The following is a 288358-nucleotide window of genomic DNA, read 5'->3' as shown; positions in this document are numbered from 1 at the left end:
CGACCCTCTGGATCTGCTATATTTTTAGAGATCTGAAAATGTATATTCTTATTAATAAGTATCGCAACACCCGCTTTCCTATTTACAGCTGAAGAGTAGATGCAAGTCCCCACCCAGTCTCGTTGTAATTTCTGGCTTTCTGTTGCTGTTAAGTGTGATTCTTGTATGCATGCAATATCGGTGTTTCATGATATCATGAGGTGTTTCAGACGTGTAAGAATTTTTTTTCTCTCAATAGGGGATCTTAGGCCGTTTACATTCCATGAGATTATTTTAGCCATCAATCAGTAGGAGACAGTGTGAAATATATGAGTCATTCTTTCTTTTTGCAGGACTGGCCCCCAGCCAAACCTGTCTCATCTGTTCTTGGAGACCTTGGTTGTTATGTTCCTGTGGTATGTATAATGCACAAGGTTGACATATGGTGCTCTGTTGGTTATTTATTTATTTTATTTATTTAAAATCTTTTCTATACCGTTAAGCAGATGCCGTCACAATGGTTCACAATAAGGCACATAACTTCATGTTGCTTAAGTGTGTTAAACTATATCAACTAACCAGGTGCCATCAAATACTGTAACATAGTTTCATATTAAATATTAATTGGTGGGTGTGATAAGTTATGTCTACTTCTATCTATATCAGCTATAAGATACATTAATACTTAAATCTAATCCTTTGTTGTTGAAATAAAATAAAAATAAAATACACACAATTCGAGTTAGATGGTGTGTGTGTGTGGGAGTTCTGCTGACCGCATCCTACATTTCCCTGGATTCTACTCTCCATTCTCTTTGTGGTATGCTTGCTTAAATAGTTTTTAAACTTTTTCTGAATGTTTTGATGTCTCTTTGCATTCTGATTTCTAAGGGTATGGTGTTCCATATTATAGGTCCTGCTAGGGATAGAGCCCTATCCCTTACTTGAGTTAGTCTAGCTGTTTTTAACTGAGGGAATAGCTAGCAGTGCTTTGTTTGCTGATCTCAGGTTTCTGTTAGGGACGTGTACGTGAAGGGTCGTGTTCAGCCATTCTGCCTTTTCGTCGGTATTAATTTATGTATGGTACATAGAGTCTTGTATTGTATTCTTTATTCAATGGGTAGCCAGTGAGGTTCAATTAGGGTATCAGTGATATGCTCTCTTTTACCAGTTAGAATTCTTGCAGCTGTGTTTTGTAATACCTGTAGTGGTCTTATCGTGGGGTAGGGTAAGCCCAGTAGAAGGGCATTACAGTAGTCAGTCTCGCAAATATTAATGCTTGTAATACTGACCAGAAGTCATTTGTCGTTAGTAGTGGTTTAAGTCTTCTAAGAGTCATAAGTTTGGCGTATTCTTCCCTTACTTCTAGAGATATATGTAGTTTCATACTTAGTTCCGTATCGATTATCACTCCAATGTTTCTTACTTTCTCAGCTAGTTGTATTTTTTGGTTGTTATTGAGTGTGATTGGGTTTTGAATGATAGTGATGTTTTTTCATTCTAGATGTAGGAATTCTGTTTTCTCTATATTAATAACTAATTCCATTTGGTTTAGGAGCTGTTTTATTATATCTAGATACATGTTGGCTAAGTTTAGTGTTTTCTCAATTGAGTCATCAATTGGAAGTATTAATAATATCATCATTGTATATGTAGTGTGAGATGCCCAAACCAGCTAGCAGGTGACATAACGGCAGCATGTATATGTTGAATAGTGTGGCAGATAGGGCTGATCCCTGTGCAACTCCTGTTTGAAGGTTTATTTTTTTCTGACATTACAACATTACTAATAAACATTCTCATAGAGGCCTGTTGCAGAAACAATTCAAGTAACACTCGAGTGGAAGTAGAAGAGAATACCTTCACCTCCCCCTCCCTCCCCCCAATAGATACCCTTCCTTCCCTCTTCCCTAACTCAGTCCCCCTTCCTTGTCCATCCCACTTTACCCACCCCAATCATAATATCCCTAACCTCCCACACCCCTCTAGTCCAACCTCGAGACCTCATTAAAGAGATAATAAGATCACATTTGATGTGCTCAGGTAGCCTCTCCTCTCTCTGCACAGTACATGGTATTCCTCTAAGTAAGCTCTGTGCTGATCTTTGAGTAAGGACGCTTTCATGGCATAAGTAGGATTGCTTGTTTATTCACCAAGTCTAATATCTTTGTTCCTTATCTGTACTATACTGGGGTGCCTGTCTGGGTATCCAGTTCAAGCAGTATCCTTCTGTTGAAACAGGGAATTTCATTGTGATATGGAGGTTTAACATGGAGTAACTTCCAGTCATATAAGAAATGTCCCATCCAACTGAGAGCTTAGTACTCACACGTTCCGATGTAGGGTTCAAAGTCACCGTTCTCCTTAGGCATTTGAAGGTGAGATCTCACCTGGAGGGAGAGTCCGATACACACAATGCAGGTCCTTGAAGATTGCTTTCCTAGCCAGAATATTAAATCTGCTCACAAACAAAACGTCGATTTCCACATTTCATAGTGGAAGTGCTTAGCTGTTTAAGGCTATGCTTGTTGGTAATGCAGAGTCACAATCATTGCGAAGGGTTCGAGTTTCATAATTTATTTGTTACCCTTTATGTTAGACAGCCAATCTTATTTAAATTATAAACCCGGGTCACTTTGCTGGGTACTCTCCTACAGAGTGGACTCTGGTTGCAAATATCAGAAGCGCCGGAGTGAGTGTCACTACAGCGGTCAGATCTGATATCCGACTCAGGGTCGTGTTGGCTATCCTGTGTAAAGCATTCTTTGCTCCATGTTACTGAAAGTGATCAGAGGTAAATGGTCAAATAGCAAATGGCAGCTGTGTCGCTTCGATGTAGAGCTCAGTACTTATGAGGTCTGGTCTGCAATTCGCTGTCACCATTTTTTTTTTGGGGGGGGGGGCTTTGGAAGCAACCTTTAGCTGGTAATTAATCCATGGTTTCCGATAATGACCCTGGTGGTTGCATTCCCATCGAGCACCGCAAGCTGTTCTTTAATCGTTCATCATACTCGTTAACTCCACGTTGGACAATCAACTATATTTAGATCATCGAGCTGGGGTCACTTAGCCACTCTCTCTCCCACGGGGTAAAATTCTACTCTCCTGTGGTAGCTGCTTCGAATTTAGGTTTGCTGTGGTGGTCTGCCATCTTTGATACCCTTCAAGGCTCCTCAAACAGTAACTGGCACCTTTAAATGAGGCAAACTGCTCCTTGTAGAGTAAAAACCAAGCTTCAATGACCAATTAAGTAAGTGCCGATGATTACCCCTAACCCGCCACACCCCTTACGAACGTTGTTACCCATATGTCCAGGATTTTATTTTGGCAGGTTATCCAGGAATGCTTGGGCTTTGTCAAATGATTCAAAGGTATGAGTCTGATCTCTGTTCCATACTCGCAGCTTTGCCGGGTATAATAAGGCAAATTTGATGTGCCAGTTGCACACCGTAGTGCATTTTGGTGCAAATTGTGACGTTCTGAGACTTCAGAAGAAAAGTCTTGAAAGATTCAAATGCATTGCGCATTGTACAGGAGCTCTTGGTGCTTGCAAGAGGCACACCAGATTTCGTTTTTATGTGCGTAATTTAATATTTTGGCTATAACTAGCCTGGGCTGATTCACCCCATCCTTTCGGGAACCTAGACGATGCGCGCATTCGATTGTGAGTTTACCTTGTAAATCAGGCAAGTTAAGCACCATCAGTAGCCAGTTCTCGAAGACTGTGCAGAGGCTCTGTTCTTCCACTGATTCCGGGAAGCCTAGAAATCTAAGATTAAGTTTTTCGTCTAGCACCTCCCGAATCACTTCTTTAATGTTATCGATGTTAATCGGTGGGCTCTGAGAGGCCCCGAAAGGATCACTTCCGGCCGCCATTTTACTCTCAGCCGCTCGCGGTTTATCCTTATCTTTTTTGTTCCCTTTAGTGGTCATTACCAGGGATGCTCTGTTCATGAAGTTGTCAATAGATATAGGCTCCTGTCTCTGCCATTTCCAGAAATATTTGTAGAGTAAGATTCAGTGAGGATTTAATGAGATGGTAGGATCAGGTCCTTGGAGCTGAGAAGAAAGCTGCCTTCCCAGATCACCACATCATGTGATCTCATGCATAATTTTTAATTGTGTGTGGGGAAGTCACTACTGGAAGGTAGTGACACTTAGTAGTTGGATTGGAGGCTCATTATTGCATAGTTCTGAAGGGAGCCCTGGTACATGGCCCTCAGCCCAGGAATGCTAGTGTAATGACTGGAATAAATAAAGTTGGAAGGGGATATCAAATAAGGGGAAGAAAGATCCCTTGTAGTTGTGAATGAAGGCTCAAGCCCAAACGTGCAGTAGAAAACTGTTAAGAACATAAGAACATGCCATACTGGGTCAGACAAAGGGTCCATCAAGCCCAGCATCCTGTTTCCAACAGTGGCCAATCCAGGCCATACGAACCTGGCAAGTACCCAAAAACTAAGTCTATTCCATGTTACCATTGCTAGTAATAGCGGTGGTTATTATCTAAGTCAACTTAATTAATAGCAGGTAATAGACTTCTCGTCCAAGAACTTATCCAATCCTTTTTTAAACACAGCTATACTAACTGCACTAACCACATCCTCTGGCAACAAATTCCAGAGTTTGTGCATTGAGTGAAAAAGAACTTTTTCCGATTAGTTTTAAATGTGTCACATGCTAACTTCATGGAGTGCCCCTAGTCTTTCTATTATCCAAAAGAGTAAAAAAACGATTCACATCTACCCGTTCTAGACCTCTCATGATTTAAATACCTCTATCATATCCCCCCCTCAGCCGTCTCTTCTTCAAGCTGATAAGTCCTAACCTCTTTAGTCTTTCCTCATAGGGGAGCTGTTCCATTCCATTTATCATTTTGGTAGCCCTTCTCTGTACCTTCTCCATTGCAATTATATCTTTTTTGAGATGCAGTGACCAGAATTGTACTCAGTATTCAAGGTGCGGTCTCACCATGGAGCGATACAGAGGCATTATGACATTTTCCATTTTATTCACCATTCCCTTTCTAATAGTTCCCAACATTCTGTTTGCTTTTTTTGACTGTCGCAGCACACTGAACCAATGATTTCAATGTGTTATCCACTGTGACGCCTAGATCTCTTTCTTGGGTTGTAGCACCTAATATGGAACCTAACATTGTGTAACTATAGCATGGGTTATTTTTCCCTATATGCATCACCTTACACTTGTCCACATTAAATTTCAACTGCCATTTAGATGCCCAACTTTCCAGCCTCACAAGATCTTCCTGCAATTTATCACAATCTGCTTGTAATTTAACTACTCTTAACAATTTTGTATCATCTGCAAATTTGATTACTTCACTTGTCGTATTTCTTTCCAGATCATTTATAAATATATTGAAAAGTAAGGGTCCCAGTACAGATCCCTGAGGCACTCCACTGCCCACTCCCTTCCACTGAGAAAATTGTCCATTTAATCCTACTCTCTGTTTCCTGTCTTTTAGCCATTTGTAATCCACAAAAGGACATCGCCACCTATCCCATGACTTTTTACTTTTCCTAGAAGCCTCTCATGAGGAACTTTGTCAAACGTCTTCTGAAAATCCAAGTATACTATATCTACCAGTTCACCTTTATCCACATGTTTATTAACTCCTTCAAAAAAGTGAAGCAGATTTGTGAGGCAAGACTTGCCCTGGGTAAAGCCATGCTGACTTTGTTCCATTAAACCATGTCTTTCTATATGTTCTGTGATTTTGATGTTTAGAACACTTTCCACTATTTTTCCTGGCACTGAAGTCAGGCTAACCGGTCTGTAATTTTCATGATCTCCCCTGGAGCCCTTTTAAATATGGGGGTTACATTTGCTATCCTCCAGTCTTCAGATACAATGGATGATTTTAATGATAGGTTACAAATTTTTACTAATAGGTTTGAAATTTCATTTTTTTAGTTCCTTTAGAACTCTGGGGTGTATACCATCCGGTTCAGGTGATTTACTACTCTTTAGTTTGTCAGTCATGTCTACCACATCTTCTAGGTTCAACGTGATTTGGTTCAGTCCATCTGAATCCCATGAAAACCTTCTCCAGTACGGGTACCTCCCCAACATCCTCTTCAGTAAACACAGAAGCAAAGAAATCATTTAATCTTTCCGCGATGGCCTTATCTTCTCTAAGTGCCCCTTTAACCCCTCGATCATCTAACGGTCCAACTGACTCTTTCACAGGCTTTCTGCTTTGGATATATTGAAAAAAGTTTTTACTGTGAATTTTTCCCTCTGTGGCCAACTTCTTTTCAAATTCTCTCTTAGCTTGTCTTATCAATGTCTTACATTTAACTTGCCAATGTTTATGCATTTTGCTATTTTCCTCTGTTGGATCCTTCTTCCAATTTTTGAATGAGATCTTTTGGTTCAAATAGCTTCTTTCACCTCCCCTTTTAACCATTCCGGTAATCGTTTTGCCTGCTTTCCACCTTTCTTAATGTGTGGAATACATCTGGATTGTGCTTCTAGCATGGTATTTTTTAACAATGACCACGCCTCTTGCACATTTTTTACTTTTGTAGCTGCGCCTTTCAGTTTTTTTCTATTTTTTTCATTTTATCAAAGTTTCCTTTTTGAAAGTTTAGCAAAAGAGCCGTGGATTTGCTTACTGTCCCCCTTCCAGTCGTTAATTCAAATTTGATCATATTATGATCACTATTGCCAAGCGGCCCCACCACCATTACCTCTCTCACCAAATCTTGTGCTCCACTGAGAATTAGATCTAAAATTTCTCCCTCTCTCTTCGGTTCCTGAACCAATTGCTCCATAAAGCTATCATTTATTCCATCCATGAACTTTATCTCTGTAGCGTGTCCCGATGATACATTTACCCAGTCCATATTGGGGTAATTGAAGTCTCCCATTATTACCACACTACCAATTTGGTTAGCTTCCCTAATTTCTCTTAGCATTTCACTGTCAGTCTCACCATCTTGACCAGGTGGATGGTAGTATACTCCTATCACTATAGTCTTCCCCGACACACAAGGGATTTCTACCCATAAAGATTCAATTGTCCATTTAGTCTCATGCAGGATGTTTATCCTGTTGGACTCTATGCCATCCCAGACATAAAGCGCCACACCACCTCCTGGGTTCTCCTTTCTGTCATTGCGATATAATTTGTAGGGATGTGAATCGTTTTAGGACGATTAAAATTATCGTCCGATAATTTTAATATCGTCTTAAACCGTTATGGAACACAATACAATACAGATTCTAACGATTTATCGTTATAAATCGTTAGAATCGTGAGCCGGCACACTAAAACCCCCTAAAACCCACCCCCGACCCTTTAAATTAAATCCCCCACCCTCCCGAACCCCCCCCAAATAACTTAAATAACCTGCGGGTCCAGCGGCGGTCCGGAACGGCAGCGGTCCGGAACGGGCTCCTGCTCTGAATCTTGTCGTCTTCAGCCGGCGCCATTTTCCAAAATGGCGCCGAAAATGGCGGCGGCCATAGACGAAAAAGATTGGACGGCAGGAGGTCCTTCCGGACCCCCGCTGGACTTTTGGCAAGTCTCGTGGGGGTCAGGAGGCCCCCCACAAGCTGGCCAAAAGTTCCTGGAGGTCCAGCGGGGGTCAGGGAGCGATTTCCCGCCGCGAATCGTTTTCATACGGAAAATGGCGCCGGCAGGAGATCGACTGCAGGAGGTCGTTCAGCGAGGGTTCCGGCGCCTCGCTGAACGACCTCCTGCAGTCGATCTCCTGCCGGCGCCATTTTCCGTACGAAAACGATTCGCGGCGGGAAATCGCTCCCTGACCCCCGCTGGACCTCCAGGAACTTTTGGCCAGCTTGTGGGGGGCCTCCTGACCCCCACGAGACTTGCCAAAAGTCCAGCGGGGGTCCGGAAGGACCTCCTGCCATCCAATCTTTTTCGTCTATGGCCGCCGCCATTTTCGGCGCCATTTTGGAAAATGGCGCCGGCTGAAGACGACAAGATTCAGAGCAGGAGCCCGTTCCGGACCACTGCCGTTCCGGACCGCCGCTGGACCCGCAGGTTATTTAAGTTATTTGGTGGGGGATTTAATTTAAAGGGTTGGGGGTGGGTTTTAGGGGGTTTTAATGTGCCGGTTTTTCGATTTTTCGATTTTTAACGATTTTTAACGATTTTTCACGATATTTTACCCCCCCAAACGGCAACAATACGATTCCCTCCCCCTCCCAGCCGAAATCGATCGTTAAGACGATCGAGGACACGATTCACATCCCTAATAATTTGTACCCCATTATAGCACTGTCCCATTGGTTGTCCTCCTTCCACCATGTCTCTGAGATTCCAATTAAGTCTATGTCATCATTCACTGTTATACATTCTAATTCTCCCATCTTACTTCTTAGACTTCTGGCATTAGCATACAAACATTTCAAAGTTTGTTTTTTGTTTGTGTTTTCATTCTGCTTTTTAATTGATAGGGATACGTTAGAATCTTTTAGCTCAGGTGAGTTTTTAGTTATAGGCACTTAGATTACTTTTCTTATTATTGGAACCTCACTATCGGGATGCCCTAATTCTAATGCATCATTAGTATCCTTTGAAGATACCTCTCTCCGAACCATGCACTGCTGAGATACTGTCAGCTTTCCCCTTTGTTCTAGTTTAAAAGCTGCTCTATTTCTTTTTTAAAGGTTAGTGCCAGCAGTCTGCTTCCACCCTGGTTAAGGTGGAGCCCATTCCTTTGAAGAGACTCCCCCTTCCCCAAAAGCTTCCCCAGTTCCTACCAAAACTGAATCCCTCTTCCTTGCACCATTGTCTCATCCACGCATTGAGACTCCGGAGCTCTGCCTGCCTCTGGTGACCTGCGCATGGAACAGGGAGCATTTCAGAGAATGCTACCCTGGAGGTTCCTTACATTTAAAATTGTCTTCCTGCTCATGGTTTAGATGCTGTGTTCAGGATGAGAACATACTTTTTCATTTGGCCAGAGTTGCTAATGGCCTGGCTACACCTCTGGCAAGAAATGAGACATTTAGGTATAAGAGATTTAGTTGTAAATGGGAAATAGTTCAACTGCTAATGAGCAAAATACTCTTAAGTACTAAGTTGTGGAGATAAGTAGTCAGGTAACTTAACTTACCCATTAGTCTATGTCAGCAGTAACTTCTGGTGCATAAAATGGTCAGGTCCACAGTGGAATGTGTCCCTTTATCCCTTTGGTCTCTTGGAAAGCATTTTGTGGGAAAGCAGAGCTTCAGCATCAAAGCTAGAAACAGGCCCCTAAGGTTTGCTTTTTAATGCTAGAACTAAAGACCACCATTTACTGTTGTTGGACAAATAGACACCGATTTGGATTTGAGCCCCTAGAAGGAATATAGGACCATGAGTGAAGACAATCCTGCTTGCTGACAATCTCTTCCCATTCTTGCCATCACGCTGAAGAAGTGCAGTATAGATGTTGTGTTAATCTAAATTTCTGTCTTATGTTGTCTTTCTGTCTTCTTTTAGTCTATGTGATTTGGAGGCGGACTTGGACGTTGTTGCCGTCACAGAAACGTGGTTTACGGAATCTCATGACTGGGATACAGCAATACCAGGCATCAAAGCTAGAAACAGGCCCCTAAGGTTTGCTTTTTATGCTAGAACTAAAGACCACCATTTACTGTTGCTGGACTAATAGACACAGATTTGGATTTGAGCCCCTAGAAGGAATATAGGACCATGAGTGAAGACAATCCTGCTTGCTGACAATCTCTTCCCATTCTTGCCATCATGCTGAAGAAGTGCAGTATAGATAGTTTGGATAGATTGACTTATTTCATGCTATTTATACTGACCATTGTTTGTGAACATAAACATAAAAATGCCATACAGGATTAGACTATGTTCCATCGAGCCCAGTCACCTGTCTCAGGTCACATGTACCCGGCAGATCACCAATTGATGATTCATTTTTTATATCACACATTCAGGGATAAGCATTGGCTTTACCAAATCTACCTGGCTAATAATTGTTCGTGGACTTTTCCTTCAGGAATTTACTTATAAGTACTTATACTTACTTTCTCTTATGTCTGAAAACTCAAATACTATATATTTTTGTTGTTATTTAAGAAATTTGATTCTTTATGTGCTCATCTCTGGATGATGGTAAGTAAAAAACTACTTATTTAATGTCCAAGCATATCTTTCTTGTTTCTTTCTTTCCTAGGGTGTGTTTTATCCTTCCTTTTTCTCTCTTCTTCTTATCTCACTTTGTGCATGAGTTCCTCTCACTATCTCACTTTTATTATACTTTATATTCTTTTTTGTTCCCTTTCTGTTGTGTTAATCTAAATTTCTGTCTTATGTTGTCTTTATGTCTTCTTTTAGTCTATGTGATTTGGAGGCGGACTTGGACGTTGTTGCTGTCACAGAAATGTGGTTTACGGAATCTCATGACTGGGATACGGCAACACCAGGCTATAACTTGTTAAGGAAGGACAGAGAGGATAGGAAAGGGGGAGGAGTGGCTCTTTATGTCAGAAACAATATCCATGCATCTGAGCTGCAAGGAAGATGAGGCAATGAAGAAGCTTTATGGGCCATCCTAAAAAAAGATGGGGCATCCATTTTTATTGGAGTGGTTTACAGGCCTCCAAACCAAAAGGAAGAGCTGGACAGAGATCTGGTTGAAGACATACAAAAGATGGGAAAGAAGGGAGAAGTGGTGATTGTTGGAGACTTTAATATGTCAGATGTAGACTGGAGAATCCCATCTGCAGAATCTAATAATAGTATAGAAATAGTGTATGCCCTGCAAGTAGCTTTGTTCAAACAAATGGTAATGGAACCCACGAGAGAAGGAGCCATACTCAACTTAGTGCTCACTAATGGAGATAATGTCTCTGAGGTCCAGGTGGCCACCCATCTCAGCATCAGCGGTATGGTTTAATATCACAAAAAGAATACGGAAAAGAAGCACAAAGACCTGAGTTTTGCAGTTCAAAAACACAGACTTTGATGAAATGGGGAAGTACCTGGAAGAAGAACTAAAAGGCTGGGAGAACGAGAGAGGTGTGGATCAACAGGGGACCAATCTAAAAGGAGCAGTTACCAAGGCAACTAATCTATATGATAGAAAAGTAAAGAAGAGCAAAAGAAAAATGAAACCTATCTGGTTCTCAAAGGAGGTGGCTGACAAAATAAAGGCCAAAAGAACAGCGTTCAAGAAATATAAAAGATCCGAAAAGGAGGAGCACAAAGAAGAATATCTTGTAGAACTGAGGGAGATGAATAAATTAATCAAGACAGCAAAAAGTCAAGCGGAAGAGAGGATTGCTAAGGACGTAAAGAGAGGTGACAAAACATTTTTCAGATATATCAGTGAAAAGAGAAAAGTTCAAAGTGGTATAGTGAAATTGAAAGGTGGAAAGGATCAATGTGTAGAGAGAGATGAAGAAATGGCAGAAATATTAAACGAATACTTCAGTTCTGTGTTTACTATAGAGGACCCTGGAGAAGGACTGTCGCTAGTTAACAAGAAACTGGAGGGGAGTGGAGTAGATGTAACTCCATTTACAGTAGAGAATGTATGGGAAGAGCTGGGGAAACTGAAAGTGGACAAAGCCATGGTGCCTGATGAGGTTCAACCCAGGATAGTAAGGGAGCTCAGAGATATGCTTGCGGGTCCGCTGTGTGACCTGTTCAATAGATCCCTAGAAATGGGAGTGGTGCTGAGTGATTGGAGAAGAGCGGTGGTGGTCCTGCTTCACAAGAGTGGGAACAGAGAAGAGGCTGGTAACTACAGACCGGTTAGCCTCACTTCGGTGGTGGGAAAAGTAATGGAGTCATTGTTGAAAGAGAGAATAGTGAACTATCTACAGTCGGGAGAATTGCTGGACCAGAGGCAGCATGGATTCACCAGGGGAAGATCCTGTCAGACAAATCTGATTGACTTTTTTGACTGGGTAACCAAGGAATTGGATCAAGGAAGAGCACTCAATGTCATCTACTTGGATTTCAGCAAAGCTTTTGATACGGTCCCGCATAGGAGACTGGTGAATAAAATGAGAAGCTTAGGAGTGAGTCCCAAGGTGGTGGCCTGGATTGCAAACTGGTTGATGGACAGAAGACAATGTGTGATGGTAAATGGAACTCTCTCTGAAGAGAGAGCGGTTTTAAGCGGTGTACCACAAGGATCAGTGTTGGGACCAGTCCTGTTCAATATCTTTGTGAGCGACATTGCGGACGGGATAGAAGGTAAGGTTTGTCTTTTTGCAGATGACACTAAGATCTGCAATAGAGTGGACACGTCGGAAGGAGTGGAGAGAATGAGACGGGATTTAAGGAAGCTGGAAGAGTGGTCGAAGATATGGCAGCTGAGATTCAATGCCAAGAAGTGCAGAGTCATGCATATGGGGAGTAGAAATCCGAATGAACTGTATTTGATGGGGGGAGAAAGGCTGATGTGCACAGAGAGGGAGAGAGATCTTGGGGTGATGATGTCTAATGATCTGAAGTCGACAAAACAATGTGACAAGGCGATAGCTAAAGCCAGAAGAATGCTGGACTGCATAGAGAGAGGAATATCGAGTAAGAAAAGGGAAGTGATTATCCCCCTTGTACAGGTCCTTGGTGAGGCCTCACCTGGAATACTGCATTCAGTTCTGGAGACCGTATCTCCAAAGAGACAGAGACAAGATGGAGGCGGTTCAGAAAAGGGTGACCAAATAGGTGGAAGGTCTTCATCAAATGACTTATGAGGAGAAATTGAAGAATCTAAATATGTACACCCTGGAGGAAAGGAGGAGCAGAGGTGATATGATACAGACTTTCAGATACCTGAAAGGTTTTAATGATCCAAAGACAATGACAAACCTTTTCCGCCCGAAAAAAATCAACAGAACCAGGGGTCACAATTTGAAACTCCAGGGAGGAAGATTCAGAACCAATGTCAGGAAATATTTCTTCACGGAGAGGGTGGTGGATGCCTGGAATGCCCTTCTGGAGGAACTGTGAAGGACTGTGAAGGACTTCAGAGGGGCGTGGGATAAACACTGTGGATCCATAAAGTCTAGAGGACTTGAATGAAGAGTGGGTGGCTCGCAGGAATGACTGCTACTACCTGGAGATAATACCCTTATTCAATAATCACACACACGGTTAATGCAACAACAACATTGTTCTAAGCTTCAACGGCAAGAGGAAATGTGGAAAAAACTATCTGCATTCACAAAAAAGCAGGGAGTAGCTTGCTTGTTACGGCGGTTACTACCCCAAACCAAATAAGCCTGATACTCTCTCTGCTTCAACGGCAGGGGAGAAAGACTGATACTTCACGCATATCCAGCATAGCTCTCTGCTTCAACGGCAGGGGAGAAAGACTGATACTTCACGCATATCCAGCATAACTCTCTGCTTCAACGGCAGGGGAATGAAGAAAAGTGGATCTATATTAGAGATGTGAATCGTGTGCCCGATCGTCTTAACGATCGGGTTCGGCTAGAAGGGGGAAAAAATCTGATCGTGGGTGATGTGAATCAGAATTGGTTCCGATTCACATTGTTATTTTTTTTTTTTAGTGAGGCCCGACCCTTTAAAATTAACCCCTTACCTTCCCCCACCCTCCCGACCCCCCCCCCCAAAGCTTTTTACGAGTACCGGGCGGTCCAGTGGGGGCGCAAGGACCTATCTCCCGCTCTCGGTCCATTGGCGCCATTTTGGCTGCCACTCAAAAATGGCGCCGATGGCCCGATAAAAAGAAAACCCACCCGACCCTTTAAAAATGACCCCTTAGCTTCCCCCACCCTCCCAAGCCCCCCAAAACATTTTAAATTTACCTGGTGGTCTAGTGGTGGTCCCGGGAGCGATCTCCCGTTCTCGGGCCGTCGGCTGCCACTCATAAAGATGGTGCCGATGGCCCTTTGCCGTTACCATGTGACAGGGTATCCGTGCCATTAGCCGGCTCCCGTCACATGGTAGGAGCACTGGATGGCCAGTGCCATCTTTAAAGATGGCAGCAGCCATCTTTACGATGACGGTGGCCATCTTTAAAGATGGCAGTGGCCATCTTTAAAGATGGCGCCGGCCAGCTAGTGCTCCTACCATGTGACAGGGGCCGGCCAATGGCATGGATAGCCTGTCATATGGTAAGGGCAAAGGGCTATCGGCGCCATCTTTATGAGTGGCAGCCGAAGGCCCGAGAATGGGAGATCGCTCCCGGGACCACCACTAGACCACCAGGTAAATTTAAAATGTTTTGGGGGGCTCGGGAGGGTGGGGGAAGCTAAGGGGTCGTTTTTAAAGGGTCGGGTGGGTTGTTTTTTTATCGGACCATCGGTGCCATTTTTGAGTGGCAGCCAAAATGGCGCCGATGGACCGAGAGCGGGAGATCAGTCCCCGCGCCCCCACTGGACCACCAGGTACTCGTAAAAAGCTTTGGGGGCATTCGGGAGGGTGGGGGAAGGTAAGGGATTCATTTTATAGGGTCGGGGTGGGTTTAGGGTTTTTTGGTGTGCCGGTTTTCCCCGCCCTCCCCCTCCCCCGATTTACGATTTTTCACGATAAATTGGGGGAATTTCTATTGTATCGCGACTCTTAACAATTTTTGATGATTTAAAATATATCTGACAATTGTTTTAAATCGTCAAAAAATGATTCACATCCCTAATCTATATACAGACAACCAACAAGGACTGAATAACATTGGCGGGGTAAACAAGCATGGGTGTAGCTTGCTTATTGCGGCGGTTACTACCCCTGACTAATTAAGCTAGATATTTCACTTAGATTTAGTTCCAACACTGCTCTCTACATTAATGGTGGGGGTGGAAGTGAAATAGAACTAAAAGGTTAATAAGAGCCAAGAGTAACATGAGAAAAAAAAAAGTATGAACCTTGCTGGGCAGACTGGATGGGCCATTTAGACTTCTTATGCCGTCATTTCTATGTTTCTATGTTCTTTGTCTAGATGGACTTTTTTTTTATTTGTTGTGTTCACACTTCTCTCCTATATTTATGAAGCCTGAGTATACAATTTGTGTGCACAGTTAGGGAGCATTGATTCTTTCATTGTAGCTAGATAATATAGGAGAGGTACATTGCTTACATCATTTGAGTATGACTATTCCCAAGTTTACTTAGGGAATAGCCACTGCTATTAATTGCATCAGTAGCATGGGATCTTCTTAGTGTTTGGGTAATTGCCAGGTTCTTGTGGCCTGGTTTGGCCTCTGTTAGAAACAGGATGCTGGGCTTGATGGACCCTTGGTCTGACCCAGCATGGCAATTTCTTATGTTCTTATGCTGGATTTTTCTCATAGCCTCCGAGTTATGAAGTCTTAGATTTTTCTTCTGATGCTCTTTCCTATTACTCTATTCTTCAATTCAAGAGTTCTCAACCTAGTCTTTGGGACACATCTAACCAGCCAGGTTTTCAGAATATCCACAATAAATATGCATGAAATACATTTTCATACATTGGAGACAGTGGACACAAATCTGTGTCATCCATATTCATTGTGGATATCCTAAAAACCTGTTTGATTAGTTGCATCCTGCAGACTGACTTGAGGACCACTGCTTTAACTAACAAAATGGATAAATAAAACCCTACATTGTCACTGACTATCTTCACGCTTTTAAATATGTTCCCTTTAGTGTTTATCTGGAAGATACATTGAACTTGAATAGCTAACTAACTCAAAACAAAAAGATAATTCTAATATTAGATTTAAAAATGAAGGGGCAATTATCTTTCCCTTGATCCACTCTCTCAGTATTTTTCTCTCTTGTCACAATCTTTTACAGAGGGTTTTCTATCCAGTCTTAGTAAACAAGTGTATATTAGGCATAATTAGTTTAAATATAGAGTCTCCTTGTTTAATACCGCAAAAAAACAAACAAAAAAAAAAACTAAATTTCTCCTACAGTCTTCATTGTGTTCTTATGCCAGCTCCTCAGACCACGGTTGTCATTGTATAAGGTTAAGCATTCTGAACCTAACCTCCAGCCACATTTTGTTTTTTGTCAGGCTATAATTGGTTTTAACAAGTTAACTTAAGGTCAGACTTCTGCAGATCTTTGGGAAACTACATGTAAGATTAAGTGCCATATTCAGTGGTTTTATTTACAGTGCAGTTTGTTTAACTGTGATGTGAAATAGTATTTTTATTGCAGTACAGAGCAGCTATTACTTACTTTTTAAGGTGCAGCGCAGCAGTATTCACTTGAAGCTCTTAAAGGCTGCAAACAGGTCAGGCTTTTAAATATGATGTAGATCTGCATACAATTGAGGCAATGTGCATGTAAACCCATCCTGTTTCCAATCCTTGAGGACTTGAAGTGAATACCACTGATATGCTGTATAAAAACAAAATAATGGTATATTATTCTGTTTTCATGTTCCTTTTAGAAAGAAACATAGAAACATGATGGCAGAAAAAGACCTTATAGCCTATCCAGTCCTTCCCTTTAATTTAGCATTATAATTTTGATCAATTTAATAGAGAGTCCCTGTATTTATCCCATGCTTTCTTGAATTCAGATAGAGTTTTTATCTCACCACTTCTACTGGGAGGCTGTTCCATGCATCTACCACCCTCTCTGTAAAGAAATATTTCCTAAGATTACTCCTGAGTCTACCCTCTCTCAACCTCATAAAAACATAGAAATATTTGAATCTGTATAAGGAAGGCTAGTATAAAGTGCTTTAGACAACTTGTATATACTTCTTTTGGTTTATTAAACCAAACTAAGAATACAGCAGTGTTGCTTATCAGTAAAAGTTGTTCTCCCATGGACAGCAGGATGTCAGTCCTCACACATGGGTGATGTCATCCAATAGAACCCAGCATGATACTTTGATTTCAAAGATTCTAGAGCTTCAGCATGCCCTGCTGAGCATGTGCAGCCATAATCACCTCCCTGCCTCCCAGGCAGGGCCCCTCAGTCCATAATAAAGCTAATACAAGGAGAAACTAACTCCCAGGAGGGACAGGAAGGAATTCTGAGGACTGATATACTGATGTCCATCAGACAATATCTGTTACAGATAAGCAACACTGCTTTCTCCGAGAACAAGCAGATGGAAGTCTTCACATATGATTTAGGGATGTGCAATTGTTTTCAACGAATGTGCAATCCACAATGAATAGGTCCCTGTCTGTTTGATTCATGAATTTCCGAAACGCATGGCGATCCCCCACGAATGAAACATATCATATTAGTTTTATTCTTTTGGTTTGCAGTGCTTTCTTAGCGGCCATTTGAAATAGGAGAAGGCCATGTGGGAGTATCCATAGCAACAAACAGCCCTTTCCTGTGAGTCATAAGTGACTTCACAGCCCTGTCAATAGAGTGGATCAGACAGGTTGGCAAGGAGACCAGAATGCCAATGTATCAGAGCGAAGCATTTTTCTAATTCAGCAAATCACTGCTGTTCCTACTGTATTTCTACATTAAGCACGCGGTGCACCACGGACTTTCTTCTTGGCTTTTGTCTGAGAAGGTCGTTGCTTTTGAGCTCTCTCTGAGTGTCTCAAATCTGTATTCAATTACTATTGCTTGCTACTTTGATAGAATTTTCCATTGAAAAAGATATGTGTTTGTTTTTGCTGCTGTGCCAGTCAGGCTTTATTACTGTACTTTTTTTAAATTGAACTCAGACTGTCTCTCTGTCTTTCTCACTAAGACAAGCTGCCAACAGTGGCATTTTGCTGCTGATCTTACCCCCCTGGGGTAGGTTGCAGGCAGAGTTTGGGTGGTGTGGGAGGGAGACAGTGTGAGAGTTGCAGTGGCTGTCTGGGAGTTGGTATTTTCAAACACAGTTTTATCTGCATTTTCATATAGCAGTTAGTGTGAGAGTTGCAGTGGCTATCTGGGAGTTGGTATTTTCAAACAACAAGCAGCATCACTAGGAATTGTGCTTGCTAAGGCTTCCAGTCTTTTCTCTGGAGTTTCATTTTTTGTGTACACAGAGCAGTCTCACTAGTAGTGTACAGCAAGGAACTGCACTGTGTGTGTGTGTGTATAGTTTTCCACACTCACATATATTGGTACAGCGGTATTCTTTTACTCCAAATCCCCAGTAGGCATCTGGAGTTTAATTTTATTTTTGTGCACACACAGCAGTCTCAGTTGTAGTGTAGTGTAGCAAAGCACTACACTCTGTGTGTGTGTGTGTGTGTGTGTGTGTAGTTTTCCACACTCATATTGGTACAGCGGTGTTCTTTTTATCCAAATCCCCAGTAGGCATCTGAAGTAAAAAAAAAAGTTTTCTGCACATACAGCAGTCTCAGTTGTAGTGTACAGCAAGGCACTGCCCTGTGTGTGTGTATATAGTTTTCCACACTCAGATATATTGGTACAGCGGTGTTCTTTTAATCCAAATCCCCAGTAGGCATCTGGAGTTTAAATTTTCTTTTGTGCACACAGAGCAGTATCAGTTGTAGTGTACAACAAGGCACTGCATTGTGTGTGTTTGTGTGTGTAGTTTTCCACACTCACGAATATTGGTACAGAGTGTTCAGTCACCAATAAAGAAATAATTCTTTTAATTGAACTAGTAGGCAGTGACCTTAAATCCATGATGTCAGGGAAAGGTAGATGTGGTTGAGTGATTGGGACTGGCAGAGGAGGCACTTCAAAAGGCAGTGCTAGTCACCCATACAGTTAAAAAGGGAGTTGTTCCAATCTAAAATCTCTGGAGGGGCAGGCAGTTCCATCCGGAAAAAACTGAAATTTAAAGATGATGCACTGCCACCACCTGTTTCTGACCCTGTTGTTTTGGAGGTGAGGGAAGGAGAGGCTGAGTCATGCAAGACTAGGGTGAGACACAAAAGAAACAGTGTGAGAGCAGACTCTAGTTAGCACTGACACTGTTTGCTTCTGATTTTGATGAAGAATCATCTTGTGTAGGATTCTCATAATCAGAAATGGAAGAAGTAATAGCTGAAGAAGGTTTAGGAGAATTAGTTAGTTCTGTATTAGTTTCCACTTCAGTGCTGGAGGGGAGAGATGAAACTGATGATGATGAGGAGGAAGAGCAATCAGCGCAGGCACAGAGTGTGACTGATGCCCCTGGCATTGCTTCTCAGGGTGCACCCACTACTTCAACTCCAGTGCCAGCATCCACCACGAAGGCCTTAGAGAAGGGATCATGAAAGAAATCTGTGATCTGGAGCCACTTTAAAGTGATGGAGGACCCACGTTTTGCTCAGTGTAATTACTGTGCCAGGGCTATTAGCAGAGTCAAGCAAATGAGACATCTAACTAATTTTGGCATGATGCATCATATGCAGAAGCAACACCCAACAGTACTGCCATCTGGGGATGGTGGCAGTACCAGTCAGGGGACCCCTTTTTCCAGGCAGCATAAAGTGGTTGAAAAGGAGCAGAGTCATCCCACACCCACAGCCACTTCTAGCAGTCAGGTGGCAGGCCAGCAGCCCCCTGCCATGTGTCAGAAGCGACACATGGCAGGGGGCTGCTGAACACCACCACCTGAACTGCATTACTGAACACCACCTGAACTGCATTACTGAACACCACCAGGATAGCATTACTGAACACCACCCCATTTCCATGGAGGAAATGGGGTGGTGTTCAGTAATGCTATCCTGGGGAAGGAGGCAGGCAGCCTCAAAAGTTGTAACCAGGAGCTTTGGGGAAATGATTTCCCATGATGACCAGCCTATGCAGGTAGTAGAGAATGTGGGTTACAAGCATTTTCTGAAGGTCTTAGTTCCAAATTACAAAGTCCCCTCCAGAACCACATTTAGCAGAAAGGTCATCCCCAGCCTGTACAACCAGTGTCGCAGTCGCATCCAAGCACTGCTAGCTAAGGCAGAGGGGAGTGTGCATTTCACCTGCGATATCTGGACTGCCATGAATGCTGCACACTCTTACCTCTCCCTGACAGCACACTGGTGGGATCTGGCTGAGGCAGGGGCAGGCAGCAGTTCTTTTAGTGAACAAGTATCAGGGTTGAGGTGGGCTTTAGTGCACACCCACCTGACGGACAATGACCATACCTCAGCCAATATTCTAGCATGCATCAGACAGATGCTGGCAGGCTAGCAGCTATACCAGAGACACAGGAATCTTCAGGCAGGGTTCTTTTTCACAGACAATGGTGCAAACATGGTAAAGGCAATATCCGCCGGGGGCTTTCAGAACATCCGATGTTTTGCACACACTCTGCACCTGGTATTGAAGTCAGCTCTGGGGTTGGAATCCATTCACCAAGAGAATGAATACCTGCATACGTTAATACACAAGTGCAGGAACATAGCAACGCACTTCCACAGAAGTGTGAAGGTGGGGCAGGTTCTCCATGAAAAGCAGACTGATTTGAGTACACCTCACAAGCATCTCATTCAAAACATTGGCATCCAGTGGAATTCCACCTATATGATGCTGCAGATGTTAGTGGAGCAGCAGACACCCCTTCATGACCTTTCTGTGGAAATGGACATAGGTGTGCAGAGTCCCCTAGGGCATCATGATTGGTTAGTCATGAGTCAGCTGCAGCCCTTCAAGGATGCCACGGAGGAGCTGAGTTCCCGAAGTGCCACCTTGGCTGACATCATCCCTATAGTTAATTTTCTGGGGGAAATTTGGAGGGCTTTAAACAGGAAGATGGAATGCCAGCAGAGGTGTTGCGTTGTCTGGACGTTTTGCAGAAGCAGGTGCAAGAGAGATTAGGACCTTTAGAAAAACACCATGCATACATGCTCGCCACAGTCTGTGATCCCTGTGTGAAAGGGAAACTTGCCCTACAGTACAATTGTCTCACATTTGTGAAGAACCTGCTGTTAATAAACGTCCGTGAACAGAAGCGCCATAGGCAGAGACAGATTAGGCATGAAGCAGAGGAGGAAACAGCGGGCACTTCAGAGAGTAGTGCAGGCCAAAGCAGGAGCAGCACTCTGTCAGCGACAGCTAGTACTTCCTCCTCCACTTTAGTACGCCAAAGCCATTCAGCACCTAAAACATCTGTTCTGCCATGGACAGAGTGAAAGCAGCTGGCAAGAGGACCCTCAGCCGCCCCAAGCAAAGGAGACACCAGCAGAAATGTCGGTGACATGGTATCTCACAGAACCCATAGAGGGCATGCAGACAGATCCGCTTGCATATTGGACACACAAGTCCACTATCTGGCCACACCCTAGGCAAAAGCACTAGGCGAACTAGGCGATTGCCTAGGGTGCCGAGCATTAGGGGGCACCGAGCTGCCGATGGCCATTGGCCGCCGGTGGACCTCATCCCACTGGTGGCTGAGTGGTGAACTACATACATAAGAACATAAGAACATAAGAAAATGCCATACTGGGTCAGACCAAGGGTCCATCAAGCCCAGCATCCTGTTTCTAACAGTGGCCAATCCAGGCCAAAAGAACCTGGCAAGTACCCAAAAACTTCTTTTTGGGTACTTGCCTGAGGGTGTCTGTGTATGAGAATTAATGGGTGTCTTCCTGGAGTTTGTATGTGTGAGAATAGGTGCCTATCTGTGTGTGGTATATGTGTGTGTGTGTGTGTGAATAAATTGGTGCCTGCCTGGGGATCTGTGTGTGTGAGAATGAATGTGTGCATGCCTGGGGGATGGGGAGGGAGTCATGTGAAAATGATTGGGAGCTTGCCTGTGTGTGTGTGTGTTTGTGTGAGAATTATTGGGAGCTTGCCTGGGTGTGTGTGTTTGTGTGTATGTGAGGGAGCCAGTGAGAGTGAGAGCATGAGTGTGTATGAAAAGTCCAGGGGAGTAAGAGGGTGTGGAGGTGTGTGTGTGTGGAGGGGGAGAGAGTGTCTTACAGCCTGAGAGTATGTCAGTGTCTGTGAGAGCGAGAGGGTATGGTGGGTATAAGAACATGAATGTGTATGTATGTGACAGTGTATGTGTGAGAGAGAATAGACATGTGAGTATGGTGAGAGAGAGAAGATAACCTCCTAATCCTCGACAATATCAGGGTGACTGGAAATCAAGAGCTCCCATGTATGGACAGCAGGGGATTTTTAAAATCCTTATTAGTTTTAATTATTGTGTGTTATTTGATATATGTATGCTGTTTTGAAATATTTTATTGGTGTTTGGGAAATTGTAAAAAATGTATATGATTTTAATTAATAGAAATTCTATTTATCAGTAGTTTTAAAATAGTCTTTTATTAGTCTGGTTTTACTATTATAACTGATGCTTTATGTTTCTTGATTTTATTGTTTTTTGAGGAATAGTTCTGTTTTTCCATTGTTAATACACAGAGTCTGGCTTCTTGGGGTTTCCATTAGAGATGTGAATCGTGTCCTCGATCGTCTTAACGATCGATTTCGGCTGGGAGGGGGAGGGAATCGTATCGTCGCCGTTTGGGTGTTTAGAGTATCGTGAAAATCGTTAAAATCGTGAACCGACGAACTAAAACCCCCTAAAACACACCCCCGACCCTTTAAATTAAATCCCCCAACCTCCTGAACCCCCCCCCCAAATGCCTTAAATTACCTGGGGGTCCAGCGGCGGTCCGTAGCTAAATCGGGGGAAGGGGGAGGGCAGGAAAACCGGCACACTAAAACACCCTAAAACCCACCCCCGACCCTTTAAATTAAATCCCCCACCCTCCCGAACGCCCCCCCCCCAAATGCCTTAAATTACCTGGGGGTCCAGCGGTGGTCCGTAGCTAAATCGGGGGAAGGGGGAGGGCAGGAAAACCGGCACACTAAAACACCCTAAAACCCACCCCCGACCCTTTAAATTAATCCCCCACCCTCCCGAACCCCCCCCCAAATGCCTTAAATTACCTGGGGGTCCAGTGGTGGTCCGGAACGGTCTCCTGCAATTGAATTGTGTTGTCTTCAGCCGGCGCCATTCTGCGCCGCCATTTTGGAAAATGGCGGCGCAAAATGGCGGCGGCCATAGACCAACACGATTCGACTGCAGGAGGTCGTTCCGGACCCCCACTGGACTTTTGGCAAGTCTTGTGGGGGTCAGGAGGCCCCCCCAAGCTGGCCAAAAGTTCCTGGGGATCCAGCAGGGGTCCGGGAGCGATCTCCTGCCGCGAATCGTTTTCCGTACGGAAAATGGTGCCGGCCATAAGCATATGGCGCCGGCCATAAGCGTATGGCCGGCGCCATTTTCCGTACGGAAAACGATTCGCGGCAGGAGATCGCTCCCGGACCCCCGCTGGACCCCCAGGGACTTTTGGCCAGCTTGGGGGGGCCTCCTGACCCCCACAAGACTTGCCAAAAGTCCAGCGGGGGTCCGGAACGACCTCCTGCAGTCGAATCGTGTTGGTCTATGGCCGCCGCCATTTTGCGCCGCCATTTTGCAAAATGACGGCGCAGAATGGCGCCGGCTGAAGACAACACGATTCAATTGCAGGAGGCTGTTCCCGACCGCCGCTGGACCCCCAGGTAATGTAAGGCATTTGGGGGGGGGGTTCGGGAGGGTGGGGGATTTAATTTAAAGGGTCGGGGGTGGGTTTTAGGGTGTTTTAGTGTGCTGGTTTTCCGGCCCTCCCCCTTCCCCCGATTTACGATTTTTAGACGATAAATCGGGGGAATTGGTATTGTATCGTGGCCCTAACGATTTTTGACGATTTAAAATATATCAGACGATATTTTAAATCGTCAAAAAACGATTCACATCCCTAGTTTCCATTTCAGTTTTTTTCTAATTTGTAGGGATGTGCAGAGGGGTGACATACATTGCATTCGGGATTCGTATTCATCGGGGGCAGATACGTTGCATTCGGCAAGAGGGGCCCCTGATACGTTTATCTGTTAATTCCTATTCGTTTCCCCGCTAAAATTAAATTAACTACAACCCCCCACCCTCCTGAACCCCCCCCCCCCAAGACTTGCCGAAACTCCCTGGTGGTCCAGCGGGAGGTCCGGGAGCCATCCCCTGCATGCACACCCTCGGCTGCCGGTTTCCAAATGGCGCCGATAGCCTTTGCCCTACTATGTTACAGGAGCTACCGGTGCCATTGGTCAGCCCCTGTTACATGGCCATCAGTGCCATCTTGTGCTCCTTCCATGTGACAGGGGCTGACCAATGGCACCAGTAGACCCTGTGACATATTAAGGGCAAAGGCTATCGGCGCCATTTTGATTACTGGCAGCCGACGGCCCGAGTGCAGGAGATCACTCCCGGACCCCCGCTGGACCATCAGGGACTTTTAGCAAGTCTTGGGGGACCCTCCTGACCCCCACAAGACTTGCCAAAAGTCCAGCAGGGGTCTGGGAATGACCTCCTGCATTCCAGCTGTTGGCTGCCAGTATTCAAAATGGTGCCGATAGCCTTTGCCCTTACTATGTCACAGGGGCTACCGGTGTCATTGGTCAGCCCCTGTTACATGGTAGGAGCACAAGATGGCACCGATGACCATGTGCCAGGGGCTGACCAATGGCACCGGTAGCCCCTGTGACATAGTAGGTCAAAGGCTATCGGTGCCATTTTGAAACCGACAGCCGAGGGTGTGAGTGCAGGGGATGGCTCCCGGATCCCCCGCTGGACCACCAGGAAGTTTTGGTAAGTCTTGGGGGGGTCAGGAGGGTGGGAGGTTTGTTTAAATTGGCTCCTTTAGGTGGCCAAATAATTTGGCGAAGATTTGTTGTATTCGTGGGGAATCGCGATACGTTTCGCTTCCCCACGAATTCAACGAATAGGGCCCTATACATTGCGGATTCCCAATTCGTAGGGAACGAATGCACACCCCTACTAATTTGTGCTCCTTTATTTTGTATTCTGTATTTGGTGAGGGTCTGTCTCTGCTCTGTGTGTGTGACCATGATGAGAGATTATGCTAGCATGTAGTGTCTGTATAGGGATCTATAGCAATCGGGTTTGTTTTGTTTCCTCAGTAGGTGGTGTATTGTTATCCTAGGACCAAGTGTAATATTTACCCTTGCTTATTCACAGGTAGGGTTATTGTTGTTTGAGTCCTTGGTGTTATTATTGTTATGTTATGATGGGATTGCAGTATAGATTTTGAGTGTCTTTTTTGTGGGGTTTTGTGTTAGTTCACAATGTGTCTGGCAGCAGAAGGTGTTTGTGCTGCTGTTACTGTGAGGTGACACCAGAATTTGAAAATATATTTTAATATGATGAGCTGTAAGGGAAACATCCAAGCTCCATTGTTTGGGGGATTTTCAGTGGATTCACAGAGTTAGAGAACTGGAGGTGCAGGATTTATATTGACATTCTGTCCCTTCCTATTTATTCCAGACTTCACTCTCATAGCCATATAGAATTAGTTGAATGAGGCTATCAAATAATTTTATAGTGTGCAATGGCCAGCTTTTTAAAATTACGCAGAAGACCCTTTGGACTTTTTTATTAATACTTTTTTTTTATAACCAATTTTAAAGCAGGATCCATGCTATAGAGGTGGGTGTGATGAAGAAATGTCGTTTTGGCTCCCCCCCCCCAAATTCTTCTGTCTAGAGACACCACTGATTTTCAGTGACCTTAAGCATTAGAGATGTGAAACAGAACTGGAATCGGTTCTGATTCCGGTTCCGATTCACATCGTGATTTTTTTTTCGGCCGGCCCGATCAGGCTTTTTTTGATTGGCTGCGCCCGAGCCAATAAACAAAAAACCCACTCCGACCTTTTAAAACTAATCCCTTAGCTTCCCCCACCCCCCCAAAACCTTTTACAGGTACCTGGTGGTCCAGTGGGAGTCCCGGGAGCGATCTCCCGCTCTCAGGCCATCGGCTGCCACTAATAAAAATGGCGCCGATGACCCTTTGCCCTTACCATGTGACAGGGTATCCATGCCATTGGCCGGCCCCTGTCACATGGTAGGAATACTGGATGGTCCGTGCCATTTTTAAAGATGGCGCTGGCCATCCAGTGCTCCCTCCATGTGACAGGGGCTGGTCAATGGCACGGATACCCTGTCACATGGTAAGGGCAAAGGGCCATCGGCGCCATTTTGATTAGTGGCAGCCGACGGCCCGAGAGTGGGAGATCACTCCCGGGACCCCCACTGGACCACCAGGTACCTGTGAAAAGTTTTTTGGGGGGTCGGAAAGATGGGGGAAGCTAAAGGATTAGTTTCAAAGGTTTGGGGTGGGTTTAGGGATTATTTTTGTGTGCCATTTTTCCCACCCTCCCCCAAAACGATGAGAACTCCACAAACAATATCGTGGTGTTTTCCTATCGGTTTCAGGGAGCCCCCGATTTCTGACGATTTTGAAAATACGTACGATATTTTCAATCATCCAAAATACGATTCACATCCCTATTAAGCATTAGTACAAGAAGGATTACGGGGGGATGCTGGAGAGGCACACAAATGCATTGGCGGCCCGGGTGCCGGAGACCCTTGGTGTGCCACTGGGTGCGCGTCATATGGGGCTGCAAGCGGTGGCAAAGAGGAGTAGAGATTTGGTGGGCCGCAAGCAATACCCAACCTGCTCACAACCCAGAAAACCACACAGTCAGCGGGCATGATCGAGAATGAGGTAGGAGTTGGGACCGAGACCGGGGGGTGGCGGTGCAACCGGGGGGGGGGGGGGGGTGACACAAGGGAGAAGGCTTGCCTAGGGTACCAAATCCCCTTGCACCGGCCCTGGCCACACCTATCCAAAGTGGCTCAGTGATATCTGTCATGTCCACGAACCAGTGTGCCCAGTGAACGTGTATTTTCAATGACAGGGGATATCATGAGCCCTCATCGCTCAAGGCTAGCACCAGAGTTGATGGAAATGCTAATGTTTTTGAAAATAAACATGCCTTTGCTTGGATTTCCAGATTTTCCCTGTGTTTGGCAAGATGAATAAAAGCAATTTAAAGCCTTGCAGCAGCTCCAACTGTCTCATATTCTCCAGATAACATCAGCACATGTACCTGACCTCAACTGCTGTGCCTCTTCGTTCAGCCCTTAAGTCACTACAACATAGAAACATAGAAATGACGGCAGAAGAAGACCAAATGGCCCATCCAAATGGCCCAGCAAGCTATGCACATTTTTTTTCTCATACTTATCTGTTTCTCTTGGCTCTTAGTAATCTTTTGGTTCTATTTCCCTTCCACCCCCACCATTAATGCAGAGAGCAGTGTTGGAACTGCATCTATGTGAAATATTTAGCTTAATTAGTTAGAGGTAGAAACCGCCGCAATAAGCAAGCTACACCCATGTTTATGTGTTTTTCCAGACTATGTAATTCAGTCCTTTTTGGTTGTTGTCTGTATATAGATCCTCTTTTTTTAATTCCCCCTGCGGTTGAAGCAGAGAGTTATGCTGGACATGCATTGAAAGTGATGCATCAGACTTTCTCCCCTGCCGTTGAAGCAGAGAGCCATGCTGGATATGTGTGAAGCATCAGTCTTTCTCCCCTGCCATTAAAGCAGAGAGCTATGCTGGATATGCGTAAAGTATCAGTCTTTCTCCCCTGCCGTTGAAGCAGAGAGCTATGCTGGATGTGTGTGAAGCATCAGTCTTGCTCTCCTGCTGTTAAAGCAGAGAGCTATGCTGGTTATGCGTAAAGTATCAGTCTTTCTCCCCTGCCGTTGAAGCAGAGAGGTATGCTGGATATGCATTGAAAGTGAAGTATCAGGCTTATTTGGTTTGGGGTAGTAACCACCGTAACAAGCAAGCTACTCCCTGCTTTTTTGTGAATGCAAATCTTTTTCCACATTCATTCACGTCCTCTAGACTTTATGGATCCACAGTGTTTATCCCACACCCCTTTGAAGTCCTTCACAGTCCTGGTCTTCATCACTTCCTCCAGAAGGGCATTCCAAGCATCCACCACCCTCTCCGTGAGAGAGCCTGACCAAACACTGGCCAAACACTGTGCCTGTCTGTCCACTGTCCTGCCCTTTCGTCACAAGGGCCTGACCCCCAACACTGTACCTGTCTGTCCAGCCCTTACTTCAGTAAAGGGCCTGACCCCAAACGCTGTGCCTGTCTGTCCAGCCCTTAAGTCACTACAAGAGTCTGACCCCTAACACTGTGCCTGTCTGTCCCCTGTTCAGCCGTCACTACAAGGGCCTAATCTCAACTGATGTGCCTTCCCATCCAGCCCTTATGTCACTACAAGGGCCTGACTCCAAACGCTGTGCCTGTATGTCAAGCCCTTACGTCACTACAAGGGCCTGACTCCAAACACTGTGCCTGTCTGTCCACTGTCCAGCCCTTATGTTGCTACAAGGGCCTGAGCTCAACTGATGTACCTGTCTGAGTTTAGTTCTAGTATCTCTAATTTCAGTTTAATGTATGTGTGAATCATTTATTTCCTGAATATTCTTTTTCCTGTTTTGCAACATTTGGAATGTAAGAACATAAAAAGCTGACTTAAGATGTTTGGAGCTTGCATATTTCATATGCTCAATAGTTTTCATGACCTTCATAATATGGGCCATTTTCCCTAAATCTTTCTTAGGTGCCACATTAATGTTTCTAGTACTATAGAAAACTGGTGGTAGTTTTACTCTAGTTCATCCTCTGTGTTCCCATAGTTTACAGAGGCACTGTGTAGGGTACAATGTCAACATAGGCTGATATTGTAGATTTTGACTTGAGAAGCAGTTTTCTTATTTCTGAGAGCTCTTCAAGTTCCTTTGTCATCAGCTGAAATGCATAAGTACAGTTAATAGCTTCTGGGTATTCACAAATAATCTCCAGCTCAACTCTTGCTTCACAAATGTCCGTCTCTCTATTGCTCTAAAAGCATCCTCTGTTGAATTATCTTTCACAAATGAAAAAGATGCCATTTTTTTCTGGCAGTGAACCAATTCAGGAAGAAGTGACAGATCAAACCACAACATACCTGCACAAAGGAAAGGGAATTCTCCCCGGGTGTCGTCTAACTCTTAACACCCACTGACCCATGTTGAACTGCTGTTCACATTGAAACCTCCTCCACTTTGCCACACTTTGAAGGCTCGGGCCCCACTCTGGGTCAAACCCTTTCCAGGGAGCCCTTTCCTGCGCAAAGGAAAGGGAACTCTCCTCGGGTGTCGCAAATCTCTTAACACCCACTGACACATGTTGAACTGCTGTTCACATGGAAACCTTCCCCATTTCGCCACACTTTGAAGGCTCGTGCCCCACTCTTGGGGTGAACCCATTTCAGGGAGCCCTTTCCTGCACAAAGGAAAGGGAACTCTCCCCGGGTGTAGCCTATCTCTTAGTAGGGATGTGCATCATTTTTATTATGAAAGGAAATATCATATGATATTTCCTTTTTCGTCATGTTTCATGGGTCCCCGAAAATGATAGGAAAATCCCACAAAATTTTGTGTGGTTTTCTTATCATTTTGGGGGTGAGGGGGGGGGAGGGCACATAGAAAAAAAAACCCAAACCTGCCCCAACCCTTCAGATCTAATTATTTACAATCCCCCACCCTCCTGACCCCCCAAAAACTTGCCTAAAGTCCCTGGAGGTCCAGCAGGGGTCCCGGGAGTGATCTTCTGCTCTTGGGCCATTGGCTGCCAATAAACAAAATGGCATTGATGACTCTTTGCCCTTAAAATGTGACAGGGGCTATCGGTGCCATTGGCTGGCCCCTGTCACATGGTAGGAGCAATGGATGTCTCGCGGCGCACATAATAGAGTTAGTCCAGTTGTTCACGTGTTGGTTATAGCTAGATTTAACATAGGCTGCCATTGGAGAGAGACTTCTACACTATCAATATCTGCATGGTGACAGCTCTTATGGCAACTTGTACAGCATGGAATAAATTACTTTTCAAATTAGAGATCTTTTTTGTATTGTGAAAAATTCTTTTTTACTCAATGCACAATTAAGCTCTGGAATTTGTTGGTAGAGGATGTGATTAGGACAGCTACTGTAGCTGGGTTTAAAAATAGGTTTGGATAAGTTCTTGGAGGAGAAGTCCATTAACTGCTATTAATCAAGTAGACTTAGGGAATAGCCACTGCTATTACTGGCATTAGTAGCATGGGATCTACTTAGGGTTTGGGTTCTTACCAGGTACTAGTAGCTTGGATTGGCCACTGTTAGAAACAGGATGCTGGGTTTGATGGACCCTTGGTCTGACCCTCTATGGCAACTTTTTATGTTCTTATGTGCCTAATATATGGGAGCCTTTCTACTCAAAGGTCGGTGCCTTATTTGAATCTATGAATTACTTAATTGCTGCTTATAATTGTGACAAGGGTGTTCTCTCTGATGATTTTGTATTCATGGGTTAAAGAAAGATAGCTAATGAATAAGAAGCAATGGAAAAGGTTTAAATATGAGTGTCACTAAAATGAGGGCATTATAGTTTAGCTTGGTCATTTGCTACTAACTACTCATTGGCTTTATCATTATTCTTTGTGCCCATCCAGAGGTTCATTGGATTATTTCTTATGCTCTGTCTCTTATAAGATTTAAGGTTACCTGTTGTATTTTGTGCAACTTTTTTTCTGTCAAAATTTTGAATTAGATTGTGATTTTGCTGCATTCTCAATAAATGTATTTGAAAAAGAAAACAAAACTATTCTCTTATATTTCTACTCCATGGGCCTGAGTTTCAAAAGCATTTACACAGGTATAACTGGGTTTTATGCAGGTAAATGTACTTTACTTAAGTAGGTAGGTTTTTGAAAATTGCTACAATATATTTCATTGAATTGGCCATAGGATTTTATCGCACAAGTGTACTGTACTCGAGTGGATAGCTTTTCAAAATTGCTACAATAGTATGTTATATTTATGCATGAAACTGCCTCCCATGTGTCAATTCACAGTCTTCATTTAACATCAATGTCCCCTGTATCAATCTTGCTATTCAACTATCTTATTTGTATAAAGACATTAAATATTGTCACCTTCAGTCCTCAACACATACCATTTGTTATAGCTTATATTGCCTTGTAAGTGATGTTTTTCATATCTATTCTTTCTGTTTGGACAATAAACATGTATCTTCTTTCCCCATTACATTAGTTTTTGTTAGTAAGTGGCACTTTTTCCATAATTTGTGTATCCTTTGGCTTTGCCATTTATATAATGTACATCAATTATAGTGACACTGCTTTCTGCCCAAGCTCATTGGCCACCTTGTAGAGAAAAATTAAAGATAAAAAATCCAATGTACTAAACTGCATTTACATCATAAATTAACACAGGTTAATTAGTTCCCAATAATGGCCTATGTTAATAACAAACAAATTTCTAAATACCATCACCATAACACGGCAAGACTTGCTGTAGCCTGGATTATTATGAACAGTGAGACCTCATACAAATGTGGCCGGGTTACCAAATAGGTGCCCAGAACACCACTCAGGTTATGCGGTGATAACTTTTCAGAGTGCACCGTTAATAACATGCAAATAGATTTTGCATTAATTTACTATCATTAAAGTTAGCATTTTAATGTAAATGTTATCTCAAAAACTCCCTGAGGTATAGTTAAGTGTTTTGTGTTAATGAGTCAATGTTAATATTTGCTTGTTGTAACAAACAGTATTTTCTATGCACTAATAGCTAATGAGCTGTTTGCATAATTATGCATCTAATTACCTCGATAGTACAGGTTTTGCTTTAAAACTAACACAAGCTAGTGTTAATGCATGCAATGTTGATTACATATCTAAACACCATTTTTAATGGACCTTAATATTTTCAAAAGATTTAGCATACTTTAGCACATTGGACCCCCAAGTGGATAAATGTAATTACTAATTGCTTAGCACTTTGATCACAACACTAATTTACACCAGTCTCCTACCAATTAGTTGTTCCTCTTGCCTTCTTCTTGTTTTTCTGAGAATCTATTACTGCTATTTATATTTGTTGTCCAGGAAAATCAAATTAAGATAATTTTCCACTAGGTCCCTTGAAGACCCAGGATCCATAAAAGTTATTAAAATAGAACAATCACATCATAATTGTATCATTATCTAAGTAAAGCTTTACAAACAGGATTAGTTAGCAAATATTTATGTAGACCACATTTAAAGCTATAAAATGTTGAAATGTATGCAGGCAAATCTACAGCTGGGGCCAAGTGAACCTCATACTAGCTGACTAATGATTTTTTTCTCCAATTCTTTCTCCAGCTTCAAGTAATTGTTTTTGATTCCTATCCCATTTATCCTTTTCAAGGCATTGATTTCTATTTGAATCATTACAATAGAATTCACACCCAATTATTCCAGCAGTCTTCTCTAATCTGCTTTCCCTGTATGCAGGTCAGAAACTGTATTCTTCTCTACTAATCTTTTTTTGGCCAGGTAGTTTCTACTTTCTCCTTTCATTTTGAGCTCAGTTGGAGCCAAGGCTGATGAGTTTGGTGCCGTAAGCCTATGCTTACAGCTACCTGGAGAATATTCTCCTATTTAATAGACCTAGCCTCCCACATTTCCTAGTCTGGTCATTACAGCAATGATTGTAAGCTGGAAGTCATGCAGCAGGGCTTCGGCTAAAATTCTATACATTGGATTCTATATCCAGTCAATAGTGTGTTACTTTTATTAATGACCATGACTTGTACACCCCCTCCAAGGGATGTGAATACTACCTCCATGTCATCCCCAGCCCCAGAGGATCCAGGGAATGGATGGCCTTATCCAGGAACTGAATAAGAACCCCTCCCCCTCCCCCTCCCCACATAGCAGTGCATGTAGGGATGTGAATCTGGTGCCCAATCGTTCCCGCTTTCGGGTTCGTCTGGCCGTGGGAAAATCTCGTTTTCCCGCGGATCCCTGTTTTTTTTTTTTCTCATGAAAAATCAGTTTCGGGTTAGTGCGCGCACTAACAAAAATAGCAAAAAGTAACAAAAAATAACAAAAATAAACGGTTTTATGTTAGTGCGCACTAACCCGAAAAACGATTTTTACAAAAATTTTGGGGGAAAAGTTATCATTTCTTTTTTTGCATGATATATTAACAACTTTAGAACTATCGCATGATATTTCAATTTGTTAGAAAAACGATTCACATCCCTAGTGTATAGCACTGCCTCTGAGCCACAAGACCAACCTCTCTATATGCTGTTACTTTATTATATCTACCTTTAATATGATATTGTTCTATGTCCATACTTTACCTTGGTTTCTTATGCTGCTTGGTATTTATTTATTTTGTTTTAATAGTAGCACTACCTATTGCTGTTTTTAGTTTGTCATTTCTATTCTGATCTCTCTGAATTCTTCTGTTTATCTGAGGAGATAATGTATCCTTTTGATATAATACCTGAGTTGTCACTTTTTTTTTATATACTTTCATTATAGTAAAAAAAACAAAAGAATAAGAATCCAGTCTTTAATGGGATTGTAGGACTATGCTATGCATAACCCATAACTCCTCTAAGTGTAATTGGTTTTCCACTAAGAGATAAAAATATGTAATTAGATTCAGTTACATAACTTGCTTTAGCCAAAAAAAAGTCTATAGCAATGAAATAGTACCTATAGCTGTCATCCTAGTATATTTTTTTTATTATTATTCTCTTCTTCTTTCTGATCTGGTACCTTACCCTCCTTTAGTCAATGAGCAGACTGAGACATAGAACAGTAAGGAATTCTCTTTTTTCCTTCACTATATGGGTTGTAACAATTGGAGATAAGAAGAATTATAAGACCTTCACTTTGGGCTCTTTCTTTTCCTTTCATTTGACAGAATTGCCCTAGGTCAGCGGTTCTCAACCTGTGGGTCGCGACCCCAGCGGGGGTCGAATGAACAAAACGCAGGGGTCGCCTAAAGCAGGTCCCCAACCACCGGTCCGCGGACCAGTACCGGGCCGTTGGGGTTTTTTGCCGGTCCGCGGCGCCGCAGCTGCTGCGGGGAGGCGGGGCGAAGCTGGCGACCTGCCTCCTCCAACCCCAAAAGGGAAGAGACATGGCCCAAAAAGCTAGTGCGTCGCAGTGACGTATGTTGCTGGAGCCGCGCAGGCAGGAAGGAGGTGTATCAGCCACTGCAAGTGCTCCTCCTACTTCCTTCCTGCCCGCCCTGCCCCGGAAGACAAATGTTGCCGGAGCTGCACGGGGAGGAAGGAGGAGGCGTGTCAGCCGCGTGGGTAGAAGAGGCGCTTCAGCCGCGTGCAGAAGAGGAGCAGCGGGGCCGGGAAGACTAGGGCCACTGCAGAGCCCATCCTGTGGCAACCCATAAAGAAGAGGCCCAGAGGTGAGAGAGAGGTGTGTGCGAGTATGAGATGAGTTGAGAGACTGTGTGTGTTTGCAGAGACAGCATGTGAGAGCCTCTGTGTGTGTGAAAGAGACAGCATGTAAGAGTGAGAGCCTGTTCTTGAGCAAGGCAGCATGTGGGGGTGTGAGAGAGCCTGTGTGTGAGACTCAGACAGCCTGTGCCAGTGAGAGCCTGTGTATGTGTGTGTGAGAGAGAAATGCATGTGAGAATGAGAACCTGACTGTGTGTTTGAGGGAAGAAGACAGGTGGAGAGAAAAGAAATAGAAAAAAAGGCAATATAAAAGGAAATGGCAAAAAATTAGAAAGGGAAGCAGATGTAAAAAAAAAAATTAATTACTTTTTACTGATTGGCACATGTAATCTTTGGGAATGTGCAAGAGTAGCACTTTCTCTATGGCGGATCTCACAATGTACGAGATCAACATGGAGGAAGTGGAAACCCACGGGGCCTGCACAGAGGAGGCAGCAGAATGGGCTTCAGTGCCAATAGCAGCAATCAGTGCCTCCCCAATAGCCACGTGGCAGCAGTGGCAGTAATTAGATTGTTTGACTCAGCTGGAGGTGACAAAGTATGAAGTGGGATGTGAAATCAGCTTGATCTGGTGGAGAATTAGGATTGCTGTTACACATGAACTGTATTTGGCAAACATAAAGGGAGCCAGGATAATCAATTGATGCCTGCAGCTGAGGACTGATTCATTAAGGGAGGAGGAATAGCCTAGTGGTTAGAGCACTGGACTATGGACCAGGAGACCAAGGTTCAAGTCCTGCTATCGCTCCTTGTGACCTTGGGCAAGTCACTTTACCCTACATTGCCTCAGGTACAAAAGCTTAGATTGTAAGCCCTCTGGGGATAGAGAAATACCTACAGTACCTGAATGTAAACCGGTGTGATATCTCAATTGCGATGAATGTCGGTATATAAAAAAATAAATAAATAAATAAATTATGACTCATGTAGAAATTAGTGCATTTTCCAGATTAGTCTGCATAACACAATTCTCAACATTCAGCATTATTTCTGCTGCATAGAGTTTTATCTGAGAGGCTCTGAGGTTGTGAGGGAGCCAGTAAGAGTGAAAGCATGAGTGTGTATGAGAAAATCCAGGGGAATAAGAGTTTGTGTGTGGAGGGGGAGAGAGTGTCTTAGAGCCTGAGAGTGTGTCAGTGTCTGTGAGAGTGAGAGGTTATGGTGGGTATAAGAGCATGAATGTGTATGTATGTGACAGTGTATGTGTGAGAGAGAATGGACATGTGAGTGTATGTGTGAGAGAGGATAACCTCCTAATCCTCGACAATATCAGGGTGACTGGAAATCAAGAGCTCCCATGTATGGACAGCAGGGGCTTTTTAAAATCCTTATTAGTTTTAATTATTGTGTGTTATTTGATATATGTGCTGTTTTGAAATATTATTGTTGTTTGGGAAATTATAAAAATGTATATGATTTTAATTAATAGAAATTCTATTTATCAGTAATTTTAAAATATTCTTTTATTAGTATGGTTTTACTATTATAACTGATGCTTTATGTTTCTTAATTTTATTGTTTTATGAGGAATGGTGGTTCTGTTTATAAATGTCATAATAAATAAGTATGCACTAAAATCCAACCCCATCCATAACCCCGCCCCCATATGACCAAAGCCCCACCCTCACCCCGCCCTCGCCGCAACATGAGGAACTGTATTTCGGGGTCACGGCATTAGAAAGGTTGAGAACCACTGCCCTAGGTGAATCTTATCACCTATAATTGGCTAAAAATACAAAGAGTTCACCCAAAGAAAGAGAAAATAAATGACAAGTTAGTAGTAATGCATTAGACATACATGTGGACAGATCTGAAAGTATCTAGGAGGAATAGGGTTTAACTTGAAGCGGGAAGGAGGAGGGGAAGGGGATTGCTAATAAGTATTCCATTCAGTCTTCACAGCATAGCAAGGCAGCTGTATGGTCCCCTTGGAGAAGAATTCTGTCTCCAAATATCTTGGTGTTAATATTACCATCTATCCAGGAAAGTAGTCAGTCTCCAACTTACTGCAATTGTGTCATTCTGCTAACATCCACATGGAACCTTTGATTTCCTTCTATTTATACCATACTGTGGCAACTATCTTGCAGATTGTTGCTCAGGACTGCTAGCAGGCCTGTGAAACTATGGGCCCCAAACAGTTTAAATCATTAGATAGCTGGAGTGGAGCCATGTGAGTTGAAGGATGTCCCCTGCAAAATTTAGCAATAAGAATTGACTAAGATCTGATAAAAAGGCAGACAAATTTGGAAAATAAACCGGTGGGGAAAAAGTCAGAAATAGTGGACTGTAGAGAGTGGATGTTGGGGAGATACCCATGCTGGGACCATTCTTTCAAAACTGTCCACAGTACACCATTCATTGTGTAAGTGGGCATGCAGAAATGTATGCTAGTATTTTATAAACTGTGGAGTCACACAGTTTATAAATTACTACATATTTCTGCCCCAAGCGTATGGGCATATGTTTCCGGATGTGTATATTTGTAATGCATAAAGATGCATACTTTGCCCATAAAATACATGCGCATAATTTATGTGCATAATAATTGTAATAATTTGGGTGCAATAACTTAGAATTAAATGCAAAGGCAAGTATTTTATAAAGAATGGGCCAGATCTTAAAAGATACGCACAGGTGTATATTTGTTCGCGCAACCTGGGTCAAACAAATCTACGCCCGATTTTATAACATGCGCGTGCTTCCACACGCATGTTATAAACTACAGGCTCGGTGCGCACAAGGGGGTGCACACATGTGCACCTTGCACATGCCGAGCCCAAGTGGAGCCCCAATAGCTTTCCCCATTCCCTCTAAGGCCGCTCCGAAATCGGAGCAGCCTTGGAGGGAACTTTTTTTCCGGTCCCCCCACTTTCCCTCCCTTCCCCTATCTAGCCCACCCCCCATCCCTAACTAAATCCCCCCCTACTTTGCTCCAAAGGTTACGCCTGCCTGAGGCAGGCGTAACTTGCGCGCGCCATCTGGCTGCCGGTGTGCCATGCCCCGGCACAGGCCGCTGTGCCTGAGCACTTGACCCTACCCCGGACCGCCCCGGACCGCCCCCATGCCCCCGGCCATGCCCCTGGACCGCCCATTTTGGAAAGCCCCAGGACATACATGTGTCTCGGGGCTTGCACGCGCTGCCGAGCCTATGCAAAATAGGCTTGGCGCGCGCAGAGGTAGTTTTCGGGGGTTATACGCATAACCCTTTTAAAATCTACCCCTATGCACATACTCCTCATCTGAAAATACTTGCATGCACTTGGAATCACTTTCATCAGTTCACCTAGATCCTGCAAGACTTCACTTTGAACCCCAACTGGTTCACCCAGACTTCAATCCTTTCATACCCAAAAACGTAGGTCAAAAAACAAGTCTTATCTCAATTGCATAAGTCAATTAGAGATATAAAATTGTACAGACAAGTTTAGTAGTGTATGTGAATATGCCTCTTATAAAGTAGGAATTACTATGCATACTTCTGAATCCTACCCTGAATGTCCCTATACCATCCCTTTTTTCTCTGTTAACATTTACGATCAGCACTGCAAGTATGTATGTGTGCTCAATGTTTATAATATAGCATAAAGACATGTACATGATACTTACAAACATGTATACTAATTTTATACATGTATCCCCCAAGTAACATTTTGAAAATTACCTCCTGTAAATGATGATGCAGAGGAATTGAAGCAAATCACTGTGAATCTGGAAAAGGTGCTAGAGAAATTTGGCAATCTTAATAGCAAATCACGAGAACCTGATGGTATTCTCCCTAGAATCTGGAAGTAACTCAAATATGAAATTGCTGTCCTGCTACTTATAATCTGTAATATATCATTAAAATCAGAGAGACTTATTCAAACTGACATGTTACTATTTTAGTGTCTCTTTTACAATTGTTTTATTCAGGAATCTGTTTTGTCTGCACAAGAGCATGTACATGTTGATCAGCTTTGGTGTTACTTTGTATTATAAGTGTTGTATTTGGTCTCTCTGATGGAAAATCAATAAACATGGTTGATACAAGAAAGAAAAAAAAAAAAAAAAAAAAGGATTCCAAGGCTGATCAAGGAAACTACAGACCAAAGACCCAGTTGTTGGTGCTGTTGCGATCCCGGTCGCCAGGCTAGCGACCGGGCCCTTACCTCCATGTCGGGGGTCCCGGGTCCGCCGCGCTCCGCTGCAGTTTCGGGTCTGGTCGGCCGCGTGGCAGCGGCGTCTCCCTCGTGGAGACGCTGTCGAGCCCGATTCTGACTCCTCCCCCCTGCCGGGTACGCGCGCGCGTGAAGGGGTGGCTCTTGAAGGCCCAGCACCCGGAAGTGCTGAACCGCCCCCTTTCTGACGTCGGAGCTCGGCTGACTATTTAAGGCAGCCTCAGTCTCTGTTTCCTTGCCTTGCAACGAGGTCGCTCCTGTGAGTGCTTAGTTGCGTTCCTGGATTCAGCTTGCTTCTTCCCTGCTTGTTCCGCTGCTTGTTCCTGCTTGTTCTTGTGGTTGCTCCTGAGATCCTTGCCTTGTTCCGTTCCTGCTTGTTCCAGTTCCTGCTCCGTTGAATCCACTCCTGCTTGACTCTTCTCGTCTGCCGCCAGCCTCGACCCTCGGATTCCTGCTTGACTCTTCTCGTCTGCCGCCAGCCTCGACCCTCGGATTCCTGCTTGACTCTTCTCGTCCTCAGCCAGCCTTGACCACCGGTTCTCCTAAGTCCCAGCGACCCGGACCCCTACGGGCTCCTCCTGGGGGGGTCTTGGGTTTCCAGGGCGAAGACTCTCTACTCCACGCCTGATCCGTACCGCCTCCCGGCTCTCTTTCCACCGTCTGGACTCCATCGTTCAGACAGCCGGGCCAAGGGTTCACTAAACAGACTCTTCCACAACAGTTTGCAAGGCCATGGACCCGGCGGAGACTCCCGGTCTACAGGCCATCCCGGGAATGGCCCAAAGAATCCAGCAGCAGCAGCAATGTATAGAAGTTTTGGCTGCCACTGTGGATCGACTGGCGAGTCGCTTGGATGCTCAACCCGTGGACGTAGTGGTACCACCTCCACCTCCAGCCGCTGTACCTCACCCGTCCGTACAGACCCAACTTCCGGCTCCCACGCGTTACTCGGGGGATGCCAAGACTTGTAGGGCCTTCTTGAATCAGTGCTTCATTCGCTTTACTTTGCTTCCGGGACAATTTCCTTCCGATGCGGTCAAAGTGGCCTACATTTTGTCCCTGCTGGACGGAAAGGCCATGATATAGGGCCTCGCCGCTATGGGAACACCAAGATGCCATACTCCAGAATCTGCAACGGTTCGTGGACCATTTCAAACAAACCTTTGATGAACCAGCACGACAGACTACCGCTACTACGGAAATTCTACAGTTAAGACAAGGGTCTCGCTCGTTAGCAGACTATGCTATTGAATTTCGCACTCTGGCCATGGAGCTGGGGTGGCAAGACGACTGTTTGCGAGGCATATTCTTGGAGGGCCTCGCAAGTCGAATCAAGGACGAACTGATGACACGGGATATTCCCACTACTCTGAATGAGGTGATAGATTTGGCCGGGAGAATCGATCGGCGGCTGCAACAGCGTGCTAAGGAGGGCCGTCCGCCTCGACGTCCGGTTTCCTTGGCGCCAACCTTTTCAAGGTCTCTCTCCTCACCTCACAAGCCACAGTCTACTCCCACTCACAATTCTTCTGAGGAACCCATGCAAATTGGGCGAACGCCGTTAACCGAAGAAGAAAGAAGACGACGGCGCACTCTAGGATTATGCTTGTACTGTGGTACCAAGGGTCACTTGCTGGCTCAGTGCCCCGCAAGGCCGGAAAACGCTTGAACCTAGGGAAGAGGGAGGAGACCTCTCTAGGTTGCCTTAATCCTGCTCCTCAATGTACGGTACCTGTTACCCTGCAGTACTCAGGGGGTTCCTTTCAGACTCTAGCCTTTATCGATTCCGGAGCTGGGGGAAACTTTATTTTAAAAGACTTGGTTTGTCAACTGGGGCTTCCTACAATACCCCGGAAGCCTCCACTCCGAGTCACCTCTATCCAAGGAACTCCATTGTCGGGAGACATCTCGGAGCTCACAGAACCTATCACACTTCAGACTGGGATACTCCATACCGAAAGACTCTCTTTTATGCTGCTAGAGAAATCTGTGCACCCAATAGTACTTGGTCTTCCTTGGTTGCAACTGCATGCTCCAATTATTCACTGGGACTCTCTTCAAATCGCTCAGTGGAGCTCCTATTGCTTCCAAAACTGTTTGGAATCGCCTCTGAAATCTACTCTTCCGCTCTGTCAAACTCTTTTGGAACTACCAGCTCAGTATCAAAGCTTTGCGGACGTATTCTCTAAACAGAAGGCGGAACTCCTTCCAGCTCATCGTCCGTTCGATTGTGCCATTGATCTACTTCCAGATTCAATCCCTCCGCGAGGCAGGGTTTACCCCCTGTCTATACCTGAGACGCAAGCGATGTCGGAATATGTGTCTGAAAATCTAGCCAAGGGCTTTATTCGGCCATCTCACTCCCCAGCGGGGGCGGGGTTTTTCTTTGTGGCCAAAAAAGACGGTACCCTCAGGCCATGTATTGATTACCGAGGGTTGAATACTATCACTAAAAAGGATCGCTATCCGCTTCCTCTCATTCCTGAACTTTTGGACAGACTTCAGGGTGCTAAAGTTTTCACAAAACTTGACTTACGTGGAGCCTACAACCTCGTCCGGATTCGTCCCGGGGACGAGTGGAAGACAGCTTTCAACACCCGGGACGGTCATTATGAATATCTAGTAATGCCGTTCGGATTATGTAACACTCCAGCTGTCTTCCAAAACTTAATGAATGAGGTACTGCGAGAGATGCTCCACTCCTTTGTCATCGTTTATCTCGACGATGTTTTGATCTACTCTCCAGACCTCGTCTCTCATCGCCGTCACGTCAAACGTGTCTTGCACGCATTAAGAGACAATCATTTATATGCCAAACTCGAAAAGTGTCTGTTTGAGTGCGAAACACTTCCTTTCTTGGGATACATTATTTCTTCGTCTGGCTTTCAAATGGATCCGGAGAAGGTTGCAGCTATCACCAATTGGCCTCAACCAGTGGGTTTAAAGGCCCTGCAGCGATTTCTCGGTTTTGCCAACTTTTACAGACACTTTATTCCACACTATTCCCAAAAGGTGGCTCCCCTCACGGCACTCACCCGCAAGGGCGCCAACACTCACGCTTGGTCTGCCTCAGCTTGCCTCGCCTTTGAAGAGTTAAAAAAGGCCTTTCTACAGGACTCTTGTTTGCGCCATCCAGATCCACAGCGCCCTTTCATTGTTGAGGTTGACGCCTCCACTTTGGCAGTAGGGGCCGTTCTCAGTCAACACGATGCTTCTGGCAAATTGATGCCTTGCTCTTACTTTTCAAGGAAATTCTCTCCAGCGGAGTGCAATTACGGCATCGGCGACAAAGAACTCCTTGCTATTAAGCTCGCTTTCGAAGAATGGAGACAATGGCTTGAGGGAGCCAACCATCCAGTGACTGTGTATACTGATCATAAAAATTTACAATACTTGGCTCAGGCTCAACGATTGAACCCTCGCCAAGCAAGGTGGTCATTGTTCTTCAGTCGCTTCAATTTCATTCTTAAGTATCGCCCCGCTGACAAGAATGTTCGAGCAGACGCTCTATCTCGCAATTCCCAGCCTGAGGAGGAGGAGCCTCTGCAGCACATTGTGGATCCCGCAAGTATTCAATTAAATTTCACTCCGCTAGACCCTTCTTCTAAGACTCCTGTGCCTTTAAGACTTCGTAGGAAAGTTCTATGTTGGGGTCATGATTCTTTAACTGGAGGGCATGCAGGAGTACAAAGAACACTTGACCTTATAGCCCGCTTTTATTGGTGGCCTGGACTACGAAGAGATGTCTCTCTCTATGTTAGCTCCTGTCCTATCTGCGCACTACAGAAACCATTAACCGGTCCCCGAAGGGGCTTGTTACAACCATTACCAGTTCCTATGGAGCCGTGGACGCATATTGCTACAGACTTTCTGGTAGAGCTTCCACCTTCTCAAGGCAAGACTGTGGTCTGGGTCACTGTGGACCGGTTTTCTAAAATGGCCCACTTTGTGCCCTTACCTAAACTTCCCTCCGCCACAGAATTGGCTTTGTTGTTTGTTCATCATATATTCCGCATTCATGGTCTACCTATGGATATAGTTTCCGACCGGGGACCCCAGTTCACCGCTAGATATTGGAGAGCCTTGTGCAAAAAATTCAAGGTACAATTAAGTTTCTCTACTGCATTTCACCCGCAAAGTAATGGCCAAACGGAACGCATGAACCGTTCCTTGAAGTCGTTCCTGAGAACGTTTATCAACCAAAAGCAAGACAATTGGGTGGATCTTCTACCTTGGGCGGAATTCGCCTACAACAATCAAGTACACACCGCAACTGGAAGATCCCCCTTCCAAATTGTATACGGCAAGCAGCTCAAACCACCCTTGCCGCTACCGGTACCAGTCTCATCGCCCGCCGCTCAGGCAGTTGCGGATCAACTAGGTACGCTTTGGGATTCTACACAGCACCGGCTCCAAAGGGTGGCACTCTCATCTAAGCGGTTTGCCGACCGCCATCGAACAGCAGCACCACAGTTCCTCCCAGGGGACAAAGTCTGGCTCAGCACTAAACACCTTCATCTCCGACAACCCTCGAAGAAGTTGGCACCCAAGTTCTGCGGACCTTTCCGCGTCGCGGAAAGAGTGGGCATGGTATCTTACCGATTACGATTACCCTCTTCGCTGCGTATCCACAACGTCTTTCACGTTTCTCTACTGAAGCCAGTTATACTTTCTAAATTTCACCCTAGGCCACAGGACTCTTCTCTAGCGCCTACTGCAGAAGATCCCACCTTTCAAGTACGTGAGGTATTGGACACTCGTTTTGTGAACAGACGTTGGGAATATTTGCTAGCGTGGGAGGGGTGTGGCAACGAGGACAATACTTGGGAGCCAGCTCGTAACATCTTAGATAAGTCTCTTCTGCATCAGTTCCACCTGGATCATCCTGACAAGCCTGGGCCTTTAAAGAGGGGGCCTAAACGGGGGGGTACTGTTGCAATCCCGGTCGCCAGGCTAGCGACCGGGCCCTTACCTCCATGCCAGGGGTCCCGGGTCCGCCGCGCTCCGCTGCAGTTTCGGGTCTGGTCGGCCACGTGGCAGCGGCGTCTCCCTCGTGGAGACGCCGTCGAGCCCGATTCTGACTCCTCCCCCCTGCCGGGTACGCGCGCGCGCGAAGGGGTGGCTCTTGAAGGCCCAGCACCCGGAAGTGCTGAACCGCCCCCTTTCTGACGTCGGAGCTCGGCTGACTATTTAAGGCAGCCTCAGTCTCTGTTTCCTTGCCTTGCAACGAGGTCGCTCCTGTGAGTGCTTAGTTGCGTTCCTGGATTCAGCTTGCTTCTTCCCTGCTTGTTCCGCTGCTTGTTCCTGCTTGTTCTTGTGGTTGCTCCTGAGATCCTTGCCTTGTTCCGTTCCTGCTTGTTCCAGTTCCCGCTCCGTTGAATCCACTCCTGCTTGACTCTTCTCGTCTGCCGCCAGCCTCGACCCTCGGATTCCTGCTTGACTCTTCTCGTCTGCCGCCAGCCTCGACCCTCGGATTCCTGCTTGACTCTTCTCGTCTGCCGCCAGCCTCGACCCTCGGATTCCTGCTTGACTCTTCTCGTCCTCAGCCAGCCTTGACCACCGGTTCTCCTAAGTCCCAGCGACCCGGACCCCTACGGGCTCCTCCTGGGGGGGTCTCGGGTTTCCAGGGCGAAGACTCTCTACTCCACGCCTGATCCGTACCGCCTCCCGGCTCTCTTTCCACCGTCTGGACTCCATCGTTCAGACAGCCGGGCCAAGGGTTCACTAAACAGACTCTTCCACAACAGGTGCTTTAAAAAAATGGTAGAAGCAGTAGTTAAAAACAGAATGACTTGATCATGAAAAACCAGGACTTAATGGGAAAGAACCAGCATAGGATTAGGAAAAGGAAATCATGTTTTATTAATCTATTGGAATTCATTAAATATGTAAATTTGTACAATGATGAGGGCAAACCAGTCAATACAGTGCAACTGGATTTTCAGAAGGCATTTAATAAAGTCGCTCCTGAGAGAGTCCTATGGATATAGAAAAAAAACCTTATGGGATAGGAAGTAATGTCTTGGTGCGGATTGGAAACAAATTAAAGGAGAAGAAACAGAGATGTGAACTTAAAGGCCAGTTTTGTCCTTGGAGAGAAGATGAATAGTTGAGTAAAGTAAAGTAGTCCTTACTAGGACTACGTTTTCTTAACTATTTAATTATCTGGAAAAGGGAGCAAAGAGTGAGGTGATAAATTAGACAAAGTCGTTAAATTATTCTAATTTATTTAACATATGAGCAGACTGTGAGGAACTTGGGGGGGGGGGGGGGATGGACTGGCAAGGCTGGGATACTGGTTATCTAAATGAAATTTAATGTGGACAAGTGGGGGGAAAAAAATCCATACTAAAGGTATACAAGGCTGGCTTTCATATTAGCAGTTACTATCCAAAAAAAGATTTTGGAGTACTGTGGATAATTTATAGAAACCATCAGCTCAATGCATAGCAATAGAAAGATAAAGAAGCAAATAGAATGTTAGGAATTTTCATAAGTCACCAAAATTTTGTTTATTTAAAAAGTAACAAAACTAAAAAATAATTATTTGTTCCATTTGTTCATTTGTTCCCCATTAAAGTCAATGAGGGAAGCAATGCAGCCTATTTTGGGCTTCAAAATTGGAGCTTTCAAATCAGTATATTCTAATGAAAATTTTGGGTAGACATCATCAGAAGGAGAAAGAGTATTCCAAGGCAGCAAGACTATATCAAAGTGGCAGCAAAAGTGACATAATTAGACCAGAGCACCATAAAAAAGCAAAACAGTACCAGCAGTGGCAGTTTTCCAAGGCACCATGAGAACAGCAAAGTAGCAGTAAGAGTGACAAGAACATTCCAAGACACCAAAAGAGGGGCAAAGGTCACCAATAACAGTGACACAAGAGGTCAAAGCAGCACCAACTATGGCAGGAACATTAAAAGGGAACAAAGTATCAAAAGTGACAGACATGACCCCAAAACACCAAGACAGGGTCAAAGCAGTGAAAAGAGTTACATGAAGACCCAAAAAATACCATGAAAGGTACAAAGCATCTTCCCAGACTGGCAAGAACACCCAAGACTCCAAATGAGAGCCAAAAGACATCAGCAAATTTGGCAGGAAGAAGCCAGAGGAAATTTCTGGAGGAGGTAAATCAGATCTTGGACCTGCATCTATATAAGGGAAAAAGGCTAATCACACTGGGGTAGATTTTCAGACGAGCGCGAACAGCCTACTTTTGTTTGCGCTCCAGGCGCAAACAAAAGTACGCTGGATTTTAGTAGATACGCGCGTAGTCGCGCGTATCGGCTAAAATCCTGGATCGGCGCGCACAAGGCTATCGATTTCGTATAGCCTGCGCGCGCCGAGCCGCGCAGCCTACCCCCGTTCCCTCCTAGGCCGCTCCGAAATCGGAGCGGCCTAGAAGGGAACTTTCCTTTGCCCTCCCCTCACCTTCCCCTCCCTTCCCCTACCTAACCCACCCGCCCGGCCCTGTCTAAACCCCCATCCTACCTTTGTCGGGGGATTTACGCCTCCCGGAGGGAGGCGTAAATCCCCGCGCGCCAGCGGGCCTCCTGCGCGCCGGGCCGCGACCTGGGGGCGGGTACGGAGGGCGCGGCCATGCCCCCGGGCCATAGCCACGCCCCGTACCCGCCCCCAAAACGCTGCCGACACGCCCCCGCAACGCCACGCGCTCCGGCCCCGCCCCCGACACGCCTCCCGACACGCCCACTCCGAAAACCCCGGGACTTACGCGAGTCCCGGGGTTCTGCGCGCGCCGGTGATCCTATGTAAAATAGGCTCACTGGCGCGCAGGGCCCTGCTCGCGTAAATCCGCCCGGTTTTGGGCGGATTTACGCGAGCAGGGCTCTGAAAATCCGCCCCACTATCTATAAGCCTGAAGACGAGGAACCTAACCCTGAACCGTTCATATGTTAAGTGTGTCATACATTTTATGAAATATAAAGGTATAAGCCAAATATCTGGATGTCTGATGTAGTTTCCTTATGGCATCATTTAGGAAAGTTGCAGGGTGTTCAGGTGTGGAGTTTATCTAACCATTTGTTGTGGTAGAATCCATCAAACACTAAATAAAGACCATTTGTCAATCAGTAAAAATGGTTAGGTATGTGAGTTTAAAGAAAATGCACAATAGGAAATTAAACCACTAAAAGGACTTGTGTAAGGTCCATGTAAAGTATCAGATTACCACAACAAGTAAGTATGGTAAGAGATGGGAGTTTGGAAGGAACCTGGAGCAGAAGCAGAATCACTCATTGTTACCAAGAGAGGTTTGGAGCAGCAGCAGCACTAGCATTTAAGTTCACAAATAGTAGGTACAAAGCAAAGCAGCAAGACCAGGGCATCAAAAGTGAAAGGCCCCAAAAGAGGAACAAAATGGTACTATGAGTGGCATGAACAACCCAAGGGTCTATGAGTAGTGTAGTAAATGTCCAAAGCATCAAGTACCATAAGGGAATGTGAAAAGAACCTGGAAGAGTGCTGGCATTTAAAATCACAAATGCTAGGTGCAGAGCAACATAGCAAGAAGAATGGTACTGCTTAGTGTAACTTATGCTTACCAGCTAAAGTGTTACTCAAGAGCCCCTTGTGAATTTGTTGTTTTTGTGTTACTTTATCAGAGCGTGCCTCAGTTTTTAGTTGTGACATTTCTTGGGGAGCTTTGGAACAGGCAAGATCTCTCTTCAGCATGAATGCCTAGAGGATCTAGCTTCCTGAAGAGCATTTGTAGGCTCCAGGAAGGGAAATACCAACTGATTTATTGAGGTTCCTCTTGCTGAGGTATGGGCAAACCATCCTTATGTGAGTACTATGGAGTTACATTAGTCCACAGAGATATGAACAGCATTGCATTATGTGGATTATCTGACTGCATCAGATAGCATTAATATCCATTTTTGTACTGATAATTTGGGAATTTTATTGAACTAAAACAACTACCTGTGAACTGGGACCATTGCTTGCTATATCATGTCTACAATAAAATAAATGATACAAATGGACTCAATTGGAATGAATTCCATGGTGTTATTTTTTAAGTTGAATGAGAACATGGAGGGTGGTGGGGGATGGGAAAGATAGTATATTTATTCATTTATTTATTTATTTAAAACTTCTTATTAATCACACAATCCAATGAACTAGGCAATTTACAAGCAAAAAACAAAGCCTACCACTTTTGTGAAACCCTGCTGATTCTGACAATGGGTGTGCAGGTTACATTGTTAAACAAAATTTGAATGGCAGTGGCACACACTTACTACTGGCTGACTATGCCTATGTAGTGTAAGACAGTACAATATTACATCCAGTAACTCTCACAGTATGTGCAAAAATGTCTCACACACACTGGGGTTGATTTTCAAACCAACTCGCGTGCGTCCATGTGAGCAGGATTCCCAGCATACATACATGGACGCAATCATTTTATAACATGCGCACGTTAGCTCGCACATATTATAAAATACAATATCTGTACACACATGTACACTGGATTTTAATATCTGCATGCTCATGTGCGGGTGGCCCGTGACTTGCATGCGTGGGGGCGGAATTTTCGAAAGCACATGCAGCGACACAATTGGGCCTTTGCCCAATTCCTTCCCAGTCTGCTCCAATTAAGGAGCGGACTGAGAGGAAACATTCCTATAACCCTACCTATCCTTCCTCCCTTTTCCCCTCTCCTCTCTGACCCCTACAGTAAACCTAATTATCCCCTATTTTTTTGTTTTCGTACTTAATAATCCTCCAAAGCAGAAGTATCTTCCACATGCCGATCGGCTGCTGGCACACGCTTCCCTGGGCCAGGGCCTAATGGCCGCTGTCCCGGCTAACTCCCGCCTCGCCCCACCCCACTCCTGCCCTGCTCCTGGCATGCCCCTTCAGCACATGTCAAGAGACATGCGCACTACCTGGCCATGCACGTAACCCCTAAATTTTACGGGCGTGGGCCTTTTAAATTCTACTTGTTAGTGAATGTATGTTTAACCCTTTTGCCTATATACAAATTCTGAGACAGAGAAGAAACAGATAATGATCTGACTAGTGTTCACTACAGTCTATCTCTGGAACTAATAGTAACTACAAACTAGAAGAATAGACTGGAGTGTAAAAATTGTGACAGAGAGACAGAATGAGAGAAAAACTGCCAAGGTACATCAGGAATGTGGAAGCAAGGCACAGTGTATGGCATCACAAGCAGCATGAAGACATCAAAAAGTGCAAAGTGTGGGGTGTCACAAACAGCATAGAGGCATAAAAATACCCAAGACTGAGAGTGAGTGGTGTTTCAAACAAAACCAAGAGATCAAACCCCCCAAGATATAGAATGCAGGGTATTGCTAACAACACCAAGACATCAAAACCCCCAAGGTACAAAGTGAGTGGTATGACAAGCAGAACAGAGGCATCAAAACCCACAAGATGAATAATGCAAGCTATTGTAAACAGCACAACCACCCTGGGCATACAGTCTGGGGTATGGGAATAAGGCAGAGTGACAGCAGGACCCCCAAAGTGAGATTCAGGGGATGACAACAAGGCAGACTGGAAGTAAGTTTGCCAAGGTTTAGCATTAGGTATATGGCAGCAAAACCCACCCAGTAAACATCACAGTATGTTAAAAAATGTCACACATTCAATGTATATGTGCTGCTGACTCCTTTTGCATACATGAAAATACACTCAAGGAAGAAAGAGAGGTTTAGGACTCTGACTGCTCTTTTGTTCACTGTAATCTCTGCCTCTAATAGTCCCTACAAAAAGATTGTGGTGCACTGGAGTGAGACAGAGAAACATTAAAAATTACTCCCATTCACTGTTTTTCTACACTACTTCACCCCAGTGAACAAACAGAATCCCAGCACCTTTATCTCTCTCACATACAGGCCGATACAGTACAGTGCGCTCAAGCGCACTGTTAACCTGCGATTGGACATGCATTTTTGACACACTATTTCCCCTTACCCAGTAAAAACTGCTTTTCTGTGCACCCTCTGACTTAATATCATGGTGATATTAAGTTGGAGGCCCCAAAAGTTAAAAAAAAAAAATTGAAATGGGCCCGCGGCTCGAAAACCGGACACTCAATTTTGCCGGCGTCCGGTTTCCCAACCCGTGGCTGTCAGTGGGTTTGAGAACCGACGCCGGCAAAATTGAGCGTCGGCTGTCAAACTCGCTGACAGCTGCCGCTCCTGTCCAAAAAGAGGCACTAGGGACGCACTAGTGTCCCTAGCACCTCTATTTTCCGCAGACCCTAATTTAAATAAATGAATTTACTGTATTGCGCACACAGGAGAGTGTCCTGTGCGCGCGCCAGGAGAGCGGGTGCTCTCCCACGAGTTTTACTGTATCGGCCCGATTGTAAGCACTACAGCAGTGAACAAAGCATTCCTTTACCCAAATTCTTCTCTCTCCTTTAATTTTTATTAACCTTTTTCTTTTACAACAGAGCTCCAAAAATGTAAACTTTCCTTGTGAAATCCACCAGAGCAGTGATCAGTTGATACAGATGCCAGCTATAATCTGGTTAAAAAATACTTGATCTGGACTGAATGTCATTTCTGTCTTTTCCCCTGAATTTTTATGCCTCATCTCTAGGGATTGGGGTGGCCTCAGGTGGCAAAAATTTAAGGAGTCAAAAAGTGGCCCCAAAATACTTCTGCTGTGGCTGACTCACCCTGCCTTCAAGGCAACACCAGTGGCACAACTTCAGTAAACTGCCTGTAGGGATCCTACCCACTATGGGCAGAAGAAAGAAACAGGGCTGATGGCACAGCTTCTCTGAGGCATCTGAGGGGTTCCCAACCCCATATCAGAAGAAAGTGTCCACAATGGCACAGCTTGAATGACGCCACCCCCATGATGCATTTTCAGTGAGGAGGCCCACCCCTCCCACAGCGCATCTTAAAGTGATGCAGCCCTTTCCTCTTACTGCACATCTTTGGTCCAGCACAGCTTCAGTGTTGCATTACACAAACCACGCCTCCCCACCTCGGCTCAACTTCAGTGATGTGACCCATCCCATCCGCAGTGCATTTAAGAGTGATGTGGTGCCCTCCCTTCACAGTGTATCTTAAGAGTGACGCCACCACCTTCCCTTGCAGCCATCTTCAGTGACACAGCTCAGCAGCAAAAGATGAATCTCATCGGCCCAGTTTGAATGACACCACCCCCATGAAGCAGCTTCAATGATGCAGCCTACCACTCCTGCGGTCTTGAGTGTGTGTAAGAGAGAAAAAGAGTGTTCCTATGTGTGTCAGGGAGAGGGAGGGAGAGTGCCTGTGTGCATATTTGAGTGAGTGTGCCTATGTGTGTCAGGAAGTGAGAAGAGTGCCTGTGTATGTATTTGAGAGAGAGAGCCTGTGTGTGTGTGTGTGTGTGTGTGTGTGCATGTGTGTGTGTGAGTATCTGTGTATGTGTGTGTATGTGTGTGTGTGAGGGAGAGAGAGACACTGAGCATGAAAGAGTTCTTATAGATATATGTGTGTGTGTGTGTGTGAAGAACAGCAAGCTACTGAGTGTGAGAAAGTGCCTGTGCATATGAAGGAAAAGGAGCCACTGAACATAAGGAAGAAAGTGCCACTGAGCATGAAAGCGTGCTTGTATGTGTGAGGGAGAGATTATGACTGCCTGTGTTCGTGTGTGAGGGAGAAAGAGAGCTACTGAGTATGAGAGTGTGCCTATGTGTGTGTGTGTTTGTGTGAGAAAGACAGAACCACTGAATGTGAGAACTTGTGCGTGTGTATGAATGGGAGAGAATCAGTAAATCAGCAAGTGCATGAGAATGAGCATGTGTGTAAAAGTGTGGGTAAGAGAGAGAATTAACATTTATTAGAGTGTGTGTATGACAAAGAGAGAGGATAAAGTTTGTGCACCCTCCACTTCCTACTCCATGTCCCCCTCTACCTCATCAACTAATCCAAGAAAATCTCAGAGTGACTGGTAAACAAATGTTTCCAGATATGGAAACTGAAGGATTTTTTTCCCCTCCATATCAGTTTTAAATAATTGCATGTTTCTGATATTTTGAAATAGTTTATTGGTGTTTGGTAAATTTTTTAAAATTTTTGTAAGCATTTTTAATTATTGGATATTTTATTGTTCAGTAACTGATTTGACATTCTTTTTATTGGTATGGGTGATGTTTTATATTTATTGATTGTATTTGATAGTTAACAAGGAAGTGTGTTGTTTTCTTTTCTATTCTTGCATTGCATTCAGATTCTGGATTGCTGTGGTTTCCAGTTCAATTTCTTTCTGCATATTTCTATTTATAGTCAGGTTATTGTATTTGGCGAGGGTCTATCTGTGTTCTGCATGTGTAACCCCAATGAGGTATTCTGCTAGTTTCTGTGTAGATCTATAGCAGCCTGCTTGTTCTTGTTCTGTTTTCTTAATAGGATGCATATTGATGTTGTAGGACCTGTTGTAATATTTGCATTGTTGCCTTTTCTTAGGTAGGGTTGCTACTGTGAGTTGTATCATTTAGTGCTGTTTTGGTATGGGAGGTTTATAATATTGTAATCATAATTAAGTTTTCTCATGTCTATCTGAAAGCCTAGCCTACATACACTTTCCAGTAGGCCTAATACTATATGGGGTAGATTTTCAAAAAGCGCACCTTCGCGTACTTTTGTTGGCGCATCAGGCGCCAACAAAAGTACGCTGGATTTTAGTAGATACGCGCGTAGCCGCGCTTATCCGCTAAAATCCTGGATCGGCGCGTGCAAGGCTGACGATTTCGTGTAGCCGGCGCACGCCGAGCCGCACAGCCTGCCGCCGTTCCCTCCAAGGCCGCTCCAAAATCGGAGCGGCCTCGGAGGGAACTCGCTTTCGCCCTCCCCTCCCCTCACCTTCCCCTCCCTTCCTCTATCTAACCCACCCCCCCGGCCCTATATAGACCCCCCCCTACCTTTGTCGGGGGATTTACGCCTCCCGGAGGGAGAAGTAAATCCCCGCACGCCAGCGGGCCGCTAGCGCGCCGAGACGCGACCTGGGGGCGGTTCCGGAGGGTGCGGCCACGCCCCCGGACCGCCCCGGGCCGAAACCACACCCCCGGGCCCGCCCCCAAAACGCCACGCCGATCCGACATGCCCCCGACACGCCCCGCTTGAAAAACCCCGGGACTTACGCGAGTCCCGGGGCTCTGTGCGCGCCGGTAGGCCTATGGAACATAGGCGCACCGGCGCGCAAGGCCCTGCTCGCGTAAATCCGGGCGGATTTACGCGAGCAGGGCTTTTAAAATCCGCCCCCATGGGTTCCAAGTATAATTTTTACAGGGTTTTCGGCTGTGTACATAAGAACATAATTGATTCGTAGCCATCAATGGACTTCTCCTCCAATATATATATACATATTATAATTGATTTTTTTTATCTCATATGAATGTACTTTGCTTTTTTCATGTAAAATCTACCTTTTTGGGTTAGAAAAGTGGTTAATATGACATTTTAAAATAAATGCATAATTTTAAATTGTGTGTGAGGAAAAGGGGTGTGGAGGCACATGATTATAAAGTTCACCTAGGCCTCCTAATACTCTTGCATCTTCCCTTAAAGAGCAGCAGTTGGTAGGGTTCCTAAGAATGCAGTAGGTTTACCAGTTCTCTAGAAATATTATCACAGGCATTTTATCTGGCACCCCCTTCCTCAACATTTCAAATCACTGAAAGGGCAGACTCCAGGGGAGACCACTCCCCTGGCCAGCTCAGTAATTTGATCTATGCTGCACCTTGGGTGGGGGAGCGGGCGCCATCTCATCCCTCACCAACAGGCAGCAGATTGTCTTAAGCCGCCCCTGTCCAGGGAAACTTGGAAACTGTGACATCACTGGTTAATTGCTATGCTAACAGAAAACATCCTTGATAGGCTATCACTTGCTTTTACTTTAGCTATAAACTATTATGGGACATGAAAATGATTGGAAACTAAAATTGTCACTATTTATAATTTGAAGGGTCGTGATTGAAAAATAAAATGACCTTTTTCATCATGTTTTACCTATCTGTTTCAAACAAACACAAATCACTATTAGAAAACAGAACGGTGAATATAATAAATGCTAAATAAATCCATGATGCAAATACATACACCACCTGGTTGCCCATTCTGAAAAACAGGCCTGGACCTCTGCTACGCCTGACTACTGCCTATCTCCAGACCCAGACCTCTGCTATGCCCGACTACTCTACTGCCTATCTCCAGACCCAGACCTCTGCTATGCCTGACTACGCTTGACTTCTCCGTGATTAGACCATCGCCTTGATTGACTATATAGACTTCTCCATGTTCAGAATTCTACATTGCTTGCCACGACCTCTACTTGCTGCCAGCCCTGATCCAAGCCTGTCTTTGATGCCTCTCCTAGCCTATTCCCTGGACGTGGACTTATCAAGCTTTGGCCTATCTTTGCTCGAGCACCTCCAGCTACTCTCCATTCCATTGGTGCCCGAGTTCCAGTACCGTACCCAGTCCAGGGTAGGACTATGCCGCCTATCGACTGCTGTCTCTGGGCTGAACCAACTTCTCTCACAAACCAACCTCGAGGCCCACCTAAGTCTTGACGGCCCTGGCACCAAAAGGCTCAACCTGCGGGGAACGAGGGCTGGTATAGGTGAAGCTCCAGTGGCCTCTACCTTCAGCCCACTCCACCTGCTGACGGTGGGGACCCATAGGTCTTCACCTTCGGGTTGCATCTACCCCACCTCAGCCCAAGGGTCTATCTCCGATGCAACAGCAAAAAGTATGGAGAACATAAGCTTGATAAGTAAATTAAAGTATTGCGGTTGGAACTGCATGTGACTCCCAATATATAAATCTACATAAAACTCCACTTAATGAGAGTCAAAAAAATTCACTGAATGAATACCAAATGTGTACAAACACTTTTATTACCATAGCTTCACAGAAAAATACAAAATATGTAACTCATATCTAAATAATCTCAATCACTCCACATTCATACCTTAAAAACACTGTATATCAAAAAATATTTTATTAAATACAATAATATCTATATGCACATTGTGACATCATTTACAAAAAATTGTTTTAAATTTGCATCAAATCAGTATATTCACTTATCTTCTAAATATAGCAACACAACTTTTTCAAATTCTATCACTACAAGAAGAATTTTACTTAATCCTTCTCCTCCTGAATAATGTCATCTCAACGGTAATCCTCATCTTCTCAATATATAACAATAATTACATCTTCGCTAGAGTATTGTCCTCATTTTCTAAATAAGAGACTATTAAAGTGGTGAGAAATGTCACTATTATGTTTTATAGCAACCCGGAAATTTTTCTTCTTGACCTTTGTGATAACCCAAAGGTTTTTCTTCTCCTAAACTTCTATTCCCAAGACTCTTATAATGGCTAAAGATTTATTTTATTTATTTATAATTTTTATATACCGACATTCTTACATTAAAATGCAAATCATACCGATGTTACAGTTCTCAGTTTTTATGACAACCCGAAGATTTTTCTTCTCCCAAATTTCTGTTCCCCTTGTGGCAACCCGAAGATTTTTCTTCTCCCAAATTTCTGTTCCCTACAAGGGACTCTTGTTTCACTCATTCGGGTTTCCTCAGGGGAAACATACGCGCCTATAATGACCAAAACAAACCAATATAAAATACCAAATACCAAACTCACCATATATAATAAATACTATTGAAGAGATAATTACCACAATGAATCTTTATATGGGAGAGGAGATGTTATCCAACCACTTAACACTACTGGCGCCAAATATGCGATTTTACTATGACCTCCTAAGAAGCTGTTAAAAAACACAAAAGAGGTTTTAATACATATCCAACACACAAACCTTATTCATAATTACAAATAAATACAAAAATCTCAAGTTATTAGACCAAATACCACCATGTACAATGTCACCTGATCAAACTAACAAGACGCTGCCACAATTCATGATGTTTCAACATTACAAAAATGTACCAAACTCACTCACGCTGTTATATTAAACTAATCCAGCCAATCAGCGGCCATCATCACACATATTACTGCTGCACTGACATAACCGACGTACTGCCCCTCCCATCTTCCAACACGAAAAAACTAAAAAAACCTACCAAATTAATTGACACTACTATGTTAAACAAGTGTGGCCAATCAGCAAACATCACCACACGCTAGGCACCCACCACCTCAAACCTGCCACACTCTAGCATTGCAAGAATAACACACATTACAGTGTGACAATGATTGAAACAAACAGCAACCACCATTGCACATGACGTGCTACCACTACACAAACCTATCCATCATATTAGCCCTCTCATGTTCAAATGCTCTAAATTGCATACTTTTTATGGATGTCGCTATACAAGAAAATTCAAAATTAAACAAAGGTAAGCTCCTTAAATATCAAACCTTACCTCATTACTGTTCACAAATGCCCTACTGCATACAGTTGTGTCTTATTCCAATGTGTTACTAAAGGGACATTTTCTTTACATGTGTGTACACTACTTTTATATTCTATAATCCACTGTCTAATTTGTCTTTTAGTTTGTCCTATATAAATATAAGAGCAAGGACATATAACATATATTACACATCTAGACGAACAAGAAAACCAACCAGGCAGGACATATGGGTGCTGTAAATTCTTCTGAGTGAATTGTTGAATAACCAGCACATTATCACAAACTAAGCATCCCTCACAATGAGTCTGCCCTCAATTTTCTTTACCCAAAATACCAACCAGATGACCCCTAACTAATCTATCTCTTCAATTCTGTCCTTTCTTTCCGTGTGATGATGGCCGCTGATTGGCTGGATTAGTTTAATATAACAGCATGAGTCAGTTTGGCACATTTTTGTAATGTCAGAACATCATGAATTGTGGTGGTGTCTTGTTGTTTTGATGAGACATTAAATATGGTGGTATTTGGTCTGATAACTTGAGATTTTTGTAAGTATTTATTTGTAATTATGAATAAGGTTTGTGGGTTGGATATGTATTAAAACCTCTTTTTCGCATTTTTTAACAGCTTCATAGGAGGTCATACTAAAATTGTGTATTTGTCGCCAGTAGTGTTAAGCAGTTGGATTACATCTCCTTGCCCATATCAAGATTCACTGTGTAATTATCTCTTCGATAGTATTTATTAAATATGTTGAGTTTGGTATTTGGTATTTTATATTGGTTTGTTTTGGTCATTTTAGGCATGTTTCCTCTGAGGAAGACCAAATTGGCGAAACGAGGGTCCCTTCTAAGGAACAGAAATTTAGGAGAAGAAAAACCTTCAGGTTGTCATAAATCTGAGAGAAATTGCATCTTTAGCCATCATAAGAGTCTCAGGAATAGAAGTTTGGGAAGAAGAAAAACCTTTGGGTTGTCAGAAAGGAAATAGAAATATAGAAGAAGAAAAACCTTTGGCTTGCTATAAAAGTTGATAATAGTAACATTTCTCAGCACTATAACAGTCTCTTATTTAGAAGATGAGGACAATACTCTAGCAAAGATGTAATTATTGTCGTACATTGAGAAGATAAGGACAACCATTGCTGCGACATTATTCAGGAGGAGAAGAATTAAGTAAAATTCTTCTTGTAGTGATATAATTTGAAAAAGTTGTGTTCCTATATTTAGGAGATAAGTGAATATATTGATGTGATGCAATTTAAAACAATTTTTTGAAAATGTCACAATTTTGATATATATATATTATTGTATTTCATAAAAGATTTTTTGATATACAGTGTTTTAAGGTATGAATGTGGAGTGATTGAGATTTTTTAGATACGAGTTTCATATTTTGTATTTTTCTGTTAAACTCTGGTAATGAAGGTGTTTGTACATGTTTGGTATTCATTCACTGAATTGTTTTTACTCTTATTAAGTGGAGTTTTATGTAGGACATAAGCTTGATCCATTGCTCACCCTAACAAATTCACTCAAGGCAGAAGAGAGTACATAGAAAGAGTAGGATTCCATTAAAGCATTCCTAAACTCCTAATCAGTCTAACATAGAAACACCAGAAGATGACATCAACTAGAAATGATAGGGCCAATCTACACTGCACATTTTATATCCTGTTGCAATTCCCAGGTACTGATAACTTTTAATGGACAAACATAAGACAAACAGAAACACATCCCAACACATTCTTATTCCTGGTCTTTCACTTATGCTGTTACCATTCATTCAGCATGTAAATTAGCAAGCAACCTCCACCTATCACTCAAACAGCAACTGACATCATTGTCCAAGCACTCTGCAGTTACCAGCATCCCAGCCTTTCAACATTCAATCCACTCTCAACCAACACACAACATTCATCTCAGAACCTCAAAACATCTCTTCAAGAATTCTTCCCTCACCTCATGCATACATACAAGTCGCATCCAACTCACATCATACACTCCAAGCTGCATCCAACACGCATCATCTGGTTCAACACAGCAACTAAGACTTCATCCAGCACTCCTCAGCCCGACCTTCAATCAACCTCAATCAGCACCCAACACTCCTCATCCAGACCTCAGTCATCTTCAATCAGCATCCAGCACTCCTCATCCAGACCTCAGTCATCTTCAATCAGCTTCCAGCACTCCTCATCCAGACCTCAGTCATCATCAATCAGCTTCCAGCACTCCTCAGCCCGACCTTCAATCAACCTCAATCAGCACCCAACACTCCTCAGCCTGAACGTCAATCAACCTCAATCAGCACCCAACACTCCTCATCCAGACCTCAGTCATCTTCAATCAGCTTCCAGCACTCCTCATCCAGACCTCAGTCATCTTCAATCAGCTTCCAGCACTCCTCATCCAGACCTCAGTCATCTTCAATCAGCATCCAGCACTCCTCATCCAGACCTCAGTCATCCTCAACCAGCACCCAGCACTCCCCAGCCGGACTTCAGTCAACCTTATTCAACTTCCAACATTCAACACAGAGTCCGCTAACATTTAGCACAAGCAATCATAAGATGGAGAAACCACTTAACCCTCATCTCCACAATAGTCACAATAGTCACAAACACCTTATAAACATCCCACTTATGAAAAATAACAAAAACTTACTGTGCCTCACCTTTCTTCTCATTAATGCTCAATCATTAACCAAAAAATGCATGTTAATATCAGACATATTACAAGAAAAAAAACCCTGACTTCATCGCCATTACAGAATCCTGGTTCAAAAACACCGATCAAGTCATTCTGAACCAACTTGACAACAATGCCTATGACACTTTCTCAATCCCTCGTAATTACCGAAGAGGAGGCGGTCTTCTCCTACTTATCAAAAAACATTTTTCATTGAAAATGATCCCACATAATCTCCCAAAACAATTCGAAGTTGCACTCTTCGACTCACCAAATTTACAAATCTGCCTTGTCTACTGCCCACCTAAGCTTCTTGATAGCAACATCTCTCCACTGCTCGAGTTCCTTTCTACCTATATTAATTTGAAAAAACCTACAATCATTCTTGGTGACTTCAACCTTCATATAGATGTCAACCCAAGATCTCTAAATTGCCAAACCCTTATTGACATGCTTTCAAGCTTAAACTGCTCCCTTCAAGTGCATAACCCCACTCACAAAGCAGGTCATACTTTAGACCTAATTTTTACTAATAACTTCTTCTCCAATACCACCATTTCCCATAGCCCAGTTCCATGGTCTGACGACCATCTTCTACTATGCAAGACTCAAATAAACTCCAACAATCCAACCTACTCAAAGGATACACAAAATTTCTTCAAATACCGACCTCCTTTTCAATCTGATCTTCTCCTGCAAGAACTGGGTTCTCAGCTTTCTAATCTCGACCTCTCTAACATAAATAACGCCATCCAATCCTGGTTTCAAATTACTGAAGAAACCGCTAACAACATTAACCCAGAGAAAATCAAACGTCTAAGGAACAAAAGAACAACAAAACCCCTGGTTTAACACCACTCTTAAAAATATGAAAACGGCTCTCAGGAAAATCGAAAAAGAGTGGCAAAAAAACAAACAGCCACTATTTCAGCAGAAATACCGCACACACCTAGCTGCCTACAAAAAAGCCATCCTGAACACGAAACGTGATTACTACACTAAAAAAATAAATAACTCAGCCAACAAATCTAAATCATTGTTCAACATAGTAAACAACCTCATCGCCGAAAACAACAATCACAATACCACCACAACAAAAAATTTAAGCCAAGACTTAGCTATCTTCTTCAAGAACAAAATCTCAAAAATTACTGACACCTTCAACACCCCATCAATCATAGAAAAGCATCCTTCATTAAACTTAAGTCCTTGGCTTGAATTCAATCCCATCTCCAACTTGGAAACTGAGAAAATGCTGAAAAAAATAAACCCTGCACGTCATGATATGGACACCATCCCAACCCGAGCTCTAAAGGAAATTGCTCATCCCATAGCCCCAACTATAGCAGCAATTATCAACAAATCTCTTATTGAGGGTGAGCTTCCTACAAAACTAAAAATCGCTACTATCACACCACTACTTAAGAAAAAAAACCTCAACCCAGAAGATTTAAACAACTACCGACCAATTTCAAACCTTCCCCTCTTTGCCAAATTGACAGAAAAGGCAGTTCTGAAACAACTAAACGAACACCTTGATGACCATAATATTCTATTTCCCACACAACACGGCTTTAGAAAAAACCTCAGTACAGAAACCCTTCTACTCAATCTTTCTGACACATTATTAAGAGGCCTCGATAACAAACTAGATCACCTTCTGATCCTCCTCGATTTGTCAGCAGCCTTTGACACAGTGGACCACAAAAGGCTTATTTTTAGTCTGGAATCCATTGGTCTTGCTGGAAAAACCCTTAACTGGTTTTCCTCTTTCCTTAAAAACAGATTTTTCAAAGTTTCCTACAACAGCTTTTCATCTGAGGCCATCCCTCTGGATACGGGAGTTCCTCAAGGGTCAGCTTTATCACCCATTCTCTTTAATATCTACCTTCTTCCTTTATGCCATCTCTTAACTAGCCTTAACATCATTTTCTACATGTATGCTGATGACATACAACTTCTCATTCCCATTACTTCATCTTTAGAAGATTCAATGTCAAAAGCAGCCTCACACCTTGAAGCAATACGAAAACTACTAAACAACCTAAAATTATGCTTAAATATGAGCAAAACAGAATGTATACTAATCACAAGGAAAAACTCTGGTATAACATACACTCCTCCCTTCCAATTTGACAACATTCAAATTCAACTCAAAGACAACGTTAAAGATCTGGGTTTCTGGCTAGATAATGAGCTAAATCTTAAAAAACACATCGCAGCAAAAACAAAAGAAGGCTTCTTCAAAATTCAAATACTCAAACACCTTAAACCGCTGCTTCACCCCCAGGATTTCAGAACCGTTCTTCAAACCCTCATCTTCTCCAGTATTGACTACTGCAACTCCCTTCTAATTGGCCTTCCCAATGCAACCTTAAGACCACTGCAGTTACTCCAAAATGCAGCTGCCAGAGTCCTGACTGGTAAAAGAAAATCCGACCATATATCCCCAGTACTCCACAACCTACAGTGGCTCCCTGTTAAAAAAAGAATAGAGTACAAAGTCATCACAATTCTACATAAGACAATTCACAAAGCAGACTTCACTGCCCTGGACAATATTATACATCTGCATAAACCATCACGTACAACAAGATCTACATATAAAATTTAGCTGGATGTCCCTTCATTACCACAAGCCAAACTTTCCTCCACCAGAAATAGAGCCATTTCTATAGTCGGCCCAAAATTATGGAACTCTTTACCTCTACACCTCAATTCACAAGAAAATCTTAAATCCTTTAAAAAGGAACTTAAAGAATGGCTACTCTCACAGTCTTACAATGACTGTTCACCCAATGATAACAGAGCATAAATCCTTTTTCATATCCACCTCTCGCCCCCTTTTTATTCCAACAATCCTTCTGACTCTCGCCCGACTTGCAGAAACCTTCTTTCTCTTTAACGGCTTCAACCGTCAACTTCAAGAACTGCATACATTCTTATCTATTGTTCAATGTACTTATTAAGTTTTACTAAGTTAATACTCTGTTTCTATCTGTTTTAATGTTATGAATTTAAATGTAACTGGTTTGTTGTAATGTAAACCGGAGTGAAGGCATTGTCAGCTGTACCTCGGTATATAAACAAATGCTAAATAAATAAAAAATAAAATAAGAATTATCCAGTGATGAAGGATACACAAACATGTTTATATCTGAACATGGGATCTGTGTGGTCTTAAAAGTTCACCACCTTTCACGGTGGTGCTATTGGGTGCAAAAGCCATCAGCGATAACACCGCAGTTGTGCAATCGCTGCCGGCTTTCGCAGGCCCCCCCCCCCCTTCACCCTCCTGCCCCCTTTAATGCTGGGATTCACCATTCTCAGCGAGAATGGAAAATCCAGCCCTTAGTAAATTAAGCCCAACAAATATTAAAAGTAGGTTGATATTTCCTAATGCTTCAAAGAGCTCCATATTTCCTTCACAGTCTACATAAGAAAATAAAATATGCCATTCTGGGTCAGTCCAAGGGTCCATCAAGCACAGCACCCTGTGTCCAAAGGTGGCCAATCCATGTCACAAGTACCTGGCAAGTACCCAAACATTAAATAGATCCTAACCTACTATTCCTTTTTGATTAATAGCAGATCATAGACTTCTCCTCTAGGGACATCTAAATCTTTTTAAACCCAGTTACACAAACTGCCATAATCACATATTCTGGCAATGAATTCCAGAGCTTAATTATGCATTGAGTGAAAAATAATTTTCTCCAATGTGTTTTAAATGAGCTACTTGCTAACTTCATGGAGTACCCCCTAGTCCTTCTATTGTCTGAGGGGCGGATTTTAAGAGCCCTGCTCGCCTAAATCCGCCCAAATCCGGGCGGATTTAGGCGAGCAGGGCCCTGCGCGCCGGTGAGCCTATTTTACATAGGCTCACCGGCGCGTGCAGACCCCGGGACTCGCGTAAGTCCCGGGGTTCTCCGAGGGGGGCGTGTCAGGGGCGTGTCAGGGGGCGGGCCCGAACCGCGCGGCATTTAGGGGGCGTGCCGGGAGCGTTTCGGGGGCGTACCCGGAGGCGTGGTTACGGCCCGGGGTGGCCCGGGGGCGTGGCCGCGCCCTCCGGACCCGCCCCCAGGTCGCGTCCCGGCGCGCAGAAGGCCCGCTGACGCGCGGGGATTTACGCCTCCCTTCGGGAGGCGTAAATCCCCCGACAAAGGTAAGGGGGGGGGCTTAGACAGGGCCGGGTGGGTGGGTTAGGTAGGGGAAGGGAGGGGAAGGTGAGGGGAGGGCAAAAGGAAGTTCCCTCCGAGGCCGCTCCGATTTCGGAGCGGCCTTGGAGGGAACGGGGGTAGGCTGCGCGGCTCGGCGCGCGCCGGCTATACAGAATTGATAGCCTTGCGCGCGCCGATCCAGGATTTTAGTGAATACGTGCGGCTCCGCGCGTATCTACTAAAATCCAGCGTACTTTTGCTTGCGCCTGATGCGCCAGCAAAAGTAGGCCTATTCGCATAGTTTGAAAATCTACCCCTGAGAGAATAAATCATTGATTTTCAGAGTTACCCAGAGAAGTTATCTTGTTAAGTCTTTTCTGTAGATCTGTCCTAAGATTAGCCAGATAAACTTATATTAAGTGGCTCAGTCATGCTGTTTAATATATCAGCTAAGTTAACCAAATAATTTATCCGGCTAACTTGCTAAGCTGAACAGGAATGAATATGGACCTCTTTAAGTCCTTACAGGAAGCTGCGGTCAAGGATAATATTTATCTACCTAATAGAGTGGAGAGTGTTAACAATTCTATGAGAACAGATTTGCATTTTATTAATTTTCCTTAGATACCTTTGATATTGCTAAAGACATGTTCAGAAGTTATTTGATGGAGATTTTTAAGATTCCTGAATCTTCAGTGCCACCTGTATCAAGGATTTATTACCCTCCTCTGTTTAAAAAAAAAAAAGAAGTAATAAAAGATGGTGTAGAGAAACTTTCTCCTATTTCTGACCAGAGTTTAGACATAACTGCTTTGTTAGAGATGTCTGACTCTGTTGTCGCACCTATTACCTTGTCTCTTTAGTAATAGAACCTATCAGAGACTGGCTTTTGAGACTGTATTTTAGATATAGGTATGAGCTCTTTTTACACTATATAATCATGATTTTTCCAGACTTAGCCAAGTAAATCCAGAAGAAACCAAAATAGTTTCTGTTGATGAGGCCCAGGGGCTTACAGATAGCGGCAATTTTTTCTACAAATGTTGTGTTAAATATAATGGCAGTTCCTATGCATTCTTTGTGCATAATCAGCTTTCTTCATTTTTTTGAGTGACAAAATTGTACAATGGAACCCTATATCAACTTCTATTCCTTCAAATTAGTATTGGTATGTTCTTTTTCATGAGGACTTCAGGAACTGTATTTTCTTTGATTTGTTGGATTATTTCTATTGGATTGTGTTATTGAACTCTTTAAATATGGTAAATTTGATTCAGAATTGATTATTGGGGTTTTTCTTGTTTTGTTTTTATCATTTTGCTTATTGACATATACTATTTGGTCCTGTTTTAAGATTTTCTTGAATATGTCATTTGAAACAATAAATAAAGAGTTAATACTATAGTAGATTTCAACGTGGCCATAGACATGCATGTACGGGACTATGTGGAGTTGTTTGAAAGTTATGTTCCATATTTGCAAACCTCCATCCACAATATATCTACTAGGACAGATATATATACCCCTAACTAATCAAGCTAGATATTTCAATGGTGGGGGTGGAAGGTAAATAGAACCAAGAGCTAAGAGAAACAGATAAGTATGAGAGAAAAAATGTGTGAAGCTTGCTGGGCAGACTGGATGGGCCGTTTGGTCTTCTTCTGCCGTCATTTCTATGTTTCTATGAAATGAACTTATATTTTGTTCTTATATTGTTCTAATTCCAAATGAACTTACTTAAGGGATTGCAAAGATTACTCTATGAGGTGTAACTTTTTTTTTTTCAAACTTTCCTCTGACAAAATTTCAAGTGCAATTTTTTACCAGACTGATTTCTATATATATCAGTCTGGTAAAAAAATTGGCTAATCTTAGGACAGATCTACAGAAAAGACTTAACAAGATAACTTCTCTGGGTAACTCTGAAAATCAGTCTGGTAAAAAATTGCACTTGAAATTTTGTCAGAGGAAAGTTTGGAAAAAAAAAAAGTTACATCTCATACAATAATCTTTGCAATTCCTTAAGTAAGTTCATTTGGAATTAGAACAATATAAGAACAAAATATAAGTTCATTTCAAAAATTAATAAAAGAAACCCTTAAGAAATGCAAACTTTTTCTGTCTGTCTCCAAGCATGCCTGAACCCTCACCAGCCAGGAGAGGTGGAGGAAAGTCTTCCTTTGACACATATTCTGCATGGTTCTTGTCGCCGGCAGGGATTACTATTTCACCAGTAACCATCTTTCCTTTCTCTCTGGAATTCAGTGGGTCATCAGCACTACTGTCCTTATTAGAAAGATGACTGGAACTTGAGTCCTCTGTGCCATAACACTGCAGCATCAGTAACGGGGCTTGCTCCAGGTGATGTATTTCCATGGCATATCTGAACTGCTTTTAATAAGCTTTTAAAATGTTATACTGCCTTTATTATAGTTAATAGTACTTGAGTTGTATTTTGTTGACCAAAATCTAGCTATGAATCCTAGGCTGCATATGACTTGATGCCTCCTAATTTCAAGTTTTTATTAACCTAATGAAGGAAATGGTACTCATAAAAAAAAAGTCTAAATATAATTTTCTTTATCTGATGAAAAGATGGTTCCTGCAATATATTTACTTAGCATTCCTTCTATAAATCTGATAGCTCTAATGTAGTTCCATGTTGATTTGTATTTATTGCAAAGAGCTGAGTGAACAGAATGAATGATTTGGAGGACTAAACCCTTCCACTGAATTATTTATTCTAATTATAGGAAAGAAAAGTGTTGCAAAGATTTTTAGCATGGTAAATAGTCAATCAACAAATATATCAATGTTTGTTTATTACTGTAGATTTGAATCTTTAGAACCAATTCACAACATTTGTCATTGACTTCAGGGGTGACTATTTTAGTTTTCCAAAAATATTTGTGATTTGCCATGTACTTTCAGGATTAAAAGGCCAGTACAGTATACCTGAATTCTTTGTATGAGACTATTTTAAACCAGTAGATATATAAAATTTTTAAAGGTATAAGATCAGCGGAGCAGGCCTTTCTGGCGCTGATGATATAACATGAGTGAATTGCGCATATAATGTAGGACGGAGGAATAGCTGGGGGCAGAGGGCGGGGCAGAAAAGGGGACGAGAGATAAGAAGCAGATGGGAGGGGTAGGAAGAGCAAGGAGGGGGTGGAGAGAGGAAGGCGGGAGAGAGATTCAAACCTAGGTAGGGGATTGGAAGGCAAGATGGTGACGCGAAGGCAGCAACCGTCACAGTTAGCTGGGCTCAGCTAGTAAGGGAAGCACTTGGCCGATTGTGCCATGGAGTTTGATCGTGAGGAGAGTTTTGAGGCAAATTCATAAATCTATTTTACCTTGTATTAGAGGGATCTCTAATATGAGGAAGGGTTGTGAGCTTGGAGGCAAGTCAGACGTGCTCAGACCGACAGCAGGCAAGGCAGGATGGCATGTTACCATGGCAGCGCGCTTCGTTAGGCAACCTGGGACTGAGGATAGGCCCGATCCTCCCAGCCCACATACGGATAAGTTGCCGGCTAGTTCGGGTGAAAGTGGCCCGGAGCTGGGGTCCGATCACGAGGGTGAGTTACTAGGCAGGGCGGAGTGGGAAGAGCCTGTGTCTCCGCTCAATTTATCTTTGAATGCGTTGGGGAGATCCTTCCTGCCTTCCCCCAGGTCTCCTTCAGTGTGAAACAAGCCACCCCCGATGGAGCCACCCAGGCCAGGTGGAGGAGGAGCATTGAGTTCTTCATCGGGAAGCGAGCATGGCGTGGGCACTGAGCAGGCAGGAATTTTCAGGCACAGTGAAGCAGCACGGGTTCCGATGGTGAGGAAGGAGGGAGGTCAGACCACGCGAAGAAGCCTGAGTGTCAGAGGCAGTAGACAGCCCACGAGATTGATGGAGGAGAGGGAGATCGGAAGTAGGGCACGGTGTACCCGAGGACGCAGCAGAGGAGGGCCGGGTTCAAGCATTGGAGACACACAGAGCTGTGAAGGAGGACAAAGGGCATTCCTGAAGCCATGCAGTGAGTGTGGGCATAGGCCTCAGGATGATAGAAATCTGGGCGAAGGTACTAGGGACAGGGATTTGGGTCTTGTTAAGCAGGGACTGGGTACGAGTGGCCCTTCAGGATTTGGGGGATGGCCTGAGTGGTCCCAAGTCAAGAGAGGGAGAGAGGATGTATTTGTAAGAGAAGGGAAGGGGTGGGGTGGGGGGACAGGGGAGGAGAGAGCGGACCCAGGGTAGAGGAGGGACGTAGTGGTGTTTGGCCTTGGGGAGGGGGGGGGGAGAAAAGGGCACTGGTGTTAGGGTGGATGCTGCTGCTGGTGTGTTTGTTTCCACAGGGGCATCGAGAGAGCAGTCTCCGAGACCATCTTCCAGAGAAGCCTGGAGGGAGAGGATGCTGGCGCAGACAATGGGTTGGGAAAGGCAGCAAGAAGGATGCAGGGAAGGTGCAGAGGGAGACGTCATGGTCGGGTTAGGAGGAGCAACAACAGGTAAAGAGGCAGTAGGTTGGATTAACAAGGGAACAAAAAAAGGTAAGAGGAAGAAGGGGTCCTCGACGGAGTCTAGTTCTGAGTCTGATTCCACGGAGACATCCTCCTCAGACTCCAGTAGTGCACAGGAATGGGTGAGGGAGGGAGGAGTTGGACCTAGCTAGGACATGGGGCACCCCACGGTGCAGGATTAAAAATGGAAGTACGTGAACATTTTTAAATTGCTGGAGGGTCGATGGGGAGGTAGGAAAGGGAAGAAGAAGAAGCGGAAGAGTGGTACCAGTGAGGGGCCCTAGGTGTCAAAAAACATACTGAACTGGGTTTGAGGGTTTTTCTGGCTAGCTAGCGTGGTAGGACATTACCAGCCAGGGCAGTATGGGGCGCTTTTAGCATACAGGGACAGTATCATAGGCACATTCAAGGACTACAAGGTATGGGCATGGTTAAATTACGATAAGAAATTCCGTGACAAGATGGAAGGAAATAGGTTCATGTCCTAGGGCACTCAGGATATAAATTTGTGGCTGACGCAGATGACGAACAAGAGCGCAGGGACCGTCAAGCGGGGGGCGATTTGAGCACTGGGAGGTCAAGGTATGGGGTGGGGGGAGGTGGTGGGGGGGTGGGCTCCTTTCATGGCGCTGGGAATGTCCTCAAAGGGAGCAGAGTGCAGAAAGGAGGTACAGGGAGTGGGGATGTGTGTTGGCGAGTAAATAGGGTGATATGCTTGTTCCCGATTGCAAGTTCTGACATGCCTGTTCTACATGTAATAGAGCGCACCCGGCGTCCAAGTGTGCCCGGCTGCATGGGAGTGCCCCCACCAAAGGGGGTAAGCAATGAAGGAATTTTTAAAAAGGCAGATTCCCCGATAGTACTAGATCAAATGGCTAGGTGGTTGAAGTGCTATCCGGTTAAGGAAGTAGCCAGGTTTTTGTATTGGGGTTTCAGGGATGGCTTTCGAATTCCATACGTGGGTCCAGGATCCAGGGGGAGGGTGAGTAATGCTAGGTCAGTGAGGCAGCTGGCAGAGGTGGCGAGGAACAAGCTGGAGGGGGAATTGAACTTGGGACATATTGCCGGGCCTTTCAGGTTGCCACCTTTTCCACGGATGCACCTCTCACCGCTGGCAGTGATCCCCAAGAAGACGGCGGGAAAATTTAGGCTTATCTTGAATTTGTCGTACCCACGGGGAGCGTCGGTCAATGATTTTATTCCGAGGGAATGCTGTTTTAACTCTATATCCCTCACACCTTTCAGTGTGAGGGATATAGGGATACAGGGTTAGAGGCACATTGTGTACAGGTGAGGCAGGCGTCAGTAACCTTGTTTATCCCGAGATCTAAAACAGATCAAAAAGGGAAAGGAAAGTATATTACATTAGTACTGGTGAATTGTGAAAGGGCCTGTCCAGTAAGAGCGGCACAAGGATATGCACGGGTGTGCCCGGAGGTGTCAGGATCCTTTTTGGTGCACGAGGATGGCATGCCATTGACCAGATTCCAGTTCAGCAGGGTCTTGAGTTTGGTCATTGATAGGTTGAGTTGGGAAGGGAGAGGATTTAGCTCTCATTCTTTCAGGATTGGAGCGGCCACATCTTCAGCAGAAGCGGGCATATTGGAAAATGGGATACAAAGTATTGGAAGATGGAAGTTCAATGCTTTCCGAGCATATGTGCGATCATAGGCATCACAGGGAGGGGCCGGGGGGGGGGGGGAACATGTCAAGAAAAAAGAATATTAATTCAGGTGTTTTCTGTTGCAGAGAGGCTGGGGGCGCGGAGTTCAACGGGGTGTGCCTGGATCGTGGGCCACTCCTACATACAAAGGGCGCAGAGAAGAATGCTGAAATGCTTGTACGGAGAACACCTCAATCTCGAGAGTGTGAGATGGCAATTATCATGGTTTAGCAGGAGGGGCATGGGGTGGGATGAATTCTTGCCTTTCCTGCAGGAGAGAGTAGACATGTGGGGTGTACCTAATATTATATTGATACACTTAGGAGGTAATGATATAGGTTTGAAATCATGCTGCAACTTATTCACAAGCATGAAGAAGGATTTGTCCCAAATAATGATCCGGTGGCCGCAGGTGACGTTAGAGTGGACGCATCATAGTACATTTAAAACATAAGGGAGAAGTGTTATGGGAGAATGGGGTCAAGAAGTTGATGGGGTGGGGGGGTGGCAGATTTGGGGTAAGGCATCAGTGGGCGTGGGAGGGGGAGGCGAGGTTATTTAGTGGGGATGGAGTCCATTTGTTGGATGTGGGGATGGACCTATTCAATAATTCCCTGCAGGAAGGGTTGGAGAGGGAGATAAGGAAATGGTAGGAGGGAGATAAGGAAATGGTAGGAGGCCGCAGACAAGCTGACATAGGTCGTCTTGTCTGTGACGGTAAACCCAAGCCCAGGTTATGTTGTATGCATTGGGGTATTGGAGTTGGGGAGGGGAGTGTCTCATGTAGTGTGTGTGTGTGTGTGTGTGGGGGGGGGGGGGCTGCTACACTGGATGACCGGTGAATTATGGGGCCAAAGCTTGTCATCCAGTGCTCCCTCCATGTGACAGGGGCCGGCCAATGGCACGGATACCGTGTCACATGGTAAGGGCAAAGGCCATCGGCACCATTTTTATTAGTGGCAGCCGACGGCCCGAGAGTGGAAGATCGCTCCCGGGACCCCCACTGGACCACCAGGTACCTGTAAAATGTTTTTTTGGCGGGTCAGGAGGGTGGGGGAAGCTAAGGGATTAGTTTTAAAGGGTTGGGGTGGGTTTTTTGTTTATCGGCTCGGGCGCAGCAGATAAAAAAAAACCTGATCGGGCCAGAAAAAAAAAATCACGATGTGAATCGGAACAGATTACGGTTCTGATTCACATCTCTACTATTTAATGCCAATAAAGTGTTATGTGTGTTTTTTTGGGAGGCAGGGACCAAGGGCAAGCGCAAGTATTGCATCCTCATGTTAAAGATCAGCAGAGCAGGCCTGGCCAGTGCTGATGATATAACATGGGTGAATCACGCACAGCATGTAGGACGGAGGAATAGCTGGGGGCGGGGGGAGGGGCAGAAAAGGGAACGAGAGATAAGAAGCAGATGGGAGGGGTAGGAAAATCAAGGAGGGGGTGGAGAGAGGAAGGCGGGAGAGAGATTCAAACCTAGGTAGGGGATTGGAAGGCAAGTTGGTGACGCGAAGGCATCAACCATCACAGTTAGCTAGGCTCAGCTAGTAAGGGGAGTGCTTGGCCGATTGTCCCTTCCACCCACCCTTTCAGGAATTGCTGTGGGATGGGGACACATCTTATGTGTACGTTGTGTCTCAGTAGGCGGTAAATCCGAGCCCAGGCTATGTTGTATGCATTGGGGTATTGGAGTTTGGGGGGGGGGAGGGGAAGTGTCTCGTGTAGTGTGGGAGGGGGCTGCTACAAGGGATGACCAGTGAATTATGGGCTCCAGTTCACGGTCAAAGCTTGCTCTCGCTGTTTTGAGGCAGAGTAGGCGGCAGGAGAGAGTGGTAGGGCTTCACCACTGGTTCGAGGTGGTGGAGGATTATAGGGGAGGGGGGCAAAGGGGGAATGGGGAGAGGGGTGTTGTTGTTTAATAAGTTATTGATTGTTAGGGCTCGGGTTAGGTTAATAAACTGTGACCTATTTAATGCCAATAAAGTGTTATGTGTGTTTTGTTGGGGGGGGGGCAAGGGATGAAGGGCAAGCGCAATTATTGCATCCTCATGTTATTGTAGTTATAGAAAGCAGAAATTAGTGTCTTACTGTCTTCATTGCCCTTTCTGATTCTTTCATTTCTGTGCACTGTTTACCATTTATTGGAAGTGGATCCTACTTATTCTCACCATTATGAGTCAAAGTAAATTGGCTAATTGCTCTGCTGATCCTCATCACATTTCCATAGATGGAGGGATAATGAACCATTTAAAGGATGAGCATTGACAGAATTCCTGAAAGAAAATGAACTTGGGGGAAGGAGAGTCTTAAAAGCAGATGGTGGAGAAATATAAGAAGGGTATCCAAAAATGTCAAAACTTTTAGTTTTAGCAGATACAAAAATAAAAATAAATACATATATTAGAACAAAAAATGGAAGACCTAAAATCTAACCAAAAGAGGGAGCCATAGAGCCAAAAACCAGGCAAGTTAATTTTTTAAGTACTCTGATTCTGCTGCTTTAACATTTTACTGCACTTAAACTTCCATTATATTTGTTGAAGTGTGAAAAATGCCGTTCAGTGTTTAATTTACAATACTGGTATCAAAACTGGATAATAGAAGTAGAAACAACAGAAAGTGCATAATAGTGTTGATGGTGTTGGCGTTGGGGTGTGTGTGTGTGTGTGTGTGTGTGAGTGAGGGGGGGGGATTGTGAAGGATGTCACAAATATTTTCAGATGTCAAAGTTTCAAAGGATTAGGGTTTTTCATGCCTGCTATTGGAAGGTTGTCATTTGTTGATGATGACAAATGAAGATGAAACACAGTTCAATGAAATCCACAAAGTCTGTAGTTCATAAAAATGAATGTCACTTCCTCTTCAGCTATAACATGTAGAATTCCTTATTATACTTGAAAGACTGGCTGGGCCAATATAATCATCAGCAACTGGTACTCAACAACATCTGGCTTATCCAGCCTAGCCGCATAGAATTAATCAATAAACTTCTTTGATATATTTTATATTAGGTTGTGATTTTCAAAATCATTTTATGTTTATCTGCTGTGACTTTGGAGTGAAGCTCATTTGCATATACATCAAATGGGAAACATTTATGGTAAATAAATGGATTTTAAAAATACAAGTGTGTATAATGGGATAGCACCTTATTCTTCTAACTTCAAATATTTTAAGCTATTAATAATGCACTTTCTTATAGAAGAGAACTAAAGAAACAATAGAAACTCTTATTGGGTATCCAAAAATGTCAAACAGTGCTTGTATTTGCAACATCTATTAGTGTAATCGATGCATACATTTCTATTAGAGTTATGAACTAAATTTGAGATGAAGTGGAGAATGAGAAAAAAATGTATTTCTGCCTCATTATACAGTTCACCTAAAAACTGCTTGAAGCACTCATGGGAGTGTGTGCCAAACTGATTTATGGAGAATTCAAATGAGAAGAAATATTTGCATGAGATGCATTTTATATTCATGTGAGGGAAAGTTGAATGAGGCTTATACTGTAGTCATCTTGAAGATATCAAAGAAGATCAGCATTAAAAAAAAAACACTTTTTGGACCTTAGCAGACCAAAATGTAAGAATGCAGAGTTGTTCATTCTTAATTATTATAGAATTTCCTGTCATAAAGGCTGATATGTGATAATACTTATTGATATGTTCCGATGAAGGTTTACATGTGGATGCTTTGAGTTAAACCTTCCGATGAAGGTTTACATGTGGATGCTTTGAGTTAAACATCTAATAAAACAGTGAAACCTTTCTGATAAAAAATGGGATTTCCAAAATGCATAATTCTTTGCACAGAGCATTAGAAAATATTGTGATATTTTATTATTAAAAATGCTGCTGAAAAGTTTATACATATGTATCCAGCCATATATATCTCCTATCATTACTTAAGGCAAAAACAAAAATGCAAAACAGTAACATAAGAAACCAGTCAACCCTGCGTGCCTTGTATGGTAGACTATAAGGCTGGGAAAGTTTTTTTTTTTCTTTTACAGTCTGCAAAGTATACTGTATTTTATTATTATAGAATTCTATGAAGATTCTAGAAATCTTTTTCTCTTATAAATTGTACATCAGTCCCGATGTATTAAACTGACTTTGAATCATAGTTATTTGTAAAAGCTAAAATCATTCACTTACAGGAACATTGTTTACCCAAATTTCACAAGCCTGACACAATACTGTACAATCATATTGCTAGCAGAAGACAGTTTGAAGTACTAAACAAATACTGTAGATATCATTGCAAACTTACCCAACTAATAGAAAGCCTTTGTACTGAGGTTTCAGGAAACTCTAGTGGCTGCATATTAGCTGAGGCAATACTTAGGTTGCCGAAAAAGAAAAAGGTAAACTATAAACAATCTTTAACTATAATGGACATTAGAAGATGGAGCAGGGAAGTAGACAGACTTCCATGTTGCCTCTGTTTTAGGGAGTGCTGTTTCACCTCGGGAAAATAACTAATATTTTTGTATGTTTTCTACTTATATTTATTTGAATTATGATTTAACATTTACCTAATGAGGAAATTCAATTATTTTAAGCCTACACCTTTCATCAAGAGCTCTTCTAGTCTCCACTGGGTAAAAGCAATGTCTACTAGGGATGTGAATCGTGTCCTCGATCGTCTTAACGATCGATTTCGGCTGGGAGGGGGAGGGAATCGTATTGTTGCCGTTTGGGGGGGTAAAATATCGTGAAAAATCGTGAAAAATCGAAAAATCGCAAAACTGGCACATTAAAACCCCCTAAAACCCACCCCCGACCCTTTAAATTAAATCCCCCACCCTCCCGAACCCCCCCCCCCAAATGACTTAAATAACCTGCGGGTCCAGCGGCGGTCCGGAACGGCAGCGGTCCGGAACGGGCTCCTGCTCCTGAATCTTGTTGTCTTCAGCCGGCGCCATTTTCCAAAATGGCGCCGAAAAATGGCGGCGGCCATAGAAGAAAAAGATTGGACGGCAGGAGGTCCTTCCGGACCCCCGCTGGACTTTTGGCAAGTCTCGTGGGGGTCAGGAGGCCCCCCACAAGCTGGCCAAAAGTTCCTGGAGGTCCAGCGGGGGTCAGGGAGCGATTTCCCGCCGCGAATCGTTTTCGTACGGAAAATGGCGCCGGCAGGAGATCGACTGCAGGAGGTCGTTCAGCTAGGGTTCCGGCGCCTAGCTGAACAACCTCCTGCAGTCGATCTCCTGCCGGCGCCATTTTCCGTACGAAAACGATTCGCGGCGGGAAATCGCTCCCTGACCCCCGCTGGACCTCCAGGAACTTTTGGCCAGCTTGTGGGGGGCCTCCTGACCCCCACGAGACTTGCCAAAAGTCCAGCGGGGGTCCGGAAGGACCTCCTGCCGTCCAATCGTGTTCGTCTATGGCCGCCGCCATTTTTCGGCGCCATTTTGGAAAATGGCGCCGGCTGAAGACAACAAGATTCAGGAGCAGGAGCCCGTTCCGGACCGCTGCCGTTCCGGACCGCCGCTGGACCCGCAGGTTATTTAAGTCATTTGGGGGGGGTTCGGGAGGGTGGGGGATTTAATTTAAAGGGTCGGGGGTGGGTTTTAGGGGGTTTTAGTGTGCCGGCTCACGATTCTAACGATTTATAACGTATAAGTATAACGTATAAATCGTTAGAATCTCTATTGTATTGTGTTCCATAACGGTTTAAGACGATATTAAAATTATCGGACGATAATTTTAATCGTCCTAAAACGATTCACATCCCTAATGTCTACAGATGTCACAGATGCATCCGTCTGTATAGTAGGGAGATTAAGGAGTCAGGCAGCCAAGGTTCTAGCTGACCCCTCATGTCTGTAAGTTATTTGAACACTTATGATTTGCTAAGTATAATTTCTAAACTCCACAGATACCATCAACATCAACTATAATACAACTGACTACTCATCAAAACATAAGTGTGCAAATGACCAAGATAATTGCACAACTCAACCAATTTATTCACAATTTGTTTTGCTTTCTTTTGAAATAAAGCCATTGAACTAAATTATCTGGATACTGGTCAGCCAGTATTACAATGTTATTAAAAAAATATATACCTCAGACAGTCATGTTTTCTTAACAGCACAAGAATCAAAACCTTCACCCTTTTTTTACTTATATAATCTGGCATTAAGCAAGTTATTTTGTAAAACTTTGGTTACTCTCTCTTAGTGAACACTAATGTTTATTTTAATGAAAAAAATATCTGAATTCAGAATATGATGATTAATCAGTTCCAGCTTTGAATACCTATACCATTTTGCCAGAAGAAACGGGAAAAATGATAAATATTTTGGACAATTTTGCTTTCCCTCTGACAACTGTGATACAGTGTACAAGAAAACATGCCAGGACCTATCAGCAAAACCTACACAATCCATGGCTTTTCTGTATTAGCTCTTGAAAATGCCTGCAGACTATAGTGAGGGTATATAAATAACCAGGAAAAATGACAAAATTTTGTTTCCAGATGTATATATTAATCTTGAATACACATGAGTTACTGGATGAAAAAGCTTATTGCATTCTGAGAGATGAGCTTTTTTTTTTCTTTGAAAAAAACGTTTCTTCTTTCAAACTGCATATTTCCTCTGTTTTTGCAAAGCCGGATGGCTTTTTTTTTCTCAGAATGAACTCTTCTGCAGCTGCTGGTGAATACAGAGCTATTTTAACTCAGAAAACACTGACCAAAAAGGCCGGCTTTATTTCCTCTTGGCAGGCATGAGATGGGAAAGCAACTTACTCTTACACATTGAAACAGAACTACAGAACCGGAGGGACATGTTTGTGTGATTATTTTTCAAATTAACCAGTTTTAAATAAATTCCTCCTTCCCCATTTCTCTGATCCATCTTTTTGTCACAGTTTAATAAACATCAAGAAAAAAAATTCTGAAAAAAATTACTTAAAAAAAGGAAAAAGAATAAATCCAACTTTGTCTTCTAAGAATTTCAACATGCATTTGTGTATCCTGGGAGGGGAAATCTGCAAGTCACACTGTTAAAATGTATTCCCTGCATGACATTCTACCCTCTCTTACAAATGAAACGTGTTAGAAAATTCCATATCTCTTTGTTTACCACAAGTAATTAAGAAGAAAATCATCATCTGGCTTGGAGGAAACCAAGGTGAATATGATTAATGTATATACACATACTGTAGGTCACAACTTACAGCACAATCTTTCTAAAAGCTCTTTTCAAACTGAAAACATCAATAAAAGCCTTTTTATGTCATAAGCTATGTACATTGTTTACAAAGTTTTTATGTTGATTTGTTTTAAACGGTTCAGGCTGGCAAGTCATCTCTTTGCAAATAACTATACATATTGTACTGCATAGTCAGTTCTCTGGGTTTTTCTGTTTGATTTAAATAAAATCACACTATTTCACCCCCTCCCCCCTTCTTGATTGCAGCCCCTTAAAGGCTCGCTTTCTTTTTAATGAGAGCCATTCAGAGTATGGCACATAAAGATATTTTAAAAAATTGAAACAAAGCAAAACTGTACAGTCATTGGCTGTGTTCCAGAACATTTTGCCTCCATGTCTGTTACACTGGAAACATCCATATCTTTTTTTTTGTATTTAAGTGGCTGTCCTTCTGGCCTCTCAATACATTAAAACATCGGCTTGAGTGACTGATATCTTAAATCCAGATCATAACAGCAATGTACATTTCACATTTCATAGGGTTTGAAGTTGATTTTTAATAATATTAGACAGTTCCTTTGGGAAGAGTTGGTAAGAAAATAATGACTGCCTTTCTCCTTTTGACAAGTTCACTTCATGGAGAATATTTGTTTCCTTTTTCCTGTTTTTGTTTTTCCAAGTTGCTGAAAAAAATAATTGGCAGAACTATACCCGAGTGGTAGAATGTCCATGGGGTAGATTAGTACTGTTTTGACCTCCACTGAAGGTGTTGAAAGTATGCAAAGGTTGCATTCCTGTTAGTGTGTTTGGAATCATTGTTATTGTGTTGGGTGTCATAAGTGGTATGTCATCAGGGGACCTCCTCAGTGTGAGGGTATAGTCAGGTGGGCAGGTTAGTCTCAGGGTATCATGTGCCTGCAGAGACTCACACTCATGGTCATGCTCCAACTGTTTCATCTGCAGGGACATAATCTCTTCATTCTGTATGTGTGCTATATCATTGGTTGTATTCCTTTGGGGACTTGGGCGCCTATGGGTTTCATGACGTCTCTTGTCCTTTTTGTAGTACAATGCAGCAAATGCTAAAATGTTCAGGAACAGTAAGGATGCTCCCACAGCTATAGTGACACTTAGCTCTGTGGAATAATCTCGCTTGTTCTCCAAAGGAACATTTGTAACCTCTGGGGCTGTTTTTTGAGTTTCTTTTGAATGCTTGGGGTTGACGACTGGAGTCATAGCAGGACGTTTTGTAGTGGTCCACATTTTTCCAGCAGATCGTCTTGGAACATAAGGAAATGATGTCATATCTGGGGGAGGTACTTTAGTTGTTGTGGAAACATACTGAAATATCTCATTTAGATTGTGAAGATGTGGTACAAGTTCCAACCAGAAGGCAACTTTTGTGGCTCGATAGTGATCCCTCACCCGGGGTTTCAGACCAATATGTAGATAGAGTTGGTCTTTGGGGTTGTACTTAGACCAAGCTACTTCTTCAAAACGGTTCGGTTTTGTGTGGATAAATTTTGTGTCTTGTGGAACTGGCTGGTTTGGGTCACTATAAATACAAAAAGAAAAACATGTTATACTCTCAAGTTATTTAACTGGCACTCATTTCATTAATTAATCATTTAATTTTAGCAACCTTTTTAACTGTGACATGTTATCTACTTTTGTGAACAAACCAATGAATAAGAATCTCTACAGATGCTGCAAAATGCAACAGAATATGACCATATCACTCCAGTTTTAAAGTCATGACACTGGCTACAAAGTATTGTGTATAATCCATAAAATTGTGAATGAGAAAGATTCAAAGTAGCTGGTTGCTACACTGCATTTTCACTCTGCACAGCACAATTTAAGGTCTGCTAATAAAGGATTACTGAGTATACCTTCCCTTCAAACTGCTAATCTTTGCAAAGTGAGGGAGAGAACTTTAACAATCACAGGCCCAAAACTATGGAACACCATGCCAAGTGAACAATTAAAAACTTGGCTATTTGGTCAGGCTTTTGAAAGAGAAGTAAACATCTAACAGAAGGAGAAAAATGTTTCCCTCTGATATGGAAGTTGAAGAATTGTGCTTTTTAAATTTTCTGTATTTTATTTTAATTAATGGATGATTGTTATGTTTATGTTCATACTTGCTACTGTGAACTGCCATGATTGAAAAAACTGAACGACAGTATAAATATTAATTAAATAATAAATAAAATAAAAATCTTTCTCAACCCTTTCTTTTAAGCTAATTAAATCTGAACTATTGCCAGGTCATAACTGAACTTATTGAATTGCTGCTGATGACATCATCATTTGTTTTTCTGACATCTTGTATACATAATATCATCAATACTCAACACTTTAGGACCTATTTGCTAAGAATTTTTCACAAAAATGAGAGAAACACTTTGGGTTTTTCATTTGGGAAAAGAGGAGGAGACTGTTGCTCCATGGCAGTTTTATTATTATTTGTAAAATAAAATAGAGTTTCCAGCCTTTTGAAGTCATTGATATCCAGAAATAAATTTTGAAAAGAAACAATGGGAACTCTACGTTAATAAATAAATGTTATTCCATTGTGTTATAGCATTTAGTCTGAATCAATTATTTCAGTTTTACTTTGCAATCCGTCATAAGAAGAGCACGTCTGCAGGTGGGCGTGAACTTACAAGCAGTGAAGTGAGAATAATTAGCATTACAAGTGATGCTATATGATGGCAACAACAGACTATGATGCTGCTACATTTAATAACTGTTAAGTGGTAACTGAGTACTACAGACTATGCTTAAACAGATTTTTTACATGCAAACCAAAATATGTTTACAAACAACAAATGCTTTATGTAAATTGTTTTATAGACTACAACACTATATAGTATAGGAATGGCTATCCAATTCTATGTCATCGTGCAGGATTTTCCATGCTAGAAACAAACTACTATATTGTTGTTATAACAGCAAATATCACTGAAAACATCTCATTATTGTTATAAAATAGCCTGCCGCATGCATGTATGCACCAAATTTTATGTGGGTGTATATGTGTGCGTGCAAATACCACTTCTACCACATAAATCGTGGGATTTTAAAAAGGGGTGCATGCCCACGCTATTACCAGTTTTAGTAGTTCGGCCTCAGTTCACTCAGTTAAGAGAGAGGTTCTCCAAAGCCCCTAGTTTAATAGACTTCACTGCCCCACTTAGCCATGACCATTAAAACCCCACAGATCTGCCTAGTTTGCTTTAAATTTTAACTTACAGTTCATTCATAGCAGAAGCAAAGTTATGTAGCACATTTCAGGTTTACAAACCCAAAAGGCCATGCCCCCACCCAGATCACTCCCATTCCTCGCCCCTTTTTGAAAACTTTCACTGTAAGAGATATGCATGTATCTCAGTGAATTTTAAAATCTGCTTGATGCACGCAAGCCTGACTTATTTATGCATTCCCTTATTAATCCTTACACCAGGCTTTTAAAATTCACCTCATAATATGGGTAAAGCATATTGACAAATCATTAGCATATGTCGTGTCAATTTTCAAAAGCTTTAGAAAATTACTACCATATATGCTATTCAATTGACAATAGGTTTTACCAATTTTAAATGCACTTAAATAGCTTTTGAAAATTGCTATGATAGTATTTTACATTTACATATGCTTTTGAAAATTACCCTGAAAATTGTTAAGATCCAGGTTCTAAATTCTATTTCCATTATAGGTTGCCATGCTAAAAAGTGTCAATCCACCACTTTCATTTGTAAAAGACAGAGATAGATTAGGTAAGACTTGTGCATGCTGCCAAATTTTAAAATCCACCCAGAGACATGTTTATCTCCCGCTGCATGCACATCTCAAACAATTTCAGCAAGGGGCATGTTCTGGGTGGGGCATGGGCTATTCAGTGCATGGCCAAGAGATGTGCGCATAAATACTTATGTGCCCAAGTCCTCTGTGACATAACTTTACTTCTGCTATGGAGAAGGTGAGAGTGTATAAAACAAACAAAAAACCCTCAGCCATTTCATAGGGGTTTAAAGGGACTGAGATAACTGGGAGGAGTGCAGGCTATTAAACTGGGGGGTGTTTGGAGGATCTAGCTCAATACTGGATGGACTGGTAGATGAACTGATGAAACTGGTCATGGCATGGATGTGCACCAGTTTTAAATACCGAATTATGTGGTAGAAGCCCGATTTATGTGCCTGGGTGTGCACACAGTTAAACTTGCACATACATATGCACATGGCAAATCTATTTTATAAAGTGCATGCATAAGTGCATGCAAGTTATTAAAATGGCCGCATATCTGGGTGTGTGCCAGCATACACACGTCAAAGTGCACCCGCGAGCCGGTTTTAAAGCAGGCGTGTGCAACAGGAAAAAAAAATGTTTCTTTTTAAAATTCATTTCTTTGGGACCTTAATTCTTTTCTTTAGCTTCAAAATGAAAAGAAAATCATATTTTAGTTTGATTCATTTTCCTTTGCCATTAAAGTCAATGGGGGAAGCATTACAGGTAATTTTCAGCCTATCCTGAGCTTCAGGATAGGCTGAAAACTTGTGGGAAGAAATCAACAGAAGGGGGGAAAGAACTTCATGGTACCTAGAAAGATGGAAGGGACTGGAAATTGGCTCCAAAAGTGGCATGGATAGCCTATGACTCTGTAAAGGGGCAAAGGGTACCAGCATTGGCAGGATTTCACCAAATCACTGTAAGAGGAGCAAAGAAACAGGAAAAGTGTGATGAACACCCCAAGACTCCAAAAGAGGGCACCGGCAACAGTGCCATAAATTCTGGATGGCATCTCATGTGACAAACTGGCACCAAAAGTGACATTAACACATCTGAAGGCAGCATGAAGTGGAAACAAAGCATAAAATGTGGAAGTAAAACCTCCAAGACAGGCACTGAGAAAGGGGCCAAGCAACACAAAGAGTGACTTCAAGGTTCCAGAGCACCATGAGAGGTGCAAAACAGCCCTCAGACTGGCAAGGTGTTAGCGCTGGGGTAAGACAGGAAGGCACAGTGGCAAAGGGAACTCCAAGGTGCAAAGTCTGGACATGGAAACAAAGCTGAGTGACATAAAGATCCCCAAGGTGCAGGGTGGAATTTAGATTTTCTTGTAGAATGGGTTTGCCAAATGTAAAGGTTATTATCACATTTAGTATATCACAAAGGTTTCTCTAATGATTGTGGGGAGGTTTTCCAGGAAGGTAATGAGAGCTGTTTTATTTAGAGACCATTTCCTACATCACTGAGCTGCCCTCAGCCTGTTCCACTTCCTGATTTTCTGGTTTTGTATGAAATTTCTGGCACTACTCTTTTTATCACATGCGTACACCAAAATGGTTTCACTTGAGCATCTTTTGTGATGTGTTAAGTGTGATAATAACCAGTCCTTACACCTTGAAGTTTCTCTTTGTGCAGCTTGGCCCCTTTATCAGGTTTGCCTTGGAGGTTTTACTGCTACTTTTTCCGCTTTGTTCCTCCTTCATGTTGACTTAGGATGCTAATGCCACTTTTGGTACCAGTTTGCCACTTGGGATGCCATCAAGGGTTTTATGGTACTTTTGCTGATAAATTTAACCTCTTCTACAGCCTAAGGATGTTCCTCCCACACTTAATCATTCCTTTCTTGGTTTGTTAAACTGGGACTACTTTTTGGATTCTTGCTGGCACAGCTAGTGCCAGTGCCAACCTGGCCAATTTTGGGCACATTTACATTTACTTTATCTGCTCTGCCTTTCCCTATCCCTGACATGATTGTTTTTATGTCACTGGGGATGTGAAGATTACAACAATTATTTAATATTTTACATTGGTATTGTAATGCCCATTGACTGTGCCTCTACCAGGCTGCTGTCTGAAGAACAGAGAGAAACTGCTGCAGTGAGTGTCACACTGTATGCTCTGCACTACTTCTCTGACACAGACAGGCTTCTCAACACAGCCAGTTATGCTGCACTTTCTGCCTTGTCCTCACTGCTCACTTATACCTACTGCCTAGTGACTATTACTGTGCCCGCTGCCAGGCAAACAGAGAAAAAATTAGTAATGCCAAGTGTACCTAAGGCTTCAATCACCAGAAAGGAAAAACAGAACAGCAACTGCAAGCAAAGCAATGCAAATCTGCTGTGAGACACCGATATTCTGACAGCACTGCCTCACTGCTTTCCTCTCTTGTGTGAATGACTGCTGCTGGACAGTGAGTCTATAACATATGCCACAGCAAAAATCTTAGCAAGAATTCAGAGAGAGCTCAGAGCTATGCTTTCACACATACAATGTCTTGAAAAGCAATGTAAAGCAAATCACTGACAAGATCAGTGTGACAGCATCGCTGTACCCAGTCTGCTGCAATAGGTCAGACTAGCAAATTGCTTTGAAGTGATATGTCAATCCTCTTATTTTCTTGACAACATGCTCATCCTCCCCTTCTCTGTTGTCTGCCTGCTTTACACTGTATCAATTTCTAACTGTACACATGCCCCTGTTGCTTTCTTATGATTTCTATGAGTCCATTGACTATAATGGCTTATAGAAATCATTCTATTTAAAATGAATGAAACTAACAGGATCTGTTTAATTCATGGAGATCCTTCAATTTATTTCAGGGTCCCACAAATTAAACAAATGTGGCTTCATTTGTTTCATTTTTCTATTTAATTTGAAACTATTGTACATGCCTATTTGAAAGTTACTGTCTCTATATGGGAATAAAACTGTCTATAAAATGGGAAAATGACTACTGTGGATAAATGACACTGAAGATTTATTTATCTGCATATCTGGAGCACTATTTTATTAAAACATCTTTGTTAAACTCCAAAATTAATTATTGGGGATCGATGTATTTCTATACAGAAAGATGTATACATGAGACATCTTAAGAAGACTTGAGCATGAGGATTTACTTTACTCATAAATATGTTAGTAACTTATGAAGATAATTTCAACTTTTTGTATTTTCAGATATAGATGCCACTTTTGTATTTAAACATAGCTAACTTTAAATACAATTTTTACAGCACATTTAAATATAATAACCTAATCTATTCAAAACTTGTGTATATCCAAATGGATATAATTTAAATTTGAAAAGCAGGAAAATAGTTTATTGTGTTTCAGTGATCTTAGTAAGTACTTTGAGATTCAAACACTTACTTTATTCAAAAGTTTTGGTCTTAGTTTTTGACCTTGAGATATTTTTCATCATTCATAAAGACAGTGGATCAAAGTTAAAGTATAGCAAAATAGTATGAAAATAACTTTTCCTGCAAAATGTCTGCAGTTGTCTACCTTTTTCTTTCTCAAGAATTTAAATTTCTGCATAATTGAAAAGGGGAAAATTCCACAAAAAATGTATACATGCAAAATATTCTATAATGAGGCAGGGTAAGGTGGCCGCTTCAGGCGGCAGAATTTTGAGGCAGCAAAAAATGCCCCTCTCAGCATACTGCTTGGCATCTGCCTCACTCTGCCTGCTCCTGCCATGGCTGCCTCAGCTCAAGCCAGCGGTGGCTTAAGAAGAATGAAGAGAGGCTCGGGCTGCTGCCAGAGCTCAGGCTGGAGGCGGCTGAAGAAGAACAGAGAGAGGCTGGGGCTGCTGCCGGAGCTCAGGCCTGCAGTGGCTGAAGAAGAATGGGGAGAGGCTAGGGCCACCATTGGAGCTCAGGCTAGTGGCGTCTGAAGAAGAACAGAGAGAGGCTGGGGCCACCGCCAGAGCTCAGGCCAGAGGTAGATGAAGCAGTGATGTAGCCCGGCAGCCAAAGAAGAGAGGCCCTGTCACAGGGCCACAGTGGACATGCTGGGCAAGAGGAGGAAGAGGCTTGCTATGCTAGTGGTCAAAGAAAAAAAACCCGCACAGCAAGGCACACATTCTTCTGCTCCTTCACTTGTGCCGGCCCTGCGCATTCAAAACCTGCGTAGCCAGTAAATTCTCTATGCTGATACTGTGCAATGTGAGATCAGCGTAGAGGAGTGCTAGCTGAATGAGTTTTGAATACTGTGGGCAGACAAACGAGGAGCAGCAGCAGAGCAGGCTCCCCCTTTTGCTACCTGTTCCTGTGTGTGTGTGTGTGTGTGTGTATAAATGGTAGCCTGCCTGCGGGTGGGGTTTGGGAGTGTGTAAATGGGAGTCTGTCTGATGGGTGGCGGTGGGGGTGGGGGTTTGTGAATGGGAGCCTTCTGGGGTAGGGTGGTGGTGTATCTAAATGTGAATAGTAGCCTGTCTGGGTGCAAGTTTGTATGTGGATGCTAGCCTGCCTAGGAGGGGTGTATGTGTGAATATAAATGGTAGCCTGCCTGGGAATGTGTATGTGTGAATGGGAGCCTGCCTGGGGGGCTGAGGTGTGTGAATTTGGAGCCTGCCTGTGTGTGGTGAACGAATGGGAGCCTGATTGGGGGGGAGGGGGGATGTGAATGATAGTCTACAAGAAGGTGTATGTGTGTGTGTGAGAGAGAGAGAGCATGTAGGAGTAAAACCTTGTGAAATGGGTGTGGGAGCCTACATGTGAGAGAATGCATGTGAGAATGGGAACCTGTGTGTTTGTGTGAGAGTGGTAGCCTGCATATAAGAGTGAGAGCCTGGATGTGTATGTATGTATGGAAGTGGGAGCAGAAGCCTGCATGTGAGAGTGAGAGCCTGGGTGTTGTGTTTGTGGGAATGGGAGCACGTGTGTAAGAGCATGTGAGAATGAGAGCCTGTGTGTGTGTTTGTAGGAGTAGGAGCCTGTGTGAAAGCAAGCATGTCAGAATGAGAACCGTGTGTGTTTGTGTGTGTGTAGGAGTGGGAACCTGTATGTATGTGAGAGCATGGAAGAGTGGGATCCTGTGTGAGAGAATGCATGTGTATGTGTGAGAGAACATGTGAGAGAGTCTGTGTGTATGTATGAAGGAGGAAGCAAATAAGACAGAATAAAAGAGACCCTGGAAAAGGAAAAGACAGACGAGGGGGGGAAAGGAGACTGGGACCAACTGATTAGAAAAATAAGATCAGACAACAAAGGAAAAAATATATTTTGCCTTTCGGTGATTGGAATATGCCATCTCTGGGAATGTGCATTTCTTATATATTTGTTTTTTGCTTTTTCTTCAGTATTCCAGTGCTCACAGAATCTGGTTTTTCAGGCTTTCCAATTCCATGTTTGCATGTTTGTTTCTAATTTTTAGTCCCTTATTCTGTCTTAGATAAGAGTCTGTCTGTGTTGCATGTGTGTGATAGAGATGCAGTATTTTGGCTAGCATCTAGTTTCTCTGTAGGGATTTGTAGCAGTCTGGTTTGTTCTGTTTGCCCATTAGGTAGTGGTGTAATGTTTGCCTTGCTGCCTTTTCATAAATAAGTTTGCTGGTGTTTGAGTCCTGAGAGTTACTGCTCTTATGGTATGGTAAAGTTTATTTATTTGCAGGGTTTGTGTTACTTCACAAAGGGGCGGATTTTCAGAGCCCTGCTCGCGTAAATCCGCCCAAAACCGGGCGGATTTACGCGAGCAGGGCCCTGCGCGCCGGGAAGCCTATTTTACATAGGCCTCCCGGCGCGCGCAGAGCCCCGGGACTCGCGTACGTCCCGGGGTTCTCGGAGGGGGGCGTGTCGGGGGCGGGGCCGGAGCGCGCGGCGTTGCGGGGGCGTGTCGGCAGCGTTTTGGGGGCGGGTACGGGGCGTGGCTAGGGCCTGGGGGCGTGGCCGCGCCCTCCGTACCCGCCCCCAGGTCGCGGCCCGGCGCGCAGCAGGCCCGCTGGCGCGCGGGGATTTACGTCTCCCTCCGGGAGGCGTAAATCCCCCGACAAAGGTAAGGGGGGGGTGTAGACAGGGCCGGGTGGGTGGGTTAGGTAGGGGAAGGGAGGGTAAGGTGAGGGGAGGGCAAAGGAAAGTTCCCTCCGAGGCCGCTCCGATTTCGGAGCGGCCTTGGAGGGAACGGGGGGAGGCAGCGCGGCTCGGCGCGCGCAGGCTATACAAAATCGATAGCCTTGCGCGCGCCGATCCAGGATTTTAGTGGATACGCGCGGCTCCGCGCGTATCTACTAAAATCCAGCGTACTTTTGCTTGAGTCTGATGCGCAAGCAAAAGTAGGCTGATCGCGCTTCTTTTAAAATCTACCCCAAAGTGTTTGGCAATGAAGGGAATGTGTTTTGCTGCCATTGAGGTGACACCAGAATTAGAATTTGTTTTTGCATGACCTAGTTCTGTTCTGCATTGGTTGAAAATTGTTTTATGATGATTATTATGATTATTGCTGTTTTATTGTAGTTTTATGCATTTTTGGAAAGAGGACTCATAAAAGAATATATTGATATTTGTTTTATTACGTGATTGGATCGGATGTTTCTGAAGTGTTCTTTATTTTTTACATAATATTATGGTGTTTATGAACTGCAATAAATATAAAGAGGCCGATGTAATAAGACCCACGGTGAAACAGGCGATGGTTAAGAGCACAGGTTTTGATCACCGCATAGAACTAAAGATGCTGCTTCCGCGGGATAAAAAAAAATAAATTATGCAAAATGATTTGCGCGCAGAAATCCACACATATATATGGAAAAATGCATATACCTAAGTGCAGCAAGGGCCTATGTAATAAGCGGCCACATCCTCGCTCAAAACCCGCACCGATAATCCACATATAAAAGTGAGCGAGCGAACGGGTCTCCCTCTTAACTGAAAGTATTTTTAATATTTCAAATAACTGTGCTGCAGAAAACAAGGCAAATATTTTCATGGATGCTAATTCACACTGACATAGCAGCGAGATAGGTGCTCATTTGGGCACCAATTTGGATGCTCGGGTGATGACATAGGCACTCAGTCGGGAGCAAATATGGATGCTCTGGTGCCCAGAAAGGCACCTTACTTGGTCACAAATCTATACAATCGGGAGCCCAGAAAAGTGCCTAGGGAAGTACCTACCTAAACTGGCTGCTCTGATGCCGAGAAAAGTGCCTAGTGATGCTGGCCACTCGGATGTCCAGAAAAACGCCTTGCTAAGATGTTCACTGAGACACCAATATAGATGCTCAGCTAGGTGGTTTTCAGGATGCTTGGATGCCAACATAGGCCCCCTCGAGTCGGCACTAACTCATTCCCTGACCATGGCAGTAAAAAACCCACACTAGCATTAGTGTGGGTCCCTGCATTGCCTATGGTTAGCTAGTTGCCTCCTTTGCATGCCGTTAGCATGCGTTCATGCAGGAAAATCCGTGGGTCTGTAAGCATGTTCATTCGCGCTTTTTTCCCCGCACACAAAACTCTTATTACAGCCCCATATAGGGCTTTGTGCAGGAAAATTCACGAACAAGTGTGCATACAGGCAAGCACAAACCCGCGGCAGCTTCAGCACACTTTATTACATCGGCTCCACAATAAGTTAATCTAGATAAGGCATTTTTAATGTTGGCAAGTGCTTGAAGTAATAGAATAAAAATATTTTTAAAATGTCACTCATACATGATGGCTGTTGCAAACTACTCAGAAATCCATTGAAGGGTGCATGCTAAGACATTATTTATCGTTAAAAGTACTATTAGTAGGGCCTAGATTTGTATGTCTACTGCCCACCCATGTTAACCATCCAAAAATTCAGTTCTGGCTATGCCACTGGGCTGAAGAGGAACAGAGAGAGATGCTGGAGCCACTGGAGCTCAGGCCGATGGCAGCTGAAGAACAGAGAGAGGCCCCACATGAGAGAGAGGCAGCTTGTCTGTGTAGTGTATGCGACTGTGTGAGGCAGCTTTCTTGTGTGTGTGTATGTGCGCGCTTAGGTGAGAGGCAGCTTGTGTATATGTGTGTGTGTGTGTGTGTGTGTGAGGCCAGAGAGAGGAGGGCACGGGGGAGAGGGCGGGGTGGCAAGTGGGGAGAGAGGACCTTCTCATCCTTCGCCTCAGGCAGCAGATTGCCTTCAGCCGCCCCTGGTTGTGCATATATGTTATCTATTATAAAATCTACGTCACATTTTCCCTTTGATCTTTCCCAGTTCATATATTTACAAAATTGTCAACCTTTTTCTCTTTTTCTTTTATAATATATATACCCTCTGGTTCCTGATAATACTATGGTGCAATAATATGGCATATGAAGCACTCCCACTATTCCCACAGACTTACTCTGATCGTCTCAAACCTCTTCTATTATTTAACAGAGCTGTTATTGAATACTATATATATAGTAAGTGGCTTTATCAATCTATGAGTTTTTGTTAGGGTGCTTTTTGGTTCATTTAAATTACTGCACACAAATTTTTTATGTTTCTAAAAAATTAGTGGGTGATTTTCTAAAGCATTTCCAGCTGTAAATGAAACTATTATTGTACAAATTTTCAAAAGCCATTTACCCATGTAATGCGCACCTAAGCAGATAAATCCTATGGACAATTCAATGACATATATTGAAGCAATTTTCACATGTAAAGTGCATTTACACATGTCAAACCCATTTTTAATTATGTAAATGCTTTTGAAAAGCAGGCCCAGAGTACAATAAAAGGAATATAGTGCACTCGCAAATAAAATGAAAAAAAAGCACTCCCCCCCCACCAAAAAAAACCCAGCAACAACAACTTAAAAGCAAATATTTTGACTCCACACCTAAAAGGTGGACAAAGATGAACTAACTGACATAAGGGCAGATTTTTAATATTACGCGCGGGGGGTACATTTGTGCGTGCTACCCGGCATGCACAAATGTACACCCGATTTTATAACATGTGCGCGCTGCCGCGTGCGTGTTATAAAATCCAGGGTCAGCACGTGCAAATCGGAGCGGCCTTGGAGGGAAATTTTTTTTTGGTCCCCCCTACCTTTCCCTCCATTCCCCTATCTAACCAACCCCCCAGCCCTACCTAAATCTCCTCCCCACCTGTGTCGGGGCACTTGGCCATGCCCCCGGACCACGGCCCCACCCACGACCCCATCCCCGGACCGCCCCTTTTTCGAAGCCCCGGGACATACATGCATCCCGGGCTTATGCGCGCTGCCGAGCCTTTGCAAAATAGGCTCAGCGCGCAGGAGTAGGTTTTCGGGGGGTTATGCGCTTATCTTACGCACGTAACTTTTTGAAAATCTACCCCATAGTGTATCTGGATTTTAAGAAGGCATTTGATAAAGTCCCTCATGAGAAACTCCTCATGAAATTAAAAAGTTATGGGACTGGAGGCAAAGTCCCACTGTGGATTGGAAACTGGTTAAAAGAGAGAAAATAAAGAGTAGGACTAGTCAGTTTTCCCAATGGAGAAAGGTAAAGAGTGGACCTTTACAGATATTTATACAGGAGTCTGTACTAAGACTCTTGATGTTTCTTATGCTCACCAATGTGCAGTAGGCACATGCGTAGGAGACCCCCAAGGTTAGAGGAGCCTCTGCCCCATAAGTTGTCTATTATATATGAAAGCAAAAAGAATAAATACAGCACGAGCCTTCTGAGTCTGCCACAGCTCTACCCCTTCTTCCAGCACAGGTTTCCTGTTTCCTAAGAAATCCATGCAAGGACAAGGCAAAGTCAGTCAGTGTGCATGAAAGCCTTGTGATGAATTTTTATGCTTTCTTTTTATACTATTACCAACTACAAAGAAAGCCAAAGTCTTTGGGCCCAATATTCAGTTCCATTTAGCCAGCTAAGAAACACTGTTTTAATATTTGGGCAATTCTAACAGCTGCCAATTCAGTAAAACAGCAAACTATTAAGCAAACGTAGGGATACTAACTTTCAAATTGGCACGTGGACTCTCATTTGTGCGAGTGCTTTGTCCTGTGTCAAGAGACGCAACTTTTTTTAGATCTTGTGCATGAATATGCGCACATGTTATAAAATAGCCTGGAGGCACGTAGATGTGCACTTAATTTTAAGTGGGCATGCATGAGCGCGCAAATCCCATTTCTACTATGTAAATTGGGAGATTTTAAAAGGTGAGTGTGCCCACACCATTCCCAGTTTACTAGTTCATCCACTAGTTTGCCCAGATAATAGCTAGGTCCCCAAAATCCTCCTGGTTTGATAGCCTATATTCCCCCCAGTTACCCCAGACCCTTTAATGCCTTCAGAAAAGGCTCAATCCTTTTATTTTATAACTTACTTGTCATTCATAGCAGAAGTAAAGTTATGCAGCAGGGGACCTTGGTGCCCGCTGCAGTGTGCAAGTATTTATATGCATATATCTTGGCCAGGCCCCGAAATGCCTAGACCAGTTCCATGCCCTGCCTCTTTTTGGAAACGTTTGAGATGCATGTCGCAGGATTTACATGCATATATGGGTGATTTTTAAAATACAATCGGCACACGCAAACCCGATTTCTTCATGCATCCACTAATTTTGGCGTGTGCCAGTCTTTTAAAATTCACCTTAAATAGTACATAATAAATAACAACAATATAAAAACTAGGTAAACATTTCAGTATATCGCTCACTCCCTGTTCCCCACCACTCATGATTTTATAAACCTCCATTATATTTATTTCTTTATTTAAATATCACCAACTCTAGGTGGACTGCAATATTACAATCATAATGTAAATAACAAATAAAGCAGAATAAAACATATAAAGTAAACTAGTAACAATAAAATGACAAGAGCACTCCACCTCCTGCCACAAAATAAGCCAGAATCATAAACGGCAACAATAAAAATAACACAAAAAGATAAATATAAATAAAAACAATACCAAAATAAAACATTAAAAACCCATAAAACATGAGAGAACCATTATTTAACTCTACCATACAGCTCAACGGTATAAAAATCCTACCACCAACTAGGCCAGAAACAGAACCAGAAGATGAAATGACATTAGGAAAAATGTTTGTTAAATGCTTGAGAGAATAAACATGTTTTAGCTGCCCCTAAAGTGAACTAAAAAAGTTTCATTTTTCAATTCTTCTAGCAGTGCTTTCCAAAGAGTTTGACCTACAAAACTAAACAAGTGCTCATTTGACTCTACAAGTCTAATGTGTTTAAATGAATTGATACTGAGTAAGTTACAAAAAGATGAATTAAAAAAAAAAAAAAGAAGAATGAGATATTTTTAGCACAGTATTATAACAAGCAAGAGCCAAACTGTTAATAGTCTTAAATACCAGGCTTAAAATGTTTAAACTTGTTATACTTGAGACTGGAAGTCAATGAAGCTTATAAAAATTGGGAAAATATGTTCCCTTAAAGGTACCCCTGAAACAAGTCTGGCAGCAGCATTTTGAATGAGCTGAAGCATTCTCAAGGACTGAGGCAGTCCAAGTTATAAAGTTGCAGTTGTTCACGGGAGTAATGATGAATACTTGCACTACAATTCTAAAGTCCTCAGCTGTGAGAAAAGGTTTCACATTATATACGGGCCAATCCTGTATCGTGCGGTAGGAAGAGCTGCGTTAGTGCCTACGGCACCCGCAGTTACCGCCCGCACAGAGCAGCTCACCTACCGCGCGATCCTGAAGCCTAATTATATGTAAATGTAAGCCGCGTCCGAAAAGCCTTAGTCCCGCGCAAACCAGGATACTGGATAGAGCGCCTATACAGGATCCTGGGTGCGCGGGCCTAAGGCTTCACGCCACGCTGGTATCTGTCATTTCAAATGTCATTTGAAATGACAGATACCAGGAAGCAACGGCGGCGACAGCGCAGAAGCAACGGCGAAAGGACTTTTCAGTGTCCCCCCTCCTCTCGGAGCAGGGCGCGAAAAGCTGCCTTGCTCCGGGAGGAAGGGGGACACTGACAGCGACGAAGCTTTCCCCCAGCCCGGACACCGGCGAAGCCAGAAGACAGCGGCGGAGAAACGGCGAAACGACTGTCAGTGTCCCCCCTCCTCTCGGAGCAGGGCGCGAAAAGCCGCCTTGCTCCGGGAGGAGGGGGGACACTGACAGCGGCAAAACTTTCCCCCAGCCCGGACACCGGCAAAACTTACAATTTTGCAGCCATGAGCCACGAGCAGGAAGGCGAAGATCTGGCTCCGATAGCTCCTCCCGACAAGATGGCCGCCTGCACGGGGAAAGAGTACAATTGGCCGCTCAAGACGTGATGTCGTGACGTCACGTCTTCAGCGGCCAATTGCACGCTTTCCCCGTGCAGGCGGCCATCTTGTCGGGAGGAGCTAAGGCAGGCCAGATCGTGTTCGTGCTCGTGGCTGCAAAAAGTAAGTTTTTTGCCGGTGTCCAGGCTGGGGGAAAGTTTTGCCGCTGTCAGTGTCCCCCCTCCTCCCGGAGCAAGGCGGCTTTTCCGCCCTGCTCCGAGAGGAGGGGGGACACTGACAGTCGTTTCGCCGTTTCTCCATCGCTGCTTGTGCGCTGTCAGTGTCCCCCCTCCTCCCGGAGCAAGGTGGCTTTTCGCGCCCTGCTCCGAGAGGAGGGGGGACACTGACAGTCGTTTCGCCGTTTCTCCGCCGCTATCTTCTGGCTTCGCCGGTGTCCGGGCTGGGGGAAAGCTTCGCCGCTGCCAGTGTCCCCCCTCCTCCCGGAGCAAGGCGGCTTTTCGCGCCCTGCTCCGGGAGGGGGGAGAAGAGACAAGCGGCGAAACAACTTACTTGCACGGGGGAAAGCGGTCTCCGTGGCAGCCCCAGTCCTCTCCCCTCCTCCCGAAGCCAAAAAAAAAAAAAAGCTTTTTTTTTGGCTTCGGGAGCAGGGGAGAGGACTGGGGCTGCCACGGAGACCGGCACCCATGATCGCGGCCGGGGCAGGTGAGCGGGGGCTGGGGGAAAGCTTGCCACCTACCCTGACCCCTGCCTCTACCGCCTGGGTCAGGGTAGGCGGTAAGTTTGCAGGTTAAACGCGCGACAAAGCGGCAGGGAAAGGTAGCGTTAGTCGGGGCGCGGGTTACGGGATGCTAGGGGAATAGCTAATTCGCTCGTTTGCATGCAATATCGCGCTAATTCGCTCGTTTGCATGCAATATACATGCCGCGGGCGGAAGGGGTTACCCGGGGAATTTAGGACGCGGTAGGAGTAGGTTAAAGGGGATTCGGGATCGCAGGAAGGGCTAACGCGGCCGGAACGTGAGTTAAAAGCGGCTTAGGAGCAGGGTAAACGCAGCCGCACTTTACAGGATTGGCCCGACAGTAAGGAAAGCTTAAAGAAAGAACTCTTGATCTAACCTGAGAAATGATGGGAATATGTAGGTCATTTAAAGAATGAAGAAATGGATCATGAGCTGAAGGAAAATGAGATAGCAAGATGATATCTGTTTTCTTAAGTTTTTAAGATATCTCATTTTGGGCCAGCCAAGAATGAATAACACTGAGGCAGTGACTTATTTTAGATAGTGAGATATTTATTGAAGTATCAATGGGAAAATAAAACTGAATATCTTCAACCATAAAGTTTATAGCTATTTCCCATTTTAGAAAAAATCTTATAAATTGTCAAAAGATAGATGTTAAAGTTTAGCAAAAAGCTGAACCCTGAGGAATACCTTTTTGTAAAGTTGTGGGAGGAGAGCTACTATTTCCTTTGACCACTCTCTGAATCAACCATATAGGAAGGATGAAACCCAGGCAAACACCAGTGAGAAAATCCCTAAAGACATGATTAGAATAGCATGGTCTAAGGTATAGAAGGCTGAAGACAGATCCAAAAGAACTAAAATAAACTTATCGCTAGTATCAAAGCCAAGCAGAAAGGAGATAAAGCTAGACAGAAGAGTCTCCATGCTGGGACCAGTCTTGAACCCAAACTGAAAATCATCTAAATGATTGTTCTAGTCTAGAAAATATGTAAGTGCCTAAGGACAACTTTCTCAATGTCCTTTGCCAGGAAAGATAAAGAAAATATAGGCTGGTAATTACCAAAATCTTAAGGATCCAGATTTTCCTTTTTAATTATAAGCCATACAGCTGCAATTTTAAGAGAAGAAGAAATATGTCCCTCAGATAAAGAAGCAATGACAAATTTGATAATAAATTCACATAGATCCATTTACATAATTTTCATAATAACAATGGACACATGTTCCTTGACATGTCATCTCAGAGTTCTCTTCTCCAAGCCACTATCCCATTTAGCCTTTCTTTAAAATGGAGAAATTTCATCCCCTTTATCATTTTTGTTGTTCTTCTCTGAACCTTTTCTAGTTCTACTATATCATTTTTGAGATGGGGCAACCAGAACTGCACACGATATTCAAGGTGCAGTCGCACCATAGATTGATACAGAAGTATAATTATATTCAATGTTTTATTCTCTATTTCTCTTCAAATAATACTTAACATTCTATTAATTTTTTTGTCTTCCAAAACACACTGAGCTGAGTATGTCAATATATCATTTAAAGTCACTTCAAGATCCTTTTTGTGGTTGATGTCTCCTAATAAAGAACCCAGCATTGTGAACCTATAGAAACAGAAAAGACGGCAGAATAAGACCATATGATCAATCCAGACTGCCCAGCAAGCTTATGGTAGCATCTGCCATGTTATACAGGTCAACCCCATAATTAGTTTCCCATACTGTCAAAGTCAGGGCCTTTGTCAGTTGCTGTCTGAGTCCAACTCCCTGTCATTTCCTGCCGTTGAAGCAAAGAACAATGTTGGAATTGCATCAGCAGTATCAGGCATATTGGTTAAGGGTAGCAACAACCACATCAGCTAGTTACCTCCATTCTTATTTGTTTTCCCAGACCATAAAATTCTATGTCCTTGTTGGTTGCTGTCTGAATCTAATTCCCTATTCCTCTTTTCCCCCTGCCATTGAAGCAGAGAGCAATAATGGAGTTGCATCAACATTATGAAGGCCCAATGGTTAAGGGTAATAACCGCCACAGCAACAAGTTACCCCCATGCATTATTTTCTTCATTTCATCCTCTAGCTTTTATGGAACCACATGGGGGAATTTTCAAACACCAGTATGTGCCAATACCACTAGATACGTGCATGGCAATGGTGCGCTAGAGTGAGGGTGTGTGTAGCATCCCTCTCCTCACTGACTTTGCAAATTTTGCCCATATGCCTCATTCGGGGTATAAGCGGAGGGCCCGCAAGAGGCTGAATCTGGAAGCCTCAATGCCGGGTCCAATTCGAGGGCTGATGGATGTCCACATCTTTAGAGTATTTGGAGAGCCAGGTGAAGAGTCGCTGGAGGAATGCCGAGGAGACGCAATGACATCCAGTGTCCTCCATGACTCATTGACATTGTTATCCCTGGCCGAGAGAATAGCCCCTGAAAACCCGGCACTGAGTCGGACAGCTAACCCGGACCATCTGGAGAAGTTCCCAGATGTCGCCAGGGAGGAGGCCCCAGGGAGGGGGCCGAGGAGCAGAGGAAACTCCGAGTAGATTGGTGTTCCCAGGAACTGCCAGGCTGGAAGGTGGGTACCCCCCATGGAGGTGAAATTCAGGCTCTGGAGGAGCTGGTATCTTGGCAAAGTGGAGGAGATTCAGAAGAAGGAATACCTCAAGAAATGGAACCCGTATTGACTCCGTTGGTAAGACCTGAACATTTTACATTGGAAACTATCTGGATATCTATATAAATGTTGAATAAAAATGTAACTACACAAATATCACCGATTGTGAAAAAAGTGGGTCAAATAGAGTTACAATTGTAGAAACTGAAAGATAAACAAATTGAAATTAAATGGGACGTGCATACACTGAAGATAGACAAGGGCAAAATGAAAAATCAGTGCTATGGACTGGTAAAGGACAATTTATATTTCTTAAGGAAGCTGGAATATTTAGAAAACCAACAGAGAAATAAAAATTTAAGATTAATAAATTTCCCCAAGAAGATAACTGTTTCTCCATTAGAGATGTGGACTAAATTTGCCTTAGAAGGTTTGAAAATTCCCCAGGCAACGTTGCCACCATTATCAAAGATTTATTACCTTCCGTGAAAGAAAAGGTTACCGGTAGAAGGTAGAGAGATCCAGCAGTTATCTCCAGTAAATTTGAATTTGTCTGAGATATTAGAATCATCAAGAGAGGAAGAACCCCAGCCAGCAACACTGATTATCACTTTCCTATTAGACTCTGATAGAGACTGGGTTCTCAGAATTTACTTTCGGAATCAACGTGAACTATTTCTGGGAATGAAAGTTCAAATCTTTCCCGATTTGGCCAAGGAGACACAGCTAAGGAGGAAGGAGTTTTTGGAATTAAGATCTAGCGTGGAACAGATGGGAGCGCAATATTTTTTGAAATTTCCGTGTAAATGTCTCATTAAGTTTAAATACTTAACTTATACTTTTTTTCAGCCTATTCAGTTGAGTAAATTTATAAAAGATAGATCTCCTGCTCAGCCAGAGATTAGCTCAGGTCCAGATCATGTATAACCTCTATATGTGGGGACATTTCTTGAAAGTAGTAACCATTCTATGATCTAGTGCTTTATATAATTGTGTTATTTGTTTTCTTAAATTGGTAAATAAGTCGTCTCTTGTGGTGGGTCTCCCTGCACCATATTGAGGGCTTTGGGTTTATGACTACATGTTATTTCTTGTAATGAGATGAGGTAATATCAATTATTATGTTGTCATAATAATTTTCCTTTCAAGTGTATACTAATATATCATTGAAAAGATGTAATAAACAGAAAATTAAAAAAAAAAAACGTGATTGGCCGGGCCGTGCGTAAACCAAGCGCATTTTCATAGTGGCCCAGCCCCATGCCAGTATGCGCAGAAGTGCTAGCTTATTGAAAAGAGGCAGGCCAGGGGTGGGGATCTGGATGGAAAGGGTGGGACGGGGCCAGCCGGGACAGCACCATTTTGCGTTATCCTGGTGAAGTGCGAGCCGGCAGCTGGCTGGATCACACAACTTACTTCTGCTTGTAGTAGCATTTAAGTTGTGAAACAGAAAAAAATAGGTTATAGGGTGTGTTAAGGGGTCGGGGTGGCGAGGGGGAAAGAGAGGTAGGTTAGTTAGGGGGATAGGGAAGTTCCCTCCCAGTCCGCTCCTTTATTGGAGAGGACTGTAAGGGACCTGGGCAAAGGCCCGATCTCATCACTGTGCGTGTGTTAAAAAATCCCCCCCCCCCACCCCGCGTGTGCCGATACAAAATCGGCGTACACATGTTATAAAATCGGCACGTCCATGTGCGTGCGCCGGAAACCACGCACATGCATCTTTGAAAAATTTTCCCACAGTGTTTATCCCATGCCCCTTTGAAATCTTTCATCATTTTTGTCTTCACCACATCCTGTGGAAGGGCATTTCAGGCATTCACCATTGTCTCCGTGAAGAAATTTTCCTGATGTTGCATCATATAAGTAGAATTCCAGTAGGTGACAACATGTTTAATTAGATATTTCTGAGTCATCCCAAATTATTCTTGTTCCTAATAAAGAATCTGCCTTACCTTCATGTTTCAGTGAAAATGCCCTGAAATTTTCCTGCACCTCTCTATCAGGTCAATCAGGAATAGATTCTCATGGATCTTGGGCCCCAGTCACAGAAAATCCCTTTCTGCTAGGTGTAGCAAGTGTGCAAAGCAATGGATACTCTGACAGCCCCCATCATCTATTGCTTGAACCATAGTTGCACCACTGACTGTCTCAAAAAATCCTGCCCAAAAACTCCTGCTCTCTGATCTAGCTGTTAATCCTCCAGCATATTTTTTATGATAAATAGAATATTGCACAAGGTATAAGGGCTATCCATCACCTGACTATGCAGCAAAGCCTACCTACAACCTGATGCTCTGTCCTCACTACAGCTGTTGCCTTTCTCTGCATCAGCCAGGTTCCACCAGTTTGGCATTAGGGAGAGTTAAGCATGCGTAGTGTTTGTGAACATCCAGATATCACTGGTGAAATGCATGCTACTCCCTTCTACCTTAGCCTGCCGTGCCTGCATGTGATTATGGCACTGGTTGTACAGGATGAGGATTGTGTTCCTAATAAATATAGACTGGAGAGGACTTTGTAATTGGGGGCTAATTCATGCAGCTGACACTTAAAACCCATGTTCTCTTCTACCTGCAGGGACTGATCATCAAGGGCAATCATGTCCCCTATGCTCTTCATTACTAATTTAGATGCTTCCTATCTCTTGTCGAAGATAGTACTATGGAACATCAACCCATTTCCTTCATGGTGGTTTGCTACTTCAGACTCAAGGCCAGGGAATGCTGATCTGCTAACTGTATGGTTGAAGTGGCAGTGGGATCAACTTGGGGAACAATCTTCCCCATTTTAAATCCATTCCTCTGGCTTTTACTTTGACTGGCAAAAGGGGTCCTCAGGCTGCTATTACCACCATACCCTAATGCTAATAGTGGGTGCCTCTTCTGCAAGTAATGCTGAAAAACAGTATTTTTCAGATGCCCCACTTGCTTCCCTCAACTGATATCCTTGCTGATGTGAATAAATTAATCAAAATGTGGATCCTACCTCAATTTAAAGTGCCTCCAGATCGGGGATGTCTTTCATGATCTATTCTTCAATCTCTACACCTTTGGGTCTTATGCTGGCACTGGAGTTGATGTCTAGGCTGGACCATGAGGAAAAATGCCAGGAGCATTGCTCATGCTATCTACCAGAAGTACCTGTTCTTCCTGTGGTTTGATCTCAACATTATCAGTATCATCATCATCTATCTCCCACATCAGTGAACTAGAGGTTAAGGTGTTGATGATTAATCTTCCCATATTTTATTCAACTACTAGCTATTCAAGTTTTGATTCAGGGAATCCCAGACAAGATTCTTCCTCAGAATCAATTGTTTAAAATATTGCCTAATTTGCCTCAGAAGCAAATGTAGTGGAGGGTGCAGTTGGGTTTGGCTGCTGCACTTCTGCTGCACCATTCCATGTATCTGTCCCATTACTGACTCTCCTGCCTTTTCCCCTCTGATCCAAAACAAGAGGGAGAGTAACAAGTGGCAGTGGCACATGCTTTCAAAATTTCAACTTTTTCTTCCTTTACTTGCCAGTGCTTTCCACATCTGCCATTCTACAGCTAAAAAAGACTTTCTTCAAATTCTGGGGCAGAACTAGTACCATTGTTATCACAGCTACTAGATGTAGAATGAGCTGGATCTGTATTACATTATTTGCTCTGCTCTAGTCAAAGCTTCCAACCTTGCAAACATTCCCTCCGCTTCCTATTCCTTACATGATGAAATGTGTTGAAGAGCATTGTTTACTAGTGGTTTTGATATTACAAATGACTTTATTTATTTATTGGTACTGAAATTGTACTCCCATATACACAAACATTCATACACATATCAGTGTATGTGTACTGTTCATTGTATACTAGTGCTGACTCCACACATATACACACATAAAAAAAGCTTTTAAAAACTAACAGAACTGAAAAGACTGGCAGCTTGCTATGATACTTCTCTTCAGTCTCTGAATGTGCACTTTTCACCTCACTGGTGAACAGCTAGACAGAGACAAAAGAAAATCACTAGCACTGCTGCAACTGCAATCCTGATACTGTCTCCCACCCTGACCCTCCACCAATAAAGAGAAAAATACAAATCAGCAATAGTGTATTCCCTCTCTTTCTAGCACAGATAGTGAAATGACTGCAGCACACAGTAGATCAAAAACTACTCGTTACCAGTGCCAAATCCTAAAGTTTCTAAGCATTTTCATACTCTGTGAACTTTTACTAGCATGTCCTTCTCTGTCAAGATCTAGAGAGGAAATACTACTGCTTCTTGCACATGACTAGACTTTACAATGGGAGTGGGTCAACATCACTTGATACAGATAGCAGCTATATGTTGCACTGTGATTTGTCCGATCTATGGTTTCCTTGCCAATTTGTTCTGATTCAGCTCTGACAAGGCTCTGGCAAGGCAGTGAGTTCACACAGGTAAGAGTTGGTTGCTATAGTTATTGGTTGGTTTTATTTTTGCCTTGCAGTGCTCAGCCATAGACTTCAATTTGCCATAGACTTGAATGGGAAAGATAAACAAATGAGATGATTTTTTTTTTTAGTTTCATTCATGGGACCCCCTCCATTAATTTCAGAGGACCACAAATTAAATGAATATGGACTCATTCTGTTGCACTGGAGGTGGACCCTTGGCCTGGCGCAGGATTGGTATGGCCCTCTGAGGGATCCCAAAGGGCGTCTGCCGCCAGGAAGTGGAGCACATAAGGAGACAGAGGCTGACAGGAACCACCAATAGCAGTATGGGAGCTCCATGGGATGAGCCCTTGGATTCTCAGACCGCCTGGGTTTAGGTGGGCCTCTGGGGGTCTCCCAGAGAGATGATGGAGAGGTGTGCCCACCAAGAGGAGAGGTGCATGGGTGTCAGTGAACAGGCGAGCTTGACCGGAACTGAGAGTACCGGAGACCACTGGAACAGGACAGGAACTGAAGGTCCTCCAGGTAGGATAGGCAGCGCCTAGTGGTCCAGCTCGAAGAAGGCCACAGGTGGTGTTGAGGCAGGCAGGCCTGTTGATCACAGGAGCAAAGAGAGTGTCCGAATGGAGTGCAAGGGTCAGAGCCAGGGTTTCCGTCCAAGAATGGTCAGCCAAAGCAAGGGTCAGTTCCAGGTATCAGTCTGAGCATAGTCAAAGGCAAGCAGAGGTCAGTTCCAAGGATCAGTCCAAGCATGGTCACAGGCAAGCAGAGGTCAGTTCCAAGTATCAGTCTGAGCGTGGTCACAGGAGGAGGTCAGTTCCAAGGATCAGTGGTCACAGGAGAAGGTCAGTTCCAAGGATCAGTGCAAGAAGGTACTACCTGAGTAGCAAGATGAAGAACAGGACTCAGGAACGCAGGAATTCAGGAAAAGATGTTGGAACACAGGAAAGACCATGGGAACACAGGAGCAAGGCAGGAACACTGGAACAGGCAGAGGAACAAGGAAACAGGAACACTGGAACAAGCACAGGAACGAGGACGGCAAACTAGCTCTCACATAGAGGTGATGACCCGATTGCCAAGGCGAGGGACTGAGGAGCGGGCCCTTGCTTAAATACTAGAGCTGGGTGATGTCATCTCTGCACGTCGTGGAGCGGTTTCCCACCCTGGGCCCTTTAAAGGGCTCGTCTGTCCGCACGCGAGTGCCTAGGGGTGGGCCCGATGCTGAGGAGGACGATGAACCACGACGGGAGGAGAGCTGGGAGGTAGAAGGCCCAGAAGGTCCTGGGGATGCCATCACGAGGTGCCACGGGCGAGGTCAGTTCGGACCCCACTGGATCACGAGCAAGGTAAGCAGGCCTGGGCGCGGGCCTAGTGCGGCCAGGACGCGCAACACATTCATCATGTTTTACATATTTGTTTCAAATGAACTCACATCCCTAGCAGTAAGACTTCATGCCACACCCTTAAAGGCTGCCAGGTATAGTTTATGTTTATCTCAATGGTTTTATTTATTTTTTTGCAATCCACCTTGAACAACTTTATTGTTTTTGGTGCAATAAATATATTTTTAAATAATAAATAAATACTCATTGGAATCTACCTGGTATTTGAGATGTATATTGGCCACTATCAGAGACAGGATGTCGGGCTTGATGAAATTTTGGCCTGACCCAGCATGGCATATCCTATTTTCTTACGCTATAACATGCAAATTTTAGAAAATACCCCCTTAGTGAATAGTGTATTACATGTGCTGCAATAACTCATGTCAAAATGAGTTACTGTGTACATTTAACACAACTACTGTTATGTTTATCACAACTACAACTTTAGAAATGGAAAGTTCTGGCGGTAACCTTTGAAAAGGAGATAAAGCAGCTTTTAAAATAGAATAAAAGCCACAGTCGCACAGCAGCGCATGGTTCAGAGGGAGGTATCTTCAAAGGATACTAATGATGCATTAGAATTAGGGCATTCTGACAGTGAGGTTCCAATAATAAGAAAAGTAGTCCAAGTGCCTGTAACTAAAAACTCACCTCATCTAAAAAATTCTAACTTATCCCTATCAATTAAAAAGCAGAATGAAAATACATATAAAAAAACAAAATTTGAAATGTTTGTATGCTAATGCCAGACGTCTAAGAAGTAAGATGGGAGAATTAGAATGTATAGCAGTGAATGATGACATAGACTTAATTGGCATCTCAGAGACATGGTGGAAGGAGGATAACCATTGGGACAGTGCTATACCGGGATACAAATTATATCACATGACAGAGATGAGCACACAGGAAGCGGAGTGGTGCTCTATGTCCAGGATGGCATAGAGTCCAACAGGATAAACATCCTGCACGAGACTAAATGCACAATCGAATCTTTATGGGTAGAAATCCCTTGTGTGTGGGGGAAGACTATAGTGATAAAAGTATACTACCGTCCACCTGGTCAAGATGGTGAGACGGACAGTGAAATGCTAAGAGAAATTGGGGAAGCTAACCAAATTGGTAGTGTGGTAATAATGGGAGATTTCAATTACCCCAATATTGATTGGTTAAATGTATCTTCAGGACATGCTAGAGAGATAAAGTTCCTGGATGGAATAATTGACAGGATTATGGAGTAATTGGTTCAGGAACCGATGAGAGAGGGAGCCATTTTAAATCTAATTTTCAGTGGAGCACAGGATTTGGTGAGAGAGGTAACGGTGGTGGAGCAGCTTGGCAATAGTGATCACAATATGATCAAATTTGAATTAATGACTGGAAAGGGTACAGTAAGTAAATCCATGGTTCTCTTGCTAAACTTTCAAAAGGGAAACTTTGATAACATGAGAAAAATAGTTAGAAAAAAATTGAAAGGAACAGCTACAAGAGTGGTCATTGTTAAAAAATAGTATCCTAGAAGCACAGTCCACATGTATTCCACACATTAAGAAAGGTGGAAAGAAGGCAAAATGATCACCGGCATGGTTAAAAGGGGAGGTAAAAGAAGCTATTTTAGCCAAAAGATCTTCATTCAAAAATTGAAAGAAGGATACAACAGAAGAAAACAGGATAATGATTAAGCGTTGGCAAGTTAAATGTAAGACATTGATAAGAGAGGCTAAGAGAGAATTTGAAAAGAAGTTGACCGTAGAGGTAAAAACTCACACTAAAAACTTTTTAAAATATATCAGAAGCAGAAAGCCTGTGAAGGAATCAGTTGGATCATTAGATGACCAGGGGTTAAAGGGGCAATTAGAGAAGATAAGGCCATCGTGGAAATATTACATGATTTTTTTGCTTCAGTGTTTACTGAAGAGGATGTTGGGGAGATACCCGTATCAGAGAAGATTTTCATGGGTGATGATTCAGATGGACTGAACCAAATCATGGTGAACCTAGAAGATGTGGTAGGCCAGATTGACAAACTGAAGAGTAGTAAATCACCTGGACCGGATGGTATACACCCCAGGGTTCTGAAGGAACTCAAAAATGAAATTTCAGACCTATTAGTAAAAATTTGTAACTTATCATTAAAATCATCCATTGTACCTGAAGACTGGAGGGTGGCTAATGTAACCCCAATATCTAAAAAGGACTCCAAGGGTAATCTGGGAAACTACAGACCAATTACCCTGACTTCAGTGCCAGGAAAAATAGTGGAAAGTGTTCTAAATATCAAAATCACAGAACATATAGAAAGACATGTTTTAATGGAACAAAGTCAGCATGGCTTTATCCAAGGCAGGTCTTGCTTCACAAATCTGCTTCACTTTTTTGAAGGAGTTAAAAAACATGTAGATGAAGGTGAACCGGTAGATATAGTATACTTGGATTTTCAGAAGGTGTTTGACAAATTATTCATGAGAGGCTTCTAGGAAAAGTAAAAAGTCATGGGATAGGTGGCGATGTCCTTTTGTGGATTACAAACTGGCTAAAAGACAGGAAACAAAGAGTAGGATTAAAGACAATTTTCTCAGTGGAAGGGAGTGGGCAGTGGAGTGCCTCAGGGATCTGTATTGGGACCCATACTTTTCAATATATTTATAAATGATCTGGAAAGAAATACGACGAGTGAGGTAATCAAATTTGCAGATGATACAAAATTGTTCAGAGTAGTTAAATCATAAGTAGATTGTGATAAATTGCAGGAAGACCTTGTGAGGCTGGAAAATTGGGCATCAAAATGGCAGATGAAATTTAATGTGGATAAGTGCAAGGTCATGCATATAGGGAAAAATAACCCATTCTATAGTTATACAATGTCAGGTTCCATATTAGGAGCTACCACCTAAGAAAGAGATCTAGGCGTCATAGTGGATAACACATTGAAATCGTCGGTTCAGTGTGCTGCGGCAGTCAAAAAAGCAAACAGAATGTTGGGAATTATTAGAAAGGGAATGGTGAATAAAATGTAAAATGTCACAATGCCTCTGTATCGCTCCATAGTCAGACCACACCTTGAATATTGTGTACAATTCTGGTCGCCGCATCTCAAAAAAGATATAGTTGCGATGGAGAAGGTACAGAGAAGTGCGACCAATATGATAAAGGGGATGGAACAGCTGTCCTATGAGGAAAGGCTGAAGAGGTTAAGGCTGTTCAGCTTGGAGAAGAGATGGCTGAGGGGGGATAAGATAGAGGTCTTTAAAATCATGAAAGTCTTGAACAAATAGATGTGAATCAGTTATTTACACTTTCTGATAATAGAAGACTAGGGGGCATTCCATGAAGTTAGCAAGTAGCACATTTAAGACTAATCACTCAACGCACAATTAAGCTCTGGAATTTGTTGCCAGAGGATGTGGTTAGTGCAGTTAGTGTAGCTGGGTTCAAAAAAGGTTTGGATAAAGTTCTTGGAGAAGAAGTCCATTAACTGCTATTAATCAAGTTTACTTAGGGAATAGCCACTGCTATTAATTGTATCAGTGGCATGTGATCTTCTTGGAGTTTGGGTAATTACTAGGTTCTTGGGGCCTGGTTTGTCCTCTGTTGGAAACAGGATGCTGGGCTTGATTGACCCTTGGTTTAACCCAGGAAGGCAATTTCTTATGTTCCTATGTTCTTACTCTGCATTTCCTCTGTAAAAATTGTCTTATGAGGATTCTGTTAGCCTCCATATCCTACTTCTACCATAACAGATTTGCTACCACATGTCTACATGTTATGTCCCTTATACCACCACAGGGGCTTGACCGCAGTGCTTGCCATGTCCCCTGTACCACCACCACAGATGTTCTGATGCTACTGCTATGCCTATCTGCATGAGTGTTTTGGTGCATCCATGCTGTTTGCTATTGCATGCTTCTTGGTTGTACAGGGGTGTTAGTTTTTCCCCAGAAAAAAAGTGAAAAAATAAAAACAAATTATCCTTTCCTAAACTCATTTTACAATTCTTTCTAATGTTATAATCCCTCTACAATGATCCCAGCTTGGCTCTCCCACCCTATTAGTTTTTTGATTGCACTTGGGTATTTTGTCCTCAGAACAAAAATGTGAAAAAAGATAAAAGATGCAGGTTTCTATTTCCACAGCACCAGTTCTATAGTTATTTTTCTTCTACCCCTCCAAAGTCTTAGCCTGATTCTTCCACCCTGTTTGTTTGTTGATTATACTGGGGTTGTTTGTTCACAAAAGACATCAGTCTGAAGGAAGAAATACAGGAAGAACATAAAACAAAGAGGAAAGAAACAACTTCTATGCTCTGTGTGTGGTAAAAGTATCACTTGGGAGAGAGAACTCTTGCAAAACCAGAAAATCAGGAAATGGACATGTCAGAGTTCAACTACAGAATATGGAAAAAGGTTTCTAAATATAGTAACCCTCACAACTTACTAGAAAAACCAAACCACATTCATTAGAGAAACTATTTTCATGTTCTAAATGGTGATAGTTTAATTTGGACAGTCCATTTCTCAAGAAAATCAAAATTCTACCAAGAAACTAGATCAAGTTCAAGTAAAGAAAACGATAAAAGCTTATTTCAATAAAATTATACTTATCACTTCATTTTCTTGTGTCGAATCTGACAATTGGCAAATGTGTTTCAATATTGAAGCCACTCTTTGTGCTGCTTATCCACTTTATAAGTACCTTGGAGGCGGTTTTTTGCCACATTTTCTGCTTTGTTCCCCTTTCATGGTGCCTTAGTTGTTGTGGCCCGCGGTCCGCTCATCTCTGCTGCCGCTGCCCCCGGCCACTGCGGCCCTGTCCGGCATGATCCGATCCATGGCAGGCCTCCCACGGCCTGCCGCATGGCCGCTGGCACCGTCCTTCTCCCTTTAATGGAGCTCTCCCTAGGCATATGCGTGCGGGAGGCCCCACCCCTTATAGAGACAAGAGCGGGAATCAGCAATCTGGCCCCGGTACTGACATCAGCAGGAAGGGGTATTTAAACCCTACTTAGGCACCAGAACTTTGCCTTTGCAACAATTCCTCTGTTGCTTTCAGGCTGTGCAGCTCCAGTGTCTCTCTGTAGTTGGTGCCTTTATTCTTCTGTGTTCTTGCTTCCAGAGCTTGTCTCCATTCCTGCCTCTGCTTCTCGACTGGATCTCCTGGCTTCACCGTGGCTCATCACTTTGTCTGTGCTTGGCTGCTGTCTGCCCTGACTAGTGGCCTGTATCCTCGCTTCATCTCTTCGCTTCCTGCTTCGGATCTCCTGCCTAGACTTCAAGCTGTCTCCTGTGAAAGGTTCGTTCCCATTCAGCTGGGTGAACATTGAGTAACTGCTCTTCGGGGGCTCTTCCACATTCATAGATCACCCGCTCCTCGGAACCAGCTCTGTGAATTCTCATCTTCACCTATGCCACCTCCCGGAGACGAGTTCCCACCGAAAGGCCTCCTTGGCAGTCGTTGTCATCACTTGCTCCGGCTCAAGGGCCACTCCCTCAACATATTGCAAAGGCCACTGTCCCGGTGGATTTCTCTAGTCTCCAGGCCATCCTGGGCCTGGCTCAACGACTCATGCAGCAGCAGCAGTCCCTGGAAAAATTATCTGCTATCGTGGAACACCTGGTGACTCATTTGGATTCCACCTCTGCACATGGGGCGCAGCCCCTCTCCCAACAATTCCAGTAGCTTCAACTCCTATTACCCAGTTGCCGGCTCCGTCTCGATTCTCCAGAGACTCCAAGCAGTGTCGAGGGTTACTGAACCAATGTTTCATAAGGTTCTCCTTGCTGGAACAGCAGTTCCCCATGGACCGAATTAAGACCTCCTTTATCATCTCCCTGTTAGATGGTAAGGCCCTGGCCTGGGCGTCCCCTCTTTGGGAGAGAGGAGATTCCATTCTCGGAGACTTGACTCATTTCGTTCGGACCTTCCGCCAGGTTTTTGATGAGCCCAGTCGTCGGACCACTGCAACATCCGAACTGCTCTAGCTTCGCCAAGGGACACGCCCACTGGCTGACTTTGCGGTGGAGTTCCGCACCCTAGCGTCCAAACTGGGTTGGCATGAGGACAGCCTACGAGGTATTTTCTTTGAGGGTCTGGATCCCCGCATTAAGGACGAACTGGCTGCCTGAGACCTACCGGACAAACTTGAGGGCCACATCGATCCGGCTGGTTGCATCAACCGGCGGTTACAGCCACGGGCAAGATAATTCAAGCTGGCCTGCTGCCCGGTCTCCCTGGCTCCATCCTTCACACATCGTATGGTTACACCCCCGACACCGGTGGGTTCATCTGAACGTGAGGAGGAGTCCATGCAACTCGACCGTAGTCGCTTGATCGCAGCAGAGAAACAGCACCGATGAACCTTAGGATTGTGCCTCTACTGCGGTGGTAAGGGGCATTTATTGGTCCAGTGCCCTGAATGTTCTGGAAACTCTCAGGCCTAGGTTTCTCTGTGGGGCTGACCCTAGGCTGCATCAATCCTGCTCCCCAATGCACTGTTCCGGTCACACTCCAGTTCTCCGGCAGTTCATTTACAACTTTGGCCCTCATTGACTCTGGGGCTGGCGGAAACTTTATCCTAGTGGAATTGGTATACCAACTGCAACTTCCAGTGCTCTACCGTAGCCCACCTCTGCTCATCTTGTCCATTCAAGGAGAACCACTCCTGGGTCGGGTTACTGCCTGCACTACCCCCGTGACTCTCCGCACGGGAGTCCTACACAAAGAAGAAATATCCTTTCTAGTCCTAGAGAAGTCTGTCCATCCAGTTATATTGGGTTTCCCTTGACTGCAAAAGCATTCAGCCACCATTGACTGGAGGACTTTCCAAGTCGCATCTTGGGGATCTGAGTGTTTCGCTACCTGCCTCCGTCAGAGACCAGCTCCGCAGATCCAACTCACTGCTACTACACTCCTGGTTCCACCTCAATACGCCAACTTTCTAGATGTTTTTTCTAAATAGAAAGATGAAACTCTTCCAGTGCATCATCCCTTTCACTGTGCCATTGACCTGCTACCAGATACGGTTCCACCTCAAGGCCGGGTATACCCACTGTCGTTGCCAGAAACTCAGGCAATGTCTAAATACATAAGAGAGAACATGGACCGGGGATTCATCCGTCCCTCGTTGTCCCCAGTGGGTGCAGGATTTTTCTTTGTTTCGAAAAAGGATGGTTCCTTAAGACCCTGCAAAGATTATAGAGGACTCAACGCCATTAAACGCAAGGACCGCTACCTGCTTCCCTTGATCCCTGAATTTCTGGATTGCCTCCATGGAGCCAGGGTATTCAACAAGTTGGACCTGCATGGCGCCTACAACTTGGTACGAATAAAACCTGGAGATGAATGGAAGACCACGTTTAACATGCGTGACGGTCATTATGAGTACCTCATAATGGCATTCGGACTATGCAACATGCCCGCAGTCTTCCAGAATCTCATGAATGAGGTCTTTCGGGATATGCTACATGAAAAGGTGATAATCCACCTTGACGATGTTCTAATTTACTCTAAGGACATCGCTACCCATCATTCTGATGCCCGTCGAGTTCTCTAGCGTCTCAGAGAGAACCGGCAATTTGCGAAATTGGAGAAGTGTCTCTTCGAGCAACAGTCATTGCCCTTCTTGGGCTTTATTGTTTCCAGCACCGGCTTCTAAATGGACCCAAATAAGTTGGTCAGCATCTGGGTGTGGCCACAACCGACGGGACTTCGTTCACTACAACACTTTCTCGGTTTCGCCAACTTTTATAGGAATTTCATTCCACACTATTCCCACATCATAGCATCTATCACAGCTATGACCAGGAAAGGTGCAGACCCATGACATTGGTCCGCCAAGGCTATCCAAGCCTTCCGAGAACTCAAAGCAGCATTCCTGCGAGAACCCTGTCTCCATCATCCAGACCCAACCAGACCCTTTATAGTGGAGGTGGACGCCTCCGCCGTTGCTGTAGGGGCTGTCCTCAGCCAGCACTCTGATCGAGGGACACTATTTCCCTGTTCTTATTTCTCTCGTAAGTTCTCACTGGCAGAGAAAGATTACGCCATTGGGGACAAGGAGTTGCTGGCAATAAAGATGGCCTTTGAAAAATAGAGACAATGGCTGGAAGGGGCGCAACATCCCATCAAGGTATATACTGATTATAAGAACTTGGAATACCTCACTAGAGCTCAGCGTCTGAACCCATGTCAGGCCCAATGGTCCTTGTTCTTTAGCCGCTTTGATTTTTGTCTACGATACCGTCCCGCGGCAAGGAATACCTGCACTGATGCTCTATCTGGATTGTACAAACCTGAGAACACACAAGATTCCCCTAGATACATTTTGGACTCAACCAAGGTCCTAACTGCTTCCATGGATACGGTGCCGTTAGGGAAGATAGTGGTTCCACTACGTCTGCGAGCCAAGGTACTTTTTTGGGCATATGACTGGCGCTATTGTCCCACTATTACTGGTGGCCACGCATGTCACAAGATGTTCGGGCCTTCGTTAACTCCTGTCCAACTTGTGTTCAGCAGAAGCCCTTAAATGGCTGCCCATGGGGGCTCCTTCAACCCTTACCACCACCACAACCATGGACTCATATCTCCACCGACTTTGTGGTGGATCTGCCCATGTCATCAGGAAACCAAGCAATATGGGAAGTCGTCGATCGGTTCTCTAAGATGGCTCACTTTATCCCATTGCCCAAACTGCCGTCAGCCCTTGAACTGGCACATCTGTTTACCCTACATGTGTTCCGATTACATGACCTTCCAGTACATATCACCTCGGATCGGGGTCCTCAATTTACGGCCAAATACTGGGGGGCACTATGTAAGAAGTTCGGAGTACAGCTGGATTTCACCACAGCTTTTCACCCCCAAGGAAATGGACAAGCAGAATGGGAGAATAGAGGTCTGAAGACCTTCATTTGCTCCTTCATGAACTGTCGCCAGGACGATTGGTCTTCACTCCTAGCATGTGCCGAGTCTCATACAATTTGCATGTACATGCCGCCACTGGGAACTCTCCTTTCCAAATTGTGTATGGCAAGCTCCCAAGACATCCTCTCTCGCTGCTGCTCACAATTACCTCACCAGCAGCCCAGCTTTCTGCTGAACAGTTGCATAACCTCTGGGAGTCGACCAATTCCAACTTGTTGCGTGCCGCAAACTCGGCCAAACTCATGGCAGATAAACACCACCGGCCTGCCCCATTGTTTAACACAGGAGTCAGAGTCTTGCTTAGCACTCGCCACATCAGGCTACATGTTCCGTCCATGAGACTCGCTCCCAGTAACATTGGACCTTTCTCCATCAGCGAACGCTTGGGACCGGTAACCTACCACCTATAGCTTCCTACAAACCTCCGGATACATAACTCCTTCCATGTATCTCTATTGAAGTCCTTGATCCTCTCTCACTTTTATGCTGCTCCACCCAAACCGCTTGACATAGAGTCCGATGAAGATCCTATCTACCAGGTTCGTAAGATTCTTGATGTCCATTGGCACCATAGATGTTGGGAATATCTAATTGCCTGGGAAGGCTTCGGGGCCAAAGAAAATTCATGGGAACCATCCTCCAACATTCTCAACAAGTCCTTACTGCAGCACTTTCACCAGGCACACCCTGGTAAGCCAGGGGAGGGGGTACTGTTGCAGCCCGCGGTCCGCTCACCTCTGCTACCGCTGCCCCTGGCTGCTGCGGCCCTGCCCGGCATGCTCCGATCCGCGGCAGATGTTCCACGGCCTGCCGCATGGCCGCTGATGCCATCCTTCTCCCTTCAGCGGGGCTCTCTCTAGGCACGCAAGCGAGGCCCCACCCCTTAAAGAGACAAGCGCGGGAATCAGCAATCCGGCCCCGGTAGTGATGTCAGCAGACAGGGGTATTTAAACCCCACTTAGGCACCAGAACTTTGCCTTTGCAACAGTTCCTCTGTTGCTTTCAGGCTGTGCCGCTCCAATGTCTCTCTGTGGTTGGTGCCTTTATTCTTCTGTGTTCTTGCTTCCAGTGCTTGTCTCCATTTCTGCCTCTGCTTCTCAACTGGAACTCCTGGCTTGACCGTGGCTCACCGTTTCGTCTGCTCTTGGCTGCTGTCCACCCTGACTAGCGGCCTGTATCCTCGCTTCATCTCTTCGCTTCCTGCTTTGGATCTCCTGCCTGGACTTCAAGCTGTCACCTGTAAAAGGTTCGTTCCCATTCAGCTGGGTGAACACTCTGAGTAACCGCTCCTCGGGGGGTATTCTGCATTCATAGATCACCCGCTCCTTGTGGGGTCATCCGGCCAGATCCTCGGAACCAGCTCTGTGAGTCCTCATCTTTGCCTACGCCACCTCCCGGAGACGAGTTCCCACCGAGAGGCCTCCTCGGCAGTTGTTATCATCTCTCGCTCCAGCTCAAGGGTCCACTCCCTCAACATTAGTATGCTGATGTCTCTCATGATGCTATCAAGGATACATGTCACTATTGCTGGTGCCCTCTTTTGGAGCTTATGGGTATTTTTTCCCATGCTAGTTTTCTTGTTTGCTTCTCTGCTGATGCCTTGGAGAACGTCTGCCAATGCTAGTACCCCTTTGCCTATTTCAGTCTATACAGCTTGGATTTCTTTTCCCCTTCTGATGATTTCTTTCCTCAAGTTCCATGACAACTGAAGAGAAACCCCCAATTCTGGAGCCCTATATATGCTGCAATGCTTCCCCCATTAATGGCAAATTGAAAAAAAAATCAAATGAATAAATAAATAGTTTTTAAAACTAAAGAAATGAATTGGAGTCCCCATGAAATAAATATATGAAACAAAACAGTTTTCCTCTCCTGCATATCTCTAATGATGGACCCTGACTTGGGCCAAAAAAAATACCTGGAAAGTCTCCTTACTCATAACAGAAAGAAAAGCCAGTTGGCTTGCTGTTTGGCAGCCAATCCAGTGTGGTTCCCCTCTGTGATATGAAGCCACCACAGAACCAGAAGCAGGGCCTTTGGCAACTTGAATGAAGCAGTCACAGAGACACATGTATGCATCTTCTAGGGAGGATGAATATACGTAGGCACATACACCCAAATTAGATTCTCTTGTCAGGTGTCTAATAAACAGGTGCAGCCATTTAATATCTAATGATTAGTTATATGTCTTGGTTGTATGTTATATGTGTACAGTAAGTGTAGTGGGCAGCTGAAAAGGGTGTCATGATTGCCCAGTTACTGAACATGCATAAATGCAATGAGTTAAAGCAAGGCCCATTTAGGCTATCTAGATGGCATGGAGCTAGCTAACAACTGAAATAAAGCAAACTTTATTTTTGCATTGCTGTAATTGTTGATTATCTACTACCAATAGCAAACTAAGCACCTGATTCACTAAAGCATTTCTTAAGTTCTGTGCGTACAGAAATAAAATTTAGTGAACCAGACTCTAAGTCAATTCATGTGCTATTGATTTCATCTTTTATTTGAACACTGTGCAGGCTGATATATGTAAAAGCATGAAGTAACACAAAAGCTGAAAGTGAACTCAAGGGAGCAGGTTTTTCTTTATATTTAAGTTGATGTGGCCATAAAAGGTATATGTATTTCTATTCCAAAAAAGTTATGTATTTAAAAAATTAGCAAGACAAAAAGATAGGAGATGAAAGGATAAGACCAAAAGAGAAATTTGTAGAAGTAAGTTGATATTTTGAAGAACGGGACAAGAAATGAAAGGCTGGATTGGGCAGAGCCCATGTTTGCTGATGAGCCGACACCTCAGCCTTCCTTGGGCTGACACCTCACCCTCCCTGGGTGGTTATCCCCACCCCTTCTTCCCTCTTCTGCCTCTGGGAGCAGAGCAGTGAAATGCATCCAATATTTGAGATCATTGGAGTGATTCTCCCTCCATTATTTGTTGTCCTCACTGGAATTTGAGCACATCAGGAGCTGGAGAGCTCCTGGGCTGGTCCTTTCCCATGAGGATCTGGAGACCTGGTCACCTCTGCCTCCCCTATTTAAGAGGATCTTAATGGATGCTACTGACGTTTTCCTCACTTGCTTCTGGTCCCCTGCTTTTTTTCACTTCTGTGGCTGATCATGCTTAAGGACCAGAAGAAGTCAGTGAGGCTGCATGACTCAGTATAAATCATGGGGAGAGGAGGCTGGCCCCAGAATAATTTCCAGGCCAGCAGAAACATTGGGATCATTTGGATCACTGGGACCTAGAAGCCTGGATCCTGGAGTTGAGTAGAATGGTCCCATGGATGTAGCTGGTGATGAGTCATATGCATTTGGAGTTTGGTGGCCATCTCAGTCTGGAGGCGGCATGCCTGGGCCAATGTGGGGGTGTTCGGGGTGAGGTCAGGATGGGTAGGGGTGGGGAATGGCATGTGCTTTGCCTGGGTGGGTGGATGGTGATGTTTGGAGGGAATGGGGACATTAGGTTTTAGAACAGAGGTTGGGGTAGGAATATAGAGTGCTTCCAGAGAGAGCAGATATGGAGCAGGGGGTTTCAGTGAGTTTCTGGAAGGTGATCCTTGGAGGAGAAGTGAGGTGTATGTCTCAGAGTATGAGGAGCTCTTGGAGTTGATGTTCGTTTTTCAGGCAGGTGATATGGAGAGGATTTGCCGGACACTTCTCAGTAGGAAGTCTGGAGGGACTGCAACCCCCATTCTAGAGGATGCAATACCTGGTCAGGATGAGACTTCTGGACAGCCTATAGGGTCAGCGCTTCTTCTGTGTTGCCTTTGTCTGGTGAGTCTACAGGAGTTGCACTAGGTGAGAAGAGGAAGAGGGCAAGAGATAGGTCATCCTCCTCAGACTCTTCTATATCCTCTTCCAGTACTTCAGCCTTTGAGGCAGTGCACCATGGCTGGAGGCATGAGGTTGGGTCCAGGGCAGGACATGAGCCATCCTGCTTTGGTTGCCCTTATTGAATTGTGGGAAGGTGTGAAAAAAGTTTAAGAAGGAAGATCAGGAAGAAGATTTATATAGACATATTTAGGTTGCTGGAGGGCAGAGGGGTGCAAGGTGTGGGTGTGAAAAGAAGAAAAAGAAGGATGAAGAGGTGGCACCAGGAAGGAAGGTAATCAGGAACATTCTTAAATGGATACAAAGTTTTCTCAGGCTAGTGAGTGTTGCAGGTCATCACAATCCATCCCAATGTGGATCACTACTGGAATATATGGACAGTATTTTTGTGGCATATATGAATTATGAGAGATGGGTCTGGTTGAACTACAATGAGCAGTTTCATGATAAAATGGAATAAAACCACTTTATGTCATGGGGGACACATGACATTAATATGTGGTTGACCCAAGTGTTAAACAAGGGTCAGGTCCTGAGTGAAAGAATGCAGGCCCAAGTCAGGTGAGTTCCTTTCATTGCTCATAGAAAACTGCTAGTTCCAGAAAAGGTTAAAACCAGTTTCAGGGACAAGGCATGGAGAAGAGCCTTGGACAAAGTTTTTGCTGGCATTTTAACATATCTTCCTACCTTTTCCCAGATTGTAAGTTTAAGCATTCCTTTGCAAACTGTGAAGCATGTTGTGCCAGTCCAAATGTCCTAAGTGTCCTCCTGGATCCAGGGATAACTCCAGTTAGGGTGGGTGCCATGAAGGAGTGGTTATATGCTTACCCTGGAGGGACTCAAGTTTAGCTTTAGGTTTCCCTACATTGGTCCCAGTAATAGTGAGGGGAGGAGACAAATTTGGTTTGGCTCATTGGCTCAGGGAGATGATATGGCAGAAGTAGTCTGTGGAGTTACAGGAGGACAGGTTTGGGGATCATTTTTCTGATCCACTGTTCAAGAGTATGCACTTATTGCAATTGGAAGTAGTGCCTACGAAGGAGCCAGAAATATTCAAGTTGATCACAAATTTGGCCTTTTCTCTGTGCTTCAGTGAATGATTTTGTGCTGTGGGATTGTTGCTCCATGAGGTATTCTTCTTTTGAGTCAGTGGTTGTCCTAGTGCAGAAGGTAGGCCTGGGAACCTTGTTGGTCAAAAAAGATAGAGATGGTAAATTTAAAATGCACACATGCTAGCACAGATATGCTGGAATTTAAAATAGTCCACACAAGTGTGCATGTACAAAATAAAATGTGCCTAACGCGCATATGCATGCTCCTAATTTTAAGTAGTTATGTGATGAAATGTTATTCATACATCTTCTGGTCAACTTTTACATGTGCGGAGTCACTTTCTGAAGACAGAACTGGTGACAGGGCGGACCCCACTCTACCAACTGTAGTGGAGTCCAATTGAACTGGGGAGAGTACTTCTGTAGCCAAGAAAGTCCAAGCATTATGGGATGAATAGATTTATCCAATACTAGTAGCTCTAGTTCTTCAAGGTGTAAGGCACCTGTGCATAGCTGCACAAGTTTCGTGGTCAGGGAGATGCGGCCGGGGAGTGGCTCTTCGTATATATATATAGAAGCAATACACAAGGTGGGAACCAATGAACAGGTTTTTATACCCAAAGGTTGCACAAGATCTTTGAGAATAAAATTACCTCCTGCTCCGGAATCTACCAGAGTGTGGACCGGAAAGGACAGGGAGTCCCAAATTAGTGTAAACGGAACAGAGAGTTCAGGGGCCAGAGAAGTTGCGCCCAAGTTCAGGACTCCTACTGAACTTGGGCCCTGGAGTTTCCCAGACAGATGGGGCAATTCTGTAGATGGTGGCCTGGTGCTCCACAACAGAAACATAGAAATGTCAGCAGAAGAAGACCAAATGCCCATCCAGTCTGCCCAGCAAACTTCCACACTTATTTTTTTCTAATACTTATCTGTTACTCTATTTTATTTATTTAGGTTTTTTATATACCAGCATTCATGAACAAGTCACATCATGCTGGTTTACATAGTAACAAGGGGTGCATAGAACAATGGAACTAAACTTGTGCAAGGGGAAGCAGTTACAAAAAACAGGGGTAAGATAACTGGGAGAGAGAAAAAAAGGAACGGGGGGGGGGGGGGCGTAGAGATTTGTACAGGGATAATAACTTAATAACTTAATAACTTAATAATAATAACTTAATGAATATTTACAGTGGCATTGTAAAGTAGCAGTGGCATTGTAAAGTAGCAGGTGATGGTTATAAGTTGTCCGGGAAGGCTTGTTTGAAAAGCCAGGTCTTCAATCTTTTGCGGAAAGTTGGTAGGCATGGTTCTAGTCGCAGATCAGTGGGGATGGAGTTCCAAAGTGAGGGTCCGGCTGTTGAGAAAGCCCGGTCTCTTGCTGTTGTGTGTTGTGTGGATTTTGTGTTCGGTATCTGAAGGGATCCTCGGTGTACTTCTCTGATTGGTCTTTGAGAGATATGAAGGCTGAGTGGATAATGAAGGTCCAGGGAGGTGTAGTGATGGATTGACTTGTAGATGATGGTGATAGTTTTGTAGAGGATTCTGGCTTGGATGGGGAGCCAGTGAAGATTTTTTAAGATGGGTGAGATGTGGTCTCTTCTTTTGGAATTTGTGAAGATTCTGGCCGCTGTGTTCTGTACCATCTGCAGCGGTTTGGTGTATGAAGATGGAATTCCCAGGAGCATGGCGTTGCAGTAATCTAATTTTGTGAAGATTATTGCTTGAAGTATGGTTCTGAAATCTTGAAAGTGGAATAGAGGTTTAATTCTTTTTAATACCTGTAGTTTATAAAAGCAATCCTTAGTGGTGCGGTTTATAAAAGCTTTCATGTTCAGGTTGTTGTCAATAATGGCTCCTAGATCTCTGACTTGAGAAGATAAGGGGATGTTTGAAGTGTGAGAGTGATGATTATTGTTTTCAGGAGTAATGAGAATTAGTTCGGTTTTGGCGGAGTTTAGGATGAGATTTAAGCTGGTGAGGAGGTCATTGATTTTTGATTGGCAAGATTCCCAGTATTCAAGTGTTTGGCCTAGTGATTCTTTAAGGGGAATCACTATCTGAACATCGTCTGCATAAATAAGATTGAGGTCCATTAGAAGGTGGCAAAGTGGGTGTAAGTATATGTTGAACAAGGTAGGAGATAAGGAGGATCCCTGAGGTACTCCTATGGGGGCCTTGAAACAGGAGGATTCCTTATTGTGTATTTTCACTTTGTATTCTCTGTTGTTAAGGAAAGTTTTGAACCATGCTAGGGCGGTACCTGCAATTCCAATGGCCCTTATTAGTAACATTTTGGTTCTAGTTACCTTCCACCCCCACCATTGATGTAGAGAGCAGTGCTGGAGCTGTATCTAAGTGAAGTATCAAGCTTAGTTGGTTAGTGTTAGTAACCGCCACAATAAACAAGCTACTCCCACGCTTATTTGTTTACCCAGCCTGTACAATTCAGTCCTTGTTGGTTGTTGCCTGAATATAAATCCTCTTTTCTTCATTCCCCCTGCCTTTGAAGCAGTGAGCTGCGCTGATATGTATTCCAAGTGAAGTATCAGGTGAATCCATGCTGCCACTGGTCCAGCAATTCTTCCGACTGTAGATAGTTCACTATTCTTTCTTTCAGCAGAGACTCCATTACTTTTCCCACCACCGAGGTGAGGGCTAACCGGCCTGTAGTTCCCAGCTTCCTCTCTGCTCCAACTCTTGTGAAGCGGGACCAACACTGCTCTTCTTCAATCACTCAGCACCACTTCCGTTTCCAGGGATCTATTGAACAGGTCACACAGAGGATCCACCAGTACATCTATGAGCTCCCTCAGTATCCTTGGATGAACCTCATCAGGCCCCATGGCTTTGTCCACTTTCAGTTTCCACAGCTCTTCCCAATCATTCTCTACGGTAAATGAAGTTACATCTACTCCACTCCCCTCCAGTTTCTTGTTAACTAGCGACGGTCCTTCTCCAGGTTCCTCTTTAGTGAACACCGAACTGAAGTATTCATTAAATATTTCTGCCATTTCTTCATCTTTCCACACATTGATCTTTTTCACCTTTCAATTTCACTTTACCGCTTTGAACTTTTCTCCTTTCTCTGATGATTCTGAAAAATGTTTTGTCACCTCACTTTACCTTTTTGGCTATCCTTTCTTCCGCTTGACTTTTTTCATCTTAATTACTTTCTTCATCTCCCTCAATATAGACACAAGCCAGTCTGTCTTCTCTGGAAGCGTTCTTCTGGTGTCAGTCGCCCACGACCCAACTGCATGGGTTCTTCCACCTTGATCACTCTAGTGTCACCGGATGTGGTGTTCATGATGGGTGGCGAGCGGGAACAAACCCGTGAGGGTCTGTTAGGCATCTGACTCTCCTGATGACGCTCTTGAAGACGGTGATCTATTCAGCCTGTCAGGTCTATAAGGTCCTCCAAAGAGGAAGGGAGTTCCCTAGCAGTCAACTCGGGTTTTAACTGTGAGGAGAGGCCATCAATATAAATGGCTCAAAGGCAATCCTCTTGCCAAGTGAGCTCAGAAGCCAAAGTCTGAAACTCTATGGTATAATTGAAGAGACTTCATTGTCCCTGACGAAGGTGGAGTAGACTAGTGCTTACTACAACATGCCGTCCTGGATCATCAAAGGTCCATTTGAAGACAGCCACAAATTGAACCAGCTCCCTCAACAGGGATTCTGAGTGTTCCCTCAGGGGTGAAGCTGAGGCCAGGGCTTTCCTTCAAGGTAAGATAGGATAAACGTGACTTTCGTTAAATCATCCTGGAAGATGGAGGGTTGCAGAACGAATTGCATATAGCGCTGGTTTGTAAACCCTCTGCAGAGCCTGGAGTAACCGTTGAAGCGTGGAGGCGCTGGAAGAGCCAACAAGGCTCATGCAATGATGGAGGTGGCTGTGGAGGAGGAAGAGCCAGATTGCTGAGGATGGCATCGACCCGGGTGTGAAGACGGTCCATGGAAAAGGCCAGTGCCTTAAAAAATTGCTGCTGTTCATGCACCTTGGAAGCCAGGCCTGGAATAGCCTGGAGGGCACACAGCTCCATCAAATCCATGGCCTTTGCAATTTGTTGCACTGGAGTTGGATTCTTGGGCTGAGGTGGGATTGACGCAATCTGTAGGCAAGGGCCTACGGGTCCCCACCGTCAGCAGGTGGAGTGAGCTGAAGCTATAGGCCACTGGAGCTTCACCTATACCAGCCCACATTCCCCTCAGGTTGAGCCTTTGGGTGCCGGGGCCGACAGGACTTAGGCGGGCCTCAAGGTAGAACAACAAAGGTGAACAGTTCAGCTCAGAGACAGCAGACAGCAGGTGGCATAGTGTTATTCTGGACTGGTCCCAGTACAGGAACTCAAGCATCAAGGGACAAGGTTTGACTGAAGATGCTTGAGCAGAGAAAGGCCGAAGCCTTGAGAGTCCAAGTCAAGAGGATAGGGACAGAGGCATCACTATCAAACTCGAATGAGAGCTGGCGGCAATGGAAAGATGAAGCAAGTAATCGTAGAACTCTGGACACAAAGAGTCTATAGTGTAGTCATTCGTAGAAATGGTCAGGGCATGGAGAAGGCAGGCATGGTCACGTGTAGCAGGAGTCAAGGCATGGAGAAGGCAGGCGTGATCAGGTGTAGCAGTGGTCAAGGCACGGAGAAGGCAATCGGAATCAGGTGTAGCAGTAGTCAAGGCATGGAGAAGGCAATCGTAGTCAGGCGTAGCAGTAGTCAAGGCACGGAGAAGGCAAGCATGGTCGGACGTAGCAGAGGTCAAGCTTGGAGAAGGCAGGCAAGGTTGGACGTAGCGGAGGACAGGCTTGGAGAAAGCAGGCAAGGTAGGACGTAGCAGAGGTCAGGCTTGGAGAAGGCAGGCAAGGTCAGATGTAGCAGAGGTCGGCACCAGGAGATCAGTCAAAATACAGACGAGACTAACGAAGACAAAGGAACTGGAAGACACTCAGGAACACGGCACGAGGAAGCACGGAGGCAACGAGTACTCAGAACCAAACAGGGAACCGAGGAGACCTGTTGCAAAGGCAAAGCTTCAGTGCTCGGCTCGAGCTTAAATACGCTGAAGGATCTGACGTCAGCATCTGGGTCCACAGCCAGGTTTCCGCTGCGGGCCCTTTTTTACTGATGAACGAGCGCTTATGGAGGGCCACGGTGCTGCTGGCGGAGAGGCCTGATGAATGGCGGCATCCTGGCTGGAAATCCCAGGAAGTGGAGCAGGGCTGGAAGCACTGGCAGGTAGGGATGTGCAGAGCAAAATTTTATGTTCATATTTTTTATGTCCGAAAGGGGGTCCCACTTGCGGCCAATATGGACATAAAAAAAATCCAATGAGTTGGGTATATGTACATATGTGCAAAAAAAAAATTTAAACCCCCTCACCCTCCTTAATCCCCCCCCCAGACTTACCACAACTCCCTGGTGATCGAGCGAGGAGTGAGGACGTCATTTCTGCAATCCTTGGCGAGAAGCATGTGACGTCGGTGGCACGTCGAGTGACGCGGCGTCACGTGATTCCCGGCTCGTTCGCGCCGGACGGCTCGTTCGGCCCAAAAAGAACTTTTGGCCAGCTTGGGGGGGCCTCCCAAGCTGGCCAAAAGTTCTTTTTGGGCCGAACGAGCCGTCCGGCGCGAACGAGCCGGGAATCACGTGACGCCGGCGTCACTCGATGTGCCGCCGACGTCACATGCTTCTCGCCAAGGATTGCAGAAATGGCGTCCTCACTCCTCGCTCCATCACCAGGGAGTTGTGGTAAGTCGGGGGGGGGGATTAAGGAGGGTGAGGGGGTTTATATTTTTATTTTGGCTCAACAATCGCGATTTCCCACATATCGAACATATCTATTAGGGATGTGAATCGTTTTAGGACGATTAAAATTATCGTCCGATAATTTTAATATCGTCTTAAACCGTTATGGAACACAATACAATACAGATTCTAACGATTTATCGTTATAAATCGTTAGAATCGTGAGCCGGCACACTAAAACCCCCTAAAACCCACCCCCAACCCTTTAAATTAAATCCCCCACCCTCCCGAACCCCCCCCCAAATAACTTAAATAACCTGCGGGTCCAGCGGCGGTCCGGAACGGCAGCGGTCCGGAACGGGCTCCTGCTCTGAATCTTGTCGTCTTCAGCCGGCGCCATTTTCCAAAATGGCGCCGAAAAATGGCGGCGGCCATAGAAGAAAAAGATTGGACGGCAGGAGGTCCTTCCGGACCCCCGCTGGACTTTTGGCAAGTCCCGGGGGGGTCAGGAGGCCCCCCACAAGCTGGCCAAAAGTTCCTGGAGGTCCAGCGGGGGTCAGGGAGCGATTTCCCGCCGCAAATCGTTTTCGTACGGAAAATGGCGCCGGCAGGAGATCGACTGCAGGAGGTCGTTCAGCGAGGGTTCCGGCGCCTCGCTGAACGACCTCCTGCAGTCGATCTCCTGCCGGCGCCATTTTCCGTACGAAAACGATTCGCGGCGGGAAATCGCTCCCTGACCCCCGCTGGACCTCCAGGAACTTTTGGCCAGCTTGTGGGGGGCCTCCTGACCCCCACGAGACTTGCCAAAAGTCCAGCGGGGGTCCGGAAGGACCTCCTGCCGTCCAATCTTTTTCGTCTATGGCCGCCGCCATTTTTCGGCGCCATTTTGGAAAATGGCGCCGGCTGAAGACGACAAGATTCAGAGCAGGAGCCCGTTCCGGACCGCTGCCGTTCCGGACCGCCGCTGGACCCGCAGGTTATTTAAGTTATTTGGGGGGGGGTTCGGGAGGGTGGGGGATTTAATTTAAAGGGTCGGGGGTGGGTTTTAGGGGGTTTTAATGTGCCGGTTTTTCGATTTTTCGATTTTTAACGATTTTTCACGATATTTTACCCCCCCAAACGGCAACAATACGATTCCCTCCCCCTCCCAGCCGAAATCGATCGTTAAGACGATCGAGGACACGATTCACATCCCTAATATCTATGTTCGATATGTGGGAAATCCGATCGTTTATGTCGAATCAATTTTTTAAGTAAAAAAAAAATATGAGTTGCGTTTTACTAATGCGGTCAATCCGAATGCACACCCCTACTGGCAGGAGCCCGAGGTCGGAGCTGGCGGACCACTGCTGCAAGCGACAGGGAGCTGGAGCCTGGAGGCTGCTTGGAAAGGTAAGAGGGCTGCACCTCGGGACTGGAGGTGGGAGAATGGTTGGAGTATGAAGTGTTACACAAGTTGTGTTTATCTGGTTTGTATAAATGGTTGGGCTCAGATTGTTTAGCAATAAACTGTGGCCAGGTTAAATCCCATATTTCTGTGTTTGTGTTTTTTGTGAAGGGATGGGAGGACAGGGGAGCTGGGGATCCCAAATGTCCATGTCACTGTTGCATTAAAGATAATTGAATTGCCTTTTTACAACAATTTTGCTTGAGGTACAGAAAGGGAAATGGTCTTTTAATAGCTGTGGTGGGATGTGATAGCAGTGCTATAGCAAGTAAAAAATGTAAAGACAATGCTGCTTTTGTATGTCAAAAAGGAGTGGGAATAGCTGAAGGAATAGGAATAGCTGAAGCTAAATATTAAAAGAGAGAAACTCAGGGGAAATATGTCAAAGAGCAAAAGAGCAGATTCACACAAAATAAGAATCTTGTACTTTGCAGGGAAAAAACAGAGAATAATGGTGTTTTATAAAAGAAAGAAAATTATCATCACATCTTTTTCTCAGAGTTCCAAGTTCAAGCAGACAGAAATGGATGCATCTTACCTAAAACCTTTTGGAAAACATGATTATGTTTGTTCCTATTCTTACCCGCATTGGTGTGTGTCCCTAATATTTTAGAGGTAGATATTAGGGATGTGAATCGTTTTTCAACGATTAAAATTATCGTCCGATAATGTTTATATCGTCTTAAATCGTTATAGAACACGATACAATAGAAATTCTAACGATTTATCGTTAAAAATCGTTAAATCGTGTTAGTGCGCACTAACTCCCCGTTAGTGCGCACTAACTCGATTTAGTGCGCACTAACTGAAAATGATACAAATAAACACTTTCCAGGTCACTGAAGGTCAGTTAGGAATGAATATGTGTTCCTATTGGCTGGCTGCCCTCTTATCTATTGATGTTACCAAGGTTACCACTGAGGTGATGGTTGGGGGGATGGGAAATGGAACTGGAAACTAACGAAACACCAACAGAAAATGAAAACAAAGTGTTCACACTTCCCAGGTCAGTAAAGGTCACTTAGGAATGAATATGTATGTATGTATTCCTATTGGCTGGCTGTGCTCTTATCTATTGATGTTACCAATATGGTTGGGGGGATGTGAAATGGAAACAGTTGGAAGCTTGACAAAAAAAGTAATGTAATGATCAGCACTCACGTGACTAGAACTTGTTTGTTTATTATTTTTGTTAGCAGGCACCTGAAATGCTAGTGCATGTTGAATTTGCCAATCACTGTGCATTTTAGAAAGGTGGTCCTGGCTGGAACTGTACACAGTTCAAATATATGTAATTGATTGTTGGTAAGTGTATTTTTTAAGTAGCCACACTGGCACCAGTATGTTTACTTTTCCTCCTACTTAACTCACTAGCTCAGCTTGTAAGAAGGGCTTCTCTCCTTGTGTGTTGTTTTTGTTTGGTGTGAGGAGAGCAGAAACATCAGATCTTTATTCAATCTACTACAGTCATCTCTTACAGTGCCCTATCCCTATTAATACCAGGAGTGTTGTGATCTTCCTGCACACAGTGCCCTAACCCTGATACCAGTCTGAGACAGCTCCCTCCCTGCATTACTAGTGAGAGGCTGGCTTCACAGACAGGGGGGAGCTGCCTGACCCTCACTCCTGACTTCCCCCATGTCCCAGCTAGTGAATGGTGTGTGGGTGAGGGGGGGGGGGGGAGGATGGTGAAGTCTGAGACAGCTCCCTCCCTGCATTACTAGTGAGAGGCTGGCTTCACAGACAGGGGGGAGCTGCCTGACCCTCACTCCTGACTTCCCCCATGTCCCAGCTAGTGAATGGTGTGTGGGTGAGGGGGGGGGGGAGGATGGTGAAGTCTGAGACAGCTCCCTCCCTGCATTACTAGTGAGAGGCTGGCTTCACAGACAGGGGGGAGCTGCCTGACCCTCACTCCTGACTTCCCCCATGTCCCAGCTAGTGAATGGTGTGTGGGGGGAGGAGGGGGGGGGGGAGGATGGTGAAGTCTGAGACAGCTCCCTCCCTGCATTACTAGTGAGAGGCTGGCTTCACAGACAGGGGGGAGCTGCCTGACCCTCACTCCTGACTTCCCCCATGTCCCAGCTAGTGAATGGTGTGTGGGTGAGGGGGGGGGGGTGGATGGTGAAGTCTGAGACAGCTCCCTCCCTGCATTACTAGTGAGAGGCTGGCTTCACAGACAGGGGGGAGCTGCCTGACCCTCACTCCTGACTTCCCCCATGTCCCAGCTAGTGAATGGTGTGTGGGTGAGGGGGGGGGGGGAGGATGGTGAAGTCTGAGACAGCTCCCTCCCTGCATTACTAGTGAGAGGCTGGCTTCACAGACAGGGGGGAGCTGCCTGACCCTCACTCCTGACTTCCCCCATGTCCCAGCTAGTGAATGGTGTGTGGGTGAGGGGGGGGGGGAGGATGGTGAAGTCTGAGACAGCTCCCTCCCTGCATTACTAGTGAGAGGCTGGCTTCACAGACAGGGGGAGCTGCCTGACCCTCACTCCTGACTTCCCCCATGTCCCAGCTAGTGAATGGTGTGTGGGTGAGGGGGGGGGGGGGGGAGGATGGTGAAGTCTGAGACAGCTCCCTCCCTGCATTACTAGTGAGAGGCTGGCTTCACAGACAGGGGGGAGCTGCCTGACCCTCACTCCTGACTTCCCCCATGTCCCAGCTAGTGAATGGTGTGTGGGTGAGGGGGGGGGGAGGATGGTGAAGTCTGAGACAGCTCCCTCCCTGCATTACTAGTGAGAGGCTGGCTTCGCAGACAGGGGGGAGCTGCCTGACCCTCACTCCTGACTTCCCCCATGTCCCAGCTAGTGAATGGTGTGTGGGTGAGGGGGGGGGGGAGGATGGTGAAGTCTGAGACAGCTCCCTCCCTGCATTACTAGTGAGAGGCTGGCTTCACAGACAGGGGGGAGCTGCCTGACCCTCACTCCTCCGGGGTATTGTGATCTTCCTGCACACAGTGCCCTATCCCTGATACCAGGGGTGTTGTGATCTTCCTGCATGCAGTGCCCTATCCCTATTAATACCAGGAGTGTTGTGATCTTCCTGCATGCAGTGCCCTATCCCTATTAATACCAGGAGTGTTGTGATCTTCCTGCATGCAGTGCCCTATCCCTGATATCGGGATGTGTGCAAGAAGATCACAACACCCCCGGTATCAGGAATAGGGCACTGTGTGCAGGAAGATCACAACACCCCCAGTATCAGGAATAGGGCACTGTGTGCAGGAAGATCACAACACTCCTGGTATTAATAGGGATAGGGCACTGTGTGCAGGAAGATCACAATACCCCTGGTATCAGGGTTAGGGCACAAGTTCTAGTCACATTGACTGATCACATTACTTGTTTTGTCAAGCTACCAACTGTTTCCATTTCCCATCCCCCATATACTGTCAGTAGGAAACTTGGTAACATGAATAAATAAGAGGGCAGCCAATAGGAATACATATTCATTCCTAAACTGACCTTAACTGACCTGAAAAGTGTCAAATTGTATCATTTTCAGTTAGTGCGCACTAACTCCCAGTTAGTGCGCACTAACTCCCAGTTAGTGCGCACTAACTCCCGTTAGTGCGCACTAACTCGAGTTAGTGCGCACTAATCGGAAAAAACGATTTTTAACGATTTTTTAACTAAAAAATCGTGCCTAAGACGATTTTCTTGCCCTGCCACATGATTTCTATCGTTAAGACGATATGGAAAACGATTCACATCCCTAGTAGATATAGAACTGCTGTGTGGCTTGGCTAGTTGGTTAGATTAACTTATCCTGCTAACATAGTCAATATATTCTAAAGTTAGCCGGTTAGGTATATCTGGCTAATGTTAGGACAGCTCTATAGGCTGACCAGACTTAGCCAGACAAGGTATCTGACTAATAGCTAGAAAACGTATCTGGGCAAATTAATTCTTTCCAGAATATCCTCACCCCATTCACACTTAGGGGGTCATTCTTTAAAACATGATGTGGTCTTATTGAGTATGTTAGGGCCTTATCGCATACGATATGGCCCTAACGCACATGATAGCGACCTCATCGCAACATTAACATTCAAATGAGGGAAAGAGGGCAGGGTTTGAGTATGCTTAGGAACATTTTTTTTTCCAGTACCACTGCGTGTGATGATGTTTTAGACATTATCACTGGCAGTAGCACCAGAAATAACATCACCTTTTACTGTGATGCTATGGGGGCGATAGTGTTGCCGCGCTACAAAGACGATGAGGCCGGGTGCATATTATCGCCCCCCCCCCCCCCCCTTCCCCTTTTTTCTTCGCAGCTCATCATTCCACTATATTTTTAGCGGAATGATGAATCTAAGTCTTAGCTGCCTAACTATTTAGCTGCATAACTAGTTATCTTGCTAGCAAAGCTGGATATTCAGCTGCCACTACTTTGCTGGATAACTCCTAACTTATCTAGCTAAGTAGAGCTGAATATCACCCTCATAGTTTATAATAAAGTGATTTATTTTATATAATATGCATTCTTTCCAGAATATATTCAGTGTATAACTTATTTTTTTGCCATTAAGATATACAATAGGGAATTATATCTTTCATTTTTCAAAGTGTAGAGCTACAAATATGGTTAGAGACTTGGATAAGTGGGTCATAATATTGTTCCTGTGTAAATGAAAGCCAATTCTACCTTCATAATAATTTCACCTTCAGCATAACAGCATCTTATCTGCTCACTTTCATCGGACACCATCTCTACTGCTCCCAGCTTCAGGACAGGAACTTTGCCAGATATCTACGCTACTAGTTTGACTCGAGCAACTCCATCTAGCTTGACCTTAAGCCGCATGGGTTTACCCCGCCCTACCTCGATGTCATCAGGAGGCGTTGGCTTAAAGGCTCACCTGCAAAGCCAGAGGCACCCCGCGCCGGACCGTCGCATGCCAAAAGTGCACAACAAGGGCATGCCCCTTTGTGCGCATCTTCATACCCTCTTCTACACTAAACTCTTCTTCTTTCTTTGTTTCAGCATTAATCTCTACCCAACAGAATTGACTATGAATATTCCAACTGTCACTGGGAATGGAAGATATGGACTTCTACCCAAGAAACAACATGAACCAAGAAAATGTCAGCTTATATCAATTCCTACCATTAAGAATACTTTAAAACACTCAATGATTGTCCTTACATCATTTACTATACTCCTCATAAATGCTCAGTCCATCAGAAAAAAACACCAATTATTTACGACTTAATATTAGTAAATTTACCAGATATTATACTCATAACAGAAACATGGCTATATAAAATGATAAGGTAATATTAAATAATTTATGCCCAGAAGGTTACACACCTATATCCCAACCATGCCCCAACCATAGAGGAGGAGGACTACTAGCCATTAACAAAACTATGCTAGCCCCCTGTAAAAAAAAAAAAACATAATAAAAAATTATTCTCCAACCGAAATTCTTCTAATATCTACAAACATCTTGAATATATGCTTAATTTACAGTCCTCCTGGCATACTATCATCTCAACTATCTTCCTTTCTTGAGACCATTGTGACTTTACCTCGTGACCTAACAAATACCATAATCGCTGGAGACTTTAACATACACTTCAATAAACAAACATTACAATCTTCATCTTCGATAGTAACAGATTTGTTAGATGCCTTATCCGGTCTCAATTTAACAATATTATTAAACAAACCTACTCATAAACTGTTGCGTCCATCAGTCTTTGATGCATTGCCCCGCCTACCTCTCTCTACTTGCGGCTCCTCCCACTCACCTTGGATTGATGGCCACCATGGCGTCTGCTTGCCGTTCTCTCCGGCGTCCCCGGACCAGCTTTGATGCTGCCACCTGCCATTCTCCTTCAAGATACCTCTAGGGCGTGCATGCGCATGCCGCCCTCAGCTTTAATTCTACATTGGCGTGAACCTCAGGGGCGTCCCCCTGTTCTAACGTTACAACGTCCAGGTATATCTGCCTACAGTATTTGCTAGCTTGTTGAGTTAGCAACAGGATTCATATGGATGGGATTCGCTCTCCGTTCCTAAGCTACTCTGCCACTCCAGCACTATCTGGAACTCTTATTACCCTTCGGGGTCTCTAACGGGGTACCTGCTCCTCGGGCGCCTCTTTGCTTCTTTCAGGTGCTATCAGGAAAAGGTATTCGCTCCTCGAGGGCCCATGTTCCCTGTGTCCCTGCCTGCAACTTTTACCCTTCTACTTGGAAGAACTAACTTACAGCTACCATCAGTGAGTACAGAAACCATCTCTTTCCACAGTACTGCTTCACTGGAACCAGGTACTCGCTCCTCGAGGACCTACTCTCTGCTCCAGTGCCAGACCTCTTATCTAGTGGAATCTTTGTTACTGCTAAGTGAGTACAATGCTACCGAGTCTCTCTGCTCTAGTGGATCAGGTACTCGCTCCTCGAGGGCCTGCTCTCCCTATCTCGAAGCTTCTATTTCTACATTGGGACTCTGAATGCTATTCTTATTGGTGCTCATAACTCTGTCTCTTTCCACTGTAGCACTGCCCTGCAGAGGACCCACTGTTCCAGCGTTCTGTGTGAGACGTGCCCAGCCGGGCTCTACAACCACTACTCACTACTGCCACCTCTGGTGGTTACTCAAACCATTTAATAAAAGATTCAAATCTGTGTTTGTGTGTCCAGAGTCTAGCCTGACACCGTGGTCCCTCACGGGACTGCCCCCCATGGGCGTGGTCAGTTGCCACAGTGTCCAAGCATCCACCCAAACACCATTAACCAAAATACAAACTGGGAAACACATTAGACCAACTCTGCTTCAATAAAAAGAACTTTAACTTAATTTCTGAAATAACACCTGTACCATGGTCAGATCACTTTTTAATTAAGACTATTAAAAAGTAAACTCCATAATTTAGAATGCCATTGGAGAAAAAATCCACTACCAAATCGCAAGCAAGACTATTATGCCTGTCTTCAAAAATACAAAAATGAAATCATAAAATCCAAGAAAAAAATTTACGCACTCAGAATTCAATCTGCTAATGGGAACCCGAAGGTTTTATTTAACATCGTAGAAAATCTGACAACCACACCAAATAACTCTTATCTCTTTTTAACAGATAATCTTTGTAATAACATAGCCAACCACTTCAAAAACAAAATAGAAAACATTTCAGCTGAATTCTCCACACTACCTACACTTACTCAAACAGACTCCTCACTTTCAGAATTTCATACAATCAATATTGACACAATAATAAACATTTTAACCAGAACAAAACCATCAAATAGTCCTTTCAACCCTTGCCCAGGCTATCTACTAAAAAACATAAAGACCCATATTGCTGACTCCATCTCGAATATAGTCAATGCATCACTAACTCAAGGAATCTTCCCAGAATCCCTGAAAAAACCATTTATAATACCAATTCCCAAAGTCAAAAGTAAAGATCCGTTAGATGCCTCAAATTATACACCTATTGCTATTCTACCCTCTATAGCAAAAATAATTGAATCAATGGTGCTGCGTCAACTGTCAGAGTATATAAAAAATAATAACATACTACACGCTAACCAACATGGTTTTAGGAAAGGACACAGCACAGAAACGCTTCTTATTTCATCATTCAACACAGTCATCAGAGGTTTCGACACTAACAAAGACTATATCATAGTGTGTTTAGACATATCAGCAGCATTTGACACTCTAAATCATGAGATGTTACTATCCAACCTCAAACAAATAGGCATAACAGGTACTGTTTTGAAATGGCTATGGCAAAGCCTCACACCATGTTTTTCCTAAGGGCCTCATAGGGTGCGCGTGCGCACGCCACCCACATCTTTATCCATGTCTTTATCCATGTCATGGCGGGAACCTCGGGGTCATCCCCCTCGAGTGACATCACGTCATCTGGATATTTAGCCTACGCTTGTTTGCTAGCTCATCGAGTTAGCAAGGATTGGACTCGTCCAGTCTAAGCTACTCTGCCATTTCCTTGCTGCCGCTGGAAGCTCTCTCTGCCCTTCGGGGTATTTTCTAACCTGGGTACCCACTCCTCGGGGTCCTTCTGCTTTCTTTCAGATGCCTTACTGGGATCAGGTACTCGCTCCTCAAGGGCCTGCTCTCCCTACCTCGGTGCCTGTAACCATCTACTTCAGCCTGGTGAAATCGTCAACCTTACAGCTACCATCTAGTGAGTAATCTATTCTCAGTTTGTCTCTACAGCTTGCCGTGTGGGGAAACCTACACCTGGATCTCCCTATTCCAACTTGGTAAGACGGGTTCCCTCTGCCGAGGGTCCCTGGACTGCTACCTCTGGATCACCTCACTACAGTCACCTCTGGTGGTATACATCAATTGTACAATAAAATATCTAATTCTGTGTTTGTGCGTCCTGAGTCTAGCCCAGTAGTGTGGCTCCCCACGGGGCTCCTCCTTGTGGGCGAGGTCAGCTGCCACAGTACCCAAGAATCCACCCAAACACCGCTAAACCATAACAGTTTTAGGCCGCCACCTTGGCTTTAAGCTGTGCCTTTATATCTCAGTATTGGTGGGTGACCTGCTTCCTGCTTTTTGAAATTACCATTTCTTTCTCCATGATGCTGAACTTAATGACACAGAAATGAATGCAATGGAGAAAAGACACAGATGAAATTTGGGCACTAGTGCACAGAGTTTGTACCTCTCTTGCATTATAAACACAGAGACTTTAATTTTGTAGCTTCCCTGGTAGTTTTGTTTAAATTGTTTGTATTTGTTAATTTTTTAAGAATCTAATAAAATGATTGAATTTAGAAAAAAGCTATGGGATGGAAGATGACATCCTCTAATGGTCTGGTAACAGGTTGAAAGACAGAAAACAGAGTTCAATTGAACAATCATTTTTCCCCAGTGATAAAAGGTAAATAGTGGATGCCCCAGGGACTTATATTGGGACTTGTGCTGTTTAACATATTTGTAAATGAAAGCAAATTTGCAGGTAATACAAAATTTTTCAAAATTGTTATCACATGAGTAGAAGGACTTCTGAGATTGAGGGGCTGGGCATCAAAATATCAGATGAATTTTAAAGTGGATATATGCAAAATGATGCACTTAAGGAAAAAACTGTTCTACTATGGATACCCAATGCTTGGTTCTTTATTAGGAATCACAACTGAGCGAAGGTAATGGAGACAGTGCGGACCAAAAGGTTGAAATCCTCGGCTAGATGGAAGAAGTCTGCTGGGCCCATCCTCACTACAGAGGTCCTGTGCCAGCTAGATGGAAGAAGCCTACTGGGCCCATTCTTACTACAGAGTTCCTGTGCCAGCTAGATGGAAGAAGCCTACTGGGCCCATTCTTACTGCAGAGTTCCTGTGCCAGCTAGATGGAAGAAGCTTGCTGGGCATGTGCTTTTTTAGGTCCTGTAGACTAACTGTACCACCCTCCTCCATGCTCTGTCCATATCCCATATTCCTTAAAGCGTTATCCAGTGATGTTGCAATTGCTGCCTCTTCTCATCATGTTTCATCACCTCCTCTGGATGCTGGTATCTCCTCTCAAAACAATAACTATCAAAGAAACAAAACAAAATAACCACTGGTATAATGCAAAAAGAAAAGATGCAAAAAGAAAGCTCAGAAAATTTGTAAAAAACTGGAGAAAACACAAAACAACTGAAAACTTAACCAAATTCAGGAAACATCTAGCTTTCTACAAACAACTGATCCTTAATACTAAAAAAGAATACTATTCCAATAAAATAAAAAAGTTTGCCAATAACCCAAGAACCTTATTCCCCATAGTAATGAATCTCACAAATGACAAACAAGAATCACCTCAAAGTCTTCCTGAATCAAAATGCAATGAATTAGCTAAATTTTTTAGTGACAAAATATTAAACCTAAGAAACAAACTCCCAAAAAACAGCAAACAAGCAATCGTAATGCAAAAAAGAGATGTTAACATATGGTTCTCATTTATAGAAATATCAGAACAAGAAGTTGAATCAATGATAAAAAATATAAACCCTGCTCCACACAAAATCAATACAATACCAACAACTGAGATAAAAAAGATTACCAATGTAGTAATCCCAACACTAACTAATATCATAAACCTATCCCTAACTGAAGGATTAATGCCAGATACACTAAAAGGGGCAATCATTAAACCAATCATCAAAAAGAAAAACAGTGACCTACTAGCCCTCATTAACTACCACCCAGTCTCAAACCTCCCATTACTAGCTAAATTAATAGAGAACACAATACAGAAACAGCTAGCTGAACACCTAGACAATAATAACATACTGTACCCTTCACAACACGGCTTCCGAAAACACTACAGTACTGAGACATTACTTCTCTCACTAACAGACAACATACTAAGAGGTTTTGATAACAGTAAACATTACATCCTTATAATGTTCGACTTATCTGCAACCTTTGATACAGTAAACCACAAAATACTACTAAAAAGACTTGAAGAAATTGGAGTATGTGACAAAACAATAAACTGGTTCAGATCCTACCTAAACAACAGGTTCTTTCAAGCCCAGACAAAAAACACATTATCAGAAAAATTTAACCTTGAAACAGGAGTACCTCAGGGTTCAGCGCTGTCTGCTACCCTCTTTAACATATATATGCTACCTTTATGTCATCTGCTCGCAGACCTAGGGATAATACATTACATTTATGCAGATGACATTCAATTAATTCTACCAATAGATGACACAATTGAGAAAACATTAAGTCTAGCTAACATGTACCTAGACATAATTAAACAACTACTAAACCAAATGGAACTGGTTATCAACATTGACAAAACTGAATTCCTTCACCTTGAGAGATAACATACTGAAATCATTCAAACACCGATAACCCTAAGAAATAACAAAAAAATTGAGCTAGCCGAAAAAGTAAGGAATCTGGGAGTAATAATGGACCCAGAAATCAACCTGAAGCAACACATATCTATAAAAGTAAGAGAAGGCTATGCAAAACTTATGGTCCTCAGAAGATTGAAACCATTACTCACACCTGCCCACTTCAGAACAGTATTGTAAACACTTATCTTTTCCAGCACTGACTACTGCAATGCACTCTTACTAGGACTCCCAAGCACATCGATAAGACCACTCCAGATACTTCAAAATACTGCAGCCAGAATACTGACGGGAAAAAAAGAGGAGGGACCATATAACCGAAACTCTAGCAGACTTACATTGGTTACCTATCAAATACAGGATAAAATACAAGGCCTTATGCACCATACACAAACTAATATATGATAAAGAAGCAGACTGGCTAAACACAGCCTTACGAGTACACGTTCCACAAAACAACCTCCGCTCAGGCTGTCTCCTGAGTGCACAATTTCAACAAGGACTGTCTAGGATCTTACCTTGAACTTTCCTGCTGTGCCCCTTAGGCTGCCCCGTTTAAGAACACTCTTTTAACATGGACTGTCTTGGGCCTTACCTTGAACTTTGCTGCCATGGTCATAAAGCTGTCCCCTTTGAGTGCATTCTTTCAACATGGACTGTCTGGGGCCTTTACTTGAACTTTGCTGCAGTGGCCCTTAGGCTGTCCCCTTTGAGTGCATTCTTTCAACATGGACTGTCTGGGGCCTTTGGCTTCAGAGCACATCATAGTGCTGAATATAGCTCTAACATCACAACATTACTATAGCTTTTGGCGTGCCACTTCCTCTTTCTATATTCTTAGTTATAATCATGATTGTGCCTAAAGGATAAGATGCAATGCCTCTGTATGTCATGATGCTATTTCAATCTATTAATGAACAGATGTACACTGAATGTGCTGTGCATGAAATGTACAATGGTTTTTGCTATTTGCTATCTAGTCTTGATTACCTAAGACATTGTGTTTATTTGAAACAGTGTACTACATGTGTTTGCTAATAAAGTGCTCACTGTTTTGAAAACTACTTTCTGGTTATGTCCTTTCATTGTGTGGTTTAAGTGATTATGGTACCAAAGTTTAAAGGTTTGTTTTCCACATTTCCTTTCATGCTAAATGGGCTTCCTCTTTCCAAACTGCATTCATTGAGCATGCAAAACCATATGGGCTATGGAATAACAATGAAAGCTGCATGTAGGCTGGTAAGGAAGACAGCCAGAGGTAAATAAGAAGCTCCTTACTGGGTCGTTCACTATTGTCTGTTTTTGCCTTCTTCACGCACCATACGGTTTGGTATCTCCTACATACATGTGCCTGTATGTGACTAGCTCAGTAACCTCATGGGCAACACATTATATAGTGTGCATGTTCAGCTTGGGTGGTGTCAAGGTGAACTTGGAGTCATAATTAACAACAGTAAAATTTCTGCCCCCTTATGTCTGGAAGGACTGCAAGGGTATGTAACCAGATATATTTGTACCTTACACATTAAACCTAATATGATGTGTACTTGCGAGTATTGCTATATACTGTCAGCTGCTGTCTCATAAGTAGGATGAGAAGTGAGGGAGTACCATATGCGCTACAACATCCACAGGCAACTACCAGAGGGCCTAGAGGTGTGCTGCTGGTTCTGGGGACCTGGCAGACTTCAATACTATGGCTCCCACCCCTGTACTGGCATAGCTTGGTGGTCTGTATAATACGTGTATGGTAAGGATAAACTTACATTTAGCATCCATATCCCAAAAACAGGCCACTACAAGAATGTAGGTCTGTGGAAATATGGCAGGTGCAAAGTGTGGGGGTGGAAGCCACGGTCATAACAACAGCCAAATGTAAAGTATAACATTCATGTTGTACAGTATACTGGATGTGTCACCATGCCCACCTGCACATTTCTGCCCCTCTGTGAGTGTACTTGTGGAAAATGATCAGTACAAGAGGTCAGACCATTCTTAGCACTGTCTATATGCTGCCCTATCAGAGGTAAACCTTCTCCAGAGGGCAAACACTTGATCAATGCTGTGTAAAAGCTGCCTGTGCTCAATTTAGGTACACACACTACCTGCTAAGGATTATTGGATTGCAGAGCCAAAGCAGCAACCTCAGAATGCAACAGCACCCGCACACACTGATTGATCAAGCCACATACAGCACGTCAGTAGGGATGTGAATCGTTTTAGGACGATTAAAATTATCGTCCGATAATTTTAATATCGTCTTAAACCGTTATGGAACACAATACAATACAGATTCTAACGATTTATCGTTATAAATCGTTAGAATCGTGAGCCGGCACACTAAAACCCCCTAAAACCCACCCCCGACCCTTTAAATTAAATTCCCCACCCTCCCGAACCCCCCCCAAATAACTTAAATAACCTGCGGGTCCAGCGGCGGTCCGGAACGGCAGCGGTCCGGAACGGGCTCCTGCTCTGAATCTTGTCGTCTTCAGCCGGCGCCATTTTCCAAAATGGCGCCGAAAAATGGCGGCGGCCATAGACGAAAAGATTGGACGGCAGGAGGTCCTTCCGGACCCCCGCTGGACTTTTGGCAAGTTTCATGGGGGTCAGGAGGCCCCCCACAAGCTGGCCAAAAGTTCCTGGAGGTCCAGCGGGGGTCAGGGAGCGATTTCCCGCCGCGAATCGTTTTCGTACGGAAAATGGCGCCGGCAGGAGATCGACTGCAGGAGGTTGTTCAGCGAGGGTTCCGGCGCCTCGCTGAATGACCTCCTGCAGTCGATCTCCTGCCGGCGCCATTTTCCGTACGGAAAATGGCGCCGGCCATACGTGTATGGCCGGCGCCATTTTCCGTACGAAAACGATTCGCGGCGGGAAATCGCTCCCTGCCCCCCGCTGGACCTCCAGGAACTTTTGGCCAGCTTGTGGGGGGCCTCCTGACCCCCACGAGACTTGCCAAAAGTCCAGCGGGGGTCCGGAAGGACCTCCTGCCGTCCAATCTTTTTCATCTATGGCCGCCGCCATTTTTCGGCGCCATTTTGGAAAATGGCGCCGGCTGAAGACGACAAGATTCAGAGCAGGAGCCCGTTCCGGACCGCTGCCGTTCCGGACCGCCGCTGGACCCGCAGGTTATTTAAGTTATTTGGGGGGGGGTTCGGGAGGGTGGGGGATTTAATTTAAAGGGTCGGGGGTGGGTTTTAGGGGGTTTTAATGTGCCGGTTTTTCAATTTTTCGATTTTTTCACGATTTTTTAACGATTTTTCACGATATTTTACCCCCCCAAACGGCAACAATACGATTCCCTCCCCCTCCCAGCCGAAATCGATCGTTAAGACGATCGAGGACACGATTCACATCCCTACACGTCAGTCACTGAGTCACACACTCAGTTATATTAGCAGTAGGGACATGCTCCATTTCATGCAACTATATATGTGCAAGGCCTATGTTCCTGCAATGTTTGTCATAAAACAACATAGAGGTGTATGGCAGCTTGCAGTTACTGCTAATGAGGTTGTATGAGTCCTTCCTATACAAACATTATCTATAGCTGCCCACAAGTAACACTTCTGACAGATATATATATATATATATATATATATATTTATTTTAAAAATTTTCTATAGCGTCGTTAAGTTAAATACCATCACAACGGTTTACAGAAGGGCACGATAAAGAGAAATATGGGTGGTATAGATTACAAATTACTCGTGTGCCATCATAGTACGGTAACAATTTAACATAATAAACTAGGTGTGTAAGTTAAACCTGATTGTTAGGAACAAATTAGGCAGTTTGATTTTAACATTAATGTGCTTATGTAGGTTACTAAAACCTTCTAGCTTGGTGCATCCTTATGGCTCAACTATTTTTCTCTTTTTCTTTATCTTTATAAAATGCTTGTTTAAAAAGCATTTCAGGAGAGAGAGACACCGGGTGAGAAACCCTTTTCTTCCATTTACCTGCGATTTCTGCCTGAACCAGGGGTTACAAGGAGATTCCAGAGCCCCAACGGAGGTAGAGCCTGATAGCCCGGCCGCCCCGAACCGGAACCGGAACTGGAGGCGGGACTATAAAATCTTGCTGATGGCGTTGCTAGCTTCGAGAGAGACACCGGGTGAGAAACCCTTTTCCTCCATTTACCTGCGATTTCTGCCTGAACCGGGGGTTACAAGGAGATTCCAGAGCCCCGAAGAAGGTAGAGCCTGACAGCCCGGCCGCCCGGAACCGGAACCGGAGGCGGGACTATAAAATCTTGCTGACGGCGGCATGCAGCCGACGCCAAGCGCGCCGCCTAAGGGGCGCGCGCGGTTCTGACTGGCTTAGCCTGGCTTTGCCTGATTTGCCTGAGTAGCCTAGAAAATTCGGAAATGTAAGTTATATTTTTTCTTGATAACTTATTAAGGACCTCAGCCCGTATCTCTCTTCAAGAGATTTGCCTTAAAGATAATATACTCCTAGTTCCATCTACGGCCAGAAGAGTCCAGGTTATAATTTTCTACAAATAGTTATGCCTCATACAAAGAGAAAGGCAAGATTACGCCTTGTCTCTACTAATGCCCCATTACCTGGACAAAGACTGGTAGCAATGACCCCGGAAGTACAGGCCGCTGTGCGGGAGGGTTTAGAGCCAAACCTCCCACACCAGGCCTCAGAAATATCTTTAAGCCCGGGGGCACCTGAAGTACCATCTCCTCCTGGCTATAAGGGGATTCTTCCCCTAACAGAGCCTGAGGATAACCGAATAGAGGGAATTGGAATTGGAACTGTATCAGACCTGCAAGAAGACGAATCCAAAAAGAGTGGTAATTTGGAGGAATCACCTCAGATGGAAAAAGATCTGGAAATTGCTGGGGAAAGAAGATCCCAAATAGAACCTAGAGACTCTAGTACACCTAAGATGTCTAGTGGAGATGTGGTTCATTCGGTAGATTCAGTTAAAATTAAAGTAATGAAACCTAGTACTGTAACATTAGATTCCCTTTGGAATTATATGGTAAAGATCGATACTCCTATTGTAAACCTAACAGGTGAAGTTAGACAGACGAATATATCTGTGAAGGAGAATAGAAAAAAGATCCAAGAACAACAGGAAAAAATAGGTAAAATAGATAATCGGTTGAAACAGGTAGAAAAGGTTCAGGAGATTCAGATGAAAAATGAAATTTTATATCAAAGAAAAATAGAATCGCTGGAGAATACTGTCAGGGCATTGAATTTAAGGATTATAAATTTTCCTGTTTCTGATTACTTAAACCCAATTGAATTGATTAAAACATATGTCATCAAAATCCTTAACATACCTGAACAAGCTATTCCTGTAGTAGTTAGAGCCTTCTATGTTGGGTTAAAAAAAGAAAAGAGCAGGTAGAAAGAGTAGATAATGAGAAAGAACAAATTGCGGAGTCATCTATGAATATATCAGACTTATTACAAAAGTCTCAAGAAGAACTAGATATTAAAGACAGATGTACTCTATTAGTTCAAGTTGCGTTCATTACGGATAAGGATAATGTGTTAAAATTATTCTTTCGAAATAGATCAAAAAATTATTTTGGTCAAAAAATTTGGATCTATCCCAATTTGGAAAAAAATACCCAACTGCGTAGGAAAATGTTTTTGGGATTAAAAAAAGAAGTAGAGGAGAAAGGAGGTCTTTTTCTCCTAAAATATCCTTGCAGGTGTGTAATTAAATTAATGGGAAAGGATTATTCCTTTCTAGACCCAGAACAGCTAAAAAACCTCCTCAGTAAATAGAGTCAGGTGAATAAGGAATAATAGAGGTTTATGTACTAGGATAAATAGTATTTAATTTCTTTGAAAGAGGCTCCTTTTCTTTTCTTTAAGTAACGGATCTCAAAAATTTTTCTTGTAGTTAGTAGGGCCATTTACTGAGGACAATTGTTAAATGATTATTTTACAATTTTAAAATGTATATGGGATGTAAATGACCTGTATTTCATTTGACAAGATATTTGTTAAAATTCTTGTATTGGATTGAAAATTCATAAATAAAAAAAAAAAATAAAATAAAAAAAAGCATTTCACCCCTACTTAGTGCAATATTCTAATATGGATCCCTAAAGCATTTAGGTGGCACAAAATGTGTATCTATGAAGATAGCAACACATAAAGGCCATCACTTATCATGGCAAGCACATGACATCTGTGGGAGCAGTAGGCCTATACATTCAAGACTTTGTGGCATTTACTATGGAGGTAGCTGGTAGGCTCATAACCTGTTTAGCTGATCATACTTGGTCAACCCAGAATGCAATGCATAGAGGACTACATGGACTATGTTTGACCAGACCTTACCTGCTCACAACTAACAGTAGAAGTCTTTTACACCACTTACTGCTGAGCTGTTCAGTAGTCCACAGACGTAGTCACATACATGCGCATCACCAATGGCATGCAACCATGAAAGTATGGAATGTGTCCAGTGATGTTGGTTACTCAACTATATGAAAGTATTTTGTACAGGAGTGCTCAGCCAATGGGCTTTAACAGGGCTCACATATCACAACTGCAGTGTAAAACGCTGTAGGTATAGGTTAAAGGCGAAGAATGTGCATATCTTCAGGTTACATACATATATGCATACTGCAGCACCAGATGACTATCGGTGACCTGAGATTCCTGTCTCCATGCTGCAGCGTCTTCACCTGGGACCTTGCAGAACCTGATATCTCCAGATCAGTGTAAGTCTATGTGTGACAGGACAATTGAAGAAAGGAGTTTCACTCACACGTAAACCCTTGGACTGTATGATGTGAAAGTTTGACGAGGACAAATGTGGCTATGGTAAGAGTGGTTATAAACTATCCTGTCTCGAAGACATGTCAGAGGAAATTACAAGTGAAAGCAGGACAGTATCAGATTCCCAATCTTGCCTTCACTGAGCTGAATGTGCATCCTCTCAGTGGGTCTCTGAGAAGGCGACACCACCTACATGACATCATGATAGGTAAAGCCCTCACCTTTTCCACATAAATATTTCTACATTGCCTAGCTTGCTGTAGTCAGGTGCATGGGTGTAAGGATACATGCAACACAAAGAAGAAGCTGTGCACAGACTCAAAGCAGCACCAGGTAGCAAAGTTGCTTTTAGAAAGGCTGTAATGTAAGGTGTGATATGACACCTGTATGATTTGTGCAGTATTGTTGGCACCTAGCTCCAGTTTTGTGGACACTGAAATCCACTCCAGCTTTTGAAGTATATACATGCTGCCATTTCATCACATTTCCCTACATTTTATTTAAGGGAAACACTCTTTAGACATGCAGGCATGGCAATAAGATGAGGACTAATGTACATATGCTGCAAAATGGAATGCTGTTATAAATCCTAGTGTTCACTGGCTGTATAACTGCTGAGGCACTGTTGTAACATTAGTCTGGGAATGGCCATGTGACTGTATACACACCCTGCACAGAGCTATTACTTAACCAGCACACCTTTAAGCACTTCCAAATGAGGGTGTAATAATTTTCATCTGTCACTCAAACATTTAACTGTCTACCTGTTACTTTCCCAATGCTATTTGAGAATTTCTGCATTTGTATAGGTGTAGCTCTCCAGGACCATGTGGGCCGCCATCACACTAATGACACTCTGTCATCCACATGTGAGCAGTAGAATGAAGTCCACTAGTGAGGGCTCGCTTGCCATACAGTGCTAGGTAGGCAACTAAGTGTAATGGCACACATGCCCCTTTACTGTCACTATCACACATAACACATGGTGGGGGCAACATGTCTTTCATATTCACTACCGTATTTCAAGTACAGTGTACCGGTGCAATGTGAATACCAATGATTAGTAGCCATACATGTTTTATGCAACACGGTGACCTGTACAGCCAAGCAGTGAGAGAAAGAAAAGGGATAGGGAGGAGAGCAGCAGCTAACGGGCTTCAGGTGGACCTCTCCTGGAAGGGGAAGTGGTAGTTGAGGCCTATCAGGCAAAGTGTCTTTGTATAAGGTTTTGCTGAATCTGGCTGCTACTCAGCTTGGCATGCAGGGAAACATAGTGGATCCTGGGGAGATCTGGATGTAGGTCCATTGGTACTCTGTGCATAGAGCCAAGTTATGGAATACGCAGTATAGCAACACAATCTTTGCGACTATGGGTGGGGCATACATTAAAGCTCCCCCCATCTTGTCCAAACTGTGAAAACAACTTTTCAGAAGGCCAAAGGTGCATTCTATGACACAGCAGGTAGCACATAAGGCCTCGTTGTACCTCGTCTCGGCTGGCATGATGGGAATAGCAACAGAGTTGAGAAGCCAGGACCTGCAACCATACCCTGAATCTCCTGCACCAATGACAGTATAAATGTATGAATGATAGCATTGTAATTTGCAGATGTGTGTAGCAAACCACAGCATCTAGTACAACTGTATAAGATAGCCTGTACCTTTGCAGAGCCTTAAAGAGTGATTAGCATGGCCTAAAGGCCTTTCACATTGTTGCTGGCCACTATATGTGCAGGCTAACTGTAGGCCAAAGGAGCTCATCACTTCATGACTACTAAATCAGATGTGCCTATTTGAAGTATTGCATGATAGGCTCTCACAACCCAGCAAAGGCTACTGGTGTGAAGCTGGCTACTAACATTGCACAGATACATAAGAGGTAACCTGGTAAAAACAGTGGGGTAGATTTTCAGACGAGCGCGAACAGCCTACTTTTGTTTGCGCTCCAGGCGCAAACAAAAGTACGCTGGATTTTAGTAGATACGCGCGTAGTCGCGCGTATCGGCTAAAATCCTGGATCGGCGCGCGCAAGGCTATCGATTTCGTATAGCCTGCGCGCGCCGAGCCGCGCAGCCTACCCCCGTTCCCTCCTAGGCCGCTCCGAAATCGGAGCGGCCTAGAAGGGAACTTTCCTTTGCCCTCCCCTCACCTTCCCCTCCCTTCCCCTACCTAACCCACCCGCCCGGCCCTGTCTAAACCCCCATCCTACCTTTGTCGGGGGATTTACGCCTCCCGGAGGGAGGCGTAAATCCCCGCACGCGAGCGGGACTCCTGCGCGCCGGGCCGCGACCTGGGGGCGGGTACGGAGGGCGCGGCCACGCCCCCGGGCCGTAGCCACGCCCCCGTACCCGCCCCCAAAACGCTGCCGACACGCCCCCGAAACGCCGCGACGACCGGGCCCGCCCCCCGACACGCCCCCCGACACGCCCCCCTCCGAGAACCCCAGGACTTACGCGAGTCCCGGGGCTCTGCGCGCGCCGGGAGGCCTATGTAAAATAGGCTTCCCGGCGCGCAGGGCCCTGCTCGCGTAAATCCGCCCGGTTTTGGGCGGATTTACGCGAGCAGGGCTCTGAAAATCCGCCCCAGTGTTTTTATTGGTCCAGAAAAACCTGGTAGGTGTATTGGTAATGATTAGAGATTTTTTCATGCGCGACAAGTGCCACGATTAATACCGTACTCCGTAATACTGTCTGCGATGACTTTTTGGCCCCTATCGCCAAGAAAAAAGATGTAGTTATTTCCGGCGAAAAAAACCACGATAACGTACAAAAGGGAGGGAGCGCTACCAAGCCTATTTTAAATTTATGCTGCTCACACTCTGTCCACTTTTATATTAATGGTAAATTTGGATATGCAGTTTGCGATACGCTGTTTATCATATGCGTTACAGCGTTATTGTGCAATGTAACACCACAACGCATGCGATAATAGCCTATCGCAAATTGATGAATGACCCTGTTAGCTGGATAAGTTGTGTTTTAAGACTTATCTCCCTAAGTTCTACTGCTGCTAATTAGCTGAATAAATTTGAATTTAGCAGGATAAGTGCTGCCTCTTACCAGATAAGCTCAAATTTGTCCATGTAAGTAGCGGAAAAGGAAACACTTAGCTGCATAAATCAGAATGTAGCTGGATAAGTGTGTGCAAATTCTATGGACTTATCTCTCCCTAAGTTCTACTGCTGCTAATTAGCTGAATACATTTGAATTTAGCAGGATAAGTGCTGCCTCTTACCAGATAAGCTCAAATTTGTCCATGTAAATAGCGGAAAAGGAAACAGCTGCATAAATCAGAATGTAGCTGGATAAGTGTGTGCAAATTATATGGCCGAATATTTTTACTTCAAATTTTAAAGGGAGACTAAGTAGATTTTATGCCCATTATTTAGAGCATTTAGCTCCTGTAAGTCGGCTTTTACATGCATAAGTCGAGGGGTTTTCTAAAATACGCACAGCAATGAATTAACCAGTTTTACCAATTAGGCTACCTGTTCACCAAGTTCATCTGCAGATCATGAAGATCCTCCTGGCTCTTCAGCCTGAAGTAACCCCATTTCATCCAGACTCCTCACCCAGTCAATTTTTTGCTTTAAAGATATTAATGATCACTTAATCCAAATATTGAGCAGGAATAAATATACGTAAGTAAGCTGCCAAATTTACATGCGTAAATTGTTTATAAAATAGCAACTTACTCATGTAGATGTTGGTCTGTACCTGAATACCCCAGGCTGCCCCTTTTTCTACATGTGCAAAATTTCTCATGGATCCTGTTTTACGCATATATGTTGACATTCTAAAATAGCACATATTCGCATAAATGCATTTTACACAATGCTATTTCTTCTGCACGTAGATTTTGAAAATTTACCTTCACATTTTTATAAAATTTATATGGAAACAACAAGGGGAGCATATTTAATACATAAGTAACTTATTATGATGATGGATTAAGCCCAGACCCATCATGATTAAAACATAGGTGCCATCTCAGACATGTATCTTTAACTTTGACCAAAAGCGTATCCATATTAGCACAAACTGTTTGATCCACAGTATTCTTGAATTGAATCCCTGAGTATTTCAACCCTTTCTCGGATCATTTAAATGGAAATTGTAAGAATGCTGAATTATAATAAAACTTGTTTTAAATGTATCAATTTTATTTCCTCTGATTTAATTGTAAACTCTGGCAATGGGGCAAATTCCTTTAAAACCTGAAGCAGAGCAGAGGTAGATAAAGAAAGCTGAGTTATATGTAACAAAATGTCATCTGCATATATTAAAAGCTTATTCTGTGCCCCTTTTAACTTAATGCCTTTAATAAGTTGGTATTCATGAGTAGCAAAGGAAAGGGGCTCAAGATCAACAATGAAATGCAAGGCTGAAAGAGGGCTACCTTGCCTAGTACCCCTATTCAATGAAAAACTGTAAGACAAAATATTATGAATAAAGAGCCGGGCCTTTAAACCAAAGTATATTTTTTAAATCATTCCAATCAACCTTTCCTCCTAAACCAAATCCATAAAGGCTTTAAATAGAAAATGTTATTTAATATGATCAACCACTCTTGGAAGGGCTCAAAACAAACAGAAATATTTTTTTCTGGCTTTTGATTCGAGTGTTCTGACTTTTATATTGGTTAAAGGATATTTTTGTATTGGTTTTCAGTTTTCTTGATAATTATTACTGCTTGGTTAATAAAGTGGAGTATTAGGAGGTAAAGGGTTATTTTGCTATTATGTGACTTTGTTTTTTTTATCTAACTTTAATATTAGAAGTTCAAACGGAATTATTGTTTGAAATGGTGTTGGGGGGGGGGGGGGTTGTAATATTAGAAGTTCCGTTTGAACTTCTAATATTAAAGTTAGATAAAAAAAACAAAGTCACATAATAGCAAAATAACCCTTTACCTCCTAATACTCCACTTTATTAACCAAGCAGTAATAATTATCAAGAAAACTGAAAACCAACACAAAAATATCCAGTTTGAAGGAAGTTATTAGCTGTGTATTTCCTAGAAATCAGAGCCTCAGTGTTGTGCAAATATTTAAGTCAGCAAAGTCAAGAAAGATCCACCATTCTTGCAGGGGGCTCAATAGAAAGGGAGGGTTTTTTTTCTAGCTTTTAATTCAAGTGATGTGACTTGTTTTTTAAAAGGGATATTTTTTTTGCATTGCTTGTCAGTTTCTTGGTTTACTATTGCTGCTTGATTTATAGAAAGGAATTTTATAAAGTAAAGAACTATTTTGCTGTTGTGGGATTTCTTTTTAATTCCTGACTTTAGTTCCCTCCTCCCCTCTCCCCATTTCTCATCCACCCCAAAATCCATTCATACTATGTGAACTAACTCACTAATTAGGGGTTTGGATTTCACAGAATAACTTGGCATTAGTTTGGCAGTTAAACATAAGGAAATAATTTAGATCAATTGTTAGTCATTTCTGAAAACAGAATTCTTAACAAAAGTTCAAAGGGAGCTTTAGTAATAATATTACATCAGATCATTCAAGAAATGCATTTTATTTGGTGTGACCTTTTTGTACCCAAGGAAATAGGATTCTTTATATCCTACACACCAGTTAGATATAAAAAAACATATTTATAACCTTAAAGAAGGATATACATCACTCTATATGTCATATAAGCAAGCAAAGAGTACTACACATTAGAGATGTGTTCGTTTATCACGAATTAGGCAATTACACCCCTTGTTAAATGTAAACCAGCATGATGTGAACTTTTCTCGCGTATGCCGGTATATAAAAACACTAAATAAATAAATAAAATACATTTCGACAAAATTGCCTAATTCGTCGTGGGTCGGGGGCCCCGAACCCCGAAACGGATTTCCCCCGAACTTCGGGGAAAAATCCATTTTTCAAGTTTGTACGGGGAGAGGGGCACATTTTATTTTTTTAAATTAAAAACCACCCCAAGCATTACAATTAAATATAATACAACCCCCCCCCCCACACCATCCTGATCCCTCCCCAAGACAGGGCAGGAAGGGTGAGGAGGCATGGCGCAGGTCCGTGGGCGGGACCAAGGCCTCCGGCACAGTGGCTGTGCTGGAGGTTCGTGCACTGGCAGCCGGCCGGTTCACGTAAGTTATGCCTGCCAGAGGCAGGCATAAATTCAAAAACAAAGGTAGGGGGGATTTAGGTAGGGCTGGGGGCGGGTTAGATAGTGGAAGGGAGGGGAAGGTGGGGGGAGCGGAAGGAAAGTTCCCTCTGAGGCCACTCCCATTTCGGAGCGGCCTCGGAGGGAACAGGGAAAGCCATCAGGCCTCCCCTAGGGCTCAGCGTGCGCGCATGTTTTAAAATTGGGCGTAGATTTGTGTGCGCCGGGTTGCGCGCACTAATCTACGCCCGCACGTAGGTTTGAATATCTGGCCCAATGTGTTCCAAAGCAACAGCCCTTTTTCCCAGTTCACCCAGTTAACTAATCATACTTCCTAAACCCCCCCCCATTATGTAGCTTCCTTTTTACCCTTTTAAACCTAACCCTTAAAACCCTGCTGATTCAACTAGTTTTTTAAATTTTAAAACTTACACGGCATTCAAAGTAGAAGAAAAGTTATGTGGTAGGGAAACCCGGCACACACTTCTGCACTTAAATACTTACGCACACATTCCAAAGTAACTTCCCAGAATGCCCATGTCCTGCCCATGCTCCACCCAGACCATGCCCACACCCTGCTTCTTTTTTAAACTATTTTATTTGTGCACAATACCCGTATGCCTTTTAAAATGTGCATGGCGCACACTGGCCAGACTTTTGCAATTATCTTCCAGCTTTGGCACATGAAGGAGTTTTTAAATTCACCTTTAAGAATTTGCACCATGCTTTGCTGATGATACAGAATGGTGCAGCAAGGGTAATCACAGGAACCATATTTCCCCTGTACTACTCTCGTAGTATTGGATTCCAGTTGAGGAAAGATTTCACTTTAAGCAGTCTTAGCACTTTGACAATTATTTTCTTGCAGATTTTAGTGATTTTTATGTTAAAACAAGCTCATTGCACTCCAAAAGTTGGAATTATCTTAGAACTCCATTTCTTTCAAGTGAGAAAAGTCAGCAAACCAGGGCAAGAGTTTTTTCCCACATTGGTCTAGTACTCTGGAAAAGTTTCTTCTTAGAAAGCAACTAAAAGCTATATTTTTTAGGAGAATGAATACTGTTTGAAAAGTACTTAAATGTTTCTGAATTTATGTTATGTAATTCTTGATGTGCTTATGAATGTTGTATTGTAATCCGCAATGATCAATTTGTTAATTGGATTAAGCGGACTATAAATACACTAAATAAATAAATAAATACCTATCAGACATAAGAACATAAGAACATGATATACTGGTCAGACCAAGGGTCCATCAAGCCCAGCATCCTGTTTCCAACAGTGGCCAATCCAGGCCATAAGAACCTGGCAAGTGCCCAAAAACTAAGTCTATTCCATGTTACCATTGCTAGTAATAGCAGTGGTTATTATTAGGGATGTGAATCGTTTTTTTGACAATTTAAAAAAATCGTCAGATATTTTTTAAATCATCAAAAAGTCGCGATACAATAGAAATTCCCCTGATTTATCGTGAAAAATCGTAAATCGGGGAGGGGGGAGGGCGGGAAAAACCGGCACACCAAAACAACCCTAAACCCCCCCCGACCCTTTAAAACAAATCCCCCACCCTCCCGAACCCCCCCAAAATGTTTTAAATTACCTGGGTGGTCCAGTGGGGGGGGGGGGGGGGGGGGGGGGGGGGGGCCCGCGCGATCTCCCGCTCTCGGGCCATCAGTGCCATTTTGGCTGCCACTAATATAAATGGTGCCGATGGCCCAATAAAAAAAACTCACCCGACCCTTTAAAATGACCCCCTTAGCCTCCCCCACCCTCCCGACCCCCTCCAAAACCTTTTAAAATTACCTGGTGGTCGATGGGAGGGGGGCAAGATGGCCGCCTGATAGGACGTGCAGGAAGCAAGCTCCTCCACAGCGATTTACCTTTTTGAAAAATACCTATTGAAATGCCGCATACTAAAAGAAAAGGAAAGGTTCGGGGAGCACTTACTAGTTCCCCGATGCTAAGTCCTACCCAGCCGCGGATTGAGGGCATCCTCACGGGAGTATCAACGACGCCATGTGGGCTGGTCGCTGGGGGAATGCTGGAGGAGTGAATGCATTCACCCCTGACCCTGGACGTCACACTGAGCCCTGGCGAGCCGATGCGGCCGACACCCTCAGCGCAGAGTGTCCTCTCTTTCTCTGACTCGACCCGAGGCGGTTTGCAACTTGAGTTTTCGGGGGAGATACAGGTGTGTGCCGGGACTGTAGAGGTGGAGTCTGCTGTCCCGAGAGATGTAGTATCCTGCAGTGTGCTGGAAAGGAAACCTGGAGAGCAAGATTCAATCCTCAAGAGGAGTCCAGGAAAACAACAAACGACAGCTTCTGGAGAGCAGGAAGAACCATGACAAGAAGCCACAGAGGTTAATGTTAATATGGGACAGCCTGAGGACATAACACTTGGGAAGGTATGGTACGCTTTAAAAGCTATTGATTCAGCATTGAAATCTATTGCACAATCTACATTTGAAGTTAAAAATCAGATAAAGGAAAATAAAGAAACTGTTAAAGGTTTTGAAGTGAAACTGCAGAGCCACGAGGAACGCTTGCAGAAAATGGAGACTTTACAGAAAAATTTTATATCTGAAATAGACATGGAAAGGAAAATAGAAAAACTTGAGAATAATTTGAAATTATTAAACCTCCGTGTTTTAAACTTCCCGGTGGTTAAAATGATATCACCTATTGAATTATTCAAAATATATATGAAAGAAATACTTAAGATTCCAGAGACGGCTCTCCCAGTTTGTACAAAAGCCTACTACCTCCCAGGAGCAACACCTCAGGCAGAGAAAGAAGATTTACCTTCGCTGGATATTTCTCAAGTTTTAGAACTTTCGATAGAAACTGAAATAAGGGAAAGGAAATCAATGCTAATATCTTTTGCATTCTTATCTGAACATAATTACATATCGAAAATGTTTTTGAGAAATAGGCAAGCATTATTTTATGGGGCAAAGATTTGGTTATATCCAGATCTTACTAGATCAACACAGCTTCGCAGGAAGGAATTCCTTGCCTTAAGAGATAGGGTTACAAGTATGGGGGCCCGATTTGTATTAAAGTTTCCCTGTAAAGGATGTGTTAGATATCAAGGTAATAATTATGTCTTCTTCGATCCCAAACAACTGCGAGATTTCTTGGTGAGACATCCTAGTATTACTCCAGAAGTGTAATCGACAATAAAGAATAGGGTACTCTCCTATCTATTTCCTTAGTAAATTGTAGTTATTCGCTCCTTTAGTTTCACTTGCCCCCAAGTTACCTATATTAAGGTATAAAATATCTGTAAAGTTTTTCTGTTAATTAGTTCTAAATAAGGAAAGGTGTCTTAACCTTGTTTCCAGATATTGTACCGCAATCTTATTATGTTGTATTTCATGTATTATATGTGAAAATCTGAGAAATAAAAAATTAAAAAAAAAAATTACCTGGTGGTCAAGCGGGGGTGCGGGGAGCGATCTCCCGCTCTCGGGCCATCGGCTGCCACTAATAAAAATGGCGCCGATGGCCCTTTGCCCTTACCATGTGACAGGGTATCCGTGCCATTGGCCGGCCCCTGTCACATGGTAGGAGCACTGGATGGCCGGCACTGGACCCCCATGGACTTTTGGCCAGCTTAGGGGGGCCTCCTGACCCCACAAGACTTGCCAAAAGTCCAGCGGGGGTCCGGAAGCGACCTCCTGCACTCGGGCCGTATTGCCAGTATTCAAAAAGGTGCCCACGCTACCTTTGCCCTCACTATGTCACAGGGGCCGACGGCCGGCCCCGGTGACATAGTGAGGGCAAAGGCTAATGGCTGCCAGTACTGAAAATGGCGCCGGCGCTAGCCTTTGCCCTCACTATGTCACAGGGGCCGACCATCGGCCCCTATGACATAGTGAGGGCAAAGGTAGTGAGGTCGCTCCTGGACCCCGCTGGACTTTTGGCAAGTCTTGCGGGGGTCAGGAGGCCCCCCAAGCTGGCCAAAAGTCCCAGGTGGTCCAGCAGGGGTCCGGGAGTGATCTCCTGCACTCAGGCCGTATTGCCAGTATTCAAAATGGCGCCGGCGCTACCTTTGCCCTGTCACATGGTAAGGGCAAAGGGCCATCGGCGCCATTTTTATTAACGCAGCTGATGGCCTGAGAGTGGGAGATAGCTCCCCGCGCTCCCGTTGGACCACCAGGTAATTTTAAAACCTTTTTTGGGGGTTCAGGAGGGTGGGGGAGGGTTTTTTGATTATCGGATCGGGCGCAGCCGATAATCAAAACTCAAATCTGGGCGATAAAAATTTTAAGATTTGGATCGGAACCGGAACCGACCAGATTCCGGTTCTGATTCAAATCTCTAGTTATTATCTAAGTCAACTTAATTAATAGCAGGTAATGGACTTCTTCTCCAAGAACTTATCTAATCCTTTTTTAAACACAGCTATACTAACTGTACTAACCACATCTTCTGGGAACAAATTCTAGAATTTAATTGTGCGTTGAGTGAAAAATAACTTTCTCCGATTAGTTTTAAATGTGCCATATGCTAACTTCATGGAGTGCCCCCTAAACTTTCTATTATCCGAAAGAGTAAAAAACCGATTCACATCTACCCGTTCTAGACCTCTCATGATTTTAAACACCTCTATCATATCCCCCCTCAGCCGTCTCTTCTCCAAGCTGAAAAGTCCTAACCTCTTTAGTCTTTCCTCATAAGGGAGCTGTTCCATTCCCTTTATCATTTTGGTCGTCCTTCTCTGTACCTTCTCCATCGCAATTATATCTTTTTTGAGATGTGGTGACCAGAATTGTACACAGTATTCAACGTGCAGTCTCACCATGGAGCGATACAGAGGCATTATGACATTTTCCGTTTTATTCACCATTCCCTTTCTAAAAATTCCCAACATTGTTTGCTTTTTTGACTGCCACAGCACACTGAACTGACGATTTCAATGTGTTATCCACTATGACACCTAGATCTCTTTCTTGGGTAGTAGCACCTAATGTGGAACCTAACATTGTGTAACTATAGCATATAAACCATATAAAATTTCAAAAGGGAAACTTTGATAAAATGAGAAAAATTGTAAGAAAAAAACTGAAAGGAGCAGTTACAAAGGTAAAAAGTGTTCAAAAGGCATGGTCATTGTTAAAAAATACCATTCTAGAAGTATTTAATGTATTCCACACATTAAAAAAGGTGGAAAGAAGGCAAAACAATTTCTGGCATGGTTAAAAGGGGAGGTGAAAGAAGCTACTTTAGCCAAAAGATCTTCCCAAGTACAAGTTAACTGGTAAGTTAAATGTAAGACATTGATATGACAGGCTAAGAGAGAATCTGAAAAGAAGATGACCGTAGAGGCAAAAACTCACAGTAAAATATTTTTTTAAATATATCTGAAGCAGAAAGCCTTTGAGGGAGTCAGTTGGACCGTTAGATGATCGAGGGGTTAAAGGGGCACTTAGAGAAGATAAAGCCATCGCGGAAAGATTAAATGATTTCTTTGCTTCGGTGTTTACTAAAGAGTATGTTGGGGAGATACCAGTTCCGGAGAAGGTTTTCATGGGTAATGATTCAGATGGACTGAACCAAATCACTGTGAACCTAGAAGATGTGGTAGGCCTGATTGATAAACTGAAAAGTAGTAAATCACCTGGACCAGATGGTATACACCCCAGGGTTCTGAAGGAACTGAAAAATGAAATTTCAGACCTATTAGTAAAAATTTGTAACCTATCATTAAAATCAACCATGTACCTGAAGACTGGAGGATAGCTAATGTAACCCCAATATTTAAAAAGGGCTCCAGGGGCGATCCGGGAAACTACAGACCAGTTAGCCTGACTTCAGTGTCAGGAAAAATAGTGGAAAGTGTTCTATGTTGCGGAGCGCTCAGAGAGCGATCCCACTCCTGGGAGAGGTGTGTGCCCTTGGGCTGCGGCTCGACGCCAGAGAGTCTGAAGAGGTGCCGCGGGTGGCGTGGCATGCCTGAACGTGGGCTAGATGGAAGCAAGCTGGATAGAAGACTGGAAGACAGGCCCTCCTCCGAGCCTGCACACTTCGGAAGACCCAACAACGCTATGTTGGTCTTGTGAACAGTCCTCCAAGCATTCCCAGCCCTTTCAGACCTGCCGCAGGGTACGGCATGAAGCGGCAGGCCAGATGGATGCAGGGCAGTGAGGACTGGATGCAGACGAGACTCAGAAACGAGATACTGGAAGTGCAGACGTAGACTCAGGCCCAGGTACTGGACGTGCTGACGTAGACTCAGGAGCAAGGTACTGGAAGTGCAGACGTGGACTCAGAGACAAGGTACTGGACGTGCTGACGTAGACTCAGAAGCAAGGTACTGGAAGTGTAGACGAGGACTCAGAGACAAAGTACTGGACGTGCTGACGTAGACTCAGAAGCAAGGTACTGGAAGTGTAGACGAGGACTCAGAGACAAAGTACTGGACGTGCTGACGTAGACTCAGAAGCAAGGTACTGGAAGTGTAGACGAGGACTCAGAGACAAAGTACTGGACGTGCTGACGTAGACTCAGAAGCAAGGTACTGGAAGTGTAGACGAGGACTCAGAGACAAAGTACTGGACGTGCTGACGTAGACTCAGAAGCAAGGTACTGGAAGTGTAGACGAGGACTCAGAGACAAAGTACTGGACGTGCTGACGTAGACTCAGAAGCAAGGTACTGGAAGTGCTGACGTAGACTCAGAAGCAAGGTACTGAAGGTGAAGACGTGGAGTCAGGAACGAAGTATGATGCATACAGGAGACTCTAGGGCGAGGTATGAGACTGGCAACGTGGAGCGCCCTACACAGCCCGCCTGAGGGGCTGGTCACGGACCACAACAGAGGTTTCCGCAGGATACCAGGCTTTCAGAGAGTTCAGGAATAGGGTAAGGATTTCTCACAGATTCAGGAACGAGGTGCAAGGCTTGCATCACGAAGCGCCCTACTCAGCCCACCCATGGGGCTGGTCACGGACCACGACATGGCTTGCCGCGAGGCACCAGGACATCTTGAGGAACAGGAACGAGGTGATAGCTTTCAGGAGACTCAGGAACAGGGTAAGGCTTTCTCACAGATTCAGGAACGAGGTGCAAGGCTTGCTTCACGAAGCGCCCTACTCAGCCCACCCATGGGGCTGGTCACGGACCACGACATGGCTTGCCGCGAGGCACCAGGACATCTTGAGGAACAGGAATGAGGTGCTAGCTTTCAGGAGACTCAGGAACAGGGTAAGGCTTTCCCACAGACTCAGGAACGAGGTGCAAGGCTTGCATCACGAAGCGCCCTACTCAGCCCACCCATGGGGCTGGTCACGGACCATGACATGGCTTGCCGTGAGGCACCAGGACATCTTGAAGAACAAAAACAAGGTGCTAGCTTTCAGGAGATTCCAGAACAGGGTAAGGCTTTCCCACAGACTCAGGAACGAGGTGCAAGGCTTGCATCACGAAGCGCCCTACCCAGCCCACCCATGGGGCTGGTCACGGACCACGACATGGCCGCGAGGCACCAGGACATCTTGAAGAACAGGAACAAGGTGCTAGCTTTCGGGAGATTCAGGAACAGGGTAAGGCAGGTAGCTGCACACCAGGCAGTCTATAGCAGGGTTTGCTGCACACCGGCAGCCTGAAGCAGGGATTGCTGCACACCGGCAGCCTGAAGCAGAGTATGCTGCACACCGGCAGCCGAAGGCAAGGCAGAGGCATCAACTGGACTGAAACAAGGGATCAGATTGGAAGCAGGCCAAGGGCAGGAACCGAAACAGGCAGACATCAGGGCTGGTAGATCAAGCAGACATCAGGACTGGAACAGCAGGTAAACATCAGACGAGACGAGGAGCTCCAATAGAGAACGAGTAACACTGGACCTTGCAGAAGGCTGGAACTCAAGGCAGCTCCTGGAACGAGGATCTCAGGAGTGACCAACTCCTTGCGAAGGCAACGTTAGACTGGAAGCTGGGCCTTTTAGTAGGGATGATGATGACAACGCCCTGGGAGGAGCCAGCAGAGGGCCACATCTAGCTGGCCCTTGAAGGGGAGTAGAGGGGCGCGCGCCCGCGCCCTAAGAAGCTGAAGAGACAAGCTGGAAGCTGACGGCGTCCTCCCGACCACGTGGACAATCCAAGGGAGTCAGGCAGGCCGCAGAGCAGGGCTGCTCTGAAGGTGGAAAGGTGGCAGGCTGCTAGCGGCTCCCAGCCGCGAAGACTGAAGCAGGAAGGCAGAAAGGTAAGCTGACTGCAGGCTGAAGCGGAGTGGGAAGCAAACCGGAGTCGGAGGCAGGCAGCGAGCTGAAGCAGAGTCAGAAGCAAACCGGAGTCAGAGGCTGGCTGCAGGGAGCTGAAGAGACTGCAGGCACCGGCAGGGACGGCCTCCCTGCCGACCAAGGACCCGGGCTGAAGCAGGCACTAGCAGGGATGCCCTCCCTGCCGGCTGAAGACCCCGGAAAGCCTGCAGCGTGTCGGGGAACACCGGAGCAGTGGCAGCTGGCCCAGCCGCCCGAAGGAGCTCCCGGTGGCCCGACCCTGCCGCACAGGGCTAGAGGCAGCCAGGAAGGGACCCGGTGGCGGCGGCAGGCCTGCCGTGAAGAAAACAGCGCCAGCGGCCCGACTGGCCGCGTGGGGTAAGAGTCTGCCCGCGCTCCTCGCGGGCAGGATCGCAACATTCTAAGCATCAAAATCACGGAACATATAGAAAGACATGGTTTAATGGAACAAAGTCAGCATGGCTTTACTCAAGGCAAGTCTTGCCTCACAAATCTGTTTCACTTTTTTTAAGGAGTTAATAAACATGTGGATAAAGGTGAACCGGTAGATGTAGTGTACTTGGATTTTCAGAAGGCATTTGATAAAGTTCCTCATGAGAGGCTTCTAGGAAAAGTAAAAAGTCATGGGATAAGTTGTGATGTCCTTTTGTGGATTACAAACTGGATAAAAGACAGGAAATAGAGAGAGTAGGATGAAATGGACAATTTTCTCAGTGGAAGGGAGTGGGCAGTAGAGTGCCTCAGGTATCTGTATTGGGATCCTTACTTTTCAATATATTTATCAATGATCTGGAAAGAAATACGAGTGAGGAATTCAAATTTGCAGATGATACAACATTGTTCAGAGTAGTTAACTCACAAGCAGATTGTGATAAATTGCAGGAAGAGCTTGTGAGACTGGAAAATTGGGCATTGACATGGCAGATGAATTTTTATGTGGATACGTGCAAAGTGATGCATATAGGGAAAAATAACCCATGCTATAGTTACACAATGTTAGGTAACATTTTAGGTGCTACCACCCAAGAAAGAGATCTAGGCGTCATAGTGGATAACACATTGAAATCGTTGATTCAGTGTGCTGCGGCAGTCAAAAAAGCAAACAGAATGTTGGGAATTATTAGGAAGGGAATGGTGAATAAAACGGAAAATGTCATAATGCCTCTGTATCGATCCATGGTGAGACCCCACCTTGAATACTGTGTACAATTTTGGGCGCCGCATCTCAAAAAGAAGATATAATTGCGATGGAAAAGGTACAGAGAAGGGCATCCAAAATGATAAGGGGAATGGAACAACTCCCCTATGAGGAAAGACTAAAGAGGATAGGACTTTTCAGCTTGGAAAAGAGACGACTGAGGAGGGATATGATAGAGGAGTTTAAAATCATGAGAGGTCTAGAATGGGTAGATGTGAATCGGTTATTTAGTCTTTCAGATAACAGAAAGACTAGGGGGCACTCTATGAAGTTAGCATGTGGCACATTTAAAACTAATCGGAGAAAGTTCTTTTTCACTCAATGCACAATTAAACTCTGGAATGTGTTGCCAGAGGACGTGGTTAGTTGAGTTAGCATAGCTGTGTTTAAAAAAGGATTGGATAAGTTCTTGGAGGAGACGTCCATGACCTGCTATTAATTAAGTTGACTTAGAAAATAGCCACTGCTATTACTAGCAACGGTAACATGGAATAGACTTAGTTTTTGTGTACTTGCCAGGTTCTTATGGTCTGGATTGGCCACTGTTGGAAACAGGATGCTGGGCTTCATGGACCCAGTATGGTATGTTCTTATGTTCTATCAGTGAAACAACATTTTTATAATTGCAAAAGTAAGCAGGAATTGCTTGTGAAAATATGACTTTTTCTAATACAGAAATATTAGACTTTAAGAGGTCTATATTTAAAGCCATTTAGCCAGACAATTCACAAGTTAGCCAGCTAATTGGAAAGTATTTGAATACTGAGCCACTTATAAAACTAGATTTTAGCTAGATAAATCATTATTCGCATAAAGTCAAGATGGCTATAAAAGAGGTGTTTTGGAAGCATTATGAGGAGGGTAAAGTTTTACAGGTAATTTAGCCAATTTTCAACTATAAGCACCTCCTTCAGAGCAGGTTGAAATGATATCCGGCAAAGTGGCATTCTTATACTTAGCAGTGGGCCTCCCTTCCCAATTCCCGTCACTCTATAAATTATAAAGGCCCCCTCTTCCTGAACCCACTCCCCCAACCCCTTTGATAAAAAAACATTTTAACCAGATTTTCAGGACTGGCCATGCCCCTCTCCAACACACTAAATGGAATTACAATTAGGCTTCCTCCTTCTATCCCAACCCTAACCGTCCCATTCACACAGTACCTGACCAAACACAAGGGGCCCCAGTTTACAGCTCCATGATCAGTGTGATACTAGGTGTTTCCAGAGATCTCTGGCAACAGCACTGAAAGCATACGTTTATTTATTTATTTATTTAAGTTCTTTTACTATACCGATGCTCAAGACAAGGTATTATCGTAGCGGTTTACAATAAAGGGGGGGAAACCAGTTAACACAGGAAGCGAAAGTTACATTAAAACAGGGAAGTAGAACATGGGTGTTTGAAGAAAAGGGATAGATTAACAATTTCTTTTCTAAATGTATAGAAGAGCAGGTAAGCAAGGAGCGGTTGCTTATCTGGTAAACTTAAATACAAATTTACATAGTCGAGTTCAATTGAAAAGTTAATATATGCGAGCGGTTCTAGAATAGCAGATCCTTATTGAGGCTGAAAGAGGATGCAACCGAGGGGTGGAGGTCCTTGCGGATACCATGGGTTTCTTCAGCGATAAGCTTGGGCGAAGAGCCAAGTTTTCAATTTTTTTCTGAATGTGAGATGACAATGTTCCTGGCGTAGGTCTGGTGGGAGAGAGTTCCAGTGATGTGGTCCAGCAGTAGATAGCGCTCGTTTTTCAATGGAGTTGTGTATAGTGGAGTTGCTAGGGGGAACCTGGAGGGAGCCTCTGTATGCAGATCTGGTTGGCCTTGATGAGGAGTGTAATTTGAGGGGTATGGTGAGGTTGCAGAGAGGATTACTGATATATGGACTTGTGAATGATGGTCAGAGTCTTGTAGAGTATTCTGAAGTGTATGGGTAGCCAATGTAGTATTTTTAGTATCGGTGTGATGTGGTCCATCCAGCGAGTGTTTGTAAGGCTGCTGCGTTTTGCAGCATCTGAAGAGGTTTAGTGGAGGAGGTCGGGAGACCAAGCAGGAGAGCATTGCAATAATCAATTTTTGAGAATAGTATGGCTTGAAGGACAGATCTATAGTCATAGAAGTGAAGGAGAGGTCTTAATTGTTTTAGGATCTGAAGTTTATGAAAGCCCTCTTTTGTGGAGTCTATGGTGGCTCCAAGGTCTCTCACTTGACTGTTTGTGGTGCTGGCTAGTGGGTTATTATCGTTGGGGGGGAGATGACCAGAAGTTTGGTTTTGGATGTATTGAGAACCAGGCTGAGGCTTGTGAGAAGGATATTAATAGCATGGAGGCAGCTGTTCCAATAGTTTAAAGTGTCGGAGATGGGATCCTTGATGGGGATTATGATCTGCAAGTCGTCCGCATAAATAAAGTAGGTGAGATTGAGGTTTTTGAGTAGTTGGCATAAGGGGAGAAGATAGATGTTGAATAGGGTCGGGGAAAGTGAGGAACCCTGGGGTACTCCTTGCTTGGACGCTATGGGGGAAGATTCTTTGTTGATTATTTTTACTTTGAAATACCTGTCGCTTAGAAAAGATTTTAACCAGAGGAGTGCAGAGCCTGAGATGCCTATTTCCATCAAGCGGTTGATAAGGATTGTGTGGTTAACTGTGTCAAATGCAGCGGAGATGTCTAGAAGAGCTAGCAGGTATGATTGACCTTTGTCGAGGCCCATCAGGATATTGTCCGTTAATGAGAGAAGGAGAGATTCTGTTTTTCTGTGTTTCCTGAATCCGAATTGTGATGGGTGTAGAATGTCGTGTGAGTCCAGGTAGTTTGTGAGACGAGAGTTGACCAGTTTTTCCATTATCTTGGCTATAAAAGGTAAGTTGGCGATTGGGCGGAAGTTTATAGGGTTGGATGGGTCCAAGTTGGGTTTTTTTTAGTAGGGGTTTCAGGGAGGCTGTTTTTAAAGCGTCTGGGACTGTTCCGTGAGTGAGCGAACAGTTTATGATGTCGGCCAGGGGTTTGGCGATGGTGTTTGGGATTGTGAGAAGGAGTTTGGTCGGGATTTGGTCTATTGGGTGCGAAGAGGGCTTCATTTTCTTGATGATAGATTCAATTTCCAAGGGTGATGTAGGATCAAAAGATTCTAGGGACTGTTTGTGAATCATTGAGGAGTGGTTTTGGTAAGGTGGAGGCTGGTAGTTTAAAGTAGAATTGGAGGTTGGTGGTGGGATAAGTAAATTTTTGATTTTGTTATCAAAGGAATTGCCAGCTCAGTAGATTTGTTTTGGGCCTCTTCTTCTGGGATGATGGGAGGAATAGGGGCTGAACAGCATTACTGTTCAACCCATCTACTGGACAGTAAAACTGAGGGGCTGATGCAATAAGGTGCACCCAACTTAGTGCACGGGTTTGCTTGAAGTTGGGCATACATTTTGGGTGTACAAAAATAGCTTCTAATGCAGTAAGAAGATTAGTGTATCCAAAACAATGAGCCAATAGCACCCAATGCATGTAAATTCATAAGAACATAAGAAATTGTCATAAATGGTCAGCCCAGCATCCTGTTTCCAACAGTGACCAATCCAGGCTACATTACTGGCAAGTACCCAAAAACTAAGTAAATCCCATGCTACTGTTGCCAGAAATAGCAGTGACTATTTTCTAAGTGAACTTGATTAATAGCAATTAATGGACTTCTCCACCAAGAACTTATCCAAACCCTTTTTAAACCCAGCTACACTAACTGCACTAACCACATCCCCCGGGTGATAATTAGTAATGAAGACATTACTTATTATAACCCGATGCAGGGTGCCCAAAGGCTGGGTGCCCTCCGGAGGTAGAGAAAGGTTTACTCGCAGTCAAGGGCTCATGAGAAACATGGAAAAAATTATTCCTCTGTATTATGAAAAATGTGTCCTCCTCCATAGTAACATATTTGCTGCTTCTCCATTTTCCCAGGTCAAGTTGAAGTGTATATTTTACAGCATATATAATTTTTTCTCCACCTGGTTTCCCAGTAACTGATTTAATAAGTGAAGGGAATATACAACCTGAGGAAAAGATCAGGCTTTTAATTGATATCCGCAAGATGCATTTTCAAAACTTAACCTGAAATTGTAATTGCACCCAGGCACCCAGTGCAATAAACTTAGACATCCATGCCCCCAATTCAATAAACGTTTGGGTGCATTAATTGCACATTTTTCCCTAGTGCAACCTTTCTGTTTGCCACTCCAATTTCTCTCTCATTTGAATATTGCATTGGGTGCACAGGGGATGTATTTGCTCCCACATTAGGAAAATGGGTGCTCATAGTGGGGCAGATTTTCAAAGGGGTACGCGCATAAGAAACGCCCGTACCCCCCGAAAACCTGCCCCAAGCTCCCCCTGCATGCGCCGCCCCTGGATTTTAAAAGATACGCCGGCTATGCGCATATCTATTAATATCCGGCGTACTCTTGTTTGCGCAGGGTTGTGCGAACAAAAGTACGCCCGCTCACGTCTTATAAAATCTACCTTAGTGAGTGTATCGGCTTATTATATTTTACATTTCTAGTGCTGCTGGCAGAGCAATAATTGAAGTACCTGGGATCAGAACATACTGTGATCCTGACTCTGCTATCAGGGGGGCCCCTGTATTATGTCAGGTAGTGGGAAGGTGGTAGGAATCAGGTTGGGGTTGAGATAGAGAAAAGAGGCCTATTTGTTAATTCAATTTACTGGGGAGGGAGTGGGGAGGGGGGAGTTACAGCATTGAGAGTCTGGCTAAAATGTTTACTTTTTTCATCAGAGGAGTTGGGGAACAGTCCTGGCAGGCAGGGGCCTTTACAATTTATAGGGGGAGAGATTGGGAATCAGACCAGGATGCCAGTTGTCATGTTGTTTTTTTTTTAAACTTATGCATGACTACTTAACCAATTATTTTTTGAAGACATGCAGTTAAATGGCAGGTTATGTGAAGTTAGCCAGATAATTTTAATCAGGGATATTCAGCAAGACATTTATCCTACTAAATATACAGCACAAGTTATCTGGATAATTTTAGCTGGATAACTTCCACTGAATATGGACCTCTGTCTAGTTGAATGAAGCCTCTAATTTTAAAAGCAGAATAGCTAATATTTACATGTCTAAGTTATGCTTCATAGACATCCCATATCATGTTAAGAACCTGCTTCCCAAGGTCATTAAATTGAAAAAATTCTGATGTCAGCTGGCTGAGTCTTAAAAAAAAAATTCTGGTCATCTAATAACATTGCATTAAATCTCCAAAAATTATTCACTTGGTAAAAACAGAAATCTAGTAAAAGAGAAAAATAAGCAGGATCAGAGATATGAATTGAATCAATTTCAAACTGTAACACGTTAGCAAAAATCAGCTTAGAAATTAAAAACTAAATAATGCAGGAGTAAGAATTATAGAGGTAAGTATGAAACTGAAATTCATGATCCATAGGGTGCAATAATCTCCTCCTTAGAATGTTATGTTGAGTTGCATAGATCATACCTCTGAAAAGATGTAGGCAAAGTAATGGTGGTTTGGTGAAGGGTTACAAAAATAGTGCAGGAACTGCACCAAAAGTCCTGTGACACGAGATTTATGGTTCTAAATATGTGTACTTTTGAAGAAAGGAGAGAGAAGGAGGATATAATGAAGACATTCAAAAACCTCAAAGGCATAAATAATGTTTAAGAAGCAAAACAATTTCAATGATAAGAAAATTCCAGAGCAAGAGATTATACCATAAATCTCATAAAAGGGTAATCTCAAGAGTAACATTAGAAAATATTACTTCATGGAAAGGATTGCCGATGTATGGAATGACCTCCTAGTTGAGGTAATTCAGGGAAAAGACAAATAACATAATTCAAGTATATATTTTATTTTTACAAAGAATCCTTAATTATAAAGAAGTGAAGGGAAAGCCAGAGTAAAATAGTGGTCTATCGCATTACAAAAGGAAGCAAAGTTGGGCAATCTGGATGATTCTTATCTAGCTCGGCGTTTTTGCAGAGGATGACTTTGAGACTTTCTGTCCTTGCTTTAAGAGATCACACATTATAAGTTCTTCTGACTCCTGAAGAAGCAGCCGGTAGGCTGCGAAACACGGCCGCTGTCCATTCTCACACAATTGGATGTTTTTCAGAGAACACTGTAAGCTAAATATCTGCAGGCTGCAAATGATTGATAAGACCGGACGGCTCTATATGAATGTACTGAGCACATTGACTAAGGCTTGCTGATGCAGTCCTGTTCTTTATAAAAATCGATTTCAAAATAATGTCTTTCAAAAAACAGATATATTATTTTGATTAGACGGTGTGTATAATTGAATAATTTTTTAGCGATACCTTTTGTATTGATTGATTGATTGATTGATTCTTATCTGTGCCATATAATGTAGGCTTTCTGAACTCCTAAAGTCACATAGGAAGTCATTCATCAAATAGCATTTGGGTATTATTGCAGCCACTAGGGTCTCATGCCCACAATAACACCATAACGCATGCGATAAATATCACATCGCAAAATGTGTATGCAAATTTGAAAAATGTATTCAAGTGAGGAGTAAATAGAAATGAGAGATGTTTAACATTGCATGTGACAATATAATGAGGGATTTAATATCAGAAATAAACACACCTTTTTTCATGGTGTTATGCCTGCAATAACTGTGTATTATGGCTGAAACAGGATTTATCACCTCCCATTTCAGGGGAGAAAGAGAGAGAAAGAGACAGAGCCTCTGCAAAGGCCCACTGATTTTTTAATGCTATATACCACTGTAAGAGGGGGCATTAAGAACTTGGTGTGCGTGTCCCGTCCGCACTAAGCCTGCGCCCGGGCCTGCTCACCTTGCTTCTTCGCTAGCAGGTCCCGGGCCGTCCTCTCCCGCTGACGCTGCCAGCACCACTCATCTGTGGCGTCCTGCGGCAGCGTCTCCTAGGCCTCCACATTGGACCTAGCTCCATGCCAGAGTGCGGTGTCCTCTCCGGCGCTGGCCCCGCCCCCTAGGCGTGCCTGCACGGACCACCCGGCCCTTTAAAGGGGCAAGGGCGGGAACCAGATCTGTGGTGTAGCCCGATGACATCACCTAACTTCAGTATAAAAGCAAGGCCCAGTCCCCCAGGACCTCACCTTGGCAATCGGGTCGACACCGTGGTGTAGTAAGCTTGCCTAATCCTTGTTCCAGTGTTTCCTTGTTCCAGTGTCTCGTTCCAGCATCTCCTTGTTCCTGTTTCCTATTCAGGTAGTACCTTCTCGGACTAATCTCTGGTACTGACCTCTGCCTGACTGAACATTCTCTTGTCTGCCCCCTGGAACTGACCACTGCCTGCCTGACCATTCTCTTGTCTGCTGCCTGGAACTGACCTCTGCCTGCCTGACCATTCTCTTTGTCTGCTGCTTGGAACTGACCACTGCCTGCCTGACCACTTTCTCGTCTGCTGCCTGGAACCGACCCTCGCTTGCCTTGACTACACTCAGATTGACCTTGGTATTGACCCCTGCATCTGCTGACCACTTCTGGACTGAAACTCTGGCTCTGATCCTTGCACTTCACTCGGACACTCTCTTCTGGCCTACTGTGGCTGCCAGACCAACCTGCTTGGAATTCACCTGCGGCCTTCACCTGAATAGACCCGTAGGCGCCGTCTACCTCACCCGAAGTACCTTCCTGAACTGTTACCTCCCTGAGGTCTCCGGAGCTTCCAGTTCGGGTCTAGTCCATCCTCTCTGCATCAGCCGCGCACACTTGTTCGTGGTGGGCACACCCCTCTGCTACCTCTCCGGGAGACCATCTGAGTCCCACATAATTCCAGGCAGTCTGGGTACCCAAGGGCTCAACCTGCGGAAACCCCGGACTGCTATTGGCGAAGCTCTAGCTAGCCTATGTCTCCTCTTGTGCTCCTGGTGGCAGGTGCTCTCTGGGTCCGAGGGCCAAATCAATCCTGTACCAGGCCAAGGGTCCACCTCCAGCGCAACAGGTTGCCAGGGCCATGGACTTGGCGGAGTCCTATGTCTAGCAGGCCATCCCTGGTCTGGTCTCTTGTGTCCAAGAACAACAACGGATCATGGAAGCATAGGCCTCCTCCGTGGAAAAAATGCGTTCGCAATTGGAAGAATCTGCCATGTCCAACCAAGGGGTTCTTGCCCATACTTCACCCTCATGGGCATCGTTGGCCCTCCCAGCTCCACTCCATTTCAATGGGGATCATCGCCTCTGTCGAGGCTTCATAAACCAATGCTATATGCAGTTTTTACTGTGGCCCTCGCTTTTTCCTGATGAAGCAACTAAGATTATGTTCATTCTTTCACATCTTGAAGTAAAAGTCTTGGCATAGGCCTCCCTGCTTTGGGACTGTTCCAACGCAATTCTTCCCCAGCTCCCTCAGTTCATCTCTGTCTTCCGATGCACCTTTGAGGACCCAGGCTGACAGGCTGTTGCTGGCCATCACCTACTCCACCTCCGTCAAGGCTCGCACTTGCTCGCTGAATACACAGTGGAGTTTAGAACTCTAGCAACAGAGTTGGGTAGGCAAGAAGACTGCCTGCAGGCACTCTACATAGAGGGACTGTCTTCGGCCCTTAAGGATGAACTAGATGCCCGTGAGATTCCCGTATCTCTGGAAGACCTGATCTCCTTGGTCGGTAGAATTGACTATCGCCTTTGACAACGGCATCAGGAGGTAAGGATCCTTCGACCTCCTGCTCTACAACCACCCCATTCGGCGAGTCCTCGGTTGAAGGCCTTACCAGAGGCTCCTCAACCTCCTGAGGAGCCTATGCAGATTAACCACGGCTGCCTGACTCCAGAGGAACGGCTTCGACGCAGAAAATCTCTGCCTATATTGCGGCTGTTCAAGACACCTTCTTCAGACTTGCCCTGTGCATCCAGGAAACTCCAAAGCCTAAGCCTGGCGAGGGTCCTGAGCTTGGGCGCTATAGTTTCTGTTCCTCAACTGTTGCTGCCAATCTCCCTCCTTAGGGAATTATGAGCATTTGCCACCATCACCCTCGTGGACACTGGGGCGAGTGGAAATTTCAATATGGAAGAAATTGTCAAGCTCCTTCAGTTACCAGTCCAACCACTGGAGGTACCACTACATATCGCCTCAATTCAAGGAGAACCTCTCCCTGATCAGATTACTCACCGTACCATGGCCATTCGCCTCATTGTTGGGACCCTCCATGATGAGGATATCTCCCTCCTGATCTTGAAATGATCAACTGAAGCCAAGGAAGTCCTTGGACTTCCTTAGCTTCAGTTACATGAACCCCACTTCAACTGGCAATCCCTGCACCTCACCCAGTGGGGTCGTCAATGCCAAAATCGCTGTTTACAGAAGTGTTTCCATCTGTGACAGTTCTATGCTCCACAACCCTTTCTGGAATACCTGCTCCGTACTCAGAATTTAAAGACGTGTTCTCCAAGCAAAACACCTATATCCTGCCTCCACCCCAGACGTTTAACTGCCCCATAGAACTCCTACCTGAAACCACGCCTCCCAAGGGCAGAACCTATCCTCTGTCACTCCAAGAAACCCAAGCGATGTCAACATACATCAAAAAAATTTGGCCAAAGGGTTTATAAGACCCTCCACCTACCCGGCAGGCACCGGGTTCTTCTTTGTAAAGAAGAAGGACGGCAGTCTAAGACCATGCATAGATTACAGAGGTTTGAATGCAGTAACCTGTAAGGACCTGTACTCACAACCACTTATCAGTGAACTGTTTGACCGCCTACAGGGTGCACAAATCTTCACTAAAGTAGATCTACGGTGGGCATATAACCTAGTACGGAGTCAACCGGAAGACATATGAAAAAGAGCCTTCAATACAAGAGACGGTCAATATGAGTATGTAGCAATGCCCTTCAGGCTTTGCAACGCCCCTGCAATCTTCCAGCAGCTAAGGATCGAGATTTTCCGGGAACTTTTATACTCATAAGAAAATAAGAACATGCCATACTGGGTCAGACCAAGGGTCCATCAAGCCCAGCATCCTGTTTCCAACAGTGACCAATCCAGGCCATAAGAACCTGGCAAGTACCCGAAAACTAAGGGGTAGATTTTTAAAAAAAGCGCGTTCGCGTACTTTTGTTGGCGCACCAGGCGCAAACAAAAGTACGCTGGATTTTATAAGATACGCGCGTAGCCACGCGTATCTTATAAAATCCTGGATCGGCGCGCGCAAGGCTGCCGATTTTGGGCAGCCGGCGTGCACCGAACCGCGCAGCCTGCCTCCGTTCCCTCCGAGGCCGCTCCGAAATCGGAGCGGCCTCGGAGGGAACTTTCTTTCGCCCTCCTCTCACCTTCCCCTCCCTTCCCCTACCTAACCCACCCCCCCGGCCCTATCTAAACCCCCCCCCCCACCTTTATCCATGGATTTATGCCTCCCGGAGGGAGATGTAATCCACGCGCGCCAGCGGGCTGCTGGCGCGCCGAGACCTGACCCGGGGGCGGTTCCGGAGGGCGAGGCCATGCCCCTGGAACGCCCCGGGGCCGAAACCACGCCCCCGGGCCCACCCCAAACAATGCGTTGTTCGGCCCCGCCCCCGACACGCCCCCTTCAGAAAACCCCGGGACCTGCGCACGCCGGCAGCCCTATGCAAAATAGGCGCACCGGCGCGCAAGGCCCTGCTCGCGTAAATCCACCCGGATTTACGCGAGCAGGGCTTTTAAAATCCGCCATTAAGTCTATTCCATGTTACTGTTGCTAGTAATAGCAGTTGCTATTTTCTAAGTCAACTTAATTAATAGTAACTAATGGATTTCTCCTCCAAGAACTTATCCAATCCTTTTTTAAACACAGCTATACTAACTGCACTAACCACATCCTCTGGCAACAAATTCCAGAGTTTAATTGTGCGTTGAGTAAAAAAGAACTTTCTCCGATTAGTTTTAAATGTGCCCCATGCTAACTTCATGGAGTGCCCCCTAGTTTTTCTACTATCCGAAAGAGTAAATAACCGATTCACATCTACCCGTTCTAGACCTCTCATGATTTTAAACATCTCTATCATATCCCCCCTCAGCCGTCTCTTCTCCAAGCTGAAAAGTCCTAACCTCTTTAGTCTTTCCTCATAGGGGAGCTGTTCCATTCCCCTTATCATTTTGGTAGCCCTTCTCTGTACCTTCTCCAGCGCAATTATATATTTTTTGAGATGCGGTGACCAGAATTGTACACAGTATTTAAGGTGCGGTCTCACCATGGAGCGATACAGAGGCATTATGACGTTTTCCGTTTTATTTACCATTCCCTTTCTAATAATTCCCAACATTATGTTTGCTTTTTTAACTGCCGTAGCACACTGAACCGAAAATTTCAATGTGTTATCCACTATGATGCCTAGATCTCTTTCTTGGGTTGTAGCACCTAATATGGAACCTAACATTGTGTAACTATAGTATGGGTTATTTTTCCCTATATGCATCACTTTGCACTTATCCACATTAAATTTCATCTGCCATTTTGATGCCCAATTTTCCAGTCTCACAAGGTCTTTCTGCAATTTATCACAATCTGCTCGTGATTTAACTACTCTGAACAATTTTGTATCATCTGCAAATTTGATTATCTCACTCATCGTATTTCTTTCCAGATCATTTATAAATATATTGAAAAGTAAGGGTCCCAATACAGATCCCTGAGGCACTCCACTGCCCACTCCCTTCCACTGAGAAAATTGTCCATTTAATCCTACTCTCTGTTTCCTGTCTTTTAGCCAGTTTGCAATCCACGAAAGGACATCGCCACCTATCCCATGACTTTTTACTTTTCCTAGAAGCCTCTCATGAGGAACTTTGTCAAACGCCTTCTGAAAATCCAAGTATACTACATCTACCGGTTCACCTTTATCCACATGTTTATTAACTCCTTGAAAAAAGTGAAGATTTGTGAGATATATTAATCTTTTCCAAAGACCTGAAGTCTCATCGTTCCCATGTTCAAACAGTCCTCCAATGACTGAGAGACTATTATCTCTACGCTAAATTGGAGAAGTGCATTTTTGAACAATCCAGTCTCCCATTCCTAGGCTATATCATCTCCAGCCGTGGGTTCACCATGGATCCTGACAAACTCCATGGTATTCGAGATTGGCCTCAACCAGTGGGTCTCCGAGCCCTACAAAGATTCCTTGGATTCACAAATTACTATCAAAATTTCATCGCCAATTACTCCACGTTGGCCGCTCCACTCACCTCTATGACAAGGAAGGGATGTGACCTCCGAGTCTGGCGTCCCAAAGCCCAATCAGCTTTCCATGCCTTGAAAGAGGCCTTCTATACCGGCCCATGTCTACATCACCCAGATCGTAACCACCCCTTCATAGTCAAAGTCGACACATCCGCCATTGGAGCAGGAGCGGTTTTGAGTCTACTCCACCAAGGGAACCCTAGTTCCATGTTCTTTCTATTCACGTAAATTCTCCTCCACAGAACAGAATTATACCATTGGGGACTGTGAACTCCTAGCAGTGAAACTTGCCCTCCAGGAATGGCGCCCCTGGCTTGAAGGGGCACAACACAAATTCACAATATTTACTGACCACAAAAATCTGTAACACATAAAGGAGGTCCAGTTACTTAACCCAAGACAAGCCCGCTGGGCCCTGGTTCTTTGAGAGTTTCAACTTCGAGCTCTGCTTTCGTGCTCTCTCGCTCTGTTAAGCCAGAAAACACATTTGAGACTCCCAGGCATATTATTGATCCAGCTTGCAGTTACCACCACAGTATCAGCCGGGAAGACGGTGGTCCCCCACTGTCTCCGTGAATGCGTGCTTTGCTGGGCTCACGATTCCAAGCTGTCCGGTCACCCAGGTCGAGCCCAGACTCTCGAGATGCTCCGAAGGCACTATTGGTGGCCTGGCATGACAAAGGACTCCCGAGAATATGTGGATTCATGTACGGTTTGCGCACAGCAAATACCTACAACTGTCAGTCCTTTGGGGCTTCTTCAACCACTTCCTGTGCCCACCGAACCCTGGTCAAGTCTCTCCACAGATTTCATTGTGGATCTACCTCCTTCAAAAGGAAATACTGTGATCTGGGTCATCATCGACCGCTTCTCAAAAATGGCCCACTTTGCCACTTACCAGGACTCCCATAAGCTCCAGAGCTAGTTCGACTCTTCTTAACCTTCGTATTTAGTTTACATGGACTACCACAAGAAATCGTCTCTGATTGTGGCCCTCAATTTGCCACAAAATATTGGAGGTCTCTCTGTAAAAAGTTCAATATTACGTTAAACTTAACATCAGCCTATCATCCGCAAGCAAATGGCCAGGCTGAGAGGACTAATCACTCTTTGAAAACCTTCCTGCGATCATATGTCAACAACCAGCAAAATAATTGGTCTGACCTCCTGCCATGGGAAGAACTATCCTATAACACTCATATCGCCTCTGCCACGGAAGTTTCACCTTTTGCTGTAGTCTTTGGCCGGCAACCACGCCTACCCTTACCGGTTCCATTCACTCTACCCTAGCCTTCAGCCCAATCTACAGCACAAACCATACGCTGCCTCTGGAACCAAGTAAAGGAGCGGCTCTGCAAAGCAGCTGATCGAGCCAAACACTTCACCAACACCCATCGTCGAACCGCGCCCCTGTTCCTGCCAGGACAAAAAATCTGGCTCAGTACTAAACACATCAGGTTATGATTACCTTCTCAGCAATTAGCTCCCAAATTTATTGGCCCATTTCCATCCTTCGACGCATAGGAGAAGTCACATACCAGCTCAAGCTTCCAGCCTCCATGGGAATTCACAACACATTCCACGTGTCGCTACTTAAGCCATTGGTCTTATCCTGGTCTTCCTGAAAACCTCCTCCACCTACGCAACTTTCAGCGGAACCTGAAAACACCTTGCAAGTCAAAGATGTTCTGGACGTCTGACACCATCGAGACCACTGGGAGTACCTCCTGTCGTGGGAGGGCTTCGTCTCAGAAGAAAACTCCTGGGAGTCCTCTCACCATATTTTTGACAAAAACCTGCTCTTGGACTTTCACCGAGATCATCCAGAAAAACCCAGAACGGTAAGGGGGAGGCTTAGAAGGGGGGGGGGGGGTACTGTTGCGCGTCCCATGTGCGCTAGGCCCGCACCTGGGCCTGCTCACCTTGCTCCTGTGCTAGCGTGTCCCGGGCCGTCTACTCCCACAGCCACTGCCAGCACAACGCGTCTGTGGCATCCCACTGCAGCATTTCCTCGGCCCTCCATATTGGGCCTAGCTCCATGCTGATGTGCGGCGTCCTCTTCGGCGCCGGCCCTGCCCTTGGCGAGTGCACGCGGAACACCCGGCCCTTTAAAGGGCCAAGGGCAGAAACCAGCTCCGTGGCGCAGCCCGATGACGTCACTTAACTTCAGTGTAAAAGAGAGGCCCTGTCCCCCAGGACCTCACCTTGGCAATCGGGTCGACACCGTGGTGTAGTAAGCTTGCCTAATCTTTGTTCCAGTGTTTCCTTGTTCCAGCATTTCCTTGTTCCTGTCTCCAATTCAGGTAGTACCTTTTCAGACTGGTCTCTGGTACTGACCTCTGCCAGCCTGACCATTCTCTTGTCTGCTGCCTGGAACTGACCACTGCCTATCTGACCATTCTCTTGTCTGCTGCCTGGAACTGACCTCTGCCTGCCTGACCATTCTCTTGTCTGCTGCCTGGAACTGACCACTGCCTGCCTGACCACTCTCTCGTCTTCTGCCTGGAACCGACCCTCGCCTGCCTTGAATATGCTTGGACTGATCTTGGTATTGACCCCTGCATTGGCTGACCACTTCTGGACTGATATTCTGGCTCTGACCCTTGTGCTTCACTCGGATACTCTCTTCTAGTCTACTGTGGCTGCCAGACCAACCTGCTTGGAATTCACCTGTGGCCTTTACCTGAATAGACCCGCAGGTGCCGCCTGCCTCACCCGGAGTACCTTCCTGACCTCCCTGAGGTCTACGGAGCTTCCAGTTTGGGTCTAGTCCATCCTCTCTGCATCAGCCGCGCACCCTTGCTCATGGAGGGCACACCCCTCTGCTACCTCTCCAGGAGACCATCTGAGGCCCACCTAAGTCCAAGCAGTACGGGTACCCAAGGGTTCAACCTGCAGAAACCCCGGACTGTTATTAGCGAAGCTCCAGCTAGCCTCTGTTTCCTCGTGTGCTCCGCCTCCTGGTGGCAGGTGCTCTCTGGGTCCGACCAGAGGGCCGTACCAATCCTGTACCAGGCCAAGGGTCCACCTCCAGCCCAACACGGGTTGTGGTTTGTGGGATGTTTGAGTTTAGAGGGCAATTTTACATGCACAGTCATACGTATGAACAGCACAGTTACCATTAGTGAAGATTTACTGTCATTTGGAGTGATTAAAGATGAAAGAAGAGTAGATTTGTTCCATGTTCTTTCTACCTAGCTTGATTGCACAACTAGCTGCAGTTACCATCAGTGAAGATTTAAGGTGATTTGGAGTGATAAAAGGTGAAAGAGGAGCTAGCAAGGTATGCAATCAAGCTAGGTAGAAAGAACAAGGAACAAATCTACTCCTTTTCACCTTAAATCTTTACCTATGGTAACTGTGCTGTTAGTATGTATGACTGTGCATGTTAAACTGCCCCCCAAAACCCACCTCACCCCGCAAACCTCACCCCGAGTTTTTAGTGCCCCATCTTAGAGTGGTATAAATAGTGGACTTTTTGGTGAGTCTCTACAGAGCCTCTTGTTCTCTCTCTCTCTCTCTTTCTCTCTCAGCAGCAGCTCAAAATGTGTTAAAAGCCTGTCTGGCCACTTCTCAGCTTGTATTGTGAAGATATCACAGGTGTGATAATTTAACCAGCATTGCAGTAAAATAGCCATGAAATGTGGTACTGGGAAAATTACCCTAATCACACCCCTTTTTTTATCGCAGGTGCTATTCTTGCTTTATTTATCACAAAATAATGAATCTAGGCCTTAGATCATAGTTGTCCTGAAAACTTGCATCTTAAATCATTTTTTAGCCTAGTACAGATGTCACCTCTGCCCAGTCTGTTGATTTTCTTTAAACTATACTTAGTTTTGCAGGGTAACTCAATACCTCTCTTCTATTCAAGTATTTCTGATCACCTGCTGATGTATATTGTATAATAAATCATGTCAGCCAAGTATCCTGTAGCCTGCTTTCCCTGATCAAGCTGTGCTTTATCATGTTTGTAATTTCTGCCACTGAATTAATTCTACTTTAAAAATGCTATGATGCAGAAGCAGAGGCAGACAACTTCAACAGTATGGAACTGATAAGGATAAAAATTCAAACTCTCTGGACAAATTCCCTCTACAGTTTATATAGCTCCAATTAAACATGATATCTTTTTATATTAAGCTGTTATCCAAAAGAAAGGAATGAAAAAGATCTCCTATAATCAATTAGAAAAAACTGGCATTCCTTATTTATCTGTACAATACCATGAAATCAATACTAAGAATCAGAACAATTTCTCGCCTCGTGTTTGCATATTGGAAAAGAATAGGACATAATTACAGATATGTGAAATAGTGCATTAGTATTTAACTTTAAACATTTAGGGGCCTAGTCACTAAATCCATGTAAAGATGTGAATGATACCATGGACATCCTATCAAAGCTAACATGTAATAAACATTTGCAAAATCACAGCATATGCAAATAATCACTGCAACATAATTTCCACCTTAAGAGGAAGCAAGCTCCTGATTTCTCAGGAAATCACAGATCTCCCAAACTAACCCCTAGATTCATTATGCTATATTTATAACAGAATAATAGGTGCAAAAAAAAGCAACTGGCTGCATCGCGGCGGTACAGTTTCGCCCACTGTGGTGCAGTCACGCCACACACTGTTGCCCCCATAGCTCCACGGGGAAAGGTGTAGTTATTTCCCACAGTGCTGCGGGCGATAATGTCAAAAACATTATCGCCCGCAGCACTGCTGGGAGATAACCCTGCCCAAACCCCGCCCACACTCCTCCACCGCAATTCGGCCAGTATTGCTTGCAGTAGGGCCTTATCGCATGCAATAAGGCTGTACAGCACGCAATACCAGCACATTGCAGAATAAAGAATGACCCTGTAATTGACTTTTCCCTTTAGATTGCATAGTTTAGAGGAAAATTGTTATCCTCCCTCCTGATCTGTCCTCCCCTGCCTCCCATCCAGCCATACAAACCTCTCCAAGTCTTCCTCCAGTTCCCGGGCTGACAGATCCCTGCTAACAATCTCCATACCACCTACTGTTCCCTTCCAGTAGGAAGTTTGTCACTCACTCCCCTCTGGCATGGCTATTGCTTCCACAATGGTGTCACTAAGCATGCCTTCCCGCTCTGATGTCTTGGTCATACTATAAAAGATACATCCTAGTGGCATCAGAACAGGAGTAATGGCCAAGCTGGCAGGAGGTGTGATGATTAATGAGATCAGGGTTGAAGGGGGTTGATGGAGAGGATGGGGGATGCTTGGAGTGCCAGAACGTTGGAAGGTAGATAAGGGGCTAGCATACCAGTTTGGTGTCCTATCATCTTTTCTCTACCTCAAGACTTTGAGCAACATATTGGGTGCTCAATGTGGCATGCAAAATGTTGCTCCAACTTATGTTCTTTTGTAAATAGGGAAAATGATCAAAAGAGGTCATTAACCTTTTAGCTATGGAGCTTAGAGATGTGCATGGCCAACATTATGTTTATGCTTTTGTTTTACATTTATCATGCTATTTTTTTTGTTTTCTGTTCTCACGAGTTAAATTTTTTTTCACATTTGTTTTTGGCAAAGTATTGCAAATAATGTACTCTATTTGCAAATAGTGTGTTCTATTTTCAGTACTTTGCTGAAACCAAATAAGAATGACATTTTTGTTTTTTTGGGAGTCAAATTTGCTTTGTTTGATACAAAATGAAAATGGGCTCATTCATTCAGTTTTCCATTTATGTTTCAAACAAGTGCACATCCCTATTGCGTCCACAGACCTTTTTATGCGGACATGGGCTGCTGCTCTGGCATGGACTTTTCACCCTGTATAACTGTTTTATTAGGGATGTGAATTGTTTTTTGACGATTTAAAATATCGTCCGATATATTTTAAATCGTCAAAATCGTTAGAGGCGATATACAATAGGAATTCCCCCGATTTATCGTCAAAAATCGTAAATCGGGGGGAAGGGGTAGGGGGGGAAAAACCGGCACACTAAAACAACCCTAAAACCCACCCCGACCCTTTAAAATAAATCCCCCACCCTCCCGAACCCCCCCAAAATGTCTTAAATTACCTGGGGTACAGTGGGGGGGTCCCGGTGTGATCTTCCACTCTCGGGCCACGGGTGCGTTAATAGAAATGGCGCCGGCGCTACCTTTGCCCTGACAGGGCAAAGGTAGCGCCGGCGCCATTTTGGTTCCTGTCCCCCCGATGTCACGAGCGCAGGAGATCGCTCCCGGACCCCCGCTGGACCCCCAGGGACTTTTGGCCAGCTTGGGGGGGCCTCCTGACCCCCACAAGACTTGCCAAAAGTCCAGCGGGGGTCCGGAAGCGACCTCCTGCACTCGTGTCGTATTGCCGTATTGCAAAATGGCGCCGTGGCCCGAGAGTGGAAGATCACACCGGGACCCCCCTACTGGACCCCAGGTAATTTAAGACATTTTGGGGGGGTTCGGGAGGGTGGGGGATTTATTTTAAAGGGTCGGGGTGAGTTTTAGGGTTGTTTTAGTGTGCCGGTTTTCCCGCCCTCCCCCGATTTACGATTTACACGATTTAAAAAAAAAAACCCAAAACCGCGACGATCCGATTCCCTCCCCCCCCCCCAGCCAAAATCGATCGTTAAGATGATCGATCACACGATTCACATCTCTATTGTTTATGTGTAGCATAATCATTCACATGTACAAATTTCCAAATGGGTATGCGTGAACACCTGGGTTGTTTCTTGAAATGGCCTCCTAAGTTTCTTAATCCTCTTCTTCTCATTGAATAGAATTTGTTGTAGTAGTGATTTGCCATGCCACAAAGTGCACATTAAGTACATGGCCATGTGTTATTTTTCAATTCAATACTGTAACACTATAAATCAATCTACAATAATTTTTGATTTTTTAGTACTGAGATGTCTGAATGCAAATGAATAAAGGTATTTTTTTCTTTTTCATAAATGATAAATATGTTAGTTTCCTTAGTTCATGAAAACAATGTTTTATTATGTAAATTTAACATGAAAGAGTACAATCATAATATTTTATCCTGCAAAAATCCCTCTATCCCCTCTTTCTCCGAGATTTAATTGAGATACTATTAGAGCTCCTAAACTCTTGAGTGTTAAAACAGTAGGAAACTGTTTTTGCTTTTGTTTTTTTCTTTTTTCAGACTGCTGCAGGATGCCCACTGCACTGCAGTAAAGCTGCAGTTTGGAAAGCCTAATCCTGCCATTAGAACCATCATCGGAGAGATTTACAGTCCCTCCATGCCATGTGTATCTTTATTTGTAATTCAACATGAACAGCTCAAGGTTAGGAGAAAAAAATTCCTTAGTGAGTTAAATGACTCCAATTGTCTTTGAAATAGTGAGACAGGAATAGAATGTCTTAGTTCACATCTTAGTTCACATCTCTATATGTTACTGTTCTAAGATCAATCCAATACAATTGTTTCATTACAATATTTTTGCCTATTTAAATCATAGTCAATGTTAATCAATGTTTCTGCTTCTAAGTTAGTTCTATTCTGGTTTAATTTCAGTTCTATGTAAAGCCTCTTCTCGTTGCATTGTGTTCCATGTAAACCGATGTGATGTTCCCACCGAATGTCGGTCTATAAAAACTTTTAATAAATATAAATAAATGTCTGAAGAGAGGTCTGTTTTTGTTTAAATCTTGGAATAATATGTTTTCATTTTTTGTCAGAATATCTACATGCATGTTATTTGTACAATAGCCTTCCCACTGACTTACCAAATTCCAATTTATTTAATGGTCTGGATTTATTAAAATTATTATTTTTTTAATTCTTTGATCATAAACCAGAGAGGCTGATACACCATTATTCAAACAGGTGCTTTGCAGCAGCCTAACCAAGATGACAGTTCTGCCAAGGTTCCACAATGCTGACCTGCACTGGCCCTTGCTACTCTATTGTGGAACCTTGTAAGCAGAAACTATATATCACACCTTGCTGTAGAATATATAAGGTAATAGATAAAACCTGACAGCAGACAGGAACCATAGACCTATCCAGTCTGCCCAATTTACACTCAAGTGCCATGCCATGGACTATAGATGATCTCTTGTTTTCCCTTCTTTGCAATTCGGGATCCTCAGTATTTTCCCATGCTCTCTAAAACATTATTACTATTTTTGTCTCTAGTATCACTACTGGAATAATGGTTGTTATATCTACCACCCTTTCCATGAAGAACCTCATACCTTGACCTCTTAGCTAGGAACTTCCTGTCATCTGATAAAGGTTTGCTTTTTGTGCATTATTCATACCTTTTAGATATTTGCATGTCATTATCATATCCCCCATCCCTCTAGGGATGTGAATCGTTTTTCTGACGATTGAAAATATCGTACGATATTTTCCCATCCAAACTGCTACTTCTAATCCCCGATACCATCGCCAAATCACTGGCTGACATCATTAACTGTTCTTTATCCCAGGGAATCTATCCAGATGATCTTAAACTAGCCTCCATCAAACCACTCCTAAAGAAACCAAACTTGGATCCTAAAGACCCAAACAGCTTCCACCCAATCTCCAACCTTCCATTCACAGCCAAGGTCATGGAAAAACTAGTTAACACACAACTATCGCATTATTTAGAAGATCACAAAATTTTGTTCCCCACCCAATATGGATTCCGAAAAGCATTAAGTACTGAATCACTACTCATTTCCCTGACAGACTACCTCATCATGCGCCTTGATAAAGGTCATCCCTTTTTACTGATTCTCCTGGACCTCTCGGCAGCATTTGACACCGTCAACCAGTCCATCCTCCTAAACCAGCTGGCAAACATCAGCATAACAGGAATTGCGCTGGCCTGGTTCAAAACTTTAAAAATGGCGTGGGCCATCCAGTGCTCCTATCATGTGACAGGGGCCGGCCAATGGCATGGATACTCTGTCACATGGTAAGGGCAAAGGGCCATCGGCACCATTTTTATTAGTGGCAGCCGATGGCCCGAGAGCGGGAGATCGCTCCCGGGACCCCCACTGGACCACCAGGTAATTTTAAAACGTTTTTTTTTGGGGGGGGGGGGGGGCGGGAGAGTGGGAGAAGCTGTTTTAAAGGGTCAGGGTGGTTTTTTTGTTTATCGGCTAGGGCGCAGCCGATAAAAAAAACCCCTGATTGGGCCACATGAAAAAAAATTCACGATGTGAATCGGAACCGGAATCGGAACCAATTCCGGTTCCGATTCATATCTCTACATCCCTCCCCTCTTCTAGAAGAGTGATGACCAACTGTACATTCTAAAACAATAAACATGTCTGGTTTTCAAGCCATTCATAATGAATATGCATGAGAAGTGTATGCATGCAAATGTATCTCTGCAGATTCGCTGTGGCTATGCAACCAATACAGACCTGTCTGTGGCTCTTGAGGACTGAAGCTGGATACCCCTGCCCTAGAATATACATATTAAAGTCGTTATATTTCATGCCATAGGGATCCTGCATCATTTTGGAAGCCTTTCTCTGGACCACCTCTGTTATGTCTATATCCTTTTAGTAGAGCCTTCTTTAGAATTGGACATTGCACTCCAGGTGAGATCTCACAGTTTTTCAGCAGCAAAAATTAGTTTGTAGCATTAATCAGAGTTTGGCGATGCAGTCTGGAAATTGAGAGCATTTTATTTTACAGTACATTATGTTCTGTACTGGAACACTTGGGTTGACTTATGTTTATGTTAGTGGCACAAGCACAAAAACTTAATAAATTTATGCCAACATTTGCCTTTTGAAAAATGCAGTGCTTTGAGTTTGGGAAAATGTCCCATAGGGACTCAATTGAAACAGTTAATTCATTTCACCTGGGGCCTACTCAAAGATGTGAACTCAAATCTTTTATTATGGCCCACATCTTTCTATTTGCTACTGTGTAAGGGGGGTCATTTACTAAGCTGTGCTAGGCATTTACCACACAGTAAACTCCTTTAGGTAGTGATAACTCTTGGTATTTTAAATACCATGCATTATTCTCCCCCTCCCCCAGTAATGCAAGTATGGTAATGAGATGTTTTACATGCAAATACATGCAGTGCAGCTCATTACTAGATAATCTCATGTAACAAAATAATACAGCTTTCTTGACAAATCACAAACCATGTTATTTTCAGGAAAGTTAATTACAACTGTGGGCTGTAGGTAACATTTCCCAAAAGCAATGGGACACTAGCAAATGCCTTAATGCTTTTGGATCTACCCTTAAAGGGGCCAAGTGGCCCAAAAATGGGCTAAGAAAAAACCTGAGGGTCTGGGTGAGTTGCCTGTCCCTCCCTCCTGCTACCTCCTGAGGTGGCGCCAGTGGTGTAAAAGAAAACAAACAAAGACAATGTTAGTGGTACAGACTCATCTTCTCCCTTCCAAGCAGCACAACCTTTTGAAAAATCCCCCCAGGCCTCCAATTCCCCTCTTTCTGTACATTAAAATCCCTGGTAGACTAATGGGGCCCAGAGCTGTTATTGTCAAAATTGCACCAGCCGGCTGGTTTTATACTTTTGGCACATCATGTGATGGAACAAAAGTATAAAACCAGTTGGCCGGCATCATTATGGTGATGATGGTTCCAGATCCAGAGCTTAAGGGGTACTTCACGCTCCATTAGCCCACCAGAGGTTTTAAGGTGTGGCAACGGTGAGAAGGGAGAAGGCTAGGGTGGGGGGGGGGGGGGATTTTTTAAAAAGAGGTAGGGTATGGAAGGGAGGGGTAGTGGAGAACCTTGCCCAAGGCTTTTTCTGTGTTTTTATTAACAGCATTCAGACCATCTCAAGGGTCGGCAGGAGGGAGAGGACAGGGGTCTCACCAGATCCCCAGGGTTCTTTAAGTACTTGGGGAGGGGGATACATTTTTGAGCTTCTCAGGCCCTTTAGCAAGATGGTGACTCTGGGCTATGGGATATCCAGTGAGGAAAGCCATCTAAGCTATGGTGGATTTCCTGCTGCCAGATCACCTCTATGAAAAAGCTAAAACAGTGGGTGCGTTTAGCCAAATTTACCAAATATCACTTTGTGCAATGAAAAATGAAACAAAGAAAGTCACGCAATGCATTATTTCATCATTTTACATTATATTTTATTGCTTAATAAAATATTTTTTCTAATTATAGAAGCCAGCTTCCTGCAGGTGCTTCTTTAAGAGTGTGACAGATATTGGTGGAGCGAGGAGGTAGGTGAGAGGAATGTTTCTAGAATTTGATTGCCTGAAACAATTGAATTGTCTTTTGCTTGTCTCATCTGTGTTTACCTTACCCATTGGCTGGTGTCTTTTCCTGTATGTGAATGAAATGTGTAAGTTTATAACTTGTTTGTCTTTCTGTTCTTTTGTGTTTAGAGAGTGCAAAAGAGAAGTATGTGTGTGTGATAAGTGTGAGGATGGAGAGTAGCAGGAATGGGTGTGGGCATGAGAGGCATGATTGTGGGGTGAATGAGGTTAGGGAGCATAGAGGAGAGACGGGTTAGTCAAAGAGAGAGGCTGGGAGAGTACAGGGACGAGGAAAGCAGGAGTGGTAGAGGAGAGAGTGGTGGCAGAGAGGACCAGCAGAGGAGTATAATAGGCGAGGTGGGGAAAGATAGTAGGAGGAGGGAGGTGGAAGGGAGAAGACAGGAGAGTGGCAGGAGAAGAAAAGCAGATGATGCTTACAGAAAGGAGAGAGAGGAAGGGAAGTGGGAAAAAGAGTGCAAGAGAAGGGTAGGAAGGTATGAAAGCAAGAAATGGGAATGAGAGTCAGGAAGAAAGGGGAGGGATCTGATAGCCCTGAAAGTGGCAACGCAGGCTATAGGTAGCCAACCAGAGGGCAGGCAGCATCTCTGGGCAAGAAAGTTATCTCCAGAGAATAAAAGGTTCATCCAGGGTGTACTTACCAACTTTGTCATGCTATTTGAGAGTCACACAACAAAGACCTTGAAAACAGCCAAGGGTCATAAATGGGATGAGATAGACACCAAATATAATATAAAATATCAAAAGACACAGTGATGTGAAGCAGAGCAATGAGCAGGTGGCACACCTATTCCATGACCTCAGGACCTTACCGAAAGACAAGATAACCAGGAGGAGGAAGTATACCAAGGAGACTGGAGGAGGAGCACTTTCTTCATTTACCTTCACCCCCATGGAGGAGCTTCTCATCAACAAAGCTCAGGAAGTAGTAGGTACGTTTTATAAACTTCTCTTGGAAAGAATTGACACTGGAGCCTATATGTATTTTATAAACTTTTCGTATATGTAGCTTCATTTAAGAAAACATTCAGGTCAATTTTAAATGCGCTGCTGACACACAAAGGACCACATACGTGAGTCACATATTAAAAGTCACATATTACAAGCATATATGCGCATGCATGAGATAAAGATAAGGTGACAGTAAAGGGCAGAGGCATGGGTGTTGCGTGGTGGGTCCAACAGTTAACTATGTATTTAGAATACAGAGGCCATAGAGTGCGGCAGCTTCTTATCCGCATATATTTACCGCTGCTTGTGATGAGGAGCAAGTCTGCAGAAATTGCATTCTAGGGCTTACACAACAGGGTGAGAGGTCCTAGTCAATTGAGAGGCATGTAGAATAAAGAACCAGAGGGGTCTGGGTGACCTCGAGATTGACTGGGCAAACTGTTTGACTAATTGGAAAAACTGGGAATGTCCCTCACACAAGCATGTTTTAAAATTCACATACATACACATATTACAGTTGACAAAGTCCTAGGGAAGATAAGCTAAGTACATTTGCTCGAGTAACCATTTAAAATCAGGAGCATACTTACATGGGGTAGGTGTATTTTAAATCATATGTGTACAAGGGTTGGCATGATTTAAAATTCCAACATATCTCTATTCACGTGCCCTTACATGCGTGTATGGGCACACGCAAGCTCATTTTAAAATTATCCTGGTCATGAAATACAAATATTTTAAAATATGTGGGACATGAAAGCGATATGTGCATTTAATTCCTTTTACAGACCCCAGCATGCAGGATCGAGGCGCCAGCACCCAGGAGCCAGGTGTCAGCTTTCAGGAGCCAGGAGTCAGCACTCAGGAAGCACAAACCTCTTAAGTCACAGAGGCAGTTTTTCTGGATGAAGAGGGAGAACTATTTTATGAGGACATAGGGGACAGAGATTTCCAGAAATTGGTCAAAATAAATGGGCTCTACAGGATGCTAGCCAGTCCCATTGAGGAGCTAGGCAGCAGCATTCCCCAATATTGTGCAACTGAGCTGTCACAAGAGACACTGGAGACTAAACAATCAGCCGTAGGTGTTCCATCACACCCTGAAGCTGAAAGGAGGGAAGAGGTGGCTGCCTATCTGCTGCTACCACCACTGGCACCACTTTCATCTCCACCCCAGCATCCAACGGGGTGGATATGGACAGTCTTCAGGCACAGCTGCAGCACTAGAGTTCTAGACAACATCAAGACCTCCACCACATATGGACAGAACTCATGTGGAATTGCAGGGCTCAGAGGCTGTCCAGCAACAAAACCTAACCTTCTCCCAAGGTTTTAACAACCTCCCAGCTGCTGTCAATAATCTCAACACCACTCTATTGCAGGCAATCCAGCTCATGCAGCAGCCAGCGCTCAGTCTAGCATCTTCCACCACAGGCATGCCGTGAACTTGCCCCAGGGCCACAGAAGAGGGTCATAGATGTTCTTGACCAAGAATGCAAGAAATGGCTTAAATACAGGATCATTCACATTGAACTACAGAAATATGTCTCAAGTGCAAGGGTGCTGCAAGACATCCTGCCCTGGCTTAAGATTCCCTGTGCTAAAGTGATGCAATGCTGAAGATTTCCTATGCCAGGGTGGAACAAATGTGGCCTGTCCTAGCTGAAGATTCCTTGTAGCAGGATGATGCAAGGTGACCTGCCCTGTGCCTAGGTGATGCAAGACTAAATAGACCAATGACACAACACTGATCTGTGCAAGAAGGAGTACAGTATGTAGCCTTCCATATGGTTACTTCCTGGTCCTGCCATACTATCAAGGGTCCTCTATCAGAGAACATCACTGTATAACAATGAAAAAAAACTCTGGTGCTATGTGTGCTACATGCACAGCTGCTGTTTTGTACTGCCATTCTACGAAGTATGATGGTGATAGTGGAAGTGTTCTGTGCAAAGCTCCCTTCAATCCTCCATTTACTACCTAGTGTGAAGTCTCCAGTGTCCAATTTCCAGCCTCCTTCCTCTAGCCTTCTGTCTCCAGCCTCTGGCCTTCTAACTCCAACCTTCTGTCGTCAGCCTCTGACCTCTATCCTCTGGCCTCCTATCTCTAGCCTCCATTCTCTGACTTCTGGCCAATGCTGGAGCACGTCTACCTCAATGTATTTTCAAAAAGAATAGAACTCCAATGCCATAAGTTCTTGACTGTCTGACTCACATCAGTGCCTTTTCACAACATGGACTGTCTTGGGCTTTGTTTGCCAAGGCTGCCTGCCCCAAAGCGGGGAGTAGCTGGCTTGTTACGGCGGTTACTACCCCAAACCAAATGTGCCTGATACTTCACTTTCGATGCACATCCAGCATGGCTCTCTGCTTCAACGGCATGGGAGAAGACTTATACGTCACGCATATCCAGCATAGCTCCCTGCTTCAACGGCAGGGGAGAAGAAAAACAACCAATAAGGGCTAACAACATAGTCTGGGTAAAACAAATAAGCATGGGTGCAGCTTGCTTATTGCGGCGGCTACTACCCCAAACTAATCAAGCTGGATATTTCACTTGGATGCAGCTCCATCACTGCTCTCTACATTAAAGGTGGGGGTGGAAGGGAAATAGAACCAAGAGCTAAGAGAAACAGATAAGTATGAGAGAAAATATGTGTGAAGCTTGCTGGGCAGACTGGATGGGCCATTTGGTCTTCTTCTGCCGTCATTTCTATGTTTCTATGTTTCTATATGGACTGTCTTTGGCATTGTTTGCTATGGCTATCTGGTCACACCAATGACCTTTCACAACATGGATGGTCTTGTGGCTAGTATTGCTATTTTACTTGTTGCTTCTGCTGTTCCTTGTCCTTGGAAATGTTTATATTGGGTTGCCACTTCCACATAATGTCATTTTTGCTTTATTAATCTGTTTGGATAAGGATAAGATGACTTGTAGGCCTATTTGCATAGATCCTTTGTGATATTGTTTGTTATTGTGTCATACAAAAAGAAAACATGTACTGTCACTTGAGCATATCTATTTATGTCTGTTGTCCTTTGTAATTTTTTTAATGGCAAAGATGCACATATTGTAGCTACTTATGACTACATGTTGATGCCAATAAAATGGTCAAATAATTAAAAAATATGATTTAGTGTTATGTTTTTTCTCCTGTAATTTATAAATCTTTCCAATGTTATCACTTGGTGGAGGGCTCTTCATCTCAAGTGGGGTGTTCCAAAAATATGACTTTACATAAATAAATCTGTACATGAGAAAAATCTACCTGTTCACACTAAAGCCAAGAATAAGTTAGCAATGTTGACGCATAAACTATTGTCAATTGAGTCTCTACTTTGGGTGAATGTAATGTTGCGGGTTCATAACCTAGTCAAAATTTTGCATTCCTCACAAAGGCCCTTTTGGATGTTCCCTCAATGAAAGTGGCCAGGTTACCTGGGACCAGAGACTGTGCATTTTCAATTGCTGCACCTTCTTTGTGGAATTCTTTGCCTCACGAGCTGAGAGAAGTGGAGTGTCCAAAGAAGTTTAAAACTCTTTTAAAAACTGAGTTATTTAAAGAAATCTTCAGTTAACTTTAGTATGAGCCTGTCTCTTTTTAGATGTTTATATTCTGTAACTGCCAATTTGATACTGCTAGTATTTTATATTTTTAGATTCTGTAATTGCTGATTTGATATTGTTTGTGTTTTATATTTTTAAGCATTTTATTGTGTATGTTTTATTGTGAGCCACTTCAAGCCTTGGTGTAGGTGGCATATACATGCAATAAATAATTAAATAAGTAAATTAAAATAGATCCAGTGATAGACTTGTATCTTCAAGTAAAAGCAGTTGTGAAGACAGTCTTAGTCCTGTACCATTACGTGAGAATCCCAGTGACTGACAGGCACTAGGAGAACCCTTCCTTCCATTTGGTGTGTTATGCTCCTGTGGGTGGGGACAAAGGTTTCTAGGGTTCTCATTTGAATACTCTGAAATCTCTATTGCCTTCTCTTGTAGATACTCCCACAAACAGCACTGACATGCTTTCCAGCTTTTTTTCCCAGGCTGGAATGATGGTCATTATTTCCTCCCAACAACAACAATGATATTAATTCCTCAAGAAAATAGCTCACATCTCTGATATTAGGCACTGCTGTGCTGTCCTTCCTTGTATTGCTGGCAGAGAATCACAATTCTTTTCCTGTACTTCTCTAGGCAGTGAACAATATTCCAGAATCCAGCCACTGAGATTCTATACAAACATCTACTACATGCCTACAATCCTTCACGCCACAGGCAATGCTGTTCTGGAGAATGTCACTTCCCCTTTTCCAGGTATCAGACTGTGGGACTTTTTGTTAGCAACAGGGGGAACCTCCAAGCACTGCTCTTTCCTCCTTCCACAAAATGCTCTATAAATGCCACACAGTTTATATGCTATGAGCTAGGCTGACAAATCATTCAGCTTCACTAGAGGTGCTGGCCATTGATAGCTCTGCCCCCTCATCCTTCCTGCATCCTAACAGTGGACTAGTGCAAGGAAAAATATGTGGAGCTGTAAGAGTTCTCTTCATGCAGGAGTTGCAATTCCCAAACCCTATTGATGGCTGCAGGGTACTCCCCAAGAGCTGATGAGGCATAAACACAATAATCTATTATAGGCCCTCTGCTGCTTTTCACATTTCTTTTACTTTATATTAAGTGGCTAAGTCCCAGTGCTCACTCACAAAGACTAGATTCTAGGACTGCTCACCTGGTTCCAGCATTTCTCCTGGTCTCCTGCTTTGGCTAAGTCTAATTTAATCTAACATTTTTATTGTGTATATTCCCAATATAGTTTGCTTTATCTCTGCTGTGTAGAATCTGTTCTTGTGGTGAGCAGGATTATTATTTTCTAATAGACATTGCTTGATTCTCCTGTTCAAATTCTGTCTTGTGTGTAGTGAATGTATGGAGCAATAAAACATTATATGGTGAGGATGGCCTAGATTTGTCAATGATATGAAACAAATGCCTTAGAAAGGTGATACGAACCAATAAATTTCCAACAACACATGTATTCAACCAACAATAAATAATATTTTTGTTTGATGGGACTGTCATATAAACCCGTTATTGACATCTTTTAGAGCATTAAATTATGCTCCATCAATAACTAAATGGGGTACAGTTTAATCATTGGTCCAATTTTCAGAATTTTAAAATATTTTTTAGGTATTTTTTAAATATTTCAAATAGCAAGAAATTTGTTTTAAAAAGTGCACTACTTCCCTTAATTATGCCCAAACAAAAATATTATTTATTGTTGGTTGAATATGTGTGTTGCTAGATTTGTCAATGGCAGGAAAGAGGATGCTAAGTGAAAAATTCAGATAATACATTATCATGCTTTAAACTACGGAGTGGGGGTGGCAGGAGGTGGTCATTGAATTTGGCAGATGACCCCCAAGAAAAACAAGAAGATAGAAGAGGAAGTAACAAAATCAATCAGTTCAAAAAAGCAGAAAAGGTGAATATGAAGAGCAGCTGCAAAGCTATGACTACAAATGCTCCAAAAGGTAAGAAAGAAGAGAGAAGTGTTGCTCACTGGAGATTTTAATCTACTGGATGTGGATTGAAGTATCCCTTCTGCGATATCTGTGAGAAGTAGAGAGATAGTGGATGCCCTTCAAGGGATTCTGCTCAAACAAATTGTAATGAAACACATGAGAGGATGTAATACTTGATCTGGTGTTCACTAATAGTAATGTCTCTAATGTTTGGAGAAGGGCTCCCCTGAGCACCATTGATCATCAGATGGTGTGGTTCGAATTTGCAAATAGGACACAGAGAAGTCACACAAAGACCAGAGTTTCGAATTTCAAAAATACGAACTTTGTCAAAATGGGGACATACCTGGAGGAGGAACTGGAAGGCTGGGAGAAAATGGGTGAGGTGGAACAACAGTGGGCCATGTTAAAAGGAGCTATTGCAAAGGCAACAAATCTATATGTTAGAAAAGTAAACAAGAGTAAGAGGCAAAAGAAAGTAATCTGGTTCTCTAAGAAAGTGGCTGAAAAAATAGAGGCAAAAAGAAAAACATTCAAGAAGTATAAAGGAACCCAAAAAAGCACACAGGGAAGAATATATGTCAAAACTGAGGGAGACAAAGAAGGAAATAAGGAAAGCAAAAGGTCAAGTGGAAGAAACAATGGCCTAAGAGGTAAAGTGAGGAGACAAAACATTTTTCAGATAAATCAGTGAAAGAAGGGAGAGAAGTAGTATAATGAAACTGAAAGGTGACAAAGATCAATGTGAAGAGAGTGACAAAGAAATGACAAAAATATTAAACAAATTCTTCAGTTAGGTATTCACTAAAGAAGACCCTGGAGAAGGCCATTGCTGATTAATATGACCGTAGATCAGTATAGAGTTGATGATGCTCCATTTACAGAAAAGAATCTATGACAGGAGATAGGCAATCTGAAAGTGGACAATGCCATCTGGCCAGATGAGATGCACCCCAGGATACTGAGGGAGCTCAGAAATGTGTTGGCAGGTCTGCTGAAGGACCTGTTCAATAGATCCCTGGAAATGGGTGCTACAAGATTGGAGAAGAGCAGTGGTGGTCCCACTTTACAAGAGTGGAGGCAGAGAGGAGGCTGGAAACTACAGACCGATTAGCCTCACTTCGATGGTGGGAAAATTAATGGAGACTCTGCTGAAGAAAGAATAGTGCACTATCTACTTTTTACACTATCTACTTTCAGGTTGCTGGACTCGAGGCAGCATGGATTACCCGGGGAAGGTCCTGTCAGGCAAATCTGATAGATATTTTTTTTTATTTGGTGACTAGAGAATTGGATTGAGGAAGAGCTCTTGATGTGATCTATTTGGATTTCAGCAAAGTTTGATACAGTCCCATTCATGAGGTTTGTGAATAAAATGAGAAGCTTGGGAGTGAGTTCCAAGGTAGTGGATTACAAACTGGTTGACTGATAGGAAACAGAGTGTAATGGTAAAAGGAAATTATTCTGAAGAGAAAACAATGTTAAGTGAAGTGCTACAGGGTTCAGTTTTGGGACCGGTTTTGTTCAATATCTTTGGGAGTGATATTGTAGAAGGGATAGAAGATAAAATGTGTCTATTTGCCAATGATACTAAGATTTACAATAGAGTGTACATGCCTGAAGGAGAAGAGAGAATGAAAATGGATTTAAGAAAATTGGAAGAGTGGTTGAAGATTTGGTAGCTAGGATTCAAATCCAAGAAGTGCATAGTCATGCATTTAGAGTGTGGTAATCCAAAAGAGCTGTATGTGATGGGTGGTGAAAAATTGATGTGCACGACCAAGAGATGGGTCTTGGGATAATAGTGTCTGGAGATTTGAAGATGGTAAAGCAATGTGACAAGGTGATAGCTAAATCCAGAAGAATGCTGGGCTGTACAGAAAGAGGAATAACTAGTAAGAAAAAGGTGAAAATGCCCTTGTACAGGTCCTTGGTGAGGCCTCACTTGGAATATTGGGTTCATTTCTGGAGTTCATATCTCAAGAGGTACAAAGAAAGGATGGAGGCAGTACAGAGAAGAGCAACCAAAATTGTATGGGGGTCTGCATGAGAAGACCTATGAGAGAGGCTGAAGGATCTGAATATGTATATCCTGGAAGAGAGGAAGTGCAGGGGAGATATTTATTTATTTATTTATTTATTAATTACTGGTGTTCAATTTTACATATCACATCGGTTTACATTTAAACAAAATTTGCAGGAACTCATGCGTTACCTTTGTCAAATACATTAAACATTTAAATATGGGGATTGTTAACAAGGGATATAAAAGAACATGGGGAATGGCTAACACTACGGGATGCACAAAGGGGTGCACAAAGGGGAGTGCCCCTTTGTCGTGTGATGCCTGTGTTCTGGCGCCATTTAACGTCTGTCACAGACCTCAGTGACATCAGAGGGGGCGGGTCTCCAAATCAAGATCACACACCGCCCCTCCCCTCTCAGTTCCAGATGGATTATTTCACCTTTTTTTTTCTTTCTTTCTGTCTTTCTCATCACTGTTAGTTATTTCAGGGAGCCCGGTGGTGATGGTGTGTGGCATCCCTGTGTGCAGGCACCCGGTGTTCTGGCACCATTTAACGTCCGTCACAGTCCTCAGTGACATCAGAGGGGGCGGGTCTCCCAATCAAGGATCACACACTGCCCCTCCCCTCTCAGTTCCAGATATGGTACAGACCTTCAGATACCTAAAATGTTTTAGTGATGCACACTCGACAAACCTTTTCCATTGGACAGAAATCAGTAGAACTTGGGGTCACCAAATGAAACTCCATGGAGGATGACTCAGAACCAACATCAGGAAATATTTTTCAACAGAGAGGGTGGATGCATGGAATGCCCTTCTGGAGGAGGTGGTGAAGAAAAAAAACTGTGAAGGAATTCAAAGGGGCAAGGGATAAACATTGTGAATCCCTAAAGACTAGAGTATGGAAATGAAGAAAAGAATGCATGGGGGTAACTTGCTGGTGTGGCGATTACTACCCTTAACCAATAAGCCTTCATACACTTGATGCAACTCTATCATGGCTCTCTGCTTCAATGGCAGGGAAAAAAAGGGAATTGGATTTGAACAGCAACCGAGGGCCCCGATCTTTACAGTCTGGGGAAACAAGTAGGGATGTGCATTAGTTTGTGACGAAATAGGAAATAAAGATGATATTTCCTATTTCGTAGCGGTTCTGGGGGGCGATGAAACAATAAGAAAACCCACAAAATTTTGTATGGTTTTCTTATCATTTTTTGGGGAGGAGAAAGGGCACATAAAAAAAAAAACAAAACACCCCAACCCTTCAAATTTAATTAATTGCAACCCCCACCCTCCTGACCTCCCAAGACTTGCCCGACCCCCCCCCCCCCCCCCAAGATTTAACGAAAGTCCCTGGTAGTCCAGTAGGGTCCCGGGAGCGATCTCCCCCTCTCTCTCCCCCCTCTCGGCTGCCAGTAACCAAAATGGCACCAATGGCCCTTTGCCCTTACCATGTGACAGGGGCTATCTGTGCCATTGGTCAGCCCCTGTCACATGGTAGGAGCAATGGATGGCCCGTGCCATTTTTTAAGATGGCGCCAGCCGTCCATTGCTCCTACCATGTGACAGAGGCCAGTCAATGGCACTGAGAGCCTGTCACATGGTGAGGGCAAAGGGCCATCAGCACCATTTTGATTACTGGCAGCTGATGGCCCGAGAGTGGGAGATCACTCCCGGGACCCCCACTGGACCACCAGGGAATTTTGGCAAGTTTTGGGGAGGTCGGGAGGGTTGCAATTAATTAAATTTGAAAGGTTGGGGTGGGTTTGGGTGGGGTTTTTTTTACAACCCCTTTCTAATTATTAAATTAGAAGGGTTGGGGAGGGTTTCGGATATCGTTTCGGGGAGCAGCCGAATTAAAATAATCCCGAACCGCAGGAAAACGAAATTTCCCGCAGCGGGCCGATAACGAAGGCCAAACCAAAAGGTACAGCAGAATCACATCTCTAGAAACAAGTATGGGGGTTACTTACTGATGCATCAGTTACTACCCTTAATCAATAAGCCTGAAACCTTGATGCAATTCCCAGCATTTCTCTCTGCTTCAACAGCAAGGCATAACAGGGAATTGGATTCAAATAGCAACCAATGAGGGCCCTAACTTTTACAGTCTGGTAAACTGATAAGCATGGGGGTAACCTACACGGCACAACACATACTATCATAAGCTTCCTGGGCAGACTTGTTGGACCATTTCATCCTTTTCTGCAGTCATTTCTATGTTTCAAAGTTCCCAGGTTTTTAGAAGCCCAATTGCTTGTTCCTTAACTTTTGATCTCATTACGAAACAAAAAGAAATGTATACTGAATTATCTGGCTAGAATTTAGCCAGCTAAGTTGGGGGTAATCCTGGGGTGATAGGTAAGTGTTCCAGGAAGGAGCAGAGTTTAAGTTAACCAGTGGTGATGGGATGACAGGAAGAGTAAGAAGCATCAGTTCTAACTTGTTGTGAAATATCAGAGAGGAATGAGCGAAACCAAGACACAATAAACCCAGCAATTCCAATGTCAGATAAGCATGAGGGGAGAATGTTGTGATCAAGAACATCAAAGGCAGAGATGATATCAGGAAGAATTATCATATAATATATGCCAGAACCAAACCTCCCAGGAGGATGGAGTAAAAAATGTAAAGTAAAAGAATCTTTGTAATATGGTTGAGAACATAAGAATCAAGAGCATAAGAAATTGCCAGAACAAGGGTCCATCAAGTCCATCATCCTGTTTCCAACAGTGGCCAAACCAGGCTACAAGAACTGGCAAGTACCCAAACAGTAAGAAGATCCTATACTACTGTTGCCAGTAGTAGCAGAGGCCATTCCCTAAGTCAACTTGATTAATAGCAGTTAATGGAATTCTCCAAGAACTTATTCAATCCTTTTTTAAACCCAGCTACACTAACTGCTGCATTAACCACATCCTCTGGCAACAAACTCTAGAGCTTAATTGTGTATTGAGTGAGAATAATTTTCTCTGATTAGTTTTAAATGTGCTACTTGCTAACTTCATGGAATGCCCCCTAGTCCTTCTATTATCCGAAATTGTAAATAACCGATTTACATCTACCTGTTCTAGACCTCTTATGATTTTAAAGACCTCTGTCATATCCCCCCCTCAGCCATCTCTTCTCCAAGCTGGACAGACCTAACGCCTTTAGCCTTTCCTCATAGGTGAATTGTTCTATCCCCTTCATCATTTTCGTCGCCCTTTATTTATTTATTTATTTAGTGATTTTTATATACCGCGGCACGTAAAAATATACATCACCTCGGTTTACAGTAAACAATAAATTTGCAACAGGCTTTACATACAACAGGCTTTACAGGAAGAAAACAGATGACAGCAACAGGCTTAACATGAATAACGGAACTCCGGAGTGCCTAATATAACTCCTTTAACTATAAAGAACAAATGCATATTCTAATTCAATAACAAAGCTGGAACAGGTAGCTAGTGAAACGTAAACAGGAAAACGGTATTTCCGATTAATCGATGATCATTGCGTGAAAGCTTGTTCAAACAACCAGGTTTTGAGGTTTTGTTTGAAAGTTTTATGGCAGCCCTTGTCTGCACCTTCTCCAGTGCAACTATATCTTTTTTGAGATGCGGTGACCAGAACTGTACACAGTATTCAAGGTGCGGTCTCACCAACCTCCCTGCAGAACTTAGGCTGGAACCTTGCCTGCTAACTTTTAAGAAAAAACTCAAAACGTGGCTGTTCCGCCAAGCCTTCCCAGAACCCTGGGATACACATTAGGCGTTATCTACCCATGATTAATGGATCCTCCCCTCCTCTGAATACCTTGACAGCATGGATACCGACTCTAACATGTGGACTATCTCTAGTCTGGACTACCTCTAGTCCGGAATTTGTTTCTCTCCCTTTAACTTAACTTTATATTTCTCTTCTAGCTTCCTAAGCTTCCAAGTTCACAGTCCTCGTTGTAATGTAACTTTGTTTTTTTCTTCCTTTATCTAGTTATTTTACCCCTGTTCGATGTAAACCGTCCTGATATGGTATTTAACCATGAAGGTCGGTATAGAAAAAATGTTAAATAAATAAATAAACCATAGAGTGATACAGAGGCATTATGACATTTTCCATTTTATTCATCATTCCCTTCCTAATAATTCCTAACATTCTGTTTATTTTTTTACTGCTGCAGCACACTGAGCTGACGATTTCAATGTATTGTCCACTAATGCCTAGATCCTTTTCATGGGTGGTAGCTCCTAATATGGAACCTAACATGCATGGTTTATTTTTCCCTATATGCAACACCTTGCACTTGTCCATATAAAATTTAATCTGCTATTTGGATGCCCAATCTTCCAGTCTCACAAGGTCATAAGAACATAAGAACTTGCCATACTGGTTCAGACCAAGGGTCCATCAAGCCCAGCATCCTGTCTCCAACAGTGGCCAATCCAGGCCATAAGAACCTGGCAAGTTCCCAAAAACTAAGTCTATCCCATGTTACTGCTGCTAGTAATAGCAGTGGCTATTTTCAAAGTCAACTTAATTAATAGCAGATAATGGACTTCTCCTCCAAGAACTTATCCAATCCTTTTTTAAACCCAGCTACACTAACTGCACTAACCATATCCCTTGGCAACAAATTCCAGAGTTTAATTGTGCACTGAGTGAAAAAGAACTTTCTCTGATTAGTTTTAAATGTGCCACATGTTAACTTCATGGAGTGCCCCCTAGTCCTTCTATTATCCAAAAGGTCCTCCTGAAATTTATCACAATCCACTTGTGATTTAACTACTCTGAATAATTTTGTATCATCTGCAAATTTTATAACCTCACTAGTTTTCTTAGAAGCCTCTCATAAAGGACTTTGTCAAACACCTTCTGAAAATCCAACTATACTATATCTACCGGTTCACCTTTATCCACGTGTTCATTAATCCCATCAAAAAAATGAAGCAGATTTGTGAGGCAAGACTTCCCTTCAGTAAATCGTTGACAGTCTTTCTTACCATGTCTTTCTATATGCTCTGTGATTTTGAACTTTAGAATAGTTTCCACTATTTTTCCCGGCACTGAAGTCAGGTTCACTGGTCTATACTCCTTTTTAAATATTGGGGTTTCATTGGCCACCCTGCAGTCTTCAAGTATAATGGATAATTTAATGATAGTTTACAAATTTTAACTAATTGATCTGAAATTTCATTTTTTAGTTCCTTCAGAACCCTGGGATGCATACCATCCAGTCCAGGTGATTTGCTACTCTTTAGTTTGTCAATCTGGCCTACTACATCTTCCAGGTTCACAGTGATTTGGTTCAGTTCATCTGACTCATCATACTTGAAAAACATCTTTGGAACTGGTATCTTCCCAACACCCTCATTAGTAAACATAGAAAAAAAGAATTAATTTAGTCTTTCTGCAATGGCCTTATCTTTCCTAAGAACTCCTTTAACCCCATGGTCACCTAACGATCCAACGGACCCCCTCACAGGTTTTTTGCTTCTGATATATTTTAAAAAGTTTTTATTATGAGTTTTTGCCTCTATGGAAAACTTCATTTCAAATTCTTTCTTTGCCTATCTTATCAATGTTTCACATTTAACTTGAAAAATGCTTATAATTTTTCCTATTTTCTTCAGATGGATCCATCTTCCAATTTTTTTTTAATAATTCACTCTTTATTAACTTTATACATAAAGCAAGAATACATCTTACTCGAAAACAGAAAAAAGATAATGTAACATAAGAAACAAGCATACAAATACAATAAGAAAATTAATATAAAAATTATATCACTTTTCTTAAAGGTAAATAGAAAGAGGTCCTGGGAAAACAAAAAGGGAGAAAAATATAAGTAAACATTCAACAAGAAACAGGCTTAACGGTCTCGGTGAATAAACCAATTGTTGTGGCTCTATTCGTGGGCCTATCCGCAAGCAGCTCCTTACCATCATGGCCCGGGCCGTTGCTGCATCCGCAGCCCGGAGGCTGCCCTGAAAACCTTGATCTCGCGGTATGGAGGCCGCACCGTCGCCACTCCTACCTTTGCGGCTGCTGCTGACATCACCTGTTTCTTCGCAGCCAGGAGGCCGCATTCCTGGAACCTGCTTCGCAGCTCGAGCTGCTTTTTGTCCTTCTCCGGCGGCTGGACACCGCCACTCTATGTTGGGGCCTGCCCTTGTCCCTTCTCCTCCTGCTCCTGCTCCTCATTGGCAAGCATGGCCACTGTCCAGGGTCCTGCCCCCTCTGCTTAGGGGGTGCGGCTGCATCTCCTCACTGTACTTAAAGGGCCAGTAGGGAGTGGTCCCTCTGGCTCCTCCTGAACTCCTCCCAGGGAGTTCCCTTCTTCAGCCCTATAAAAGGGCTCTTCAGTCAGTCTGTCCTTGATTCGGCAAGGGGCTAGACCTCCAATGAACTTCTTGTCTCCAGCTCCTACCCAGGCAATTCTGATCTTTATCCATGGATCTTCTTGTGCGTTCCTGGTCTCTGCTGATGTTCCTGATGTTCCGTAAAGTTCCGTGATGTTCCTCATGTACCGTGATGTTCTGTGCCTTATGTATCTGGTCCTAATGCTCCAGGAGATTCCTTGCTTTTAATCCAAGCTTCCACGTTCCAAGTTTTATCTTTGTCTTTCCAACTCCCGACTCCTGAAGATTTGAGGGGTTATTGCAATCCTGCGCTAAGAGACTTCCTGAGCCTATTCTGCTCCCCTCGTGGTCCGCGACCAGCCACCTGACTGTGTAGGACGCGTAGGGGACAGTGTGGTCCACGACCAGCCCCACGTGCTGTGTAGGTTACCTGAGGGTCTTGCTCATCCCTCTCTGTTTCTTGTCTTTGTCTCAAGCCACGTCTGAGTCTTCATTCCAAGCTCCTGTGCCTTTGGCCTTCTCCCACTGTTACCTGTCTGACTTGCCGCCTCTGCTGCACCCTGGGGCAGGTTCGAAAGGGCATGGAGTAGTCAGAGGACCACTCAGAAACCACCATAGTGTTGGTGGTCTCATGGGCATGCAGGTCGGTGGAGGATTCGAGGCTCCTGACTCCAAGACTTGGGCACACACTCTCCTTGCCCCACACTCTTCATCTCACGCTGGAGAGCTCCCAGTTGAGCTCTGTCCCATTGCCAGTGCAACAGAATTACCGAAGCCTTGTGTCCGGTGGGATTACCCTTGTCCTGGGTTCTGTTCTGGACTCCAAAAATTGTTTTTTTGGACTTTCTTGTTTGACCTGCTGGAAGTGCCAGCTTCTGGATCTCACGACCTGCTGGAGGCGCCTGCATCCAGATTTCCAGTCCCTCTACAATTCCAGGATGGGGGTTCCATGATCTGCAGGAGGCGCCTGTGCCCCACCTGATGTTTGCTGCTCAGCCTGATACCACCCTGGCTTCCCCCCCCCCCGGTCTTCTTTGAAGTTCCTGAATTTTTCTGTTTGTTGTTTCTTGTTTTCTTGTTGTTTTTTGTTCTCCAGTTGTTCCTTTGTCCCTTGTGAAATTCTCCATTTGTTCCTTGTTTTGTTCCTCCGTTTCTTGTTCTGTGGTTATTTCTTGTTATGCTGTTTCTTGCTGTCCGCTGTTTCTTGCCCTCCGCTGTTTCTTGCTCTCCATTGTTCCATTCCTGGCTCCGCTGTTTGCTGTTCTGTTCCTTGCTCCGCTGCTTTTCTTGTTCATTGCTCCACTGTTGTCTTGTTTCCTTTGCTCCGCTGTTGTCTTGTTTCCCTTGTTCCGATGTTGTCTTATTCCTGTGCTCTGCTGTCTTGCTCCTGTGCTCTATTGTTCTCTTTTGCTGTGCTGTGTTCTTGTTCTCTTTTGCTCCGCTTCTTTTGTTCTTGTTTCCATGTTCCGTTTTCTTGTTTCCATGTTCCGTCTTCTTGTTCCTTTGTGCGTTCCCTGGTTCTGTGGTTCCACATTCTCTTCCATGACCAGCAGGAAGTGCCTGCACCATCCCAGTTCCAGTTGCCTTCCTGTACCTCCCAAGGAGAGGAGAGGACCCCCCCTTTGAGGGGGGGAGGGTGCTGTTGCAGTTCTGCTTGTGCGCCTAGCCGCGAGCAGCTCCTTACCTTCACGGCCAGGGCCGCCGCTGCTTCCACAGCCCAAAGGCCACCCTGAAAACCTTACTCTTGCAGTGTGGAGGCTGCGCCATCGCTGCTCCTACCTTCGCGGCTGCCGCTGATGTCACCCATTTCTTCGCGGCCAGGAGGCCGCATTCCCCAGACTCTCTTTCACGGCTGGAGCCACTCTTCACCCTTCTCCGGTGGCTGAAAGCCGCCACTCTATGTAGGGGCCTGCCCTCGGGCCCTTCTGCTCCTCAGCGGCAAGCATGTCCGCTGTCCATTGTCCTGCCCCTCTGCTTAGGGGGCACGGTTGTGTCTCCTCACTGTACTTAAAGGGCCAGTAGGGAGTGGTCCCTCTGGCTCCTCCTGAACTCCTCCCAAGGAGTTCTCTTCTTCAGCCCTATAAAAGGGCTCTTCAGTCAGTCTGTCCTTGCTTCGGCAAGGGGCTAGACCTCCCATGGACTCCTCGTCTCCAGCTCCTACCCAGGCAATGCTGATCTTCATGCATGGATCTTTTTGTACCTTCCTGGTCTCTGCTGATGTTCCTGATGTTCTGTAGAGATGTGCATTCATTTTGAACGAATGAGCAATCCGCAACGTATAGGTCCCTATTCATTGCATTTCTGGGTTCCCGAAACGTATGGCGAACCCCCACAAATGCAAGACATCATTAATGAATAAAACCACCACCCTCCTGACCCCCCCCCCCCCCCCAAAGACTTGCCAAAAGTCCCTGGTGGTCCAGCGGGGGTCCTGGAGCAATCTCCAGGACTCGGGCTGTCAGCTGCCGGTATTCAAAATGGCGCCAGTAGCCTTTGCCCTTACACAGGGGCTACCGGTGCCATTGGTCGGCCCTTGTCACATGGTAAGAGCAATGGACGGCCAGCACCATCTTGACTTGAGCAGAGTGTCCAAGGCAGTGGCTAGGTAGCATACAGCGGAGTGAGGGTCGAAGCGAGTAATCAGTCCTGAGCATGGTTCAATATAGCAGGGGTCAAAGCCAGAAATCAGTCCAAGCATAGTACAACAAAGCAAGGGTCAAAGCCATATATCAGTCCGAGGTAAAAGCTAGGTGGGAACCAGGAATGGAGTCAGAAACAGGAACCAAGTCAGGAACAAGACGAGCAAAAAGCACATGACTAGTGTGGAGATCTGTTGTCAAGGCAAGCTCTGACTGTCAGAGCTCGCCTTAAATAGTCCCAGGCCAATAAAGTCATTGGAAAGGGCCGGCAGCCCTAGCCTGCCGTGGGCCCTTTAAATTCACAAGGAAGATGCATGCACACGCCTAGGGGGGCGGCATCTCTGCCGTGTTCCAAGGCCCAGCAGCAACAAACAGGGACGCGAAGAGGAGCGCAGTGCCAGGGTCACCCCCTCTGCATCCTTAGAGGGCCAGGGCCCACCCCTGGTGAGGCAGTGTGGCGCAGGGTAAGGAAGGCCAGTTGTGGACTCCATGGCCAGCCGACGCAACAGTACCCCCCCTTCTAAGCCCTCCCTTCTGAGGGTCTGAGTGACTACCTCTCTGGGAGACGCTCTGAGGCCCACCTAAGCCCAAGCGATCCCGGTACCCAAGGGTTCAATCTACGGAAACCCTGGACTATTATTGGTGAAGCTCCAGCTTGCCTCTGTCTCCTTGTGTGCTCCGCCTCCTGGCAGAAGGCGCCCTCTGGGACCTCCTTGAGTGCCGTACCAATTCTGTGCCAGGCCAAGGGTTCACCTCCAACGCAACAGGTTGCCAAGGCCATGGACTCGGCGGAGTCCTCCGCCTTACAGGCTATACCAGAACTGGCTCATGTGTCCGGGAGCAGCAACAATTTCTCGAGGCATTGACCACTTCGGCAGAGAGACTATGTACACAACTGGAAGAGTCCACCATGGCCAACCCAGGGACTCTCGCCAACAGCGCTTCCTCCGCTTCATTGCACTCATGGGCACTGTTGGCCCTCCCAGCTCCTCCCCGTTTTAATGGGGATCCTCATCTCTGCCAAGGCTTTATCAACCAGTGTTACATGAAGTTTGTGCTACATTCCTTATTCCCAGATGAAGTGACGAAGATCATCTTTATTTTATCATGATTGGAGGGGAAAGCCCTGGCATGGGCCTCCCCGCTTTGGGAGTGCTCCGATTCCATACTACAGCAGCTCCCTCAATTCATTTCCATGTTCCAAACTCCTTCGATGCTCCAGGCCGAACATCTCCTCCAGCTCCGCCAGGGGTCCCTCTCCCTTTCAGAATATACCATGGAGTTCCGAAGCCTGGCAATGGAATTGGGATGGCAGGAAGCCTGCCTGCAGGCACTCTTTCTCGAGGGACTGTCACCCACTCTGAAGGACGAATTGGCAGCCTGAGAGATTCCCTCATCGTTGGAGGACCTCATCTCATTGGTTGGGCGGATTGACCATCGCCTCCTGGAACAGCACCGGAAAGTAAAGGCTGTCCGACGACCGGTCCCGGAACCAGCTTGGTCCATCAGGCCCAGATTAAGGGCACTTCCGGCGATTGCCTTGCCAAAAGAAGAACCCATGCAAATAAACCATGGTCGCCTTACTCCCGAAGAATGCCTCCAAAGGCAGAAGTCCGGCCTCTGCCTTTAATGTGGGGGTCCTGGCCACCTTATCCAGAACTGTCCGGTGTGTCCGGGAAACTCCAGAGCCTAAGCCCAGCGGGGTCCTGAGCTTGGGCACTACAGTTACCCACCCTCAACTACTGCTGCCTGTCTCCCTTTTCAAGGAAACACATTCCTTCTCGACTACCATCCTCGTGGTTACTGGGGCTGGCGGGAACTTCATTCTTGAAGAATTGGTGACTCTACTTCAAATTCCTACTCAACCCCCTTGAAGAACCATTGCGAATCGCCTCCATCCATGAAGAACCCTTACCTGATCGCATCACCCATCGTACCCTAGCTATCCGACTAACCATAGGGACTCTCCACGAAGAAGAAATCCCTCTCATGATCCTGAAACGGTCAGTACATCTCATTGTTCTCGGTCTACCCTGGCTATAATTGCACTCCCCACATTTTGACTGGGAGACGCTCCATTTACCCAGTGAGGTCCTCAGCGCCAAGAACATTGTTTACGGTGGGTATCCCCATCTGTACCAGTGCTAACATCCACTACTCTTCCTGGGTTACCTATGCCCTATGCAGACTACCAGGATGTCTTTTCCAATCAGCAAGCTGACATCTTACCCCCTCTCCAGATGTTTAACTTCCCAATCAAACTGTTGCCCAGTACCACACCTCCCAAGGGCAGAACTTATCCTCTCTCACTTCCGTAGACCCAGGCCATGTCTGCCTACATTAAGGAAAACCTAGCCAAAGGTTTCATATGGCCCTCTACCTCCCCTGCGGGTGCTGGTTTCTTTTTTGTAAAGAAGAAGGACGGTACTTTAAGGCCATGTATTGACTACCGAGGCCTGAACGCCATCCCCGCAAGGACCGGTACCCACTGCCGCTCATCAGTGAGCTTTTCGATCAGCTCCAGGGGGCCTGAATTTTTACTAAGTTAGATCTATGCGGGGCCTATAACTCGGTCCGCGATCAACCAGATGATATATGGAAAACCATGTTTAATACATGGGATGGACACTACAAATATGTAGTCATGCCCTTCGGGCTATGCAACTGTCCTGCCATCTTCCAGAGGATGATGAATAAGATCTTTCGAAACCTCCTACATTCCTTCATCATAGTTTATCTGGACGACATCTTGATTTTCCAGAGACTTGGAATCCCATTGTTCTCATGTCCAGACCATTCTCCAGTGACTTAGAGACCATCACCTCTATGCCAAACTTGAAAAATGCCTTTTTAAGCAGACTGGGAATCCAGCCAAGGATTCACTATGAACCTGAACAAGCTCCAAGATATTCGTGACTGGTCCCAGCCAGTTGGCCTACAGGCTTTACAAAGGTTCTTGAGATTCACGAACTATTTCCGTCACTTTATTGCAGACTACTCCACGCTAGTTGCTCCACTCACCGCCATGACTAGGAAGGGATGTGACCTCCGGGAGTGGAGTCCCAAACCCAGTCTGCGTTCCAGGCCCTTAAGGAGGCCTTCCGTACCGTCCGATGTCTCTACCATCTGAACCCGAATCATCCTTGTCCCGTGCTCATTTTATTCCCACAAGTTATCTCCCGCAGAACGCAATTATACCATCGGGGACCTCGAACTTCTGGCCAAGAAGCTCGCCCTCCAGGAGTAGCGCCACTGGCTAGAGGGAGCACAGCACAAATTCACCATTTACATGGACCACAAAAACTTATACCATTTGAAAGAGGCTCAGCATCTGAATGCACGACAGGCCTGCTGGGCTCTCTTTTTCGCATGGTTCAATTTTGAACAGCGCTACCGCCCGGCTGAGAAGAATCTCCGCGTCGATGCCTTGTCATGCTCGCTAGACCTGGAAGATACTCCTGAGACTCCAACCCATATTAGAGATCCTGCCTGAATCTCCATCGCAGTCACTACCACCATGCCAGCTGGTAAGACGGTGGTGCCTCGACGCCTGCAAGAGCCTGTACAAATTGGGCCCACGACTCCCGGCTCACTGGTCATCCCGGCCGGGCACGAACCCTCGAGATGCTTCGCAGACACTACCAGTGGGCCAGTATGGTAAAAGACTCCCGAGACTACATAGACTCTTGTCCTGTCTGCGCTCAACAAAAACTTGCCACCGGACATCCGTGGGGGCTTCTTCAGCCCCTTCCTGCACCCACAGAACCCAGGACTAGTCTTTCTACAGACTTCATTGTGGACATGCCCCCTTCCAAGGGGCACACCATAATCTGGGTCATAATAGACCGTTTCTCCAAAATGGCCCATTTTATACCTTTACTTGGCCTACCGTTGGCTCTTGAACTCACCCAGCTCTTCTTGATTCGTCTTCCGTCTCCACGGTCTGCCGCAGGAGATCAACTCAGACCGTGGTCCTCAGTTTGTTGCAAAGTACTAGAGATCCCTCTCCAGAAAATTTAACATTACCTTGAACTTGACCTCTGCCTACAACCCACAGGCTAACGGCCAGGCCGAGAGAACCAACCACTCCCTCAAAGCCATCCTCCGGTCCTATGTTAACAACCAACAAGACAACTGGGTCGATCTTCTCCCATGGGCAGAATTGTCACACAACACCCATGTCGCCTCCGCCACTGAGACCTCTCCATTTGCGGTGGTGTTTGGTCAGCAGCCCCGCCTGCCTCTTCAGGTTCCACTCAGCATGCCACCACCTGCAGTGCAGTTCATGGCCCAAACCACCAGCCGGCTGTGGGAACAGGTTAAGAAACATCTCTGTTAGGCGGCTGATCATGCCAAACAGATGACTGATGCCCACCGTCGTGCTGCTCCAGTATTTCTTCCAGGACAGAAAGTCTGGCTCAGAATGCGGCATATCCACCTCCGACTGCCCTCGCAATGACTAGCTACCAAGTACGTGGAGCCATTCCCCATCCTACATTGAGTGGGAGCAGTGACCTATCAGCTGAAGTTGCCTGCAAGCCTCGGGATCCACAATATATATTCAATGTATCCTTGCTCAAGCACCTAGTGTTATCCCGGCCCTCACAGAGACCACCACCACTGACTCAGCTCTCCGCGGAACCTGAGGCCACCCTCCAGGTCCGGGAGGTCCTGGATTTTCACCGCCGACGAGAACGCTGGGAGTACCTCATGGCATGGGAGAGCTTCTGACCTGAAGAGAACTTGTGGTAGCCCTCCCACCACATTCTTGACAAGAACCTCCTATGACCGGCCCTTCTCACCTCGGGCTTTACTCCATGGGCTCTGTTCCGTCCTCCTGCAGCAGCCAGCTCTCGGCATCCCCAGCGCCTGTGTCAAACGCTGCCAGTTTCGCAGGCCTCACAATGGGGCTCCCACAGGGGCTCTGTGTCCTCAGCCCCACTCCTAGGTGTGCGCACAGCCGGCGCTCCCTCTTTTAAAGGGCCCAGGGTGGGAACCTCAGCTCAGATGCCTCCTGATGACATCACATAAGCACAGTATTTAAGGCGAGGCCCTTCCCTCAGTTCCTTACCTTGGCAAACGGGTCGTCACATTTATGTGAAGATAGTTGCAGTCCTGTGTTCCTGCTTCCTTGATCCTGTGCTTGTTCCAGTGCTCCTGCGTTCCTGTGTTCCTATGCTTGTTCCAGTGTTCCTGCGTCTGTGTTCCCGTGGTCCTTCCTGTGTGCCAGTGTCTGTTCCTGATTCCTGTTCCGATAGGTTGTACCTTCTCAGACTGATTCACGGTACTGACCTTGGCTTGCCTCTGACCACATTTGGACTGATACCTGGTATTGACCTCTGCTTGCCACTGACCATGTTTGTACCGCTGCCTCGAACTGACCTCTGCTTGCCACTATCCATGTTTGGACTGCTGCCTCGAACTGACCTTTGCTCACCACTGACCATGTTTGGACCGGTCTGGAACTGACTTCTGCTTGCCACTGACCACGCTTGGACTGATACCTGGAACTGACCCTTGCTTTGGCTGACCATCCTAAGGATGGATACCCTGGCTTTGACCCTTGCCCTTCACTCGGACATTCTCTTCGCTTCTCCTGTGATCACCAGGTCTGCCTGCTCTGACGCTGCCTGTGGCCTTCTACAAGCTAGACCACTAGGCGCTGCCTATCCTGCCCAGAGGACCTTCAGTTTCCGTTTCCTTCCGGTGGTCTCCGGTACACTCTGTTCCAGTCTAGCTCATCTGTTCTCCACTAGCATGCACCGTTGCTCTTGGTGTGCACACCTCTCCGCTACCCCTCTGAGACCCACTTAAGCCCAGGTGGTCCGGGTACCCAAGGGCTCAACCTACAGAACCCTGGACTGATATTTGTAAAGCTCCAGCTTGCCTCTGTCGCTCGTGTGCTTCACCTCCTGGCAGCAGGTGCCCTCTGGGACCTCCCTGAGGGCCATACCAATCCTGCACCAGGCCATGGGTCCACCTCCAATGCAACAGTTATGTTGTATCATTGTTTTTATGTTGTTATTGTATTTTAAGTTTTACTATTCAGGAACAGATGAGAGGGAGCAATTTTAGATCTAATTATCAGTGGAGCACAGGATTTGGTGAGAGAGGTAACGGTGGTGGGGCCACTTGGCAATAGTGATCATAATATGATCAAATTTGAATTAATTACTGGAAGGGGGGCAGTAAGCAAATCCACGGCTCTTGTGCTAATCTTTCAAAAGGGAAACTTTGATAAAATGAGAAAAATAGTTAGAGAAAAACTGAAAGGAGAAGCTACAAAGGTAAAAGGTGTGCAAGAGGCATGGACATTGTTAAAAAATACCATCCTAGAAGCACAGTCAAGATGTATTCCACATATTAAGAATGGTGGAAGGAAGGAAAATGATTACTGGCATGGTTAAAAGGTGAGGTGACAGAATAGAGGCAAGATGGCGGCATAGGCGGTCGCAGAACGCAACACTCCGGTATTAACGAGGAAAAATTTGATTTCCAAATAAGAAATGCCATCCAAAAGAAAAGGTAGAATAAGGATTTATCCACCAGAATCCTTACCACCTCCGGGGCAGCTCGACATCGTGCGCTTTATGCGCCAGCTGGAGTTAGAGGAGGGAGCCGGGGAGTCCGGTGTGAGCCCCTGCGAGAGAGAGCAGGGAGCTCCTGCGGATGAGGCATCCCTCAGCCCCGACGCCAGGCCGCCTCCGGCGCAGCGTGACCCCGACCGAATCTCTCCCCAGTCGCAGGCTGATGACGCGGCCGGAGCGACAGGGGGGGTGGAGAGCGATTCGGAGCAGACGCCACGAGTGAGGGAAGCCATCCGAGAAGGCGAGGTCCTGACCGGAGTGGTATCCTGCAGGAATCCAGAGATGGTGGCAAACCCTGGAGGAGTAGGAGAAGGGCAGCTACCAGATGGATCCCGGGTCATCATGCCGCTCGTCGTTGAGGGTGAGTCCCTGACTTTTCACCAAGACCGGAGGCAGTGACGCTTGAGTCACTGTGGGACCTGATGGCAGGCCAAGGCCAAGCTATAAAGAGACTTGAGAACAAAATGGATTCTTTGAATTATAATTTTCAGCAGAGAATATTGGAGGTACAGTCTCAAGCCACAGAATCCACAAACAAAGTTACTGAGGCTGAAAAGAAAATTCAGTCTCTTCAAGCTGTGAATGCAGCCGTGATAAGAGAACAAATGGCTTGTTCCAGGTGATTAGAAGCCTTGGAAAACAACATAAGGCATCTTAACCTGCGTATAGTGAATTTTCCAAAAATAGTTGGAGAGCTTCCTTTCACTACTTTAAAAGATTATTTAGGGAAGGACTGGGTTACGATGAAGCTAATTTACCTTCAATAAATTATTGCAAATTTATGAATAACAGACCTCCCAATGTAAGGTCCATGGCTGCTCCAACTATTCCGTTGAACCTGACCAGTTTCCTGGAAAACTCCGAGACGGACGTTTTGGATAGAAGCACACTATTAGTGGCTTTCATAACTGTTCAAGACTTAAACGGAGTCATGAAAAATTACTTCCGAAAGTTTCCTTTAATGTTTTATGGTCAGGCTCTACGTATTTATCCTGATTTGGCTCAAATCACGCAAATCAGAAGGAGAGAATTCCTTACTTTAAGGCAGGACGTTGTTTCCCTAGGCTATTCCTTTATGCTTCGATATCCCTGCAGATGTACCTTAAGGAAAGGTGATGAATGTTTCATTTTTTTCCAGGTGGATCAACTTCGTCTGTTTATAGATGCCCGTAGGCCTATTACATCTTCCCCGGCTGATGGGGGGCTGTTGTAAAGTTAAATACACCAGTTAGTCCTATGTTAAAGCTATTACAGGATATATATATTTCCTATATTTCTCTCAAATTTTCCCTTGCCTCCACTCATAGATAGGGGTTCTACTATGGAATATGGATAAATGTTTAAAAAAAAAAGAAGGGTATGATAAATGTTTAAAAGGATTTATTTTATTTTTGCCTCTTAAATTGAGAAACTGAATTTATACATATGTTATATCAGTATGCTATATTTCTTCTTTTTATATTTCTTAATTGAAATTATTTTCTGTAATTCAGTAATATGTATCATTCCTTAAAATTCTTTACTTTGTAGCAATTAAAAAATGGATAAATAAAGTTTAAAAAAAAAAAAAGGTGATGTGAAAGAGGCTATTTTATCCAAAAGATCTTCATTCGAAAATTGGAAGAAGGATCAAACAGAAGAAAATAGGATAATGCATAAGCGTTGGCAAGTTAAATGAAAATCATTGATAAGATAGGCTAAGAGGGAATTTGAAAAGAAGTTGGCTGTAGAGGCAAAAACTCACAGTAAAAACTTTTTTAAATATATCGAAGCAGAAAGCTTGCGAGAGAGTCAGTTGGACTGTTAGATGATCGAGGGGTTAAAGGGGCACTTAGAGAAGATAAGGCCACTGTGGAAAGATTAAACAATTTCTTTGCTTTGGTGTTTACTGAAGTGGATGTTGGAGGGATACCCATTCCGGAGAAGGTTTTCATGGGTAATGATTCAGATGGACTGGACCAAATCACGTTGAACCTAGAAGATGTGGTAGGTCTGATTGACAAACTGAAGAGTAGTAAATCACCTGGACCAGATGGTATATACCCCAGGGTTTTGAAGGAACTAAAAAATGAAATTTCAGATCTATTAGAAAAAATTTGTAACCTATCATTAAAATCATCCTTTGTACCTGAAGACTGGAGGGTGGCTAATATAAACCCATTATTTAAAAAAGGCTCCAGGGGAGATCTGGGAAACTATAGACCAGCTAGCTTGACTTCAGTGCCAGGAAAAATAGTAGAAAGTGTTCTAAATATCAAAATCACATAACATATAGAAAGACATGGTTTAATGGAAGAAAGTCAGCATGACTTTACCCAAGGCAAGTCTTGCCTCACAAATCTGCTTCACTTTTTTCAAGGAGTTAATAAGCATGTAGAAAAAGGTAAACTGGTAGATGCAGTGTATTTGGATTTTCAGAAGGCATTTGACAAAGTTCCTCAGGAGAAGCTTCTAGGAAAAGTAAAAAGTGATGGGATAGGTGGTGATGTCCTTTTGTGGATTACAAACTGGCTAAAAGCAGGAAACAGAGAGAAGGATTAAATGGACAATTTTCTCAGTGGAGGGAAGTGGGCAGTGGAGTGCCTAAGAGATCTGTACTGGGACCCGTGCTTTTCAATATATTTATAAATGATCTGGAAAGAAATACGACGAGTGAGGTAGTCAAATTTGCAGATGATACAAAATTATTCAGAGTAGTTACATCACAAGCGGATTGTGATAAATTGCAGGAAGACCTTGTGAGACTGGAAAATTGGGAATCTAAATGGAAGATGAAATTTAATGTGGATAAGTGCAAGGTGATGCATATATAGGGAAAAATAACCCATGCTATAGTTACACAATGTTAGGTTCCATATTAGGAACCTAACATTGTGTAACTATAGCATGTAACACCTAGGAACCATATTAGGAGCCTAACATTGTGTAACTATAGCATGTAACACCTAGGAAAGAGATCTAGGTGTCCTAGTGAATAACACATTGAAATTGTCAGTTCAGTGTGCTGCAGTATTTATTTATTTATTTATTTATTAACTTTTATTTACCGACATTCGTGAAACACATCATGCCGGTTTACATAGAACTCAATTGGGAAAATACAGTATAACAAAATAACAATATAACAGTATGACATTGAAACAATAGGATGTTACTAAAACGAGAAGCAACAAACAGAAAAACCAAAAGCAAAATACAACAAAATAAATAATGTTAAAGGAAAAACGGAGGAGTGTAGGTTTGAAAGAAGGGTAGGCAGGGGGGGTAGGGCGAGGGGGGGGGAGAGGGGTAAGGGGTAGAAGGTAGGAAGGGTAGGAAAAGGGTGATAAGTTAAGGGAAAAGAAAAGGTATGATTGAGGAAAGAAAGGGAGAGAAAGTAGGAAAAGAAATGGAAGGGGAGAAAGGCTTGTTTGAAGAATGAGGGGAGAGAAAGGCAGAAAAGAGGGATACCATGTACAGATGGCTAATGTACATGGAATCGCTTAACTAGTAGGATTATGGGGAAAAGTTGAAGTAGGTGGTGGGTGGTAAAAGGTTTTTCTTCAGAGGAGGACCTGGGAAAGGGGGGGAGCAAGGAGTATAAGGGTAGAGCAAGGGGGGCTAAAAGGGGATATTAAATTTGGTTATGTGTCGGGGGTAGGCCTGTCGGAAAAGCCATGTCTTGACTCCTTTCTTAAATTTGTGAAAGGATTCTCTTGGCGTAGGAGGGTGGGGGAGGGAGTTCCAGAGGGTGGGGCCAGCGACAGAGAAGGCTCTCCCTCTGGTATGAGTTGAGTGTGCTGTTTTGAGGGATGGGGATGTGGAGAGTACCTGTATGGGTTGTTCTTGTGGGGCGGTTGGAGGAGCGGTAATGAGGCATTTCATCGAGCCAGGTGTGATTGTGTTTATGTAGGGTGTTGTGAAGGATGGTGAGGGTTTTGTATTGTGAGCGGAAGGAGATGGGCAACCAATGTAGGTCCTTTAGTATGGGGGTGATGTGGTCTCTTTTTGCGCGTACCGGTTATGACTCTGGCCATGGAGTTTTGTAGAATCTGAAGGGGTTTGATGGTGGTGGCGGGGAGTCCTAGTAGCAGGGAGTTGCAATAGTCTAATTTTGTGAGCATGGTGGTCTGTATGACTGTGCGGAAATCATTGGTGTGGAGGAGGGGTTTGAGTTTTTTTAGGATGTTAAGTTTATAGAAATCCCCCTTAAGTAGAGTTTTGATGTGGGTTTAAAACTTAGGTGCTGATCTATGAAGACGCCCAGGTCTCTTACAGACTGGGTCTGAGAGAGGGTTGTGGTAGTATTTTGAGGAGTGTTCTGTTGCATGGGGAGGGTGAAACGTTCAGGTTGGTTGGAGATGATAAGTAATTCTGTTTTAGAAGTGTTTAAAGCTAGATGGAGTTCAGATAACAAGGCGCTTATGGTGGTGAGGCAGGATTCCCAGCGTTGCAAGGATTCGCTTATGGATTCTTGAAACGGTATGAGAATCTGCACATCATCTGCATATAGGAAGAAATTCAGGCCTAGGTCGGAGAGGAGGTGGCATAGGGGTAGGAGGTAAATATTAAAGAGGGTGGAGGATAGGGATGAGCCTTGGGGTACACCCTGAGTGATAGGTATGCGTGAGGATTCGTGCTTGTCGATTTTTACTACGTATTCTCTGTTTGTGAGGTAGGAGGAGAGCCATGATAGAGCTGTACCTGCGATGCCTATTTCTGCTAGGCGGGCCATTAGTATTTGATAGAGATGTGAATCGTTTTCCATATCGTCTTAACGATAGAAATCGTGTGGCAGGGCAAGAAAATCGTGTTAGGCACGATTTTTTAGTTAAAAAATCGTTAAAAAATCGTTTTTTTTTTTCCGATTAGTGCGCACTAACTGGGAGTTAGTGCGCACTAACTGAAAATGATACAATTTGACACTTTCAGGTCAGTTAAGGTCAGTTTAGGAATGAATATGTATTCCTATTGGCTGCCCTCTTATTTATTCATGTTACCAAGCTTCCCACTGACAGTATATGGGGGATGGGAAATGGAAACAGTTGGTAGCTTGACAAAACAAGTAATGTGATCAGTCAATGTGACTAGAACTTGTGCCCTAACCCTGATACCAGGGGTATTGTGATCTTCCTGCACACAGAGCCCTATTCCTATTAATACCAGGAGTGTTGTGATCTTCCTGCACACAGTGCCCTAACCCTGGCACCAGGGGTGTTGTGATCTTCCTGCACACAGTGCCCTATCCCTATTAATACCAGGAGTGGTTGTGATCTTCCTGCACACAGTGCCCTATCCCTATTAATACCAGGAGTGTTGTGATCTTCCTGCACACAGTGCCCTATCCCTATTAATACCAGGAGTGTTGTGATCTTCCTGCACACAGTGCCCTAACCCTGGCACCAGGGTGTTGTGATCTTCCTGCACACAGTGCCCTATCCCTATTAATACCAGGAGTGTTGTGATCTTCCTGCACACAGTGCCCTAACCCTGGCACCAGGGGTGTTGTGATCTTCCTGCACACAGTGCCCTATCCCTATTAATACCAGGAGTGTTGTGATCTTCCTGCACACAGTGCCCTATCCCTATTAATACCAGGAGTGTTGTGATCTTCCTGCACACAGTGCCCTATCCCTATTAATACCAGGAGTGTTGTGATCTTCCTGCACACAGTGCCCTAACCCTGGCACCAGGGGTGTTGTGATCTTCCTGCACACAGTGCCCTATCCCTATTAATACCAGGAGTGTTGTGATCTTCCTGCACACAGTGCCCTAACCCTGGCACCAGGGGTGTTTGTGATCTTCCTGCACACAGTGCCCTATCCCTATTAATACCAGGAGTGTTGTGATCTTCCTGCACACAGTGCCCTAACCCTGGCACCAGGGGTGTTGTGATCTTCCTGCACACAGTGCCCTATCCCTATTAATATCAGGAGTGTTGTGATCTTCCTGCACACAGTGCCCTAACCCTGGCACCAGGGGTGTTGTGATCTTCCTGCACACAGTGCCCTATCCCTATTAATACCAGGAGTGTTGTGATCTTCCTGCACACAGTGCCCTAACCCTGGCACCAGGGGTGTTGTGATCTTCCTGCACACAGTGCCCTATCCCTATTAATACCAGGAGTGTTGTGATCTTCCTGCACACAGTGCCCTATCCCTATTAATACCAGGAGTGTTGTGTTCTTCCTGCACACAGTGCCCTATCCCTAATACCAGGGGTGTTGTGATCTTCCTGCACACAGTGCCCTATTCCTGATACCGGGGGTGTTGGGATCTTCTTGCACACATCCCGGTATCAGGGATAGGGCACTGCATGCAGGAAGATCACAACACTTCTGGTATCAGGAATAGGGCACTGTGTGCAGGAAGATCACAACACCCCTGGTATTAGGGATAGGGCACTGCGTGCAGGAAGATCACAACACTCCTGTTATTAATAGGGATAGGGCACTGCATGCAGGAAGGTCACAACACCCCTGGTATCAGGGATAGGGCACTGTGTGCAGGAAGATCACAATACCCCGGAGGAGTGAGGGTCAGGCAGCTCCCCCCTGTCTGTGAAGCCAGCCTCTCACTAGTAATGCAGGGAGGGAGCTGTCTCAGACTTCACCATCCTCCCCCCCCCCCTCACCCACACACCATTCACTAGCTGGGACATGGGGGAAGTCAGGAGTGAGGGTCAGGCAGCTCCCCCCTGTCTGTGAAGCCAGCCTCTCACTAGTAATGCAGGGAGGGAGCTGTCTCAGACTTCACCATCCTCCCCCCCCCCTCACCCACACACCATTCACTAGCTGGGACATGGGGGAAGTCAGGAGTGATGGTCAGGCAGCTCCCCCCTGTCTGTGAAGCCAGCCTCTCACTAGTAATGCAGGGAGGGAGCTGTCTCAGACTTCACCATCCTCCCCCACCCCCTCACCCACACACCATTCACTAGCTGGGACATGGGGGAAGTTAGGAGTGAGGGTCAGGCAGCTCCCCCCTGTCTGTGAAGCCAGCCTCTCACTAGTAATGCAGGGAGGGAGCTGTCTCAGACTTCACCATCCTCCCCCCCCCCCCTCACCCACACACCATTCACTAGCTGGGACATGGGGGAAGTCAGGAGTGAGGGTCAGGCAGCTCCCCCCTGTCTGTGAAGCCAGCCTCTCACTAGTAATGCAGGGAGGGAGCTGTCTCAGACTTCACCATCCTCCCCCCCCCTCACCCACACACCATTCACTAGCTGGGACATGGGGGAAGTCAGGAGTGAGGGTCAGGCAGCTCCCCCCTGTCTGTGAAGCCAGCCTCTCACTAGTAATGCAGGGAGGGAGCTGTCTCAGACTTCACCATCCTCCCCCCCCCTTCACCCACACACCATTCACTAGCTGGGACATGGGGGAAGTCAGGAGTGAGGGTCAGGCAGCTCCCCCCTGTCTGTGAAGCCAGCCTCTCACTAGTAGTGCAGGGAGGGAGCTGTCTCAGACTTCACCATCCTCCCCCCCCTCACCCACACACCATTCACTAGCTGGGACATGGGGGAAGTCAGGAGTGAGGGTCAGGCAGCTCCCCCCTGTCTGTGAAGCCAGCCTCTTACTAGTAATGCAGGGAGGGAGCTGTCTCAGACTTCACCATCCTCCCCCCCCCCCCTCACCCACACACCATTCACTAGCTGGGACATGGGGGAAGTCAGGAGTGAGGGTCAGGCAGCTCCCCCCTGTCTGTGAAGCCAGCCTCTTACTAGTAATGCAGGGAGGGAGCTGTCTCAGACTTCACCATCCTCCCCCCCCCCCCTCACCCACACACCATTCACTAGCTGGGACATGGGGGAAGTCAGGAGTGAGGGTCAGGCAGCTCCCCCCTGTCTGTGAAGCCAGCCTCTCACTAGTAATGCAGGGAGGGAGCTGTCTCTGACTGGTATCAGGGATAGGGCACTGAGTGCAGGAAGATCACAACACCCCTGGTATCAGGAATAGGGCACATGTTCTAGTCATATTGACTGATCACATTACTTTTTTTTTCAACTACCAACAGTTTTCATTTCCCATCCCCCCAACCATCACCTCAGTTGGAACCTTGGTAACATCAATAGATAAGAGGGCAGCCAGCCAATAGGAATACATATTCATTCCTAACTGACCTTTACTGACCTGGATAGTGTCAATAATTTGTATCATTTTCTGTTAGTGTTCCTGAGTTTCCATTTCCATTTCCCATCCCCCCAACCATCACCTCAGTGGGAACCTGGTTAACATCAATAGATAAGAGGGGCAGCCAGCCAATAGGAACACATATTCATTCCTAACTGACCTTTACTGACCTGGAAAGTGTCAATTTGTATCATTTTCAGTTAGTGCGCACTACTCGAGTTAGTGCGCACTAACACGATTTAACGATTTTTAATGATAAATCGTTAGAATTTCTATTGCATCGTGTTCTATAACGATTTTAAGACGATATTAAAATTATCGGACGATAATTTTAATCGTTAAAAAACGATTCACATCCCTAGTATTTGATGGTTGACTGTATCATAGGCAGCTGAGATGTCTAATAGGGCGAGGAGGTACGAGTTTCCGTGATCCATACCTTTGAGTGTAGTATCTGTCATGGCCAGTAGTAGGGTTTCGGTGCTTCGGGCTTTACGAAAACTGAACTGTTTAGTGTGGAGGACATTGTGGTCTTCTAAAAAGTCCGTCAGTTGTTTGTTAATAACCCTCTCTAGGACTTTGGATAAGAAAGGAAGATTGGAAATCGGACGGTAATTGGCCGGGTCTGTGGGGTCAAGGGTGGATTTCTTCAGGAGGGGTTTAACTATGGCCAGTTTGAGTGGGTTTGGGACACTACCTGCGGTAATGGAGCAGTTGATTAGGTCCTTAATAGGTTTGGTGATGGCGGGGGTAATAGATTAGTTTTACAATTACAATTCTAGTAGTAGTCAAAAAAGCAAAAAGAATGTTAGGAATTATTAAGAAGGGAATGGTGAATACAACGGAAAATGTCATAATGCCTCTGTATCGCTCCATGGTGAGACTGCACCTTGAATACTGTGTACAATTCTGGTCACTGCATCTCAAAAAATATATAGCTGCAATAAGGAAGGTACAGAGAAGGGTGATGAAAATTATAAAGGGGATGGAACGGCTCCCCTATGAAAAGACTAAAGAGGTTAGGATTGTTCAGCTTGGAGAACAGACAGCTGAGGGGGAATATGAGAGGTCTAGAACAGGTAAATGTGAATCGGTTATTTACTCTAACAGATAATAGAAGGACTAGTGGACACTCCACAAAGTTAGCATGTGGCACATTTAAAACTAATCGGAGTAAGTTCTTTTTCATTCAACGTACAATTAAACTCTGGAATTTGTTGCCAGGGGATGTGGTTAGTGTACTTAGTGTAGCTGGGTTTAAAAAGGATTGGATAAGTTCTTGGACGAAAGGTCTATTACCTGCTATTAAGCTGACTTAGAAAATAGCCACTGCTATTACTAGCAATAGTAGCATGGGATAGACTTAGTTTTTGGGTACTTGCCAGGTTCTTATGGCCTGGATTGGCCACTGTTGGAAACAGGATGCTGGGTTTGATGGACTCTTGTCTGACCCAGTATGGCATGTTCTTATGTTCTTTTTATTTATTGTCTTGTTCTGGTATTTTGCCTTCTGAATATTTACTAATTTTAAATGGTCCCATACAGGAGGCTTGTGAATAAAATGAGAAGATTAGGAGTGGATGCCAAGATGGTAGCCTGGATTGTAAACTGGTTGACGGACAGAAGACAATGTGTGACTGTAAATGGAACTTACTCTGAAGAGAGCAAAGCGGAGTGCCACAAGGATTGGTATCGGGACCGGTCATGTTCAATATCTTTGTGAGCGACATTGCGAATGGGATAGAAGGTAAGGTTTGTCATTTTGTGGATGATACTAAGATCTGCAACAGAGTGGACACGCCAGAAGGAGTGGAGAGAATGTGACGTGACTTAAGGAAGCTGGAAGAGTGGTCGAAGATATGGCAGCTGAGATTCAATGCCAAGAAGTGCAGAGTCATGCATATGGGGAGTGGAAATCCGAAAGAATTGTAATTGAATGGAGGTGAAGGACTGATGTGCATAGAGCAGGAGAAAGACCTTGGGGTGATAGTGTCTAATGATCTGAAGTCGGCAAAATAATGTGACAAGGCAATAGCTAAAGCCAGAAGAATGCTGGGCTGCATAGAGAGAGGAATATCTAGTAAGAGAAAGGAAATTATAATCCCCTTGTACAGGGCCTTGGTGAGGCCCCACCTGGAGTACTGTGTTCAGTTCTGAAGACTGTATCTCCAAAGAGACAGGATGGAGGCGGTCCAGAGAAGGGCGACCAAAAAGGTGGATGGTCTTCATAAAATGACTTATGAGGAGAGATTAAAGAACCTAAATATTTACACCCTGAGGAGAGGAGGAGCAGAGATGATATGGTACAGACTTTCAGATACTTGAAAGGTTTCAATGATTCATAGACAACAACAAACCTTTTACAATGGAAAAAAATCAGTAGAACTAGGGGTCATGATTTGAAGCTCCAGGGAGGAAGACTCATAACCAATGTCAGGAAGTATTTCTTCATGGAGAGGGTGGTGGATACCTGGAATTCCCTTCCGGAGGAAGTGGTGAAGACTAAAACTGTGAAAGATTTCAAAGCAGCATGGGGTTAAACACTGTGGATCCATAATGGGATGGGAATGACGAGTAGAGCCATGGGGGTGGCTTGCTGGAATGTTAACTACTACCTGGTGATTACTACCCTTACTCAAAAAAATCCCTTGCATGGTTAATGCAACCCCAATATTGCTCTCTGCTTCAACAGCAAAGGGAAATGTGGAAAAGAGGATTTGCATTCAGATAACAACATAAAAGGACTGAACTTCACAATCTGGGTGAATAAATAAACATGGGGGTAGCTTGCTTATTACCGCGGTTACTACCCTAAACCAATTAAGCCTGATACATCACTTTGAATACATATACAGTGTTGCTCTCTGCTTCTACGGCAGGGGGTAATGTGGAAAAGAGTATTAGCATTCAGACAATAACTAACAAGGACTGAACTTCATAATCTGGGTAAACAAATAAGCGTAGGGGTAGCTTGCTTATTACGGCGGTTACTACCCTAAACCAATTAAGCCTGATACATCACTTTGAATACCTATACAGTATTGCTATCTGCTTCAACGGTAGGGGGAAGTGAGGAAAACAGGATTTACATTCAGACATCATCCAACAAGGCATCGATCTGTGCAATCTGGGTAAACAAGCATCAGGGTAACTTGCTTGATGTGGTGGTTACAACCCTTAACCATAAGCCTTATGCTCACCTTTGATGCAACTCCAACATTACTCTCTGCATCAATGACAGGGGATGGCAGGAAATTTGAATCAAACAGTTACCAACAAGAGCCCTGAAGTTCATGGTTGGTGAAACAGATAAGTATGGGAAAATAAGTGTGGAAGCTTGCTGGGCAGACTGGATGGGCCAATTGGTCTTTTTCTGCCTTCATTTCTATGTTTATATGTTTCTATAATTATAACACTGTAAACCACCCAGAAATGTTGATGGTTATTATATACATTTTATAAATAAATCAATAAATAAATTCCAAATGTGAAGCAACATTAAGGCCAGAAACAATAGTACAAGGCATCAGCCTAACATTACTTCAACAGGAAACCAGCAGTAATACCCTAAATACCCTAAATTCAATCAAATAAATGGTAGAAAACACTATCAGGCTGATGTTATACTGTGCGCTGGCTGCAGCACACAGTTTAACCCACAACTGGATGCACGTTTTGGATGCACTTCCATAACCTCCAATGTAAAATGGGGTTTAGTGCATCCAAAACGTGTATCTAATTGTATACATAGGTAATAGCACTCATCACATGCAAATGCATGTTGATGAGGCTATTATCCATTCCATCCCATGCAAAAAATAATGTGCACCTGAGGTGCACATTTTTACTCACCATAATTAATGCCTGCTCCAAAGCAAGCATTAATTTTGGAAAAGCCCAAACAGTACACACAAAAGCAAAAAATACTACTTTTCTGTACGTCTTCCAGCTTAATATCATGGTGATATTGTCAGAGGAACTAAAAAAATTATAAATCTCCCCCAAATAAAATTTTTAAAAAAGTGTGACAGTGGTCAGGTTAGGAAAACAGTTGCTGTAAAATTGAGCGACTGTTTTCCTAACTTGTAACTGTGCACAGATTAGGAAAATGGATGCTCTAAAATTGAGCGTTCATTTTCCTAACTGGCTGACAGCCACCTCTCCTGGGTGCCCACTGCTGAGGAGGTGCTAGGAACACGCAATCTCCCTTAGAACCTCCATTTTACCACGGCAGTCTATTTGCATTTTACATTGGAGGATTGGCATGCGTTAAGGGAGTGGGTGCTCACTCATGAGTGCCCCTTTAAAGTGCACCAATATTGCATCAGCCTGTAAGGCTGTGAGGCAACTATAGAAAATAATTGTCTATGTACCTACATATTCTCGTATTGGGAGCTGCAATGGAAAACATAACATAGGCTTCACAGCAACGTTTGATTCACACTGAGCTATCACATCATATATGGAGTTATAATAGCAGCTTTAAGTACAGTATTTGAGTTGTACTTTTCAGTCAATATTAACTTATGATATACAAGATTATATGGAATATTTTTAAATTACTGAAAAAGACTCTTTAAATTATTTTTGTCACTTCATTAGGTATTCAACAACAAGAAGAATTACCTTGAAAAACTATACAATTTCAAATTGGGGTTTTTAATGCCAGTCAAGATTAAAAACGATTGAGGCCTGTTGGCACATGATGTGACAGTCTTCGAAGTTTGCTTGCTACTAACAATAGTAAGTTATGAAATAGCTTTTTCCCCCATTTTTTTTCTTCTTGATTTTTAATCTTGCTTTTGATTTTGTGACAAATATCTATCAGATATTATAGGAAGCCATTTTTGAAGAAATTGCTTATTTTCATTTTTTGGCAACAAGAGCATTTTCTAGGACCCAAGCAGCAATCCATTGGCTGAAGGCCCAAATCTTGGAATGATTCCAGCCTTTTCAAAACTCTTTATTTTACAGCTTCAGTCAAACAAAACAATAGTAGACTGTTAAACTTCCAAACAATGTACTCTCAAGTACTCACAGCTTCTTGCAGTTTTATATAATATTAACAGCTTCCTTTACAGCTCAATGTTTAGACAGCGATATTCTACAGGAGCTGCATTCCTCCTGGAGACCTGGGTCTGGTCAGACTAACCCACCTGGGACCCAACTCTTATTCCTCCCCTGCTGGGCCCTGCCTGCAGAGCTCTCTCTCTTTAGGGGAATTAAGATGGACCAAGCATTTAACCTGGTCCTGCACAGGTTTAAGGGCAAAAATAGAGGTACTGCATCACATATACATTAGGGATGTGCATTCGTTTGCAACAAAGTAGGAAATAAAGATGATATTTCCTATTTCATTGCATGTTGGGGGGGGGGGGGGCTGACGAAATGAAAGGAAAACCCACAAAATTTTATGTGGTTTCCCTATCATTTTTTTGGGGGGGAAAAGGGCACATTAAAATAAAAACAAACCCAAACCCACCCCAACCCTTCAAATTTAATTAATTGCAAACCCCCACCGCCCTGACTCCCCAAGACTTGCCTGACCCCCCCAAAAAAACTTGCCAAAAGTCTCTGGTGGGCCAGCGGGGGTCCCAGGAGAGATCTCCCTCTCTCGGGCTGTCGGTTGCCAGTAATCAAAATGGCACCAGTGGCCTTACCATGTCACAGGGGCTACGGGTGCCATTGGTCGGCCCCTTCACATGGTAGGAGCAATGGATGGTCCACGCCATCCATTTTTGGCGCGGGCCATCCATTGTTCCTACCATGTGACAGGGGCCGACCAATGGCACCAGTAGCCCCTGTCACATGGTAAGGGCAAAGATCCACCGGTGTCATTTTGATTACTGGCAGCTGATGGCCCGAGAGGGGGAGATCACTCCCAGGACCCCTGCTGGCCCAAAAGGGACTTTCGGCAAGTTTTGGGGAGGTTGGGCAAGTCTTGGGGGGTCAGGATTGTGGGGCTTTGCAATTAATTAAATTTGAAGGGTTGGGGTGGGTTTGGGGTTTTTTTTCCAGGGCAGCCGAAAAAAATCAGTCCAAACCATGAGAAAGCGAAATTTTCCGCGGCGGGCCAATAACGAAGGCTGAACCAAAAGGTTTGGCCGAATCACATCTCTAATATACATAGATAGATAGATAGATAATATAGATACATACCCAAATAGAATACGTAACCTCTTTCACAAATGGCAACAAAGAACAGACCCAATCTAAAGAACAGAGAGGTCAATATTCAAATCACATTCAGCACTAATTAACCGGATAAGTGTAAGTTATGTGGCTAAGTAGCAGCCGCTGAATATGTACTTATGTTCAGCAGCTGCTGTGTAGCCACATAAGTCACTTATATGCCTAAAAGGTTAGCCGCATAACTTGTGGACGTGTAGTAGGTGGATCAGATTAGAGTAGGTTAGCCATACAAGTTAGGTGGTTAACTACTGATATTTGGTCTTAGCCACATAAGTTATACAGCTAAGATTAGACAAGCCAGAGAACAGGTCTAAACTTAGCCAGTTATAACCTATATGATTAAGTGTGGATATATATGCGTATATTCAGTGGCTTAACCGTGCCGCTGAATATGCCATATAACTTCGCCAAGTTTCTAGTTAAGTTATTTAAATTTCCAGTTTTGAATATTGATCCCAAAGAAAGTACTACATATAATGTGAAAGATGGGGGGAAAAGCCAAAGTACAAACCTCAAGAACATATACAGTAGCTGCAATTCTACAGCACTGCCCAGTACTTTTTTTGTTTTGTTTTGTTTTTTTTGTGTGTGTCAATCATTATGTACAATATAGGAAGTTTCTAATGATATAACTGCCGCACTTCTGCCAAAGCTGAGGGAGACATCACATGACCTCTGTCTAAAACAAACACACAAATCACACAGATCTAGTGTGAAATCACTGTAACAGGAGCTATAGCAAGCAAAGAGGTTTCCAGGTTCCAGGACAGAAAAGAAAGGACTGGAACTAGAGGTCTGCAGAACACCAAAGAGATGACCTTGAAACTGAATTTTGCAGTCCTTTCCATGCTCTTCTGTGCTGTGCTTATTTCTATACTAGGAACCTTTTATTGTCTATGCTGTATTCTTTATCTGAGTAATTCACTTATGCAAACACTAACTGCTTCTTTGTGTTTCTGCCTCATCAACTGAGATGCTGCAATGACTGTTTTTATCCCTCTACATGTGCTGGCAAGAAATACCTTTAGGTAGGGGCATACCATCCCTCATAGTACAACTGTCTGTACAAACAAGGAGCTGTGCTCAAGCTATAATATATCCTGTCATTTAAGCATCTTTATTTACAATAATTTATATTCCACTTCATTACCAGAATCTGTTCAAGGTGCATATGTGCTCCCCCTTATGCTTAGCATCAATGCAAAGTAACAAATCTTGGGCTACAATCAGGCATATGAAAGCAGGCTCCAGATGGTTACACAGCAGGAGGTTTCGTGCCATTCAGCTCCCACAAGGCAAAAGGTGAACTCAGAGATAAAAAAACACACAAAGATCACATGCACACTCCAGTGTGTGGCATATGCCGTTTGAGCACTGGAAACTCTACTTATGCTGTTTTCTATTGACCAAAGGCACTAATAGACATATAGCTGTAAAACCATTTGTGTATGGATGTGTGTGCTCTCTATTTGGACTGAGCGGCAATTATTAGGGATGTGCATTCGGATTGACCGCATATGGAAAACGCAACTCAATTTTTTTTTTTTACTTAAAAAAAAGATGGGGCGTATACGAGCAGATTTCCGACATAAATGAACATAGATATGTCGGATACGGCGAATCGCCATGCGCGCGCTTTCTCGCCGCCATTACCTGCGACTCGAGCTCGGAGCCCCGGATTACCTGAAAATGGCGGCGCCCCTGCGGTAACCATGCCAACCTGTCTGACCCTGTCCTGTGAGTCTCAGTGACTCACAGGAAAGGGTGGGACAGGTCGGCATGGATACCGGAACGCAGCGAATCTGCGTTCACCTTTTCAGAGAAGCACTGAATGCAGCGAATCGCGCTGTCATTCCGTGCTTCTCTGAGGATTTCCTGACGAGCCAGCAGCACTATAAAAGCAGCAGCAGCACGAGGACTGACGGACATTGTCAGCGATTCAGTGGGGAGGTGGGATCGGGATCGTGCAGGGTGGGCTTAGGCAGGCTGAGGCAGAGAAGATAGCAGAACCCGATTTGATAGACAACACAGAACAGAACCAGATTTGATAGACAACACAGAACAGATTCTTTGTTAGGGAAAAAAAAAAAAGAACATTCTTATTGAGTGAGTCTGTACATTTTATCCTGGGCAGTGCCAGGCAGGGCTGGCAGTACTCTGCCTCATATTTGCTATTTTTAAACAGACTTAAAAGCATTCTCCTTGAGTGGTTCAGTGCTGGCTGGGCAGCAGTTCCAGGGCTGGGAGTACTCTGCCTCATATCTACTTTAGTTCTATGTGCACTGCAGTGCACACAGACAGACACATTCCGTGCATTGCCAGGCAGACAGTGAGGCAGTGGGCATTGTAAACAGAGTGAACATTGCCCTTCAGCGAGTCTGTTACATTTGCTATTTTTACACAGACTTAAAAGCATTCTCCTTGAGTGGTTCAGTGCTGGGTGGGCACTGGGCAGCAGTTCCAAGGCTGGGAATACCCTGCCTCATATATACTTTAGTTCTATGTGCACTGCAGTGCACACAGACAGACACATTCTGTGCATTGCCAGGCAGACAGTGAGGCAGTGGGCATTGTAAACAGAGTGAACATTGCCCTTCAGCGAGTCTGTTACATTTGCTATTTTTAAACAGACTTAAAAGCATTCTCCTTGAGTGGTTCAGTGCTGGGTGGGCACTGGGCAGCAGTTCCAGGGCTGGGAGTACCCTGCCTCATATATACTTTAGTTCTATGTGCACTGCAGTGCACACAGACAGACACATTCCGTGCATTGCCAGGCAGACAGTGAGGCAGTAGGCATTGTAAACAGAGTGAACATTGCCCTTCAGCGAGTCTGTTACATTTGCTATTTTTAAACAGACTTAACCGCATTGTCCTTGAGTGGTTCAGTGCTGGGTGGGCACTGGGCAGCAGTTCCAGGGCTGGGAATACCCTGCCTCATATATACTTTAGTTCTATGTGCACTGCAGTGCACACAGACAGACACATTCCGTGCATTGCCAGGCAGGCAGTGAGGCAGTGGGCATTGTAAACAGAGTGAACATTGCCCTTCAGCGAGTCTGTTACATTTGCTATTTTTAAACAGACTTAACCGCATTGTCCTTGAGTGGTTCAGTGCTGGGTGGGCAGCAGTTCCAGGGCTGGGAGTACCCTGCCTCATATCTACTGAAAAGGAAGCTTGTTCTCTGTGCACTCACTGCACACACACAGACAGACACATTCCGTGCATTGCCAGGCAGGCAGTGAGGCAGTGGGCATTGTAAACAGAGTGAAGATTGGCCTTCAGCGAGTCTGTTCAATCTGCTATTTTTAAACAGACTTAAAAGCATTCTCCTTGAGTGGTTCAGTGCTGGGTGGGCAGCAGTTCCAGGGCTGGGAGTACCCTGCCTCATATCTACTGAAAAGGAAGCTTGTTCTCTGTGCACTCACTGCACACACACACACAGACAGACACATTCCGTGCATTGCCAGGCAGGCAGTGGGCATAAACAGAGTGAAGATTGGCCTTAAGCGAGTCTGTTCAATTTGTTATTTTTAAACAGACTTAACCGCATTGTCCTTGAGTGGTTCAGTGCTGGGTGGGCAGCAGTTCCAGGGCTGGGAGTACCCTGCCTCATATCTACTGAAAAGGAAGCTTGTTCTCTGTGCACTCACTGCACACACACAGACAGACACATTCCGTGCATTGCCAGGCAGGCAGTGAGGCAGTGGGCATTGTAAACAGAGTGAAGATTGGCCTTCAGCGAGTCTGTTCAATCTGCTATTTTTAAACAGACTTAAAAGCATTCTCCTTGAGTGGTTCAGTGCTGGCTGGGCAGCAGTTCCAGGGCTGGGAGTACTCTGCCTCATATCTACTTTAGTTCTATGTGCACTGCAGTGCACACAGACAGACACATTCCGTGCATTGCCAGGCAGACAGTGAGGCAGTGGGCATTGTAAACAGAGTGAACATTGCCCTTCAGCGAGTCTGTTACATTTGCTATTTTTAAACAGACTTAACCGCATTGTCCTTGAGTGGTTCAGTGCTGGGTGGGCACTGGGCAGCAGTTCCAGGGCTGGGAATACCCTGCCTCATATATACTTTAGTTCTATGTGCACTGCAGTGCACACAGACAGACACATTCCGTGCATTGCCAGGCAGGCAGTGAGGCAGTGGGCATTGTAAACAGAGTGAAGATTGGCCTTAAGCGAGTCTGTTCAATTTGTTATTTTTAAACAGACTTAACCGCATTGTCCTTGAGTGGTTCAGTGCTGGGTGGGCAGCAGTTCCAGGGCTGGGAGTACCCTGCCTCATATCTACTGAAAAGGAAGCTTGTTCTCTGTGCACTCACTGCACACACACAGACAGACACATTCTGTGCATTGCCAGGCAGGCAGTGAGGCAGTGGGCATTGTAAACAGAGTGAAGATTGGCCTTCAGCGAGTCTGTTCAATCTGCTATTTTTAAACAGACTTAAAAGCATTCTCCTTGAGTGGTTCAGTGCTGGCTGGGCAGCAGTTCCAGGGCTGGGAGTACTCTGCCTCATATCTACTTTAGTTCTATGTGCACTGCAGTGCACACAGACAGACACATTCCGTGCATTGCCAGGCAGACAGTGAGGCAGTGGGCATTGTAAACAGAGTGAACATTGCCCTTCAGCGAGTCTGTTACATTTGCTATTTTTAAACAGACTTAACCGCATTGTCCTTGAGTGGTTCAGTGCTGGGTGGGCACTGGGCAGCAGTTCCAGGGCTGGGAATACCCTGCCTCATATATACTTTAGTTCTATGTGCACTGCAGTGCACACAGACAGACACATTCCGTGCATTGCCAGGCAGGCAGTGAGGCAGTGGGCATTGTAAACAGAGTGAACATTGCCCTTCAGCGAGTCTGTTACATTTGCTATTTTTAAACAGACTTAACCGCATTGTCCTTGAGTGGTTCAGTGCTGGGTGGGCAGCAGTTCCAGGGCTGGGAGTACCCTGCCTCATATCTACTGAAAAGGAAGCTTGTTCTCTGTGCACTCACTGCACACACACAGACAGACACATTCCGTGCATTGCCAGGCAGGCAGTGAGGCAGTGGGCATTGTAAACAGAGTGAAGATTGGCCTTCAGCGAGTCTGTTCAATCTGCTATTTTTAAACAGACTTAAAAGCATTCTCCTTGAGTGGTTCAGTGCTGGGTGGGCAGCAGTTCCAGGGCTGGGAGTACCCTGCCTCATATCTACTGAAAAGGAAGCTTGTTCTCTGTGCACTCACTGCACACACACACACAGACAGACACATTCCGTGCATTGCCAGGCAGACAGTGAGGCAGTGGGCATTGTAAACAGAGTGAACATTGCCCTTCAGCGAGTCTGTTACATTTGCTATTTTTAAACAGACTTAAAAGCATTCTCCTTGAGTGGTTCAGTGCTGGCTGGGCAGCAGTTCCAGGGCTGGGAGTACCCTGCCTCATATCTACTGAAAAGGAAGCTTGTTCTCTGTGCACTCACTGCACACACACAGACAGACACATTCCGTGCATTGCCAGGCAGGCAGTGAGGCAGTGGGCATTGTAAACAGAGTGAAGATTGGCCTTCAGCGAGTCTGTTCAATCTGCTATTTTTAAACAGACTTAACCGCATTCTCCTTGACTTGGTCCGTTCATTTTGTTATTTTAAACAGACTGAGCATTCTTCTTGAGTGGGTCTGTTAATTTAGTTATTTTAAACTGACCGAACATTATTATTGTGGGACAGTGGGCAGTGTTACCACTAGTACTCATTGACATTAAATCCATAATGTCAGGGAAAGGGAGATGCAAGCGACTTAGTGGGAATGGCAGCGGAGGCACCGCAAAAGACACCAGCGCAACACCACCAGTACAGGTAAAAAGGCAACTGTCGCAATCAAACGTCTTTGTAGGGGATGGCAGTTCCATGGCAAAAAAAAAGAAATCAGACCATGAAACTTTGCAATCGCCAGCACCTGTTTCTGGCACTGTAGTTTTGGAGGAGAGTGAAGAGGAGGCAGAGTCTAGCCAGACAAAAGTTACACACCCAAGAGCAGCCAGGGGACAGAAGTGTCCTGCAAAACTTTGCGGTGACAAGGTAGCGCTGGCACTGTTAGCTTCTGATTCAGAAGAAGAATCTTCTTGGATGGGATTCTCATCAGAAACGGAAGATGTAATACCTGAGCAATCTTCGGTAGAATTGTCAGTTAGTCCTGTTTTAGCCTCCACCTCCAGAAATCTGCGGCAGGGGAGACATTCCACTGATATCGAGGAGGAGGAAGAGCTGTCAGAAGGGAGACAGAGGGTGACTGTTGCCCCCGCTGGCATTGCTTCGCCGGGTGCAGTGGGTGCACCACCCACACCCAGTAGTACCTCAACTCCAGTGCCACCATCCACCCCCAGGGCGGGAAAGAGAGGAGGATCACAAAAGAAATCTGCGATCTGGGCACATTTTAAAGTGACAGAAGACCCGCGTTATGCTCGGTGTAATTACTGTGCCAGGGATATTAGCAGAGGCAAGCAACTGGGACATCTGTCAAATTTTGGCATGGAGTATCATGTTAAGAGGCAACACCCAACAAGATTACTGCCATCTGGGGATGGTAGCATTTTTCGTCAGGGGACCCCTTCCCCTTCCAACCAGGGTGCAGTGGTAGGAAAGCAGCAGAGTCAGCCCACGCCCTCATACCCTTCTAGCAGTCAGGCGGCAGGCCAGAAACCCACTGACATGTGGGAGAAGCGACAATGCACCATGGAGGAAATGGGGTGGAGTGCGGTAACGCTATCCCGGGGTAGGAGGCAGGCAGCCGCAAAAGTAGTAACCAGGAGCATTGGGGAAATGATTGCCCTTGATGACCAGCCCCTGCAGTTAGTTGAGAATGTGGGTTTCAAACGTTTCTTGAAGGTCGTACTTCCAAATTACAAAGTCCCCTCCAGAACCACATTTAGTAGAAAGGTCATCCCCAGCCTGTACAAGCACTGTGTCAGTCGCGTGCAAGCACTGCTAGGTAAGGCAGACGGAAGAGTGCATTTCACCTGCGATATCTGGACCGCCATGAATGCTGCACACTCTTACCTCTCTCTGACAGCACACTGGTGGGACATGGCAGAGGCAGGGGCAGCCAGCAGCTCTATTACTGAACAAGCATCAGGGTGGAGGTGGGCTTTACTGAACACCCACCTGACGGACCATTCCCATACCGCTGCCAATATTCTAGCATGCATCAGAAAGATGCTGGCGAGCTGGAAAGTACACCAGCGAGACAGTAAAACGCGGGCAGGCTTTTTTGTCACAGACAACGGTGCAAACATGGTTAAGGCAATAAGCGATGGGCGGTTTAAGAACATCCGATGTTTTGCACACACTCTGCATCTGGTAGTGAAGTCAGGTTTGGGCTTGGAGTCCAAGGACAAGGAGACTGAATACCTGCGTCGGTTAATACACAAGTGCAGGAACATAGCAGCACACTTCCACAGAAGTGTCAGGGCGGGGCAGGTTCTCCGAGAAAATCAGACTGCTTTGGATATGCCCGAGAAGCGTCTCATTCAAGACGTTCCCACCCGGTGGAATTCCACCTTTATGATGCTGGAGAGGTTATTGGAGCTGCAGACACCCCTTCATGAACTTTCTGGTACAATAGACATAGGTGTACAGAATCCCCTAGGGCATCACGATTGGTTAGTCATGAGTCAGCTGTTAAAAATCCTGCAGCCCTTCAAGGACGTCACGGAGGAGCTGAGTTCCAGAAGTTCCACCTTGGCTGACATCATCCCTATAGTGAAATTCCTGGATGACCATTTGGAAGGCATTAAACGGCAAGAGGGAATGACTGCTGAGGTGCTGCAGTGTGTGGACGTTTTGCAGCAGCAGGTGAAAGACAGATTAAGGCCTTTAACAGAGGACAGCACATACATGCTCGCCTCTGTCTGTGATCCCCGTGTGAAAGGTAAAATCGCCCTACAGACCAATTGTCTGTCATTTGTGAAGGAGCTGTTGTTAGCACAGGTCCGTGAACAGGAGCACCATAGGCGGAGACAGATTAGGCTTGAAGCACAGGTGGAAACAGCAGGCACGTCACAGAGTTGTGCTGCTGCTAGCCCTGGCAGGAGAAGGACTGTGTCAGTGACAGATACTATTACTAGTGCCTCCACCTCAACGTCAGAACGCCCAAGGCATGTTGGCCATAAAGATACATCAGTAGTGCAACAGGCGAGAGAGAAAGTAACTGGATTGAGTGACTCTCAGCCCTCCCAAGCACAGGAGGAGACAGCAGCAGAGCTGTCAGTGAAACGGTATCTCTCAGAGCCGATAGAGAATACGCAGACAGATCCGCTGGCATATTGGGCACACAAGTCCACTGTCTGGCCACACCTAGCCAAAGTGGCTGAAGGATATCTGTCATGTCCACCAACAAGTGTGCCCAGTGAACGTGTTTTTTCAATGACAGGGGATATCATGAGCCCTCACCGCTCAAGGCTTTCACCGGTCTTGATGGAAATGCTAGTGTTTTTGAAAGTAAACCTGCCATTGCTTGGCTTTCCCGATTTTCCTTGTGAATGGCAAGATGAATAATAGCTATTGAAAGGAGCCTTGCAGCAGTTCCAATTGCCTCCTATGCTCAAGATAATGTAAGCAGTAAGCACTGCAGCACATGTTCTTGACATGAATCGCTGTGTCTGACCGGCATCTACTGTGCAGCCCTAGTGTTCCCACAAGTGTTTTAACTCCGTTGCTGTTCCTGCCTGTACCTCCAGGCATTGTGTTCCTAGCTGGGCAGTTCCATTTGGTTATTTTAAACAGACTGAGCATTGTCCTTCAGAGTGGGTCTGTTGATATTGCTATTTTAAACAGACTGAGCATTGACCTTCAGAGTGGGTCCGTTAATTGTGTTCTTTTAAACAGACTGAGCATAGTCCTTGAGTGGGTCCGTTAATTTTGTTCTTTTAAACAGACTGAGCATTCTTCTTCAAGGCCGAAGTGGAGAAGGGTTCCATGTGAACAGCAGTTCAACATGGGTCAGCCGGTCCTAACAGATAGGCGAGCGCCGTTCGGAAGGGACGGGCGATGGCCTCCGTCGTCCTCGGCCGATCGAAAGGGAGTCGGGTTCAGATCCCCGAACCCGGAGTGGCGGAGATTCGGCACTGGGCTCTTCCCTCTTCACTCGCCGTTACTGAGGGAATCCTGGTTAGTTTCTTTTCCTACGCTGCTTGTGTCCCTAGCTGGGATTGACATCTGTCCTCAAATGATGTGCCTGTTCATCCAGACCTTGTGTTCCCACGCGTATTCTTATTTCTGAGAGATTTTCCGATTCCTTTGTCATCAGCTAAAGTGCATAAGATGCGTTGATGAATAGTTTTGAAGATGACACATATTGCTTTATAGATGATACGGAAGTGGACGGGTAGCCAATGTAACTCTTTCAGAATGGGAGATATGTGGTCTCTCTTTCTTGCGCCTGTTAGTAATCGGGCTGCTGAATTTTGAACCATCTGTAGTGGTTTGGAATAGGATGAGGGCAGACCTAGCAATAGGGAACTGCAGTAGTCTAATTTCGCAAAAATGACTGCTTGGATGATCGTTCTGAAGTCTTGAGCATGGAAAAGAGGTCTTATCCTCTTCCGAACCTGGAGTTTATAGAAGCAGTCTTTGGTTGTTTTGTTGATATGTGCCTTGAAGTTTAGCCGGTTGTCTATTATCACTCCTAAGTCTGTAACTTGTGTGGTAGGTAGGTTGGTGGGAAGAGTAGTGTTGGAGATATTGTTTTCAGGAGAGATGAGTAGGATTTCTGTCTTGGATGAGTTTAAGATGAGGTGTAGGTTGTTTACTACTTGTTTGATTTTCTGGTGGCATGTTTCCCAGTAGTCAAGAGTTTTAGAGTATGTGTCTTTGATATGGATGATGATTTCAATATCATCTGCGTAAAGGAAGTACTTTAGATTGAGGTCGGTAAGAAGTTGGCAGAGAGGAAGAAGATAGATATTAAATAGGGTCGGAGATAATCAAGAACCTTGAGGGACTCCTATGACAGAGTCAAATCTTGAGGATTCCTTGTTTTGGAGTTTAACTTTGTAACCTCTGTTATTGAGAAACGTTTTGAACCAGGATCGGACGGTGCCGCTGATTCCTATGGACGAAAGCTGGTTTAGGAGGATGGCGTGGTTGACCGTGTCGAACGCTGCGGAAAGGTCTAACAAGATCAATAGGAAAGAGTTTCCTTTGTCGAGGCCCATTAAGATATAATATTATATCTTACAGTTGTGGTTTGGATCATATTCTTTAGGTGAAGACGGTTGTCTATAATTACTCCCAGGTCTCTCACATGATTGTGGGTGAGAAGGTGTTTGTGATGGATCTGAGATGGGAGGTTTTCTTGCTTGTAGGAAATGAAGAGGAGTTTAGTTTTAGAGGCATTGAGGACCAGGTTTAGACTGTTGAGGAGATTAGTGGTGGCTTCGGCTTGTAAGCTGTTGTTCCAAAGTGCGATGGCTTTCTTAATAGATTCTGTTATGGGAATAAGAATCTGAACATCGTCTGCATAGATGTAGTGAATGAGGTTAAGACTACTTAACAGTTGGCAAAGGGGAAGGAGGAAACGGCGGGGGAAACGGCAAAGCTGCTGCCAGGGGGGGCTATAATACGCGCCGCCGGAGCGGCGGGCCACCTGCCCCCCCTGGGCCTTCCCAGCCGACACGGAGCCGGTTGCGGCGCTCCGCCGCGGAGGAAATGCGCCCTGCGGCCGTCCGGGAGGCGTTCCCCGCCCCCCCGCGAAAGGGGTGGGGGATGCGCCGAAACCCCCCCCCCGGTCCCACCGAACCCGCCGCCGGGTTGAATCCTCCAGGCGGACTGCACGCACCTCACCCGTTTAACTCTTAACGGTTTCCCGCCCTTTTGAACTCGCTCTTGAAAGTTGTTTTCAACTTTCCCTTACGTACTTATTGATTTTATATATTTACTTTATTTTTTTTATTCCTGGACGGGGCCGGGGCCGTCCGGGAGGCGTTCCCCGCCCCCCCGCGAAAGGGGTGGGGGATGCGCCGAAACCACCCCCGGTCCCACCGAACCCGCCGCCGGGTTCAATCCTCCAGGCGGACTGCACGCACCCCACCCGTTTAACCCTTAACGGTTTCCCGCCCTTTTGAACTCGGTCTTGAAAGTTGTTTTCAACTTTCCCTTACGTACTTATTGATTTTATTGCTTTACTTTATTTTTTTTATTCCTGGACGGGGCCGGGGCCGTCCGGGAGGCGTTCCCCGCCCCCCCCGCGAAAGGGGTGGGGGATGCGCCTAAACCACCCCCAGTCCCACCGAACCCGCCGGGTTCAATCCTCCAGGCGGACTGCACGCACCTCACCCGTTTAACTCTTAACGGTTTCCCGCCCTTTTGAACTCGCTCTTGAAAGTTGTTTTCAACTTTCCCTTACTTACTTATTGATTTTATATATTTACTTTATTTTTTTTATTCCTGGACGGGGCCGGGGCCGTCCGGGAGGCGTTCCCCGCCCCCCCGCGAAAGGGGTGGGGGATGCGCCTAAACCACCCCCGGTCCCACCGAACCCGCCGGGTTCAATCCTCCAGGCGGACTGCACTCACCTCACCCGTTTAACTCTTAACGGTTTCCCGCCCTTTTGAACTCGCTCTTGAAAGTTGTTTTCAACTTTCCCTTACGTACTTATTGATTTTATATATTTACTTTATTTTTTTATTCCTGGACGGGGCCGGGGCCGTCCGGGAGGCGTTCCCCGCCCCCCCGCGAAAGGGGTGGGGGATGCGCCGAAACCCCCCCCGGTCCCACCGAACCCGCCGCCGGGTTGAATCCTCCAGGCGGACTGCACGCACCCCACCCGTTTAACTCTTAACGGTTTCCCGCCCTTTTGAACTCGCTCTTGAAAGTTGTTTTCAACTTTCCCTTACGTACTTATTGATTTTATTGCTTTACTTTATTTTTTTTATTCCTGGACGGGGCCGGGGCCGTCCGGGAGGCGTTCCCCGCCCCCCCCGCGAAAGGGGTGGGGGATGCGCCTAAACCACCCCCGGTCCCACCGAACCCGCCGGGTTCAATCCTCCAGGCGGACTGCACGCACCTCACCCGTTTAACTCTTAACGGTTTCCCGCCCTTTTGAACTCGCTCTTGAAAGTTGTTTTCAACTTTCCCTTACGTACTTATTGATTTTATATATTTACTTTATTTTTTTTATTCCTGGACGGGGCCGGGGCCGTCCGGGAGGCGTTCCCCGCCCCCCCCGCGAAAGGGGTGGGGGATGCGCCTAAACCACCCCCAGTCCCACCGAACCCGCCGGGTTCAATCCTCCAGGCGGACTGCACGCACCTCACCCGTTTAACTCTTAACGGTTTCCCGCCCTTTTGAACTCGCTCTTGAAAGTTGTTTTCAACTTTCCCTTACGTACTTATTGATTTTATATATTTACTTTATTTTTTTATTCCTGGACGGGGCCGGGGCCGTCCGGGAGGCGTTCCCCGCCCCCCCGCGAAAGGGGTGGGGGATGCGCCTAAACCACCCCCGGTCCCACCGAACCCGCCGGGTTCAATCCTCCAGGTGGACTGCACGCACCTCACCCGTTTAACTCTTAACGGTTTCCCGCCCTTTTGAACTCGCTCTTGAAAGTTGTTTTCAACTTTCCCTTACGTACTTATTGATTTTATTGATTTACTTTATTTTTTTATTCCTGGACGGGGCCGGGGCCGTCCGGGAGGCGTTCCCCGCCCCCCCGCGAAAGGGGTGGGGGATGCGCCGAAACCCCCCCCGGTCCCACCGAAACCGCCGCCGGGTTGAATCCTCCAGGCGGACTGCACGCACCCCACCCGTTTAACTCTTAACGGTTTCCCGCCCTTTTGAACTCGCTCTTGAAAGTTATTTTCAACTTTCCCTTACGTACTTATTGATTTTATTTATTTATTTTATTTATTTATACCGGCATTGCATCCGCTGTAGGCTTCCCTGGTCGGTCTTGTGCATTTGAATAAACGGAGAGGAATTTGTAGGTCGATAATGGTGTGTTGGTGAATGATTTTTTATATCAAGGTGATGGATTTGTAAATGACTCTGAACTGAATTGGTAACCAGTGGAGGTCTTTTAGGACTGGGGAAATGTGGCCTCCTTTCCTAGTGTTTGTTAGTAGACGGGCTGCTGCGTTTTCAACCATTTGGAGTGGTTTCGTGTATGAGGAAGGGAGTCCAAGTAATGTAGAGTTGCAGTAGTAGAAAATGAGGGCTTGGAGGATGGTTCTGAAGTGTTTGGCGTGGAAGAGTGGTCTTATCCTTTTTTAAACTTGCAGTTTATAGAAGCAGTCTTTGGTGGTTTTATTGGGGGGCCACTACCGGCCTAACACCGTCCGCCGGCTGATCCTCCATCAGAAGGACTTGGGCCCCCGAGCGGCGCTGGGGAGCCGGTCTTCCGTATGCCACATTTCCCGCGCCCGCCGGACAGGCGGGGATTCGGCGCTGGGCTCTTCCCTCTTCACTCGCCATTACTGAGGGAATCCTGGTTAGTTTCTTTTCCTCCACAGCTTGTGTCCCTAGGTGGACCCTGCGGGTCGGTACGGCAAGAGCGGTATTCAAACAGCAAGCAATGGGGTATGAAAATACAGACCCCTGTGTACTTACTTGGTATAGGTTTTGCTAGGAGTAAGAATTTGTTGAGGATAATGTCAGTTTCTTAATAAGATCTCATGCTTTGACTGTTGAGGAGATTAGTGATGGCTTGTAAGCTGTTGTTCCAAAGTGCGATGGCTTTGTTAATAGATTCTGTTATGGGAATAAGAATCTGAACATCGTCTGCATAGATGTAGTGAATGAGGTTGACTACTTAACAGTTGGCAAAGGGGAAGGAGGAAACGGCGGGGGAAACGGCGAAGCTGCTGCCGGGGGGGGGGGGGGGGGCAATAACACGCGCCGGAAATGGTATTTAACCTTAGATGGAGTTTACCACCCACTTTGGCCTGCATTCCCAAACAAACAGACTACGAGAAAACCCGGTCCCGGAGCGCCGGGGGCCGCTACCGGCCTAACACCGTCCGCGGGCTGAGGCTTGATGAGAAGGACTTGGGGCCCCGAGCGGCGCCAGAGAGGCGATCTTCCGTACGCCACATTTCCCGCGCCCGCCGGACGAGCGGGGATTCGGCGCTGGGCTCTTCCCTCTTCACTCGCCGTTACGGAGGGAATCCTGGTTAGTTTCTTTTCCTCCGCGGCTTGTGTCCATAGGTGGGATTGACCTCTGTCCTAGAATGATGTGCCTCTTCATCCAGGCCTAGTGTTCCTACTGGTGTTTTAAGTCCATTGCTGTGCCTGCCTGTTCATCCAGACCTTGTGTTCCCACACGTATTATTATTTCTGAGAGATCTTCCAATTCCTTTGTCATTTTCTGAAGTGCATAAGTAGGGTAGCTAAATGAGGAGAATATTGGAGGGGCGAAGTTCCATATTGAAAGCTGAGTAGCTTTACTTATCTAGTGAAAGTTTGAAGGATCAGGGAAGGCTTGTAAGAATAGCCAAGTTTGTTAATAGATTCTGTTATGGGAATAAGAATCTGAACATCGTCTGCATAGATGTAGTGAATGAGGTTAAGACAAGTTAACAGTTGCCAAAGGGGAAGGAGGAAACGCCGGGAGGGGGGGCTATAACACGCGCCGCTGGAGCAGCGGGCCACCTGCCCCCCCTGGGCCTTCCCAGCCGAACCGTAGCCGGTCGCGGCGCACCGCCGCAGAGGAAATGCGCCCTGCAGGGGCCGGGGCCGTCCGGGAGGCGTTCCCCGCCCCTCCCCCACCCCCCGCGAAAGGGGTGGGGGTGGGGGATCCGCCGAAACCCCGGTCCGACCGAACCCGCCGGGTTGAATCCTGCGGGCGGACTGCACGGACCCCACCCATTTACCTCTTTACAATTTCACGCCCTCTTGAACTCCCTCTTCAAAGTTGTTTTCAACTTTCCCTTGCGGTACTTACTTATTTATTTTATTTATTTAAGGTTTTTTTATACCGGCATTCATGAAATCGTTCACATGATGTCGCTTTACAGAAAACAGGGGTGCAAAGAAAACAACCTATAACATAAATACACGTGGTGAAGAGATGCAGTTACAATTAACTGGGGCTATGAACTGGGAGTGTAAGAAATAAAGAGGGATAGAGGAGGTTAATTATATACATGTGTAGAATATAAAAATATACAAGAGTACATTACAAATATGGCGTCCAATATATACAGCTTCTGAGCTGAGAATTTATTGATGGTGTGTGTTAGGTGCAGTTCGGGAAGGCTTGCCTGAAAAGCCATGTCTTGAGTCTTTTCCGAAAGGTTAGGAGGCAAGGTTCATTTCTGAGATCTGGGGGGATGGAGTTCCATAACGGTGGACCTGCTGTGGAAAGGGCTCAATCTCTAAAGGTGCTGTGATTGTGGTTTTGGAGGGTGGAACAAGGAGGCATCCTCTGTAGGCTTCCCTGGTCGGTCTTGTGCATTTGTATAAACGGAGAGGAATTTGTAGGTCGATTATGGTGTGTTGGTGAAAGATTTTGTATATCAAGGTGATGGATTTGTAAATGACTCTGAACTGAATTGGTAACCAGTGGAGGTCTTTTAGGACTGGGGAAATGTGGTCTCTTTTCCTAGTGTTTGTTAGTAGACGGGCTGCTGCGTTTTGAACCATTTGGAGTGGTTTTGTGTATGAGGAAGGGAGTCCAAGAAATGTAGAGTTGCAGTAGTCTAATTTGGAGAAAATGAGGGCTTGGAGGATCCTGGTTAGTGTCTTTTCCTCCGCGGCTTGTGTCCCTAGCTGTGATTGAACTCTGTCCTCGAATGATGTGCCTCTTCATCCAGGCCTTGTGTCCCTAGCTGGGATCGACCTCTGTGCTCGACTGCTGCGCCTCTTCATCCCGGCCTTGTGTTCCCACAGGTGTTTTAACTCAGTTGCTGTACCCATTCTTCCGGGCCTTGTGTTCCCACAGGTGTTTTAACTCAGTGGCGGTGCCTGTTCATCCAGGCCTTGTGTTCCCACAGGTGTTTTAACTCAGTGGCTGTGCCTGTTCATCCAGGCCTTGTGTTCCCACAAGTGTTTTAACCTGGTTGCTGTGCCTGTTCATGCAGGCCTTGTGTCCCTAGCTGGAATTGACCTCTGTCCTCGAATGATGTACCTGTTCATCCAGGCCTTGTGTTCCCACACGTATTCTTATTTGTGAGAGATCCTAGGCTCCAATTCGTTTGTCATCAGCTGAAGTGCGTAAGTACAGTCTGAATTCACTAGACGCCAACGGAATTCACTAGACGCCAACGATATTCACTGGACGCCAATGTAAACACCGGGTACACACAACTCTAGGGGTGGACCCGTTCCAGGGAGTCCTTCCCTGAACAAGCATGAGGGTGGAGGTGGGCTTTACTGCACACCCACCTGACGGACCATGCCCATACCGCTGCCAATATTCTAGCATGCATCAGAAAGATGCTGGCGAGCTACCAGTGTTTTAACCTAGTTCCTGTGCCTGTTCATGCAGGCCTTGTGTCCCTAGCTGGGATTGACCTCTGTCCTCGAATGAAGTGCCTGTTCATCCAGGCCTTGTGTTCCTACTGCTGTTTTAACTCCATTGCTGTGCCTGCCTGTTCATCCAGACCTTGTATTCCCACACGTATTCTTATTTCTGAGAGATCCTCCAATTCCTTTGTCATCTGCTGAAGTGCGTAAGTACCGTCTGAATTCACTAGACGCCAACGGAATTCACTAGACGCCAACGATATTCACTGGACGCCAATGTAAACACCGGGTACACACAACTCTAGGGGTGGACCCTTTCCAGGGAGTACTTCCCTGCACAAAGGAAAGGGAACTCTCTCCTGGGCCAATTGATAAGAAAACCACAATTCTGCAGCCAAAAATAGGCTGGAAATCCTTCCCCCATTGACTTTAATGGGCGACATATGTACATATACCCAACTCATTAGATTTTTTTTATGTCCATATTGGCCGCAAGTGGGACCCACTTTCGGACATAAGAAATATGAACATAAAATTTTGCTCTGCACATCCCTAGCAATTATACATATCTGACTATATTCACTTAATGAGAAGAACAGTAAAGGGTATAATCATAGCCCTTTGTCAAGAGTTGACACTGCCAAGCATCCAGAACTGAACTGTGAATGAAACAACAAAACAACATTACATATGAAACCAGAGATCTTAGGAGAAATGACCTGAAAAAGACTGTACCTAGCATCTTGCTATGGCCTTTTCCAACTCTGGAATTTCTGGCTAAGGCCTGGACTAGGGGTTAAGAACATAAGAAATTGCCATACTGGGTCACATCAGCATCCTGTTTCCATCAGAGGCCAAACCAGGCCAAAAGAACCTGGCAATTACCCAAACACTAAGAAGATCCCATGGCACAGGTAAAAATGGATCCCAACTACTAAGCATTATGGCCTAGAGAGTTTGGAGGAGAAACATCCCAGAGCATCAGCTCATACATGCCAGAGGGCAACATACTGCTACGTGACAGAGGCCATTAAAGGTGTATACCAAGATCCACCCAGTCTTTTATGAACTGTCACAGCATGCATTGATGGACCTTTGAATGGAAAGACACACATTTGGATTTTTTTTAGCCATTGTACATTCAGGGACAACTGTGAGGTACTGTCATAAAGAGTGTAAGTAGCTGCTTCAGTGTTAAAGATATAGGTTGTCAATCACAAACCTCTACCCTTTCACACACTGTATTCCAGCGTACCTTATATGTGAACCCACAAAACCAAAAACAATTGTTACACTGGTAATTAATTCATATGAATTAATCTCGCCAAATATATGTAGGCCCCTCACTCTAAGGGTCTGTCAAAGTCATACAGACTCCTAATTAGGTATAGGGCCACCTTGCTTTAATTGTAAACTATTTAAATTTTTGAACTTTTTTGCAGTTTTTTCTTTTTTTAAAATGTCAAGCAAAATGATCACTACTGGGCATTAAATCACCGCTGTTCATAGCACAAAAGTATCAAAAGATACGAGAGGAACCGCAATACTCATCTGTTGCCAAATTTTGGCTGGTCTCCCTCTCCCTGACACGCGCGTGTTTCGAACCCGAAGTTCTGCCTCAGGGGGATGTCCTTCTGTATCTGGTACTCAAAGAATTACCCGGCTTTCAAATCGCGATTTGCCTCCTTCACTCAATTTCTTGGCTTCTTTAGAGCTATCTTCATTTTCCAGCGGCCGCATCTCGCCGCTCTTGTAATACAAGAGCAAAGATATAGGTTGGCCATCCTTTATATGAGGACTTTCCAGACAAAATGCCATATGTGTCATAGGGCCCATGACTTTGCACTCTCTAACATACATTTGGCTATTATTCCTGCTATGTCTGCCTCCTCTCACTGCCTTTTAATTATCTCTGAATGACTATTGCAAAACTCAAAGGAAGCCAAGGACTGAGAAATGGAGAGCTGCCACTGAACATCCACGCAGCAGTGATCTATTCAAGGATATAAGAATTCCATGACCTGGAGCTCTATAATTCTGTGATCAACCTGCCTCCCACTCCATGTGGTTTCCCCAGAATGTGTATGTGTGTGTGTTGGGGGGGGGGGGGGGGGGAGACACATTGGATTCAATATCCCAGTTCATATTAGCTCAGAAAGCTATATTGTAAAACAGGCATCAGGCAAGCACTATCTCAGCTACTGAGCAAGGATCATCTTGAAAGGCACCCTTGTTTTGTCCAAATAGCAAAAACAACTTTTCCAACACAACAACAATATCTCTTGTGACTGAGTCGACATTAGTGCCTCATTGTATCTCCTTTCTGCTGGTGTGGTAGGAAGAGCAACTGGGGTGAGAAGCCATGTCCAGAAGCCATATCCAGCATTGCCTATGCCACAGAAAGTTAGCATGGGTCACTCTGACAGCTGAGGTTTGGCATTCTCCAGCCAGCCAACACCATTATGAACCCAGTCAGAGCTAGACCTGTTGCTTTGCTTGACCATACCAATGAAAATACTCATGACAAAGTCCTCCAACATCACCCTCAGGCACATGCATTAAAAGACAACTATATATATCGTCTATCTGAGTAATGTTGTAGTGGACATATCAACTCTCACACAAGAATCCACCCATAACTTTGGATATATAATACTATGCACATGCAGATTTCAGTAAACATTGTAACTGGTCACTGTGATAAGATCTATCAGTGTTCATCTCACACTTGCTATTTTGCAATGACAACAGACTTCTGCTGCATACAAAGCCCTGAAATCTAAAACCGATAAACAATGTATCATATTCTCCACTTTATAGCCAGTCCAGCACTAATTGGGTAGTTACATTATAACTCCCTTGTAGTGAAGGATACCTGTGAATATGTATAAAAAAGTAGTATGTACCTTCCATAATGAAAAACATAGAAAGAACATTGGAAATGAAGCAATGGTCTTACCAAGTAGCCAGCCATGGCCATACTATCCCAACCTCAAACTGCACAAAAAGTTCTGATTGTCAAAGGATATAGGAACTGTGTATCCTTGGTACCTGGGCATGACAGTGAGGATATGCATTTGTGAATCACACAGTACTTGCACATTGAGGGAGTGGAAAAGCTTACTGTTGTGGTAGGACTCCTCCTTCTGATGAGGTGGGATGAAGGCTATATGGATGCAGTCAATTGCTCCCAGAATATGGGGGAATTGCATCATGTCATAGCATCCCATCTTTGGGGCCAGCAATTCATATCTCTCAGTAGGAAATCTGATGTAAGTAAGAATGTGGCTGCATATAGCTTGCAGTGTCTGGTAAAAGCACCTGGAAAAAGATGCTTGTGATGTGCCCTATACCACTAATGGTTGTTTGTAAGGAGCCTAAAGCCATGAAATGAGGAAGAGAGCTCAACATTTTCACAAGGCTTAGTATGGCATGGGATCTCTTAGTGACTGGATCAAGGTTTGCTTTGAAGTCTTCATATGGCCTCTGAGCTCAAGTGGTATTTCATGATCACTTCCTTCTCTAGAAGACCCAGTAATGTTATATAGGGGTGTGCATTCGTTTTCGCCGTATTGGCGATCCGCAACGTATATTGCACTATTCGTAGTATTCGTGGGGAAGCGAAACGTATCGCGATTCCTCACGAATACACGAATTGTCGCCGAATTATACGGCCCCCTAAATAAAAATTTAAACAAACTGTTGGTGTCACAGGCACCGACGGTCGGCCCCTGTGACATAGTGAGGGCAAAGGCGATCGGCGCCATTTTGAGTACTGGCAGCAGATCGCCTTTGCCCTCATTATGTCACAGGGGCCGACCGTAGGTAACTGTGACATAGTGAGGGCAAAGGCGATCGGCACCATTTTGAGTACTGGCATCGGACAGCCGGCATGCAGGAGGTCGCTCCCGGACCCCCGCTGGACTTTTGGCAAGTCTGGTGGGGGTCAGGAGGCCCCCCCCAAGCTGGCCAAAAGTACCTGGGGGTCCAACGGGGGTCCCGGAGCGACCTCCTACACTCCGACCTTCCGATGCCAGTACTCAAAATGGCGCCGATAGCCTTTGCCCATACTATGTCACAGGGGCTACCGGTGCCATTGGTCAGCCCCTGTCACATGGTAGGAGCACAAGATGACGCTGATGACCATGTGACAGGGGCTGACCAATGGCACCAGTAGCCCCCTGTGACAAAGGCTATCGGCGCCATGATGAAACCGGCACAGAGGGTGTGAGAGTGCAGGGGATGGCTCCCGGACCCCCGCTGGACCACCAGGGTGTTTTGGTAAGTCTTGGGGGGGTCAGGAGGGTGGGGGTTGTAGTTAATTTTAATTTTAGCTGGGACACGAATAGAAATCGCCGTATTAACGCATCAAGGCACCATACGGCCGAATGCAACATATCTGCTCCCCGACGAATCCGAATCACGAATGCAACGTATGGTGTCCCTCTGCACATCCCTAATGTTATACGGGTTGAAAGATTCATTCTCTTTGGGCCCTGCTGGGCTCCTGCATGGTAATCCTAGATGCGGGTCCTGTTGCCCTATCTGTACCTGTTACAGCTTTTCTCCCAGGGCTGCAACTTCCATTGGTGGCATCTATGCCTCCCTTCTCTCTTGGCACTGTTGATTTGCTGCCTGAACCATAGAGTGTAATAATAGCACTATAAACTGGACTAACACTGTGGCTCCTAGAGGTATGGCCGGGTATGTTAGATATTTTTTTATAGGTGCAACCCTCTGTAGGTGTGTCTACTGGAGACTGAAAAAAATAATGCATGCAATTGACCATTTTTGTTCAATATTTTCTACAAAAGCCAAATAGCTAAAACTAAAAGCTGTTCTATTTTTAAATCTTTGTTTACAATATTTAGTCTAAAAACATGAGTTATTTTAATGCAAGAAGCAGAAAGGGGCACGCATTTGTATGATTTGCATGAAAGATGCGTATTTGCGTTCATATTAGTGGAAGCAAACATTTAGCGCAATATTTCAAATAATGCGAGATAACTTTGATTAATGCACGATAACCAAATAATGCGTGATAAAGCCATATCACACCCTGGTAAATACCCCTCTTTCTTTGTTAACATCTGTTTCCTTACTGAAAGGATATTGCTATATAAAGTGTCTTGCAGGTGTAATTTAAATAGCCAAAAAAATGCAAAGTGGAGTAGGACACTATGAGTTTTGCCATAATAAAATTGATATTCAGCATTACTATAAATATACTATTTGATGAACATTAATGAATGGTAAGATATTCTGAAACATTCTGAAGGAGTGCAAATAAAAAGCATGTTGGACTAAGGCACATTTGCTTTGTTACTTTTCTACTGTGTTTAATAATCAGATTCATATTTACCTATTTGATTTTTGCCTTGTCATATCTGACCCTCTGCTAGATGATGTAAACTATTGTGCTTTTAATCTCAATTTTCTTGTTAGTTTGGTTTAATTTAGTTTTAGATACATGGACATCAGATGTATGAATTTAAAAAAAACAAAAAAAACTGAAACTCCCAACTAGCTACCCACATCCCACACTAATAAAAATGAGGTAAATGATAAAACAAAAAAAACCCAGATTGCTATTTCATATAAAAACACAAGAGTCAGTAAAAGGCACTGAACACGCTGAAAACAAAAAAATAATATCAGTATGCTCCTTGGAGTAAAAATATGATTACTTAGATTCTCTTACTTTCACCTTCCAAACTGAGCAACCTCCTGTTTGATTTAAAACCGTTAAATGTAACTGATAGATTGTATTAATGTTTACTGTGATGAAATCATTGCCATTTTAATTCAGATTTCATTCATTATCTCACGAGAAGCCTCTATTCTATCTTTTGAGGCACAGATCAGGTTTTGAGGACAGCTGATGCATATGTAAATTAGCTCTATTCAAATGGAAACTAATCATTTCTTGAATTAGACCTACTGTATGAAAAATCGTGCCTTGCATGTGCATGTTGATTTACTGAAATCTGATCAGTTTGCAGCTCCAAAGATTAAAAGGGAGTACCCCCCCCCCCCCACACACACTCTCTCTCTCAATGAACACAAATGTTTTTACACATCATTTTTTTTACCTTCCGTGGCCAGAAGTCAGTCCTTTGATGATATGGTTGCATCACAAAGGCCAGTGAGACCTGTTGTGCTACTGAGGTATTTGTATAAGCAGCAGTACTTCCTTAAATTGCTTAACCTTCTGTGGAATATCAAAATAAGCAGTCTGTTGACTTGTGGCAGCTGTAATGAATATATGATATAACAGAAGGAATTTCTGATGCCCCAATTTAAAACTGGGCTGATTTAGACATTTTTTTGTATTGTACAATCTTTTTTGATGGACTAAGACCTCATATGCATTCCTTCACACCATTCTTTCTTTTGGGACTTGACCTCCTGTAGAACATCCCAACAGTTTCCAGAATGCTCTGCAGTTAAATTTAACTGTAGTAAACTGCAACTTGACATAAAATCCCTGTTGATACACAAGTATGCTTTAATCCAAAGCACACTATATTATTTTATTCTTTATATTTTAAATACAAAATTTGCTTCAAAAGAAATAAATACAAGCTATAAATATGTTATACTGAATAAAAAGCAACCTACCCGGTTTTGGCAAAGTTTGTCCAGTATGTCATTACTACCGCACTAAGCATGACATCATTTTTGGAGAAGTTGCAGTTGAAGAGTTCGGTGGGACCAATCATGGGAATGCCAAACACATAAGGAACTTCATCACCATGTGCTGAGTCAGCCCAGCTTGGCTTCATCTCACTTTGGCAGTGGTGATAAAAAGCATAGAAATATGTTGGGGACCCGTACTGGGCATGTAAGTCAGCAGTAGCAACAGCAGGGGCAACCCACTGGTGGTCAGTAAACAATGCTACAAGGGTCTTTCTTCGTGTCTCAGGATTTTCTTTATCTGCCCAATCAGTGTACATAAATTTAATGGTTTCCCGTAGTGTGTCTTTTCCCTCTGGGTATCCATATAAATTGTCCACAAAATTGGAGACAGAGAAATCAAACTCATTTGGAGAAACACCATCTTCATTGTCAACAATGCCATCCACAAACTTTAAGCCTTCCCCTTGGTTTACTCCAAGCATTATATCATAGTTAAGGAACTCCCCCTGCTCCATTAGAATCTGAGGGTCATCTGGAATGACATCACCATCAATTACTGGCCCAAAAGCAATGTGGTATGTGGCTGGAGTGATGGTCTGTTGAATGAGTTCTTTGTAATTCTTATCCCGAAGGCATTCAACCAAGTCAATGGTATCCAATATGTCACAGCCCACGTTTTCTGCCAATATCTGAGTATACTTGGCAGGCTGGTAGTTCACTGCCCAGCTGGACAGTGCTGTTCCACTCTGTATGATTGCCTTCTGAAACAGGCCTGCAGGTGCAAATTGTATAAATGCAAATGAAAATGTTGAATATTGCAAAAAATAGCTTTTACAAAGCAAAGAATACTTACAGTGTACCTAACTAATTTGAATTCTATCAAATAAGCATACATTGTAGTATTATACAGATTGCAATCATTTCCACTAATACAGGATCACATTAACCTTTTTTCATGATAGTTGTTATCTGGACAACAGTTAAAACATCTCTCCTCTTTGACTTTTCTTATATGACCAATATGGGGTTTACAATTCAAAGAGAAAAGCATGCCATTATCATTATTAAGCATCTTTAATATCTTTCCTTATTATCAGGTACTTTGAATAATTCAAAACAGTCTTGACTAAAGTTAAGAAGGTACGATTATTAGAAATTACATCTTTTTTGTCTATGCAAATGATTTTTATAAATAAGTATTTCATTTGTTTAAAGATCAAAAGGTAAATTGTGCACACTGACTCTAGTCTCTCAGAATAGTTGTATTATGAATTGCAAATCTTGGAAAGTATGCTTAGTTGGAATCAGTATAAGAGCTTGAATTGTAAGATTATCCCATTCTGACCCTATGATGTATTGTATGGAGAAATCTTTTTTTCAGCTATGAAAAATGGTACAATATATTGATCCAATAGAATTTCCTCTTTCAGTGTAGCTGCATACATATCTATATGTAACCTTTAGACTTTAGATAGACTGTATTGATTGCTAGAATGAAGGGTATGTTACCATTTCAAACCACTAGGTGGCACTTACTGGTAATATAAAATGCATTTATATGGCTGAGCAAACAATGGGTTGGTGTGTGACTGCGTCAACATTTGGAGATTGAGTCCCCTGTTGGGCAGGAAAGAGCTGTTTTCTCTGACTGTTGAATATATTCTAAGATTCCTGATAAAGTGTCACAGGGCTACAAATGTGACTCAGAATTAAGATACAACAGGCAGCCCTTCTTAGTATATGGCAAATATATTATTTGGGTGAAAAGCTTTCTTAAAAATCAGGCTTTGATTCAAATAGCTGTGATAGAATTTACATTGAATCCAATCAGAGTTGTATAAGGGTAAGTAATAGGCTGTGATACTGACCATGATTCACACCTGCTGCAGAAGTATGCACCTATCAAAGGTCAAGTAGTTCCTACATAAAACATAACTGCTCCAAATGATACCATCTTTATGTCTTTCAGCACCTTCTGCTGCTATGTGACCTTAAACTAAGTGCTGAAGCAGCCAGAACTCTTTCTATGAGAGTTCAATTCATCTACATTTCAAGTTTAAAACAGTTTGGAAGAAAAACATTCACCATCTAATGAATAAAACTGAATGCATACTATGTTTAAAAAAGTGATGCAGAGACCTGCTTAGGAATAGAAAATTGCATTGTACCTAACACACTCCTCCCCCCCACATACACGTAAGGGTAGATTTTAAAAGGGCCACATGTGTGCCCGTCAACACGCATATCTTACCGCACCCAAAAATGTGTTATTTTATAACCTATGGGGTAGATTTTCAAAGGGGTACGCGCGTACCACCCGAAAACCTACCCAAAACCCCCCCTGCGCGCGCCGAGCCTATTTTGCATTGGCTCGGCGGCGCGTGCAAGCCCCGGGATGCGCGTAAGTCCCGGGGCTTGCATGGAGGGGCGTGTCGGGGCGTGCCAGGAGTGACGTGGCATTTCGGGGGTGTGTCGGGAGTGACGCGGCGTTTCGGGGACGTGGTTCCGGCCGGGGGCATACCGGGGGCATGACAGTGGCCCCTGGACCAGCCCCTGGACCGGAACATGGAGCGTGGCAGCCGGCCTGGCGCGCGTAAAGTTACGCCTGTTTCCAGCAGGCGTAACTTTCGGGATAGAGGTGGGGGGAGGTTTAGATAGGGCTGGGGGGGTGGGTTAGGTAGGGGAAGGGAGGGGAAGGTGAGGGGAGGGAACGGAGGCAGGCTGCGCGGTTCGGCGCGCGCAGGCTGCCGATTTTGGGCAGCCTTGCGCGCGCCAACCCCGGATTTTAATGGATACGCGCGGCTATGCGCGTATCTATTGAAATCCTGTGTACTCTTGTTCGCGCCTGGTGCGCAAACAAAAGTACGCGTGTGCGCAGATTTATAAAATCTGCCGCTATGTGTGTAGGTTATAAAATGTTCTCATGTGTGCTACTTTCCTACAGCTCCTTGTTAGGTGAAGGAGGGAGAGAGAGAGCAAAAACCTCTTCATAGGTCTCAGTCTGATACTCTCTATATGGACCATTGTAAGGGCACTTTGATTCAGGGTGATTTTTCCAGACTTGGGTTGGGGTTAGGCGAAGAGGCATCCATTATAAAACTGACACCATTAAAGAATTTTTGACCTTATAAGTGATTACAATTCTTAAACGAGGAGTTGATTTGTACACTGCAGTGTCTGCTAGCTGCAGTGTACAAATCAACTCCTTTTCATCACTTATAAGGTGAAAAATTCTTTAATGATGTCAATTTTACAATGGATACCTCTGAATGTTTCTGTAACACCACTACCTCAAATCCCGAAAACTCACCCCCCAATCAAAATGCCCCTTTACAATGGTCCATATAAAGAATATCAGACTGAGTCCTATAAAGAGGTTCTCTCCCTCTCTCTCTCAGTCCTGCATCTAATATACAAGGAGTTGTGGCACCCACATATGGTATGCATGCCAGCTGAGACAAATTTGGAGTTACACACATCAGTGCTGGAACACCCTGTCCCTTTTTCTGTACTTGTGCCCTTCCTAGCTATTTAAAATTTGCATAGCTCCAGTGCCGCCCACTTACACGCATATGTGGCCATTTTTGCACGTGCAAGGCTTTTAAAATCTACCTTATAGGTTTTAGACTAGGACCACTCATATTCAGGTAATATATTATCCACTTCATTGCAAAATTCATAAGACCAATTATCTCTTTTTGGAAATGTGTCATGACTCCTGATGTCACCAATATCTCGAAGCAAATGTAGGAGGTCCGTGAATATGCTGCCATCATTTTATTGAAATTAAGGGCAAAAATTGAAAACTACTAGCTAGCACTTCAATCACCACATTAACTCATTTACATATACTCAAAACCACTAATACTCTCCATCTCAATAGGATTCAATGGGGAACAATTCAAATTTTGACTATAAGGCTAGAAATTTTTTTTTTTAAATATACACTCATGCACAGAGATTATTGTACACAGGAGTGAGTGATTACATGTGTATCAGAAGTTAAAAAATCTGAACTACTTTCTCATCCCCAGTAGATCAAAAAGAGATGGAATGAATCAAGCCCTGTGTGAATAAGTCATATAGCCCCATATAAAAGAGTTGGAGATAACAAATACCAGTCATTCTTGCAATTCTAAGACATTAAGACAACTAAAATTATATAAATATGGCCCTACTGGCTACTAGATGGTGCAGTGATATCAGAACTGGTAGCTTTTACTGTTAAAATGGGGGACTTTTAAGCTCCTGAAGGTTCATCCAGCATGCAAAGGGGGTTGGGTATGCTTGAGTGACAGTGTGGCCCTTCGCCTAAGAGGTATGCACAATTTGGAATATAAAAGAGGGTGTTCCATGTGCATCCAAGGCTGTTCACTAAGGAAGAGATCTTTGAGGAAGGAGTCCCTGGAGGATTTAGAGTCATTGGAGAGGGAACAGGTGCTACTCACTGTGGGGCCACAGGTTCAAAGAAGAGATCTAGAGAGTTAAGAAGCTGGGAGGAATTTTTGGTATTTCAACAAGTCCTCAAGGAGTAACCTAGAAGTGGTTAGAGTTGAGATGCTTCCAAATGTCCTCAAAGGAATTGAGGAAAAAAGGAGTCTGATACAAAATGAATTTGAAAGAAGGAGGAAACTGAGAAAGTGGAGTTTAGAGTAAAGAAAAGGAGCTGTGCTGCAGGCCTACAGGACCAAAGGAACAGAGGTAACTGTGTGGCATTTCAGTGCAGGGCTGGGCAACCTGCATCTGCCTAGGGAAGGGTCTGAGTTTACTTGGAGCCTTTCTATGAGCTATGTGAAAAAGAAATTGATGAGGAACAGGTAAAAGCGAGTTTGAGAAGGCATGGAGGTAACCTGCATGGGGATAACCTGCACAGAGTGTCAGCTACTACCATGAGTCATTACTGTCAGCTCGATCCAGTATCGTCCGCTCGAGGATTGCCCGTCTGTAACGTGCTCGTAGCGCACAATTTGGGCGCGCAAGGCAGTTCGGCGATACAGTGTCCAGTTTCACGCGTCCGTATCGCTTCTGAAAACAGACGCATAACCCTTTCCGCACCCGGCATGTAAATGAACGAAAAAGCTGTATAATGAAGGAATTAGCTATTCCCCTGCGATACTGTAACGGGCGCTGATATTATCTCCTCCGTAACCCGCTGTTCTGCCGCGGCCTTAACCTGCTAGTTTACCGCCTCCCCCTAGTAGGAGTTAGTGTAGTGTAGTGTAGGGTAAAAACATTGCTTACCCGCCCTGGTCCCGTCCGGTCTCCTGCAGCCCCGTCCGGACCGGACGGGGCTGCAGGAGACCGGACGGGACCAGGGCAAAAAAAAAACAAACGAAAAAGTAGCAAGGCTCGGGCCTGCTATGGTAAGTGTAAAAAGTGTAAAAAACAAAAAACCTGTGTGTTATATAAAAAAATAAAACAATTTTAAATACCTGTCGGAGGGCCGTGGGTCCAGGCGGCCGGTGGGCGGCGGGCAGCCATCAGCGGCATCCGGTAGTCCCTTCTCCCTTCCTCCCTCCCTCCCCTGCCTGGATGAGCGCCAAAATTGCACGGGCGGGTCGGCAGTGGGGGGGGGGGGGTGGGGGGGCGGCAGCAGGATCCGGGAGCGGCGGGTAGGCAGCAGCGGGGTCCGGGGGGTCCGGGGCAGCGGCAGCGGGGGGGGGGGGGGGGGGCAGCAGGAGCCGGGAGCGGCGGGTAGGCAGCAGCGGGGTCCGGGGGTGGCAGCGAGATCCGGGGAGCCAGCAGCGGCAGCATGTTCGATCGCGCAGGCAGGTAGGTGGCAAAGTAAAGATGGCCGCCTGCACGGGAAAATCGTGCAATTGGCCGCTGAAGACGTGACGTCACGACGTTTGGCGTCACGGGGTGTGACGTCACGTCTTCAGCGGCCAATTGCACGATTTTCCCGTGCTGGCGGCCATCTTTACTTTGCCACCTACCTGCCTGCGCGATCGAACATGCTGCCGCTGCTGGCTCCCCGGATCTCGCTGCCACCCCCGGACCCCGCTGCTGCCTACCCGCCGCTCCCGGATCCTGATGCCGCCCCCCTGCTGCTGCCCCCCCCCCCCCCCCGCTGCCGCTGCCCCTGCCCCCCCGGACCCCGCTGCTGCCTACCCGCCGCTCCCGGATCCTGCTGCCGCCCCCCCCCCCCCCGCTGCCGACCCGCCCGTGCGATTTTGGCGCTCATCCAGGCAGGGGAGGGAGGGAGGAAGGGAGAAGGGACTACCGGATGCCGCTGATGGCTGCCCGCCGCCCACCGGCCGCCTGGACCCACGGCCCTCCGACAGGTATTTAAAATTGTTTTATTTTTTATATAACACACAGGTTTTTTGTTTTTTACACTTTTTAAACTTTTTTACACTTCCTGGTGCCTGTCATTTCAAATGTCATTTGAAATGACAGGTACCAGCGCACCCAGGTTACTGTATAGGCGCTGTTACAGCGCCTATACAGTAAAATGGGTTGCGCGGGCATAACCCTTCCCTAACGCTTCACAGCCGCGGCATGCATTTGCATGCGATTAGAGGAGAGTATCGGGGAGTTAGTGAAGAGAACTGTGCGTGCGGGGAGGAAGGGTGCGCCTGACACTACCTCACTGTTTTTACCGCGGCCTTACTGGATCGAGCCGTGTGTTAGTAGCTATGGAAAGGCTTTGTTTTTTCTGTCTGGGACCCAGAAGATCTGGAAAAAGATAAAAGAAAAATAATTGGGAATGAATAAGTGTTTGGAAGAGTGTGGACTGTTACTTTTGAATTTTTTATTTTTATTTTTACTACTGTAATGGACTATGAACTTAACATGTGGTTTGTGTTATTGAACTAGTTAATTATGGAAGTAACTGTTTTTATTTTGGAGTACAGGCATGATCTAGACATTGCTCTTTTCATGGGAGTGTCCTCAGCTAATCTGGGTTTTGTAGGTGATCCTGCTCCCAATTCATCATACCTAGAGAGTGTGAAGTTTCCCCCACCCTGGTTAAGTTCGACCAGTGTACCCCAGGGCTGGGAAGGTGACCCCTGGTGAATGAAGAGTTATATAAATCAGCAAAATCACATTCACTTTATTTTCTAATCATGACAAACATTCACAATTGTATGCTCTACAACTTTCACTCATTTACAGATGCATACCTTTTTAAAATTGTGATTCTGAAAAGCTGACCCTTAGTCATGAAATATCTCTGACATATTCTTCAATTCTGTTGTGATCTAAGATCGCAATCCAATTAAAACCACATGCTAGAAAATTCTTGGATTTCAAAAAGATTTTTGATCATGATCTATGACCACTGCCTTTAAACTCATTGCTATTTGAAATACTACCATGGGGTATGGCTGTGCAAAATCAGTACATGATTTGCACAGAGGCCTGACTAAATGGTACACCTCTCCATTCTCATATGTGATGAAGGACAGGTGTTTCTATGTAACATAGGCAGATACTGTACATATTATAGCACTAATACATGGTGTATGCATATTGTAATGAAGCACCACCTGGTCTGAGGAAAGAAAAACGGAGTTGTACTAAGAAGGAGAGCACCAGCACCCGAGTTAGACAGCAGAGGGCACTGGGGGGTGTAAAAAGAACTACAACTCCCAAGTTTATGGAGGCACAGCTTGACCTATGGGCCCGAGAGGAGGCGGAGCAGGCAGCTGTGCAAAGCAGTAGTGAATTAGACACACCTGAACCCATGGAAATGGAGGAGGAGGGCGTGCCTGAATGGTTGACCTGGTCTGAAAAGACCAGCTCTTCAGAGCAGGAGGTAGAGATGGACATAGATTCCCAGACAGAGGAGTCCTCGGACTCAGCCATGGAAACATTGTTGGGGAAGGGCTGTTTTAAATTGCTGAGAGGAATGCTTTCCCCTAAAGCTAAATTGCAGTAGATTATCTGTTTGTTTGGTTTGGGAAGGCCGTTACCTGCTGCACAACTGAGGGAAGTTGGGGCGGGTTGTGCAACTCCCAAGCAGGGCGGTTACTTGGCAAAGAAAGCATGGTGTTGCAGCCTTGTGGAAAAGGGAGTTTTTCTGTCCAACTGGAGATTGTCAGTAAAGGAACTTTATCCGAGAGAGTGTTATGTTCTGACTGTGCACTGTTGTTTTGTGTTTTACCTGGGGGGGGAACTTGCTGGGACTGTGTGCCAAGCTGTTCCAGGCTTTAAGGACTGGCTACGCTGAGGCTGGAAGGCCAGAAGCAAGGCCAACCAGAACCAAAGGAGCTGCTAGGGACTAGCAGCAGAGGATATTAAAGAGAGAGGAGTCAGAGTCGTGGACTGCTTGGAGTTAGACTATCGACTAAGGAGTGACTTTGGAGGGAGACCACGACAATATTTGAATCAATATGTGTGTATATAGGTGTGATTAACATGCAATTCTTTGATCTTAACACTATTGTTGTTAGTATTGACTTAAGATGTGAATTTAACTTGTACCCCTTCCAAATATCTTAACAGCATGAGCAGTGAGAACAGTAAGGAATCTACACAATTCACTCTCATTATTTACTGCACAATGGCAGGTTGTCAGTGCTCAAATTTAAATAAAAATCTTATCCCTCAATCTTTGTATCATGAGCACAGTTGGTTCCTAATGTCTTATTTGTTCAGACTTATAGACCACCTGGGATCATTTCAGGTACCGTAGCTCTGAATAAGTAGAGCTTTGCTATTTGTTGCAATTATTAAAAAAAAAATAATGGGCCAGATTTTCAAAGCCCTACATGTGCCGGGCCTATTTAATAAAGGCCCGGCGCATGTCTAAGTCCCAGGGCTTCTAAAAAGGGGTGGGGCAGGGAGGGTGTGGGGAGGTCCAGTAGCGGGGCGGTGCCAGAGGCCTCCGGCACAGCGGCCATTTGCCACTGTGTTGGAGGATCATGTGCTTGCAGGCTGCTGGCGCGTGCAACTTGCGCCTGACCAGAGGCAGGTGCAAGAGGTAGAATAAAGGTTGGGGGGTTAGAATAGGGCTAGGGGGTGGGAAGGTTAGGGGAAGGGGTAGAAAGGATAGAGTAAGGGGAAGGGAAGTTCCTTCACAGGCCACTCCTAAATTGGAGCGGCCTGAGAGGGAATGGGGGAAAGCCGCAGGCATCCGTGCACGCAAGATGCATTAGTGTGCTCCCCTTGCATGCGCCGACCCCCAATTTTATAACATGCGCACACCTGCATGTGCATGTTATAAAATCAGGCGTCCATGTGCGTGTGCCGGGTAGCATGCGTACATGCATGCTTGCACATTTCTTTTAAAATCTACCCAATGTTTGCAAATCCCATTCAAAATATGAAAATGAATTTGCATGTCCATTCACCAACAGATTTGACAAAATATGCATGTGTGTGTAAGCGAGAAAGAGAAAGAGAAAGGGGACAAAAAAAACTGTCGTGAGTGCTCGTCAAAGACAAAGGCCCAGGCAAGGAAGCTCACATAATGTTGATAAATGAATGGCGATACAGATTGTGTCAATGACAGTATTTCATATTATCATGAATAATTGGAGGTAAGTAAATAAATACTAGAGATGTGAATCGTGTCCTCGATCGTCTTAACGATTGATTTCGGCTGGGAGGGGGAGGGAATCGTATTGTTGCCGTTTGGGTGTGTAAACTATTGTGATAATCGTTAAAATCGTGAGCAGGCACACTAAAACCCCCTAAAACCCACCCCCGACCCTTTAAATTAAATCCCCCCCCGAACCCCCCCCCCCCCAATGCTTTAAATTACCTGGCGATCCAGCGGTGGTCCAGAACGGCGGCGGTCCGGAACGGCCCCCTCAATTGCATCGTGTTGTCTTCAGCCGGCGCCATTTTGCAAAATGGCCGCCGCAAAATGGCGGCGGCCATAGACCCAAACGATTTGCCGCAGGAGGTCGTTCCGGACCCCCGCTGGACTTTTGGCAAGTCTTGTGGGGGTCAGGAGGCCCCCCCAAGCTGGCCAAAAGTTCCTGGGAGTCCAGCGGGGTTCCGGGAGCGATTTCTTGCCGCGAATCGTTTTCCGTACGGAAAATGGTGCCGGCAGGAGATCGACTGCAGGAGATCGACTGCAGGAGGTCGTTCAGCGACCGCCGCTGAACGACCTCCTGCAGTCGATCTCCTGCCGGCGCCATTTTCCGTACGGAAAACGATTCGCGGCAAGAAATCGCTCCCGGAACCCCGCTGGACTCCCAGGAACTTTTGGCCAGCTTGGGGGGCCTCCTGACCCCCACAAGACTTGCCAAAAGTCCAGCGGGGGTCCGGAACGACCTCCTGCGGCAAATCGTTTTGGGTCTATGGCCGCCGCCATTTTGCGGTGGCCATTTTGCAAAATGGCGCCGGCTGAAGACAACACGATGCAATTGAGGGGGCCGTTCCGGACCGCCGCCGTTCTGGACCACCGCTGGATCGCCAGGTAATTTAAAGCATTGGGGGGGGTTCGGGGGGGGGGATTTAATTTAAAGGGTCGGGGGTGGGTTTTAGGGGGTTTTAGTGTGCCTGCTCACGATTTTAACGATTATCACGCCGGCTGAAGACAACACGATGCAATTGAGGGGGCCGTTCCGGACCGCCGCCGTTCTGGACCACCGCTGGATCGCCAGGTAATTTAAAGCATTGGGGGGGGGGGGGTTCGGGAGGGTGGGGGATTTAATTTAAAGGGTCGGGGTGGGTTTTAGGGGGTTTTAGTGTGCCGGTTTTCCTGCCCTCCCCCTTCCCCCGATTTACGATTTTTTAATGATAAATCGGGGGAATTGGTATTGTATCGTGGCCCTAACGATTTTTGACGATTTAAAATATATCAGACGATATGTTAAATCGTCAAAAAACGATTCACATCCCTAATAAATACTATAACAAGTATAAATCCAATTAAATCTAACCCTTTATTTTCCAATTATGGTGGACCTAAGTATGCAATGAACCAAGCTTAATCATTAAAAATCACCCCATACATGCTACTCTTTAAATTCTCACAACACTCACATCCATACCACACACTTTCATACTTTACCCCAACTTCAACACAATCATACCCTTCAATCATCTTAAATGGATTTTCTAAAAAAAAAAAAAAAAAAAAAAAAAGATCTACTCCTAAGAAGAATTGGACTGAGTTTAGAAAATCCATTTAAGATGATGAAAGAATTGGACTTAAGATAAGGGAATATGTTTGTGAAAGACATTGATTCACCATATCTTTGTAGAGATATATATATGGGAACAAGTGTATTGTCGTAAAAGTAATGTAATATTGTTAAATTTTGGAGCTTAGAAACTCATGGTTTTATGGGCACTGAATGTATGGCCTCTTGTATGGCCAAGGACGGGTCCTAGCTCCGCGGCACACCCTGATTGATTCCCCAATATAAGGAAGTCCCTGCTTGTACTTCCTTGCCTTGGCAATAGGGTCGGCATTTGTGCTAGATTGTCACTGCATTTGAATCTTGCTCCAGTCTGTTCCAAGCCTCGTTCCAGGATCCTTGTGTTCCAGTTCTGTTCCTGCCTTGTTCCTGCTTCCTAGTTCTCCAGTGTCCTCCTGTTCCTGTTCGTCTGTTTGTCTCCTCAGGTAGTACCTCTGGACTGTCTCACTGGTACTGACCTCGGCTTGTTTCTTGACCTGCCTGCCTGCTGCCTGCCTTCTGACTCCAGTCTGTTCCTCGACCTGTCTGTCTGCTGCCTGCCTTCTGACCTCGGCTTGCCTGTGACCTCGTCTGACCTCCGGAATCTGACTTCTGTTTTGCTGACTACTTCTCAGACTGACCCCTGGACTCTGACCTTTGCCCGCCTGACCACGTCCCTAGATTCTGGCTCTGTTCCTAGCCTTGTCATCACCTACACTCTTCTGGTCCTCCTCGTTCCATTTGAACTCCAGTCTTGAACCTTACTGCGCTCCCCTTTTGCCTGAAGGCATGCCGGACTTCCATCGTTCCAGGAAACCTTGCAATGCCCACCAATGTCCAAGTGGCCGGGGTCCCTACTGGCTCCTCCCGGGGGGGACCTCGGGCTTCCAGTGGTGAAGCTCATCCTAGCCTCTGTCTCTTCCAGTGCTCCGCCCCCTGGAGATAGTTGCTTCCTGGTCCCTACCAGGGAGCCATTTTCCACTGCTCCAGTTCAAGAGTCCACCCCCGAGTGCAACAGGAAACCTCAATCGATTTTCAGAAAAGTGTGTTCATAAGGTGCTAACTAAATTTAAAGCAGATAAGGCAAAGAGGCCAGTTGGGATACATCTGAGGGTACTATGGGAACTTAGAGATGCCCTGGCAGCTCCGCTGACTGACCTTTTCAATGTTTCCTTAGAGTCTGGAGTAGTACTGTAGGACTAGAGACGAGATTATAGTTCGTATTCATAAAAGTAGAAGTAAGGAGAAGGTTTGGAACTATAGACCGGTTAGTCTGACCTCTAGGGTAAGCAAATTATGGACTCACTGCTAAAACAGAAGATAGTGCACTTTTTAGAACCCAATGGCTTGCAAAATCTGAAGCAATATGATTTTACCACACGTAAATCTTGTTAGATGAATCTGATGAATTTCTTTAACTGGGTGACCAAGGGAGAGAGCTAGATGTGGTGTACTCAGGGTTTAATTTGTATACAAAATGGAAGAGTAACAATGGAACGGGGAAGGGGAAGGTTGACTGAGGCCAGGGTTAGATGTGACCTGTATAATTGGGCTGGGTATGAACTTTTTGTTTCTCAAACACACATGGATATTCTCCGTACTTTTCCTCTTCTTTATCCCATTGATTCTCTATCCCCAGCCCCTACAAGTGCTCAAACCCCCAGCCAGCCTTCACCTACCAATGCTCAATATAAAGGATGGCTGAGGGTTAAATGCTGGTGGGGACTGGGGATGGAGGATCATTGGGGTACAGAGGAAGAGGGTAGAAAGAATGTGCCTCTTTCTATCCTTCTCTTTTCTGCCCCGGTGATCTTGTTCAATGTCCCCAGCCCACCCCATCCCCATGATTCCCCCAGTGCTTATTGCCCCCATGGTTCCTCAGGTCCAAGAAAAATGATGGCAGAATGCTGTTCCGGTTTGCTTCACTAGAAATTAAGCCCTAAGTAACAGTCGCCAAAAAGGGGGTGAATTAGCACAAATTTGAAATTTGTGAGCAGTAGTGCCAGTTATCAAGGCCAGGCTCGAAGCTTGATGATTATTATTAGTTCTCGCAAGTTCAAACTTGTGCTAATTCAGCCCCCTTTTGTGCCTGTTCTTTGATCTGCAGCATCTGCTCTGAGATTACATATCCCCCCCCCCCCTCCTAGGGAGGAGGATGGAGAACAGGAAGGGAGGGACTGAAATAGGAAGCAGAATGGCTGTTTTCTGCTCTGTCTCCTCCAGACTCATCCTTTTTCTTCTTTTTTCTTGAGGGGAGGCACTGGAGCAGAAAATCCCTGCTGTTTTGCCTCTAAATCTGAAAAAAAAGTGGTGGAACTCCATTCCTGACTGTTATCTCACAAATCTTGGCTTTATTAAGGCCTTTTACAGGGTTCTGTATAGGAAACTAATAAATAAATTGAGCCTCCTTGCTATGGGACCCAGTGATTAACTGGGTTAGAAACTAACAGAATGAGAGGTAACATAGGGTAATGGTAAATGGAGTTTTCTCTGAGAAGGGGGATGCCTCAGTCCTTGGACTGGTTCTTTTCAACATTTTCATGAGTGACATAGCAGAAGAATTGTTGGGAAAGGTTTGCCTTTTTGCTGATGACACCAACATCTACAACAGGGCAGACAGCCAGGAAGGCATGGTAAACCTGAGGAGGGATCTAGTGAAATATTGAAGAATGATCTAGCATCTGGCAACTAAGATTAAATGTGAAAAAATTTAGGGTAATACATTTAGGATGAAGAACCCAAGGAAAAGGTACAGTATTGGAGGTGAAATTTTTCTAAGCATGATAGAAGAGCAGGATTTGGAGGTGATTGCATCTGATGATCATAAAGTGGCTAAACAAGTGGATAAAGCAATGGAAAATGCCAGAAAGATGCATGGCTACATAAGGAAAGGCATGGTCAGCAGAAAAAGGGAGGTGATATTGCTCCTGTATAAGTACCTAGTGAGATCTAACTTGGAATACTGTACAATTCTAGAGACCGACCCTTCAAAAGGATAAAAACAGGATGGAGTCAGTGGTTTTTGTTCTAAAGCATATGGGAATAGACTTAAAAATCTAAACATGTACACCCTAGAGGAAAGGTGATATAGGGCAGATATGATAGAGACATTTAAATATCTCCAAGGTTTCCATGCTATTGTGTTTGGTGGTTTGCAGGTTGGCCCCGTGAACCGCTGCTCTTACCTCCAGTCCTGATGCCGCTGTGACTTCTCCAGAACATGGCCGGGCAGGCTGCCACACTCCAGCGAGACCATCACTCCTGTGATAGGATGCCACCAACTTCCTGATGCTGCTCTAGACACGCGAGTGTGCTTCTTCCCCTGATTTAAAGGACCCACGTCGGAAATCTCCCGCGGCACCCACAGATGACATCAGGGCCTGCAGCCCATAAAAGGCCTTTCTTTCACCACTCCATGCCTCGGCAATATGTCAACTATTGTGGATAGAGTTAGTTGCCTCAGCATGTTCCTGGTCTTCATTCCTGTGTTCCTGGTCCTTCTTCTGGCTGTCCTCAGTCTTTGTTTCTGAGTGCTTCACCTTCATCCTATGGTCAAGTCTTCAGTGCTTCAGTGTCTTCTCATGCCCACCTGTGCTGTTCCTCATCTCCCTAACTGTCTATCCATCCTGACTGGAAAGATCAATGGTTCTGACTTCGGCTTGACAAGTAACTATAATTGAACTCCGCCTGCTACTGACTACTGCTTGATACTTATCTACGATTGAACTCTGCCTGCCACTGACCACTGCCTGCTTATTGTCCATGATTGAACTCTGCCTGCCACTGACCATTGCCTGCCTCTGACCTCACCTGTAATCCAGACCCTGGCCTGAGACTCGACTGTCTCCATGGATCTCCAATTCAGCAGCAGAGGTCTACGCCTAAGTCCTGTTGGCCTCAGCACCTGAGGGCTCAACCTAATAGAATGAGGGCTGGTATAGGTAAAGCTCCAGTTGGGCCTCTCCCACAACCAGCTCTGCCAGCCAATGGTGGGGACCTGTAGGGCTCCTCCCTGCAGTTTGTGCAAACTCCACCTCGATCCAAGAGTTCATATCCACATCACATGCACCAGAGATGTACTCTAAAATGAGGGGTCATGAGATGAGAGTGAAAGGGGGTAGACTCAGGAATAATCTTAGGAAATATTTCTTTACAGAGAGGGTGATGGATGCATTTAATGGCCTCCTAGTTGAGGTGGTGGAGACAAAACAGTATCTGACTTCAAAAAAGCATGGTATAAATAATACAGCGGATCTCTAAGGGAGTGATGCAATTATAAGAAAATGTGGTGTCTCTGGTTTATTCCTTTCTTGATTCCATTTTTATTTATCTGACTAAATGTGCCATGTAAGGATTGGGCTGTGACACTCTCCTTAGTCATCTGTATCCACTGGCATACCACAGGACTCAGCCCTTTTGGCTCAATTTTTTAACCTATATCTTGCACCAATCAGCAAAATTATAGCAAGCCTCTGTAATGATTCTCAAATCTAGGCAGAATATATCCAATTTTTTGTCCACACACATCCGAACTGGTCCAATACAGTTGAACTTATATTCAGATTTGTATGTCTACCATTAAACAATGGTTGCAGTATTATAAATTGGCCTTCAATGTCTCAAAATCAGAATTTCCCATCATTCATCACCATGCTGACAACCCTTTCCCAACAACTTTAACTATTGAGGGTGCTGGGGAGGAGCCAGCTGTCGTGGTACAAGTGGGCACCAATGACATAGGAAAATGTGGGAGAGAGGTTCTGGAAGCCATATTTAGGATTTTAGGTAGGAAGCTGAAATCCAGAACCTCCAGGGTGGCATTCTCTGAAATGCTTCCTGTTCCACGTGCAGGTCCCCAGAGGCAAGCAGAGCTCCAGAATTTCAATGCGTGGATGAGATGATGGTGCAGGGAAGAGGGATTCAGCTTTGTAAAGAACTGGGGAAACGTTTGAGGAAAGGGGAGACTTTTCCAAAAGGATGGGCTCCACCTTAACCAGAGTGGAACCAAGCTGCTGGCACTAACTTTCAAAAAGGAGATAGAGCAGCTTTTAAACTAGAACAAGGGGGAAAGCCAACTGTCACACAGCAATGCATGGTTTGGAGAAATGTATCCTTGAAGGATACTAATGAAACAGGAGAGTTAGGGCATCCCAACAGAGAGGTTCCATTAAAAGCAAACATAGTCCATATGCCTATATATAAAAAATCACCAAAGCTAATGATTTCCGAATTATCCCAAACAACTGAAAAGCAGGTTGTTAAAACAAGCAAAAACCACACTTTGAAATGTCTGTATGCCAATGCAGACGTCTAAGAACTAAGATGGGAGAGTTAGAGTGTATAGCAGCAAATGATGAGATTGACATAATTGGCATCACAGAGACTTGGTGGAAGGAGGATAAACAATGGGACAGTGCTATATCAGGGTACAAATTATATCGCAATGATAGGGATGATCAACTTGGTGGGGGTGTGGCACTTTATGACCGGGAGTCTTTAGAGTCCAACAGGATAAGGATCATACAAGAGAGTAAATGCTCAGTAGAATCTATATGGGTAGAAATCCCATGTGTGTTGGGTAAGAGTATGGTGATAGGAGTATTCTACGGTCCACCTGGACAAAATGGTCAGACAGATGATGAAATGCTAAGAGAAATCAGGGAAGCAAACCAATTTGGCAGTGCAATAATAAAGGGAGATTTCAATTACCCCAATATTGACTGGGTAAATGTAACATCGGGACTTGCTAGAGACATAATGTTCCTGGATATAACAAATGACTGCTTCATGGAGCAATTGGTTCAGGAACCAACAAGAGAGGGAGCTATTTTAGATTTAATTCTTAGTGGAATGCAAGATTTGGTGAGAGAAGTAACGGTGGTGGGGCCACTTAGCAACAGTGATCATAACATGATCAAATTTAAATTAATAACTGGAAGGGGGACAATAAGTAAATCTGCAGCTCTAACACTAAATTTTAAAAAGGGAAACTTTGATAAAATGAGGAAAATAGTTAGAAAAAAGCTGAAAGGTGCAGCTGCAAAGGTTAAAAGTGTTCAACAGGCTTGGACATTGTTTAAAAATACAATCCTAGAGGGGCAGTCCATATGTATTCCTCGCATTAAGAAAGGTGGAAGGAAGGCAAAACGATTACCGTCATGGTTAAAAGGTGAGGTGAAAGAGCCTATTTTAGCCAAAAGAACATCCTTCAAAAACTGGAAAAAGGATCCATCTGAAGAAAATAGGATAAAACATAAGCATTGTCAAGGTAAGTGTAAAACATTGATAAGACAGGCGAAGAGAGAATTTGAAATGAAGTTGGCCAAAGAGGCAAAAACTCATAATAAAAACTTTTTAAAATATATCCAAAGCAAGAAACCTGTGAGGGAGTCGGTTGGACCATTAGATGACAGAGGGGTTAAAGGGGCTCTTAGGGAAGATAAGACCATTGCAGAAAGACTAAATGAATTCTTTGCCTCCGTGTTTACTAATGAGGATGTTGGGGAGATAGCAGTTCTGGAGATGGTTTTCAGGGGTGATGAGTCAGACGAACTGAACAAAATCACTGTGAACCTGGAAGATGTAGTAGGCCAGATTGACAACTAAAGAGTAGCAAATCAACTTGACCGGATGGTATGCGTCCTAGGGTTCTGAAGGAACTAAAAATTAAATTTCAGATCTATTAGTTAAAATTTGTAACCTATCATTAAAATCATCCATTGTACCTGAAGACTGGAGGGTGGCCAATGAAACCCCAATATTTAAAAAATGCTCCAGGGGTGATCCGGGTAACTATAGACCAGTGAGCCTTACTTCAGTGCCGGGAAAAACAGTGGAAACTATTCTCAAGATCAAAATCGTAGAGCATATAGAAAGACATGATTTAATGGGACACAGTCAACATGGATTTACCCACGGGAAGTCTTGCTTAACAAATCTGCTTCATTTTTTTGAAGGGGTTAATAAACATGTGGATAAAGGTGAACCGTAGATGTAGTATATTTGGATTTTCAGAAGGCGTTTGACAAAGTCCCTCATGAGAGGCTTCTACGAAAACTAAAAGTCATGGGTTAGGAGATGATGTCCTTTCATGGAATACAAACTGGTTAAAAGACAGGAAACAGGGAGTAAGATTAAATGGTCAATTTTCTCAGTGGAAAATGGTAAATAGTGGAATGCCTCAGGGATCTGTACTTGGACCGGTGCTTTTCAATATATATATATATATATATAAATGATCTGGAAAGGAATATGACGAGTGAGGTTATCAAATTTGCGGATGATACAAAACTATTCAGAGTAGTTAAATCACAAGTAGACTGTGATACATTACAGGAGGACCTTGCAAGGCTGGAAGATTGGGCAACCAAATGGCAGATGAAATTTAATGTGGTCAAGTGCAAGGTATTGCATATAGGGAAACATAACCCTTGCTGTAGTTACATGATGTTAGGTTCCATATTAGGAGCTACCACCCAGGAAAAAGATCTAGGCATCATAGTGGATAATACTTTAAAATCTTCAGCTCAGTGTGCTGCAGCAGTCAAAAAAGCAAATAGAATGTTAAGAATTATTAGGAAGGGAATGGTTAATAGAACGGAAAATGTCATAATGTCTCTGTATTGCTCCATGGTGAGACCGCACCTTGAATAATGTGTTCAATTCTGGTCGCCGCATCTCAAAAAAGATATAGTTGTAATGGAGAAGGTACAGAGAAGGGCAACCAAAATGATAAAGGGGATGGAACAGCTCCCCTATGAGGAAAGGCTGAAGAGGTTAGGGCTGTTCAGCTTGGAGAAGAGACGGCTGAGGGGGGGATATGATAGAGGTCTTTAAGATCATGAGAGGTCTTGAACGAGTAGATGTGACTTGGTTATTTACACTTTCGAATAATAGAAGGACTAGGGGGCATTCCAGGAAGTTAGCAAGTAGGCCACAAGAACCTGGCAATTACCCAAACATTAAGAAGATCCCATGTTACTGATGCAATTAATAGCAGTGGCTATTCCCTGAATCCCTAAGTAAAATTGATTAATAGCCATTAATGGACTTCTCCTCCAAGAACTTATCCAAACCTTTTTTGAACCCAGCTACACTAACTGCACTAACCACATCCTCTGGCAACAAATTCCAGAGCTTTATTGTGCGTTGAGTGAAAAATAATTTTCTCCGATTAGACTTAAATGTGCTACTTGCTAACTTCATGGAATGCCCCCTAGTCCTTTAAAACTGCAAATGATGATACAAAATCGGCAGCTGCTGTTAGTAAGCATTTATTGCCATCCGTCCATGCAAGTTGAGACATTGGGGGAGGTAAATCAACGGCTAGCAGAGTATACTGGCACCGGCATAGTTATTGCTGGGTACTTTAATGTTGTCATAATACCAGCAGTTGACACCTCTGTGCAAGTCTTAAGTGGGAAAGGGAAAGCACGACAGGCACTGAAACAACTAATTCTTGACAGCTAGTAGATATATGGCGCCTTCAATACCCACACAGTAGAAATTATACTTTCTATTCTCACCCTCACGACTCTTACACCAGAACTGATTACTTCTTAATCACTAAAGACTTAGTCGCTGATAGGGTTGTAACAGATTTGAGCGAATAACCTGGTCAGACCATGCCCCAATATGTTGGACGTTTTCTCAGTCCTATAATGAGATAGGCAGAAAGTACTGGAGATTAAATGATTCCTTGTTGAAGGTGACAGGCTATCAGGACCGTTTAGGGGAGGTTTGAGAGGAATACTTTTGCCTAAATGAAGGGGAAGAGGTAGCACCAATTTCAGTCTGGGAGGGCATGAAGGCAGTAATCTGGGAGCATTTAATTAGTTTAGGTTCACACCACACAGAAGCAGGTCCAAGAGAGGCTCTAATGACCGAACTGGGCAGGTTGGAACATCGACATAAGCAAAACCCAGGGTCAATTCCAATCCGGCAATTAACTAAAAACAGGGAGGAGATTGCTGTATTAGATGCTGAAAAAATAGCATTCAAATTGGACATACTAAAACAACAATATTATGAATTTGGTGACAAAAGCAGCAGGTTGTAAGCCAGGAAGTTGCAATCCAAGAGGGAAAAGGATTTGATATTCTGTATTAAGACACCCTCAGAAGAAATGCTAACAGATCCTGAAGCTATCCGGGCCCGTTTTTACCGATACTATGAGAAGCTATATACCCCTGAGAACGAAACATCTCGGGATGACATTTCCTCCTATTTAGCTGAGGTAGATATGCCCAGTGCCAGAGGCGGACCAATTTCAGATGGGGAAACCAATATCGGAATTGGAGGTGGACAGGGTCATAAAAGATTTAAAATCTGGAAATTCCCCCAGCCTTGATGGATTTACCCCCCTGTTTTATAAAAAATATAGAGCCGTACTGTGGGGCCCGCTGACAAATATGTTTAATAAGATCAGGGAGGGGGGACAACTCCTATCATTTGGGAATGTGGCAGGTATTACTATACTGCCTAAGCCGGGGAAAGACCCCATGAGTTGTGCCTCCTATAGGCCCATCTTGCTCATAAATATTGACCTGAAAGTTTTAGCTAAAATTATGGCTTTTTGACTACGTGGAGTGATAGGTAGGCTTATTCATGTTGACCAAGCAGGGTTCATGCCAGGCAGGATGATGGCTGATAATAGTAGGAAATTAACCTGATTCATATTGCTAAAACCAAAGGCGAGCCAGCAGCCTTTTTGACTATAGATGCGGAAAAGGCCTTTGACCGTGTCTATTGGCCTTTCCTGTTTGCAGTATTGGACAAAGTGGGCTTAGGGGGCTCTTTCTTTAATTTGGGTGTGGGAGCTTTATAGGGACCCTCTAGCATGCTTAAAGATTAACTATACCTATACGGCACATTTTCGGATAAACAGGGGGATCAGACAGGGGTGTCCTTTGTCGCCACTATTGTTTGTCATTAGTTTGGAACCTCTGGGAATAGTAATACGGCAAGCAACGGATGTGCATGGGGTTATAGGAATATAATATTTCACTATATGCTGATGACAATTTTCTCGCTATCAAAACCTATGATCTCGCTGTCAGTGGTATTGGCAAAGCTAGAACAATTTTGAAATCTGTCGGGCCTATGGTTTAACCGGGACAAATCAGACGTTCTCCCAGTAAATTTCCCTGCAGATCTGCTGAGAGAGGGCAAACGGGAGTTCCCATTTCATTGGACAATGGGCCCCATTTGGTATTTAGGAGTGAATGTTTAATTTTTTTACATTTTTGGTCTCAGGGCTGCCTTAACTGGTGGCCCTGGGTTGATATGGGGAGTCAGCCCTGACCCTCACTCTACCTCCCCACTTGCCACAACTTTTTTTCAGGCCAGCAGCCCTTTAAGGCAATCTCCTGTGAGGTTGGGCTGCTATTGTGTTAAAAGGGCCATGTGCCATGTTCTTTTGTCTCGCAATGTTTGCCTTCGAGACAAAAGAACATGTCACATAGCCATGATGCTTTTCAGGGGAAGAGGCTCCACTATTGCAGTGATACCCCCCCCCCCCTCCACGATAGTGGGCTCCTCCTACAATAAAACATTTCAGCTTATTGCCTCTAAGCCTAAATTAGTTGGCAATATGCAACGTATATGTCCATATTCGTTGTATTTGTGGGGTTGCGAAACATATTGCGATCCCCCACGAATACAACATATCATCCGTTCCATACTTTTGGCATGCTCGCAGTGATTTCTTAGAGGCCATTTGAAATTGGAGAGCGCCATTTGGGTGTATCCATAGCCAAAAACCAGCCCTTTCCTGTGAGTCATGACCTCACAGCCCTGTCAGAATGGATCGGACAGGTTGGCAAGGAGATCAGAATGCAACTTATCAGTGATAAGAATTTTTGCAATGCAGCCAGTGGTCGGTGATGCTTTTGCTGATGACCCAGCACTATATATACTAAAGCACGCGGCGTGCCACGCACTTTCTTTGCAGGGGTGGTGTAGGGAGGTGGTCTCTGCGGAAGATGGCTGCACTCAGAGCTAGTCTGAGTTCTCAAATCTGTATTCAATTGCTAGCTAGGCTAGCTACTTCGATAGAAAAAGATATTTGTTCTGCATTTGGCTGCAGTGCCAGCTAGCCCTGTTTTTTTTAAGCACTTTTTTTAGTTGATCTGAAGCGGTCTCTCTATGCCACGGAGAAAATCTGCTAGCAGTGGCATTTTGCTGCTTAATTCAGCCCCTGGGGTAGGTTGCAAGCACCATTTGAGTGTTGTGGGTGGGAGAGATATATTCAATTTCTAGCTAGTTTGCTACAATTTCCATTGAAAAATATATTTCATTGATTCTCCTGCTGTGCCAATTCCAGCTTTTTTTAACTACATTTTTTTAATTGAACTCACTCAGTTTCTCTGTGCACTGCGCATCAGTGCCAGTGGACACTGGGTAGTTTTGCAGACTCAAGTATATTGGGACAGTGGGTGTCTGTGAATCCAAATCCCCAGTGGGCCTCTTTTGTAGTTACAAGCTCCGTGTGTGCATACACATTACATTAGTGTACATCAAGGCATTGTGCCCGTGGGCAGCCAGTTTTGCAGACTCAAGTATATTGGGACAGCGGTGATCTGTGAAGCCAAATCCCCAGTGGGCCTCTTTTGTAGCTACCGCTTTGTTGTGTACACACACATTACATTAGTGCACATCAAGGCACTGTGCCTGAGGACAGCCAATTTAGCAGACTCAAGTATATTGGGACAGCAGTGGTCTGTGAAGCCAAATCCCCAGTGGGCCTCTTTTGGAAATAATTCTTTTAATTGAAATCCCTAGTAGGCAGTGCCATTAAATCCATAAATGTCAGAGAAAGCTAGATGTGGTTGAGTGATTGGGACTGGCAGAGGAGGCACTTCAAAAGGCACTAGTGCCAGTCCCCCATTAAAGTTAAAAAGGGACCTTTTGTAATCTAAACTCTTTGGAGGGGCAGGCAGTTCTATCCGGAAAAAAAAATGAAATATAAACATGATGCATTGCCACCACCTGTTTCTGACCCTGTAGTTTTAGAGGTGAGGGAAGGGGAGGCTGAGTCATGCAAGACAAAATGTCGACACCCAAAAGCAGCAGTGGGACAGCAGTCTGGACTTAGTGTTGACAATGTAACGCAGGCACTGTTTGCTTCTGATTTCGATGAAGTATCATCTTGTGTGGGATTATCATCAGAAACGGAAGAAGTAATAGTGCAGGCACAGAGTGTGACTGATGCCCCTGGCATTGCTTCTCAGGTTGCACCCAGTACTTTAGCTCCAGTGCCAGCATCCACCCCAAAGCTATACAGAAGGGAGGATCACGAAAGACATCTGCAATTTGGAGCCACTTTAAAGTGACAGAGGACCCGCTTTTGCTTGGTGTAATTACTGTGGCAGGGCCATTAGCAGAGGCAAGCAAATGGGACATCTATCTAATTTTGATATGACACATCATATGAAGAGGCAACACACAACAACAGTACTGCCATCTGTGGATGGTGGCAGTACCAGTCAGGAAACCACTTCCAAGCAGCAGAGTCACCCCATGCCCTCAGCCCCTTCTAGCACTCAGGTAGCAGGCCAGCAACCCCCTGACATTTATTTATTTATTTACTTATTTATTTATTTAACAGCTTTTAATATACCGGTGTTCGTGCGAGCACATCACGCCGGTTTACAATAAACTTGCGAAAGGAGGAAATTACAAAAAACAGGGAGTGGGAGATGGAGCAGGTTTGAGAGAAAGGGTGGGGGGGGAGAGGGGGGAAAGTAAAGGAGGAAGAAGATAGCAGCTGAGAAATTAAAAGGAACGTAACATTATTTACATGAGAGGCAATAAATGAGGGATAAACATTGTTACAAAGTTACAGCGGATAATGAAAGGAAATATGGATTGTATGGAGTATATATATGGAGGCTTATTTACGGTAGTTATGGCAAGTTATGAGGAAACATATATATATGCTTATTTACAACAGTTATGGCAGGAGAAGAAAGACAATTAGTTTTAACTTTTAACATGCAGATTGTACAGGTTGTAAGGTAGATGGGGTGTGGTAAAGTGTAAGGTGGGGGGGTATAGGGTGGGTGGGTGGTGGGCGGTACTGTGACTAGGGGGGATAAGGGGGGGGTTGGCTACGAGGGGTTGGGTTCGGGGTAGGCCTGTCTGAAGAGCCAGGTCTTAATGCCTTTTTTGAAGTTGGGTAGTGAGGGTTCAAGACGGAGGTGTGTGGGGAGGGAGTTCCAGAGGGCGGGGCCTGCAATGGTGAAGGCTCTTTCTCTGGTGGTGGAGAGGCGGGCTGTTTTGAGGGGGGGGGGGGTGTGGAGGGTGCCTGTAGATGTGGATCTTGTCTGGCGGGTTGAGAGGTGGAAGTGGGGCATTTCCTTAAGCCAGGGGGAGTTGTTTTTGTAGAGAGTGTTGTGTAGAATAGTTAGGGTCTTATATTGGGCGCGGAATTGGATGGGCAGCCAGTGCAGGTCAACTAGGATAGGTGTAATATGCTCTCTTCTACGTGTGTTTGTAAGGATTCGTGCCATGGCGTTCTGAAGGGTTTGGAGTGGTTTGATGGTGGAGTATGGAAGGCCTAGTAGAAGGGCATTGCAGTAGTCCACTTTGGAGAAAATAGTGGACTGTAGGACTAATCTGAAATCTGTAGTATGGAGTAAAGGCTTGAGCTTTTTAAGGATCTGGAGTTTGTAGAAGCCTGCTTTAAGAAGGGACTTGATGTATGGCTTGAAGTTCAGGTGTTGGTCGAGTGTGACTCCCAAGTCTCTTACGGAGAGGGGTAGTGTGGGAGAGATGAGGGGGGGTGGTGGCGTGGTGGAGGAGTCGTGTTCAGGTTGCTTGGATATAAAGAGGAGTTCGGTTTTGGTTGTATTGAGAGCAAGGTGAAGGTCGGTTAGTAGGGAGTTGATGCTGACTAGACAAGATTCCCAGAAAAGGATGGTTTCATTGAGTGTTTTCTGAATGGGTATGAGTACTTGTACATCATCAGCGTATAGGAAGAAGTCCAGGCCTAGGTTTGATAGTAAGTTGCAGAGGGGGAGGAGGTATATATTGAAGAGGGTGGAGGATAGGGAAGATCCCTGTGGGACGCCTTGTCTGAGGGGAATGTGACAGGATTCATGGTAATCGAGTTTTATAAGGTATTCTCTGTTCGTAAGGTAAGAGGTGAGCCAGTCTAGTGCTGTGTCGGTAATGCCTATCTCTGTCAAGCGTGTGATAAGGATTTGATGATTGACAGTGTCAAAGGCTGCTGATATATCTAGTAGGGCCAGTAAGAAAGATTTTCCTTGGTCTAGTCCAATGAGTATGGTGTCGGTAATGGCTAAGAGGAGATTCTCGGTATTTCGGCCTTTCCGAAATCCGAACTGTGAGGGGTGCAGGAGGCTGTGGTCCTCAAGGTAGTCGGTGAGCTGGGAATTGACTACTTTCTCGAGGACTTTCGCAAGGAAGGGAAGGTTGGAGATGGGCCGATAGTTTGCTGGGTCAGAAGGGTCAAGGGAGGGTTTTTTTAGCAGTGGTTTCACAACGGCAAGTTTGAGGGGATCTGGGACTTTGCCGAAAGTGAGGGAGCAGTTGATGATGTTAGCTAGAGGTTTGGCAATAGTGGTGGGAATGGATAGGAGGGTTTTGGAGGGGATTGCGTCAGAGAAATGCGTGGCCGGTTTCATTTTTTTGAGGATGGACTCAATTTCTAGGGTAGAGGTGGGGTCGAAAGATCTGATGCAGGTGCTAGTGTGCTTTGGGGAGGGGGAGGTGGTTGTGGGGTTGTGGGGGAAGCGTAGTAGGATATTGGAAATTTTGTGCTGGAAGTGTTTGGCCAGATCCTCGCATCTTTCCTTGGAATTTTCTTCAATGATAACGGGGTGTGGGGTCTTGGTGAGTTCAGTGACGTAGGAGAAGAGGGCGTTGGCATTGAATTGTAGGTCGTGGATTTTTGATGCGTGAAAGTCCCTTTTGGCAATGATGGTGGCTTGCCGGTAGTTGTGCAGTGATTGTTTATATATTGCTTTGTGTTGGGGGGAGGGATGGCGGCGCCAGGTACGTTCTTTTGATCTGAGGTCCTGTTTCAGGATTTGGAGTTCGTTGGAGTACCATGGTTTTTTTTTGTTTTGTAAGGGGGGGATCTCTTTATGTATCACGGGGCAAAGTTTGTTGGCTATTGATTTGGTAATATGATTCCAGGAGTGGAGGGCTGCGTCTGGATTTGAGAGGTCCAGGTTCTCTACAGCTTTGTCGAGTGCTGAAGTTATGCTTTCTGATGAGCAGGGTTTGTGGAAGGATATCGTTTTTTTTTGGGTTGAAGATATCTTGGTGGGGGAGGTGAGATGGATTTGGGTATTGATGATAAAGTGGTCGGACCAGGGTATGGGGGTTGTTGAGGGGGTGTAGGGTGCAGATAGATGGGAGTTGATAAATAGGAGGTCAAGGGTGTGCCCTGCCTTATGGGTGGGGGGAAGTGATGAGCTGTTTGAAACCTAGGGCTTCGAGAGTGGTTAGGAGGGTTTCGCAGGCTGGGGTACGAGGAGTCGAGTCCACATGGAGATTAAAGTCTCCGAGGATCACTGTGGGGGAGTCTGTTTTGAGGTTGTCTACAATAAATTCAATGAGGGGTGAGGGGTCGTGTTCGAGAAGGTTGGGAGGGGCATAAATGAGGCATATTTGAAGGGTGGGTGATTTGAAGAAACTGATTTCTAGCTTAGGGGGGGGGGGGCAGACGGGTTGGATTCTGAGGTTCAGGTGCTTTTTTGCGGCCAGGAGTAAACCACCACCTCTCTTTTTTGGTCTCGGGATGGAGAAGATGTCGTATAGTTTTTCGGGGAGCTGATTGAGATAGACATGGTCTAATTCTTTGAGCCATGATTCAGTGATAGCAAGAAGATCAGGGTTATCATCCGTGAGCAGGTCATGGATGATGGGGGCTTTTTTGAGGATGGATTGTGCATTGAGGAGGGTTAGGGTGAGAGTGGCTAGTCCGAGGAATTGAGTGAAGGGTGAGGTCAAGATGGGAACTAGTGAGCTCCGAGGGATAGCAGTTTGAAGAGGGGGGGGTGCGCATGGTTTGCGCAGGTGAGGGAGAAATAGGGTGGGGATAGACTGGATGCACATGTCTGGTGCAATGAGGCAGGGAGGGTGGGGTGGGCCTCTTGTCGAAAGAGTCTCTGAGGTGTAGGGAAATTGGGCTGGTCTGAGCTTAGCGAGGGTGAGTAGACATCGAGGCAGTGATAGAGCATGGAGAATCAAGCACAATACAATACAGAATCAAGCACAAGACAGTACAGGGTAATTCAAAAATAACAGAACAGGTAGTCCGAGTCTACGTCCGGAGTCTACGTGCAGCGTTGTGTGTCCTTACATGCGTAAGAAGCGATAACTCACAATGGAGGAAATGGGGTGGAGGGCAATAATGCTATCCCGGGGTAGGAGGCAGGCAGCCTCAAAACTTGTAACCAGGAGCATTGGGGAAATGATTGCCCTTGATGACCAGCCCTTGCAAATAGTGGAGAATGTGGGTTTCAAGCATTTTCTGAAGGTCGTAGTTCCAAATTACAAAGTCCCCTCCAGAATCACATTTAGCAGAAAGGTCATCCCCAGCCTGTACAAGCAGTGTCGCAGTCGCATCCAAGCGCTGCTAGCTAAGGCAGAGGGAAGTGTGCATTTCACCTGTGATATCTGGACCACCATGAATGAAGCACACTTTTAACTCTCCCTGACAGCACACTGCTGGGACCTGGCTGAGGCAGGGGCAGGCAGCAGCTCTATTAGTGAACAGGTATCAGGGTGGAGGTGGGCTTTACTGCACACCAACCTGACGGACCAGGACCATACCGCAGCCAATATTCTACCATGCATCAGACAGATGCTGGAGGTCTGGCAACTACACCAGCAAGAAAGGAATCCTCAGCCTGGGTTCTTTGTCACAGACAATGGTGCAAACATGGTAAAGGCAATAACCACTGGGGCTTTCAGAACATTCAATGTTTTGTACACACTCTGCACCTGGTAGTGAAGTCAGCTCTGGGGTTGGAATCCAATCATCAAGAGAATGAATACCTGCATACGTTAATACACAAGTGCAGGAACATAGCAGTGCACTTCCACAGTAGTGTGAAGGTGGGGCAGGTTCTCTGACAAAAGCAGACTGATTTGGAGATGCCTCACAAGCGTCTCATTCAAGACATTGCCATCTGGTGGAATTCCACCTTTATGATGCTGCAGAGGTTAGTGGAGCTAGGACACCCCTTCATGAACTTTCTGGTTCAATGGACATAGGTGTGCAGAATCCCCTAGGGCATCATGATTGGTTAGTCATGAGTCAGCTGGTAAAAATCCTGCAGCCCTTCAAGGATGCCACGGAGGAGCTGAGTTCCAGAAATGCTACCTTGGCTGACATCATTCCTATTGTTAATTTACTGGATGAAAATTTGGAGGCTTTTAAACAGGAAAAGGGAATGACAGCTGAGGTGCTGCATTGACCGGACGTTTTGCAGAAGCAGGCGCAAGAGAGATTAAGGCCTTTAACAGAAGAGCACACATACATGCTCGCCACAGTCTGTGATCCCCGTGTGAAAGGGAAACTCGCCCTACAGTACAATTGTCTCCTATTGGTAAAGGACCTGCTGTTAGCAAAAGTCCATGAACAGGAGTACCATAGGCAGAATCAGATTAGGTGTGAAGCAGAGGAGGAAACAGCGGACACTATGTGATATATGAGGGCAAAGGCTAGCGCTGGCGCCGTTTTGAATACTGGCAATACGGCCCGAGTGCAGGAGGTCGCTCCCAGACCCCCGCTGGACTTTTGGCAAGTCTTGTGGGGGTCAGGAGGCCCCCCCAAGCTGGCCAAAAGTCCCTGGGGGTCCCGGAGCGATCTCCTGCACTCGTGCCGTCGGGTGCCAGGAACCAAAATGGCGCCGATAGCATTGCCCTTACTATGTCACAGGGGCTACCGGTGCCATTGGTCAGCCCCTGTCACATGGTAGGAGCACAAGATGGCACCAGCCATCCAGTGCTCCTACCATGTGACAGGATCCGGCCAATGGCACGGATACCCTGTCACAAGGTAAGGGCAAAGGACGGCCCTGTAGCCGGAAGACGGCCCGGAGCGGGAGATCGCTCCCAGGACCCCCACTGGACCACCAGGTACCTGTAAAAAGGTTCTGGGGGGGTCGGGAGGGTGGGGGAAGCTAAGGGGTTACTTTTAAAGAATCGGGGTGGGTTTTTTGTTTATTGGCTGGGCAGCCGATAAACAAAACGCGATCAGGCCGGATGGAAAAAAACCCACATGTGAATCTGAACCGGAATCCGAACCGATTCTGGTTCCGATTCACATCTCTATTGGGCACACAAGTCCTCTATCTGGCCACACCTAGCCAAAGTGGCTCAGTGATATCTGTCATGTCCACCAACCAGTGTGTCCAGTGAACATGTATTTTCAATTACAGGGGATATTATGAGCCCTCACCGCTCAAGGCTGGCACCAGAGTTGATGGAAATGCTAGTGTTTTTGAAAATAAACCTGCCTTTGCTTGGGTTCCTAAATTTTCCCTGTGAATGGCAAGATGAATAAAACGCTATGCTTATCCGTCCACTGTCCAGGCCGAATGTCCCTACAAGGGCCTGACCTGAAATGCTGTGCCTGTCCATCCACTGTCCAGGCCATACGTCCCTACAAGGCCCTGACCTCAAATGGTGTACCTGTCCATCCAGCCCTTACGTCCCTACAAGGACCTGATCTCAAATGCTGTGCCTGTCCATCCACTGTCCAGGCCGTACATCTCTATAAGGGCCTGACCTCAAACGCTGTTCTTGTCCGTCCACTGTCCAGGCCGAACGTCACTACAAGGGCCTGACCTCAAATGCTGTGCCTGTCTGTCCACTGTCCAGGCCGTATGTTCCTACAGGGGCCTGACCTCAAACACTGTGCCTGTCTGTCCACTGTCCAGGCCATGCATCCCTACAAGGGCCTGACCTGAAATGCTATGCCTGTCCATCCACTCTCCAGGCCATACGTCCCTACAAGGGTCTGACCTCAAACCCTGTGCCTGTCTGTCTACTGTCCAGGCCGTATGTCCCTACAAGGGCTTGACCTTAAATGCTGCACCTGTCCGTCCACTGTCCAGGCCGTACATCCCTACAAGGGCCTGACCTCAAATGCTGTGCCTGTCCATTCACTGTCCAGGCCGTACGTCCCTACAAGGGCCTGACCTCAAATGCTGTGCCTGTCCATCCACTATCCAGGCTGTACATCCCTACAAGGGCCTGACCTCAAATGCTGTGCCTGTCTGAGTTTTGTTCTTGTATTTCTAATTTTAGTGCTGAAGTGCATAAGTATAATTAATAGCTTCTGGGTATTCACAAATAATCTCCAGCTCAGTTCTTGCTTCACAAATGGCAGTCTCTATTGCTCTAAAAGCATCATCTGTTCAATTATCTTTCAGAAATGAAAAAGATGCCATTTTCTTCTGACAGAGAACCAGTTCAAGAAGAAACGACAGATCAAACCACAACATACTTGCACAAAGGAAATCCTCTAATGCTGTGCCTGTCCATCCAGGATTTACGTCTCTACGAGGGTTTGACCTCGAATGCTGTGCCTGTCCTTCCAGGCCTCATGTCCCTAAAAGTGTTTGACCTCGAATGCTGTGCCTGTCCATCCAGGCTGTACATCTCTACAAGGGTTTGACCTCGAATGCTATGCCTGCCTATCCAGGCTGCACGTCTCTACAAGGGCTTGACCTCTAATGCTGTGCCTGTCTGTCCAGGGTTTACGCCCCTACGAGGGCTTGACCACTATCCTCGAATGCTGTGCCTGCCTGTCTGTCCAGGCTTTACGCCCCTATGAGGGCTTGACCTCGAATGTTGTGCCTGCCTGTCCAGGCCTTATGTCCCTATGAGGGCTTGACCTTTATTCTCTAATGCTGTGCCTGTCCGTCCAGGCTGTATGTCTCTATAAGTGTTTGACCTCGAATGCTGTGCCTGTCCACCCAGGCTTTACGTCTCTATGAGGGTTTGACCTCTAATGCTGTGCCTGTCCATCCAGGATTTACGCCCCTATGAGGTTTGACCTCTAATGCTGTGCCTGACCATCCAGGAGCCCTTTCCTGATCAAAGGAAAGGGAACTCTCCCCGGGGTAGCCAGCCAGCCTATCTCTTAGTACCTGTTGACCCATGTTAAACCGCTGTTCACAGTGAGACCTCCTCCACATCGCCACACTTTGAAAGCTCGTGCTCCAATCTAGGGGCTAACCTATTCCGGGGAGTCCTTTCCTGCTCAAAGGAAAGGGAACTCTCCCCAGGTGTAGCCAGGCTATCTCTTAACAACCGCTGACCCATGTTGAACCGCTGTTCACATGGAAACCTCCTCCGCCTCTGCCGTGAATATTCTAAGTTTGTATGTTCACCAGATTTTAAAAGACCAGTGAGAGCTCACAAGACGCCAATGGAAACACCCCACTCTAGGGGCGAACCCATTCTAGGGAACCCTTTCCTGCTCAAAGGAAAGGGAACTCTTCCTGGGGCCAGCCTGTCTTGCCCCTATCAAAACCACAGGGACCAGACTACCTCCACTCTGCCAACCTGTCTTGCCCTTAACATCTTTCTGCCACTCTGCCTTGCTGCCATACACCAGATGACTCACTGAACTCCTTGTGGTGTTCTTTCCACTATCATGGTTCCTCAGTGTGTTGGTGCTAGTCTTTCTGCTTGCTATGTTCCCTCTTCATTGTGCTGTAGGATATTGTTGCCACTTGTCTTGCCACTTTGCCTGTCGTGCTGCCTTCGAGGGTTCATGCATCTGTTATCGGTGCTCTCTTTTGAAGCTGTGGTGTGTTTCTGACACTATCGCTGCTGCTTTGTGCCTCTGTTAAAGCACTCTTGCCACTTCTGGTACTCCTTTGCCCCTTTACAGTGCCTTAGGCTATTCATGTTACTTTGTTGCCACTTTGCCACAGTCTAAGCACCTTGGAGCACTTTTCTCGTTCTAATGATTGCTCCCTAGAAGTTTCATCATAATTGATAAAAAAAACCAAAACAATTCTGCAGCCAAAAATAGGCTGCAAATACTTTCCCCACTGACTTTAATGGGAATCAGAAAACGAATAAAACTTATCAATGGATCGGGTCCCCCCTTGAACGAATGCAACGTATTTGGGACCCGATGAATACGAATACCGAATCGGACGGATCTGTCCCTTCTACACTTCCCTAATATCTGGCTAACTTAGATAGTTAGATAGCTGATGAATATCCCTGTAGAAATCACTACTTAGAGAGATAAATCTTATACATCTGCTATTGAGCAGGCCTAACAGCTGGATAATTTATCTGTCTTGAGCTGAATATCACAACTCTTAGCCGGATAACTTATCTGGCTGAGTGGTGCCAACCTGATCAGCCTATTGATTGCCCATAACATATCTAGCTAACTAGATAGCCAGATTAGTGGCTTATCCTGCTATCTAGCAGCTGCTAAATATAACCAAATGCCTTGGGGGTTTTGACAACTTTGTTCTTTTTGCAATGGGCAATGCTTCATGCCTTGGAGTTTAAATACCATTGTGCTGTTAGAGATTCCAAGCACTGTATGCTTTTGTTTTATACACTTTTGTGCCGTTTGAAATGGACTGTACTCCATGCCTTGGGAGGCTTAGTCACCTTTGTGCTATTTGCGATTCTCTACACTATGTCTTGGGGGTTAGCACTAATCCGCTTATATTAGCTCTAATACAACACAGTTGTACAAGGAATAGATGGAGCCATATCTGATTTAATGAGCCATTTGCAGTTTTACTGCACTGGCCATGTGTGCATAACAGAAGCATGGATTGATCTGTACAGTTTGACAGAAGCATATGCTACTAGTAGGATCAACCATATTTTTCCTACTGAGACAGGCATCCACTACTCTGGCTTTCTTTGAGGGTCTTTCCAAATCTTCTTCCTCTATAGTACTTGCCAACTCTTGGTCTTGCCCTTGCCATCCTTGACGTTGTACACTTGCAGCACCAGTTATCGGTGTGTTGATACCATTCTGCCTTCCACCTCAGCCACAAGGTACACCTTGATGTGTGCGTGTTGGGGGGGGGGGGGTGTTCAGCTTCTCTTCTTGCTGTGTTGCTGTGCTCTTACTGTTTCAGTTTTTAATAATCACTAGCACCACTCCTACTGCTTCCTTTCCAAAGCCAGTCTTCTTAGCCTCACATTGCTTACTCCACTGCTTTGATTAGCTTCTTGGTGTTTTTCAAATCCCCTTCTCCTGAAATATGTGCCAACTCATGGTTTTGCCCTGACTATCCATTGTTCTGCATGCTTTCTGCACTACTTCTTTGGCCCTTCATGCCATGTCAAGTACCACTTTGCCCCTCCTGGTCCCTTTTGCTTATGATGCCATTTTTCCTCCTCCCATCTCAGGTATCAAGGTATACCTTGGAGGGTTGCGGCTACTTTTCTTCCTGTGTTACTCTGCTTTAGGGATGTGAATCGTTTTAGGACGATTTAAAATTATCGTCCGATAATTTTAATATCGTCTTTAAACCGTTATGGAACACAATACAATAGAGATTCTAACGATTTATCGTTATAAATCGTTAGAATCGTGAGCCGGCACACTAAAACCCCCTAAAACCCACCCCCGACCCTTTAAATTAAATCCCCCACCCTCCCGAACCCCCCCCAAATGACTTAAATAACCTGCGGGTCCAGCGGCGGTCCGGAACGGCAGCGGTCCGGAACGGGCTCCTGCTCCTGTATCTTGTTGTCTTCAGCCGGCGCCATTTTCCAAAATGGCGCCGAAAAATGGCGGCGGCCATAGACGAACACGATTGGACGGCAGGAGGTCCTTCCGGACCCCCGCTGGACTTTTGGCAAGTCTCGTGGGGGTCAGGAGGCCCCCCACAAGCTGGCCAAAAGTTCCTGGAGGTCCAGCGGGGGTCAGGGAGCGATTTCCCGCCGCGAATCGTTTTCGTACGGAAAATGGCGCCGGCAGGAGATCGACTGCAGGAGGTTGTCAGCAAGGCGCCGGAACCCTCGCTGAACGACCTCCTGCAGTCGATCTCCTGCCGGCGCCATTTTCCGTACGAAAACGATTTGCGGCGGGGAAATCGCTCCCTGACCCCCGCTGGACCTCCAGGAACTTTTGGCCAGCTTGTGGGGGGCCTCCTGACCCCCACGAGACTTGCCAAAAGTCCAGCGGGGGTCCGGAAGGACCTCCTGCCGTCCAATCGTGTTCGTCTATGGCCGCCGCCATTTTTCGGCGCCATTTTGGAAAATGGCGCCGGCTGAAGACAACAAGATTCAGGAGCAGGAGCCCGTTCCGGACCGCTGCCGTTCTGGACCGCCGCTGGACCCGCAGGTTATTTAAGTCATTTGGGGGGGTTCGGGAGGGTGGGGGATTTAATTTAAAGGGTCGGGGGTGGGTTTTAGGGGGTTTTAATGTGCCGGTTTTGCGATTTTTCGATTTTTTCACGATTTTTCACGATTTTTCACGATATTTTACCCCCCCCAAACGGCAACAATACGATTCCCTCCCCCTCCCAGCCGAAATCGATCGTTAAGACGATCGAGGACACGATTCACATCCCTACTCTGCTTCTACTATTTCAGTTTTTACTAATCACCAGTGACATTGCTACTGCTGCTGTTCTAAGCCAGGTTTTGTTCATTAGTGTACATTTTCCATTAATCCAGCTGACTTCTTCTTGCATTCCAAATCTCCTTCCCCTATAAGAACATTAGAACATAAGAAATTGCCATGCTAGGTCAAACCAAGGATCCATCAAGCCCAGCATCCTGTTTCTAACAGAGGCCAAACCAGGCCACAAGAACCTGGGAAGTATCCAAACACCAAGAAGATCCCATGCTACTGATGCAATTAATAGCAGTGGCTATTCCCTAAGTCAACTTGATTAATAGCAGTTAATGAACTTCTCCAAGAACTTATCCAAACCTTTTTTGAACCTAGCTACACTAACTGTTCTAACCATATCCTCTGGCAACAAATTCCAGAGCTTAATTGTGCATTGAGTGAAAAAGAATTTTCTCCAGTTATTTTATTTATTTTTATTTATTTATCGGGTTTTATATACTGTCATTCAAATTCATCATCATTTATTTATTTAACATTTTTTATATACCGATAGCCGTTTGCACATCGTACCGGTTTACAAGGAACAAGTGGAAGGCCAGGGGAAACGGCACAACTGTTACATGAAACGCATGAGAGAACATTTGAATGCATTTAAAGAACATAGGAAAACATTTGATAACATATGAAAACGATTAACTTAGTCATATAAAGCAGAAGGTATAATAATTGTGTTTTACAAATATAGGAAGATAGAGACTGTACAAATGGAGGGGACTTAGGGGGAGTGGGTAGTTGGGAGGGTAATAAGATAGCTATTTATTGTAAGAATTATATATAGAGAATGGAAGGGAAGGGGGGAGGGGGGAAATTAACTTATATACAGGCTGAGATAGGTAGCTAGACTGAGTCCAGGTTCTGGACTCAGTCTAGTATTTAAGAGGTATGCTTCGAGGGGGTGCAAGAATACTGTAATTAGAGGGTAATGTAGGAGAGGGCTGTTTAGGAACAGGCCTGTTGAAACAGCCACGTAAATCCATCATAACGGTTTACAAATATGAAGGTTACAATGTTAAGGGATAAACAGAGTTTCAAAACGTTTAAACTGTTGTTAAACATAGGGGAATCAAATGTTAGTTATTTACTGTTCTGTTTTACGATTAACTTCTTAGTTATAGTCTGTAATTGTGATAAGTTCGTTAATTCATTTAATCTTCAGGTTGAAGTGGAGGGTGAAGTTGTTGTGTTGTTCATTGGGTGAGTTGGTTATGCTTTGTTGAACAACCATGTTTTTAGCTCTTTTTTGACTGTTTTTAGGTTATTAAATTAAATTATTCTTAAATGAGCTAATTGCTAACTTCATGGAATGCTCCCAGTCATATTATCGGAAAGTGTAAATAACCGATTCACATCTACTCGTTCATGATCTTAAAGACCTCTATTATATTCCCCCTCAGCCATCTCTTCTCCATGCTGAACAGCCCTAACCTTTTTAGCCTTTCCTCATAGGGGAGCTGGTTCCATCCCCTTTATCATTGTGGTTGCCCTTCTCTGTATCTTCTCCATTACAACTATATCTTTTTTGAGATGTGGCGACCAGAATTGTACACAGAATTCAAGATGCAGTCTCACCATGGAGCGATATAGGGGCATTATGGCATTTTCCGTTTTATTAACCATTCCCTTCCTAATAATTCCTAACATTCTGTTTGCTTTTTTGACTGCTGCAGCATACTGAGCTGACAATTTTAAAGTATTATCCACTATGATGCCTAGATCTTTTTCCTAAGTGGTAGCTCCTAATATGGAACCTAACATCATGTAACTACAGCAAGGGTTATTTTTCCCTATATGCAACACCTTGCACTTGTCCACATTAAATTTCATCTACCATTTGGATGCCCAATCTTCCAGTCTTGCAAGGTCCTCCTGTAATGTATCACAATCTGCTTGTGATTTAACTACTCTGAATAATTTTGTATCATCTGCAAATTTGATAACCTCACTCGTCGTATTCCTTTCCAGATCATTTATATATATATTGAAAAGCACCGGTTCAAGTACAGATGCCTGAGGCACTCAACTGTTTATTCTTTTCCACTGAGAAAATCGACCATTTAATCCTACTCTCTGTTTCCTGTCTTTTAACCAGTTTGTAATCCATGAAAGGACATCGCCTCCTATCCCATGGCTTTTTAGTTTTCTTAGAAGCTTCTTATGAGAGACTTTGTCAAACGCCTTCCAAAAATCCAAATACACTACATCTACTGGTTCACCTTTATCCACGTGTATTTTAATCCTTTCAAAGAAATGAAGCAGATTTATTAGGCAAGACTTCCCTTTGGTAAATCCATGTTGACTGTGTTCCATTAAACCATGTCTTTCTATATTCTCTATGATTTTGATCTTTTGAACAGTTTCCACTACTTTTCCCGGCACTGAAGTCAGGCTCACTGCTCTATAGTTTCCTGGATCGCCCATTGAGCCCTTTTTAAATATTGGGGTTATATTGGCTACCCTCCAGTATTCAGGTACAATGGATGATTTTAATGATAGGTTACAAAGTTTAACTAATAGATCAGAAACTTCAATTTTGAGTTCCTTCAGTAACCCTAGCCTTATCTTCCCTAAGAGCCCCTTTAACCCCTTGGTCATCTAACAGTCCAACTGACTCCCTCACAGGTTTCTTGCTTCAGATATATTTTAAAAAGTTTTTATAATGAGTTTTTGCCTCTGTGGCCAACTTCATTTCAAATGCACTCTTTGCCTGTCTTATCAATGTTTTACACTTAACTTGACAATGCTTATGCTTTATCCTATTTTCTTCAGATGGCTCCTTCTTCCAATTTTTGAAGGATGTTTTTTTTTTTGGCTAAAATAGCCTCTTTCACCTCACCTTTTAACCATGACGGTAATTGTTTTGTCTTCTTTCCACCTTTCTTAATGTGTGGAATACATCTGGACTGCACGTCTAGGATTGTATTTTTAAACAATGTCCATGCCTGTTGAACACTTTTAACCTTTGCAGCTACACCTTTTTTAATAAGTATGTTCCTCATTTTATCAAAGTTTCACTTTTTAAAATGTAGTGCTCAATCTGTAGATTTACTTATTGCCCCCTTCCAGTTATTAGTTTACATTTGATCATGTTATGATCACTATTGCCAAGTGACCCCACCTCTGTTACCTCTCTCACCAAATCCTGCATTCCACTAAGAATTATATCTAAAATAGCTCCCTCTCTCATTGGTTCTTGAACCATTTGCTCCATGATGCAGTCATTTATTATATCCAGGAACTTTATGTCTCTAGCAAGTCCTGACGTTACATTTACCCAGTCAATATTGAGGTAATTGAAATCTCCCATTATTATTTCACTGATAAATTGGTTAGCTTCCCTGATTTCTCTTAGCATTTCATCTGCCTGACCATTTTGTCCAGGTGGATGGTAGTATACTCCAATCACTATACTCTTACCCAACACACAAGGGATTTCTACCCATATAGATTCTACTGAGCATTTAGTCTCTTGTATGATCTTTATTCTGTTGGACTCTATACCCTCCAGGACATAAAGTCCTATACCCCAACCAAGTTGATCCTCCCTATTATTGCAATATAATTTGTACCCTGATATAGCACTATCCTATTGGTTATTCCAGATGAACAAGCTCTCTCAAAAGCTATCGAACTCGCTTCCTACTTCCAACAGAAGATCTTAAATACCCTCGCCCTCCTTCCTACTAATACAACTCCCATCAAGTCAGGTGAGAATTCCAATTATCTAAATAGACCCAAATTTGACTGTTTCGAATCAATCTCCACCAAAGAGATTGAATCCCTTCTAAAAAATTTGAAACCTGCTAGCCATCCAGCTGACAATATCCCATCGAGATTCCTGCTTCTCATCCCAAACTTGATCTCAAGACCTCTGACCAGCATAATAAACAGCCTCCTATCCCAAGGAAGCTACCCAGACATCCTAAAAACCGCTTCACTCAAGCCCCTCCTCAAGAAACATAATTTGGACCCAAATGTACCAGCAAATTTCAGACCCATCTCTAACCTCCCTTTAGTCGCTAAACTAACGGAGAAACTGGTAAACACACAGCTTTCTGACTACCTGGAAGACCACAAGATCTTATACCCTTCACAATATGGTTTCCGTAAATCACGCAACACTGAAACCCTCCTCATCTCACTAACAGACCATATTATTATGGGGTTAGATAAAGGACACTCCTTCTTACTAGTCTTGTTAGATATTTCGGCGGCTTTCGACACCGTCAATCACACCATCCTGTTGGATCGCCTAGCAGATATCGGCATCTCTGGATCTGCATACAATTGGTTCAAGTCCTTCCTCAGCAATAGGACTTACAAAGTCAAAATCAATAATAAAGAGTCACCCCTAACAAAATCTAATCTTGGCGTACCACAAGGATCTTCTTTATCCCCAACCCTCTTCAACATATACCTCCTCCCCCCTCTGCCAAATGTTAACAGATCTCAACCTAATTCATTATCTGTACGCAGACGACGTACAGATTCTAATCCCCATAACAGAATCAATCTCAAAGCGCTTTACCCATTGGAATAACTGCCTACTTTCCATCACCAATCTACTCAACAGTTTAAACTTGGTCCTTAACGCTTCTAAGACAGAGCTTCTCCTCATCTCCTCAAATGACAACAATATCCACCAACCTACACCACTCGACTCTCACATCACATGTAAGCAGGTTAGAGATCTTGGGGTGATTCTAGATAACCGACTAAACCTAAGGAAAATGGTCAATACTACAACGAAAGGACTGCTTTTACAGATTACAGGTTCTAAAACGACTTAAACCTCTCTTATTCTTCCACGACTTCAGGACAGTCCTCCAAGCGCTACTGTTTGCCAAAATAGACTACTGCAGCGCACTTCTACTAGGACTTCCCAAATCCTCTACTAAACCTCTGCAGATGATTCAAAATGCGGCAGCAAGATTGTTAACCAGTACCAGCCGCTACGATCACATATCACCAATTCTCAGGAAACTACACTGGTTACCAGTAAATTACAGAATTCTATACAAATCAATTACCTTAATCCATAAAACCATCCATCATCAACTTCAACTTGACCTGGAAATACCTTTCAAACTCTACTCTTCTATCAGACCAACTAGAGACATTTACAAAGGCACTCTTAATGTTCCCCCTACTAAAGCCACACGCCTCGCTATAACCAAAGACAGAGCCTTTTCGATAGCAGGCCCATCGATCTGGAACAGTATCCCATCAAACCTCAGACTGGAGCCATGCCTTTTATCTTTCAGAAAAAGTCTTAAAACCTGGCTCTTTCAACAAGCCTTCCCTGAACCACCAGACAATCACTAGTTGGCCTTCATTCCTACCCCGGTCTGGCACTCCGTTTCTCAAAGAAAAAATAAATGGACTGAGACATTCAGGTTTAAAGCACCGTCCTTAAGTTTTTAACTTGTACACTCTATGGTAAAGTTTTTTTACCGGCCTATCTTCTTTCCAGCTTGTTACAAGCTTCCAAGTTCGCTCCCCCTGTTGATTGTAACTTTGACTTATTCCTACTTATTGTTATCTTTCGTTTACGTGAATCTGTTACTCTAATTTTCCCTTTGTTAAATTGTAAACCGATCTGATATGGTAAATTTACTATGAAGGTCGGTATAAAAAACTGTTACAATAAATAAATAAATAAATAAATTATCCTCCTTCCACCAGGTCTCTGTGATGCCAATTATGTCAATCTCATCATTTACTGCTATACACTCTCCCATCTTACTTTCTTAGACTTCTGGCATTGGCATACAACATTTCAAAGTGTGTTTTTTGTTTGACTGCTTTTCAGTTGTTAGGGATAATTTGGAAATCTTTAGCTCAGGTGATATTGTATATATAGGCACATGGACTATGTTTGCTTTTATTGGAACTTCTCTTTTGGGATGCCCTGATTCTCCTGTTTCATTAGTATCGTTCAAGGATACATTCCTCTGAACCATGCACTGCTGAGTGTCTGTCAGCTTTCCCCCGTGTTATAGTTTAAAAGCTGCTCTATCTCCTTTTTAAAAGTTAGTGCCAACAGTTTGGTTCCACTCTGGTTAAGGTGGAGCCATCCTTTTGGAAAAGTTTCCCCCTACACCCAAAAGTTTCTCCAGTTCCTTACAAAACTGAATCCCTCTTCCTTGCACCATCATCTCATCCCTATGATTATTGCCAATCCTTGGTCTTGTGTTGGCCATCCGTAGCTCTATAACCTTGGTGCACTACTCCTTGGACTCTTCATGCTATTCCAGGAACTGATTTACCCCCTTGGTGCCTTTGATTTTTTATTCCATTTTTCCCCCTTTTGCCTAAGGCCCTCGAGTTTACACTTCTGTGTGTGTTGTGTGTGTGTGGGTGGGTGGTGGAGGGTACTCTTCTTGCTGTATTGCTTTGCTCCTACCATTTCAATTTTTAAATTCACCAGCTCCATTGCTGCCACTGCTGCTCCAAATCAGTCTTGGTACCTTAGAGTGATTTATCCACTGGCTCCAGCTGTTTTCCAAATCCCCTTTCCTTACAGTTCTTTCTGATTCTTGATCTTCACCTGGTCATCCAATACTTACATATGCCTTATCCAGTCAGTTATCTTTAATGGTTTCATACCCTCTTGGACATTTTCTTTAAACTCCATTCTCTTATGGCTCTTGTGATTATTGGTCTCATCCGGTATTTACCATTTGAAGAATTATTCTACAGCAAAAGCAAGGACTGCAGAAGTGCCAGTATTAGAACCAGGACTGCTTTCTCCATGAATGCTTTTTTCTGATGGTAATGAATGCAGTATTGCAATAACTGATACATAAGATGAATTATGTCCTAGATTTCCTGAATCACAGGACATTCCAATAGCATCTTAGCCTCCAGTGAAGGACTCACTCTAAATCCTAATAGCCAGCCCACCTCATGATGCCTTATAGAAATGGTATCAGCCTTCTTCATGGGATTTCCTCTGGCTTCTCTCTGGCTAGGGTTTTCTATCAATTTGGTTGGTGTACTTTGCCCCTCAGATGATGCTTTGGAGTCTTTATTCCACTCTTTCACTTGCTTTGACTATCAATGCCATGGTTGGTTTTATTGCTTCCTTTGTGATTTGTTTCCACTTCACCTTGAGCTATTCATGCCACACTTGATGCCATTTTGCCCCTTTTCATACAAAAGAGGTGTATGTGGGGGGTTATGTCACTATTATTGGTGCCATTTGCTCCACCTTTTTACCCCTTGAGGTGATCTGTCCACTCTTGCCGCTTTTTTTCTCCTCTGACTGTGCCTTGGAGAACTACTGCCACTGCTGTTACCATTTTGCCCCATTACGGTCCTTGGGGGTCTTCATTCTGCTTTTGGTGTCATGTTGATATAGTCTTGATGCATTAGCAGCCCTTCTCACCATTCTGATAAGATCTACCCACCAGTTTTCATTAGAAAGTTTTAAAAAAATCCAAATTTGGAACCCCAAAATAGCCTGCATTGCTTTTCTAATTGACTATAATTGTAAATGAATTAATGAATAAAACAAATGCATGACTTTTTTTTGTGTTGAAACAACCTAACAAATGGACTGTGAATGAATGAGCTAACTGAAACAAATTGTTTAACTGTTCTTGCCTGTTTATAGGGAATGTAGCTTCTGCTGACCTAGCAGATTTTATAAATCTATCCTTTCAACAAGGTGAGATTCCACACAAACTGGAAAAAAAAAACTGTAGTCAGATCCATCTTAAAGAAAGGATCTTTAAACCAAGGAAAGGTGGGGATTTATCAGCCAGTGTCAAATATTCAATGCTTGGGTAAAACAATCTGAGGGCATTAAGGGAAGTTAGGGAAGCTCTGGCAGCTTCACTGTTGGAACTTTTCAAAGCTTCTTAAGAGTCAGTGTGTAACCCATAGTAACTAGTTAACTTTGTTACTCTACTGCTTCTTGTGCAGTTGTTTATTTTTGCTATTATTTTATCTGAATATACTAAAACTTTTTTGAGTCACTCTTTGAAGTACTCATGATTAGACAATATGTATATCTCTTTTTGTTTATTTATTTATTTTAATTTTTATATACCGGAGTTGTTGCAAGAATTACAAATCACTCCGGTTTACATGAAACTGAAGATTAGCCAGAGGCTGTGCATGCAGCTGTACAATAGCCAAAGGCAGTACAAAAAACAGATTGAAAAAGGTACATATCAAAGTACATATTAACAAATGAATGAATAAATACAAACAGTACATAAAAAAGAACTTGTAAAAAAGAACATGTAAAAATAAACTCAGACTGAGTATGATAGCATATGAATTGGTCCTGGAGACTGTCTAAGTAAAAATACAATGTGTAAGAGGCAAATCGTAATGTGGTATCAGAATAGTGTATGCAAATAGGGGAAGGTAACCAGGGTCCTTCTGTCTTGAGTGGTGAAGCTTTGTATCCTTGACTACATCTCTTTAGCATGTAGATTAGAGGACTCCAGCTCCCTGTAGAGCAAATATAAGCTCTAGGGAGGGCTATGCCAACACATTTAATTGGAATCCTCTTGCTGAGTCATGGAGCAAAGCATCTTTTTGTGAGTACTATGGGGTTGCATTAGTCAAATGTTTAATGAGATCTCAGATTAAATGAACTATATGTTTGATATTGAATGATGGAATTGCAGAATTTAGAATGTATTTATTTATTTTTATTACATTTTACTATACCGCTTTATCAGCCTTGCAGGGTTGCCCAGAGTGGTGTACAATAAAAACAACAACATAATCCCTCATCCATCTCAATCAACCCCTTTATCTCAAAATCCACCCTACCTCTAAAACCAAAATTTGAAAACAAAACTATTTCCAATTCTACTATCTGGTAGGTCTAACTTCCTGGAATCAAATAACTCCCCCCCCCCAAAAAAAAAAAAAAAAAAAAAAGAATTCAGACATCTCCTCCAGCCCACCACAGCCTGAAAATATACCAATCACTAGGAGTCCAGAAAGCCAGACTTTCACTTTCTTACCAAATATAAAATAATTCAGTTCTTGTCTCAACTCTATCACAACTTTTCAAGAAAGTAGGCACTAGTACCATAAAAGCTCTTCCTCTAATCTGGCTTTTCCAAACAACACTAGGTGATGGAATCTGTAACAAAGCCCCCTGACCAGATCTTAACCTGTAAAGTTGCTCATAACAGTGCAACTTTCTAACAAATAAAGTGGTCCATGACCTCTCATCACTCTAAACACCAAAGATAAAATCTTAAACCAATGCGTGCTGAAACCAGAAGCCAGTAAACAGATTGAAGTATGAATTTCATTGGGATATGTCATGGGCATCCCAGTACCACCCAAGCTACAACATACTGAATTAACATATTTTGGTGCATCAGAATTTTGGGATATAATTGAATTGTGAACAACTACTTCCTGTCTAGAATCTCTGCAATTCATGTTAAATGTGTGCAAAAAAATAATCAAGATGGTTCAGCTCAACCAGAGCATTTCCATATTTCATTTTGGAGTCACACAAAAGCATGGAGTGTGGAGGTACCAGTGAGAAAGGTATACTTAAGGCCTATCCCTTGAGAGGTCTTGCCAGATTTTATGAGAGACACTGTAATGCAAGATACATCAGGAATGGTTCCAAAGGACTAATGATAGGCAGTACTGGTTCCTCTTCACAAAAAAGGTATGGAACATTATGAAAACTACAGACCAGTTAGTCTAACCTCAGTGGTGAGTAAATTAATGGTATCTCTGCTAAAACACAAGATAATGTAGTTTCTGAAATCTAATGAATTATAAGATCGAAGCCAGAATGTTTTTACTAAAGCTAAGTCTTGCCAGACAAATCTAATCAATTTCTTTGAGTGGGCAAGCAGAGAGTAAGATCAGGGGAGCATGCTGGATGTACTGTACTTCGATTTCAGCAAGGCCTTTGGCAGGAGTCTGCATAGGAGATTAAAAAATAAAGTGCTCTAGATATAGGTCATTAAGTGACTGACAGGTTTAGAAATTAATTGTGTTGGAAATGACCAAAGGTAGTGATAGAGAAGTTACCAGTGATATGCCACAGAGATCAAGCCTTGGTGCAGTTCTGTTTAACATTTTATAAATGATATTGTGGAATGGCTAAGAAGAAGGACTTACTTGTTTGTGGATGATATCAAAATCTGCAATAAGATAGACACCCTAGAAGGTGCAGAAAACTTGAGGAGGTAAAATCTAGAGAAGCTTGAAGAATAGTCTAGAATTTGGCTGCTAAGATTTAATGCTAAAAAATGTAGGGTTATGCATTTGGGTTGCAAAAATCCAAGACAGCAATACAGCATAGGGGATGAATTTTGCTGTACACAAAACAAGAGAAGAATCTGGAGGTGTTCATACCTGATAATCTTAAGATGGACAAATAGGTAGATAAGACAATAGCAAAAACCTGGATGTTTCGGTGCAGAGGGAGAGGAATAGACAACAGGAAAACGAAGGATATATTACCTTTGTAATAACCTCTGGTGAGGTCGCGTTTGGAGTATTGTGGGCTGTTCTAGAGATTACATCATTAAAATGATATAAATTGAGTACAGTCAGTCCAGAGGGCAGCTACTAAAATAATAAAAGGTCTTCATCATAAAGCATATGGGCACAGATTTAAATATCTAAACTTATACACCTTGGAAGAAAAGAGGAAAGGGGAAATGTGAAAGAAACATTTCAATACCTCCAAGTAATAAATGCACAGGAGGCAAGAACCTTTCACTGGAAAAGAGGTTCTGGAATGAGGATTCTGGGATAAGGGTGAATGGAAGTAGACTGAAGAGTAATTTAAGGAAATATTTCTTTACTGAAAAGGTGGTGGATGCATGAAATAGCATCCCATGGAGATAGTGAAGACAAGGACAGAATCAGGATTCAAAAGATCATTGGACAAGTACAAAGGATCTCTGAGGGAAAGAAAGGGACTATAAAGTTGAGCAGGAGATGTGGATAGGCAAACTGGATGGGCTGTATGGTCTTTATCTGCTGGCATGTTCTATAATATGGTTCTATATTTGATTGATCTTTATTTCCACTCATTCAAGTGGACTAAAACAGCAAAAACATTACTTTATTCTATGATAATGTATGATGCTGCCTTTAATAGGGATGACTTTATCTTTTGCTCTGAAGAAATACAACTTTATATTCTCAATTGTATTCTCAATGGTAATATCATTGAGTTAATAATCATCAATGCCTTGGAGCACAATAAAAGCTCCAGAAATGGAAGCAAATATGACTTAAAAAATTAGTAAAACAAATCTAAATAGAGCCACAAAATAGGGTAAATATTTGGGGGATCAAAAGAACAGATACATTTAGCTGGTCAGAGCTGCCAAGTTACCTTAATTCCAAGAAGGATTCCAGAATTTCTGCAGTGCTGATTTCAATGTTAAAATTGGGGACTGCAATTACCACCCTGCTTTGGCATGTAAGTTCTAAACCAGGACTAGTACAAAAATCTTCCTCCTGGAACTGGGTAACTTGGCAGCTCTGGATTCTAGTAAAGGAACTTTTTTGTGAAGCCAACCCTGTAACAGGTATCTGGTGTATTTTCCATATGAGCTAGGCACAGTAATTAATGAGTCACTTGCAGAGGTTGATGCCATTACCTTCTGAATAATGGGATAGAGTTAGCAGGCTAACACAGGATGCTCCTGCCCCTGATCCAAAGATGGTAACTCTTTTGGGATCACCGCCAAAAGCTCCAATATTTTCCTCTATCCACCGTAAAGCTTGGATTTGGTCAAGTAATCCATAGTTGCCTTTTGCAGTTTGATCTCCAGTGCTTAGGAAACCTGCAAGACAAAAAAGAGCACATTTTGAGTTCACTAGCCATAAAATTAACTACAGACAACTCTATATTTAAAAAACATCTCTTTTCTTTTTTGCCTCCTCCTCCTCCTTTTTGGTATATTTGAAAGATCAAGTTCCATTTAATCTGCTTTCTTGTAATATAAAAGGTGCTTTTTCTATTTCATGGCTTGTGCCAGGATGAATAAAGTCTTTTTTATTTTTTTTTTAAAGAAGAATCTTATTTTATAGAGGAAATACAATGTAAAGGATTATATTTAAAACATGATGCACCTCCGTTTTAAAATTCTTTCCTCAAATGTTGTGTTTATGGTGAAACGTTTGGAAAGAGGGCCTATGTACTGTGGAATTTGAGAAAAAATACCTTTTCCTGGGTTCTTAAAGGTTTCTATATTTGATGGATTGACTATATGGAGAGCACAGTGGATATTTATGAAAAGAAAAATATATATTTGTTTATTTTGAAGAGCTTAGCAAGGATGTTGTATTCTGAGTTGCTGTTATCTCAAAAAGTGAATGCACTGTTAGATTTTGTTTGGACATTTTGTAGTCAAAATATGGAGTGGGCTACATGCTGACTTAAAGGATGGATTGTGCAATGTTGCATCTGACTTTGCAACTGACAGCTAACATGATACAATTGATGACACCTAGTATGTATGAAAAATGGGTGGTGTTTCAGTATGGGCAATAAATGATTGGCAGCAGGCCCTACATTAGGACTATGATTGGATCAATTATGTATCAATAAGAATAATGATGTGATGTAAGAATGCTTGTTATCAGGAAATGAAGCATTGATTGGTTACATGCCCCTGGGCTAAGGGGAAGATCGGATGAATAGAGCAACTGTGCCATCGCCATGTAGAATTTTTATCTCTAATAAATATAGTGAAAGATGAAGTGTTGCATACCATTTCTTTCTCCTTTAAGAAAAAGGAAAACTGAACATTGCTTGGTGGAGATATTTAACAGCCAGGTTCTCCCACAGCTGCAATTAGTCTGGGAGGTTTTGGGGTTTGTTTTTTTTTGGTTTGGATCATAAATTTTATTCGACAGTTCCTTTTTTTTTTTTTTTTTAACTATTACTGTATAAAACAGCCATGCTAATTCATAAATTGTTGGGCTAAACTGAATCACCTTGGATGAGCTCTATGCTTTGAATCTGTACTCCATCTTCCATGTGCCCTAAGATCATCACAGTCTTGGCTTGTTGGATACTCCTAGCCCCAAAGGCTGCACACCTTCTTGAAATGCAAGAGAGGTCAGTTTCCATCACAGGTCCAATTTGTTAGATTAGTCTTCCAGAACAATTATACTTAACAGTATGTAATAAAACCTCTAAAAAGTTATTTATTCTGGCTAGCATTCGAGCTGGCTGGCACAGTCTTTATTCTTCTAGCTAGGTAACCCTAGCATGACTGGCCGACTCAGTGGAATTGTCTTTTGCAAGAAAGAGAACAGGGCTTTAATATATTCTGTTTGTTTTATTGTCTTTCTATTTTATGTTTGTTACTTTGTTAATCCCTTTGAACTTGGTTTAGAGCGGTCTATCAATTTTAAAAATAATTACAAATAAAGATCATTTATGTTTTTGTCCTACATCCTGATTGCCCAATTATCTGGATCAAAATTCATGGCTCAAATGTGTTGTGCTGGAGGTGGACCTGGTGCAGGATTGGTATGGCCCTCTAGTCAGACCCAGAGAGTGCCTGCCACCAGGAGGCGGAGCACACGAGGAGACAGAGGCTAGCTGGAGCTTCACCAATAACAGTCTGGGGTTTCCGCAGGTTGAGCCCTTGGGTACCTGGACCGCATTGACTTAAGTGGGCCTCAGAGGGTCTCCTGGAGAGGCAGCGG

At 44.5% G+C, this 288358-nt stretch overlaps 1 protein-coding gene across 1 annotated transcript; it reads right to left on the bottom strand.

Annotated features, from left to right (window-relative positions):
- Positions 1-74330: 74330 nt before the first annotated feature.
- NLGN4X (neuroligin 4 X-linked) lies at positions 74331-287681 on the bottom strand. Its single transcript, XM_029603293.1, has 4 exons — positions 287639-287681; positions 286297-286482; positions 239963-240752; positions 74331-77368 (listed from the first exon to the last, which is right to left on the bottom strand). Exons 1-4 carry the CDS (start codon positions 287679-287681, stop codon positions 76519-76521), a joined length of 1869 nt encoding a protein of 622 aa, XP_029459153.1. The 3' UTR covers positions 74331-76518.
- Positions 287682-288358: the final 677 nt, after the last annotated feature.

This window comes from Rhinatrema bivittatum, chromosome 5, assembly GCF_901001135.1.
Source record: "Rhinatrema bivittatum chromosome 5, aRhiBiv1.1, whole genome shotgun sequence".
NCBI lineage: Eukaryota > Metazoa > Chordata > Amphibia > Gymnophiona > Rhinatrematidae > Rhinatrema > Rhinatrema bivittatum.
Note: the sequence above shows the minus strand (reverse complement) of the source record. Positions and strands in the feature narration are given on the sequence as shown.

Excerpts from the sequence above, each read along its gene's own strand:
- NLGN4X (XM_029603293.1), bottom strand. The coding sequence starts at position 287,681 with ATGGAAGATGGAGTACAGATTCAAAGCATAGAGCTCATCCAAG. Across the intron at positions 286,483-287,638 it reads AAGCATAGAGCTCATCCAAG|GTTTCCTAAGCACTGGAGAT; the intron begins GTGATTCAGTTT and ends TTTGTCTTGCAG. Across the intron at positions 77,369-239,962 it reads ACAAACTTTGCCAAAACCGG|TGACCCAAACCAGCCAGTTC; the intron begins GTAGGTTGCTTT and ends TTGTATTTATAG.